Source organism: Ochotona curzoniae, unplaced genomic scaffold, assembly GCF_017591425.1.
Source record: "Ochotona curzoniae isolate NIBS_2020 unplaced genomic scaffold, NIBS_Ocur_1.0 contig_1014, whole genome shotgun sequence".
NCBI classification, from domain to species: Eukaryota; Metazoa; Chordata; class Mammalia; order Lagomorpha; family Ochotonidae; genus Ochotona; species Ochotona curzoniae.
In genome coordinates, this window is record NW_024464920.1 from 15,635,919 (window position 1) to 15,924,276 (window position 288,358).

At 37.5% G+C, this 288,358-nt stretch overlaps 4 protein-coding genes across 9 annotated transcripts; 2 read left to right on the top strand and 2 right to left on the bottom strand.

Moving 5' to 3' along the window:
• Positions 1-62,288: 62,288 nt before the first annotated feature.
• Positions 62,289-103,731, bottom strand: TMTC3 (transmembrane O-mannosyltransferase targeting cadherins 3). 3 transcript variants are annotated; one of them, XM_040981068.1, is made up of 14 exons: positions 103,589-103,731; positions 96,077-96,293; positions 92,794-93,012; positions 90,874-90,973; positions 88,298-88,413; positions 87,684-87,856; positions 85,931-86,183; positions 85,087-85,235; positions 83,110-83,230; positions 81,705-81,816; positions 74,556-74,659; positions 71,917-72,086; positions 69,374-69,600; positions 62,289-67,131 (listed from the first exon to the last, which is right to left on the bottom strand). In XM_040981068.1, exons 2-14 carry the CDS (start codon positions 96,263-96,265, stop codon positions 66,320-66,322), a joined length of 2,745 nt encoding a protein of 914 aa, XP_040837002.1. In that variant the 5' UTR covers positions 96,266-96,293; positions 103,589-103,731; the 3' UTR covers positions 62,289-66,319. The 3 variants fall into 3 exon arrangements, with proteins under 3 accessions (XP_040837002.1, XP_040837011.1, XP_040837020.1); XM_040981077.1 differs by lacking the exon at positions 103,589-103,731 and having other exon boundaries at positions 96,077-96,910; XM_040981086.1 differs by lacking the exon at positions 103,589-103,731 and having other exon boundaries at positions 92,794-92,890; positions 96,077-96,199.
• Positions 103,732-103,964: 233 nt separating this feature from the next.
• On the top strand, positions 103,965-173,468 carry CEP290 (centrosomal protein 290). The gene is made up of 54 exons (XM_040981100.1): positions 103,965-104,097; positions 104,573-104,705; positions 104,853-104,930; positions 105,482-105,551; positions 105,816-105,862; positions 108,633-108,776; positions 112,316-112,369; positions 112,924-112,944; positions 113,072-113,224; positions 113,576-113,758; positions 114,406-114,495; positions 117,249-117,371; positions 118,013-118,136; positions 122,296-122,468; positions 123,084-123,246; positions 124,884-124,984; positions 125,057-125,144; positions 126,072-126,184; positions 127,721-127,805; positions 128,299-128,441; positions 128,989-129,153; positions 129,514-129,663; positions 131,230-131,345; positions 132,006-132,108; positions 132,194-132,424; positions 133,832-134,005; positions 135,479-135,590; positions 137,610-137,815; positions 138,467-138,618; positions 140,298-140,409; positions 141,307-141,762; positions 142,538-142,702; positions 143,592-143,699; positions 143,910-144,044; positions 145,182-145,448; positions 146,670-146,777; positions 147,413-147,612; positions 148,774-148,987; positions 149,650-149,787; positions 151,237-151,458; positions 151,794-151,916; positions 153,644-153,789; positions 154,175-154,330; positions 157,057-157,180; positions 158,382-158,513; positions 161,677-161,763; positions 163,600-163,764; positions 164,273-164,395; positions 165,362-165,534; positions 168,008-168,149; positions 169,546-169,619; positions 170,200-170,294; positions 172,211-172,290; positions 173,178-173,468. The coding sequence occupies exons 2-54, from the start codon at positions 104,604-104,606 to the stop codon at positions 173,400-173,402; spliced, it is 7,434 nt and encodes a 2,477-aa protein (XP_040837034.1). The 5' UTR covers positions 103,965-104,097; positions 104,573-104,603; the 3' UTR covers positions 173,403-173,468.
• Positions 172,503-190,519, bottom strand: CUNH12orf29 (chromosome unknown C12orf29 homolog). 2 transcript variants are annotated; one of them, XM_040981110.1, is made up of 7 exons: positions 190,314-190,519; positions 184,822-184,939; positions 181,544-181,639; positions 180,763-180,879; positions 178,174-178,371; positions 175,393-175,562; positions 172,503-174,196 (listed from the first exon to the last, which is right to left on the bottom strand). In XM_040981110.1, exons 1-7 carry the CDS (start codon positions 190,401-190,403, stop codon positions 174,008-174,010), a joined length of 978 nt encoding a protein of 325 aa, XP_040837044.1. In that variant the 5' UTR covers positions 190,404-190,519; the 3' UTR covers positions 172,503-174,007. The 2 variants fall into 2 exon arrangements, with proteins under 2 accessions (XP_040837044.1, XP_040837052.1); XM_040981118.1 differs by lacking the exon at positions 190,314-190,519 and adding an exon at positions 185,954-186,107.
• Positions 190,520-193,753: 3,234 nt separating this feature from the next.
• Positions 193,754-221,450, top strand: CUNH12orf50 (chromosome unknown C12orf50 homolog). 3 transcript variants are annotated; one of them, XM_040989664.1, is made up of 13 exons: positions 193,754-193,814; positions 195,889-196,008; positions 196,676-196,796; positions 205,174-205,332; positions 206,278-206,355; positions 206,438-206,551; positions 208,585-208,695; positions 213,695-213,802; positions 215,026-215,142; positions 215,929-216,033; positions 216,292-216,495; positions 219,265-219,357; positions 221,144-221,450. In XM_040989664.1, the coding sequence occupies exons 2-13, from the start codon at positions 195,997-195,999 to the stop codon at positions 221,167-221,169; spliced, it is 1,248 nt and encodes a 415-aa protein (XP_040845598.1). In that variant the 5' UTR covers positions 193,754-193,814; positions 195,889-195,996; the 3' UTR covers positions 221,170-221,450. The 3 variants fall into 3 exon arrangements, with proteins under 3 accessions (XP_040845598.1, XP_040845615.1, XP_040845607.1); XM_040989673.1 differs by having other exon boundaries at positions 193,767-193,814; positions 216,295-216,495; XM_040989681.1 differs by lacking the exon at positions 215,026-215,142.
• The last annotated feature ends 66,908 nt before the right edge of the window (positions 221,451-288,358 follow it).

Here is a 288,358-nt window from a genome sequence, read left to right on the forward strand (position 1 = left end):
AAGACTCTGAGCATCCAGTGTTTATATAAAGTAGGGAATAAAACGTGGCAAAAAGCAAAGCAAATTACAAGTTTACCTATATCAAGATAGATGTACGGACTAACTTTTTCACTGAACACGCCCAGAAATAATTACCAAAACACCAGCCAGTGATGTTTAAATGCTACCCATCATGAAAAAAAAGAGGATTAGAAAATGGGTGGTTGGCGTTTCTAGGCTTGTGTCATGAAAGTATATAAGATAATTTGACATACCAAATAGCAAAGAACTTCTTGAGGACTATTAACCAAGTCATAAGAAGACCAAACTTAGTCAAAGATGAGTACATTGAACTTCAAGCAGGTAATACACACTGCACATTGTATCATGTCAAAGGTACTTAACCCAAGGGTCCCTAATGATAGGTATACGCATCTGTGAATAGGCACAGGAACCCACCCATTTCCTCAAAAAACGGTAAATAAAGGAAGAGAAGGAGACTTCTGTTCTTTCCTGCCTACACCAATTACATCTTGTCACAAACAGCTGACAGGAAGAGCAAACAAGCTTCTCACAGGTATTTGTCATTGGTAACCACCAGTGATTCCTCAGATGCCTGAAAAACATCTACAGCTGATAACACTACAAAGAGAAAGCTTTCCAGCCATCATATACCTCCTGGAGACTTACTCTGCACCATCTGGAAGTGGAGTTTCCAAACATGCAAAATATTCATAGTAAGCCTATTACTCGTACTTCTAATTACTAAGCTGCAAAGCACAGAGAAATAGGCTAAGTGAATCTTTCTTTTAAATATATTTTTATTTTGAATTTTGAATTATGTGGTAGAATTTCGCATTCCCGACAGATTTTCCCCATTTCACTACAATAGTGTAGTCCTTCAAAAGGAATCATAATTCTATTAGTCTCTTAAGTGTACCCTGACATTGTTGGTACAGATAATATCAGACAGTCTAGCATCCCATTGCATCCCATGTGCATCCCACACATGTCCAACAGTCTTTGGGAATCAATCTTTCATCTAAAAGCAGGGATGCATGTTCCATTTTTCCCCCATATCTGCAGATGATAGACCCCAGTACTCCATCAGTATACATTTCCATAATTGAGAAGCCATGAAACAAGGTCAACAACTGGTATGAGTTAGTCCAGCCACAACAACAACAACATCCACAACAAATTACAGCACCATGAAAAAACGCACCACTGAGTAACCAACACATGAGTGACAAAAAGGAGACACAAAAGTCTCTTGGGAAAAATGATGCCACCGATAATCCATGAGCCAATGATGAATTCGACAAAAGAAAGGGAATTATTTGGAATAAACAACACTGAAATTAAAAACATCAAAACACATGGGATGCAGCCATAAAAGCAAACTTTGGACCGCAAGAGAATACAACAGATACTGTTTCTTACTTTAAAAAACGTTTAAGAAAAACGGACCTTTTAATTTCCTGCCCAGAATTTAAGAAGTCGGAAGCCACTGCCCTGCCCCACCATGAACAAAACTTTAAGCAAGCCAAAAAATTTTAAAACTTTTCTCAGAACCATGTAAGAAGTACCGCCAACGTTTCCAATACCGACCGAGAACGCGAATATAAAGAATCACAACTTACCAGGGCAGACATTTCCTCAGAAACCAGGGCCAGACGGGAACTGATGAGTGGCTAGAGGGTTTGCTTGGTTAGGGCCATAAATACTATAAAGTAAAATAAAAACCCCAGGAGGGCCCAGTCGTGAGCCGGACCCTGCCTTTCAGGAATCTTATGTGGAGGAACTTGACAAGATTCTCTCAGTATCAGGAAGGGGGAGAGGAAAGGAACCAGTTTGAAATTTGTACCAGAGAGGTTCCTCTCAACAAGGTCTGCTCTCAGGAAAAACTAATTAGCACTTTAATTGGAGACCAAGGCTCTTCAGTTCAATCAGAGCCAAACCTGCTGGAGAAATCAGTCTAAACAAACTTTCACAAAGTGAAGGTAATACAAACGAAACAGTCTGTTTAAGAAATGGCACTTCAACAAATGAATATGCACATGTAAAATATTAATCTAGACTAAAACCTTACACTGGTCACAAAAATGTACAAAACAGATTACAGATCTAAACGTGAAATGGGAAGCCATAGAAGATTATATAAGAGACTATCAAGATCATCGAGCTTGAAGATGACTTTTGAAATACAACATCAAAGGCACCATCCACGAAAAAAATAACTGATTCACTAGATTTCAAAATTAAAAATGTATCCTCTATTGGCCATAAAAGACACAGTCAATGGCATGGAAAACAACAATTAAAGATAAGATATTTAAAAAAAAAATCTAATAGAGAACTATTCTGAAAATATACAATAACTCTTAAACCCTACAGGAAGGAAACAAACAACCTCATTTAAAAACAGACTGAAGACTTACCTGGTAACTGAAGAAGAATCATTCAGAGGAGAAACACACAGCTAGCTTTATAGAACCAAGCCAGTTAGAGGCATTTCTATCAAAGTTGGATCTGTTTGCCAGGTGGTGTTCAACAAGCTAATTATTGATTCCAGGATGGCGAAGGTTAAAGTAATTTATTTGCACTGCAAAATACAAAGAGTCGGGCAGCTTTCACTCAATTTCCAGAGCCTCCTCACCCTAATCAGAGGCTCACATGGGCACATGCATCCCCCTCAACAAGGTAAAGAACATTAAAAAACAAAATTAGAAAAAAGAAAACAAAGTATATTTTACTGCTCTGTATCATTTTGTATTTGGTGAAAGTTATCTGCAATTAAAAGTAAAATTATTCAGTAAAATTACACACACTCCATATTGAAGCTGAGCTATAATAATTGTCATACCGACCACACCACCCATTTTAAAAGAGAACAGTACTGTTATTCCCAGCAGATGGTTCTATTTGCTCTCTTCCCCTGTTGTCCGCTTTCTAAGTGATGGCCCTTGACCTAACATTTTTATTATTCCCCAAAGCCTTCATCTCCACATTCAACTCTTTCTCCTTCCCACCCTCCTCCTCTCTCCCTTCTCCCCTTCTTTTCCTCTTCCTCTCTCCTCCCTCCCCCACTCTTTTTTCTGCTTCTTAATCAAAATGCTTTATCAAGCATTTTGTTGTATTTATGTAGGTTTTCCTTCCCATTTGATTTTGCTTATTTTTGAGCTTCCATGGGTGGGCTTTTGGTACAGCAATTAACACACCGTTTGGAGTCCATGCATGCCACATCTGAGAGTCAAGGTCTCAGTCCTGGCTTCACTTCTCAGCTTGTTTCTGTTCATGTGCACTTTGAAAAGGATGGGCCATAGATGACTCAAGCACCTGGGTCCACACCACCCACAGGGGAGACCCTGATAGAGTTCCAGGCTACCGGCTTCAGCCCAGCCTACACCCCAAATGTTGCAGATGTCTGGGAAGTGTAGATATCTGAGAAGGAGGACAATCTCTGCCTTTCCTTCAAGTAAATAAAATTAAACTAAATTTACAAATGAAAAGGATTATATATGTCACTTGAAAAGAATGTTGTCATAGTTTCAGTAATCTTCAGGGACTTGTTTTCTAAATCAACATTATAGTTCTAAAGTTGATTATGTAGTTCATAAATTTTACCTTGATCAGAGTACTCCCTACATAATCAACAATTTAAATATTCAAGCCTCACCTAAACCAGCAATTAACAGAAAGGAAAGATCATGTATTCTTGTCAGTTGTCCACCTCCCAATAAAAGGAAAGCAAACTATATTTAACAAGCGCATTTCTATGAAATAACTATACAAATGTGTCAGTAAAAGCCAATTATCAAAGGTGTTCCATTAAAACTCAGAAGTGCTTCTTGTGAAAAAAATATTATTTCTAGCTCTTTAAGACAATTTTGGAATAGCTCATGGAAAGCATAGCCTGAAGATTCCTGCAGTAAAAGAAGTTGAGCTCAGGCAAACATTTCTAAACTATAAAATATATGCATTGGGCCTGGCGCGGTGGCACAGTGGTTAAGGTCCTCGCCTTGCCCGCCCAGGATCCCATATGGGTGCCGGTTCTATCCCAGCAGCCCCTCCTCCCTTCCAGCTCCCTGCCTGTGGCCCGGGAAAGCAGTTGAGGACAGCCCAAGGCTTTGGGACCCTGCACCCGCGTGGGAGACCCGGAAGAGGCTCCTGGCTTCAGATCGGCATAGCATCGGCTGTTGCGCTCACTTGGGGAGTGAATCATCGGATGGAAGATCTTCCTCTCTGTCTCTCCTCTCTGTATATCCGCCTTTCCAATAAAAAAAATAATAAAAATAAATCTTTAAAATATATATATATATGCATTACAATAAAATTACTCAGAGTCATTTTCTCATTTTTAGAATGCAATTACACACATTAAGTGCTAATTTTTGCATTAAGCATAAAATAATTAAGGAAACCAAATATCAGTTAATAAATCAAATTTTTAGTTAGCTGAAAACAGGCAGATGGCTGGAACTAAAACTGATGCCTGAAGTCAAAACTGATGCGGGAAGGCTTAGTCTTCAAAAAAAGACCACAGGAGCTCAAAAGCTTGTCTTTTCATTTAGAGAGGATTAAACTTGGAGTAGAGGCCGCCAGTGAATCACTGGCTTAAGTTTTCTCTCAACAGCACTTTCATTACCATCAATACTCAAACAGAACAGCTGCATTGTAGAAACTCAAGCATCAGGCTTTATTTCTATTGCTTTTAAGAGACTATCATAGCATTGAATTTAGAATAAGACTAAAAGCTCATAGACACTAATGTTGATAAAAGAATTTCTTTTCAAGGAGTCTAAGTCTTTGTCAACAGTAGCTTTTGCGTCTTTAGACAAAGCTCTATAAAAATCTAAAAAGGGGGAAAGATAAGCTAGAAATTTAATTCAGTAGCTGGAATCATTGCTCCGCACAGAAAACCCTGAATGGCCACGAGTTTTATATACTTGGAATAATCAACATTTGATCAGAAATAATTGAAAAACAATTGCATCATTACAAGGAGATGTAATATACAGGTGTTTGTTCTTGTTATTCTCCAAAGAATGCAGCATGACGATTATTTATATGCCATACACCTTTTATTAGTTATCATAAGCAAAAGGAGATGGCATAAGTAAGGCAGAATGGGCTACATAAGTTATGTGCAATATACTGCCCTATTTTACGCACAGGATTTGAGTATTGATAGACTGGTATCTAAGACAAGTCCTGGAAGTCACCCTCCAGAAATACTAAGGGATGACCAATTACTGACCTTCCTAACATTTTAATGTGATCAAACTGAATTTAAAGGAAAGTCTATCCATGATTGCTTTTCTATTGCTTTTCCCAGACCATAAATAGGATACTGGATGGGAAGTAGAGCAGCAAGGACATAGAACACTGTCCATATGGGATCCCAGTGGATGCAAGGAAAGGATATAGCTACTAGGCTATCACACTGTGTCCTTTTTTTTCCTTTCATTTAAAAAATTATGTTATGCTATAATTCCATAGGCTCTGGGATTTTCCTTACTCCCTTCCCAAAATCCGCTTCACCTAAGCAATCTCCCATATATTATTACAATAGTATAGTTCTTCACAGTCATAAGTCCATCATTCTAATGACAGAAATTTTGATGGATCTAAAGGGAGACACAGAATCCAATACAACAATAACAGAGAACTTCAATATCTCACTCTAATCAATGGATTGGTCAATTAGACAGAATATCAAAAAAAGAAACAATAGAACTATACTATAGACCATATGGAGTTCATTGATATCTACTGGACATTTCCTTCCATAACTGCAGAACACATATTCTTTCCATTAATGCATGGAATTTTTTTTCTAGCATAGATAAGTGCTAGGCCTTAAATCAAGACTCAGCAAATTAAAAAAAAAAATTGAAATTGTACCATGTATCTCTTCTGGGCATAGTGAAATGAATCTGGAATCATAAAATATGCAAAATATGAAGACTGAACACATGATTCTGAATGAACAGTGGTTTATAGAAAAAACTCAAAAGATAAATATAAATATTCCAGCAAATTTTTGAAGATGACAACATGACATATAAATGGGATACCACAAAAGCAGTATTAGAAGGGAAGTTTATAGAAATACTACCTACATCAAAAAATTGAAAAGGCACCAAATTAATGATCTAACAATGAACTTCAAAGACCTAGATAAACAAGAAGAAATCAACCCTAAATTAGAAGGAGAAAGCATAAAATTTGAGAATAAATAAAATTAAAACTCAAGTAGGATACAAAAGATTAATGAAATAACAAGCTTTTTTCTCAAGCAACTAAAACAAAATGACAAACCGTTGGTCCAACTAACTGAAAAAAAAGTGAGAAGACCCAAATTAATAAACTCAGAGATGCAAAAGCAAGTATAGCAATGAATTCCACAAAAATATAATCATCAGCAATTAATATGAATTGATATATGTCAGAAAATTGGAAATTCTATAAGAAATAGATTTGTGGACACATTCAGTCTACCAACTACAGATCAGGAATATACAGAAAACCTAAATAGAGCAACAAGCAAAATGCAGATCAAGCTGGTAATTAAGACCCTCCCATTTGAATATTTTTAAAGTATCTATTCATTTCCTTCACCCATTTTTAATGCAGTTGTTTGTTTTGCTGTTGCTGAGTTTCTGAAGCTCTCTGTAAATCCTGCATTGTAGTCTTCAATCTATTGTGTAGTGTGCAGACTTTCTCCCATTCTAGTGGTTGCTTCTTTGCTTTGTTAATTGCTTCCTTTACTATACAGAAACTTCTTCATTTAATGTGGTCCCATTCGTTTGACTTTGACTGCCTGTGTTTTTGGTGGCTTTTCTAGGCAGTCCTTACCAATACATATATCTTACAGGGTACTTCCTAAGTTTTCTTCTAACAGTTTGATGGATTCTGGGTGCAGGTTGGGGTCTTTGATCCATTTAGAGTTAACTTTTGTATAAGATGGGAACCTTGCTTTTTATTTTGTAGGCTCCTTTCCAATTGTCCACAACAGCATTTATCAAAGAGACTGAAATTTTTCCTAGGCTATTTTCAGTTCCTTGTCAAACAGTAGTTGACTGTACATGCGCAGGCTTCCTTCTGGAGTTTCTATTCTCTTCTACTAACCTTCTCTGTTGCTGTACCTGTACCAAACTCTTTTGATAACCAATGGCCAGTGGTACATTTTGAACTTTGGAATTATGGCTCCTCTAGCTTTACTTTTTTTTATTCATCAGGATTGCTTTGGCAATTCATGGTATCTTGAGTTTCCAGATTAATTTTTATACTACTTTTTCTATTTCTAAGAATAATGTTGAGATTTTGATTGGGATAGCAATGACTCTGCATGTTACTTTCAGTAATATGGATATTTTGATTATGTTCATTCTGCCAATCCAGGAACACGGTAAATTTCTCCATCTTTTAATGTCATCTATTTCTTTGATAGATGTATGAAAAAAATGTTCAGGCTTCCTAGCTATTAGGGAAACACAAATTAAAAACTACATTGAGGAACGGCCTAACTCCAGTAAGATTGGCCCACATTGAAAATCTACTAGGAAAACCTGCTGGTGTAGATGTAGGGTTAACGTAGCCACTCCATTGTAGCTGCGCATGTAGGCTAGTACAGCCACTAAGGAAGTCAGTATGAAGAGTGCTAAGATAACTGAAAACTGGCCCACCACATGATCCAGCTATTCCATTCCCTGAAATATATCCAAAAGAATTGAAATTGAATATGAGAAAGTGACCTGCAACCCTAGATTTATAGCAGCACAATCTACACTAGCAAAGACATGGACACAATCTCCATGCTCACTGAAAGATGAATGGATAAAGAAATGATGATACATCTACTCTATGGTATACTACTTAGCCTTTAAAAAGAATGAAATGTGGGGCCCAACGAGAAAGCCTAGCAGCTAAAGTTCTCGCCTTGCACATGCCAAAATTCCATATGGGCATAGATTCTAATTCTGGCAGCCCCACTTCCAATCCAGCTTCCTGATTGTGGCCTGGGAAAGCAATTGAGAATGGTCCAAACCCCTGGAACGCTGCACACGTTGGGAGACCCAGAAAACACTCCTGGGACTCGATCGACTTTGGATCAGCTCAGTTCCGGCTATTGCAGCCACTTGGGGAGTGAATCAACGGACAGAAGATCTTCCTCTCTGTGTATCTCAATTTCCCATAAAAAAAAATAAACCTTAAAAACAAAAGCATGAAACTACAATTTGCAACCAAATGGTTCCAACTAAAAACCATTATGCTCAGTGAAATAAGCCAATCCCAAAAGCACAAATATCATGTGTTCTCTGTATCGATATAAGGCAGCATTTATGCAAAATACAAGATCAATAGATGTACAGGTAAACATGCATAGACATATATTCATATAGACGAACTGTATACTGGAGACGAGCATATCCTGAAATGAAGATGCCTTGCAGTATGTATCTCTACTCCTGAATAAAAGGAAGACTCTCAATAAAACTGTCAGATATACCTTGACATAGGACACTTAACTTCCTATCTTTGTCTTTACCTACAATGCCACAATAAACCTAAATGGCAAATTGTTGGACTTGTGACTGTTGCCGAAGGACAATATCATTCTAATAACATGAGGGAGAACTCTATGGGGGTGAGAATGGAGAGACGGAAGGGAAGGTGGAGGGGGAAGCCATGTCATTTCAAAATTTTTAAAAATATATCAGAGGAAGAAGGAATGAAGATGAGAACTGAAGGGTGGAGGTTAGGGTTGAACATTATCACTGTGCTCTGAAATATATATTTTCTCTGTTTCTTAAAAACCACAGGGTCCTGGCACGATGGCCTAGTGGTTAAAGTCCTCACCTCAAACGTGCCAGGATCCTGTATGGACGCCAATTCTAATCCCAGCATCCCCACTTCCAATCCGCTTCCTGCTTGTGGCTGGGAAAGCAGTCAAGGATGGCCCAAAGCCTTGGGACCCTGCACCCGTGTGGGAGACCTGGAAGAAGCTCCTGCTCCTGGCTTCAGCTCGGCTCAGCTCTGGCTGTTGCCGTCACTTGGGAAGTAAATTAATGGACAGAAGCTCTTCTTCTCTGTATATCTGAATTTGCAATAAAAATAAATAAATCTAAAAAAAAGGTTCAACACACATCTACCTCATTATCTAGTCATTGTATTTCAACATTTACTCCATGATTAATATAAGCATATGTACACAAAGACGCTTAGAAATGAATGCTCACCGTTTCATGTGTGTTAACCTCTGGTGGCAGGGGGTGGTTCTGACCAGCAGGCTCCGAGATCACTGAGAGATGAGGCGAGGATGTTCTTTTGCGGCAGAACACTGGAAACAAACTCGTGAGGAATATTGCATGTATTGCAGAAAACTTACGATTTTATATAGGAAAAAAAGGGGGGACGGCAAAAGGGCAGTGCCAACAACACTCCACTCAGCAATCATTGTGACTGGCTCACAGACATGCCTAGGTCTCTGAACCCTCCAGTCACGGATCATGTTCTACACGGAGGGTGCAAGCTGAGCCTCAGAACACAGGCAAGTAAGCTGTGTGTTCGCAAATGCTAACACCTGGTCTGAAAGCTATGCCTCAGGGCACATTCATTTGCCGTGGCTAATAAACAGAATGAGGATCACATTTAACTTCTGGGAGCTGCTCATCAGCGAAGATCTAGCACACTCGTCTGAAGACAGAGAGACTAGGGTGCAGGCCACCACTCCCACTGGATGCCCAGGGAACAAGCCATGTTGACGTCTCAGCCAAAACCATTGCCAGGGGATTCCGCTGGGACAGGATGTGCTGTGTGTGCCTAAGGCATCCCACATGAGCTAAGCAGACAGAGATCCAGGCGCAATCTCCTAAGCTGGAAACATGAAAGTGAAATCAACCATTGAATGAATAAATGCGCTGTGGTATATACAGACAATGATTTACTACTCAGTGCTTTTTTTAAAGTGAGTAAAAATATGGACGAATTCATGTTCTAAAGACTTTGAAAGGTCTTTGAAAGAGATGGAAGAGAAAGAGACAGAAATAGAAATCTCTCATCCACTGGTTCATTTCTGATATGAGCTGAACTATGCTGAAGCCATGAGTCAGGAACTCCATTTGGGTATGTCACATAGGTGGCAGGAATCCAGGCCTTGGGAGAGCGTGTACTGGGAAGCCAAGTTCTTGGAACAACATCTTCAACCCCAAGATTCATTAGCAGGAAGCTGGATTGGAAGCGGAGACAGGAATCAATCCTAGGCATTGTGATATGGATATAGGAATTCCAAGCAGTGGCTTAGCCCACTATGCCACAATGCCAGCTTGTGAGAATTCTTAGACATTTTTAGTTGCATAAACATATTTTTGATTGCCTCAAAAGTTAACAAACAAAATTAATAAACTTCCACTGGTACATTTGGGAAAGAGAGACTCATGGGATTATGATGGGAGAATTAATGGTTAACCTTAATTATTTATGAACATGGAAAAGGAACATTCCACTATTATTCTGCAATAAAAATAAAACTGTTGTCATCCAAGAACTCCAAGGGGTCTAGGGATGCACATGAGGACAAATGTGGAGCTTTCATAGTCACATGTTTTTATTGCCTTTGAGACAGGGTCCATCTCTGTGATCAAAGTCTCAAAGTATGTGACCAAATGGACTCATGACTCACAATACAAAATATTAATAACTACTCAGTAATCTCAATGAAGAAAATTATACAACAAAATTTACACAGATAGTCAAGGGTGTCTGATCTTCTGGTGTTTGGGCTCTGTCTTGTTTTGATGATCTTTGCAACATAAACTAGAACTGTGTGCTTTTCTCCCAAAAATAAAATAAATCCAAATGAAATATGTTTTTCAAGATTTTCCACACTAAATTATAGCATTGCTAGACAGAAGATTAATTTTTAACCTTTTCTAACCAACTCCCTTTTCATCATGTGTATAAAGTTGCCATATTTATTGGAAATAAATCAGTAACTCTAAAAGTCAACATTTTGTTGCAAATATCCTGTTGTGACAACACTCAATGAATTAATACATTTTATTAAAGTAAATCAGATAATTCACCTAATTGAACTACCTTCAACATTTAAGACCTAATATCCTCAGCTATAAGAAACTGCCTGGGTTGACTGGCACCTAGAGAAGTGTTACACCGCTGGGAGAAAAGCAGCCAATAGCTGGCAGGCATCCTGGGCCTGGCTAAGGCCAAATTTGTGGTAACTATACCAGTATACCAGTATGCCATTGTGCCACCATAGTTGTTCTTGTTTCTGCTTCTCCCTTCCTCTTCCTCCTTCTCCTCCTCCTCCTTCTTCTCTTTTTCTTTCTCTTTTATCTGCAGGGGAAGAAAAGAGGGGCCACTCATCACTGACAAACACATTAGCACTTGATTGCTAAAGGAAAAGAAAAAAATTGAAACATTTGTCCCACCCAACTTCCTCCACACTTCTACTCTCTCCAGCCTAATGGGAGACCCCACATGGGCGTACATCTCTCTCAACTACCTAAACAATAGCTAAAATAAAATTAAATCAACTAAAAAAAAAAAAGACCTTATGACAATTTAATCCATGTTTTGTTAGGAACTGTATAGCAATATGAGTAAACCTTAAGCAATCTCTTCCCTCAACTTTCCTTCTCAGCTGTCACAATAATACAGCGGTAAAACAAGTTGGTAGAATAATGGCACTAAATGATGAGTCTATTTTGGTATAAAAACTGAAATTGTAACACAATAAATAATTTTCCAATGATATAAATTATTTAAAATCAACACAAATTTGGAGCCTGTCTGTTTCAGTTATTATCCTCCAATCAAATATAACAGTGGTGTACTCATACTGAGAACACATTCCCCTGGGCAAGGCTATTATTGGATGTTTATTTCCATCACTCCTGTCTGTCACAAGGAGCACAACAACTGGTTAGAACTAGGCTGGCAAGTCTCTTTCTTCAATTATTTGCAGTCCAAGTATTTGTCTCCATTAGTACTATCCTTTTCAACTTACCAGTTTTCTAATCCTTGTTCTTATCCCTTGTTCTTAACCTCATTTTGATTGTTTATTTTTCTTTTCAAGTAATTGACACCATGATCCTTTTCTATGTTGATAGACTAAATATGCTGCTTCTTGAAGGCATGAAGAAAGCGCATTGGCTTCATTTGTCTTGCTCGACCTCAGTCTTCCTACTCTGTTCCATCTTGAGAGCCAAGGAATGAGCTTCTGCCCAGCTGAAGAGTCTCATTCGTTCCGACATTAGCATGTGTTTCTCTTCTGGTCCTTGTCTGGTTCAAAAATATAACACCATGGAAATAATTTGTCAATTAAACTGTCCCAGAGGAGGGAAATGTTCCATTTGTAGTGATTTCATTAAAATGAATCTGTGAAAGCAACCCCAAATCCAAGCAAAGAGTCCTTTAATCTCAAAATCATTTTTGTTTAAGTATTAAATTTCAGAATAGTCTGAATCTTTTTTTCAGTGTTGAACAACACAGATATGCTCATTTCACAGCATTTCATTGTATATGATATATCCTATTGGTCTATCACTTTTCCTTTTTCTTAGATTTCTGAAAGTACATATTGTGAGATCCGAAAATATATATTATTGTAGTTCACAAAGTTATCACAAATGGCTTTTGCATTTATTTTTCACAAAGCTTTATAATAAGTTCAAGGCAAAATGTAATAATTCTATTTTGTAAGAGAAATAAAGCAAAGGAGGGGAGTTAGTTACTCTACCCAATTTGCAGAATGGCTGAAGCAGAAAAGAGCACGAGGCAAACAGGGTGCCTTCTGAATCTATTCCTTCCTTGTTGCAAAATGACCAGAATCTCCAAGGCAATTTTCCATATCTAAAAAGCAATCCTGTGTTTAGCAATAAAAATTTAATGGTCAGGTTTTAAAAAGATCTATCTAGATTAGGTTTCCTCCCAAAATTTTAAATAGAATCTTCCTTTGTGAAAAATAAAAGTGTGATAACCAAAAGCTTGGGAGGATTTAGAGATCTTTTGTTAAAAACATATTAATGTAAAAGAAAACATATTTCATATATTTCAACAGATATAATTACAAAAAGATAATCATGCTTCCTTCCATCAATTTTCTCTCCTTTCTTTTCCTTTAATTTCTGAAATAATATAATGCCAATGTACTTTATAATCAAAGTTTACTGCATCTTTAACCAGAATGTTCAACAATCAGAAACCACCGTTCCAAAGGAATACGGACAAGAGGTATAAGCAACAATGGGATCATAAACAGCACACTCTTCTACCTTTTTCTGTACTCTTAGCTACCACAAATCAGACAAAATGTATATTTGTCTTTCAGCACTGGCTTATTTTTAGAAGTCCAATGTTCTCCAGTTACATCCATTTTGTTGCAAAAGACATGATTTCATTCTTTTCACTAAGTAGTTATTTACAGTGTGTGTATATTTATATTTGTGTGTGGTTTTCTCTTTTTTAAGATTTTGTTTATTGAAAAGGCAGATATACAGAGGAGGAGCGAGAGAGAGAAGATCTTCCATCCATTGATTCACTTCCCATGCAGCCACAACAGCTGGAGTTGCAAAGATCTGAAGCCAGGAACCTGGAGCCTCTTCCAGGTCTCCCACACAGATGCACGATCCCAAGGCTTCAGGCCATCCCTGATTGCTTTCCCAGGCCACAAACAGGGAGCTGGATGGGAAGCACGGCCAGCAGGATTAGAACTGGCACCCATATGGGATCCTGGGCATATAAGGCAAGGACTTTAGTCACTAGGCTATAGCGCCAGGCTCAATACATTTTTCATCCAGTTATCAGTTAATAGACATCTAGAATGATTTTATATCTTAGATGTTGCGAATTTAGCTGCAACAAACATGGGGGTACAAATAACTTTCATATGCTAGTTTCATTTCCTTTGAGTAAATTCTCAGGAGTGGTGTGGGTGAATCATATGGTAAATCTCTTCAAATTTCTGAGGACTCTCCATACTGTCTTTCATAATGGTTGTACTGATTTACATTCCCATCAGCAGTGTTTTGGGGTATGTTTTAAAATCAAAACAGCTTGATAGTAGCACAAATATACACCACTAGAACAGATAGGCCAGAGACTAATCCACAAATACACAACCAACTATTCTTTGACAAATGAGCTAAAATTACTGTCTGGAGAAAGGACAATTTCTTCAACAACTGGTGTTGGGAAATTGATTTCACTGTACAGAAACACCAAACAAGATCACTACATTACACCTTCTACTATAAAAATTAACTCACCAGTACATCAAGAATCTAAATTTATGACCTGACACCATCAAATTACTGAAAGGAAACATCAGGGAAACTCTGCAAGGCATTGGCATAGGCAAAGACTTACTGGGTAAGACCTGAGATGTCTAGGCAATAAAAGCAAAACAGGCATATGGGATTGCATCAACTGAGAAGTGCCTATGCAGCAAAGTACTCAAAAAAGTAAAAGAGCCATCAACAGAATGGGAAAAAAAATTTCCAACTATGTACCTGAAAGGATTAATATCTAGGATCTACAAAAGCCCAGGAAAGTCAATAACAATGAAATAATCCAGTTTAAAAATGGGCAAAGGACAACAGGCAATTTTTTAAGACATTAGATATTTCAGCTGCTACGGCCAGCACTATTCATTTATCACATCTTTAACCTTCATTCATTATTTAGTCCAATCCATGGGATGAACGGGTTTATAACTATTTTCATCTGTACAATTAAGAATCTCTCTCTGCTTTCAGTTTTTATCTTGGTAATGGCCTTCCAAAATGGGCATACAGAAGCAAAATCTGTGGCAAGGTCACAACTGCATTGCTGCAGATCCTCATGCAACTTTGGCTCCGTAGCAAAATTTGAAACTGTAATAGCATAGCTGGAGACAATGGTGGACTATTTTTATTCAGGAAGTATATGAGTAGTATATTTTCTGAGTCTTTCTATGGTGATGCGTTTGTTTTGCTTTTGTTGCTAAAAACAACATAGCTAGGAGCTAAATTCTAGATCAAAGAGGTTGCATAAAAAGAGAACATCTTTTAGAATTAAATAAACATAGGTTAGATTTTAACTCCACGTAGCAGACATTTGGCACAGCAGTGAAGAGTCTATTTGGGTTGCCCACATCCTATATTGGGCTTTAGCTTCAGCTGCTCTCCTGATACCAGCTCCTGGCTAACGTGCTTCCTGGGGGCTCAATCAGTTGGGTTTCTGCAACTCATGTGGGACTCAGACTGAATTCCAGGAGCCTGGCATTGGGCTAGCTAAAATTGTATCTATTTAGATAGATAGATAGATAGATAGATAGATAGATAGATAGATAGATAGATAGATAGAATCACAACTTCTACTGTAACCTAGCTCAGAGTACTAATGTCTTAAAGACATAAAATGTGTTACTCATGTTACAACAGGTACCCAACTAAATGGTAAATATTGTTGTTATTAGGTACTATTTTTTATTCTGATAATTTGGATTCTATAGGTTGTCTAAATGTCTTTTAATTGGTTCAAGATTTGGTTGCTTGTTTTGAAATTTATTTTTGGCATTCTAAATAAAAAGAACAATTTTATTTTATGAAAACAACTTAACAATTACTATTTCTATAGATTTATGTCTTTTGTTGAATTTTCATAGAATGTAGTGAAGTTTTGAACATGTTTTTCAGCTCAGAAAGATATTTTTTATTTACGCTTTTCATTATGCATTGAGTTTTTTAAGGTTTTTTTCTGTTTATATATTGGTAGCTTTATAGCAACTAAATTTTATATCTATACATTGACCTCGCTAATCATATTCCATGGCTATGGTTTTCTCTATCACAATTTCATTATGCCTGTTCTTACCCTTACAATATGGAAAAAATTAGAAATTTTATATTGCATATTTAATTTTCAGCAATGTTTTTCTGATTCTTGGACTCTGCAGTTGATTTTAAGCAAATTATTTTTGGCTTAATTTCCTGGAAATTTTTACATATTCATCTTTCTTCTTAGCTCTTGGCACTTATACTTTTAATGCAACATCATTTCTCCTTTTGATTTTCTGCTCCTGTTACAAAGAGGTCAAGGCTTCCTACACTCTAGTGAGATTACCCATTCATTTTCTAACCTGTGGAATGGATTGTGCTTTGGGTTATTTTCAGATATATCATCTCCTTCCTGTTTTCATGTGCTGTTTCTTTACTCTCATTCTGCAATGTTTTCCTATTGCTCTCTTGCTGCTTTTTCTTTATCCATCATTGAAAGAAGCAAATCTTTTGTGATTTATATTTATCGGCAGACAGATTATGTGCCTCTGATCCATGCACATTTCTGGATAATGGTCAAATTTGCCTTTCAAATACAGCTAGAGAGAAGGTCGTGGACACACAGCTCCTAGACTGGTTCTCATTTTTTTATCTACTTGGGCTAAAAACCCCTGAGACTACTATTTATTCTGCAGAAATTTTCTGTTCGATTTTGAATCACAAACAATATGAATTAAAGCAATTCCCAAGACATATTCTTATTAGGGAGTTTTTGGCAGCCTCCAATTTTTTCTTTTGTGCTTTACTTGTGGAAATTACACCTCGTAATCAATAACATTTCAATCCTAAATCTCTACTGTAATTACTCAGCTGACCTTACTGTTGACTACTTTTGTGTAGTTTTCTTTTTTGATGAACGTTTGCTTTTGAAAAAAAAATGGAAAACAATTAATGTATTTTAAACACCTGCACTATGTTAAATGTGTTCATGTATCCTTCACTCCTTAAGTTTTTGAGATGATATCTATTCCCCTAATTATGGATCACACAATATCAGTCTCGGAGAATGCAAGAAGGCAGTTCAATTAGATAGCTCAATTTTCACTTGCATCTGAACTGGGAACCTATTGAGTCCCTGGTCTTCCCAGTATACTGTGATCAACATTTCCTACATAAAAACAATTCACACGTTTATATCTTATGCTATTGCCTTTAAGCAAATTACTAGGCAGGTACAAATTATATGACGCTGATGGCAACATTTTTAAATCTTTGCCATTTTGTTTTTTACTGAAAGACAATGTTTGCTAAAGCAAAAGGCTGCCATAATTTTGAAAAATCTTCTGTCTCCAAATACACCATAAGCTATTTTTTAAATTAAAATACTTAAGTTATACTTTTTATTTGTGTATTATAATGTATTATTTTAAAATAAATATTTTGGAATGAAAGATTAATCATCTGGGGAAAACAAGCTGTCTTCTAACAGGTTTGTAACCCAGGTATTGTACCCTGCTAACCATAAAGTCTGGAAATAATAAAGATCAATTTTTTTCAGGGAATCTTGGGTAGAATTAATACAATTTTCTGTCAAAACATGGCTTAAACCTATAGCCATAATGGTGAAGATGCAACAGGGAAACAGTTTCCAAGGAAATCCAATGGTATTCATGGGACTGATAGAAAGAACTCATGGGAATAAAGTGGGCCGTGGGACTAAATCATTGCAAGAATTCTGCCTGAAATTGGGATAGAGAGGAATATGGATAGGGTTTAGTTTTGAGGAAATAAACAAAACCAAGTGTAAATATATTCAGACTCAAGCCAGCTGGCTGAACTAGACAGTCAAGGATTCCCACAAGTACTCAAGGTTGGAAAAATAAAGCAACTCTGGGAAGCAAGATTGCTTAAAACAAGGGCACTTTTACTACCTACACTCATCCCACTGTTATCAGCATACATGCAGCTATACAGCTAAATGAAGATTGCAGGAATGTGCCTGTCCATACACAATTTGAAAAGACTGGCGATTTAAGACAGGTAGCCTAATGGTCTCGCTGGTCCACAGCTTGCTTAGATGCCACTACATAGAGTTGTATTTCTCACAGCAGCCTGAATGCTCACTGTACTCATTGGATCTTGTTTGCTTACTTCCCCAAAAATAAAGGCAAGAGGAGGTGTTTACCCATAGACTTAACAAAGATGTGGAAAGCTGTGAAAAAAGTATAACTTAAAATTACCACACTTGTTATTAGAAAAAGTGACAATGATTACATTGAATGTCTATTACGTATAATCTATTATACAATCTCTCTAGCCCCCTCCCAGATATTTTTCTCACAATGTATTTATATTAAAAAATGGAAGCTTACCTTTCACTGGGATTACTATCTCCTAAGGCCCATTTGGAAGAAGAAAGATTTGATTGCTTTTGGCTTCACTATTTTATTTATTTTAGGACGGTAGTGTTCAATAAGACTTAGGATTAAAATATTTAAGGGTAAAAATTCACAAAATACAATTATTTCTTGATGTAGTTAAATATACTCATTATATGCCAGTAGATACACGGCCAGAGCTCTTCTATCTCTATTAACAAGAAATAGCTACAACATCATACTTAAAAAATTTAACAGATACATGCTAATATTGACTTTAGTTTGCATGTACCTCACCAAAAATGGAAGATCCCAAAGAATCATTTAAAATCGTGCACACACTCACATAAGTAAACCTCAAACAGTTTGTCATCTGTGTGAGTTTCAAGAGTTTTGGAAAAATCACTGTAATTGTTCTATGAAAACCCTGGTGCTGAAGCATTTGGAAGAACACACCAGCTGAACACCCTCAGCTGCAAGTTTTAAACACATAGCGCTGAACTTACAAGAAAAAATTAATTAAAGGCTGAGGGTGGAATAGATGTCAAAACTTACAAGAAAATGTAAAGCCCAGTGATAATAAGCTTTTAAAAGGCAGACAGAAATAACAGAACCTATAGAGCAGGGGTAGCGAGTGACTGGCCTGTAGACCCTACAAGTTTGGTGAAACCATTTGTTCTAGTATTACCAAGAGAACCACAACATTATAAACCTATAGCAAACTAGTTTTTAGTTGATAATTTTGTATAGCCTGGGAAAGATGCTATAAATATCCAGTACCCCTTATACAAAAAAGTTCCCTACCCCTACTTTAGAACCTTGAATAGCTAGTGGCTAGCCCCATGCCTAATGTGCAGAGAATGAACCACTAAATAACATTTATCTCTCTGACACTCAATAAACAAATGTGAAAAATTATGTCATATATTTTACTGTAATCACTATATTCATAAAACAGCTCCATTTTTTCTATAAATGTGTTTACTGTATACATTTCCAGCATTTTGTAGCCAACAGTAAACACATGCCAGTGTAAATTTGCTCTTCCTTTTATTAAAAAAAATGGACGCCTACCTGATAACTTCTTTTTCTTCAGTTGAGTTACGTCTTGGAGATATTGCCACATATGTTAACAAAGTGAGACTCCCTTATTCTCTTTAAAAAACAGATAATATTCCTTTGGTTATTATTTTGGCCTGGTGTGACAGCCTACTAGATAAACCCTACCTTGCAGGCACTTTCAGGATCCCATAAGGGTGCCAGTTTGTGCCCCACTGCACTTCCCATCAAGCTCCTTGCCTGTGGACAGGTAAAGCAGTAGAGTATGGACCTGGGATCCTGCACTTGATTTGAAGACCTGGAGGAAGTTCCTGGCTCCTGGCTTTGGATCAGCTTAGCTCCAGCCATTATGGCCACTTGGGGAGTGAATCAGCTGATGGAAGATCTTTCTCTCTGTATCTCCTCTTTAAATCTGACTTTCTGATAAAAAATAAATAAATCTTTTTACTTAAAAAAATCTTTTTACTTAGTAATGGACATTGTTGCAGTTTGTAAACTTGTTATTACATCATCACATGCATTTGCACTTGTGTATATAGGATCATTTCTAAGAAGTGTGGTCATTAGATTGAAGAGTAAATTCATCTTTTAAGATCTACTGCCAGACTGCCTTCCCTAGAAGACAGATCATTTCAGTTTGATCAGCATTTTAGCCAGTGTCCCTTTCTCTGCACACTCCCATGCAAAGTGCTCCTCAATTTTTGAATTTTTTCCAAACTTGTAGGAAAGAAAAGCATCTCGGTTGTCACATTTCAAATTTAAGTTACTTTATCATGTGCAGTAATCTGCATCTTGGTGTGTACTTACTGACATTTCACATCTATCTTTCTCCTCTCACCAGTTTGCTGGTGCACTTCGCCAATGGGAAAAACTCACCCACTAGTTCAGAGAAGAGACAAGAATTTCTGGCTGTTTCTGCCAGGCCTATTTCTGGCTGGACTCAAGGGAAAAAGAAGTCCTCTGAGCCATGTCTGCAAGTATAGGTTTACAGTCTCTACTTGGCACAAGGATTGGAGAAGTAAAGAGAATGATATAAACATCTGATTGAGATTCAGTGCAATGCGAGATAAACTGAGTACATGCCCTTGAGCTCATGGTTTGCTAACTTAAAGGCTTCCTCGTGGCTGGAGACTTTCTATCAGAATCCCTGGTACCAAAGATGAGTAACAGTAATGGATGGTGTGATTATTACAATATGAAGTGTGGTTTCAGAGCCTCAACTCTGTTCACTTCCCAAGTGCTTTATTGCAAGAACTAGAGCAAGACAGCAACATGTCTCCTAAACATGATCTAGGGCAAAGATCTTGTGAACATAAAGCACACAAAAACTACTGCTTGGTAACCATTTATATTAAAGCACCTACAATTGCTTATTTCAAGTAATGAAACATGTTTTTCAAATGATTTCAACCATGAGAATTTCAAGTTAAATATTTGGAGATCAGTTTTTCAGTATTGAACCCAGGAACCAGATGTTCAGAACAAGCCTATAATTTCATTTGCCATAAAGATAGAGCAAATATGTGAATTATGATAAAAACTATTAGCTTAAGAGGATTTCCAATGGAATTTAATTTTTAAATATGGTTAAATAGTTAAAAGTATGTGGAAAACAAAATCATATAATGAAAACTCATGTAGCATCATAAGTTAGTGTTACCATTTATTACACTGTTTTAAGAATCACAATAGATTAAGTGCAAGTGCATAGTGAAAAAAATAGCATCAAGTTAGCAGGAGCTACAGGTAGACAACTTTTATTTCTAGCTTACAAATTTTAATTTGAAAAAGTTAAATGCACAAGATCTTATAAAATTGTAATATTGATCAAAATATGGACTACTGAAACTTTTTAAGTTATATGGTAAAGATAAAAAGCAGAATAGAAAAGGTATAGTATGGAAACCTTTAAGAAATGCAATTATAAGAAACCCTGCTTTTGCAACAAAATGGATGGACCTGGAAGCCAAAACGCTTAGTGAAATAAGTTAGTTCCCAAAAGACAAATATCACGTTTTCCCTAATCTGTGATAAGTAATACACAGAGCAGAAAAGAATATAAACTATCCCAACAAGATGAGCAATTTGAGATGAGATCTGATTATTGTTGATAGCCTGTCTATACTCTAGAGAAACAGTTGGTGTGGGTTTTATCTACCTAAAAAAAGTAATTGTGATAAAATCCCATATGATTTGCTAACCTGTTGTTTTCAATTTTGAAATAAAATCCAACTCAACCCTTTTAACTATATTTGCAAAGAAAACCCTCAAAATATTACAAATAAAATGTAATAATGCTTAATAAAGTAAAAAGTAAGCAAAGATGGTGATGTCAACATCCAAGTTTCAATATGCACATAGTTAAGTGAAACCAAGCTAACCAGTTGATAAAAAGAACTGTCGTTTGTCTCCAATACAAAATTATTACATTCATATGGCATTCCTTTCTTACTCAAGTATGGCAACTATTTCTAATGTGATTTCTGTATTTCTACATTCTTATTCTCCTGTTAAACCTAGTAAAGCAGATATGATAAAATTTCTTGGAAAAATTTCAAACAAAATCACTCAATAACTAATGTTTAAACACCTATGTGGCTGAACAGAATAGGTGTATAGATAAACCATGTAACCCTTATAAGCCCTGCCCAACCACTTCAGTCTCAACCTCATCTAGGGAACAACAAACATCATATCTTGTTCTTTTTCTGAACCTTCATTTTTTTTTTTTATCATTTTTTTAAAATTTCACTTTTCTCTTTTGGTAAGAGCTGGCTAAAATATTGGCCTATACTACTGTTTTTATGAACTCATAAAATAAGTGAATGATGTACTCAGAAACACACATTTACAAAGCAGAGGAGTATTAAACTTATTCCTGTCAATTTAGCTATTTTCTGTTTAACAAAGCTAATTATCAAAGTTAACCTATGTTTCAGAGTTAAGCACATGCTAACAGAAATTTTAAGATGTTTTAACCTGAGCAGAAATACTTTATTCAAATTTCTATCACGGAAAAAAAAAAACCCAAAATATGTGCTATGTATAGATAACTCCTTCCTAAATCTAGAATGCTTTAGTGGTGATGTAGTTTTTGGCCTAGAGCTAGTCAATGTACAAATCCTACTGAGAGAAAGCTGTGAGGCAGAACCATGTTTAGTATTGGAATTCTGATTTTTAGAAATGCTCCAAGTTCACTGTAATGTGTTTTATTTAATTTCATACATTATGTTTTGTCATAAATGTCGGTCTTTTCTGGAGGTAGATTTTAGCTATTACTCTACTAAACGTCTTTTAAAAACTAAATCTGCTTTTAATAAATGTATTTGTTAGATTGAAATGAAGTGCTTAGCTCATTGCACTCAGAAAGCTTACAAATAGTAAAAAATGCAAATATTTCAGCTCATCACTAGCAGATGCTATCAAAGCTGTAAGAAATGGAGATGTCTGAACTCTTTACAATAGTTCAGGTGATAAAAAAAGAAAGATAAAAAAAATCCTAAAGTCTGCATAACAAAGAATACAAAAAAAGAAAAACCACAGTTCAAACAGAGTATCATCTTAAAACTTCTCAACAATACATTAGCAAATAGAATTCAACTAGCTATTACATAATAATACTGTATAATAACAGGTAATTAGTTTCAGGAACAAAATAAAGATGCAATTTCTAGAAGCCCAGCAGTATTATTTCCTTAGTAATAGGTGAAAAGAGAAAAAAAAAGCTGTCATCACCTTCATGCAGGTCAGAAAGACATTTGGGGGGCAGCCATCCATCCGAGCGGGTAATATGCCTGAGTTCCCTGTCTGGGTGCCTGGTTTGATGGCTGATTCCAGCTCCTGACTCCATCTTCCTTTATTGTAGACCCTGAGTGGCAGTGGTTATGCTTAAGTATTGGATTCCTACCACCAATGTGCAAGGCCCAGAGTGCATGCCTAGCTCTTAGCTTTAATCCTATCCTAGATCCCACTGTTAGAGGGAACCTAGGAAATGAACCTCTAAATCAGTGCTCTCGTGGTCTTTAACCCTTTTGTCTCTCAAATAAATATATATTTTTAGGAAGCTATTGGATATATCAATATAATTTTTTTCCTAAATTTATAATAAGATTTTTTTTTATTGGAAAGGCAGATATGCAGAGATAGAGATACAGATAGAGATTTATCCACTGGTTCACTTCCCAGCTGAAGCTGAGTCAATCTGAATCCAGGAGCCAGGAGCTTCTTCTTCTAGGTCTCCCACATGGGTGCAGGGTCCCAAGGCCTTGCGCCATCCTCCACTGCTTTCCCAGACCACAAGCAAGGAAGTGGAGGGGAAGTGGATTACCAGGACACAAACTGGTGGCCATACGGGATCCTGGAAGAGAGGCAGGATTTAGTTACTAGACTATTGTGCCATGCCCTTTTTTCCTAAATCTTACTATAATAAGTTTGATAGAAATATTCTTTATTTATATTTGGTTTCATATCAAGATAAAAGGCATTTTAATACTCAAATTCTAAATACTTTGCCATAAAATCCAGAAAACTTAAAAGCCCAGAATATTTCATCTTGTACTCGGTTTCGGGGAAATCCGCAGGAGTAACCCAAGGGAGACACATCATGGTGATAAATGTGACACGAATCTTTTGGCCATATGTTTGCTCAGGCCCTAGCCCAAACAGATCTTTTCCATGTTTTAATGGATCATTGCTGCTCCTGACCATTCTCTTAACTGAATGGGATAGATCATAAGGCCCAAGTTTCTTGTGAGAGTGTCTGGGTTTGATTCCTGGCTTAGGATTTGATAGCCCACAGACCAGCAGTCTCCCCTGGAGGCCTGTAGCACACCAAAAGGTTCATTTTGAATGTTGAACAGACTCTGCTTTGTATGTCATGGAAGGTCAGGTGCAGTTCTAAAATAACAACAAATTGTTCTGCAACCTTCCTCCTAGTCTATAGAGAGACTCTGTACCTACTAGAGTTCTCCCTCACCTGTCACATAGTACTTCTACACTAAAACCTAGAGAGAAATGATGGGGAGAAGTTAAATGATACAAACCGATCTAAGTAAGAGCAGTTAACATTGATAGATTAGTAATGACTTAAAAACTAATACAACAGTCAGTCTTCTTCAAAGCAAATGGCAAGGCTGGTTTTAATTAAAATTACTAAATGGATTAGATTTATTTTCCTTCATTGGGTGCTCCACTCATTACTTTGTTCTTTTTCTAGGCACCCATCCCAATAGTCTCTCTTTGCTCTCAATTCCTAAGTGTAGCTCATTCAGGCATGATCATATGCTCCAAAATTACTTTCATGCTTGTTTTCAAACTTTTAGTTTTTCTTATGAGTTGGCAACATTTTTAGCCATGACACATGTTACAATTGAAGCTCACATCTGCCTCCGACTCTTAAGGGCATTTGGAGAATAAGAACTACTTGTCTTGGTTTCTCTCAATTTCAGTATGCTGTGGATGGAAAGGGATATGGGCCTAAGGAAACAAAAGAATCCTCTTTATTTTTTAAAGTATGCCATTAGCAGTACTTGTAGCAATGCAGCTAGTAATAAACATACTTTTCAATTCTTCACTGAATCCCTGTTTAAACGTAACACAGGTAAGAGTGATGAATTAGTGTAATGAATTAGTATAATAAATTAGGCATCCAAATGCAAAAATTACTACCTCTCTTAGGAGACAAACTTTTTTTCTTTCAGTATTGAGACTATCTTATTAGAAGAAGTCACTTTTTTTTATTACTATAAAAACAACAGATTTCATGTATTTCATAGGAACAATTCTAAGATAGCCATAGTTCTTTCCCTGCCCCTTCTCCTCAATTCTCTTCTTCCCCCACTTAAATTTTTGCAAGGTCATAATTTCAATCCCCTCTCTAATCACAGGATTAATTTACCACTAATAATATAAAGTATAAAATAGAATGGCCAAAGTTCCACAGGACCATAGCAAGAGCTTAAAACCACAATCATATCACAAGATGTCCATTACTTTCTTTTGCGAAGAAATTTCATGCAAACTGAGCATACATTGTTATCTCAGCACATTTACTTGCTTCTCTCTATCTCTTACAAAGTGCTGGTCAATATTACTGAGAGTCATTATTCTGATTTGCCTCTAGGACCGTGGGAAGGAAATTGATTTCCCCAGGTGATGATTCATTTCCTTCTGTGGAAATCATAAAAAGAAGATGGTTATATAATGATTGGAGAGTTAAGTAAATATTATGCTAAACTCTCCTAAAGATAAATATTCCTAACACACAAATAGAATTCTCTAATTAGAAAGGAATTACGAGAAGGAGGAGGGAAAGGGGAAGATAGGAGAAGTGAGAGAAAAAAGGAAGAAAAGAAGTAAAGGGGAGAAAGAAGATAAGGAATGAGAAAGGAGGGAAAATGGAAAAGAGGGAGACAGGAGAGAACAGAAGAAGGGAAAGGAAGGAGAAAAGGCATGAGAGGAAAGGACTGAGGAGAGATTAAGGGGATGGAAGAGGAAAGTAAAAGAATCAGAGGAAGGAAGGAAAAAAGGAAGGAAACAGAAAAGGAGATGGGGATAGAAATTTTATTATTATTATTATTGCCAAGACATTGTGTCTTCAACAGAATTTAGATCCAGGAAGAGATGAGAGTTTTATAGAGAAGAGTTTTTGTGTCTTCTACAGCAATGGGTGTGTGGTAATGTCATGCAGGTTAATTAGTAGAAATAATTAGCATTGAGGCAGGCATTTGACCTAGCTGGTAATATGCCTGTGTTCCATATTAAAGTATCTAGATTAAATATCTAGGACTCCAGTGTCTCCAGTGTAGACAGTGGAAGGTAGTAGGTAATAGTTCAAGTAGTTGGATTTCTATCCCCCGCCTACCATGTGGGTGACTTTGAGCTGCCAGCCCTCAGTTAAAGCCACAGTTTGAGGCCTTTGCAACCATTAGGTAGTGAAACAATGTATGGAAGTTTGCTCTGTCACTGCGTCTATTTTTCAACTAAGTAAATAAAAAAAGTTTTTTTTTAATTATCCAGAAAATGTAACAGATATATGGGATAGTTATTGTTTTCTTTTAGAGGAATCAAGCCAAAGAAGTGCCCCCGCCACCTGTTCCTCCTCTTCCTCTCCTTTCTTGCTATCAAGTGAGCTTACGTACAAAGTGACCTGCAGTAAAAGAAGTATAAATGGAGAAATCCAAATAGGAAAGGTTTTAAGTTCAAATGAGAACCATAACAACCTGGAAAGAGAGAAGTGATGGTACACATGAAAAGGAAAGGACAAAATAATTGAAATGTACATCTTGGGTAGAATTAATGGGATGTAGTTACTAAATGGCTCATATTAATCAAGGGAAAGATAACAAGAGCAAAGAATGGAATACGGGAATCATGAAGGGCTAAACACCATCAGTGGTGTAGATGGGCAATTTAGGATTAACAAAAAGAGCACTGTACTGAAAATGTAAATTCCAAAAACCTTTAGTAACACTGAAGGAATCTAATAGGACATTGCATATGCTTGATTTTCCAGTGCATGATGTGTACACAGAGAGAAGCTTCCTTGGTCCTAAAAATCTAAGTGGTAGCCTATAAAAGGAGAGTGAGGAAGTTACAGTTCTTTATCACTGATGAGTTCTCCTTTCTCTGAGAAGAGCTAGCCAGCACTGTTACCTGCTGGAATCAGGTGAGGTCAGAGTGAGGCTAAAAAAGTGAAAAGGGATTGGGGAGAGACCAGTTGAAGTTGGAAATGAGAAGGAAAATTTACTGAATACTGGGGAAATGACTTCATTGGAACTAAAGCAAAGATGGGATCAGAAACCCTAAATTTATGATTTTCTTATACTCGGCAGTCAAAAAGCAAGACAGGAGAAAGCAAACAGCTAGGCTATTCTCAGTGCCTTCATGAAAAGCCAAAGTTGGAAAATTTGTTCAATTTTGGCATAAGTTAGTAACATGTGTATGGGCATGACAGGGTCTTGAAATGTGTTTGGTTTCCTCAAGCATCAGAGGGGTAACTGTGTATTCTTGGCTAAAAGGGAACAGACAGATGAAAAAATCTTGATTGCTCGTTAAAATTTTATTTATTGGTAGCAAACTGTTACAGTTGATCATTTGGTACTATTTTAGGCGGTATAGAAAGGCAAAGGTCACTTTCATATATTGCTAAAAGAAAAAAAATTGTCTAACATTTTTTATCACTGCTTTTCAACTGCACTGATTTATTTAAAGAAGATTTTGTGACTTTTAAAGTAAATTCAGTTATTTTTAAAATAAAAACAATCCTATTAGGGCTTCTTAACATTTGGTTTTTGTTTTTTTATTCCTATGAAGGGCAGAGAGGGACAGAGAGACACAGACAGAGCTCTCCCATTAAATGATTCACTTGTCAAATGCCCCAACACTTGGAGCTGGACAAGGCACAATCCAGAAACCTGGAACTCAAATCAGGTCTCCCAGGTGGGCGGCAGGAAGCAGGCACTGCAGCCACCCACTGTCGCCTGCTAGATGCACATCGCAGCATGCTAGAATTGGGTGAGAAACTGGAGCTCAATTCCAGGTGCTCTGTTCTGAGCTTTGGTGTCCCAAGTGGCTATTGGGCCAAACCCACATTCTAACTTCTGATTGAATTTATTCTAAACTTTGGCTTATTGCTCTTGTCCTTGAATAGAACTCTTTGATATCATGCATACTGATAGATCTTTAGTGTCTTTGCTGACCTGGTTCCAATGAATATTAAATATACATGAATAATCTGTAATGAATTATGGAAATCAAAGGCAGCTAGTTTTTCCATTGTTCCTTGACTTGTTAAGCGGAGAGAAGGACCAACAGCAATGCCGCAGAGCAGAAATATTCACTGTTTGATATACACGGGCTTATCTTTCTGGCTAAGTGTGAACTTTTGCTGAACTGGACAGAAAGACATTGCTTAAGACACAAAGGGAAAATACTCAAGCTCAAATTTATTTTAGCACACTGACCTCCTGCTGTCATGAAAAAATGTATTTCTTTTTCTTTTGAAACAGATTAGCTCCTTTGTCAAGTGAAAGGATGTTTTATCAATAAGGATATTCTATAATTATGCTCAGATCTAGAGATCTGAACTGGAATTGTATAATGCAGATACCATATTGAGTTCAATTGAACTAAATCTCTGCTTAAAACCACTAAGTTTCCAGAGCTTGTCTCTTTCTTGATTATAAACTCAGTCTTATCTCAGTCTATTCATACTCATGTGTGTATGTATACTGGATCTGAAGTCTTTCAAAGGTGCAATGATTTTAACTTTAATGTCATATATGAATTCTTTTGTTTATTCTTTTCTGGGTTATTCTAGAGATTATAACATGGATCTTAGACTTATCTAACAAGAAAAAATTACAGTTCTCTGATAATTCTAGAAATTTAGAAGATTTTTATTCTTTAAGAAGCAAAGCTGGGGCCCTGGCGGCGTGACCTAGCAGCTAACGTCCTCGCCTTGATCGCCCCGGGATCCCATATGAGCGCTGATTCTAATCCCAGCAGCTCCACTTCCCATCCAGCTCCCTGCTTGTGGCCTGGGAAAGCAGTCGAGGATAGCCCAAAACCTTGGGATTCTGCACCCATGTGGGATACCTGGAAGAAGTTCCTGGATCCTGGCTTCGGACTGGCATAGCATCGGCCATTGCACTCACTTGGGGAGTGAACCATCAGATGGAAGATCTTCATCACTGTCTCTTCTTCTCTCTGTATATCTGACTTCCCAATAAAAATAAATAAATCTTAAAAAAAAAAAAAGAAGTGAAGCTGGGGCCCGGCACGATAGCACAGTAGTTAACATCCTCACCTTGTACAACCAGGATCCCATATGGGTGCCAGTTCTAATCCCGGCAGCCCCACTTCCCATCCAGCTCCCTGCTTGTGGCCTGGGAAAGCAGTCGAGGACAGCCCAAAGCTTTGGGACCCTGCACCCATGTGGGAGACCCAGAAGAGTTCCTGGCTCCTGGCTTCGGACTGACTCACCTCCAGCAATTGTGGCCACTTGGGGAGTGAACCATCGGATGGAAGATCTTCTTCTCTGTCTCTCCTCCTCTCTGTATATCTGACTTTCCAGTAAAAATAAATAAATCTAAAAAAGAAAAGAATTAAAAAAAGAAGCAAAGTTGGCATTTCTACTAAATCTTAACTCCTCTTCTGAGATGCAATATATGCATGTATAACTCTGTCATAGGATATAGGAGAAATCCCACTAGGACAAGCAGAACTTGTTTTTATCAGTGACATAGTAAACAGAAGTTTTAAATGAATTTGCATAGTTTGTATTTCAATAGGTCATAATTCTCCAAGTAAGTATAACAGGATATGTAGAAATATGTCAGAGGAGATATATTAGATATGTTGGAATTGGTTCACACAATTAAGAAGGTCCAGGAGGCCTAGGTCATCAACATGCCAGAGAGCCAAGGAGAGGTAATGGTTTAGTCAAATCTGAAGCCAAAAGTCTGGGAAATAAGAGATAGTAGTGACAGAAGAAATGCTGAAATTCCTGGAAGCCAAACTCCAGAAAACAAGAAGCTTTTATGCCAAACGCAGGGTAGCTATACCAATTCAAGAAGAAAGTGAGCCAATTTGCCCTTCATTAACCCTCCTCTTCTATTATGCTGTTCAACGGATTACATGACACCTACTGCTAAAGCAACTTCTTTACCAAGGCTATTGATTCAAATGCTAATCTCTTCCAGAACCATCGTCACAGACACACCCAGAAATCATGCCTTACTACCTAGCTGGATACGCCTTAGCCCAGTCAAGTTGACACTGAAGATTAACTACAGACTGAAACTATATGAAAATTAAAGTCAAATTATTATTATTATGTGCTTTATCAAAGCGAGGTTTTGAGCACTCATTTGTTATTCTTCCCTGTCTCCCTAAAGTAGACAGACCATAACCAAAGTACCAAAAGGATGAAAACATGGGCCAGATGTGTCTCTGTGCTCAATTAACAATACTTCTGCCTTTGTATGTGCCTGCAAGAGTGAGTGGCGGGGTTGAGGAGGATACTTGTGTCTTTCCCTCTCCTGGATACAGCCTGGGAGACAAGCAGACAAGAATGCCCAATCTCACCCTGTGTGAGAAAGAAGACAGATGATAGAATTGTCTTGGTAATTTCCTGGCTCCAGGACGGGTGGTATGTTTGCCTTTCCCTCTATTCTGACTTTGGGGGTTGCCTACTTTCATGCAACAGTTCGAATTTAATACATTCATTCTGAAATAAACATTACTAAATTTGGAAGGGCAGCAGTTTGAAACAAGGGGAAAGCTACCAGACAAAAACGCAGTATCTAAATTGCCAATATTTGCTACACATAGAAAAGAAAAAGTATAAAAATTAATGTTACACCAGGACAGAATAAGGATGTATAATTTTGCCTAATCTAATGGATACTTCATGAAATAATTAAGGAGCATGAATAACTGAAAAAAATTATAGCAGAGATCAAGCCCTGGAAGGACAGAGAGGCATTGCTGGAGACACGAGGGTAAAATACACAGGCTTAAATTTGTCTTAGCACATACACCTCCTTGTATTATAAAAATTATATTTCTTTTTCTTTTGAAACAGCATTAGTGCCTTTATCAACTAAAAGGATGTCTTGTCAACAAGGAGATTATATCATTACCTTCAAATCTAGCACCCTGAATTAAGGAGTACCCAAATAATAGTTTCTAAGGATAAAAAGTTGGAGGAAAATTAAATGTCAAAAGATTGAATAGGTAAATTATGGCACAAAAGGGACTATGATGCAGCTCATATAAATATTAGATTAAATATAAATATATTGGTATGTATTAAATGAATTTAACTATTTAAAGAAATGGCAAGAATGTGTTGATCATGCATGTATGTCTACTAAAATATTTTTAGAAGTTTCAAAAAAAACTAGTTCTATTCATAAAATCAACACTGATCATTTAGAAAATTAGCCAATTATTCTTATCTAATGTCTCATAAATCTGTTTTTCTGGGGCATGAGAGAGAACCCATGGAAAATTTTCATTTAAAAATTTTGATTTATGGGTCCAGTAGCTTAACACCTAGAAGTCCTCACCTTTCATGCACCAGGAACCCATGTGGGCACTGGTTTGTGTCCCAACTGTTCACTTCCCATTCAGCTCCCTGCTTGTGACCTGGGAAGTCAGTCAAGGACAGCCTAAACCCTTAGGACCTTGCACTCACATGGAAAACCCAGAAGAAGCTCCTGGCTTAGGATCAGTTCAGCTCTGGTCATTGTGGCCTCCAGCAGATGAAGGTCTTTCTGTTTTTCCTCCTCTGTAAATCTGACTTTCCAATAAAAATAAATAAAGAGATGATATTTTATCTTTATTGTGAAGTCAGATATACAGAGAAGAGGATAGACAGAAAAGAAGATCCATCCGATGATTCACTCCCTAAATGGCCACAATGGCCAGAGCTACGCCAGGAGCCCGGGCCCTTTTCCAGATCTCCCACACAGGTGCAGGGTCCCAAGGATTTGGACTGTTCTCTATTGCTTTCCCAGGCCACAAGCAGGGACCTGGAAGAGGAGCAAGGCAGCCAGGATTAGAACTGGCATCCATATGGCATCTCGGCACGTGCAAGGTGAGGACTTTAGATGCTAGACTACTGTGCTGGGCCCAAAAATAAATACATCTTTTATTTTATTTAAAGGTATCAAAATTATACAAGATACACAAACTGTTTCTGAATTCATATGAAATATTCTTGAAATGGAAGGAGTGACTAAGGATAGGTGTCAAATTTAGGGAAGTGTTTCTACTTTTTAAATGTGCAAAGGATTCCAGGAAAGATGAAGATATGACCAACTGTTTGCAAAGCAAACTAAGTGAACAACAGGCATGACACACAAGATAATGGAAGCTCCGTTTCAGAGAAATTGGCAAACCACTAAAGTCTCTTACTATAGAATCTGAAATATATTTGTCAATTATAAGAATAATTCAACAAAATAAAAGAAAGATTCTCAGCTTGGATGCTTCTATTCCATCATAAAGCCTGGGATGCTTTGGAGAAGGAAGAAACAGTACTCATATGTAGAGATAAGTCTCCCTGCAATCAGGACAGGTTTTAGGAAAAATGTAGGTTACCATTTTGGATTCCCCAGACCACGAACTCCTTGAGGTCAAGAACCATAATGTTTTTGTTAACAGCTTTATCCCCAGTTTTTGGCATATGGTAACGGCTGAATAAATATTTGTTGAATAAATGCCTGAAGTTGTTTTCCCTGTCACATAATGGAAGGAATGGAAGGAGAAACAAAACGGCCATGTCATTTTAATTTAACCCAAGCTAGTTTCATAACCAGGAGGGAACAGCTGCTCAGCCACAGAGCAAAGTTAACCAAACAGACATAAATAAATATTCATCCATCAAGGAAAAATTCTGTGAGCCCTAGAATGGAACACTGATATGGAAACCTGCCAGGATGAACCAAAGCAATCTCTAACATACAGGAGCCAAGAGAAGCCAAGAGACTTATGATTTAAAATAACTGAGAAGCCCATTTTTTAATCATTGCATTGGATGGAATATTTCTCTAAGGAGGATGTAAGTAATCTTCCCAATGACTACATTATAAAGCATTCTCAGTGCAAGGCAACATTAGACGAAAGTATTATTTTGCTTTTATAGATAGTTGCAAATTCATTGGAATGGAAATACAACATCTCTGATGCAAAAGTCACGGATTCAATCAAAGATGTGATAACATGGGTCACCTCCTAAAAGGCAGCACAAAAGTTACTTCATATAATCAATTATAAAGTGTACAGTTTTCCCCAGATGTTGTCCCAGCTGTGTCCTATGCTTGCAGAGCTCACGGGATTCCACTGGGTTTTAGAATGACTTGCAGGTCTATGGCCCTGCCTTTTATTGTTCACATCTTCAGTTCTATATTTGTTGTCAAGATATAAACTCACCAAAATCATAGTTCATTTAGCAACAAAAACAATATACTTTTTAGTTTGAGAGGCAGAGAAAAAGAGACACAGAAAAAGACAGAAAAAGCTCACATCCCCTGGTTCACTCCCCAACTGCCCACAATATCTGAGGTTTAACAGGGGCCACAGCCAAGAAAAAGGAACGCAGTGCAGGCCTCCCACCAGAGCATCATATCAGGAACCATCATTGCTGCTTCCTGGCACTTGCATTGGCAGAAAGCTGGAGTCAGGAGCCATATCTGAAAACCAAGTCCAGGCAGTATGATCTGGGATGTAGGTGTCTCAATCACTAAACAAAATCCCTGCTCCTCTTCTATCTTCTTTTTAAACTTACTTGTGTAGGAAAAAGAAAATACAGATTTTTTTTTCCAGCCAGGACTATAATGAAAAGCTATGGTACTTTGACTAACTTAACAATAGTTAGATACATTCAATTAGTAAGATAGCACTGGAAGTAAAAAAATCTTTAACTACCTCCCGGCTTTGACAAAGGCAATGGGGAAAAGGCTGTTCCAGGTCTGCAGCATCAGAAGTCTCTGATCTTCTTTCAAATAATAATGTTAGAAATCCCAGCCCCAATAATCTTCATTCACCCTGTGGCTCTCAGTTATTGCCCTAATCATAAGAGGATGATTTTGCTCAACTAATATCAGCTGCTTTCACTCCTTGATTAATCAGCCTGTTAGGTGTTTAAGGCCAGAACAGAAGCTAAGAGCTGAACCATTGTCCTAAATTCATGTGGCCGCAATGAGTTACACATACAGATTATGTTCCCTGAGGTAGAAGCAGATAGTGGAGGATTGCTCTCAGATTGTGGCCTCAGCACTGTTGGATTTGCTCTATGACATACCTAAGAGATAGGGTCATATTTGACTTGAAGAAATGAAACGGAAATTTTCCAAATCCTGCAGTCTTGGCCAATGGCATGAATTGAGTATTAGGGTCATGTCCTATGTCTTCTTCTTTCAATTTTCATGGATGCTTATTTATTTGAAAATCAGAGTCATAGAGAATCTTTCATTCATTGGCTCACTCCCCAAATGGCTACAATGCTCAGGGCTGGACTAAATAGAAGCCAAGAATTAGATCTGGATCTCCCATGTGGGTGGCAGGGGCCAAGTACTTGGTCATCTGCTGCTGCTTTCCCAGGCACATCAGCCAAAGGCTGGATTAGAAGTAGAAGTAGAATAGCCAGAACTTGAACAGTCACCCACGTGGGATGCCAGTATTACAAATGGTGGTTTAACCATTTTATCACATCACCAACCCCAGGAAGCATATTTCATGTTTCGTCTTTCTTTACAATGCTTCGTAAGAACTGAAAACTGATTTCTTTTTGTTGACAAGTCAAATGGAGACCTGCCTTTTGTGGGCCTGTAGCTTCCATTAGGAACTAGAAAAAAAAAACTAATAATTGTTTGCTGAAAAATTTAAAACCATATAATGTACCCAGCAAAATTTTCTTTTGTCTTTGAAAATAAAATAAAATTCTTCCAAAGTAAAGAAAAGTTAAAAGAACATGCTTCTTCCAAGCCTGCCCTACAAATGATGCTTAAAGATGTTCTCTTGACAGAGAAGAGGAATAGCACCCACAAAAACCAAAGGCAAATGCAAAGAATACCCCAGTAAAATAACAACAGAAGACTAAATCAATGAACAATCCAATGCTAAAATGACAAAACCAAATTACCACATATCTGTATTAACCCTGAAGGTAAATGGCTTAAACTGATCAATCAAATGTCAGATTTGTAGGCTGTATTTAAAAAAAAAACAAAATCCATCTATTTGTTGCCTACAGAAGGCATATTTTACCAACAAAGATCAGCGGAAACTATATCTCACGAATTTTGATTATTTTTGTTAGTTTCATTTCTTCAAAACACTTTCTTCTGATGTTGGAATACAATGCAGCAGGCATCTCTACTTCCAGACAAAGATGGACTCCCAATGAAACTGTTTACTATATCTTGACAATAGGATGCTGGACTCTATGCAATTGTCCATGCCTGCAATGATGGACATATGACTGTTTATGAAGAATTATACTATAATAAGTATATAGGGGAACTCAGTGAGGGAGGAGGGAATTGGGGAAAGAAAAGGGGAAATTCCATGATCTATGGAACTGTGTCATAAAATGACAATAAAAAAGAAGTGAAATTTTTAAAAAAATTACTTCTTTTACTCAAAACAGTATATTATAAACCTACGCATATTCCAACATCTTTACTTGGTTAGAAAATCATAAAAATAGACTAGCAAAACTTTCTTATAAAGAAGTATTAGGAAAAATATAACAAGAGGTTTTTTTTTACCTAATTCATAATTTATTAATTCAATATCTTCATACTGTGTTAGTACAAACTGTGGTTCAAGAAACAATCTCTCGGGCCCAGTGGCGTGACCTAGCAGCTAAAGTCCTAGCCTTGAATGCCCAGGGATCCCATATGGGTGCCGGTTCTAATCCCAGCAGCTCCACTTCCCATCCAGCTCCCTGCTTGTGGCCTGGGAAAGCAGTCGAGGACAGCCCAAAGCCTTGGGACCCTGCACCCGTGTGTGATACCCGGAAGAAGTTCCTGGATCCTGGCTTCGGACTGGCATAGCATCGGCCATTGCGCTCACTTGGGGAGTGAACCATTGGATGGAAGATCTTTCTCACTGTCTCTTCTTCTCTCTGTATATTTGACTTTCCAATAAATAAATATATCTTTAAAAAAAAGATACAATCTCACTCTTGGGTCAGGAATTTAGGTGCACATGGGTGGGTGGCTGTGGCTGCAGATCACTCATAAAACTGGTAACTAGGATGTCAGCTGAGATGGTGTTTGCATTTGGAGTCTCAACTGGGGGAGCAGGTGCTTCTGAGTGCCCTCATGTGGTTTTGGCAGACTTTCATTTCCTTGTGGTTGTTGAACTGATAGGAGTTGCTATCCATTCCTGGAGACCTCCCTGTGCTGTGCCACTGTCCCAGGAGTGACTGTATAAGGCCTGCCTTAGAGTCAGGAAGTGAAAACCTGAGACAGCAATAAATCAGAAGCCATCATCTCTTTGTAACCACTTATACATTTTTATCAAAAAAATTACTACACCATTAACATTTGTATAAGTTTTAGGAGTGTGCCCATAGGCCTGTATAGGAGGTAGCTGTCCAGGGCATATTGTGATTATCAATACAAAGATAAATAAAGATACTGGCAAGGTAGAAAACCCCTGAAAACTTAATTTAAGTAAGAATTAAGTAAGAACGATGCATAGTGAGAAAAATACAACAGTTTAAATAACTTATATGAATTCTAAAATGTTTTGAGCTAAAGCAGTTCAATCACTTTTGGACTCTTAGCTCTTCGGAAACTGATGGATTGGGATTCCTGTAAGAGGAAGACAACCCAATTCCAAAAAGAGGAAACTGGGCCCATCATGTTTAGATATATTAATCTTCATTATCTACTATTCTGGTTCAGATATCCATAATGAGATCTGTATGTGATGGGTGGAGTAGCTAAGAAATTCAACACCGAAAAAGGAAATAGCAGATGTTAGGAAATCAGCTTAAAACTTCCAATCTGAGTATGTAAAAATTAATAAGGCATGTTTGACTTAAGAATTAGCAGATGGTCAACTACACCAGTCACATGAAGATTTGTCTCCCAGATGATCAGAAGCTATGTTGTGTTTTTTATTTAAAAAAAAAAAAAAGCACAGATATGAGAGGTCATACTCCCTGGTACCCTATTTTGGAAAAATGTTTAAATTAATCATATGGTTTCAGATCAACTCACCAGTAAGTTTGTAAGAGTAGAATGACCAGAAGATTTTAAAAGTTGCCACCAAACCTGTAGCCCAATATTCACAACAATTGATGAATATTTTTTGAACACTTATGATGTGAGAAGCACTATACAACAAAGGGAGGAAGCCAATGTCTTACATAATCATTCAGCTCTGTAATGTGTATTGTTTTTCTAATTTTATTCTTTGGAAAAAATGAAAAATATAAAGAAATTATGCAAGCCCATAATAAACATCATTAACATTCTATATGTTTTCTATTTAAAATATGTTTGAACCCTTTAAATGAAGTCAAAGGTACAAAATTATGAGTAACTTCTAGAAATAAAACATCCAGTATAGTGATGATAATAATAATAATGCATTATGCACTTGCAATTTGAAAGAGTAGAGATCGAAAAAGTAGAGATTGAACACTGTCAGCTGAAAAATCAGCAATTATATAAGATTACATATGCATTGATTTGTTCTGATAATCATCTCATAACATAAACATATATTAAAATATCACATTATATACTTTAAATGCATATCATTTTATTTCTCAATTAAATCTCAGTAATAGTGGGGAATATGCAAGAAGGCTTACAAAAGTTCTGGAAATTTACAGTAACTTTCAAGATGCCCCTTATACAGACATATCTGTTTTGCATATCTAAATGCAAATTTAAAATGCTGCTACAAAATATGCAAACTATTTGGAAAATTATTTTCCCAACCATGTTATGAGTTGCTTTTTTCTTTTAGTTTTGATTCATAGAGACCAGATTTCATGCATTCCATAGGTACTGCTCCAAGAAGACAACTACTCTTCCCTCCCATTCCAATCTCCTGTCCTCCCTTCCTCTCCATCAGTTTTTGCAGACATCATTTTTTTAAGATTTATTTACCTTTTCTTGCAAAGTCAGATATACAAAGAGGAGGACAGACAAAGAGGAAGATCTTCCACCCATTGATTCACTCCCCAAGTGACCGCAACAGCTGGAGCTGAACAAATCCAAAGCCAGGAGCCCGTAGCTTCCTATGGACATAATTTTAATCTACTCTATATTCACATAATTAATTCAAAAAGTAACCATAAAAGTCAACAAGTAACAAGTAGGAAGACTTACAATTACACGGGTATAAACAAGAAATAAAAATATCACTAAATGCTATTACATTATTCAAAATTGTATTCTGTATTAATTGAATTGAATTACATCTCCATCAAGTGTATCATGTTACTAATTTTGCTTTTTGTGGGGAAAGGATGTGACAAGAGAAGACTTGGTAGTTGATGGTATGTAAGAAAGTAGAGGGGAAACACAGCTTCTATAACAAGAGTTTACGGAAGCAGCAGTATGGGCAAAACCAATTCAATTTATTTGAATGCAGAATGAAAGAGTTAAAAAATAGTTATCACTTTTGTTATTTTAGAGATGCTAAAAGCATTCATTTCATTAATTACAAATTAATTACAAAAGACCATTACATCTCAGTAAGAAAAAAAAAGAATCAGAAAGCTTGAAATAATTGATTCATTGAAAAACATGAAACATGTAGTGTGAACAAAGCGGCAATGCCAGAAACTTGCTACCTCTGCTTCTTTAAAACAAAATTCTAGGGGCCAGACGTGGTGGTGCAGCAAGCGCATCTTTCACCTGTGATTCTGGTACTGGCATCTCATATGGGCACTTGCTGGAACGGCAGGCTATTCCACTTCTTATCCAACTTCCTGTTACTGACCTGGGAAAGCAATGAATGATGGTTCTAGTACACGGGGCCCTGCACCCAAATGGGGGACCTGGAAAAAGATCGAGGTTCCTGGCAACAGAGCAACCCAGTTCCAGCTGTTGCGGCCATTTGGTGACTAGACCAGAGAAAGGAAGACCTCTCTGTCTTTCCTTCTGTTTTTGTAATTCTGCCTTTCAAATTTAAAAATGAAAATAAAAATATATTAAAAAGTGAAACTATGGTTTTCTGACTCATCCCTCTCTCTTCTGCAACAATCTTAAAGGAATTACTGTTATATGATTAGCTGGATAATGTCAATGGCGTAGAGTCTGGATAAATCTACCAAGCAAGGTAAAGGAAACATTCTAGATTATAATTTCAGGTGTAAACTCTGACAATGGGAAGTATGCCCACTTTTAAAGAATAATTTACAGTTGAGAAGAAAGCAGGAAAGTACTTAGCAGGTATGTGAAAATATTAGCTACCCAGATAAAGGATAGCTTCCAAAAGGAGTATATTTGCAGTAGGTGGCAACTTTTCTTATCATTTTTTCCTGAATAAATATGTGCTTGTCGGCATTACTTTGTTTTTTTTGTCAGTTCCCTAAAAGTTACACATGGTGCATTACATAAAGCAGCATAATATATGTCAAGCCAAGTTTCTGCAAGTTTTCAAATGTAAAAGGCTAGTTTGATATTTCAGTGTGCTGACAAATTTCTAATCTTTGCAAACAGTATAAATAAAATCTGCAGGGCTTTGAAGAATAGAATGTGAAACTGTATCCAGTTGTGGGGTTGAAACGTTTCAGAGGGGAAATGAAACTGAAGCTAAACCATCAGGAATCCTGACAGATGAGGATATGATAGCAATAATATGATCAGAGAGGTGGGTGTTTTTCAAAAAATGCCAGACTTTGTAAGATACACCTGGATATTTTGAAAACAGATTCTCTAATCTATTGCTGTCTTAAGATTATAATTAAGGTATCCTTATCTCCCCAAAACTGATAACCAGATAAAAGTGAACCTCACGACCTGCTTAACAACCCACCAATTTCTTTCTGTTTTCCTTGCTTTATTACAACTTGCTTTGGATTCTTGGTCCTGTCTCTTAAGTTTCTTTGAAAATAATCATGTGTGTGTGTGTGTATTTATGACTTAGGTGTCCAAATTCAGCATCTATAATTTTGTTTCTTAAGCTATCCTAACTTGTCTTGGTCCATACTGAGTCTTTCACACGTACCCTCCAGATCGTCTCACCCTGTATACTACCTCGTACAAGATGGCCTTCCTTGATTCTGGAGCGTTGAGATTCGCTTTCGCAGTAGGCTTGTCTGGTCTGTGAGGTATCTCAACACAGAAATTTAGGGGGAAAAAACTGGAGAACTACAACCATTGAAATGATTTTGTTTTATGTTTTTTAAAAAGTAGCATATATGCTAATTTATTTTATGTAATAAAAGTGCAAGCTCAGGACCAATGTGGTAGCCTAGTGGCTAAAGTTCTCACAGCGAACATGCTGGGATCCCAAATGGGTGTTGTTTCTAATACCGGCAGTCCCGCTTCTCACTGAACTCCCTGCTTGTGGCCTGGGAAAGCAGTCAAGGACAGCCCAAAGCCTTGAGAACCTGCACTCATGTGGGAGATGCGAAGGAGGCTCCGGGCTCCTGGCTTTGGATTGGGGCAGCTCCAGCCAATGCGGCCAACTGAGGAGTGAATTATCAGATGGAAGATCTTCCTCTCTGTCTTGCCTCCGTTCTGTATATTTGACTTTCCAATAAAAAGCAATAGATCTTTAAAAAGTTGCAAGCACATTGGAGGGAATTTTGACCAAAGCAATGATAAAATAGAAGAGGAATTCCCAATAAAAATAAATAAGTCCTTAAAGAATAATTTGATGAAGCTATATGGTTAGGCATTTGTCATTCTTCATTTTTCACCACTGTATGGAAAACTATCCAGTGGTTTATACAGTACAAGTCCCATTCAATAAAATATATGTATAAAACTAAGTGTAGGACCTGGTGCAATGACCTAGTGGTTAAATCCTCACCTTGCATCCTAGGGATCCCATTTGGGCACCAGTTTGTGTCCTGGCTGCTCTACTTCCCATTCAGCTCTCTGCTTGTGGTCTGGGAAGGCAACTGAAGATCACCAAAAGCCTTGGGACCCTGCATGCACTTAGGAGACCCAGAAGAAGCTCCTGGCTCCTGGCTTAAGATTGACTCAGCTCTGGCCATTGTGGCCACTTGGAGAGTGAACTAGCAGACAGATCTTCCTCTCTGTCTCCTTCTTTCTGTAAATCTCCTTCCCAATAAAAATAAATAAATTTTAGGGAAAAAAAATGAAAACTAAATGCAATCAGATTAAAAAACATTCACAAATGCTTATACTTGCATCTTGAAGAAAACTCAAAGGCAACATATTCTTAAGCCACTGAAAATTTAGAAGATTTATAACAAACACATTAGAGTAATGAGAGAATTCTGTCATAGCAGTACAGAATTTTTCCATTTTTTCCACATAGAATTTTATGATGGTGAAACTCCACAAGGGACCAGCAATCTCTTCAAGCAATTCAAGTCAGGACTCCATTGATGACACTGGAAGTCTGTCTATTTCAGTGCTGGGATATCCTGTGATCAATACCCTGCCTACTAATATCCCTGGGAAACCCATTTTGATTACTCTTCTGGCCACATCTGTTATGGTAAAAGCCACACCTACTCTGTGTCTGCTGGTTAAGTGATACACTGGCTGACCTCATTCTCACTAAAGTTAGTGAACACTGGCATTTCCCAGCAGTATCCTGAAACTATAGAAAATAATATGAGGCCCAGGCATGTTCATATTGTATAAATATAATCCTCAAAATTTTGTTGAACACTGTTCTCCATACCTTCATAGGTTACATAAGTGGAAGGGAATGGAAATTTAAATATAATAAATCCAGTTTAGGGCTTGGTATAATGACGTAATGGCCAGATCCTCACCTTGTAAGTGCCGGGAACATACATAGGCACCAAATCATGTCCCAACTGCTCCATTTCCCATCCTACTCACTACTTGTAGCCTGGGAAAACAGTGGAGGGTGATCCAAGGTCTTGCGACCCTGTACCATGCTCGCGAGACCCAGAAGAATCTCCTGGATCCTGACTTTGGATTGGCTCAGCTCCGGCTATTGCAGCCATTTGAGGAATGAAACAGTGGAGAAGATCTTTCTGTGTCTCCTTCTGTCCGTAAATCTGATCTGCCTTTCCAATAAAAATAAATCTTTAAAAAATAATAAATTAAGTCTAGTAATTCCACATTGATATGTTTAATTTATTGTTATAGTATGTCAAGGAATTTCTAACACATCAACTCCATGTACCATCAACCACACTGAATATATGTATCAACCAATTTTCATGCCATTGGAACTGCTCAAGGTTACTACAATTAGCTAATTGAATCTGCTATATTTGTGAATTTAACCTGATCTAAAATTGTGTGTTCATCCCCTTAATGCCCTTAGAATTTAGTTCCAGACATTTTTAAAAGATATGAATCCATATAAGCTAGGAAAAAAGTGTAATTCCTCTGACATTAAAAAAAATTCTCTTTCTAGTTTAGATTTTAAACATGCCCTCTATATTGTATTGAATCTCATAAGAGTCACAATTTTAAACCAAGGAGAAATTTAAATGTTGGATAGATAAGGTAGGATATTGTAAAACAAAATAGGTAAATGGAATCACATCTAACTAAAAATAGTAAAAGAAATAATTAAGAATAAGAAAACATCCCATGAAGTAGAATATTCGCCAACCAGACATCAGATAAAAAATTGATATCCACAATATAAAAGAAACTCAATTCAATAGTAACAAAAAATTACTGATTTAAAAATGAACAAAAGATGGCCTGACGGGTAGCCTAGTGGCTAAAGTCCTTGCCTTGATGTGCCAGGATCCCATATGGTCACTGGTTTATGTCCCAGATGTTCAACTTCCCTCCCAGCTCCCTGCTTGTGGCCTGGAAAAGCAGTACAGGATGGCCCAAAGTCTTGGGACCCTATACCCATATGGGAGAACTGGAAGAAGCTCCTGGTTCCTGACTTCAGATCAGCTCAGCTCTGGTCACTGCAGTCACTTGGGGTGTGAACCACTGGATGGAAGATCTTTCTCTCTGTCTCTGCCTCTCTCTATAAATCTGACTTTCCAATAAAAATAAAATAAAACTTTAAAGAAGTGAGCATTTACCCTTAACTACAACTCTTCAAAAAATGAACAAAAGATCTAAACATTTCTCAAATAACATATACAAATAAAAACCAAGTATATTTTTAAATGCTCAATACATTAACCAGCAAATGCAAATGAGATATTTTTATGCTTAACAGCTGTTATCAAAAGATGAGGAAATACACAAGAAAGACAGAGGTGTCCAGTGTTTATCAACTCTTGTTTCATGGAGAAGTGAAACAAGTAAAAAGCTACCTTTTGAGGTAACTGTGAGAGAGGACTCAGCAAAAAGATAATGGGAACCAAGTAGGATGCATGGATCAGGGATGGTAGCACAGAGAAAGGAAAAAAGTCATCCAGCAGCTGCAGTCTCAGCAATATATTCTGATAATCCATGTCACAGGGGAAATGACAATCAGAAACTCAAAGCAGAGCTTCACTGCACCAACAATTTACACAAGTTATCCCAGCTAAGGGAGGAATCCAAATCCATCACAGATAAGGAATCCAGTTAGAAGCATTACCTGGAATACACACAGTAGCTTTGCTTCAGAGGAAAACTCATTGTCTGCACCATCATCACCACCCTGGCACTCCGTGAGTAGGCTGAGGCCATCTGTCCCTGTCTTCAGAAAGCTGTCACTGTTGGAATCCACACTGCCCTCAGGATATAAAATCTCTATGTCCCCATCCTTGGAATCCTGTGGACATTGCACCATACACAGTAACAAGTGAGACTACAAATCCATTATCCAACTGGGCCCACTAAAGCAGCAGTGACGCTAGATTCCTAGAATACATCTTAGGTCTCTACACAACCACGGACAGAGATAAGGGGACGAGAGCAGAAGGGAAATTCTTCCCCTAGGACTCTTGCAGTTGGGATATCTGCTACCTCAATCTTGGGTGTGTATTCTCCCTCTCCTTCTCGGGCTGTCTCCCTGCCACCCAGGGCATTACTTGCTAGAACTAGGACCCACACAAACTGGGGCTCTCAGGTTTCCCGTGACCACATACAATCTGCCAGTTCCACTCAGAATTGTGCATGTGCCTACAATTGTGCCTGTAGCTGGCACTCACCTAGCCCCAGCATCGTTCCCATAGCTTTGGTCCCTCCCACGGGCAGTAGTCTGAAAGTTTCAAGAGCCACGCATCCCCTCATGATACTAGGGATCCTTTTCTTGCTTCAGGTGGCTGCTGAAGGTACATTTTTCCAGGCCCATGCTGGCACCAGTGGTGCGCTAGGTTCTCTAGAGTGGGGGTCAAATATGCAGGCCCATAACAGGGATAACAGGGGCCACTCAGAACCCTCCTAAATAGCTCTCAGCTGCGTCAAGAGGGAGGAATTAATCATGAGAGTTACACTGGTGCTGGAAGCAGACCCTTGTGGCACTGCAAGCAGGTTAGGCACGCAAACTATGCTAGCCACCAGCCAAGCAAGGAAACAGAGCTATGTGAACAGCATTAGCACTTGAGGAAGGCCTGACTGGCATTGGGACAAAATTAAGCTGAAGGACCCAGCAGACACTTACAGAAAATTCCATGTATTATTTTTATGAGCAACTGAACATTCTGAAGGACATACCATATATACAAGTCCACAAACTCCAAAAACAATGGAGACTGTAAGACGCGAGGAGGAAAGATGAAGTCACGGCAGCAGCCAGGCACGCGTCGCAGCCAGCTCGTGGCTATAAGCCATCGTCTTACCATGTCAAGGTAGGAAGCAATTGCTGTGCACTTCACCACTAGAGGTTTTAGCTGAAAAGGAATTTGACAGTCATCCATGAACTTTCACTGCAGCCCAGGGAGCTGACTGGTATCTTAACAACTGCTTGGAAAACAGAAACCACACTTTCTGCTTCCCTCATTTCCCGCACTCTTGCTGAGTACCAGATTCAGCAGCAAAACATTACACAGCAGGCTCCTGCCGCATTCAATTAGTCAAGGTCAGGAAAACCTGTGGGGCAAAGCAGTTTCTCTACATCCTGAACTGCAAGAGTTTTAGGGCATTGGCCCCAGAGCAGTACACATACGCTCTAGAGGAGCCAAGAATATTTCTTTTACTTTTCTTGGGGGCTTGCACCAGAAGCAGCCTGAAAAAAAATCGGTTTCCACCTTGGGAGATCTGGGTAATGATCACAATATACTCTGTGATACAAAGACTATCATAGTCAGTTCTGAATTTCTTGATCACAATGGAGTCTACAAGGTGAATGTAGGCAAGAACCTACCTGCATTCCACCTCTCTGAATTCATAATCGTCAGAGCTCAGTCTCCTATACACCTTGGACTCCACCCTGCAGGACTGGATCAAAGTTATATCCAGACTTCTAGCCTTAGGACTACAGCTGTTAATATCATAAGCCACAGCAGCAGTTGGACTCTTCTAGCAGGACCTGAGGAAAGGCCCATATGCATTACACAACCTTAGAGCCAGGGCAACTGGTGTCACAAGCCTTAGCATCACTATGGATAAGGAGAGAACCACCCTTATTTACCTCATCAGGAAGAAGAAAACTCTGGCTCACACAATCTGGAGAGACTGACACTGAAATCTCTGTGGACCAAAGATACCCTCGAAAATCTACATTCATTTCAAAGGCACCTTTCTACCCTTAAAAAATGCAGAATATACCATTGTGTTACTTATAGACACAACTGACACTGAGCGGATCAAAAGAACTCAGAAAACTTTGAAGAAATAGATAATTTCCTGGATACATATAACTTATTAAGATTAAATCAAGAAGTTGTAATTTAACAAACCCATAACAATGAGATGCATCAATGATCGAATCTCCCATCAACAAGTCCAGAACATGATGGCTTTACTACTGAATTCTACAGAACATTTAAAGAACTCCAAAATTTTTCAGACTTTTCCAAAACACTAAACAGGATGTAACACTTCCAATCTCTTTACTAGGCCAGCATAACAAAGTAATGAGGCCGAAATTGAACAAAGACAAAACATAAAAACTACAGACCAATTTCCCTAGTGAATATAGACGCAAAGATCCCAACAAAATACTAGCAAACTAAAGTTCAAACCAGAGATAGCTGAACAGAAATACAAATAAGTGTCCATAAACTAGTAACATCAAAAATAAATGGTACATAAACATGTGAAAATGGGTACAAATGTCATGACCAGAGTCTGGAGAGGGAAACAGAAGGAAGGGACTAAAACAGATAGGCAATTGGGTTATATTTAGATAGGAATTGGAAGTTTGCAGGTTCTATTGCATGCTATGATGAAGATGGTTAATACTAATTTATTGTATATTATTCTATAAAAATTAGATAGGATTCTCAAATGCTTTTACTATAAAGTAATGCTATCTTCTCTTCATTGTATATTACATACAATGAAAAATAGATCCCAATAAATGTGTGTATATTTCTGTTAAATTTTTGACTTTTTTTAAAAGAAAGATTGGATATGGCCTATCATCTCTAAGAGAGAAAAAGTGTAACCCTAGGAATTTCTGAGGTTGGAAATTAGCATTAAAGGCCACTTAAAAATATTTAGACCTTGCTTTATATTCAGATCCTATGAAAACAAATTGTTATTACTTATTTCTTGAAACAATCTTGTTTTATGTTCCTAAACACCTCTCAGTGAAATCTGTATTCAATGTAGAGCTGAATGAAATTATACTAAAAAATAAGTCTAGATTTTTTTTTTTCTGCATTGTGATCATGTGAGAGAAAAAGATTTTCAAGAAGTTAAAGATTAGAACTGGATAGAACTTCAGGATACCAAGTATAATAGTCAATATTTTTAAAACTGCTAAATCAAAATTTTTTCATGAGATAACTTTAATCTCAAGATTAACATTGAAAAAAAAAAAACTAAAGACCCTAATAAAATACTGAGACCAGAAGCTTCCTGCATCAAAAAGAAAACAAAATAAGATGAACAAGGGCTAAAAAGGGATGATTGACACAATAAGTCCAATTATTTGTGACTTTAGAGTAGTGTCTGTAATTCAAAAACAACTAACTTAAAAGTAAGATAAAGTAGAGAAAAACCACTGGCTACAAATTATTCCAACTGCGATAACACCAAGCACACCTATGTGATTAGGTATCAGTTGGCTCTGTCTCTTAGGAGCTAGGGTTTGCAATCTGACATTTCCGCTCTAAGACTGGAATATTATAGCAATCTATCTGTAGAATTCTTCTGAAGACTAAATGATAAAATGATACTGTGAGACAAAGATCTGACACAAAGTAGGTCAGATCAACCTGTTGCTGATTTCTAATAAGGCCTTGTAACTTGTGAGATCTAGATGTGACCTCATCTAATGATGATCTAATCAAATAAACTGCCTCTTTTTATCACTTCTCCTCCAACTTTAGCCCACCAAGAACCACAGGACTGTGTCTTGGAATTCACATTGCACTTGTAAAATCTAACAATGGGCCAAGTTTACTGGTTCTAGTCCATTGGCCAATATCTGAGAAGAGTCTTCAGAGTTATCCCAGCATCAGTTGGATACCCATGCCCTGACAAGATGGGCTTGTTTTAGCATGTGTACCACCAAACTCACACAGGCCTTGCTTTCATAGCCAAGATTATGAAGGGTTTGACTGGTGATTGAGAATCAGGTGTCACCTGCTTACACAGCTGAGGAACTGCCACTATTATCCTTTCTCATATAACCTTGTGTGGACATGAAGGAGCCATGGCACTGTTTGAGGGTCAGTGCAAGAATTGTAAAACTCAAAGTTGTGCAAATTCTAATGGTTCCTGTCTCTAGAGCAAAAAAAAAGGAGCATTTAGAGCCAAGTCTCAAATAGACAAATATCTTATATTTTCCATGGACTGTGTTGCCTGAAATAGGGCATCAAAAAACTGGAATCCATCGGAGCAAAATTGATACTTTGGGATTTGACTATTGTTTACAGCCTTTGAATACAGTCTTAAGGAAGAGTGGAAAGGTTTTTTTTTGTTTTGTTTTGTTTTGCTATTTTTTGTACTTGCTATTTGTTGAATTTCTTACCAATGAAGTGATAAACCTGATTATGAAGCCAACTGAAATGTAATTAAAATACTTTTTAAAAGTCAGGAGGGAGGAGTATGGGTAGGGGGTCAGTTGGAGGGATGGATGGTGTAGATTATCACTCTGCTTCTGGATCTGCGTTGTGTAACACACAAAAACAACCGACCTTCTATAAGTGAAATAATTTAAACGTTAAAAATCTAGTGTCTTACCAATACATGCTTTTGGACTTTGAAAATCTCTTTTAGCATTGCTATCTATAGTTTCAGTAAGTATTTCTAAAGCACATAGTTTATGTAAATGATATCAAGTTGTAAAACAAATAGAACCTTTGGTGTTAAGTAGAGTTCCATAGCCTCAGGTGATCTTTCTTACACCCTAGCCAACAACACCAACATCTTGTAGGAGTGGCAACAAGCAGTGAGTCCACATTAGCAGCTGATAGATGATAGCAGAATGTGCATTGGTTTTACCTGCAGGATGAGTTAGTCTCAATGGATTGTTCTCTCTGAGTATAATCTAGCTCTGGCAGTGGTAACCCCGGGAATAGACATCAAGCTACCTCAGTGCCAGGAACAGAACTGTAGGGACAGAAACTGCCACTTTAAGCAGCTCCCTAATTCATTTTGATCAATACACCAACTATGACCTTGGGGATTTCTTAGCGTGAGGAGTACCGTAGGAACAAAACAATAAAAATGTACCAACAGCAGACATGTAGCAAACCTTGACTTAGAGTGCCATCTAGTAATGAATTTGGAGAAGTGTCCACAGTGTCAGAGAAAATTAAAAAGCTGCTTGATTTTCTGTAAAGATAACCACAGAATAAATCATATTACTAATTCTTCAACTCACAGACTATTTTAAACACCAGGAAGCATCTTCAATAAGAAATTTCAAGGAGCTGTGATACACCAGATTATAAGCCACTTAGGATGCCCTCACTCTATATCAAATTGTTGGGCCAAGTGCCAGCTTCTCAGTTTCTGATATAACGTCCAGTTAATGAGTCTGGGAACGTGGTAGATAATGGCCCAACTACTTGGATGCCTGAACAGAATTTGGAGTTCTTGGCTCCAACCCTGATAGTTACAGCCATTTGGCTAGTGAACCAATGAATGGAAGCTCTCTCTCACTCTCTCTGTCTCTGCCTCTTTTATTGCACTGTTTTTCAAATAGATAATAAATCCTTTAATGAAGAACTTCCAGATAACCATGACCTCACTTATAAAACAAAATAGATTCAAGAAGCCAACCATCTTGGAACTGAAATTTTTAAGTACATGAATTTAAGACTTCAGAATAACCTTTTGAAGGAAATTCAAGGACTTTGGCAGAACAGAGAAATAATTTAATACTCTTACAGAATGATTGATAAATACAGATAATTAAAGCAAGCAGAACTCCTTCAACTGAAAAGTGCTCTAAGGAAAAATTCAAGTGTAATAGAAGGCATTAATAGCCAAACGGGTCAAATGGAAGAATTCATGCTCTCAGTAACAAGCTGCTTAAACACACACAACTGGAGGAGCATGAACTAAAAAGTATCACGAGGGAAAAGGGGTGAGCATTGGTGCACATGCTAAGATGCCATTGTTAATAATATGCAATATTTACATGTCTGCATGAAAAATATAAACACACACCAGCTAGTAATCTATGCTAATATATTAACATAATATGTTAATATGTAGCATATGTGCATAAATATATTTGTGTAATATTAATATATAATGTATAAATATATTTACAAATAATATATATGGATGATGCCATTTCGGAAATCACCTATTACTGATATGCTCTTCTTATCTTCTACATTTTAAAGATATTTCTAATAGTGCTTACACTCGGAGATAGCTAGTGGAGTTTCCTATGGATGTCCAAAGAATTTGACATATGCTTACAGAAACAAATGTAAAAACCTATAGCCAAAGTAGACTTTTGAATATCATATGGCCGTGAGGTGGTAAAATGTCACTTTACTTGGATTAGCTGTTGATTTTATTCTCTCCTTTTATTTGTTGTGTTTTTTTTTTTTTCTTTCTGGAATCTTGTGAAAGTCTTATAGGCCAACTCCCACCAAAAAGCCCTTGACCAGGGATAAATGTATAATATGTTTGTATGTGTGTTTAAAATCCCAGAGACTCTGAAACCTTGTACAGAATCTCTGGAACCATAAAGGCACTGGTCTTGCATTCACATCGGACAAGCCCAAGTGCTAAATCTGAAACTTGAAGAGCAAAAGCAAAATAATAAATATATAAATATTTCATGGTGGGCATTCAGAACAGCAGTCAAGTGTTCACCTGGAATGTCCCATCCTGTATCAGAGTGCCTGGGTTACTTCCCGGTAACACACACCCACAGAAACAATAGATGATGACTGACGTATTAGGGTCCCTGCCACTCAGGTGGAAGATCTGGAGGGAGTTCTGAGGTCTTCAACTCAGCCCAGCTCTGGCTGTAGCAGATGTTCAGGGAATCAATCAACAGAAATCAATCAATCAATCATCCTATCATTCAAGGAAAATTAAAACAAATACATCTTTTCATCATTATCAAGCTGCTAGTCAAACCTCCTTAAACCATCATGTATGCATGCTCGCGCTCTCTCTTTTTCTTTCTCTCTCTCTCTCTCTCTCTCTCTCTCTCTCTCTCTCTCACACACACACACACACACACAGACTGAATGACCATGGTTAACAGGATCAAAATTTTAGAATAACACCTTTTTTTAAAATTAATTACATTGCATTATGTGACACAGTTTTATAGGTACTGGGATTCCTCCCACCCCTCCCTAGAATAACTTCTTAAAAATTCATTCTAAAAATTCCAATGGGAAACAGAGTTCTGTGCATGCATGAAATTACCTAGATAAATAATGGTACAGGTAGATACAAACACATTTTATGCAATTATTTTAGCAATTTCTAACAGGTATATATACTAAACGTTTTGACACTTCCAATTAATATCCAAATTTGTGGCCTGAAAATGTTCTTTGAGCATAGAGAAATATTCTTTCTACTATTCAAAGAGCAGAAATTATATTTTCACATATGCTTTTTCTTCTCCATTCTTTCCACAGGAAAAAAATTATCCAAATGTAGTTTCTAATATGGAATTCATTAAATTTTCAATGGAATGGATCAGTTTAAGTTTAGACTGAATGCCTTCTCAGTCCCTAAATTGGATTGGTCCTAGAGGCTTTGTGGGACAATATGTCATAATTTGTTATATGTGGAAATTAAACTCTCACAGATCAAAGAGTAGACTAGTGGCAGATTCGGGGATCCAATATTATCACACGATGCTACATGGATAATCTTTCTTGGCTGTAGCCAGAGAGACGGAATGAATATAAAAGGGCCCAATAACATAGAATATGATTAAGATTTGACCCACCATTGCTGGTTTGGAGCAGGGGGAAGTTACAATATAAGAGGATACACAATCCAAAGAATGTGTTCATCCTCAAAGAGCAGGATAAGGTGAAGAAACATATGGTCCAGAATCTCCAGGAAGGTACACAGCCTGCTAGCACTTTGGTTTCTAGTTCAGTGGCACATATATTGAACTTTGAACATAAAGACCACAAGATAATCTATCTGTGTAGTTTTATGACATTCAATGGTAATTTGTTATATCAGCAATAAAAAAGCTAATGCTAAATTTTTAAAAAATTTATAATTCTTGTATTTAACATTATACCTTTGTCAAAATACGCATTGTATTTTCACATTAGAAAGCCAACCAAAAATTTAAATATTTCATGAGTTTATAATATTGTACATAAGAAATCTTCACACTCAAAAAGACAATTAGCTTTGTATTCATCAATTTAAACACCAAGATACAAAAGAAAGTTCTTTCTAATATTAAATAATAATCTTGTAGAGATTTTAAGCATTAAACAATAACTTGTGCCACAATGAAACCACAAAATCAATTTTTTTCTCAGTTTTATAGATAATACTATTCAAAGTGCAATGATGAACTCTTCTAATCAAAATTTTTAAGAACCAGTTGCACTAAATTTGCTTGTGGTATGTATATACTCAATCCATTGCAATTCTCAGACTTCGCTGTGTGCACAAAACCAAACGTCAAGATTTACAAATATTAGAAAACACATTAAAAACTGAAAGTTTACATCATGGGAAGAAGTAGCATAAAGGAAATAAAGAGGAAAGATTGATCTTCTGGTCATGTTGGCTTCCTGGAAACAAAACCCAAAGCAATTTTCTATAAAGTAAAAAAATATGAATAAAATAAAAAATAATAAAACAAAATATTCCAATGTACTTCAAATGAAATCCATATAAAAAACATATGAACTGAATATTCTCCTTAACAGCATAAGATTCGTCTGCCTGTATAATTAGAATTCAGAAATAAGATGTCAAACATGCTTTGCATAGAGTTCTGCTCGATAATAAGAGACAATTCTGAAACTCATACCTCTGACATAAAGAAGGTGGATGACTCCTGGAAGCAGAAGGCACACTGTTGCAAGAGGGTTAAACTGCTCTCTGCCACATCAGCATCTAACAGAATGCTTCTAGCTCTGGTTACTTTGTTTCTGATTTAGCTCTGTGATAATTTAGCTGGAAAGCAGCAGATGATGGTGCAAGTACTTGGGTTTCTGCCATCCACATGCATGATTCCAATGGAAGTCCTATCTTTTATTACTGAATGTATTTATTATTATTATTATTATTGGAAAGTCAGATATACAGAGAGGAGGACAGACAGAGAGGAAGATCTCCCATCCGATGATTCACTCCCCAAGTGAGCGCAATGGCCAATGCTATGCCCATCTGAAGCCAGGATCCAGGAACTTCTTCCGGGTATCCCACATGGGTGCAGGGTCCTAAAGCTTTGGGCTGTCCTCGACTGCTTTCCCAGGCCACAAGCAGGGAGCTGGATGGGAAGTGGAGCTGCTGGGATTAGAACCAGCGCCCATATGGGATTCCAGGGCGTTCAAGGCGAGGACTTTAGCTGCTAGGCCACGCCGCCGGGCCCCATACTGAATATATTTTCAGAGCACATCATTCTCTGGAAGAAAAGGTGACAGTTCAGTATTCGATATGTGCATGACTGAACTACAGGCAATTATAGAGCTGGAACTTTAAATGGACGGTTAGTAATCAGGCCATAGAGAATTGGCACATTCAGAATGCAGGAAATTCTGATAAACATTAAAAGAAAGAAACAAAGAGTAAGCAACAAATTCTTGCAAAGAGATATAGAAATACATTAAGATAAAGAGCATAATAGAGGGAAATGAAAGAAGAAGTTTTGTAAAGGTTTAATAGGGGCTTCTAAAGGAATCTATTTTATTTGCACTTGCATATGGGGTGTTGTTAGTAAAATAATTTGTTTTATGAAATTCCTCCTCATTCTCCTTTGGGTCAGGTAGCTTTTGACATTATGCAAGCTAAATGGTTCCAATATGTCGTTTCTGAGGATTAAATAAACAAGAGTTAATTTTTTGACCAAATGAGCTGCCAAGACGTAGTTACTAATACTGTATATGTTTGAATGTAATCAGAGTTACTTTTAACAAACCCTAGAATGACATCAGTTTTTGCACACCCCAAGTCAAATAAATCCCCAGATTTCTTATTTTTCAAAATGGTTGGTAAGTGTAAGATGGCAGCCAAACAATAATAATGAACAAGAAAACATTTCTAATCAAGTCAATGGAACAAACTGGGTTACTTTAAGTGATTTTGTGTACTAATTAAAATGAACCACAATAATCCAACCTCTTATTTACATTATAGTAGCTGGAGTTTAGAGGTGTTTTAATTTATCAATGCAAGCTTATATGGAACTTGACTAAGAAAATTTCATTTTGGGATGCTGTCCAAGATATAAACCCTTGCTGAAGAGACAAAAATCAAAGAATGCAAAAGCAAAGCAAGGAAGCTTAGATAGTTTTATTACCACTAAATTCCCATGATCTCAGTAGTGTTTTACAGGTCAGTATACACTGGCTTGACATGTACTGCCACTCCCTTATGCTTTGCTGTTTGCCAACTGATTATAGTTGGTTCACCATCTATAGGACTGCAACTAGTCATTATTTATTGCATCAAATTTGCATAATGTTGAAAACAACTGCCATCCCCAATACACTTGAACTTTTCAAGAACAAGTTTGAGACTGTTTTAAAGTATCTGAGAACAGTACATGACTATAGTTCCATGAGTCCATAATGAAGGAGAGATATTTTGATCTAATACCCTATAATTGCTTATCTGTCTATCTATCTATCTATCTATCCATCTACCTACCTACCTACCTATATCTCCATCTGTCCATCTTCTTATCCATTTATCCAGACATACATTTTTGGTTTTAGTTATGTTTCTGCCTATAACAGGTTCCTGTAAACTACTGCATTAGGAAGAGCCTTAAATTGTAATTTTTAATTTTTTTCAAATTCTAACCACAGGCTAAGGAAACCTAATTATACTTGTGATGATTCTATATTGGCTTTATTTGATATGACATGTAATATATCCTGGGAGAACTCCTTCAGTTCCCTAGCAACAGAGAAAACACTGCTGTATTCTGTTATTCATACTTACTTGGAATAAGTGGACGAATATAATTCCAGTAGGAGGTATGAAGATAATGGTTACATCACATAAAATTACAAAGCACCTTCAGAAAATTAATGCAAAAATGCTGATTGCCTGTTAATCCTCCTTTCCATGAATTTTCGAAGCACCTTCATATGCTCTGAGAGCAAAGCTGGAAGGACACCAACATTTTGAGAACTCGAAAACTTCATGAATGGAAAAGAAGTTTAGAAGTACTTAAGCAGAGAAAAATATATATATATATGAAAAAGAAGAAAACAAAAAGAAGTACTTAAGTAGAAGAAAAAGGACTTGGAATTTTCCAAAAGTATTTAGAAAGTCCAGGGGATACACAGATGGATAATGAAGTCAGTATCTCACAGAAAACCAGACATGGCTCCCTGCTCTTCCCAGGAACATCTGACTCTAGTTTCTTGGGAAGGAGGAAAGGAAGATTGGAGGCCCCATTGCCCTGAGTCACCAAACACAGCAGTCTCTGTTCCGCTGCTTTTCCAGGCAGGAGTGGTGAGGTGGGTGAGCAGAAGACCTTGGTTCAAGCCAAGAGAGAAGTGAGAACTCCAGGGTCGTCCTCGTCCTCGTTGCCAGTCCCTCTCCACTGCTCTGGCTCTCACATGGGGGCAGGCTCAGATGTCAGTGGGATCCTGGCCTCGGTTCTGCCACTTCACTACAAACATACTCTGTCCCCACATAGTTACCAGCAGCGTGCGCTCTCCAAAGGACGCAGACAGCTACTTGCAGAAGTTCAAGCCATGGTGCAGCTCAAAACCACAAGCTGTGCCGACCAGTTTGGCGATAACACTGGCCACCTGCTTATCTTCCTGGGGTCCCCAGAAAAGACAACACTGTACCCTCCCTCAACAGAGTTAGCCCCGCTGGTCCGGGATTCCCTCCAGCTGCTGCATCAGTGCAGAAGTCATTACAGTCCTAGATCCTGGGGGAATGTGCCTGATGCGAGGTGGTTCAGCTGCATCTGGTTCTAGGACCTGGTCACTTGTTCACACCAGGCAGATTGCACCCTATTTCTGCCCTACCCAGTAAGTGGAGTCACAAGCTGGGTCCTCTGACCACATCAGCTGCTGCACAGAGCAGCATTGTAGCGAGGGGAACGGGTGGATTAGTGTGTAACTCACTTTCTGCTGTGTCTCTCAACAGAGGGGGTAGTCAAGAAACGGATAAAGAAACGGTGGTACATTTACTCCCAAGCAATAATACTCAGCTGTTAAAAAAAAATTCTATCAATTCTATCACTTGTAACAAATGGCCAAGGTAGAGACCATTTTGCTCAGTGAAATAAACCAATTCCAAAAGCACATATATCGTATATTCTCTAATATAACGCAACCTTCATAAAAAACACAAGATCAATAGACATATAGGTAAACATGTATACACATATATTCACCTGGATGAATTGTATAATGGAGACCAGCATACCAGAAACTGAGGATATGCTGCAGTCTGCATCCCTGCTTACAAATTAGACGACTCCCAGTGAAACTGTTAAATATATCGTGAAATAGGATGCTGGGTTTCCTACTACTGTCAATACCTGCAGTGTCAGGATACACTTAAATAGTGGATTGATGGACTTGACTGCTGCTGAAGGGCTACACTACTGTAATAATATGGGGAAAAACAGTGGAAGAGGGGAAAGGTGAGTAGAAGAGGAAATTCATGAAATAGATCATGAAAAATTTAAAAGAAAATTAAAACACTTTGAAAGAGATGTGCAACGACTTTGGGAATGTCAGTAGAGGTTTTTTAAGCTGGGCAGTGAATGAGTGATTAGATCTGGAATGGAGTGGGTGTAACTTTTTTTTTTAGCTTTCCTTATATTTCTTGATGATGAGAAACAATGTATGTTTATGTTTGAAATGATAAAATAAATGTGATACACTGGAAAACAAAAATTGTCTGCAATTCCCTCTACTGAGATAAATCACTGTTGACATTTTAGTGACTAATTTAAAGTACCTGTTCTTACGAATTATAAAAATAAAACCATGATGTATGTGTACCGTGTAATAACCGTGCTGTTTAATGACTATTATATATAATTTTTGAAATCCGATTTTGTCATCTTTTGAATGTCTTTTCAAACCTCATTTGCTAGTTCTCAGTATAATAAACAATGATGAGATATTTTTGTATTTATCTTTTTAAAAAGGAGGCTATATATTTGCTTGAAAGAGTGGCACAGAGAGAGAAAGAGCTCTTCCATCCACTGATTCATTCCTCAGATGGCTGCAATGCCAGGGCTGAGCCAGGATGGATTTGGAAGTCAAGTTTTATCCAGGTTTCCCACGTGGGGGGAAGGTCCATCTTGCACTGTTTGTCCTAGGCTGTTAGTTGGGAGTTGGATTAGAAATGGAGTAGCCTGCAGATGAACTGATGCCCATATGGGATGCAAGCATTTTTGGTGGCAGCTTTGCTTACTACACCACAATGTGGGTCCCTGTATTACACTTTCATGCGTTCCTATTGGATAGATTCACATATATGGATGGATCAAATTGTCCATATTTTATGACTCCATTTTCTAATCAATCCTTCTAAAAAGATTGTATTGCCACCTCTTTTAGCATCTATGAAAGTGTATGTTCCTCCTATGTCTGTAGTATTTGGTACTATTTGATGTGTGCACAATTTTACTATAATTTTATTTTATACTTGTTGATTATTCCTGAGGTTAAACAGTTATATATTTATTGGCCTTTTGTTTTTTCATCTTTAGAACTTTATTTAATGCTTTGTTTTTATTGGAATAATTATTCTTTTTATTTTTTTAAGATCTAGTTATTTCTATTGAAAAGTTAGATCTTATAGAGAGAAGGAGAGACAGAAATATCACCGGTCCATTGATTCACTCCCAGCACAATGGCTGGAGCTGGATTATTATGAAGACAGGAGCCAGATTCTTCCAAGCCTCCCATGCTTTGGGCTGTCATCTACTGCTTTTCTAGGCCACAGGCAGGGTGCTGCTAGTCAAGTGGAGCGCTGGGATACGAATCGGTGCTTTGTAGGATCCTGGCACATGCAAGGCAAGGTCTTTAACCACTAGGCTACCGCGCTGGGCTTGGACTAACTTTCTTTCCTTCTCCATTTGCAAGAGTTATTTATTGGGAGAGGAAATACAAATTTTAATTTTTTTAAATTTTATTTTTATTATGATGTTCTACGGTGCAAAATTTTAATTTTTAGGCATTAAAATCCATCAGTGTTAAGTTAGTGCTTCTACTATGATCAAAACTGTAATGCATGGTGTGACAAAGGACTTCAAGCAATCGTCCTAACTACTTAAATTTTTTTAAAATGAAATGGTAAGTCACTTTAAATGTGACGCATCGCAGTTAAAATTACTGAAGTCACTATGGTAGACAAATGCATTGGATGTACCACCACCAAAAGCTTACTTTTAGCACTTTAATCTCTTTTTAAACTCAGATCAAAATCATATTTCATTAGTATATATATGGATTACATGAGATAGTGCAGTTACAGCACTTCACACAGTGTTTGCCTCACAGTGGATATGTGTAGGTGACAAACTTATTCGTTGGGATATGGTTCTGGGGTTTTTATTGTCCGCAGTAAATAGGGTCTTTATTTTTGTTTAGTTTTTTGTGGCATAGTTTTCTATACTTCAGCTGTTGATTATCAACATGCGAGCAGACTCAACAACAGGTGGTTGCAGAAACACAAGATGGGAGTGAGAGATTCAGGGGGACTGGGGAAAATATAAGAACTGGAAATAACCTACTTAAACACCGTAGCTACGACCTCATGCCTTAAGGCTTCTAGTCTTGCTAGCCATCTGTTGATCATAGTCCAGAAATCAGAATTCCATAGGCATTCACTTTCTACAGTCCAGTGAAGTATGCAAAGCAGAGGAAGCTGCTCTCATGCTGCAAGTTCTAATGGTTCTAGACTTACTTAATCCCTTCTACTTCCCTTGCTTGGATGGAGCCGCATGATGAGTGGCTTAGCTCTAGGCTATCACATGGTGTGGAGACTAAAACACCCATGTTTCAGAGCATGGTATGCCAGCCCACCACTGTCACACTAAATTCCGGAATAAGTAAAAAGGGTTACTGGCCCAATGGAGTCCTCACGGGAAAGGGATGACACAGGAGCTAAAGAAGGGAGTTTTGGGTCTATCCTGGCAAAATAAAATGAGTGGAAATGAAAGCTGAAAGCTGTGGGAGATAAGAAGGGCCATGAAAAATCTTCAGATCAACTAACTCAGTTAATTAAAAATATTTTCAAAATAGGATATATAATCTAGAAGATGTGGGTGGGAGAGTCTATCATCTTTCATGTTGTGCAACCCTATGAACTTCAATCTGTCTTTGCTTAATGTCAGGCAATCGCCAGGAAAGCATGCTGCTTTAAAAGACATTTTTCTTGGATTACAAATTATTGAAAACACATTTGAATTCCTAAAAATTAAATTAGTTGTTTTTATTCAATTTCATGTGACATGAACCTCATTCAAAAGAGCTTAATTTTAAAAGATAAATAATTGCTTCTTCTACCTAGGAAGTCTGGGTTTAAAGGTTGGGTTTGTGGTATAAGACATTAGGGCACAAATGCAATAACATCTCATATTGGAGTGCTGGTTGAATCCTAGCTACTCCGTTTTCAAACTAGCCATCTAGTACTGTGCCTGGGAAAGCAGCAGGCAATGACCCAACTACTTGAGCCCCTACTACCCAGGCTTCAGCGCAGGATGGAGTTCCTGTTTTGGGACTGACTCAGTTCTGGCTATTGGGATCATGTTGGGAATGAACCATTGCACTGAAGATTTCTCTCTCCTGTTTGTATGCATTGCTGTGTGTCTTCCCCTATCACCTATGCCTATACAGTAAATAAATCTTTAAAACAGTAAGTTAAAAGGGTCATACTGTGTCTTTTACTGTAGCTTCAGGGGAGCAACTGATGACACCTGAAGCAATATCTTGCTGTTTATCCATTGTGCTTCTTTCATCCACATGTGCCTTTCCTTTCTGAGATGGCTATTCTAACTACAAACTCATAAATCTCTCAATCTAATCCAAAGAGGAAAAGCAAGAGGTACCAATTACGATTGAATCCCATAAGAATTACACCGTTAAGAATTATGTGCTTTCATTCAGTGTAACATCAACAATTTACTCCCAATGGTATTACTAGGAATGGCATTCTGTGATCTCTTTGCTTTTAGATGAATTAAATCCATGTTAAAACTCTCATTTTTGTTTGACCTTACCAAAGGCTCTATTATGCTGGATTTTTCTAAACAAATTCCCTCATTATGTTGCTTTGTTTAGTAAAAGATGTACAGTGTAATATATAGCTAGTTGCTTTACTGACACTTAATAAAAACCTACAGACTCCAACACTAGAATTATACAGCCCAATTGTAACTTTCATGTAACCTCATGAGCTGGGCTAGAGCCTAATCTTCCAAGTTCTAATAATTACTTAACTGCAACTGAAGCTGATTTAATTATTCCTTATTTTATTATCTTTATGTGGCTTGACCAGGTCTTAAACAATACAGCTGTTTCCTACCTCTGATTTTGTTCTTACAAAGGATCTCTGTGGTGGCAATATAGTGTCATAATTTTAAACTTACATCCTGTCTATTTTAAGGCAAAGAGGTATAGCAAAGCCATGAGAATTTCACTGGCATTGATTTAGTTAAATTTTCATTTCTAATCAATCACTGTGAAAAGAGCCATAACACGTGCTGGCTGATGTATGTCAGAGTTAAATGCTCTGGCCTCCACACTTGCAGTAACACAGGCTGATCATGAGGAAAAGCAAATATTAATATGGGTATGTTTTAGAGTAGAATAAATTGTAGGTATTTACTAGAAAATTTGCATTTTAGATAATAGAAGCGACTGATCAAGATTATGGACTCCAGCAATCATCTTCCTATAGAAACTTGAGTTTAGACAGCTATTCATATATGAAAGTACTTCCACTAGAAATAAGTAAATCATGTGAGAACTCAGAGTATCTGACTAGAACATAGTAACAAAAACCATGAATAGGGTATATTAGAGTTTTATTATATGCAACATCTCTTCCTCATCTCAAGATAATAGTGCAGGAGAGATACTTTCCAATCATGAGAAAAAGAGATAAAGAGGTTAGACTCCAACACTTGGTCTGAGTACTCAGAAAATCCCAAAACCCAATAATCCAAATATATACCTCTGTTCTGAGTCAGTAGACAGTGCAAGGCTCTGGTTTGTTAACACTGAAGCAGTAGGTCGCATACTCTTTGATCACCTCTGAGGTCATTCTCATCTTGGAGAATATCACATTTTTAAGCCAAACAGCTCTACTGTCTAGTTCAAAATGGCAATGAAGTCCAACATCTCTGATCCTTTCAGTTCAAGCTATCAGTATTCCTGATCGTATAGCCTTACAATTTCTCCGTGACATAATCCAGCCACATCATTGGTGTTCCTGCCCATGCTTTTTCTCTTTTACAATATGGACAGTTTGAGGATGTCTTAAGTCTTTTAGTTCCGGCTTCTTTATGCTTAAGAATTCTTCTTTCTTGTCTGTTCTCACGAGTCAGGAAGAATTAAACCAACATCTCCTTTAGCACTTGGCTTAGAAATGTCAACTATTCAATTTTATCATTCAGAAATTCTATCTTGATTCTGCCTTGAAAATACTTTTGTTGCACATGTATGTATTTCCTTCTGTACATACACAAGCGAGGAACTACTGGATCATGGGTACTATCATTATTTCAAAAAGCTCACTCACGTGCCTCTGCTACTGCCTGCCTACTGAAATTCTAGATTTCCACTTAAGAATAATTTGCTTAGGACTTTATATAAAATAATTCATATATAAAAGTACTATCACGTATGGCTTTGGCTTTGCCTGTGCAGGAGAATATCCACTTAAAATTCTAATAGTTATGTGTTTTACTGCTTGAAAATATCATAACTTATTTATCCATTTACCTCTTGAGGGCCCGTGGGTTCTTTCCAGTTCTGTGCTACTATGAGTAAGGATGCTTAGTATTTATACACAAGCTCTCATACAGTTAATGGCAACTATCACCTAAAACTACACAAGCATTTCAAAATCTTTTTGTAAGAGCCTCATAACATTCTTCTGTGGATATAACACACAAATATGAATCACATCCTCAAATTTTGGTTAATCTACAAAATTTCCATATGAATGTTTGATTTCCATAAACAAGACTTATACATATATATATTTTTTCTAAGAAGAAACTTAAAAAAATTTGTTGATCAAGGTGGTTGCCTTACTTTGTATCAGTAATGTATTGGAGTCAGTTACTTCATATCTACATAAGAGATTTTGAAATTTCAGTCATTATAACGTGTAGAAATAGGATTACTTCATTGTGGACTTTAGAAGTCAACCAATCATGATCACCCTTTTAATAAAGCAACACATATGTGTCATAACAATTCATTGCCTTTAATACTTTGCTTTCGGTGCGATCATTTTTATACCTTAATTTCCTTTATCAATTTGTCAGTGTAAGAAGCATAAACATATATATAGATTACTTTAGTTTCTAATGTCTGAGTTTAGACATATATGTTAGCTTAATTCTCCAATTTTATTATTACATATAGTCATGGTAATGCTTTGCATGAGGAAGTTATTGGGGAATGAAATATCAGCTTGAGAAACAACCAATGAAGGCGAAGAAGTCAAGAAAATGAAACTTTTTGCTCACCTCCATCCCTCCCCCCCCCTTTTTTTTAAGGTACCTTACCCTTCTGTCTGTCCTCATGTAAATCCAGGCCACTGACTCTCCAAATGATCTTCATGTGATCCTCATGAAATGAAAATGAACTCTGGGGTTCCGGGCTTTGCTGTTATTAAAGCAGTACTGCCTAATGTGCTCTTTCACGTACAGCCTCCTGTCAAGCATCTCAAGGAAGACCATATTAGTGCAAGGAATCACATCGGAAACTTGCAAGGTCTACTATTACATTTTGGCCAAAAAATTTTTGAAATTCATGAAGATTCCTTTAAAAATATGTATTTTATATGAACATTTTGAGAACCTCTCATATTTTATTCTATGAACATGCCTGTTGGCATAGACAGCTAAGAAGCAAGCACTGACAATAAATTTTGAATCATCTGCTCTTTCATCATTACTGACATTATGTCAGCACATGAATAAGTCAAATCATACGCATCCTGTGTAAGAACTTAACCTTATGCTATCAGTAAATAACTTATTTACAATAAGGATTGCTCTAAACAATTTCTAGCAATTTAAGTAATAAACAATATACGGATTCTCTTAGGAACTTTACCAGAAAAGTGTTTTCTACAACTTGTAGATGATGATTCAGGCCGTGTAGCTTTAAAAAAACTTCCTTAGGTCACACCATAGTTGATATTGGGATTTGAATTCAGGGAGATGAGAACATTTTCTTAGTTTGTCATTCATAACTGAAAACACATCACAAGGAACTAATAGAAATGTACACCTTTCACAGATAATTGCTAACACTATATGCCAGGCATTTGTATTTTTTTTAAACTAAAAAGCAAGTCAGAGCTTGAAAAGTACCGGTTTAATACTGAATATTTAAAAACAGACATTATATAATGTAAAATGCATACAATTTTAAACCATTCTCTTATGAACCCTTAACACAAATGGCTGACAGCTTCCAACAGGTAAGCTTTTGGACAAAAGTACCACAGATTTTGGGGCATTTATTTTAAAATCTTTTAGTTATGCAATTATGAGGTTTTAAAAAATAAATATGACAAATATATGCATTTGTAAAGTATAAATTGACATAAAAATCTATAGTCTTAGTATTTTTCATTAGAGCATCTTTAGATTCTATAACATGGAGTTCAAATCAGATGGAATGGAAGGGATGAGGTTTATTAGAGTTGTGCAATTCACATACAAAATATTTACATAAAAGTAAACAGAAAATAACAAAATACATATTTTTAATTCTCCCAGTCAACAACTCCAGAAAATGACTCACTGGAATAATTACCACAGTTTATACTTTTGAATGTCAATAATAATAAACATAAGAGCAATTTCAGAAACTTAAATTGCACCTTCTGAGAAGCATTGAGGGAGTAACATACCAGTGCCCCTTGGAGATTGTCAAAGCTTTTCTTGTACTCTTGACATTTTACAAGTAAACAGTACCCATTCAGTCTCCAGCATACATGAATTAAGTCTGTTCCAAACTTATATTTGCTCACAACTCCTCGCCACAGATTAGTGACCTATAGGTCTTCTACCTCATGTCTTCAAAAAGGCAGCCCCACAGAGGGGAAAAGAATGTTGTTTTTACTTAACAGTTTGAATAAAATTTTTATTTTGAATTTACAGTTATAGCAATAATAGCTACTGGATTGATGGAACCTAAGATCTCAAATTCCAAAGAACATTAATTGTGAGATTATTTCTTAGTAAAATATTAAACCAACAAAACTCACCTGGATTCTATTTTAAATTTAAAACGATAACAGAAAAGATAAAAGGATTTTTGTTTTTTAGAATTAGTGTATCCCATTCCCCTCAACTATGACTTCAAATTAGAACTTCTCATAAACCTTTTAGAAAAAACAAAGCATGGCTCCATATACCAGAAATTCAGATTTTTTTTTAAATGCGACAGTGTGCATACTAAAGGGATCCCTCATCAGAATTCTGGTAATGGAATGAATTAAGAATCACTGACTCACTATCAATATTAAGCTATTGATTATTCAGAACAGCTTTAATTTAAATAAATCATTTAATAAGATGTAAGAGCATTTCAAAAGTGACAGGCACTATTTCAACTGCTAAGATAATTTTTCTTCTTAGAAAAATCACTGGATAACACTAATACATAACTCTTATCATGGAATACTCATATCACTCCATTAAAATATGACTTGAACTTTCATTTTGGTCTGTTGTCTTTACAGATCACTTTGTACTTTTCTACCTGGTCCTCTGGAGTACAGCAAAGAAGATCACTCTCAACACATATATAAAACTCATAAGGAACAGTTTCATTTTTCAAGTTATACTGTATGAGGTATTCTCAACTTTATATAGAGTCATAAAAACCATAATTAATAATTGAAATTAGGTATTGCTTTGATGTTTAACAGAATCTCCTGGGCTAAGGATGAACTCCCACTGGTATCAGTGCTTGTTTTAAATTGCCTAAAAATCTATGACAGATCCTCAGGGAACCTAGTAACAATGGGTCTTTAATACAGACCATGTTTCTTTTGACCTATTTATAAAACACTTCTTAAAAAAACTGCAGGAACAGGATTTTTGAAACATACATAATTAGAAGTTAGTTATCTCAAAGGAATAAGAGAAATACAGTTTCTGAATTATTATGTAGCTAGAAATTAGGTATAATCCCAGAGTGATACTGGAATTTTATAGCTTGAATTAAAACCAAGTTTAGTATTACAAAATTCATTTAAAATGTATTCCAACTCAAGAAAAAAACCAAATTTAAGCTACAAATTCAAGCTGTATCTACTTTTCAACTTATTATATCATTCAACTTTAGATTCACCAGAACCAACTGAAAAATTTACTAATCCTATAGGAGGCTAATTATCTTTAAATTGGACTTAAAGTGAAAAATGATACACACATAGGAAAATGTAATAGCAATTTGCCTTCCACACTGATGGAATTAAAATAGCTTAAACTTTTTATGAAAGCTCAGTAGTCAAAATAAATATTTCATAAAATACATTCCATAGCAATACTCCATGAATTAAATTTTTTAAAAATAAATTTTTCACATTATTTTACCTTTTGTTAAACAGAAATGAATTTAGTGGCTTAAAGTATATAAGAGGAATTAAAGTGTGATTCTGCAAAGATAAAATTAAACTCAAATACAATGCGAGAACTAATAGTCAGATGAAACAGAAATTTACTATGTTATAAATTAAAAGAGTTAAAAGGACTTCTCAATAGGATGGCTCTAAGAAACATGCATAGTTTGGACAGCAAAAGCCAAAAAAATAAAGTCATGATTATGTGGTTCATGTGACACTTCCAACGTGTTAAAAAATAATAATAATAAATGAGCACCATTAGAAATGTGTAACTACGTGTGTGTGTGTATATGTGTAAATGTTACCTGGTCAAAAATTGCATTTCAGAGCAAAGATGCAGCATGAAGTTATGAAAACATATTTTTAAGCTAACGTATCACATGATTTCTTTCAAAATGTTTCATCCAGCATTCCTTGTAGAAGTCAATGAAAGAACACAATATAAAGAAAGCTAGAATTTTTCCATAGTGCTAAATCTCTGGTTTAAAAGGAAATACTGAAGAAAAAAAACATGTTTAGTGTTTTGAATCCAAAGTCAGAGAAATCTCAGGAGGTAAGGGAAAAATGATGTAGATTAGCAGGGAATTCATAGAATAAGACAGTACACGTTAGATTTGCCATCAAGGATTATCATTCAGACATGAAATTATTTTTTACAGTAGTAAGGAATATTTGGTAAGGAAAAACATTCTTCTATAATAAAATATACAGATTTTCCACCTGTAACAGTATTTCTGCTACATTCACCAAAACTTTGAAAATTTCTGCCTTATCTTAATATATTTCCTGGGGTAGGAAGGCCTTTAACAAAAATTTTATCTTGAGGCTACAAAGAGGCAGCTCATGACAGACTGTTATGTATCCTTGATGTTTTTCAGAACTCCCAGAAACGCAATCCCGACGTTTACAGTTCTCCGACATCACTGCCACATGGGAACAACGTTTATTCTCCATTCAAAATCCGTTCAATTTCTTCTAGTCTTTTTAGAGCAGCCACTCTTTTCTTCTCAATTTCTTTGATATCTTTTGTTGGCTTTTGGGGCATCTCTTTCTCCACAATTTTTCCTAATTGTTTATTTGATTTAGACTGACTTTTGCTATCACTTTTTTTTCCTATCTGTGTTGGTTTGGAATCGGAATTGATTTTCTTCACATTTTCAGGTGGAATTTTATCTCCTTCTACTGTATCTGACACCTTACCAGTTACTGGTTGTTCTGTAAAACCAGATGAGGATATTTTCTCCCTGACTATACTCAGATGGCGCTGAATATATTCTTCATGTGGTGCTAAGGCCAACGTTTCCACCAGGCATCTTTCAGCCTTCAGTAGGTCCTTCTCTTCAAAATATACAACGCAAAGATTGTGCTTTCCTTGTACATTAGTTGGATCCATCTCCAAAATCTTCTCAAAACATTTTTTTGCCCCAAGTATATCTTTCTTTTGATTCATCAGAATGTCTCCTTTCAAAATGAGACCCTTGATATGATCAGGATAGTATCGCAGTAAATCTTCCAGAACTGGCAAAGCTTGTAATTCCTTTGCAGTCTGAGAGTACAGGAGAGCCAGATTGAATAAAGCACTTCTGAAGTCGGCTTGTAACTTTATGGCTTTCTTCATCCAAGTCTCTGCTTCAGTGTCCTTTTTGTCATCCATGGCAAGCATTCCCAAATTGAAATACCCATTAGCATCTTGTGGCTCTTCAGTTATGTAGCTCAGAAGTCGTTTCCTAGCTTCAGGTCTGAGTTTAACTTCACCTGAGGAAAGTTTTTAAGGAAAAAGTTTTTAAGGAAAAAAAAAATTATCAGCCAGTGAATAAAGTCTGAGGAACAAAACTATTTTCAATAATTTAGTGTGATTACAAAAAGATGGCATTACTAATTCTACAGATAAAAAAAAAAAACCAGTAAAAATCTCAGACCTCATGGGAAAGATAAGCTGACTGAAACACTGAAATAATAGCCCATTTCTTTTCCTTTAAAGCAGTAAAAGTGATTCAGACACTGAAAGTGGAGAAATATCTCCTAACAGTTTAAAAGCTAATTAGAAATAGCTAAAACAAGACAAAAAGTAAGGAGAACCTAAAGACTTGGACTGAATTTCCGATTTCTGGCTCCAGCTCTGACTCCTGGTCTTGGTTATGGTAGAAATGTGACAAGTAACCCAGCAGATGTGAGGGAGCCCTTCCTCAAATAAAATAAATAAATACAATTTTAAAGTAAGAAGAGGAGACTTGGGATTTACCAATAAAGGCATAGTTTTAACCTTGACTCTGTTAACATTACAGCTATTCAGTGAACAAGTTACATTACTTTCTCTGGGTTCACAGCTGATTTTTCCTAAAGATTACATGGTATATGTCTAGAAGCACAGCAAGTACTGACTACTATAAGATAAGCAAATACTCAAAATTACAAAGTTTTTTTTGAGCGGTAATGAGACAAAGAGGAAGGTATGGGAAAAGAACAGATGTGTTATCTTTGTTTGGCTCACCAACAGTTGGGTCAAAACATGAGTGTTCAGAACTCAACCATGTAAGTCCTCATTATACCTCGCTGTGTTATCAGGAAATAAGTCAGGAGCACAGAGGCACACAGACATCTTACCTGCTAGGCTAAATGTTTGCTTCTAAGTCAGGTATGTTATGTCAGGTATGTTATGTCAAAGTTTCTGGATGTTTGAATGACAAAAATACACCATGCAAAATAGAACTATTAGCATTTAAGAAACAAAATGTTCATGTTCTCCAACTACGCATCGTAGACTGATTTTTTTTTTTTTCACAATGAGCATCTTTGATGGTTACAACTGTATAAAAGTACACTAACTTCTCCATACAGTAATCCTGGTTTTGAAAAGATAGGTTTTTTTCTTTTCTTGACAGAATGATTAATACAAGAAATTTGAGAATCAGTTAGCTTCAGTTTTTAATCTTGGAATACCTACTCAAGTAACCACTTTCTGAAGTTGAGTTGTCGTTTGGTCTGATTCTCATTCTCTAATCTATGAAGCAGAAAAACAAAAAGTTCCCCAAAACTAAAAGGTTCTCTGCAGCTCAAAGAAGCTTTATTTTATTATTTGTTCATTTTCTAAGGTTTGAGAAACATAACTTGTCACGCCCACGTTTCTTATCGTCCGGCGATGATAAGAGGCAGACGCGAGTGAAGTCTTCTGCGGTAATCTTTATTGCGCGCACCAAGATGAGGAGGGAAAGGGCTCCGACCCTGGCAGGCTGTCTGCTCTTATGTGCTGACTGGCCCCGCCTCCGCCGATGATAGGTCGGCGTCATGATTACGCAGGGTCCTGGGCGACTGGATTCGTCAGTCCCAGTGTTCATGCGCCGGCCACGCCTCAGCTCACTGCGCGCAGTACCGCGAAAGCTATGTAACTCTCCACCAGGAACCAAGGTGTGGCTTTTCCGGCCGGCGCCATTTTGGGTACGGCATGTGGCCAGTACATACAGATGCGGCTGGCAACAATAACTAATGAATAATTTAAAATAGTAAATATAGAGAATCATAATCACCTTAAAAAATTTTATAAACAATATAAAATCACATTGGGGAGTGTTCAATGTAAATCAAAGGAAAATAACTTAAAAAGCACTATTTTTTTTAAAGACATTCTCTTGGCTTGTTAGAGATGATTATGGAAAAATTTCATAAGCTCATATTATTTGGACAGTAAATTTATATGTAAGAAGTTATTTTATGCTTATGTGCATATGACAGAGTAATTAAACAGGTGCTGTTAACTCTCTGAAAAAGTGGTCTTAATGCATACCAGAAGAAAGAAGAACTAGTAATGTCAGACTAGTTCACGTTACTTGAAAAGAGTTTAAGTATTTAAATGCCTTGACTATAAATAATTTATGTACATTCATGCTATAAATTATCTTTCCATAAAATATTTGCTATGGGTAAAAGAGTTCAAGTTGAAAATTTATCATATTCTTAACTACAATTTGTTTAGATAAGAAAATATTTTGAGAACACCTACCTGATTCTTGCATTAAAATAGCAGAGTTGAATAATGCTAGCTTATGTTTTGGATTGAGTTCTAAGGCATGATTAAAGTTTTTTAGAGCTTCATTCGGTTCTTTAAGCTCAATATATACAATTGCCAGGTTGTACCAGAGATCTGCATTGTTTCTGTCCAGTTCCAGTGCTTTAAGGTATGCTTCCTTTGCTTTCAGCGGTTTATTCATTTTTAAAAGCAGCTCTCCTCTGTGGAATAATAAAACACAAGCTTTACTTACAACACTACCATGCCAATTTGTGGACACCATTTTTGACAAATGTCATACATTTATTCATGGCTTATTTTTTCTTTTTAACTTGCACTCTTTTTTTCTTTCAGAAATAACTTTCCAACTATTCTTAACTAGGAACTTCCTAGTCCAGCAAATTTGACTTGACATATTTTCCGTTATTGCTAAAAAGAGAAAAAAGCATGCAAAATTCTAGAGATTAAGATGTGGGGAGTTATTTTTTTAAAAAAGAGGAGAATACATTCTTTGAGTGTATCTTAAAGTTACCACTACCCAGGGAGGAAAAAAAAATCAATGAATTTGTCATGTGATGAAGTAACAACATTTGAAAAAGGAAAAATATATATAACATAATAGGAAAATTCAACTTAAAATCTATATAAAAGTCTCTGGGCAAAAACGCAGATTATATGAAACTTGCAATCCTTTCCAATATTAGTCTTGAAATACATTCCTACAAAATGATCATTCCTTTAAATGTTAAAAGCTAAATCAAGAGGGAGAGCACTAGTGCCACCTACAGACAGGTTTGTGGAACATATGAGCAACTGGGAACTGGCTTGGAAACTTGCTTGCAAAGCTTTGTAATATGGTTCTGTTTTGTCTTACTGAACTTAAAATATTCTGTGTTAAAAAGATGTTATTTGTTAGCCTTCTTAAGAAACATTTACAAATTTTCTTATGAAGTGATATTTTCCTGTGTATATTCATACAAAATATACATGAATTTAAGAAATTTACACCAAAATAAATCTTTTAATACATTAAAAACATACGAGGCTGGCATGGTAGCTTACTGGCTAAAGTCCTAGCCTTGCATGCGCCAGGATCCCTTGTGGGCACCAGTTCTAAACCCTGCACACACGTGGGAGACCAGAAAGAAGTTCCAGGTTCCTGGCTTCGGACTGGTGCAGTTCTGGCCATTGTGGCCACCTGGGGAGTGAATCAACCAATGCAAGATCTTTCTGTCTTTTCTCCTTGCTGTACATCTAACTTTCTAATAAAAATAAATCTTAAAAAACAACAACAACCATGACATATGCGTACATTACATTTAAGTAGAGATACTATCAAAGTTACTATATGATGTTACTACTTTTCCTGCAGGATTCAGCGCAGGAGTAAAATCAAAGGAACATTAATTTTCTATTACTGAAACTTTTAGTATGAATTTTTGTCCATATGTACTTTTGCATGTGCAGATTTAAACAATCTTTATGTACTAACATCTCAAACATTTTGTTTATGGATGTAATTCTGCTAAACTTAATGGACTGCAATTAAGACTTAACAAAGCGGGCCCGGCGACGTGGCCTAGCAGCTAAAGTCCTCGCCTTGAACGCGCTGGAATCCCGTATGGGTGCCAGTTCTAATCTCGGCAGCTCCACTTCCCATCCAGCTCCCTGCCTGTGGCCTGGGAAAGCAGTCGAGGACGCCCAAAGCTCTGGGACCCTGCACCCGTGTGGGATATCCGGAAGAAATTCCTAGATCCTGGCTTCAGATTGTCATAACATCAGCCGTTGCGCTCACTTGGGGAGTGAATCATCAGACAGAAGATCTTCCTCTCTGTCTCTCCTCCTCTCTGTATATCTGACTTTCCAATAAAAAATAAATAAATCTTAAAAAAAAAAGACTTAACAAAGGAAACATCCAATTTAAAATAAATGTAATCTAAAAGATTTGAATGTTGTTTCACATATGGACATAATAAATTGTGAGTAAATTTCTGTATCAGGCTACAAAACAGTTTCATACATTTTTGCCTCAGATACAATACAAATGATAACATTAAAAATAGAAATGATATACTAAAAAAGTACAAATAGAAATGAAAATACATGTCAAAAAACTTTTGCTAACAAGTAAGCTTTCTCTGAAGAGATAACATCAGCAACCAGTCAATTCTGAAAATCTACTTAAGAGAGCTCGGGAGTTAGACATTATATATAACTAATACAAAGTGTAAGTCTCAGATACTTTAAGTAGGAAAAATGATCTTAGTGATAAGAAAATGAAATAGAAAAACGGAAGCCTTATCTATCTATTCATCCATATAAAATAAGCCCTACTACCTATAACAAACGAGGGAATCTTTTGTGAATTTCAAGTGATTAACTATTAGTCTAAAACAAGCTATGGCCTTCCATGCCCTTGGCTGGCAAGGAAGATCACTAAAAGAAAAATAAGTCAATTCAAAATGGGCAAAATGTACATGCAGACGCAAATTCAGCCTCCTATAATTAACTAAAACCAACTAAAATGTAACCGATACCTGCTCACGTAGGCCTGCTTGAAGTCGGGTCTCATGCTGATGGCCTGTCGGTAGAGCTGATCTGCTTCCTCCAGTCGGGACTCATTTGCTCTGATCAGGTTGGCCAGATTGATGTACACATTCAGGTGATTAGGGGCAATTCTGGCTGCATATTTTTTACCAGGAATTATCTGTTTGGATGAAAACATATTTTCCTAACATTGTATTTTGGTATAAAAAAATAAAAATTACGTATTCTTAGTGTTTACTTAAAATGACACAGAACATAAGATTATACTATTCGTTTTATTACTGCAATAAATCATAAAAATGTAAAAGAAAGATCTTTAGTTTTCAGATAAAGTATACAGCGACACTGCAGGCTATATTTTTCATTCACAGTGGTCAACTGATTGCTAGTAGCTTCCTGGTGTCCGTGCAGTAGGTGTTAATGACACGAAGGTGTGAAGAGAACAGCTCCCCTGCTTGGCAGGGCCTGGGAGCTTACAGCTGTTTGGCAGGGCCCGGCGGATTTCTCTCTGACCACCTTGATGCAGTCTCACCCCCTGTTTGCATGGACACTCAACCACCCCACTAAGATTTCTGCAATCTATTAGGCGTAGTTTGCCCCTGTGAGATGGCTTTTACAACCAACATGAGCTTAAAAGTTAATGTTACTGATAATGTCTTGGTGAGTGGGCCTTTAACTGCGCACAGGAATACAATTAAACCCATGCTGTTTCCAGACACCTTATTGTGTGCCTAACCACTGCTCTGAGATCTGGCCCAAATATTTAGCATGCTTTCTGGGAAATGGCCTGATAAGAGTTTCACAAACTAATGGAAGTGATCGGAGTATGGGTTGAAATTGCTATGACAAAAAATATAGCTATCCTGTTACTGGGATCCTAAAAGCTATCCTGTTACTGGGACCCTAAAGGTTATCCTGTTCTAATTACTGTGACCCCAAAAGGCCATCCTGCTATGGCAAAAATATAGTTACTGTGATCCTAAAGGCTATCCTGCTATGGCAAAATATAGCTACTGTGACCTTAAAGGTTAGCCTGTCCTTGCAACTCTCAACTCTTTAGAACATAGTAAATGTAGTTGCTTTGGCTGCCTTCATAATTTTTTAACTAGAGGAAATAGGGTGACTTTACTAACATCATGTATACTTTTGATTATTGTTTGATCATTTATGAGGTTGTAGAGCCTGCAGTTGTAGAGGGATTTAATGTTTGAAACTTTAGTCTTAGATTTTTATATTTCTTCTCTTTTAATGTATTTCTCTCATTAAGTGATGGATAAGTTGTAGAATAAGAATTGTAGTAGGAATGTATTACTGAATAAGATGTGTCGTCCACTGAGAAAATGTTGGATGCAACATCAGAATGGATAATGCCCTGTCTTAAGGTGAAACTATCTGTAGAGTTATCTTTGGGAACATTTACTTGCCCATTGTAGAGCAGAAACCTAAATGGAGTAAACATGGCTCATTGCTAATTGCAGTTCTTTCCGTCATTGTAACTCTTGCTTAGTTAACAAACTGCGTGGGCCTGCAAACCTAATGACCTTTAGTGCCAATACCCTAATCCCCATAAACCAAGGTCTCAGCCCTTTTCCCATGTGTAATTCAAGGTAGGGGTCTGGTTGTCACAGGCAGCACCAAGGATGGGACCCAGACTTGAGGGAAATAAGTAGGGGCTGGCAAGCCGAGATAAGCAAAGAATGTAGGGTCCACCCTCACTCGCCTCTCAAGCGGTTGTAAATTGTGCCCCCCTTGAAGCTATGTCAAAATGCCCTAAAAAAAGACTGTGTACTGCTTCTGTACAAATAAAGCGGACAGCTTTCTCGCGTGGTCCACAATGATGCTGGAATTGTAGTGGTCCGTCTCTTCTTTCTACACCTACTTCACACACCCTTCTTGAGCTCCGAACTCAGCTGGAGCTGGACTCCGGCAGTAGCTTTTTTTTTTTAACACCCATATTTTTATGAAGCCAGATAAATCAAGCTTTCAGAGGTCATTGTGTCTCAGTAAGTACATCAGAACAAAAATTAAATTCAGATTTCCTGTCCTCAGTCTAGTATTTCTTCTGTAACTTTGTCAACTTATATAAGGCTTTGACAATGATAGTCAATTTTATTGCAGATTTACACTACAAACTTGTCTGGTTAAGCAGGGAAATTAAAATTCTCTAACTAAATGACTCAGTCAAGTGAATATTAATATACATGACATATATAGATCCAAAGTTGTAACAAACATTGGAAGTTATAACTAAAAAATGCTTGTAATGAATGTAATTTAATTGCAATATTTTAGGATTGAGTTAATTCTTCAAGACAGCATATGGTCCAATCTTGCTTTTAGAAAATGTACTAAACTAAGAGTTATTATTTACATTACCACGATTCAGTATTATTAAAAGTGAAAAAAATACAACCAGATTAAACTGTCTTAACTGATGACACATATCTAGCTGGTAAAGGCTTGTTCAGAACTTCAATTGAATTTGTGCGTGTGTCATAATGTAACAACTGATGGACACAATATGGAAGGATATATTAACTAAATTCATCCCACATATTTTTCCTATTTTTTGGACAGAGACAATGTAGTCCAACAGACACCACACAGAACATGAATTAAGACAACTCACTTGAGGCATCAGTGACTTAGCTGTCATGTATGATTCCTCAGCTTCTTTGGTTCTATTTAAATTTTTGTAAGTTCTTCCTACATTCATGTGGGCACCAATATCATCTGAAATTAAAAAAAAGGAGATCATTGGCAAATACTCTAGGTAATACTCAATGTGAACTACTGAGAGGGTACGTTCTTAGAAACACAGTAGGCAAAAAAAGCAAAAACAGCAAACAGAATCTACTTTCTTAAGTTCTACTAATATAACTTGTATAATTACAACCAATGGTTTATAATAAAATTATTTAAAGCACTATGTGGACGGCAAATAACACAGAACAACCACTTGAATGGATCTTTGAACAGCTAAGACATAAAAACAGAAAGAGATAATGAAGAAAATTGTATCATTTCTCTTCAGTATATTTTGCTATCCTAAGGACTGCTTGCATTTCTTTACTCTCATAGCTTTGGAATCCACTCAAAAGCATGGCTCATCTCTGTAAGTGAAAAGGAATATTTCTCGGATTAGTTAAAATGATAAGGCAAACAGAAAGGCACCATCATAGGGGCACGGGTTGTAAAACAAAACAAAACAAAACAAAACAAAACAGAAAAAGTGCTTTGAAAATGTTTGTGAATGTGAACCTCACAGAACATAACAGACTCTCAGTAATCTTATTTATGATGAATTACTGCTTAACTTATTTAAGGTTTTAAAAATCTATAATAACGGCAGAAATTAAGTATCATTTTCTGATGTGGAAAATCAAATCTGGTGATGGAAAAGAATATATTTAAGTAAAAAAAAATAGAAAAAAAATAAGGACTCATTATACACTATTACATATTTCAAAGGTATAGAATACATATAGAATGAAGGGAGATCTTAAATCAGACAATTTTTACTCAACATGAATATCTAACAGACATGACAAGGTTTCAAATTATGGTTACTACTTGCCTGTGATATCGATGATTTTGCAACTGTGGAATAGTTCTCTGCCTGTAATTCTCAGGACACAAAAGGGCCAAGTATATATGTCTTGGGCATTCTCCTAGGAGGAGAGTAACACTCCTAAGATCTTGCTACATTATGTTTCAGGCTGGCAACTGTGTGCACTGCACAAAAATTGAAAGATGCAGTACAGATTTCGTCAGAGAATTAGGAAGGGACAAGACTGAGGATAAGGTGGTCTATTAGTATTTTTAGAAGCATTGCTGTGCCTCATGGAGACAGGATGGGTCCAAGGAAACAAAAACAAAATGGTTAGGCTAGGCCACTCCTATTCCTGGCTAACAATCAGAACACACTTATAGTTTACCAATGATCAAGACACCTTAGATCCATCCAACTCGATCAAATGATCTTTAAAAATCGGATCTGCAAAAACATGTTTTTAGATATGAAATCAGAGGGAAAAACCAATGCATTACTAGATGTCTAAAATTACAAAAGGTAAATCCTTGCATTTACAACAGATTTTATGAAAGATAAATTCATATCATTTGTTACAGAATTTAGAAAATTATTTAGGAGAAACTAAGGTAGCTAGACCCTGAAAAAAATATATACAATAAAAGTTCAGGAAGAAAAATGAAATTTAAATAAATAAGATTGTAATTATGTCAGCTGATTATTTTAAATAACACTCAAATCAGGTTATAAAAACTTATGAAAGAAGGATATTATCTACTTAGATAAAAGGTAATAATACAATTACTATTCCTTGGAATCAAGTTCTTAGAATATGACCAGGAGATATTGTCATTAATGAATACTTCAGACATTAGAATAAACCAACCCTTCATTTTCAAAGAACAAAGACAGAAAGTAAATATCTGCATGGTACAAACTCTCAAGATTCTAGAGGGTGAAGTAATATTACTTCTAAGGTAAATCTGATTTTGAATAAGGGTTAAAAATAGAAGGCAAAATGCCCAAATCCATATTTCACTGACCAAAGAGTTAGAGAGTATTATGAAGAATAAGCTTGCTTTCCTGGGCAGGCTATTTAAAAATCAAGCAGCAAGAATAAAAAAATCTTCCTGTAATTCAATGTAAATGAGAACCTCACATCTCAAATGTACTCTAGTATGTCAGTACTATGTTACTTCAGTCAACTAGGTTACCTCAATCAACACATTTTTCTTGACTTCTAATTTCTGTGTTCCATTCCTTTTATTTCCTCAAAACTCAAATATTTCCTTATTTTCACCAGGGTAACAAGAGATCAGTAGGGAACTAACTTCTACTGTTAAATTGTTAAATACTGTTAAATTATGAACTTACCTGTAAAATGTGTGCATGTGTTTCATATGAAGATATACTTGTGTGCACACACACCCTCTTACACCTCGTGTCCAAAAGTAACCGACTGCAATTAATCTCATTCCCTTTTCTCACTTAAGGACTTATGGTTCAAGCTATTATCCTGCAATAACTCATCTCCCTATTGTTAAAATCTGTACTTTTCCTTAGCCTCCCTGTAAAACAGTTGTTTAGTTTTTTCTTCCTCATTTCCAACTAATTCAGAGACAGACTTCAGAAGATGGCAGGGAAAACAACTGCATTTTAATTTCACGAACCTCTATCAGAAATAATTTTCTTTAACTACACACAAAGCACCAAACTGATTTCAAAGGAATGATAAGGTTTACCTACAATAGTTATGATATGGAAAAATCTGATTTTATGATAACTTACACTTATCATTCCTTTGAAATCAGTTTTCCTTTCTCCTCTCACCCTCTTCCTGTTGTCTACCCAATCTCCTTCCCTTCCCTCCTGCCCTCTCTCACTTTCAAGATTTATTTATTTGAAAGACACAGCTATGGAGAGAGAGAGATCTTCCTCCACTGGTTGACTCCCCAACTCACCACAATGGTGGGGTTGGACCAGACTAACTGCATCCAGGTTTGCCATATGGTGACAGGGCCCCAAGTACTTGGACACCTCTATCTCTAACATACGCACAGTAGCAGGAAGCTTAATTAGAACTGGAACAACCAGGACTGGAATTGGGGTTCTTAAGGGATGAGGATGTTGCAAGCAGTGGCTTAATGTGCTGGACACAGTGATGACCTTGACAGTTCATTCGTTGAAACAATTTTAGCTATTAGACACATTATTATGTCATATGATCTCACCCATCCTATCTACAAATGCATATGTGAAGGAACTGGCAAATATCAGGTAACAGTTTTTGTCTAATCTTTCAGCCACCAAAATATGAAGTATGTGTACATTGATGAAAGTCAGCCATTTGTGTTGTTTTCCAATACATTCTAGTCCCACACTGCCTATATAAAAACACATTTTTATAAAGACTCATTTACTTTTATTTGGAAATTACATTACAGAGAGAGACAGACAGACAGAGACAGACAGAAATATCTTCATTCACTGGTTCACTCCCAAAATAGCTGTTATACTAGTGCTGGGCCAATCCAAAGCAGGGAACCAGGAGCTTCTGGGTCTCTCATGTGGGTTTAGTGTCCCATCCTCCACTGCTTTCCCGGGCCATTAGCAGAAACCTGACTCAAACTGGGGCATCTGGGATACCACCTTGTGCTTATATAGGATGCCACTGAGCTGGCCCTCAACAAGAATAGTTCAGGAACATCTATAAGCATTACTTTCAGACATTTAAAATATAGATAAAAATGAAATAAAGCAAGAAAAATATTCCTGGATCTTTTTGGTGTTTGATGAGAAAAGTCTACCTTTGAATTCATAAGTGTTTACAAACAGTTGCAACCTTCAAAACAAATAACCAAAATCAATGGGTCATCTATACGACATGCATATTGCCTATTCAATGAAAATTATATATTTTATATGGTTAGCATAAGTAACCAACAAAAGCTTTCCAAGTTTTCAAAAAAATTTAAAATGTTACAGATATAATTCTATACTTCTGCAGAGTTAAAATACCACCTATTTGCTACTCCAAATGCTTCTATGTAGTCCTGACATCTCCTGTCTCCAGACACAAAGGAAAGGAACCTACCTTCAGCTATACTTCTAGTAAGAAAATGCAGGATTCTTGACTTCCCTCCTCAGCACCCGTCATCAACAACATAAAACACAACAGCATTGTTAATCATAGTTTTTCAGGATATAAAACTAAAGTCATCTTTTAAGACCCAGAAACATGAAACACATGGAGTGCTCCTATACAACATGGACTGTTGGTAAAAACGTAAAATAAGATACATTCTGCAGAAAGAAACTTGGCAATCTTTTTTTTTTTTTTAAGATTTATTTTTATTATTTTTTTTATTGGAAAGGCGGATATACAGAGAGGAGAGACAGAGAGGAAGATCTTCCATCCGATGATTCACTCCCCAAGTGAGCGCAACGGGTCGATACTATGCCAATCCGAAGCCAGGAGCCTCTTCCGGGTCTCCCACATGGGTGCAGGATCCCAAAGCCTTGGGCCGTCCTCGACTTCCTTCCCGGGTCACAGGCAGGAAGCTGGAAGGGAAGCGGGGCTGCTGGGATAGAACCGGCGCCCATATGGGATCCTGGGCGTGCAAGGCGAGGACCTTAACCACTTGTGCCACCGCGCCAGGCCCGAAACTTGGCAATCTTAAAACAATTATGTATACATAAATTATATGACCATGCTATTCACTACTCTAGAGAAACGAAAACCAATATTCATACATACAGGTATATAAATGCTCACAATAGGACTCGGCATGGCAGCCTCGTGGCTAACGTCCTCGCCCTGCACACACTGGGACCCCATACGGGTGCTGGTTCTAATCCCAGCAGCCCCACTTCCCATCCAGCTCCCTGCTAGTGGCCTGGGAAATCAGTCCAGGATGGCCTAAAGCCTTGGGACCCTGTACCTGCATGGGAGACCTGGAAGAACTCCTCACTTCTGGCTTCAGATTGGCTCAGCACTGGCCGTTGCACTAATTTGGGGAGTGAATCATGGGATGCAAGATCTTCTCTCTCTCTCCTCCTTTCGGTATATATGACTTTGTAATGAAAACAAAATTAAATCTTAAAAAAAAAATAAAGTAATGAGTTAAAATTATCATATTAGTGACATAAAATTCTATTAGATGCCATAGCAGATAAAGGACAGATACTCATTTTTCCATGAGAGCTTCATAATTTAAATGAATAATAAATTAACATTTGAGCTAGTTTAGCAATAATTAAGAAACTGCATACATTATGAAAAAGATATAGAGGAAACTGCAAAGGATTTTAAAGATGAATAACACACACTCCTAGTCAGAAATACAGAAAATGACTTTTGGGAAGAGAAGCCATGTGAGATGGGTTGTAAAAGATGATTAGGATATGGTGATTAGGAGGAAGCGATTAGGAGGAAAACAGAAATTCTAAATTCAAGGAAGAATAGAGGCAGAGGGATAAGGACATAACTTGTACTCCAAGAAAACTGATCTTTATGAAGGACTAAGCGAGTAAAGTAGGAAAAGCCAATTGTTATTTTTAAATTCTTCTCTTTAGCCTTTCCTAACTAAAATTTGGGTTTGCTTTAAAGACAAGGTTACCCTGTGCCTTTTCCATATGCTGATACTGTTCTTTTTCTATTCCTGTGTAATATGGGCCTGGAAAAAGAGAAGATGTTTTTCTTGACCTTTACTGTCACTTTCAGATAATTCTCAATCCTTTTAATTTTTCTCTGAACCTCAGGCCACTAAACTCCATTATCCAATATTCCTTATTATTTCAGCTTCTGATAATCCCACTAATTGCTAATACTGATCTTTCTTCTAACGAATCTCATCTTCCCTGTCTTAACTACTTAATTAAGTGGACACAGTTCTGTCTATGAGAAAAAAAGTGGGGCAGTGCCTACCAATTCTACCTCCCTCCAAGGACAGCAAGTGATGTGTGGGAGCCGGTTTTTGATTTTGCTACTCTGAATGGAAAGCAAAGATGGCATCTGGAGGGTAAGGGCCATGTTTGGCACATATCCTGCCACACGGTTCTATGCACCTGCAATGCCAATTATACTTCTCAAGAAAATTACTGCTGCTGTAGCTATAACTTACTCCAACCATTTCTTCCATCCTGACATTGCTGTTTACCCAGCTTGGAGTCTACATCTCATCATTATCATCCCCACAGTCATGTCCTGCTGGATAATACACATCTGATAAAATCTTCATCTTATTTACCAAGCTCCCCATACATCACATTCATGGATGAGCAATAGCAGGAAAAAACCACATAACCTTATCACCTGGATTAGTTTTACATTAAGTATGATTGCCTCATGTAAGGGCAAAGGAGCTACTTGAAATAATATCTTTCCAATCTATACATTCTCTTAATTTACCAGATCTTTGCTTTCCCAATCATTACCTCTGCACTGAGCATCATCTATGAGCTTATAATAGATTCATAATTTCAGAAGCTGCTCTAAATCTACACCAGAATACTCATTAATACACACAATAAAGTTTATGAAGTAATGTTTTCCCACCTCTTACCCTCTACTGATTCTGCTTTGCATTTCACTGAGAAAACAAGCACAGAAAGCAACTCCAGAAGCTTCTATTTCATTTATTCACTTGCCTTTGTTCATGCTCATATAATATGCTTTCCTTGTTATCAGACGTCGAATGGCAGTTCTAAGTCCTTGACTTGTACAACAGATACCATCTATCTGCTCTGACTTGGTTAATTTGTCCAGCCATCCTCCATGATTACTTTTCTCACTTTTACTAGACTTACGTATTCTTTGCCTTTTCAACCTTAAAAATACTTGACACTGTTATCCTATTTTCTCTCTTGACCACTTGCTTTGCACCAAAACACTTCTTATTAATATCTTAAAGAGTTCTGTGTATTAACTGTCTCCAATTACTCGTCCCCCACTCTTTTAAAGTTACTTCCATCAGGCTTCGGTTCTTATTACTTTACCAAAAATGATTATTTATGCCAACATGTATGCTTTAAAAAACAACAACAACAACAACAAAAACCTCCTATGTCTGAAAAAAGTGGCTTTTTAAAGAGTCCAGACCTAAATGAGTCAAGTTATCAAACACTAGTATTTAAGTTTTTTGGAATAAATCCTGCAAACTAATTCTACCTAATTGCCCCTAACAATAATACTTTTTTTCTTAAAAAAAATAAGCTCTTCATTAATTTGTTATTAGTAATGCTTACCTGGTTGAACATGGGTGGCCTGCAAGAAGAATTTCAAAGCTCTCTCAAAGTTCTTTTCATTTTCCAGAGCATGACCTACATTATTCCATAATTTGGCATTATTTTTATTTACCTTAAATACAAGTACAGATAGAAATGAATTAGAATAAATAAATGGGCTTCAGTTCACAGACATTTATTGAGTAACCTGTTAGGAACAGTATATTCCTCTCAGATGTTCCAAAAGGTTAGGAAGGAGCCATATTTATTTTTCCTCCTACCCTATGAAATTAACAGTCTAATCACAACAGTCTAATTGCACATAATTTTTCTTTTTATACTAAAGGGTAAGGTTTAAAAAGATCATTTGAAACATTTACTTATTTTTGTTTTATCTAAAAAACAGGCAGATGAAAGTACACAGAAAAGCAGGAAGAGATCTTCCCTGCCTTTAATCATCAAATGCCCACAACAGCCAGAGTTAGGTTACAATGAAGGCAAGACCCGGAAACTCAATCCCTTTGTCTCACATGGGTAGAAAGGACCCATGTACTTGAGCCATCACCTGTATTCCTGCATGTACACCAGCAGGATGCTGGAATTGAGATCAGAAGCTGTGGACATCCCAAGTGGTTTAATCACTGAGACAAACACTCTGCTATTTAAACTGGATACCTTAATATTTTAATGCTTAGTACTTTGTGCTTTTTGAAACTCTTTTTCAGGGATAAGTGAAAGTAATAATGTGCATCTTAAGAATCCGTGTAGGGGGCAGCATTGTGGTGTAATGAGTAAAGCCATTGCCTGCAATGTTGGAATCTCATATGGACACCAGTTCAATTAACAGCTAACTCTTCTCCTGATCCAGCTCCCTATGACAGCACCTAGAAAAGCAGAAGATTGCTCAAGTCATCAGGCACCTGCACCCGAGTCCTGGCTGCAGGCTGAAGGTAGGCCCAGCCTTAGCCACTGAAGCCTGCAAGACCTCTCTGGCTGTCTCCCCAAAACCCTCTCTGTAGCTATGCCTTTCAAATAAGTAAAATAAATCTTAAAAGAAAAACCAAACTAAGAAAAAAATTTCTGGTATTCTGATTAAAACATTTTTTATCAATTTACACATTCAAACAAACATATAAGGCAGTGTTTAAAAATATCATAAAATATTGTGTATTATGAAAAATTGCACCAAATTAAGCATCCATTTTTCCATTTCTGAAGTCATTTTATAAAGTATTTAGGAAATTATTCATATACTTTGAACGCAGATAGAGCTTATGTTTGAATAAAATAGCAATTACTTTCATTAATGTTTGACTTTCATTAATGTTGACATTTAAGTGTCTAATTACAAATGCAGTGAGACAGCTTAAAACATCTATCAGAAATTACTGTGACACACTTTACTTCATTCTGAGTAATACTTCACCTTCAAGGCTGACATAAACAATGTATATTCAGATTCCCAGTCCCAATTTCTGTGAAGGGTTTTTAAGGCATGAGTGAGTATCACCACGGACAGAAAAACCCAGGAAAGCTTTTTAAATACACTGTAAGAGAAAAAAAAGCAAAACAAAACAAAAATCTACATTAAAAAAGTTACTTTTGTTCTCAAAAGTAAGAAATATATTAAATGTTCTTAAACATTAAGTCTGACTTATTTATTTTTGGAGTTTACTTTCTGCATAAATTTATTAGTATGCATTTACATAAGGAGATGTTCTGTACATATTCTAATTCATTTTAACAAGCATTCCAGTTTAATTGCAAATGAAAAGAATTCAGTAAGACCTTCAAATTTAGACTTGTGTTATATTATCAGGCAGAACCTTGGTATCTGTTGGAGACTGGTTACAGGACACCATGGAAATGCCAAAAACTGTTGATGCACAGGATGCTTATATAAAATGGTACAGTATTTCCAAATAATCTATTTGTATTCTGCTGTACCTTCCAAGTATGTCAGCAGATCATAACACCGCCTACAGGGTGAATGCTATGTAAAAAGCTGATTACTACTTACAGAACAAGAAAGCCTGTTAAGCTCAGTACATATTTTCTTTCTTTCTTTTTTTTTTTTTTTGTTCAATTTCTTAGAGAGACAGAAGGCTATCACGTGTTGGTTCATTGTTTAGATGCTCCTAATGGTCACAGCTCAGAAACTTAACCCAGGTCTCCTACATGAGTGACAATATCTTAATTACTAAGTCATCACCGATAGATCCAATTAACTACAACAAGAGTATGGATCAGAAAGTACTTGGCAATTAGATGCAGCCAGGCAAAAAATCTAAAACTGCTGATTACCGGCTGTGTGATCTTGGTAAACTGAGGTGACCTGTATAAGTTTCAACTTTCTTGTCAGCAATAGGCAGATAAGAAGCATAAAGGTTAATAGCCATTATGGCCCTTGATATTTGATAAGTGCTAAAAATGAACAGTGATTAAAATTGGATACATGGATAGTAAGAGAAAAGGTCTGGTAGACTGTGATAAAAATAGTAGGAAAGATATGATCTATGAAGCATATGCAATATGACAAATCAGGCTTTGAGTAAAACTGAAAAATACAAATATTCAATGGGAAGGTACAGGAAGAAAAATCAGCCAAAATAGACAGAAATAGAAACTGAATTAGAAGAGATACTTTATATGACATCAGGGAAATAAATTTCAAACAACAGTAACTGGATTTAGCTACTAGGAGGCAATTGTTACATGTGTTAGCACAGCAATGTAGAGAGAAATCAAAGCTCTGTGGATTGAAAGGGGACTACAAAATGAAAAAAAGTGAGATGTGATTATTTCCTTTAAAAATTGCAAACTAAATTTACTACATTTACATTAGTATTAATTGACCAATAAAATCTGGTCATTTTAGTACCACAGCAAAATCTGTACAATGAGAAAATACCTATTGCAATTTTAGTTTCTAAGAATACTGTTACATAATTATTAACTTATGGTAACTAAGATACAAACATTATGGGGAAGAATATTTTTGCCAGCAAGAAATTATAAATTGCTTAGAATACGCAGTTTTCATGCATTTATTCCCCATGACTCACTTATGTAGGATGACTATCATTTCACTGCATATAGAACTGGTAATGGTCGTTTGTGAATTCACTCTTAAAAATAAAGTTATTTTTATATGGGTCTGACTCAAAGTTTGTTCTGCTTCAGGCTGTAAAGTAAAATTACATAAACAGGAGAAAGAACATAGGATGAATAGGTGCTGTGGAAGTTTCTTAATCTAAATTAGAGACAAATCAGAATCAGGATGAAAACCCAACAGATACAGAAGTATGACTTATGAAACTGAAATAAGAATGGATGTAAAATCCCTAGTGTCAGATTTAGTTTTTTGTTAGTAAGCATCACAGAACGTAATATCTTGATTCACCTTTTGTTTGAAATTTTCTGCCATCCATGTGCTACCAAAATACAGAATCCCATGCTTGGAACATATAATACTCGCTCAGCAACAACAAATCCTACTGGAAAAAAAAGGTTCGATGCAGGAATAAATGGTAATGCCATGAAAGAAAGTGCCTAGAAAGAAAACAGACAGTTGAACGAATTAAAAAATACAAGGACATTCAACACTGAAATCCAAACATTTTATAATTTCATTTGGATAATCTGGATGAAATCACATTCAACACCTTGAGGAATAGTAATTAACACAAATAAGGTTATTTATGGATGTTAATATACATAAAGACCATCACTAAGAGGCAAACACATAGTAAAAAAACAAAAAGAAAAAAAAAAACTAACCAAAAAACCCCAGAATACAATTTTTAAAAAGCCTTTTTAGTAATTAAACTGAGGTCTCAGATCACAGGGCTTAGGAAGCAGCGGCATCTTCAATAATGAGAAGTATGACACTACTCTGTGGCCGAGAAGCAAGTGAGGGTACAACATGGTTCACTGCTTCAGAAGGTTTAAAATCCAGAGACAGGCTCAATCTTGGATCAAGATAAAAAAAAAATAAAGAAAACGAAGACAAAAGAAATGCTTCATGATTTCAGAGTTTCTACCAAATAAGGGAAACACTAATCACACTGATTTTACATGCAGAATGTATTCATCAAATTATACCTAAAAATTAAGTTCTGACACATTTCATGATTACCTAAATAAACTTATCAATTTGAATGGTATGAACAAAACACATTTCTTTTACAAAGATTCTTTTGATGAATTAACTCTTGTTTAATCAGCCTAGATCTGAAGTTTCATACCATTAAAACAGTCTTAGAAGAATCACCAGGGTATCGGAGACTGAACACTCCCAAAGTCCCCAGAAGACAAAAGAATGCAAATGTGGCAAGATTTCGAATATCCAGGAATGACTCTATCAGTGGTATTGTCCCCATTGTCCAATCACAGCAAAGCTCTGAAGGATTTAACAGAAGCCAAGCATTCACAGGAAGGAGGTAGTTAAAAGTTAGCTGCCTTGTAGGAGTTGGGCTTACAGCAGCTGGGTTGTCAAACCTGCACAGGATATGAAAAAGAAACTAGTTAAAATACTTTTAAACACAAAATTGATAGTCACAAATAAATAGAACACTAAAGAATAGTAAAAGAGTAAGTATATGTATTTCATTAAAAAGGCCAAACATAAAGTATCCCTATCTCAGAATCTAGCTATACTTCAAAAATAACAGCTTTTATAATGAGGAACTCTTTGAAGGGCAAACACGTATTTGTGGTTTATCATCAGACTAATTCAGATGTATATACTATAAGGATTCAGCAGAATGACTCCACTAAATCATGAACTTTTGATAGGAAAAAAAATAAGCAACTAAAAGTAAATAACAGACTTAAAATAAAATGGTGTATAAGGCAGTGAGCAATATGGAACAGTGGGTTAATCGCCCCCTTGGGAAGTCTGCATTCCAACACAGTGCCTAAGATGAGGTGTCGCCTTTGGTTCTGATTCATCTTCTGCTAATGTGCGCCTTGGGTGCAAGCAGAAGACAGCCCAAGTATTTCTGTTCCTGCTACCATGTGGCAGCCCTGGATGGAGTTAACACTGCCTGGTTTAGCCTAGCCCAGCACCACTGGCTACAGGCATTCGGGGAAAAGCAGTGGATCTCTTTGTTTCTGCCTTTCAAATATTTATATACTTATATACATATATATATAATTTAAAAGATAGCAATAATTGGACCCAGAGGGCCCATCCCAACCTAGTCTTAATTGATCAGATGGGCAAAAGCCATTTTTGATAATTCTACATGTTTATATACTAATAAGAGAGCATCAAAGCACATGAAACAAAATTGATTTAGCTGCAAGGAAAAACAGACAAAACTGCAATTAAGATTAGCTCTCACATACTTAATAGAACAAGTAGACAAAAATCATTAAGATTCAAGTATATAAAAGTTAAAATATATGCTTATTTTTTTTCAGATAATATGTACTTCCCATGAACTTTTTTTTTAAAGATTTAGTTTATTTTTATTGGAAGGATAAACTTAAAAGAGAAGACAGACCAAGACAAAGACCTTCTGCTCACTGATTCACTCCCCAAGTAAAAGTAGCCTCAAAGGCTGGAGCTGAGCTGGTCCAAAGCCAGGAGCCCACAGCTTCCTATAGTTTTCCCACATGGGAGCAGGGTTCTAAGGCTTTGGGCCATCTCCTGTTGCTTTCCCAGGTCACAAGCAGGGAGCTGGACGAGAAGTAGGGCAGCAGGGACTGAACCAGCACCCATAGGTGAGCCTGGCACTTGCAAGGCGAGAATTAACCCTTGAGCCATTGCACAGGGCCCATCTAACCAACTTTAAAACTCCCAACATCAAAATCAACTTTTTAAAAAATTGCATGTTACACGAACTTTTTCAAGTACTCTTATACATGCATGCCAAAACCTACTAATTTGTATATTTTAAATATATGTCCTTTAAAAATATCTATTGATTGCACTTAAAATCCAAAGTTAAAAACACAAAATAAAAAAATAAAAAAAGAGCCAGAATTTCATACCTTGTGAATACTGGAAGTTGGGACTGAATAACCTGGACTCGAACCACAACAAGTAACAATGTACTGAACATCAGGACAATGAGTTTGATTAGTGTCTGCAGCATAGACAGCGGAATGCTACTCTTTCCTCGGAGAAACTGGCCAGCAGTAGTACACAATAATGGCAAAGTATACTGAAAAGAAAGAATAAAAGTCTTAAACAAGTAACAGTACAGTATTCAAAATTTTGAATAATGTGGTATATGCCAAATACAAGAGTATAAAATGACTATAATTACAAAATAATATGAAATCACTCACAGAACTGATAACCAACAAAACAGCTTAATAACCTAATCCAATGATTTATAACCTCATATTATTACATACTTTTCCAAAATTGGACAACTCTATTATTGAAACTGGAAAAGAATTATTAAATATTAAAGATGTCTTAAAATGACAAGTTAGCAATTCTCAGTGGGTACTAGAAAAATATACCTATGTCTAGAAGCTCTTTGGCATCTTGAATGGTAAGAAAACTGATTTCTGTAATGTTACATTTAGAACATAAATTTATGAAAATCGGATTCAAGTGTGACAAAAGACAGGAACAAGAAAATGCTTTCCCTTACCCCCTGGGCGATAAACACTTCATACACACAGCAAATCCCCACCACTGTTATTCCTTGTTCTTTACACAGTGTTGCAACAGCCACTAAAAACACTGTCAATGCAATAGGAGTCCACACTGCAATTGAAGGAGAGAAATAAAGCTAGAAATAAATACAGCATGAAAAACAATCTTATAATATGATAAAAGGTATGTTACACCTTACTTGTAATTCCATATCTACACTGTTGTTTTCCTTTCTGTTAACACTTTCAACTTTAAGATGCATTTAAATTTTCCAAGCAAATATTGCCTTCTCTAGGTGAAACATTAAGATATACAATATGCACTCAACCTCTCGTGCAGCTAAAGTGTAACTAACCAAGCATTAACTTTTACTACACTTGATCTTAGCCAGAAGTCCGAGAGGCAATACCAAACACATAACTTTTAAAACAAAGGCAGGGTGTTGAATGTGGTGATAAAAAGAAGTATATGAATGAGACAACTATGTGATGGTTTAAAGAAAGAAAATTCAAGAGAAAAAAGTAAATGCAGCTGGCTGAGAACAGTAAGAAGGTTTGGATTATTCGGTTATAATGAAACAAAGTATGGAAAAAATGACAGGGGACATGGCTAGATAAGTACATGGGCCTGATCATGGTACTGACAGGCACATTAGCTTTCAAGTTACCACTTATGCTTTGCTTAGGATGGTACCTACAGAAGCTATTGTCTCTTTCAATTCCTTACCAGTTACTGGCTTGCCTGTAACATCTTTAGGGACTCTTACTACATTTTTTATAAATAAACTAAAGCATGGAGAGATAATTAATTTGTCTAAGGCAATATGTGGAGCTAGTAAGTGAACAATAGGGCTGGAATTTGAAACTAGAATCTAGAGTTCAGGTTGTTAATCACTATTCTATGCTCAAACTCTTAAAGTATAAAGCATATAGCAACAAATGGCAAGATTATTCATATAACAACTCTAAGAAATACTAAATTATTTGGTTGAGCTACTTATTTTTTTAAAACTTCAGAATGCAGGCATATAAAAATAGATATATTACAAGTTCTTTCACACAACAGTGAAAAGCTACCAACAATTTAGGAAGAAAAAACTGGGAGTAAAGTTTAGAAATAACCTAATGTTCAGGTTATTATGTGAAGTTCCTTCAGCGATCACTAGGCCCACAAAAAAATCTTTTTTTTTTTTTTTTTTGCCTGGAATTATTTAATAAGATTTTTATGACCTGCCACAGTAGCCTAAGGGCTAAGTCCTTGCCTTACATGTGCTGGGATCCCATATGAGTGCCGGTTCTAATCCCGGCAGCCCCAACTCCCATCCAGCTCCCTGCTTGTGGTGTGGAAAAACAGTCAAGGATGGCCCAAAGCCTTGGGGCCCTGCACTCACGTGGGAGACTGGGAGAGGCTCTGGGCTCCTGGCTTTGGATCAGCGCAGCTATGGCCACTGTAGCCACTTGGGGAGTGAATCATCAGACAAAAGCTCTTCCTCTCTGTCTCTCCTCCTTTCTGTTTATCTAACTTTCGAATAAAAATAAATCTTTTTTAAAAAATAAGATTTTTAAATTTATTTACTTTTTAAAAAAAGTATGAAGAGGTACACATTTATGTGTTCCCCTGTCTCAGTTCCAAGAAGACAATCCCGATTCCCCTGCTTCTCTTCTATTTCTTCCTTCTCTCCTTTCTTAACAGCTTTTGCTAAGACATGATTTTATCTACTCAACATTCACAGGCTTAAGTTTTCAAAAATCTTAACTTTGAACAAGTAAAAAGTAGTAAGACTCCAGTTCCAAAGGAGTATTAAGAAGCCCTAAAAATGAGTATAAACAAGGGCTACTGATGACAATCACCCCCCAAGAAACCACTCGGCTAACATACATTTTTTTTGGCAGTCTACCTTAACTGACATATATCAGAGAAAATATGTGATATTTGTGTCTTTCAGTCTGGCTTATTTCACTTTACATGATGGTTTCCCATTGTTTCCATTTTGTTTTCTGGCCATGTCAGGCTTCATTAGGATGAATGAAATCATGCATACAAAGCACTTTCCAGGGTAGGCACACAGTAGGAGTTCAGTAAATAGCTGAACTACTATCAACATATGAGAAAAGTTACACTCCAGCAGGATTTTAACTTTGCCTAAGCAATACCACAGCCTACCTGCGTTATTGTTGAAACAAAGACAACTGAAGTGCTAAATCTAGTATCACTACAGATTAACAGTAGATGGAGCCGGGACTGACTCCAAAACACTTGCACCCAAGGGCTATCTGGTCCTTCAAATCAAATTATGAGGAGCCTCAAAAACACCATGGAAAATGAAATTAAAAATTACATTTATTCTGGTGCAAAAAATGTCTGAAATGCATGCAGATTTTTCATAATATGCAGTTAAAATAGAAATTACACAAAGCTTTAAAGATACTGATGGCAGATTACTTTGTATTTCCATACATGGCAAAAAAAATATAAAATCTAGGTATAGTAGATAGTATTCTATAAGAAGAATATGAAATAAATAAAAATTTACAAGATTTACAGCTATCAAATCAAATGTTGGACATTTACCTATGGAGTTGTCTGGTCCTTTTGATTTGGTGTATGACAAAAATGCAGCTAGAAAAAAGATAGATGACAAAAGTTCTGCTCTTCCCACAACGCCTGTTACCTAGAAACCAAAACGGGGCGGAAGGGGAAGCTGACATTATTGAAAGCATCGTGTAAACTTAAACATAATTTCAGAGCAATTCATTTTAGCAACCAAATAATGTAACTCTTTAAGGAATATTTTTTGCATTTTAAGTATTCTTTGGGTACCCTCAGGTCATGATTTTGTGTATTTCCACACAGAAACTTAGTAAGTTCTTATGTTATTTCGAAATAGTGTAGACTCAAAGGAAATTACAAACATGTACAAAGAATTCTTGTAAATTACCATTTTGTTCAATGATGTACATTATATAATTAATATAAGTCTCCAGAATACTTCATAACTTAAAAAGTGCTTCAAGTTCATTTTCTAAAAAAAGGCAAGCACTCTTAAAAATAGACTTTGTACGATATATCTTACAATAAATCTATAAATCCAAGTATAAGAAGACAATAAAATTTAAAAGATCATTGTAAATCACAAAAGCTTACATACAAAACTCCAAACCATGGCAAAGTGGCTCAACAGGTTAATACTCTGCCTGGCAGCACCAGCATTCCATTTGGGTGCTAGTTTTAGTGCCAGTTGCTCCACTTCCTCTCCAGCTCCCTGCTTATGCACTGGGGATCACCAGGGAATGACTCAAGCCCTTGGCCTCTCCACCCACATGGGAGACCCAGAGGGAGGTGTGGACTGGCTTTGGACCAGTTCAACTATGGTCATTGCAGCCATTTGGGCAGCGAACTAGCAGATGTAGAGAAGATCTCTCATTTTCTCTTTTTCTCTGTCTCTCCTCTCTGTACATCTGCATTTCAAATAAAAGTAAATGTTGTTAAAAAAATAAACATGAAACTCCCAAACTTCTCCTTTTAAAGTGTTTTAAATAGTGGCATGGTAGCCTACTGGCTAAAGTCCTTGCCTTGCTAGGATCCCAAATGGACACTGGTTTGTATCCCAGCTGTTCCACTTCCCTTCCAGCTCCCTGCTTGTGGCCTAGGAAAGCAATTGAGGATGGTCCAAGGCCTTGGGACCCTACACTCGCCAGGGAGACCTGGAAGAAGCTTCTGGCTCCTGGCTTCAGATTTATTCAGCTCTGGTTGTTGTGGCCACTTGGGGAGTGAACCAGCAGATGGAAGATCTTGCTCTTCGAATATCCTACTTTCTGTAAATGTCCCTTCCCAATAAAAATAAATAAATCTTAAAAAAAAAAAACTGCTTTAAAAAGTAAAAAAAAAAGTGTTTTAAATTTATGGCAAAAGTTCTAAAATCCTACTATTGTTGTAATATATGGAAAATGCCTCCTGAGCTACACAACAAAAGACTCAGTCAGTTAGTGAGAAAGAGACAAAATTTCCTCAAAATACACACATTCACATTTTACTTAAAACTGACAGCCAGCAACCAAGCAACTGAAAGCTCTTCCTGGGAGTTTTGGAGTTTTGAGATTATCAAGAGAAAATAATGTTAAGATATCTTGTTACACTTGCACATACTTTGATATATTTTCATTTTTAAATGTTCCTGGTTATTTTTTATCCTTTAAAAGACAAACACTGGCAGATCTGCAGATAATATTTGAAATCTAAATCAATAAAAAATTTGAAAACATTCTTATATAGTTAAGTCTAATAGATTACTTGTATCTTACATTCTTGAATGATTAAATATTTAGTTTTCAAAAACTTAAATTTAAAAACTATGTGATACAAGATGAAGCTCTATAAAGTTTAGATTTATTGTACCAATGTAAGAGTGTAAATAATTGCATTATCACAGTTAAGGTTTCTTTCATATATGTTATAGTCGTTACAACAATACCACTCTAGAGTTTTACTTACTGCTTCTGTGTGTATTGGGTGCACTGTAAAAAGCAGAGCAGCAATCACACTACTCCGGTTGTCCAGAAAAAGCTTGCAGACTTTCAGGAATATCACACTAACAATAGCATGAAAAATCATATTTAGGAGATGATATGACATTGGTTTGAGCTCACTAAACAGGTAATTTAAGCGAAATGTCAACACTGTTAAGGGACGGTAAGACTTGTGACTTCTTTCCTAAAAGGAAATACAATCAATCATTAGTAAACTACCTTGATCCTTCAGAAGATAAAAAGTAATCACAGCATTTGTTATCCCTGCTGGACATTTGACTAATAACAACAAAGTAAAGAATCAGCCCAGGAATTAGAAATGTAAGACCCTTTCATTATATTGTTCTCTCCTTCCTGAGTCCTAAAGCAGAGTGATTTCTTGACTGATAGATACAAATAGGGTGGAGAGAGAAGAGCAGAGGAAGAAGGTTAGACTATTAATTCATCTTCCACACAGACTGTTTTGAAGAATGGTTAGGATAATGGCGGTACTGGTCAAGTTAGGGCAGTGTAGCTTGTGTCTCCACAGCTTGCCTTCCTACCTCTTGCACCTTACACTAAGGCAAAAGTACTATACATAGTTTCTGGATAGATCTTCAACAGGAAACATCAAAACAGAACGTTTATCAGTTTCCTTCAAACTGAGATAACCTAAAAAGTTACTCACTAGTTGGTGTATAAAAACTTCATATTATGTATTACCTCTTTGGCACAAAGGTAGACTTTAAAGTCACACCAATTTACTGGGGAACATTAGGAAATAAAAGACGCAAGCATCACTAAGATTCTAAGAGCACCTAAATATTTCTATTGATACTGATTACATACACTAAGCACTTAGATTGTCCTCATCTGACAAATTTCTGTACAACCTTAAAATTCTGGGCTCAACACAGTAGCCTAGTGGTTAAAGTCGTCACCTTGGATGCACTAGCATTCCATACAGGAACCAGTTCCAATCCTGGCAGCCCCGCTTCCCATCCAGCTCCCTGCTTGTGACCTGGAAAAGCAGTGGAGGACAGCCCAAAGCCTTGGGACCCTGCACCTGTGAGGGAAACCTGGAAAGAAGCTGCTGGCTCCTGGCTTTGGATCGGCACAGCTGTGGCCATTGCAGCAGCTTGGGGAGTGAACCAACAGATGAAAGATCTGTCTCTGTCTCCTCTCTGTATATCTGACTTTCCAATAAAAATAAAATAAAATCTTTTTATAAAAAAGATGACCTACCAAAGTATTTAGTTCTCATAAATAAATGGCATATATGAGGCATTCAGTAAATATTCTAAATACATTACTAAACTCATATAAAATCTACTGTTGGCATTCTACAACTGCTTATTAAATAAAGTATTACTCAATATTCAGTTTTCTATAAAAGAACACATTCTTTTCATTGCAGCCTGGGCCTCCACCTGTGGTGCTCATTTGTATCCTGGTTGATCCACCTCTCATCAGCTCCCTGTTTGTGGCCTGGGAAAGCAGTGGAGGATGGCCTGAAGTCCTGGGACCCTGCACCTGCAAGGGAGACCAAGAAGGGGCTCCTGACTTTGGATTGGCTCAGTTCTAGCAATCGTGGCCACTTGGGGAGTGAACCAGCAGATAGAAAATCTTTCTCTCAGTCTGTCTCTTTCAGAGCTCTTTCCTGTAAAAAAAATTAAAAAATCAAAAGTTTATCTGGTATTTGTGAATCAGCTATATCCCTACCAAATTTGGAGAAAAAATGGAAAAAAGGAAAAAAGATGATAGGAAAAAAGATGATAAATTGAGAAGTTAACTATTACAGAGTTTTAATAACAATTTACTAAACATCTAAGTGGCAGATGTTGTAAACAAATAATTGACATTTATCCTAAAGGTATTATTCTCTTATATGCATCAGGCAAATCACCCGATATCTAACATTTTTCTCTGCATCACATGGATATGTGATACCATACTTTATATGATAGAATTAAACTTATAACCTAACCTGTGTGCCCCAGGTTCACGTTGGCTTCCTCCAAAACATTTTTTCTTTTAAGGATTTCTTTTTATTGGAAAGCCATATTTACAGACAAATAGAGACAAAGATCTCCAGTCTGCTGCTTCTTTCCCTAATTGTAACAACAGCCAGAAGACCTGAGCAGATGCGAAGCCAGGAGCCAGGAGATTAATGCGGGTCTCCCACACAAGTGCAGGAACCCAAGAGTTTGGCCTATCTTCTGCTGCTTTCCCAGGCCCCAAGCAGGGAGCGGGATGGGAAGTAGGGCAGTTAGTGCACAAAGTGGTATCTATTTGGGATCCTTGTGCTCACAAGGCAAGGATTTAGTCACTTACACATAAGACTGGGGTACTATGAAACATCTTGTTTTAAAGATGTATTTTATTTTTTATTGCAAATTCAGATATACAGAGGAGGAGACATAGAAAGGAAGAGCTTCCATCACTCTCCAACTGACTGTAATGGCCAGAGCTGTGCCAATCTAAAGCCAGGAGTCCAGAGCTTTTCCAGGTCTCCCACGCTGGCACAGGAACCCAAGGCTTTGGTCCATCCTTGACTATTTTCCCAGGCCACAGGCAGGGAACCAGATGGGAAGCAGAGCCACCAGGACTAGAACCAGCACCCATATGGGATCCCAGCACATTCAAGGTGAGGACTTTAGCCACTAGGCCACCATGCCGGGCTAACCATTTTAACACCAACCTTCAAAACAGTTACTGCAAGAGTAAAAGCATCCTTCTGAAGAAGAACTAAACTTTTGGATTCTAAATATCAAATCAAAACAACTGTTAGGTAAATTTAAAAAATTAACTTGATAGTCATTTTTTCCTACAGAGAAATGGCAATAGGACTTACTTTTCACTTTTACCGCGAAGGCCTATTTATACTAATGCTACTACAATAAAAACAGTCAAAAATATCACAGTCAGCTCTTTTGTCTGACTCACAAATTAGAAAGAATAAAAATAGCCAATGAGCAAAGATACTTTTTTTTATTCTATTGCTCTCCCTACAAATTTGGTCTTTACATAATATACTTCTTTTAATGAAAGAAAGCCAAAGTACATAGCCAAGGGAATACTCAAGTCCTGCTTTAAAGAAGATAATCAAATTTTCAACTTTTCTTCCAAACAAGTTATTTATCACTTTTATTTTTGGCAAGGGGAATCGCTTAACTGTTATAACAATGTTGATAAATAAAGAATTTAGAGTAACAAACTACCTGAATATATTAAAATCGAATACTTAGAAGTAATACATAAAGACATACCTCAGACATAGGAGTTCCCCAGAAATCATTCTGAAATAATGTTTTTAGGGGCGTAGATGGATGTAAGTCTTTATTATCCAGGATCGCTGAAACATCATCAAAAACGAATCCACAGAAGAGGCTGTTCCAATAACAGGCAGTAACCACACCTACTATTAAGGTTATTTCTTTGAGGTTAATGTAAGCCATCTTTTTCAGAAGTTCTTGTGGATAAACACTGGAAATAAAAATCACATAAGACAGATGAATTAAGCAACACTTTTTTTCCCATTTACCATTTTAGTATTGATAGAAAAAAAGAAGAAGACTGTACTGTAATTCTGTCGGAGAAAACTGCAGCTCGCATACTATCCACCTTTGAGGAGTATCACCTGATTACCTCTCACAGTCTAACCTAAGGCAGAACTGTTCTTCAAGTACAGTTTCTGACCTCTAATACAGTCCTTTAGTTCAACAATGCCCTTTTGGACCAGTCTTCTGCACATTTATCTATACTTTACACCTTCACAATTGAGTACAAGTGCACACACATACTGTAATGGGGGAAAAAAACAGCAACTCAAGGTATCCATCATTAGTAATATGCAAACATACAGTCCTGAGTGGGTTAGAAACCTCTTTTCCATAAATAACCTCATGTCCCTTACCTGGTAAACCAATTCAGTTGTGGTGACAAACTACAGTTTGGTTAACTGTTCCACCCACAGAATAGTTTAAAAACAACAGAAAAGAATCTGATGTATTGGAGACACTGATATATTTGCTTCATAACTGTAATTTAAAATACAGTATTATATATTGATATTTTATAACTACACACAATCATTATTGACAATGCAATTTTTGGATTCGGCCTTTTTAGTTGAAAAGTATAAGAATTTAGTTTTGTTTATAAATAGTAACAGAATTTTTTTTCCCAAGAATTTGAGAGTTGATGCAACTTTGACTTACTAGCTTTGTAAGAGTTGTTAAGTATCGAGAAGGGCCTGCCTATTAGGTCAAGTATCTGGATAAAATTAAAAATTTCTTATTCTACTTTTTAAGGTTTATTTAAAAGGTGAGTTTATCACACGTACACATGGAGCACGTTCAGGGTTGGTGAAGATCTGAAGGAGAAAAGTTTCTGCCCTCCTTTCTGTGTCCACAGGAAGAAAGAAGGCCCTTCTGCAGCGCCAGTCTTCATTCTTGGGGAGTGGTTTCACGATAGGCCCTCAGATCTCAGATGACAAGTACAGAATAGGAGAGGGTCACTGACTGACAGGCAGGTGGGATTTACAAAACACTGGGCGAGTGTGGCTTCTAACTAGTGACCCTAAGCTAACTACCCACCACTCAGTCTCATTCTTCCCTCAAGAGATTTTTGACCTGAGGCTGCTGAAGTCACATCTTCTCTAGTTAGCTCCTGCTGATTAGGGATGTAGGGTCTGCCTGTCCTGGTTTGAAACCCTGTCTCATTTAATGGCTCCCTCTCACAAGCTGGGGAATGTTCACTCAGTATCAATGGCTATGGTCCCCACATCTTCATGGTTACTGTGAGATGCTGTTGGTTTCTCTGCATGGAGGTCAGCAATGTAGGTGGTCTAATGGTGCAACCTGCACGCAGAGTCTAGACCACATATCCAGAGGCTCTGATCCTTGAGACAAGAAACCCTGACATGTTTGAGTCCATCATGAGATGACAAAATGTGCTACTTCCAAAGCTTTAGTACCCTGCACTCACGTAGGAGACCCAGAGGCAGCTCTTGGCTTCTGGCTTTGGATCAGCTCAGCTCCGGCCATTGCAGTCACTTGGGGAGTGAATCAACACCTGGAAGATTTTTCTCTCTGTTTCTCCTCTCTGTAAAGCTGCCCTTCCAATATAAATACTTTAAAACTACATTTATACATTGAGATCTGGGGTTGGGTGTACTCCCCAGGCCATGTCACTATACTCAGTGGCTTGCTGGCAAGTGCTGAGGCAACAGGTGGGCTGGCACCAGGGGCCTCCTAAGAGGTGTCAGAGCCAGGGTTCCAGGCACGGTGGGGGTTGCAGCATAGCTGTACCAATGCCAGAAGCTGGTACATTACAGAGCTGAAGTCATGCTCTGGGACAAGAAGATATGGAAAGCTGGGCCTCCCAAGGCCAGGGACCTAAGGTTTTGGGCCATTCTGTGTTGTGTTTCCGGCCACAAGCAGCGAGTTGGATGGGAAGTAGAGCAGCCAAGACATGAACCTGTACTCATAAGGGATGAAAGTGCTTGCAAAGGGAAGATTAACCAATTGAGCCATCACACTGGGTCCAACAGATGCGGTTTTAAATCAGGGCAATCTGGGGTTAGCACTACAGCAGAGCAGGTTAAACTGTTCTTTGGAATGGCAGCATCTCCTATCAAAGTGCAGCTGGAGTCCCAGCTGCCTGGCACCAACCCAGCTCCCTGTTAATGGGTCAGGAAGGCAGCAGACAATGGCTCAGGTACATGGGCCCTTGCAATCGAAATGGGTGACCTGGATGGAGTTCTGCACTCATAGCTGCTACAAGATCACACCCAGCCATTTGCACGTAGATGGTCTCCTGCTGTCAAATATATAATTTCTTTTTTAAAAAAAAAAAGGCAATTTAAACAGATTTTAAATGTGGCTAATTTCAAAGCGAATTGTTATACAGAAAAAATGGTACGTCACTTTGTAAACAGATTATTCAAATGTTAAAGGTTGAAGGAATATAAGACCATAAAATACTAGTTCAGTAAGACATAATTTCCAATTGTTGGTGGTGCTATTGTTTGAATATGGTTTCAGTATGTCCCCAAAAAACATCACATGCTAGAAGCTTGGTTCTCTGTGTAGAGGTATAAAGGTGATAAAAGTCTAAGAGTGGAGGCTTGTGGAAGATAGGCAGGTCACTGGAAATGGAACACAGCTTCTGAGAAAGGATCTAGCCTGAGATTGTTTTGCTACAGAAAATGGACTAAAGCAGTCAAGACACACACACACACACACACACACACACACACACACATTTACGTAAACATATGAATAGTCACTTTAGGTTGCAAATAGCTTCATTTTGGTAACTGATATGCTAGGTTCTAAGGTAATTATCAAAGATCTGAACTTGATTTAATGTGGAATGTCCTCTATGCCTGGTTTGAACTCATTGTAAATGAAATACTTCTTATTATGGAATGGGAATATGAACCATTCTTTCTTCAAACGGGAGCAGTACTTTAAGTTCCTGTCACATAGTTTTGGACTCTATTACATTAGAACAGAACGAAGAGAAAGAAGGGAGCAAAAAAGTGCTGGCTTGACCACTGTGTTGGGGGGGAGGGGTTTTCAAAGTTCTCTGGGGAAAAACAAAATAAAACCAATCAAAAAGCCATCCCACTGGAGGCTGTCGCCAAGTACCCTTTATCTAGCTTTTACCCTTACTCCTCTGGAATGGGCCAGTCAATGGTTTTCATTACTGCCTTGTGTTTCTCACCATCATCTCTCTCTGAGTTGGATCCCTGGGGGGGCTACCCTGCGAGAACTGCAGAGTCCTGTGCTTTGAGCTCCTGCACGCACCCCAGAAGCTGCACTCTTTTCCTTCCTCTCATATTAGAATCCTTTAAAATTCTACCCTATTTCCTCTTTATAGGCTCTGAATTACTAATGAGTTTAAGAAACATCAAGTCAGTTTATCAATGAGGTGCTGACCTTCTTTGGTTATCCCTGCACAATGTTATTTACTTTGGAGAAGCTTTATATGTGAACTCGGGTAGGTTACAATATTCAATTAAACATTAACATAGGCATTGATATAAAAGCAACTACCACACGCTAACTTTAACAGTAGCTTCCTTAATGTGGACAGACATTCCTTAATGTGGAATCAATCACCTGAATCCCTTTAAGAGCAAATCTGAGGTTTCAGTGAGAACCTTAAAATTGCAGCATCAGATCCTGTTGGACAGTTTCTAGCCTGCCATCCCTCTCTGCAGATCTGGAATCGTCTGTCCTATAACCCTTGATATTAATTACTGATCACAATGCTGCTCCCCCCAAAAATTTTTTAAAACATTCCCAGGGAGTGAGGAAAAAAAGGAAGAGCAAGGTTGTTCTGTTGCATGCCAGTAGTTCTGTTATGGAGCCATGTTAAACCCTTAGCCAAAAGACTCATCTTTAGGGTAGAGGTTGGAAAGATATAGAAGGATTAGACCAGGATAAAGAGAGAAGCAGACATGATTCATTAAGGGGCATTACTGTAACAATCTAACACTGCTGCTAGTTGTAGGAACTTACAACTTCTTTCCTAGGCACAAAAGCATACTCAAAGTTTGAGAGAATGAAGAACTCATTTATGAGGCTTGGCGTGGATAACAGAGGAGCTAAAGTCCTCACCTTAAAGGTGCCAAGATTCCATATGGGCGTCGGTTCTGGTTCTAATCCTTGCAGCCCTGCTTCCCATCCGGCTCCCTGCTTGTAGCCTGGGAAAGCAGTGGAAGACTGCCCAAGCCTTGGGAACCTGCACCCACGTGGGAGACCAAGAGGAAGCTCCTGGCTCCTGGCTTCAGACTGGCTCAGCTCCAGCCACTGTGGCTGCTTGGGGAGTGAACCATTGGATGGAAGATCTGCCTTTCCAATAAAAATAAATAAATCTTAAAAAAAAATTCTACTACAATTAAAATCACTCATGCGCTACAACAAAGAGACACAAAATTTAATTCCTTAAACAAAACTCTACTGAGAATTTACTTTTTGTAATGACTGAATAGTGCACTTGTGAAAAAGTTAAACCTATAAGAAAAATGTATACAATCTTTTTGAAATTTAATCCAGAAAGTTCTCTCAAGGGAAAACTAGCAAATATCTTCTAATTTCATTTCTATATTATCTTACACATTAAGAGCGGCTTATTATCACTATTGTAAACTATGTAAAAGTTGGTCTGCCCCGCAATTTGCAACCCTGTATTAAGGCTGACTCAGTCTCCTGGCAGTGAACCAAGGCAAGTCCCTGCTTGTTTCACACTGCTGGTAGCCAGGAGAGCAAGGACAAACAAAACTCAATTATGCACTGTGGATACTAAGTGTCTCACCGCCTGGCGAAGAGTAAGGTATCATTCATTTGCCCAACAAGGAGTGGAAATAACTCTTCAGGAACATATATCTATTGACTATTAGAAAAAAAAACAAAAACAGAGGTAGCACCTGCAACAGGTAAGGTTTCTACCTGATTTTGGTTAGACATAGCCACTCCTAAAAGTCAAGCAGAAAGGCTGCAAGTCCAGACAAGTGTTTCAGTACAAATAAGGCCAATTATAAAATTCTTAGAGAATCCCGTTCATTGGTGAGAACTGAGACAGAAAATTTAATGAAAATAATGGTGGGTAATAATATCTTAAGCAAGATTTTGCTTTTAATCAAGACTGAGACCTAGCTTCCATGAACTTTTTTTTTTTTTTTTTTTTTTTAAAGATTTATTTTTATTATTTTTTTTATTGGAAAGGTGGATATACAGAGAGGAGATACAGAGAGGAAGATCTTCCATCCGATGATTCACTCCCCAAGTGAGCCGCAACGGGTCGATACTATGCCGATCCGAAGCCAGGAGCCTCTTCCGGGTCTCCCACGCGGGTGCAGGTTCCCAAAGCTTTGGGCCGTCCTCTGCTGCTTTCCCAGGCCACAGGCAGGGAGCTGGAAGGGAAGCGGGGCTGCCGGGATTAGAACCGGCGCCCATATGGGATCCCGGGCGTGCAAGGCGAGGACTTAACCACTTGCGCCACCGCGCCGGGCCCGAGACCTAGCTTCAATCATTTGGAAATTATTTTCTCTGAAACCAGACTTGAGGCTGGAGCTGTGGCATAGTAAGTTAAGCCCCAGTCTACAGTGCTGACATTGTGTACAGGTTCAGATTTTAGTCCGGGCTGTTCTACTCCCAATCCAGACCCCTGCTAAAGCTCCTGGAAAAGCAGTGGGAGCTGCAGCAAGTCCAGGGGCCTTGCACCCATGTGGGAGACCCAGAAGCTCCAGGTTCCTGGTATCAGACTGGTTCAGCTCTAGGAACTGGGGCCACTTGGAGAGTGAATTAGCAGACAGAAGATCTAGTTCTCTCTCCTCCTCGGTAAATACTTCAAATAAGAATAAATCAATAAATCTCCAAAAGGAGGACAAGTAAATGATTAAAAATAATAGTTGCAATGAATGGAAAAATGAAAACCAGGGTACATCAGTGAAAATCACAGGTTCTTATTATGAAAATCAGTACGTAGTATTAAGAGTACTGTATAACGTGAAGGTATTTCAAAAAACTCAGGGCAAGTAGAATCAGCTTATTTTGATGCTTAATACGAAAAGTGACTCTTTCTAATATACATATTCCATGTATTTTTGAAGATCCTGCCAATGTATTCAATAAATACCACATTTCACCTCTGCCATTCTCTATTAAATTGTAAATTAGGAACACTACACATGAACAGTTCCGATTCGGAAGTAAGCCAAGGTCCAGGATTAGAATGATAACGAATAAAAATAGCTAGCGCAAACAACCAGGCCCCCACACAAGCTGGCCCTCAGCGGCCTGAGAACATGTCCTCCATCTGTGCCTCCTCACACCACAGCATTTAAGTTCGGGCACAGAACTTCGCCTCTCCCAGCCGCAGTTTAAGTGGAGAATGCTGACACCTGAACCTGTTTGGCCTGCTGCGAAGACGGAGATAACAAATGGTATTTGGCATAAAATTCTTCTTAAAAGAACCCCAAAACTGTTACTTCCACAAATCTAACAAACGCTTCTAAATGTATCCCAAACAACTGGTTTGTAAGAAATCTAATTCTAGGAGAAGACGCCCCCCAGTCCCCAAGGTAAAGATAAAGATACATCTTATTTATTTTCAAATGTGGAAAACTTAGCAATCAGTATAGCAAGCAACACAAAACAAGAGCCTAAACAACAACAACAACAACGGGTGGCGAAGGGAGGCCACCAGGCCCTAGGAGCTGGAAATGTCAAACAGATTCCAAGTCTACAGGTGAAGTTATCCGAGGCTGACCCACTCTGCAGGAGGGCTGAGAGCGGCAGCAGCAGCACCGTTTGCACGGTTAGCAGCGGCAAAGCACCTGCCAAGTCACTTTCACGGAACGGCACCCTCCGTGACCAAGCAAGGGGCAGCGCAGGACCTTCGCCTGCTCCCCGCGGTGGCCGTGCTCGCCGGAGCCGTCCTCCTCGACACCACACCGCCTCGAAACCCCGCCAATGCGCGGGAGGAATGCGAGGATGCCACCGCAGGCCAGCGGGACCGAGGGCTGGGGAGGCCAGTGCTGTCCTCGCCGCGACCCTCGCCTTGGCCCCCAGACCGTCCTCCCGACCGCCCTCCGCCCCACCAGGGTCCCAGGCAAGCGAACGCCGGTGTTTTCCGGAGAGAAACGCCCTGCAACACCGCCCGAGTCGGAGGTGAGGGTTATCCCAGCCCTGCAGACTCCGGCCCAGCCCTTCCGCCCGTTCCCATCCCGCCCGGGTCCGCGCCCCTCAACTCGTCCCCAGCCTCACCTGGGAGCGGCTCCACCACAGCGGCGGCTCAGGGAAGGCTCAGGAAGCGCGGCCCAAGCAGGGAGGCCGCCGAGCCTCAGCCATGGCTCACCTCGCTCCGGGAGGGTGCCGCGGGTTCAGCTCGGCCACCACGGCTCCCGCCTCCCGCTCCGGCCTCCGCCTCCCCGCCGCACGGCACGCCGGGAGGCGTCCAGGCAGCACTGCATTCTGGGAATTGAAGTCCTTCCCTTGGACCTTCACCCTTGAGTTCAGGGGAATCTGGCGGGGGAAGTCTAAACGTAAAGCATGCCCCCTCACCGTCGTGAAATGTAGGCTTGTTTGCATCCGGGGTCTTGCGTGGGTCTTGGCCTGGGGGATCCTGTCGCCTAGGAGCCGACGCCGCTGTGACTTGGCGGGAACCGGACTCTGGGCTGTAAGGCGGTGGGCAGCGATCCCGAGCCCGTGTGGGGCCCACCGCTGGTCTGGGTGGAAGGATCAGTGTATTCGGAGCAGCATCTCTGCGCTAGCAGGTTCTTTACCCTCAGGGCCCGTAAGCAACGCCCTGGTTCCCCCGTTCCTTCCGAGCTGCGGTCCCCCAGTCCTCTTGCTGCCCTCTCCCTGCTCCAGTCCCCGTTTCCGTGACACAGCTTTTACTCTTTCCAGCCGTTTATTTCTGCACTCGTTAACCCCCAGAATCTGGGAGTCGGTTTCAGCTTTGCAAAAAGCTGGGTGCTGCCATGGTGGTGAAGGGCTTGGAGGAGGGGACCCAGATCAGTGTCTGAGCTAGATTAGGCTTAGCAATGTGGCTGTCATGTTTTGTTTTGCCGGTACAGTGTCTGATGCAAAGCGCTGACTGCAGTCCTTTAAATCAAGGCTATTTTGTCGACTTGTTTTGAGTTTAAGGAGCCACAGTTACAATGATGCAATCTGTAAACACTGTAAGTTACTGTATAAACACTAATGCTGTTAACCATGAAAATGCTAACACCTCCTGTTTTGTTACAGAAGGTGGAACAACACAGGGAAAGATTTCAGGATGCCACCTAACATAAACTGGAAAGAAATAATGAAAGTCGATCCAGATGACCTTCCTCGGCAAGAAGAACTTGCAGATCATTTATTGGTCTCCTTGTCCAAGGTGCTTACCTAATAAATATCACATAGCTAGTCCACAATGCACCCAACTACGATGAATTTAAGTTGTCCCTAAAATGGTTGAATTTTACAGCTGGAAGAGTTCTTGTGGCTGAAAGCTGATAAAATGGTTGCTTTTCTGTTTGTTTAGGTGGAAGTAAATGAGCTAAAAAGTGAAAGTCAGGAAAATGTGGTACACCTTTTCCGGATTACTCAGTCATTAATGAAGGTTTGTATGGAGTAGTTTTTAACAGCAGCTGGGCCTGTTAGAGGAGATTGCAGAACCTTAGATAATCTCCGTGAAAGTCTGTGGCAGTGTCTGGATAGCCACTCCAGGATGACAGCCTCAAATGAGAATGGAATGTAAGCAGAGTAGAAGATTTGGGAGTTTTACTCCACAATGCCTAGAAGGAAGAGTAGGCAAAACAGAAACAGTATGGTTAAATGAATGTAACATCACAAAGGAGTTTACCTGGAAAATTATGAGTTAGAATAATAATAATTGGAACAGCAAAAAGGAAACAATGGAAAAGATTGCAAAAATTGAAGTTATAATACTAGCTATAAAGCTTGAGGGAAGAGAAAAAAATAAAAGCATTTCAAATTTTAAAATTATAGGCTTAAGTAAGAGATTCATTGGTTTGTTCATTCAACAAGAATATACTGAATGTGTTCAAGTCTGACTCACAGTAGTTGTTAGGGATTAAGACAGTGAATTAGATAAAGCCTTTATTCTCAAGGTTTGAATCCTGGCATATTCAAATGGTGTTGTTTCTTTAGATGAAAGCTCAAGAAGCAGAACTAGCTTTGGAAGAGGTTGAAAAAGCCGGAGAAGAACAAGCAAAATTTGGTCAGTGCCTTACAATGTTTAGTATAGTGTGAAAGTATTCTACGTATTCATTAAATAGTGTAAAATTAAATTTAATGTGTAAAGTGTTATTTATTTCGAGAGACATTTCTAAAAGCCCTGTATGGGTCTATTAAATGATATTCACTTTTTCCTCCATTAGCTTAAAATCATGGTGGGGCTGTTAAAAGAATTTATTTTATTGGGATCCATTTATTTGTTTGAGATCAGTCTGATTAATTGAAACACTTCTATTTTTTTTCATAGAAAATCAATTAAAAACTAAAGTAATGAAACTGGAAAATGAATTGGAGGTATGTTTTTTTTTTTTTTTTGGATTCCCTGGGGGTTAATTGTCGTGTTACTTGATTATATTTGGGTGATTTTTGGCTGGAAAAATTATAAAGATCACCTTGTTCTCATTTCTGTTTAATATGGATTCTGTGTGCCTTTTATGTACCTTAAGCTCTTATAAGGATTAAGGAACTAATTGTGACCCAATAGTATTAGTTGGATGGAGCTTAGAATCTGAAGAAATATGCAGAAGGTATATTTGAGGGACAGAAATGGTGGAGATTTGACAAATGATTATATAGGGATATTATAGAAAACATAGTTTTTGCCAAAGCCAGGCTCCAAAAATGAGTATTGTTGGAAGTAGTAAATATATTGAGATCCTGGAGCATATAGGAAGGAATGTTGTATGAATCTGTTCCTTTGAATGGAGAAAGGTCGTCTTCGTGTTGGGACGGGAGGACGAGTGGTTGTATAGAGAATTTTTACATGGGTAGGTTTGGTAGCTGGAAGAAGTTGGAAACAAGGTTCTATGCTAAAAGTAAGAATGGGAAATGGGGTGGTTAGAGTTTAAAGGTCTCAGGAAAAGGTAGAAATACTTCAATACTGAAAAAAGAGCGAGAAAGTAGAACTCGAGTCAGATTTTGATTCTAGTCCTATTTCCTTATCATGTTGACTTTGTCAGCTTGGATGAGTTTTGTCTTATCTTCTGCTGTATATGTAGCTTCAAGAAAATGCCTTTGTAATAAATAGTTAGTAAGTGAATAAACTATGGATTAATATTGAATTAGCATTTAGCTGGGCAGCTATTATGAAATAGAAGTCCAGGGCAGTTGAAATTACTAGTAGGAAAGTGTTTGTAAAATCTTACATGAATAGGAAAGAAAGCCAACATTGGAAGGATTTAAACTTGGGGACAAGAGATGTTAAGGGAGTATAGAAATGTGTGAGGTTAAAGGATATAATGGAAAGTCAGAGAGACAGAGAGCATGGTGTTGCATCTGCTGGTTAACTTCCCAAATGGCTGCAGTGGCAGAGCTGAGTCAGGCTAGGCTGGGATCTTCTTCTGTTTCCCCCATGTATGATAGGAGCCCAAGGACTTTGGCCATCTTCCATTGCTTTTCCCAATCTACAGTAGCTATCTGGATTAGAAGTGAGGCAGTGGGGCGCCAACGACCACCGAGCTGGGATGCTGGCATTGCAGGCAGTGGCTCTACCTCTGAGCCACAACACAGAGCCCCTGGGTGAGCTCTGGATGGAAGACCATGAACCACACACCTGCATTTTAAGACAAAAATCTTGGGAAGTTGTTTTATTGCTACCATAATTAGAGATGGAAAACCCAAATATTATGTGAGAGTGTCAACACTTTTAATGGATGCAGAAGAAAAAAAAATGGTTAAAGTAGATTGTAACTGACCTGTATGGTGAAGACTTAAATGAGTAGAGCCAGGTGAATAGATGATTTGACTTAAAAATTATATAGGGCCAGTACTGTGGCTCAATTGGCTAGTCATCTACCTTCAGGTGCCAGCATCCTATACTGGTGCCAGTTCATGTCCTAGCAGCTCCACTTCCAGTCCAGCTTCCTGCTTATGGCCTGGGGAAGCAGTAGAGGATGGACCCTGCATCTATGTGGGAGACCTAGAAGGGACTCCTGGCTCCTGGCTTTGGACTGGCTCAGCTTCAGCTGTTATGTCATTTGGAGAGTGAATCAGTGGTAAGAAGATCTTTCTTTCTGTAAATCTACATTTCCAATAAAATAAAGTTTTTAAAAAGTCTTAAAAAATTTAAAATCTTTTAAAAAGTGTATTTATTTGAAAGAGTTACAAAGACAGTGGAAGCTAGAGAGAAATTTCTACCTTCTGCTGATTCACTACCCAGAGGACCACACAGGCTGGAGCTGCACTAGGAGCTTGTTCCGGTGGCCAGTGTGAGTGCATTTGGGCCATGTACTGCTGCATTTTCCCAGACCATTAGTGGGAAGATGGATCGGAAGCGGAGCAGTCAGGACCTGAACCAGCACACATATGGGATGCCTACATTAAAGTGGCAGTTTTGCCCAGTGTGCCATAATGCCAGCCCTAGTTTGATGTTTCAAGCTGTAACCTGTGTTAACATAAATGTCAACCTAAATGAATTTAGTGGACTATCAGATGTTGCAGGTCATCTACATCTGTTTTGTCCAATGTGGTAGCATTAAGTGTTATGGTTATTTACATTGATAGTTTAAAAGTCTAAAATAAAAAAAAATTTAGTTCTTTAGTTCTCCTAGCCACATTTCAGGTGCTCAGTAGCTGCAGGTGGAGAGTAATGAGTGCTGCTGTGGACAGTGTGGAGAACATCTCCTGCCTCTGGAAGTTGTTGGATAATGATGATTTAAACAGTCCATGTGTGGCAGGCAGGGCAGGAAGAGCCTCAGGGTCAGCATCGAGGGCAGAACCTCTGACAGTTTGGAGCGTCAGGATTTGAGATTCAAGAACAACCTTGGTAATTCCTCCAAAACATTCTGTGTCCGTGCAGTCCAGCCCATAAAGCTGAAGCTGTGGCTCAGCAAGCAGAACAGACCCTGAGTGGGTCACAGTCAGTGGTGTGTAGCCCGAGTGGCTTAAGAAAAGCTTAGCGGTTGTCAGGCTGTGAATTAAAGCTCAAATAAATTCAATCCTTTGAAAAATGGTCCTTCAGCTAATAGGCTTTGAAATATCTAGTGCTGAAGCATCGCGGAAATGTAAGGCCAGAGAGTTGTTATTTTTGTGGCTGTTAGTTGATTTGTACTTTGGTTGATTTGAGATGGCTCAGCAGTCTGCTGGTGGACGGGACACCCGGCTTCTACGTGATGAAATTCGCCAACTTGAAAAGCAACTGGAACAAAAAGACAGAGAACTAGAGGACATGGAGAAAGAACTGGAGAAGGAGAAGAAAGTCAATGAACAAGTAAGGCATATTTTTTTTTTTCAATGTGTATGAACTCATGCTATCCCAAGAATGACTGATTTTGCTTTTTATGGTTATTGGTAATATTATCAATTTCTATATTATGTTTCATGTTTAAGGAAAGACATATGCTCTTTAAGAATTTACATCACTGTTGTAACTACATGTCTAAAACTTAGTGAACCAGGTACTTACAGTATGATTCGGATATTAGTTCTTTATATTTGGAAGAATGTTTTTCTTGGGACATTAAAATTACATACATAAAATCGATGGTTTGTCTTGAATATTGGTATGACGTTTAGTAATTACTTATAAATGAATGATTTTCTTACTACCATCGTTTGAATAAAAAGCTATGTCTGTATTAATGTTCTTACGTTAGCAGTTGGTTTGGAAAGCACTCTTTGATTGATGCTTTCAATATGGTTAATTTCCCCTTTTATGTAAGATACATGCTCTTGAAAGTTTGTGTTAATGCCAGCATTTTCTAAATCAACTCATATTTATAATCATTTTGGAGTATTTGTTATTACCCCTTTTTTAAATTAAAAATCATGCAATTTTTAATATTCCAAAAAAAACCCCAGTGGTTTGCAGAAAAATTTTATTTTGTCAGAAAATGGGAAGTTTCTTGCTTTGTCTCAGCTCTGCAGTCTTTCCCTAGGTCCTGCAGACTTGGTGTTTTGGGGTGGGAGCTGTCCCATCTCTCCTGCCCAGAAACATTCCCTCCTTCTGTGTCCTTGAGAGAGTTATTGTTGTGTTATGTTGTCATATCCTGCTTTGTGACTCTGAGAAGCAGAGTTATAATTTTTAAGTAAATGGTAACGACAGTGAAGTAATACTGATATTTAAGACATATTTCACAAATTAGTTTGTAACAGAAACTCTATTCCTAATATAACTAGTGTGATTTAGAAGAGTCGTTTAAGGGTTAGTAAGGGTTAGATATCAGTACAATTTTTTTTTTTTTTAATGGAAGAGAAAGTATGGTTTGCTGCATCTCAAAATAAACTCTTTGAGAATTATATGTTTTGTGACTCAGCAAAACATAACAGACTTATGGACTTCTTAGTAATCATAAAGAATCCGATCTGTGATATTGACTAGTACAGTTGCTTAGGGGATCTCTTACTGTATGGTTTTCTAAACTTGTGTTGTGTCTAGCACGTTTATCATTGGATTTATTCATACCATAAATTCTTAGCTAAACCATTGCTTTGTCATTATTATCTTAGATTATTCATTTTATTCATATCTTAGATTTATATCATTCTGTGGAACATATGGCATACTCTATTCTCTAGTTTCCTTGGGATAGAATTTATTGTTCTTTTTTTTTTTTAAGATTTATTTATTGGAAAGTCAGATATACAGAGAGGAGGAGAGACAGAGAGGAAGATCTTCCATCCGATGATTCACTCCCCAAGTGAGCGCAACGGCTGATGCTATGCCGATCTGAAGCCAGGATCCAGGAACTTCTTCCAGGTCTCCCACACAGGTGCAGGTTCCCAAGACTCTGGGCCGTCCTCGACTGCTTTCCCAGGCCACAAGCAGGGAGCTGGATGGGAAGTGGAGCCACCGGGGCTAGAGCAAGCGCCCATATGGGATTCTGGGGCGTTCAAGGCAAGGACTTTAGCCGCTAGGCCACTCCGCCGGGCCCAGAATTTCGATATCCATTACTTTGGCAGTTCCTTCTCTTGCCTGAACTACTTGTTCAGTCCTATCAAGTATTTAGATCATGCCCAAGACGGTGATGGTCGCTAGGAATGTAGTAAGGAGCTAATTATTCTCGTTCCAAAGGATATGTAGTTGGCATAACCTAGTCATTACTTGATGCTTTGGGGAGGAATAAACATACATGAATATGTGTGGTTACTCTGGGCATTCCTGTTATTGATCTTTATACACACTGACATAATTACCATAGTTGCTCCTTTACTTTTGCTGAGTCATCTGAGAATTATTTGCAGATATTAAGACATGCAGCAATGAAATATTTCAGTATATCCTTCCTGAAAGTCATTGTCTTACATAATCCCAATACAATTAACATGACCAAATTTTTTTAATGGATTCAAAAATGTCATCTAATCTTGTGCATTATCAGATCTCTTTTATCCCAGTAGTTTTCTAGTGGTAATTAGCAAGGTTTCATTAAAAATCACATTTTTTCTCAAGATTTATTTTTTATTGGAAAGCCAGATATACAGAGAGGAGGAGAGACAGAAAGATCTTCCGTCTGATGATTCACTCCCCAAGTGAGCTGCATTAGCCAGTGCTGTGCCAATCCAAAGCCCGAAGCCAGGGACCTTATTTTGGATCTCCCAGGTGAATTCAGTGCCCCAAGGCTTTGGGCCATCCTTGATTGCTTCTCCAGGCCACAAGCAGGGAGCTGGATGGGAAGTGGAGCTGCTGGGATTAGAACCAGCACCCATATGGGATCCTGGTGCATTCAAGGCGAGGACTTTAGGCACCAGGCCACGCCGCCAGAACAAAGATCACATACTGACTTTGATTCTTTGTTACGGACTTTTAGTTGCATAGCACTGTGTTTTCTCTTATTTTTGAGTAAAGGGTGAAAAATCAGAAAAATGAAAGTTTGTGAATGAGATGGGTTTTAGGGAATAGATTAAAAAATCAAAAATAGTCCCATATTGCAATAACAAGAGAATTACAAAGTCAATTATGCATATAGAACAGAGCAGACTATTTTTTCTGTTATATTCATTGGTCCTTGTGCTAAGAAATTTATGTACTTCTTATTTATTTCTGTTTCGACATATGTGTGGAATAGCTGGATCTAATAGATGAATTGAACTTTTGAATATTTTACTAGAAATGCGTCTGTAGTCTGGTTTCGTATGACTTCTACTAATTATTATGTTGAAGCACTTCATATTTCTAATTTAATATTCACTAAGGGCAAAGAAGATTCTAGCCATGAGACAGAAGAATAGTGAAATATAAAAATCTTGAACAGAAAGCCACACATGTTAGTATTTTTGGAGAGGATTTGGAGAAAATAATCTTTCTGTATCTTTTAATTAATTTTTTCTCAAAGATGTACTTATTTATCTATTTGAAAGGTAGAGACCAGAGACACAGGGAGGAGGAAGGGAAGGAGATAGTCTTCCTTCATTGGCTCTTCCCCACCCATGGTTACACTGGACAGGCGTGGGCCAGGCTGAAGCCAGGGGCCAGGACCGTTGTCCAGGTCCTCCATGTGGGGAACAGGCTGAGTTCCTGGCTGCCCCTGCACTGCTCTGCTTTCCCATTCATCACAGGGAGACTTCTGAACTGGAGCAGCCCACTGGCTCTCACCTTTCTTTCTATGGATTTTTCTTTTCATCTGTTTATCCTTCCTGGTCTTTCATTTCCAAAAATGTTGACTTGCTATTTATATCTTACATTGCTAGGGTTCCCTAGCAGCTAAATGTTCTGTACTTTTGCGGAAAGGATTTGGGATATACACTGGCTTTATACTGATTTGCTGCCACTCTTTTCTTATTTACTTATTTATGTTTTTACTATTTTAGTTGGCTCTTCGCAATGAGGAAGCAGAAAATGAAAACAGCAAACTGAGAAGAGAGGTTGGTGAAAACCTGGTGGCTCCACCTGTACTTGTTTTTAAAAAATGTAATGTACATTTACACTGTAACCAGAACTAGAATCTTCTAAGTGATGCTTTCAAACTCAGTGATTTTTGATAATGAGTTTGTCTCAAGGAATTAGGGACTAAAATGTGAGACTATTCAGTGTTATATTTGGCTTATAAATCTGTATGAATTAATCTTTTCTAATTATAAGCATTTTTTGCCTGTTTTCTAATTGAATATAGACTGAATTTCTGTTCTTACTTCTGCTATAAGATCTTTAGAAATTTAATTATGTTATGGTTCTTCAGAGCTTAATATTGTTTAGACATTTTTTGTCCTGATTCTTATAATATTAAAGTATTTACTTTTAAAATAATATACATGTGTTTTGTTCTGGATGATAATAAGATTACTTTTTTGGCCATCTAAAATAATACATTTCATTTCCACAAATTTATGTGTTTGTTTTTCTGTAATTTCTCTTGTTCTTTTTAGTTTTGTATTGCTTTTCTCATTTCTCATCACTTTTTTTCTGTTCTTGTCTGGAGAACAAACGTCTAAAGAAAAAGGTGAGACATTGTGGGTAGTAAGCCATTGGGACTGTGAAAGTACATCCTCAGAGCACTAGGCTAGTTAGAGGATAACGTTTGCGTCCAGTGGTTTCCTGATACAGTGTTATGCTTGATTTGCCTTCAGAATGAACAGCTCCGGCAGGATATTATCGACTACCAAAAACAGATAGACTCACAGAAAGAAACACTTTTGTCAAGAAGAGGAGAAGACAGTGATTATCGGTCACAGTTGTCAAAAAAAAACTATGAACTTGTCCAGTATCTGGATGAAATTCAGGTAAAATGGGTAGAAGTCACTTCAAGAAATGACTGTGAAAACTTCCATCTTACTGTTCTGTGATTCCACTCTTTAGGCCTATATTTAAATTCTATAGTTTAAACCTGCAACTATGTACTTGTTAAAACTTATTCATCTCTCTTGGAAATTACAGTTCTTAATTTATTTGTATGTGTCATGATATTAGCATTGAAATGAATATATATATATATATATTTGTTTATGTAATTTCCTTGTTATTAGTTTGACTTCATTGGTCAATGTCAATTTTCACTTAAGATCTGTAGTATTTTTTCCCCACTGGACACATAGGGCTCTGTTTAATGAAGTTTTTACATTTAACTTTTTTAGACTTTAACTGAAGCTAATGAGAAAATTGAAGTTCAGAATCAAGAAATGCGAAAAAATCTAGAAGAATCAGTGCAGGAAATGGAGAAAATGACTGATGAATATAATAGGATGAAAGCTATTGTACATCAGACAGATAATATAATAGACCAGTTAAAAAAAGAAAATGAACATTATCGACTTCAAGTAAGAATTATTGTCAGATTGACTTACTGCACAAGCTTCTATTGTCTTATTGTCACATTACTATGTATTTGAAATTAGAAAGTGGTTTAATTTTCTAGGATGTCTCCTGTGTTAATATTATATATACTATATTATTATTAATACTGTAAAATGTTATACAATACTGATGTATAGGTCTGTATGTGTTTCTGTGGTCACCTCATAGATACCTTGTAATTTTTGATATTTAGGGTTTATGCAAACGATGTTTGCATGAGGATGTACACAGCAGTTCTGCATAACGTTCCTGGGTATTTCCTGTTAAAGACTCATGAAAGTGCTGTGGATTCCAAAGTTGAATTTATATCTTCAAGTAAAATGTTATAAGTGTGAGAAACCAATATGTTACTCACTATTTAAATGGCAAGAATAATATTTTTAAAGTAGTATACAGGTTAAAATATATAGGTCTTTGGTTCACATAGGTAAATTGTATATGAAGATGAGGAAGCCTGTGTCACGTTTAGCTGTAGAACTGTCATCAATGTGCGTCATCTATGTTTGTAAAAAGTGTAGGTTTCTATGTGTATATGTAAATATGTTCATGCAATAACTACATTTATGTTATACCCGTATGCAGTAATTGTTGAAATAATCATTGCTTTTAGGTGCAAGAGCTTACAGATCATCTGAAAGCAAAAAATGAGGAAGATGATCCTGTCATGGTAGCTGTCAGTGCAAAAGTAGAAGAATGGAAGGTGCTTTTCTTAATTAGTGTAATAACTTTTTCATTTGTATTTTAGATTTAAACATTAGGATTGTTTAAAGTTCTTATACCTTTTGGCAACTAGTATGAGTTTGGTTTTTTTTTTTAAGAGTTTTTTTTTAATTGTTACATGTCTTACTGAGAAAAGGTCTAAAGCTGTGCCATAGGTAATCCTCTTCCCTATTTGTTCTTGAATCTTCCAAATCTACGTATTTGTAATTTAAAAACTTAATTTTTTCCCCGTCACTTACAATTGCTGTGTCTTCCTATCTATGTGTAAGTTCTGGGTTTACTTAGTTTTGCTGTCTCTGATTTTTCATGTCAGATTAACCTTTGAGAATTTCAGTAGAGAAAGGTTGACCAGAGGAAGCAGAGTCTGTGAAATTACATTCATTATCCAAGCTCCATTTATTGATGATTTTTCTCCTTTTTCTTCAGAAATAGAGTTTGTTTTTTTTACATGTAGACATTCTGTTGAATTTGAGTTGATTTTTCAATTGTTTTATTAAATTTAATTACCTATTTCTTAACTATGTATACTTTAATTGTTGTGTTTCATGATTTGAAAAAGCTGTTTTTTTGTTTTGTTTTTCAGATTTTTTTTGAACATGTATTTTTCAAAATTTTTTTAAAAATTTTTAAATTTTTTGGGCCGGCGGTGGGCAAGTGATCTCGCCTTGCACCCGGATCCGGCGCGTCTAATCCGCAGCCCGCTCCTTCAGCCCTGCTGTGGCCTGGAAAGCACGGGACGCCAAAGCTTGGGCTGCACCCGTGGGAGACCGAGAGGCTCTGCTGGATCGCATAGTATCGCCGTTGCGTCACTTGGGAGTGAATCATCGGGAAGATCTTCCTCTCTGTCTCTCCCTGTATATCCGCCTTCAAGAAAAAAATAAAAATAATCTTTAAAAAAAAAATTTTTTTTAATTTTTTTAGATTTATTTTTATTGGAAAGTCAGATATACACAGAGAGGAGAGACAGAGAGGAAGATCTTCAGTCCGATGATTCACTCCCCAAGTGAGCACAACAGCTGATGCTATGTCGATCTGAAGCCAGGATCCAGGAACTTCTTCCAGGTCTCCCACACGGGTATAGGTTCCCAAGGCTCTGGGCCATCCTCAACTGCTTTCCCAGGCTACAAGCAGGGAGCTGGATGGGAAGTAGAGCCCCCAGGGCTAGAGCCAGCACCCATATGGGATTCCGGGGCGTTCAAGGTTAGGACTTTAGCCGCTAGGCCACTCCGCCGGGCCCGGAATTTTATTTTTTTCTTGGAGGGACAGAGAAATAGACAGACACATATGTACACATGGAGAGAGCACGCATCATCCGGCTCACTTCCCTGATGTCCTTTTGGTGGCCCAAGCTGGGCTAGGACAGTACTGGGAACAAGAACTCAATTCAGTCTCGTTTGGGTGACAGGCGCCTAATGACAGGAGCTGTCACTTGCTCCTTCTCTGAATGCGCATTAGCAGGAAGCCAGGAGTAGGAACAGAGCTGCTATTTGAAACTAATCACTCTGACAGTGCCAGCAGGCTGGGAAGCACCCAGCCAGTGGCTAAAATTCAAAGGCAAATGTCTATCCTTCTTATGAACCTTTTTACACAAATTTTAGGAATAATTTGTCTAATTCTTTAAAAAAAAAGTGTGTGTGTAATAAAGTTGCAACTTGATTTATAGGTGGATAACATATTTGTGCTTTATGATCTCCCATCTTTGTGGTCGGTGGCTTCAGCTGCCTCCTTTGACACCAGCGTCCTAGATGATGCTGGTTTAAATTCCAGTTACTTCAGTTATCATCCAGGCCCTTGCCTGAGAAAGCAGTGGAAAATGGCCCACGTGTTTGCGCATTTCTCCCCAGGTGGAAGACCCTGAGGGATTCCAAGCTCCTGAATCAGCCTAGCGGTTATGACTGGGAAGTGAACCACTGGTTGGTTCTCACCTCTTCCCTTCTCTATCCACGGATCTGCTTTTCAATTAAATTACAAAGAGAAAAAAAATAGGCTTTTCAAAAAGAAAAGGTTAATCTATGCTTCTCACTAGTATTTTGATGTTTAATAAAAATCAGTCACACAAAGGTGGTTTATTTATTTATTTATTTTGAAGATTTTTTTTTTTTTTATTGGAAAGTCAGATACACATAGAGGAGTAGGGAAAAAGAAAGTTCTTTCGTTCACTGATTCACGCCCCAAGTGGCCACAAGAGCTGGAGCTGAGTTGATCCGAAGCCAGAAGCCAGGAACTTCCTCCTTGTCTTGCACGAGGTTGCAGAGTCCCAAGGTTTTGGGCCATCCTAGACTGCCTTCCCAAGCAGGGAGCTGGATGGGAAGTGGAACAGCCAGAACACAAGCTGGCCCCCATATGCGATCATGGCATGTGTAAGGAAAAGACTTTAGTGCTAGGCTACTGCCCCGGGCCTCAAAGATTTTGCAATTGTATGAGAATACATGAAACATTCTGTATTAGAAATACCTTTTTGAAATCTTAAGTTTTTTTTAAAGATAGAATTTGAAGAAAGATAAAATTTAATGTATATTTTGAATGCTTTTTTAGGTGAACTTCAGATTATGTTTGCTAAAACAAAAAACAAACACAAACCCCACATTATACCAACAATTGCTGATACTTCATTTCAAAAACTATTTTACATATTTTGTTAAATCTCCCCATGGCATATGCTGTGTAGTATACATGAGGAGGAGTTTGTTGACTTTCCTTTTATGTAACCAATTGTGGATTCTCTGTTTCTAGTCAATTTTGTCTTCTAAAGATGATGAGATTATTGGATATCAGCATATGTTATATAACCTCAACGAGAAACTTAAAAATGCCCAGCTGGATGCTGATAAAAGTAATGTCATGGCTCTACAGCAGGTAAAACATTTTCAGAATTTGGCTTATTGACCAGTTTTGTTAAAGTTGCAACTCTGCTGTGTCTTATTGCTTCACCTCCCCTAATTTCATGGTATGTACTCTGATAAGGCCTTCTGAACTTCCTCAGACCATCCAGTCCCAGTAAAACAAACGCAAGTTTAAAGTTAGGGTTAGAGTCAGGAAGATAATTAGCTCATCTGGGTAATACATTATTTTGGTTAGTAATGAATAAGAGAATCCTACAAACAGAATTTGAAATATCACAATATGCTATCATTAAAGCATGTCAGTAAACAAGCTCTCGGAACTTGCCATTGGTCAATGCCCACCTCGCAGCAGCCTGGCTTTATCAGGGGGCATGGCCGCAGGCTCGTCTTTGCTAACCACAGACTTGGCCATGCAGTGTCACTCTGGGAAGCTTCCATCCAAGATTGCCAGTTTGCTTCCTTCTCACTCCACCTCAAGCTGCATGATTGTTTTTCTGATGACCTTGGGCAGATATGTGCAAATAGTGAAATAATTTTACCCAAATGAAATGTGTTCTACAATTTTTTTTGAAATAAACCAGATTTACTCTTTTTTCTAACCATTCTATATTAATATTCAACAAGAAATATGTAATATTTAAAAATATTTTTTAGGGGATTCAGGAACGAGATAGTCAAATTAAGATGCTAACAGAACAAGTGGAACAGTATACGAAAGAAATGGAGAAGAATACTTTTGTTATTGAAGATTTGAAAAGTGAACTCCAAAGAAACAAAGGTAATTTAATCTTTTATAGATATATAAATTATATTAAATTTTTTTATTAAGATGAAATACAAGTACGTTATCGAGTTTCAAATTTCTGTTTTATTGTGCTTAAAAATTGTACATGATGTTTTTGGTTGCCATATATTTAGATGTATTTTGTAGCATTTTTGTCCTTTGAAGAACATTGCATGGCATGAGTAGTTGTATGAAATAAACAATACGTGGTGATATAATACAGCGCCTTCATTTAGCATTCTTTTTACAGTTTTCAAAGCATGAGGAACTTTGACTATGGCAGCAGCAGTAGCAGCCAGTTTGCAGACACACTGACTCCCACGTGTTAGGTTTCCATAGCACTGCCTGGTGTGATTTCACCAGAGCACACTAAATTATTCTTGATAATTTCTTGGACATTTTCTTCTGAAAATTCCTGAAGATTAAAAAGCAGGCATGAATAGGATGGAGAGCATCTTTGTGTGTATTTTTAAGTGTTATGATGGTAGCAGTGTTGGAGAAAGAGATTTAGATTATGAGGCAAAGGCTTAACTGAGGAGATAATTGAGCAAGAACTTAAAGGGAATGAGGGAGTGAAATGTGTCAATAGCTCTAGGCAGTGGGAATGAATTCAAAGAAAGTGAAGCAGGAATGTGAACCAGCTGGAATCTGTGAGCAAATGGGACAGTAAAAGGAAATCACTTGTAGGACAGTCGTAAGGAAAAGGTGGGGAGGTGTAAAGAACTATTTTAATAATCACAGAGAGATGTTGATGACTTAGAGCATGATGGTAACAATGAAATTATTAGTTACGAGTTCTGGGTACATTAAGAAGATAACCAAGAGTTGATTCTGTTTGTTGGATGTGGGACGAAGTTTCCAGTACCTTTGGTTGTGATAAATACTGGATAGTGTTGTAGTATAATCAGATTTAGAGGTAACCAGGTACTTTAGTTTTAGACATATTAATTTTCAGATGCTTGTTAGATACCCAAATCTGGATGCTGAGTTGACACTTACATACAAAATCCTGGAGTTCAGAAGCATGAACTAACCTCAAGATAAAATTTGGGAACCATCTTCATGAGGGTGGTATTTGATGTCATGAGGCTGGATAAGATCATCAAAGAAATGAATGTAGGCTAAAAAAAATGTAGAGTCAGTCTTAGACTGCATCTTGGGGGGCTAGGGAGATGAAGAAGAACCAGAGCAGACCACAAAGGAGTGGCACAGACACGGGAGGGAAGCAGGAGCAAAGAGAGTGCTGAACATCACAAAAGCAGTGTCATCCAGGAAGAATCAACAGCCATGGGAGCTGTGTCCATCGCTGCTTGTTTCTCTGGAGGAGTTGAGAGGGAGTGGAGAGAGGAAATACGGAGATCTTCTTAGGACTCTGCACAAAGGGAAAGGGAAATTTTTTCCCCTCTCTATAAGATGTAAGAAACAACTCATGCATCTGGGTCAATGGGAAGGCTCCATTAAGTGAAAAACCAATGGATTAATTAATGAAGCAGTTTCCAAAGGAAAGAGTTTGGGAACGATGCGCTAGAGAAGGCAGTGTGCTGGAACCTTGTGTACCAGTGGACAAGTTTGTCTCAACAACACAGTTTATCCATAGTTACAGGAAGGAAGACGGAGGTGTAGAGTTCTGGGTGTACATTATGTCGGTGCTGGCTTGTAGAGGTTCTCTTCTGGTTGCTGTTGGGTTTTAGTAAAGAAAGAAACAGAGTTCTAGGCTGAATGTGAGGATGTGGCTTAGAGAAAGATATAGAATGGTCGGGGTGAAGACGTAGGTAATATGTATGTTATAATCAGTGTCAAGAACCAGCTTGATCTCCATATTTTTCTATTTGTGCTTATTGTATTTGTTAGAATACATTGGCAGTAGTTTAAACTGCTTTAAAAGACTGATTAACGTTTCTCACATTCCAGTCATCAGGAGAAGTACCAGTTAATTTCTGCTGTCAAATAAGGAAGAGGTCCTATGTAATGATACTTCAGTCTGTCTGTCCATAATGATCACTTAATCCCTAAAGCTCGCAGGTGTGTGTGCTAGACTGTGTTCGATAATTCCAGAGCATGGATTTAACTTTTAAACCCAGGTTAGATTTAGATGGCACATACAGAGATCTGGAGAATAGTGGAGAAATCAAGATGCAAATTTATTTCTCACTTGTGTTATGCTCTAGAATTAGGCAGTCTAACTTCATCTACCCCATCCCAAGTGGAATTTTAGAGGAAGAGTGGGCAAGAAGCAAAGAGCATATGGCAGGCGAGTGTAGTGTTGCTTGTGGAGTTCTACGTAAGAAGGGGAGAATAGACCTTGGGGAGTATCTCAGCCTTTGCACAGCTGTGGTGTTAGTTCCAGAGAGCAGGGTTAATTTCTTAGAAAATGTATATGATCTCACATTTTTACTTGAGTGCATCTAGTGTAAATGCATGCTGTCTACATGTTTGTTATGTATGTGAGAGAGGATATTAAGAGATTTTGAACTAACAGAAATGCTGTATTTTAAACTGGCAACACTTTAGGGATAAAAAACAACTAGAGATTTAGGGATTTTGTTGTTGTTAGGGTTATATTCACTTGTAAATGATAGGGAAAAAAAAGCAAAATTGAAACAACTAGTTGAACAGTGTAACGGCTGTATAAATAGCAAGTTTTAGTGGCACCCTACGTTATGATTTTACCTACCTCAACAGTGTGGTTTCCATCTGATGTCCTAAAAGGAATGATTGATAGCTTTCATACCCATATTCAAACTAGCAGGAAGAAAGAAAGAGAAACATTCCCTCTCCTTTAAAAAAAAATATTTTCTGGGCAATGTTATTGTGGTATAGTGGCTTAAGCTGCCCCCGTGCTGCTGCTCATCCATATGGGTGCCAGTTCAAATCCCTGCTGCTCCACTTGAGACCCAGGTCCCTGCTAATGCGACTGAGAAAGCAGTGGAAGGTGACCCGTATATTTGGGCCTCTGCCATCCCCATGGAAGGCCCAGATGAAGCTCTTAGGGCTTTACTTAAGACTGACTAAACCCTGGCCACTGTGGTCACTTGGGAAGTGAACCAGCAGAAGAAAGATCTCCGTCTCTTCTCCCTGTCCCTCTTCCTCTTTTTCTTTCCTTCCTATCTTTGTGTGTAACTCTGCCCTTTAAATAAGATAAAGAAATCCTTTTTTTAAAAAAAAACATTTGTTTTTATTGCAAAATCAGACATACAGAGAGGAAGATCTTCAGTTTGATGATTCACTCCCCAAGCGACCGCAATGGCTGGTGCTACTCTGATCCGAAGCCAGGAGCCAGGAACTTCCTCCAGGTCTCTCATGTGGATGCAGAGTTCCAAGGCTTTGGGCCGTCCTCCACTGTTTTCCCAGGTCACAAGCAGGGAGCTGGAGGGGAAGTGAGGCTGCCGGGGTTAGAAGCGGTGCCCATATGGAAATCTTTAAGAGATCTTTTTTTTCCTTCTGGCATTTTGGTGTGGTATATTAAGCCACCTCTTAGGGAAATGACATCCTGGAAGTGCTGATTGAGTCCCAGCTGCTCTGCTTCTGACACAGCTCCCTGCTTATGAGCCTGGGAAAGTGACAGATGTTTATCAACCACATAGGAGCCCAGGATGGGGTTCCTGCCTCCTGACTTCAGCATGGCTCAGATGCAGCTGCAGCAACTATTTGGGATGTGCACAATGGATTGAAGATCTCTGAGTCTGTTTCACCTTCTCTGTCTCTGCAGCTCTGCTTTTAGATCAATAAGATCTTCCTGAAATTTGCACATGACCTTTGTATCTATAGTTTGCAGCTGCTGGAGCGTACTTGGAAATTTTGTGTCTATTTCAAGAGGCCATATGTCTTGCTAAGATTCCATAGCTCTATTACAGTGGAGAACAGGGAATCTCAGCATCAGGAGTAGCAGTCAGTGCCCTCAATTATCAGTCATCACACGGCCGTGTTTCACAGCCTTCTGGAATCCTTGCCGCTTCAGCTAAGATAACTTTACCAAGCTTCGCTTTTTAATTTTCTTAATAAAACCAAAAGAAACATTTGTTTTAAAAATATAAAATGGTAACGTTAAGGATGCTCTGTTAGTACCTTGCTATGCCTCTCCTTATATCGGATTTACTTCCTTCAGCGAATGCAGTCAGTAGAGTTAATCCGTTAATTTTGTTTTACCCTGTAGGTGCTTCTACTCTTTATCATCAGACTCATTATATGAAAATTCAATCAAAGCTACAGATTTTAGAAGAGAAAATGAAGGAGGCTGAGAGAACAGCTGAGCTGGCTGAGGCTGATGCTAGGGAAAAGGATAAAGAATTAGTTGAGGCTTTGAAGCGATTAAAAGATTATGAATCGGTATGTATTTTTATCCTGTCAATCAAGGATCTTAGAGGATGATTCTGGCTGCTCACAGGCTGTTCGGTGCTCTTAACTGAGTACCATTTTAGGAACGTTACTTAACTTAAAATAAGGGTTATCCTAATTAATTTGTTCAAGGCATTTCCCCCAGATCATCAGCTTTGGTGAGGCAGCAGGATTTGAGCCTTTGTTTTGTGTCCATTGTACCACCACTTAGATGTGACTCCACTTGATATTTTGACAAAATTGATGACAGACAATTGTGTTGCCTACTGTTATTGCAAACTGCTTCTTGCTTATTATATTTATGATTACAACCAAATAATCCACTAATTTACATGTTCTGTTGGTGTTGTTGGTATGTTCTTTTGCAGCATTTTGTTACGAGTTTTGTATGGAACTTTCTGAATCAGTTTGCTGTTAGTATGTTACATTGAGAAGTTTCAACTGTTCCGTCTACCTGTATTATTATTATTACTGGATATACTTTATAAAAGTGCTAGAAAAAATAGTGATAGATATCCCAGATGTTGTATTTTTCTTATTAGACTTATGAACCTAAATTACTTCAAATTACCATGCTATGTTTAAAATAGTTTGAATATTTTTTAGGGAATATATGGTTTAGAAGAAGCTGTTGCTGAAATAAAGAATTGTAAAAATCAAATTAAAATAAGAGATCGAGAGATTGAAGAATTGACAAAGGAAATAAATAAACTTGAATTGAAGATCAATGACATCTTGGATGAAAATGAGGCCCTTAGAGAGCGACTGGGTAAGCTGGCTTCTCTGATTGTTTTCTCAGCCTTAATTGTCAAGGTTTTTTTTTTTTTAATTTCTTTAGTATTATTTTCAACTTCTTTAATTTTTTTGAAATATATATTTCTAGAAAAATATTTAAAGTGAAAGAAAATGTATCTTCTGATTGAAATGGAATAGAGATTTCATTGGTTTGGATGGTAGGCGGGTAGGCCTTAACACTTGCTTTATTAATTCTAATGTCTTCTCAATAATTACAGATTGTTTAATAAGTGAAAGCCTATGTGTTACTACGTGTAAGAACTTAGAGACTGTTTTTGAACGAAAGTAGCAATTGTATAGCCCAGCTGAATTTGCAAATGCTATTGTTCCAGATGAATTCATGAGACCATTCAGCAGTAGAAGTACAAGAGAAATCTTTTAAGACTTGCAGCTTCTGACAGTTGTTGAGGCTGCTTTAAGTTTCACTTTGGTTGAGTACAGGCTCTACATTCATCCTAAAAAATAATTCATAAATATAACTCAGAAGTATGATTTTATAGTAATTCATTAGTGAATATTACTAATTTGAGTGGTAACTTTTATTGTTCAATCTAAATTCCTTCTTTGAAAAAATAAAAATTGGGCCTGGTAGAGTGACCTAGTGTCTAAAGTCCTCACCTTGCAGTCGCCAGGATCCCATATGGACGCCGCTTTGTATCCCGGCTGCTCCACTTTGAGCTCCCTGCCTGTGGCATGGGAAAGCAGTGGAGGACAGCCCAAAGCCTTGCAACCTTGCACTCATGTGGGAAACCCAGAAGAGGCTTGTGGCTCCTGGTTTTGGATCAGCTCACCTCTGGTCATTATGGTCACTTGAGGAGTGAACCCCGAGATGGAAGATTTTTCTCTCTGTAAATCTACCTTTCTGATAAGAATAAATAAAATCTTTTTAAAAATTAAAAAAAAAAAATAAAACCCTACATATTAAATTCATTATAATTACTAAATATCAAGTCATGCTTTCTTAGAGTTAAAATGACTGTTTGGAAAACTTTTCTATAAAGCAAGGAAAAGAAAATATTTTATACATATGATTTGTGAAAAGTATCTGATAATTGGTTTATTGTATTGGGAGTGTACATTAAATGTCACTTGAAATTGACCTTTCAGGGGACATCTAGGAATCTGCAGTTGACTTCTCAATAGCAGTATTCAAAAATACCAGAAATATTTTTTCAAAAGATCCTAAGATTTGGTTTGTAATCACATATATTAGACCTTTTTAATAGGTGGTTTTTACAGTATAGCTGTTTAATGATAGCAGGTTAGGCAACAGCCACACTATAAAACTCATAATCAATAAAATTGATTTTTAAATTAATATTTATATCTATATTATATATTTTTTCAATAATAGATTCTGTTACAGAATATTTAAAATAGCATCACATGGTGAAAAATATCCTGGGAATGTTTTTCTCGGGATTTTCATTAATAATTTTAATAGCTTTTTAACTTCATTTACATGGCAAGAAGAATCTTGCACAGCGAGTTTTCTGTTATTCTATAATACTGGCTTAATGACTGGTATCTAGTTGCTTGGTGGTGTGCAACGTTTTTGCATTGCATTTGAATATTTTATTAAACCTTTAATTCTGTCGCTTTGTATTTTAGGTCTTGAACCAAAGACAATGATTGATTTAACAGAATTTAGAAACAGTAAGAGGTTAAAACAGCAGCAGTATAGAGCTGAAAACCAGATTCTTTTGAAAGAGGCAAGTGTTGTATTTAATTGAGTGTATTATTGGTTAAATTAAGGAGGAATACTAATAATTTGCACTTTTCAGATTGAAAGTCTAGAGGAAGAACGACTTGATCTGAAAAAAAAAATCCGTCAAATGGCTCAAGAAAGAGGAAAAAGAAGTGTAACTTCAGGTACCCTCAGTTATTCCAGACCATTAGAAACTTATTCAGGAATGAGTTCCCTGAAGCTGAAATTTCTATATATTAGAAATATTTCTGCTATATTATCAGGATTAATAAATTGAAGTAGTAGCAGTTTGAAAATAGGAATAATGTGTGTTTGTTCAAGCTTGAGTCTGAAATAATATCTTAAAAAAAGAGAAAGTGAAAAAAGTAAGTGAACAAAGCCATCCTCCTTGGAATCACAGACGTTGAGTTTGTAATGCTGTAGTTGATATAGTTTCTAGATACGTCACCGTGTTCTTATAATTAGACCTCACAAGCTGATGTCTTGGTGTTTTCCCTTTTCCTTAAAAGCTAGGTATCAAAAACACTTTTGGCAAATTATCCTAAACTAAATGAAAGTAATTTATAGGATATCACCTGTTGCTTTAAATTTTTTTTCTTCCTTAATTTAAACAGAGCAGATAAGCTATATAATAGCCCTTGTAGTGTTTGTTTTGTAAAAGGACTAGGAGAAGGAATTTATTTTTTTCACATGGCCCGCGTCCACTGATACATATATATGAACAGTAGGAGATGATATTTTTAGCATTGTGGTTTCCACTATATATCAAAAATGTTCTAGAAAAGTGAAATTTACAGTCTGTTATGGCAATAACCAATTTGCTTATTATTAGCGGTTAGCATTTACTTGGCTTATGTACCATTGACAATTTTGATGTAGAATGTACAAAGAAAATAAAATTCAGATGAACTTTTCATATTACTACTGCATTCTTAAAAGTGAGATGAACCAGAAGAGTGTATTTGCTACACGAAGATCAAAGACTTGGGAAACCGTTATTCTACCTTTTGTTTTGATCCCAACCTTGATCCCAATTTTAAGAATTTAAAACTGATTTAAAATTTTTTTTTTCTTAAATTTTTTTAATGTAGGGTTAACCACTGAAGACTTGAACCTATCTGAAAGCTTTCCCCAAGAATATAGAATAGGGGAAAGAAAATTGGATTTCACAAGCCTTAGAAGTATGGGTGAAATGCAGTCAAAGGTAAACAATAAAATATCACTATTACAAAGACACAAATTTTTTGATGCTTTCATTTCTTTCTCCGTTATGTTATTTTGAACATGTTTGCAGTTAAGTAAGCAGGAAAAAATGTCTTTTTTACTTTCAATGACCTGTTGATGCCAAGGTTGATTAATGAGACATTATTTACTCTAAATACAAATTAGGAGTTCAGATCCAATAGAGATGCTGCGTAGGAGACTGTCATTCAGCATTCCACAGTCAAATCAGAGTGAGCCAGAGGAAAATAAGTCTCTAGGATCTGAGTCAAGGTCGTCTGAAACTCATCATAATATAGGAAGTGGAGTGGATCATTTCATGTCTTTAACTAGACATCCTTCATGCATGCGAGCAAAAGATAATAATGTAACTGCAGAAACTATTACAGTAAGAGAGATTTTCAAAGCACTGCATCTGCAACCTTTGAAAACTCTAGAATCATGAGTGCCATTCGTAGGGAGAGCCAAGGAGAAATAGACGACTATTCATATTCTCTTTCTGATGAGCGTGTGAAGAAAGGTTCACGAAATCATCAAGCCCGAGAGAAGACTAAGTGGAAACAGAAAACGATCCATCTTTTCAAGCCCCATCAACAGCTTCAGATTTAACAAGAAAGTTATCACTTAGGAAAAGATCTGCAATATTTTGTCAGCCAATTAGTGATGATGTAGCAGACACTGAGGAGTCAGAAAGTAGTGGCATCAGAAGATGAACAGGTTCACACCCAAGCAAAGTAAGTTGATGTCAGCTTGAAAGAGGGTGTAAGAAAAAGTAAAATACCCACACAAACAGGAATTGTAAAAAAGTGAACGTGAAGTTAACCTTCCAGATCCTGGGCCGATTACTATAACTGCACAAAGTTAACTCAGGTAGATCGACCTGACAAGCTTACAGAACAGCCGCAGGAGAGCTAGTGTTTCTTAGACCTCAGGTGACCTTTCCTCCTAGTGACTTTTCCTTTTTTGTTTTTCTTCTCCTTCTAATTATTATTATCATTTCTAGAATTCCATTATTGCAACTTTGCTAACAATGTTTTACTAAAAAATGAGATTTTTTTTGTACTCTATTTTACACACATTCTGTTTTTTTTTCATCCAAAAATGCAATATATTTGATGTAGGTTTTATGAATTTGCCTAATTTATTGAATGTTTCTTCAGAAAGAAGTCATAGCACAGGATTTATTCATCAAAGAAGCAGAGAGTAGAAATGTAGAAATAGAGCTTGAACGGTGCAGAAGCCAGGCAGAGCAGGTAGTGTCAAGGCAGACGACTGAACGATTCCTGTCACACTGAAGGCCCGTCCAGTGCCTCCCTTTGGCTGCGGAGGTTGGGGAGGGAGCAGGAGGGAGGATCACCACCATGTGCTGTGCCTTTATGCTTGTGTTCTTCTATGTCTCTGTAGCTTTTTAAATTGTATTATTTCTTACTGGATCAAATTTTTTTTTAAACCGGAAAAGTATACACTGTGGTCATATTTATTTTCAAAAAATCATTTCTATTCTCTGTGTGTTGTTCAGAATGAATTGCTGTCAAGAGAACTCATCGAAAAGGAAAGAGATTTGGAAAGATGTAGGACAGTCATAGGCAAGTTTCAGAATAAATGTAAGTGTCTTTTGTTTCTTATTTCTGATCTATACCTCTATACCTTTTTGAATTCCTGTATTTAAACTTATGGATCAGAAAAGTTTGAAAGTTTTTAAATCTGTTCTAATTCCTTCTGTTATCTGTATACTTAATTGTCTCATCCAGTTGATTTGCTTTGCTAGTTCATTGTCACAAACTGGTAGTCAATTTTTTTTTTTTTGAAGATCTATATCTGGGTTTTATTTGTTGGCCTCTAAAGTGGTTAGGTATTCACATTTAAAAGATTGCTAACATTCAGTAAGTTTTAAGTTATGGAACAGATATGCTTACAGTGTATTTCAGCTGTGAGACACTAACTAGATCTGTTCATGTTAGCTTTATAGATGAATTTTTTTTCTTCATTTAAATTTTTCTGGTGGTAATTTTTTCTCTGTGTAAATTGTTCATCATCTTTGTGTCATGGTGTGAATTGTGAAAAAGATCATCCAATCAGAAAAATCTTTAATTGCAGTAAAACAGTTAGTTGAAGAAAATAAGCAACTTGAAGAAGGCATGAAAGAAATACTGCAAGCCATTAAGGAAATGCAGAAAGATCCTGATGTTACTGGAGGAGAGGCATCTCTGATCATCCCAAGTCTGGAGAGACTAGTTAATGTAAGTCATTTTTTTCATGCTAATCACCTCCCGTCCCTTCAGCACTTTAAGGATGTGTACTGGTCTCCATGGTTTCTGATGAGGTACCTGCAGTTGGTTGAAATGTTGTCATGTCTGCAATGTGTAATTTTTCTCTGGCTGTTTTCAATACTTTCTCTTCATGTTTGATCTTCACCTGATTTTGTCTGTTCGTGTGTATCTCTTTCTTTTTCTTTCTTTTATTTTGGAGATTTGCTGAATGTCTAAAATCTTCACTTTTACTATTTGCTGGGAAGTTAAACACAGTTCTGAGTAGATTAGTTTTGCTTTTGCTTCAATTGCCTTATTTGTATCCTATATTCCTTTTTCTGTGTTTATTTTATACTTAACAGTTGTCTTCGATGCATTTCTTGGGGAGTATGACTATGTCTAAGTATGTGTATGTGTGTGTGTGAGATATAGGTACATATTTATGCTGTTATTGGAGAATTAGAGATCATGAAGCAAATGTGGTATACAATTTGATTTTCTCTGCTTTTATCATATTTCCGATACATAAAAACACTAGGCTATAGAATCAAAGAGTGCAGAAGGAATCTTTGATGCCAGTCTGCATTTGAAAGCCCAAGTTGATCAACTTACTGGAAGGAATGAAGAATTAAGACAGGAGCTCAGACAGTCTCGGAAAGAGGCTATAAATTATTCTCAACAGTTGGCAAAAGCAAATTTAAAGGTAAGGATTTGGGGAAATAAAAAAATGCTAACCCTAAGAATGGTGATGGGAAACTTTTAATATGGGTTTAGAGACTGTTGTGAGAAAATGTCTTTGGAGTTAATTATGTTAGCTCTAAGGAAACGGGATTTTGCTTATGACATTAATTAGAAACTTAATTGCTTTTAATGTTAAACAGATACAGGAGTTTGAAGGCATTTCTAAATAGAAAAGTATAAGTAATTTTTGGCAGGGCAGCCACATTTGTATCTTGTGAAAAGTATGCACTAGGAAAATCATGAAATGTAAATTGCTGCATTTTAGTTTGTCTTTCTTTGGATTTCACAGTTGTGAGCCGGATTCTGAATTTTTTGTTTACAGATAGATCATCTTGAAAAAGAAACCAGTCTACTACAACAGTCCAAAAGTTCCAATGTGGTTTTTAAAGGAGTAGACTTACCTGAGGGGATAGCGCCATCTAGTGCCAATATCATCAATTCTCAGAATGAATATTTAATACATCTTTTACAGGTACTGTTTTACATGTGAATATCAAAACTCCTGGGTAGTATGTTTTTTAATTTACTCTTTATGTATTCCTTTTGCTCCTCAGACTATTAATGCTGGATATATTTTAAAATTTTGATATAAGGGAAGATATATATAAACAGTTTTTACCATTGGTTCGTATGAGAGTCAGTTTCATATGCCCTGCATGCACGCGTGTCATTTGTTTGAAATGTGACTGACGTGTGAAGCAACAAGCAGGTACTCTGAAAAACTGAAACGCAAATCAGATGGACAATTTTATTTATTGCTTTTTTGAAAAGAGTTCTGAGAGACTAAAGCAGTCAGAATTTTTAACATTGTGAGTAGAGTTGTTCCATTTATGTGTGTTAACTGCAGGAAAAAACTTTTACATAAACGTGCCTAATTTTCTTTCCTTAATGCTGTAAAATGTCCTTTAATGTATCTGCGTGTTACAAAGTATGCCCTTCATCTTGCCCTGTGTTGGTGTCTCTGCTTTGTTCTCTGAATCATGGCCATTTTTGAACAGCCCCCATTAAGGATGTTTTTCATTTTGTTATTTCATGTTTGAATACCTATGATTTCACCATTTCCTACTCCTAGTTGATTCATTGGTGAATTGATTGGTTCATGAGCGGATTATCAAAAATTGTCTTATATTTGGTAATTAGATTATCTTTTAATGATTATTGGAATTTCTGTGCTATCCAGGTAAGGTAGGGACAACTTGAGTCAGTTATCAGAACATTGTAATGTGTGTTGTAATAACACTGCTTTTAAATGTCTAATTTTAGCACTCTGAAATTCTCTAGGTCTCTTACAGGATAGGGCTGCTTTTAGCAAGTAATGGCCTTTTCACATTGCCATTTTATATTTATCCATCCTGTAATAAAAAATAAGAGAAGCATTATGGTTGATTAGTGTGTACTCCTGGGAAATGTGAAGACTTGTCTAAAGTGACCAATAGGCACTCGGATTCTGTGCTAAAGCAGCAGAAAGGGGTGGAGGGAGCAAGGCTTTTGGAGTCCGACAACATGTGCTGGTTCTGCGTAAATGAAAGGCGCTCGGCGTATGTGCTTGGTGTAACATTGCCTTGGATCAATTAGTGAGTTCTAATGGATGCTGTGTAAGTTATTTAATTATTTTAAGTTTCAATTTCTTCATCTTCAAACACTTTAAAAGGATCATTTGAACGGAGGTGTATGAAATTATATTTTCACAAATGGGAGTGTATCTGAGTGATTGGAGGTAAGTTTGTAACTCTGGTTTATTTCATACAGGTTTGTTTTTATGTGATAAATGCTTGCTGATGGTTTGTGTGTTTGCACTGCTAATATGGAAACAATGAGTTTCTCTGTGGGATAGTACTTCCTGTTCATGCGCATTACCTTATTCCATATGCCTAAAACTAAAATGCTCAGAAGTCATGGAAATGTCAGTGCTACTTAAAAATTGTATGATTTTTCTCTTTTATTTCTATTTTTATAATTTTATAATATGAATTTATATGTCCAAATTAAAAGTATGTGCTGATGATTTTTAAGTTTTTACATCTAAAACAATTTTTAGGAACTTGAAAATAAAGAATGCAAGTTGAAGAATTTAGAAGATTCTCTGGAAGACTATAATAGAAAATTTGCAGTAATTCGTCACCAGCAAAGCTTATTGTATAAAGAATACTTAAGGTACTGAGGTATAGATGTTTGCAAAACTGTACAAATGTATTTGACCATATTGAAAATAACTTGAGAATTCAGATATTTTGGCTTGTTCCTTCCTCTTTCCCTGTTTTTTTAACCCATAAAAATGTATTCACTTATTTTGAAAGTCAGCAATTTTCAAGTATGCAATATATTATTATTAGCTCTAGTCACTATGATTTACAACATATCTCTCACTCGTTCTTTCTAATTGAAATTCTATGTCCTTTAAAAACCTGTTTTATTTATCTGTATTATAAAGGTTATATATGTGACAGGTGGAGTTGCAGAGAGAGAAAAAGAAGTACCTAGAGAGAAAGAGACAGAGATTTTACATTCACTGTTTCACTCCCCAGCATGGATGCAACAGCTGGGACTAGGCCAGTCCATAGCCAGGAGCCAGGAGATTCTTCTAGATCTCTCACTGCTTTTCCTAGGCCGTTAACAGGGAGCTGAATTGTGGGGGCTTCAGCACCTGGATGGGATGCTAGGGTTGCAGATGGCAGCTTTACTTGTTATGCCACAATGCCAGTGCTAAAATCTTAAAAAAAAAAACCTGTAGATTTGTATCATCTGAAATTGTCAGTTGGTTAGGCATTTTGTGCTTATTTTTATTGTCTTTATCTTCTGTTGGTTTTGTTTTAGTGAAAAGGAGACCTGGAAAACAGAATCTGAAGCAATTAAAGAAGAAAAGAAAAAACTCGAGGATCAAATTCAACAAGATGCTATAAAAGTAAAAGAATATAATGTGAGTATAACACTTTCAGTAGTTACATATAATGCATAAACCAGGATGGCTAGAGTCAATAAAGAATATTTTTTTGTATGTACAGAATTTACTGAATGCTCTTCAGATGGATTCAGATGAAATGAAGAAAACACTTTCAGAAAATAGTAGAAAGCTCACAGTCTTACAAGTAAATGAAAAGTCACTCATAAGGCAGTACACAACATTAGTAGAAATGGAACGGCAACTTAGAAAAGAAAACAGCAAACAAAAGAATGAATTGATGTCAATGGAAGCTGAAGTTTGCGAAAAAATTGGATGTTTGCAAAGATTTAAGGTACATCTGGCTTTTGTTTTTGACTCTAAAAGTTTTCAAGTGTGTAAGAAGTTGAATATCAACCTCGTCACATAGATTAGTCATTCAGTGTGTATGTGTGCATGTATATTATTTTTCTCTATGAGATTTTTTTCTCAGATTTACGTGCACAGCATTAAAAGGGGACACTGGCCTTTGCAGACAGCAGCCCAGAGGTCACACCAGTCCTCCCGTCCTCCAGATAAAGCCCGCATCGCAGAGCCTTCCTGAGGGACTGGGTGGCTGTCAGGGGAGCCTGAGCAGGAGCTGAGACTGTAGTTGCAGGTGCAGACAGCCTAGGCCTCGGTGTGGACAGGAGCCTTGGGCTGCTTTGGGCCTAGGGCCTTGCCTTACTTTCAGTCAGAATTGTACCCTTGATTTGAGCACTGAGTCAGTCTTGGTCTTTGCCTTAATCTTTGGCTAGGACAGCCTAAGACCCTTGACAATGTAGGCACAGGCATACTTCCTAAGTTTGTGGTGGACAATGTAGGCAACTTGGCCAAGCTTGACTGTGACAGTCTGAGTTTGTAGGCTTAACTTTCTTAGATTGGACCATGGCCTTGGGAGCTTCGGCATGTGCACTCACTGTCCTGGCACTGTTGGCCTACATGTTGTTTGGCTCAGAAACTGGAGTCTGTCACCCCAAATGATTGGTATTTGGATGATTGGGCTTTCTTAATGTTTCTGTGCCATTTTTGGAACTAGCTGTGTGTGATGTGGCTTTTAAGATTTATTTATTTTCATTAGAAATGCAGATTTACAGAGAGAAGAAGAGACAGAATAATCTTCCATCCACTGGTTCACTCCCCAGTGACTTCAATGATGGAGCTGAGCAGATCAGAATGCAGGAGTCTCCTTCGAGTCTCCCATGTGGATGCAGGATCCCAAGGACTTGGGCCATCCTCCACTGCTTTGCCAGGCCACATGCAAGGATCTAGATAGGAAATATAGCAGCCCAGGACATGAGCCTGCGCCCATATATGATGCCATGCTTGAAGGGGGAGGATTAGCCAGTTGAGCCATTACACCAGCCCCAAGACTAAAGTTATTGTTAGTCACCACCGTGAAATGTTCAGAGATAGGCAGTAGTGAAAGAGTTTGAACAGAAATAAAAAATTCAAAATATGGGAAGGATATTGATACTGTTCATTACACTCTCTCAAATTGAATTTTTTTTTACAATGACATAAATTATAAAAATATTCACCTTTAATAATTCCAGTACTATTTTTTCTGTTTTTTTCTTAGGTGGTACCTCTTATATATTTTAATTGTTCTAAAATCTGCTTTGCTTTCAGTTGCGTTTTCATGTGCAATCTCCTCAAAAGTGGCTCTTGCTTCACCTGAAATAAATTCACCATTGTAATCCAATATATCCTATTCATGCAGGAAATGGCCATTTTCAAGATTGCAGCTCTCCAAAAAGTTCTAGACAACAGTGTTTCTTTATCTGAACTAGAACTGGCCAATAAGCAATACAATGAGCTGACTGCCAAGTACAGGGACATCTTACAGAAGGACAATATGCTTGTTCAAAGAGCAAGTAACTTGGAACAGCTAGAGGTAAGTTTGTCTAATTCTTGATCTTTGAACATCAGTAATTTTTCTTTGATGATCATGTGGGAGAATTTTTGCTGATTTTAATTTATTTCAGTTTGCCTCTGTTTATGTACATTGTAGTTATAACTTAAAATTTAAACATTTAGGATTTGAATATCAGTATGATTGCTCTGATCATTGGTGTAGAATAGAATGATTTCACCTAGGCCATTTTCTAATGTTCTTGCATGTTATAAGTGAGATGAATCTCTTTTATTTTGAGGTAGATATAAATGACTTGATTTTCGTAGATGAGGCCATAATTTTTCCTTTCCTTAAAGACTGAAGAATTGATTGATTGATTTGAAAGGCAGAGATACAGAGATAGAGGGAAAGATCTTCAGTTTGCTGGTTTACTCCCAATAACTCTCATGGCCTGCGTCGAGCGTAGGCTGTCTTCTGCTCCTTTCCCAGGTACGTCAGCAGGAAGCGAGATCAGAAGCAGACCAGCTGGGAGTTGAACCTGCGCCCGTATTGGTTGCTAGTGTTGCAGGTTTCTTAACTTGCTTTACCATAAGGCTTGCTTCCAATTCATTTTAATCAGTCTCTTTAAAAGGAGCATGGGGCAACTATAAGTCCTCATTGTTTAAAGTGTAGTAATTTACGTTTTATTGTGTTAGTATGTCCGTATCTTTCAAATATAGTTCTGTTGTAGCCACTGGACTCTGTGCAGTCTGCTGATCCTCCCAATGTGCTCTTGTTTTATGGCATCTGGGTTCATCAAAGAATCAGCTCTTCCCCATGTCTGATTTCCTGCTGAGATTAGCTCCCCCTCAGTCCCTAAGTGTCAATTAAGCACCCCCTTTTTGGTGGTAAAGACCTTCTTCAGCGACTTTTTCTAGATTTATCTCCTTTTATTATTCTCGTCCTTTGGGACAGTTTGCCCTGTTTTTGTTTTTGCTTTGTTTTGTTTTGTTTTGTTTTGTTTCTTTCTGTATCTTGACATTTTCAACTTTTTTATAATTGTTCCACAAGAGCTGCCTTCCTTATCCTCTGCAGCTCCTTTCACATACATGTAAACACAAAGACACTAAATAATGAGGTTTAGGGAGGCCAGGATGCTGTGTTTGTCCTTCCACCACGGACACCCTGTACCTGTCACCAATGAGATGCTGAGAATGGTCAGTCATGATGTAAGCACTCGTACGTGAAGGTTGTTAACCTTACAGTTTGACCAAAATGAACTTATTACTTACTGTTTCATTTGGCAGTAGCTGAACTCAAAAGCTTAGGGCCACATATTACATACTTTTGATTGTTTAAAAATAATTATATACATCATATACCATGTATGTATGTTACAAATTAGGTCCTAATTGTGTAGACAGCTAGATTACGAGTTTTAGGAGACATTTCTTACAGTTAAGATAATGTGACTCTTGCATTATTAGTCTGAATTGCAGTGTAGTTTCACAATGATGTTTTTCTTTTATTCAGTGTGAAAACGCGTCTTTAAAAGAACAAATGGAGTTTCTAAATAAAGAACTGGAAATTACCAAGGAAAAATTTCATACCATTGAACAAGCCTGGGAACAAGAAACTAAATTAGGTAAATCTTTGGACTTTCTCTGTTAAAATGACTAGTACATAATAATGAGTATTCTTCATTGAAGTTCTGTTTCTAAATCAAATGAAAGTGAAATATTAAAAAAGAAAGTGAAATATTGATTTAAAAAGGAACTCCTAATAGTTTAAGTTGATAAGAAGTTGTTTGAAAATATCCCATGTACTGATTCCTGCAAAAATGTAGTTTTGGATCCGGCACAGTGGCCTAGCAGCTAAAGCCCTTGCCTCGAACACACTGATATCCCATATGGGCGCCGGTTCTAATCCCATCTGTCCCGCTTCCCATCCAGCTCTCTGCTTGTGACCTGGGAAAGCATATGGGGATGGCCTACAGCCCCGTGGCCCTGCACCCGCTTGGGAGACCCAGAAGAGGCTTCGGGCTCCTGGCTTCAGACAGGCACAGCTCCAGCTGTTGCGGTCACTTGGGGAGTGAATCATCTGATGAAAGATCTTCCTCTCTGTCTCTGCTCTTCTCTGAATATCTGACTTTGCGATAAAAATAAATTTTTTTGATGTAGTTTTTAGTTCTTAGATTTGTTTCTAAAGAAATCACATTTGTTATTGTAAGTAACCTTTAACTATAGAACCACTTAATAGTCAAAATTGATAAGTTTTGAAAGTTCTGTATTTTAAAAAATGTATATATGTATGTGTAGGTGTTTATATGTATTTAAATAACTCCTTGAAAGGCGGAGAAATAAGGGGAGAGACAGAGCTGTAGATCCTCCATTTCTTGTTTTACTCCCCACTGCATGCAATAATTAGGGTTGGGCAAGGTGGAAGCCAGGAGCTGGGAACTTGGCCCTAATCTCCTACCTGGCCACAGGCACCCAGCTCCTTGAGCTGCTCCCAGTGTGCACAAAAACAGGAAAAATACAAGATAGAGACAGAGAAACAAAAATCTTGCATCTGAGGTTCACTCCACAAATGGTTGCAACAGTCAGGGCTGGGTCAGTCCACATCCAGGGCCAGGAGCTCCGTCCTGGTTTCTCTGGTTTCTCACGTGGGTCATCTTCTGCTGTCCTCGCTGCACATCAGCAGGAAGCCGGCTCTGACATGGGGTGCCCACACCACAGATCTTCAGCCACCACAGCCTGATGCCGGCCCCTCAATGAATGTATAGTACTCTGAGAAGACTTATTTATAAAACTTCAACCTACAAAGCTGAAGAAATAGGAGGGATAATTATTGATGTTATAAAGTAATTACAAACAGCCATACCTTAGATTCTTTAAACAATTGGCTACCCCAAATGTATGAGTTTTAATTGTGTCTCTAAAAGACAGCTGCCATTCTTTTATTCTGAATTATGCCTTTATAAAAAAACAAATGTATAAGATTTCTCAAAAAATGAGCAAGTGATACTGTATACCATCTCATAACTTTTTCTAACAAATCAGAGCTTTTTGATTTAACAGTAGTTTTTTTTTATATTTTTTTCCAAGGACAGATAACTAATATGTGTACAATTAAGATATAACAGCTAAAAAGTATATAAAACATTTGATCTTAGATGTGCACAGATGCCAGACAATGCCCATGGTGTGAAATAATTTTTGATAAAATGTCAGAATCAGACAGTATTGGATTATTTTTACCTTGGCTTTGTGAGATTTAACAAAGTCACTGCACTGAAATTCACAAGGTCACATTGCTTCATTGAATTGCACCTCATGCAGTCAGTCCCACTCTGTAAATATACTTATTTACCATTCTAACATTCTTTTTTTACTTTGTGACACTCTGCACTGAGTTCTTTACATTGTTATTTCATCAGTCTTATGGGAAATACTTTTTCATTATTATTTGATTGATGAGGAACATAAGCGCCAGGGAGAGTAAATGGGGTAGACATCAGATAGGTGGAAATTACGGAGCTGAGATACAATCCAGGTGTGTCATTCAACACTATGAACAACATTCCTTATGAAAAGCATCTGCAGTACGTGAGATGTGACTGTTACAAACAGCAAGAGGTTAACTTCAATATTGTTGAATTTAGGAAACGAAGCTAACATGGACAAAGCAAAGAAGTCAATAACCAACAGTGAAATTGTTTCTATTTCCAAAAAAATCACCATGTTGGAAATGAAGGAATTAAACGAGAGGCAGCGAGCTGAACATTGTCAAAAAATGTATGAACACCTCAGGACTTCATTGAAACAGATGGAAGAACGTAATTTTGAATTGGAATCCAAATTTGCTGAGGTTTGGTATTTTTAGTCATATAACTGGAGAGTAAACAAGTGTCTTGGTAGGCATTATATTCTTGCTAAAAAGGGTGGTTTGTTCAAAGTTGAATATTAATATGTTGCTGATATTTCATGTCATGAATAAATAAAAGACTTATTTTTAGATCTGAGTTGTTAAAACTAAAGCAAGCTATGTTTGAGTTTTTATTCCTATCAGGGTTACATTATTAGATTTTTAAGAAATTTTATTTGAAAGGCAGAGTTCCATAGCAAGGAATCGAAAGAGAAAGAGCACCCCTGTGTGTTCAGTCAGTATTCACATGGCTGGGACTTGAGGTGTGGGCCAGAAGGAAGCCAGGTGCCAAGAGCATATTAGATTTTATTGGTAGATGATATAGTTGAAATTCAGTTGTATTCCAGACAAATGAAGAATGTCAGTAGTTTAGGTATTATGAGGTATTAGCTTGCCCAGAACCAGTGGCTGCTGGTAAATGGTTTAACCGAATGAACCTGTGTTCCTCTCTCCCTTCTTGCCCTCTTTAATCTGCTCTTAACACTACATAACTCTATTTAGATTAGGACAAAACAAAAGAGGCTCGCAAAACTCTAAGATTAAATGTAAAGGGAAAACCTAATCAAACTGATGTATCTGAACATTTTTTCTTAGCTTACCAAAATCAACTTAGATGCGCAGAAGGTGGAACAGACGTTAAGAGATGAATTAGCTGATAGTGTGAGCAAGGCAGTGAGTGATGCTGATAGACAACGGATTCTAGAGTTAGAGAAGAATGAAATGGAACTAAAAGTTGAAGTGTCAAAGTAAGTGCATACAAGCATTTTAGTCTCTTGATTAGATGTGGTTGCTCTAATTTGTTTTGTGAGAAAATGATAGGTATATGGGATGCATTCTTACTGAAAATTGATACTGATGTCTTTTTGTAAGAACAAGGTCAGTAACAATACGAATACTAATTTGCAACAAAACTAAACAAAAATTTTGAAGAGAAAATGAGCTCTCATACATTTTCGATATTGTTGCAGAAAGTACTGCTTTGGAATCAAGACCTCGAGGTCTACTTGTACTTGCTGGTTTTGGGGGAGAGGGGAGACAGGGGGAAGGGTCATTTAATGCCTTTCAGCTTAGGTTTCTTCACCGTAATCAGTGAGTTACAGTATTGCTTCGATTTCATGAAGTTGCTTTAAAAAATAATGAAAAGTTCAGAATTTAATTTACATTTATTTGTCATCTGCTGTGTACTAGGCACGGTGCAAGGTGTTAAACATGTGTTAACTTGTATGATAATACTTAATAGCTCTGAGCTACCATTTTTATTTGACTTGAGGACACAGGCCCAGCTAATACAGGACACAAAAATCTGTGTCATAGTAAATATGTGGCGAGTAGAGGTTGTGTTCACACTCTCTTTTGTGATGAGATAGAACTTTAGTAGAAAAGATTGTCAAGCTCAAATAGCCAGTAAACATATATTTATAGTATAATCATAAAATTAAAGCCAGTTTTGGAGCTTGACAGTTCTGCTGGGGTATCATTTATAGCCAGCATTTTTGTTCTGAAGAACTTCCTCGTGCATCTTCGCTTTTGAAATAAATTATATATATTCATCTTATCTAATTCTAATAGTAAAAACCAATAGCACTGGCACTGCTGCTCAGTGTGAAGAAGCTTGGTTAACTGTTACAATGAACTAAAATCATTCTAGCACAAAGGAAAGAAACTTTTACTTTGCTTCTATTGTTTATCACAGTTGTCATAAGAGACATTGGAGACTTTGAAGCCATCAAGCATTGCTGTTTTATTTTGATGTTAGTAAATGCATGCTTTCTGAAATATTGTAAATTAAAACAAAGTGAAACATACGGTAACCCATCTGCAAAACCTAGGAATATTGAGTTTCTGCATTCTTAACTATGTGATAAAACCGGGTTGAAAACTTACGTCAAAAACACCTATCCTTAGATCACCCAAATTAAGCAAATAAACATCTTATAAAAAAGATATGTCAACAGGGGTTATTTGTCCATATACATCTGGAAGGTACAACCTGAAAATTATTCAAAAATTCATGGAAAATGCAATTACGGTGTCAGCTTTTGATGCAAAGGCAGTTCTGAAGTCTGTACATAGTCTTTTGTAATATGAGTTTTCCATTTTTTTGTTGCCTCCAAATAATCTCATAACTATTGCTCATGACCTTTTTGAAATACCATTGTGTATTAAGTACAGTGAGATAATTATTTGCAGTAGACCCCCTAAGGCCATGTGACCCTGTGTCCTGCAGTTCCAAAAGGCAGGACTATGAGGAATGGAGTGTTGGATAGCCTGCCTGTTAACCTCTCATGGAACTTCCTGCATTTTACATGAAGAACAGATGTGGGACAACAGTGGCTTTTCTGGAAAAAGGTGTAAGAACTTTGATTTTTTTGTACTACTTAGATAATGAAGTTACTCATTTTTGAAATATCTTACCATCTTTTAGATTAAGAGAAATTTCTGATATTGCCAAAAGGCAAGTTGAAATTTTGAACACACAACAACAGTCCAGGGAAAGGGAAGTCGATTCTCTCAGAATGCAACTAGTGGACTACCAGGTACGTGCGCTGTGGGCTCCTCTACATAGAACCGGCTGGTTGTTTTTTTTTTACTGAATTCACTTTAGATATTGATGCAATATTATAGCTGTAATAAAAAGACATCTCAAGCAAAAGTTCTTGTTTTTGTTTTGGTTGCTTTTGAAGTGACATTCATAATCCAGAAAGACATTTAATTGCCTGCAAATGTGTTATGCTAACTGGCAATGAATTAGGGTACTGATAATATTTAATCTTGTGTTTCTATCTAGCTTTCCACATATTCACACGTTTTAAATTGTGGGACTGAAAAAAAAGCACATCCATTGCTTGCATTAGTATTATACCAATGCTATTGTTTAAATGCAGAAGTTTTGAATTTAAGCTTTTTGATTGTAAGGTTTTTCTCTTATCCTTTTTTTAAAAAAAAAATGTATATAATTTTGTTAGAAGTCAGACATACAGAGGGGAGGAGAGACATAGAGGAAAATGATCAGTCATTGATTCACTTCCCAACGGTCACAACGGCCTAAGCTGCATCTATCCAAAGCCGGGAGCCAGGAGCCCCCTCTGGGTCTCCCACAAGGGTGCAGGATCTCAGTCTTTGGGACATTCTTGACTGCTTTCCCAGGCCACAAGCAGGGAGCTGGACGGAAACCAGGGCTGCCGGAATTAGAACTGGCACGTATATGGGATCCCAGAATGTGCAAGGCCAGGACCTTATCCACTAGGCTACCGCAGTGGGCCCTTCTCTTACAAGTCTTTTGTAAACATTTGTAGTAAATAAAAAATAGGTTTTTAAGTGATCCATGCACTCTACTCTGATAGCTTTTTTTTTAGTAAAGTTTTGGTTTTAAATCTGTGAATTTCACTGAAGGAACTTGAAGCATACAACAGATGTGTATTCTTTTTTCTTAGGCACAGTCTGATGAAAAAGCACTAATTGCCAAGTTGCACCAACACATTGTTTCTCTTCAAATTAGTGAAGCTGCTGCTCTTCGGAAGTTGGAGTCAGTTACGTCCAAACTGCAGAAGATCCAGGCCTGCAATTTGCGGTTGGAGCAGAAACTTGATGAGAAAGAACAGGCTCTCTATCATGCTCGTCTGGAGGGGAGGAACAGAGCCAAACATCTGCGCCAGACCGTGCAGGCCCTGCGCCGCCAGTTCAGCGGGGCCTTACCGCTGGCGCAGCAGGAGAAGTTCTCCAGAACAATGATTCAGCTTCAGAACGACAAACTCAGGATAATGCAAGAGATGAAAACTTCTCAACAAGAACGTAGAAATATGGAGAACAAAACATTGGAGATGGAATTAAAGCTAAAGGGGCTAGAGGAGTTAATAAGCACTTTAAAGGATGCCAGGGGAGCCCAAAAGGTAAACAGTGATTTTTCAGATTTCCAAGAGATGCATAATAATTTCAAGTGTTTGACATGTTCCTATGTGAAACATGCCTGAGCTACGGCAAAAATCCCAAGTGCATTCGTGAATCTAGATTTTGTATAGCAGGAGTTTGGGCTGTTTGACTAGTTATGCCTTGTAAAAACAGAGACTTCGAGGCAGAAATTTTAGTAGAAATCCTTCGTGTGATAGCAAAGAAATTTAAACATTGTAGAAAAGACCATATACTGATTAAATATTAGTCATAATGAGCGTTTTAGTGCGACTGTTTAATTCGGTTCATCGTTATTGTTTGTTTAAAATTGTTTGCAATAATATGTTTTTGTTTACTTTTTAAAAAATGATGTAAATTTTACTGATATTTGGCAGGACTCAAACTAGCAATAATTGTCTTGCCAATGAATGATTTCTGTAAACTCTAAGTCTATTTTATTTCCATTTTTTTAACACAATACCAAATTTTCAGCCACATGCTTACAGTAAGGACTCAATTGAAATAGTGAATTAATAAATGAAAATGGTGTTGGTAAAATTCATTCCACTGTAATTTGGAGAATGTTTTGTTTTAATTCTCCATGTGTTCTTGGAAAGTCTGTGGAAATCGCAAGTGAATTCCCATGTAGCTCAACCCAGGAGATGACTTTATCCCTTGTCTTATTACAGGATGTCCAATAATTTCAACTAAAATTATGATGTGACAGAGACTATTTGTAAAACATTTGCTTTTACATGTACAATTTATATGTCTTAGGTAATCAATTGGCATGTAAAAATAGAAGAACTTCGCCTTCAAGAACTTAAGCTAAATAGAGAATTAGTCAAGGATAAAGAAGAGATAAAATATTTGAATAATATAATCTCTGAATATGAGCAAACAATCAGCAGTTTGGAGGAGGAAATCGTGCAGCAAAACAAGGTTTTATTTATTTTTGCTGTTTTTTGTTGTTGTTTTGTTTTTGCTGAGATTTTAAGCTAAGAACATTACTTGAGTGACTGTTATTCTCCTAGTTGAAATTAGCGCTGATTAATATTGGATTATAAAATGATCTGTGCTTATTTTTAAGTTATTCTAAAAATACACATATATTTCGTTTTGATGGTAATGTCCAACTAACAGGAACAATCTCCAGGTAGATTTCCTTGATATGTTAGCTTTCATTTTCATATTGGTTGTTTGATTTTTTTTTAAGGTAAGTTTTTCTTGGTTCTTACTGATGAGGAAGTCGGTATAGACTAAAGCACATTGTTAAACAGACAGACCGTTTTCATTAAACACAAGCTTGCCTCGTGGACTTTGTTATTTTCCCTGCCTCAGTTGCTCTTATTCGAGATGCCTGTGATGGTTGGACTTTCAGATCTTAACTTAAATACCTTGCCTGATCAGTACAGCCTTCTGGTGCATTCTCCCGGTGCACTTTGTCATTTGGTTATCACTGACACTCCTCCCCTCACCAGAGTCGACATTCTGTAGTGAAGAGGACTTTATTTTGTTCATTGCAGCGAGGATTCCCTAGAATAGTCTTTAGCAGACTCTATGCTTGTTTTTCACCAAGTAAGGAGGGGTAGATGATGGGTGAATAGATTAGAATCTTAACTTCATGTCTGCCTCTGTTTTCTGGGCAAGTTCTTTCACCTCTGTGTGTGTGTATCCTTTTCTACAAAATGGGAATGATATCAGTGACTACAAAAAATTGTTGTGAGATGAAATAAGATGCATGAAAAATACCTGTTAAAATGCCTGGGGTGTGTGTGTGTGTGTGTGTAATTGTGACTGTCAGTGTGTGACACAAATTATACTTTTTCAGTTTCATGAGGAAAGACAGATGGCCTGGGACCAAAGAGAGGTTGAGCTGGAACGTCAGTTGGATGCTTTTGATCGACAGCAAAATGAAATACTCAGCGCAGCACAAAAGGTATGCACGATTAGTCCTGCTTCCTCAGCAGCCTGGTCCAGAGTGTTAAATGACAGAAATAGTTCTAAATCAAAAGTAATTTTAGTTGGTAATACCTTTTTATGTTTAAAATATAAGTGGAGTTTAACCTCTTTTAAATTATAAAGTTGTATAATACTGGTATTCTCAGTGCTGTAACTATTTTTCCAAAACCTTTATATTTATTAATAGTTTGAAGCAGCTACAGGACCAGTGCCAGATCCCAGTTTACCCCTTTCTAATCAACTGGAGATTGCTCTAAGAAAAATTAAAGAAAATGTTCGGATAATCCTAGAAACACAGGCAACTTGCAAATCACTAGAAGAGGTAATTAGAAGAATTTGCATGTTGATTAGAGTATTATTGGTTATGCTTGTTGAATTCTAAGTGATGTTTGTTAATATTCATGATGATGTCACATAAAACATTGAATCTATTTCTTATTCTATTGTCTTTCCTTTTCTTTTATTAAATTTCTAATAGTTAACAGTGGATACCAGATGCAGCGAATTTGTTCCAATTTTAGTGTATGTGCTGCTGAAGAGAGCCCAGATGCGGATAATTTGAATTCACTTTTGATGTAACTAGCACTCATAACTAATTACATTCTGTTTTAGTAAGAGTGGGCGTGAAAGGAAACAAACTGAACATTTAACTTAGTTTTATGGACAGTATATTACTTTCTGTTGTATGACCATCTCATACTTGTTTTTATGTGTTATTTTGAAATATGTATTGCATACTCTGGATCAATTTTTGGCTCATTTTTATGAGTGATGTAACAGTTGAAACCTCAGTAGAAATTATATATTTAATCTAAGTTTTAAATGATTAGTAAATTCAAATGTCTTTATTAAACTATTCATATACTATGTATTGCAGGCTACAATTTATTACGATCTTTCAAGTATACTGTGATTTTTTAATCGTTTAAGAAAATTAGATTGTCTTCAGTATTTATGAGATTTGCTATTTATGTGAATATTTGACTTTCTTGATTTTAAATGTTTGCCTTAATCAGATTCTGCTTTAACTAGATTTCATAATAGTGATTCATGAGCATGCGCTTCTAAAGTTCTAGTATTGTATCAGTTGACTTTTGTTTTGAGGTTTATTTATTTATTGGAAAAGCAAAGTTATAGGGAGAGGAGGAGGGGGAGATCTTCCGTCTGATGGTTTACTTTAGAAATGGTTACAGTGACCGTGGCTGGGCCAGGCTGAAGTCAGGAGCCAGTAGCTTCTTCCAGGTTTCCCATGTAGGTGCAGGAGCCAGGGACTCGGACCATCTTCTTTCCAAGGCACATTAGTAGGGAGCTGAACTGGAAGTGGAGCACCCAGGACTTGAACTGTTCCCATGAATATAATCAATTTCATATTAATATCAGATGGCTATCAAATGGAAGTCAGAAAATCTATTCTAAAGGCAATAATGCAAGTTAATAATTTACTGTTTTTTGATTACAGAAACTAAAAGAAAAGGAATCTGCTTTACGGTTAGCAGAGCAAAATATTCTGTCAAGAGACAAAGTTATCAATGAACTAAGGCTTCGCTTGCCTGCTACGGCAGAACGAGAAAAACTTATAACCGAATTAAGCAGAAAAGAGGTGGAACCAAAGTCTCAGCACACTTTGAAAATTGCACACCAAACCATTGCAAATATGCAAGCAAGGCTAAATCAGAAGGAGGAAGTACTAAAGAAATACCAGCATCTTCTAGAAAAAGCCAGAGAGGTGCCTTATCTAATTATACTATGCTATTGTATTTATTAATGTGATTTTTTTAAGCCAAATGCCAAATGTTATTCTGTCCTAAAGCAGTAGTTCATTTCTTACTTTCAGATGATTCTCCTTAGGACTTGTTAACTTTCATGCATGGTAGTTTGTGTGTGAATATCTTTCTCTTAAGAATTAACTAAATCAGGAATATATATTGTGGTGAAATCATGTGATTTTGAAAAAATATGTTTATAGGTGAGGACTGAGGAAAGAAGCTGGAATCAAACCTGTCTACACAACTCATACTATAACTGTCAAACTTTAAAACGAATCAGATTTGACTTTTAAAGACAAATTTACAGAGAGAAGCGGTGAGAGAGAGATCTTTTGTCAGCTGGTTCTTCCCCCAGACTGCCTCAATGGCCAGAGCTGGGCTGGTCTGAAGCCAGGAGCCAGGAGCTTCTTCCAGGTCTCCCATGTGAGTGCAGCAGCCCAAGGCCTTGAACCAACATCCACTGCTTTCCATAGAACATTAGCAGAGAGCTGAACAACCAGGACTCAAACCAGTGCGTGTGTGGGATGCTAGTACTGCAGGCAGAGGCTTAACCTCCTGTACCTCCCCAAATGTTTTAAACCAGTGAAAATTATATTACAATTTTGACACAAAAAATAACATTTAAAATTTTTTCTAAAAAACAGGTTGAAAGATGACAGATATGTGTTATCCTTTTTAAAAATTATGTATTTGTTTATTCCAAAGGCAGAGGCCCAGATAGAGAGGGAGAGATGATCTGCTTGTTCATGCCCCAGTTGTTGGCAACAACCAAAACTAGTTTTGTTGAAACCAAGAGCGAGAATTTGCATGTTGCTCTCACATGTGCGTGTCAGAAACAGTGATTGGCGCTTCCTTCTGCCGTCTTCCTATGTACATAAATAAGGAAGCTGATAGGAATTCTGGTACTCAACCTGGCCCTGCAATACCGGGTGAGGCATTGTTAGTGGCACTTTAAAGTACTGCACTGTAACGCTAGGGCAAGTTTTTCCAGTGTAATATGATCTAAGGCTGTTTGTCAACTTGTCAATATACATACTGGTCAACATGTGTACGTGCAAAACTTGTGTCTTTCATACTTCAGAGAGATTTTAAAACACTGAAAATAAATCAAATGTGTAAGATCTTTGAAATGCAAATCTGAATCACTGTAGAAGTGTTCCTTTTGAATGTTTGCCAAACAGGAACAAAGAGAGCTTGTGAAGAAACACGAAGAAGATCTGCATATTCTTCATCATAAATTAGAGCTACAGGCTGATAGTTCCCTCAATAAATTCAAACAAACAGCTTGGGTAAGATTCTAAGAACTTTGTCGCCCTATTTACTGGTTTTTGTGATGATGTAATTTGAAATTTAGCTTTTTTTTTTTTTAAAGAATAAATATTTCCTCTTCATCTTATTGCCAGGCTAATCTGGAAACATACCTCCAATTATTTCTGTTTCCTCATCCAAGTCTCCCTGTATACTCACTGCTGCTCACAAAATCATGATTGTACTCCACATCCATGGGCCTAAAGTCTTCCATGATCTGACCAAAGTCCGTCTTTGCAAGTTGTGTTAATTAGAAATTTGCCTACCTAAGTGCTTTCCATATTCTAAATGCATGTCATAATTGATGCTTTGGATCATTTTGTGTATATGAAATGAATTGACTCTTAACATGCAGCCCTATCATCCTTGAGCTTTACCTCATTAAACCAAGTCAACGTTTATTCATGCTTTATAACATACAGCCACTTGGCAGGATACTAGCGATACAACAAATAAGACAAGTGTTTCCTGTCTTTAAAAGCCTTCATCCTATTTAACTGTTCAATTTTGTATTAGGTAATATTTTTTCTTAGCATTTGAGAAGCTGAATAAAACTATAGAATGTTTCTGACATTGAATTATATTTGTCTACTGCTAATATGTTCATATTTCATAGGATTTAATACACCAGTCTCCTACTCCAGTTCCTACCAACAAGCATTTCACTCGTCTGGCTGAGATGGAACAGATGGTAGCAGAACAGGACAACTCACTTTCTTCACTTTTGGCCAAACTGAAGAAAGTGTCACAGGAGTTAGAGAGACAAAAGGAAATCACTGAGTTAAAAATCAAAGAATTTGAAAGTGTCAAATCACAGTAAGTCTGAGAAATATTATTTTCAAAATAAGTGTGATAATGATATAATGAAGCTATTATTACTTGTTTATGGTGTGACCTGTGCTAAGTTGTTTATGCATGGTGTCTCAGGCTTTTCCTTGGGACTGCTGACCCCATGTTATTGTTGTTATTGTTTTCCCCGTTGTCCAGACAGGAAGCTAAGCTCAGGCATACTCAGTAATATGCCCAGCAAGTAGGAAAGCTGTAATCATCAATCTGATTCAAGAGCCTATCAAGGGTCTCTTCCAGAATCTTTGTTTTCACCTGTTTGAGTGTTAGTGATACCATTTTTAAAACAACAATACTCACCCTAGCCCTTTCAAGGTGGTTGTATGAAGACCTAATGGCATTTCTTTATTTTTCATTGGAAAGTCAGATTTACCAAGAGAAGAGGAGATAGAGAAAAAGATCTTCACTGGCTGATGTTCACTCCCCAAGTGGCCACAATAGCTGGAGCTGAGCCAGTCCAAAGCCAGTAGCCAGGAGCCTCTTCCAGGTCTCCCATGCTTGTGCAGGGTCCCAAGGCTTTGGGCCATCCTCTACTGCTTTCCTAGGCCACAGGCAGGGAGCTGGAAGGAAAGTGGAATAGCTGCGATGTGAACTGGTATCCATATGACATCCCGGCACATGCCATGTGAGGAGGTTAGCCACCAGGCTATTGTGTCGAGCCAGCCCAATGGCAGTTCTATAAAGTAATTCTATATTCTCTTTTCTGAAGCAGACAAGAAGGTGGACCTGCTTGATTTGTAATTGCATTTCAGTACGGAAGCCCTTAATGTGCCTTTTGGTTATTTACGGCTTATCCAAGATGCCTCTGAGAAAATTAACATAAGAAATCACCATTCTTTCCCAAAAGAAAATTAAATTAGCAGTAGCACATGGTATATTTTTAGTTGAATGCTTTCCTACTCAAGACTCAGGCATTAGTTGTTTTTGGAATGCTAATTTTATATCCTGTTTTTGACTATAAATTTTTTTCTACATCTAATTCCTAAGTATAAATATAATCATCTTTTGGTACACTTCATGCATTTAAGTTCTTGTCACATGAAATATTTGAAGTAACATGACTGTGTAAAATGTATATCAATTGAAGCATTAATTTTAGTACTCTATTAAACAAAAGCTTATTTACATCAGGCTTCAAGAAACCCATGCTGATGAAGTGAAAAAGATGAAAGCCGAAGTGGAGGAGTTAAGGGGTCTCCTGACCAAGTCACAGAAAGAGTCACAGAGCTTAAAGTCTGAACTTCAGGCTCAGAAGGAAGCAAATTCAAGAGCTCCAACAACTACAATGAAAAACCTAGTAGAAAGACTAAAGAGCCAGCTAGCTCTGAAAGAGAAACAACAAAAAGCAAGTGGAACGGTTTTTTATTTTTTTGTATTTTGTTATGCAATAAGGGCAAATCTTAGTTATATTTTAGGTTTGGACAATTTATCATTTGAATGATTTAAAGGGCAAAGAGGGAGATCTGATAATAGAAAGAAGGAGAAATGTATGAGGCCCAGAGGTGATTTGGTGGAGAGAAGTTGGTCAATGGACTGTCTGTTAGGGTTCAATAAGCTCAGATTAGATATACTGACTACGTTTTAGAAGGTATGGTAATTATATTTTGCTAACTGGTAAAATTTACAGGCAAATTTAAGATTTTTCTACTCCTATAACTTTCCTTGTGTACCTAAATTCAATTAATTTCACATGGAAGGGAGTTCAAAGTGTATGGTTAAGATCAATAATGAAAACAAAACATGGCCTGGGTTTTGTGAGAAAAGTGGCTTCATTTAAATCTGGGTTCTCAAAATCATTGTGCAGACTTTGAACTCTGCAACTCAATTTGTGAACAATTAAGTCTATTACTGAGGGGAATATATTTGAAAAATTCTAGTGTGAATTGTGCTCGACTGAATACAGTGTATTTTATAAAAGCAATAAGGCTCATTTGTTTCTTGTGCTCTATATTGTTTTTTAAAAGAGCAGTTTCCCTTTAAAAACTTGTAGGTGATGTTAACTTTTAGGCACTGAGTCGAGCTCTTTTGGAACTCCGGGCAGAAATGACAGCAGCCGCTGAAGAACATATCATTTCTGTAACTTCTCAGAAAGAGGCAAACCTCAACGTTCAACAAGTTGTGGATCGTCATACCAGAGAGCTAAAGGTGAATGTCAGGGTTAGCTAATGTAACAAATATAACTACATTGTTGACACTTCCCTTTCGAAGACCATTCACACTGATATATGGCATTTTGATTATTGGAAATTTACAATAAAGATAACGGTCCCATATACGTAGCACTCACATCCACGTTGGGCAATAAATGTTTTTTTCTCCGACCCCACCTCCCCCAGAATAAGTGTTTTTATGATACTCTTGTACTGATTGCCATCTTGAGAAATAGAAAAGACGAGGGCATTATGAAGTCTTCTTCCTAATGATAGAATTAAATTTAAGAAATATTTACTTAATAACTTTTTTTCTTTTAGTCTGCTTTTTTTTTTTTCCTTTTTAGAGCAGTTTAGGTTCACAGGAAAATGGAGATGAAGGTACAGAGATTACCCGGATATATCCCTTGCCATAATACATGAATAGCTGTTTTTCTGTTATGGCAGTGTCCGACCAGGGTAGCATGTTTGTTTCAAGTAACGAGTCAACATCGTGATCAACCCGTACGTGGATTTATGTTAGACTTTTCTCTTGGTATTGAATACTCTATTGGTTTAGACAAATCTCTAATGACATGTATCTGTCAATTTAGATTAATCATGCCATAGAGATCCTCTCTTTGTTTATTTCTCTCTACTCACTGCCAAATGTGAGAACCACTCATCTTTTTCTGTCTCCACAGCTTTACTATTTCTGTAACTTCTTACTCTTAGAATCATTGACTTTGTCACTTTGTGATGTGTTTCTTTTTAGCACTGACTGTCCTGCCCTCTGGATGTATCATTGTGCTGTGAGATGCAGGTGTTGCTAAGTGGTGGTCTAACCTGCTTTGCTACAGTGTTGGCCCCTCAAGCGCTTTGAATCTCTGTACATATCAGAGATTATGGTCATTGTTGACAGTGAAAATCCATTGAGCAAATAAGTATATGGATAAAAAATATCTTTGTGTTGGTATCTGTTTCAGTACCTTTCTTTCCCTTGGCCTTAAATGTCATCTCCTTTGAATTCTTTTTCTCAAAACCTTTTCTGACTTCTCTAGGAATGCTGAACCTTTCTTCTAACAACATTATAATGGTACTAATTTCTTATTAGTATTACCCGAAATTCTGTTTGTCCTATAATGGTTTATTCAACAAAATTCATATGTATGCATGAGTGTGTACTGCTGAGCTGGATTCATCTATTGAATTAATTAAGCAATCATGAAATATTGATCACCAAGGTTTTTTTTTTTTGCCTCAAAATGAACATGATTCATTTGCTGCGAACATGGAAAAATATTTATAGTTTTAATTTTTTTTCCTTGTGTACTATAATTAGAGCTTATATTCTTTTTAATAAGGATTAGGGTATGCTTTCTGTTTGGTGTTGGTTTTGGCATTGATACTTGAAGAAGATTCAGGACCTTTTTTAACTCAAGACCTTTTTTTAATTTCTCATTAGTCAAAAATTGAAGATTTAAATGAAAATCTTTCAAAATTGAAAGAATCTCTTAAAACAAGTAAAAACAGAGAAAACTCACTAAACGATAATTTGAATGAGCTAAACAACGAACTACAAAAAAAGCAAAAAGCTTATCTTAAGATACTTAGAGAGAAGGATGAAATTGATCAAGAGAATGAGGAACTCAAAAGGCAAATTAAACGATTAGCCAGTGGACTACAGGTAATTTTATATTGAATTATGATCATTTCTTTGGTTATAATTTATAGCTAGCAATATAGTCACACATTTTAATTTTATTGATAATATTTGCCAAAACAGGCTTTTCAATCATTTTTGTTATGTTTGTTCACTCTAGTCCTTTCTAAAGTATTTACAGCTTTCGAGCATATATTATAAAGTACAGAAACAGCTGTCATGGTATAGTAACATATTAAGAGTGTCACTTAGACACATGATTAGTGATCGTCCCCTGAAGTTTCGATAGTGGGAATATTTATTGTATATCTTGTTAGATATTTACTTGTAGAATGTGATTTTTCATCTTATTTTCTCAGAGCAAATGTCTGGTAGATAATAAGCAAAATTTAATTGAAGAACTTCAAAAGAAAGTTAAAAAACTGGAAAGCCAATTGGAAAGAAAGGTGGATGAAGAAGAAATAAAACCTGTGAAAGAAAAGGTATGTAAAAATATACTAATTAATATACTTAAAGAAGTTCTGGGCTAAATCAAACATCAATTAAATGTGCTGTCATAATTTAAGGGTCTTATACCTACTGAAAGTGATACTGTTACTGGCTAATGTAGAGAAGAAGTATGCCAATTTTTTTTCTTTTTAAGGAATTTAGAGCTTACTTGAGAAAACACCTGCTGGTGTAACTTATGTAGAATTTACAACCTCGTGCAGGCAATATCAGTACCCCATCTGCTTGCAGATTGAGTATGCAATGTGAGATACATTGCTTACATTATTTTATAAATTAACACGTAAACTGTTTTGTCATAAATATAAATATAAATATTTATATAAATATAAATAACCTAAATAAAATCTAAAATTGACAAAAAGGCATTTAATTGAATTTTTTATGAACAGTGATCATCTGTAGTAGTTGCTGATATTAGTCAAATCTGTGCCCCAGAATTTTATCAATAGAGTATTTTCAGCCTGAGGAGCAGTTTGCCAATAAGTTGGCATGCTGTAATTTACATGCATTCTAAGTAAATTGCTATTAATAAATCTTTAAAATTTTTTTGATATAGTTTCATACGATCTGGGATTTCCCCTCCCCCTTCCCCAAGTCCCCTCTTTCCCCACTGATTCCCCCTATATTATTACAAAGTATAGTCCTGCATAAACAGCCATAAGTCCATCATTCCACTATTTAAGTGTATCCTGACACTGTAGGTATGGACAATGGCAGAGAGTCCAGCATCCTATTGTCAAGATAAATTTAACAGTTTCATTGGAAGTCCATCTTGGATTTGGAAGTAGAGATGCATGCTGCATTGTGTCTTCACATCTGGCTATTATAGTCTCTATTACATAGATACTATGCATCCCATTAAAAGAATGGCTATAAAACAAATCAATAACAGAAGAAAAATAGAAAATGTGTTGCAATATGAAGTTAAACAACATGCTGCAGAATGACCTATGTCATTGTGAAGACATGACAAAGAAAACCAAAAACCCTCCTGAAGAAAACAGTGCTACTCTGTGACTTACATGTCAATGAAGAAATTAATAAGAGGGAAAAAAAAGAAAAACAAATTTGAAGAAAAGATAATAAAAACAACATTATCGAAACCCATGCGATATAGCAAAGACAGTATTTCCAGGGACATTTATAATGTCAGGTACTTAGAAATAAAGTTTCTCAAATAAAAGATCTAATAATACATCTCAAGGACTTATTAAAAAATGAAATCAGCCATGCCCAAAAGGACAAATATCATGTTTGCTCTAATGTAAGATAGCCTCCATCAAAAATAGAAAACAAAACAAAACAAAACAAACTTAAATAAACACACACATGTAATCTCACAAAGGATGTAACAGAGACCAGAGTAGCAGGAATCAAAGAAAATTACCAAAATGCATCTCTACTACAGAATAAAAGACTGCCAATGACACTTCTATATATACCTAGACAGCAAAATATTAGACTTTCTGCCATTGCCTATGCAATAGTGTCATGACCTACGTAAAAAAACAAAGTTGGAGTCATTTCCTTTTCATCTCTAATTTTAGGTGTTTTTTTCTTGTGCTTTTCTTTGCTAGTATGGCTAAAAGTTTCTTTTGCTCATTTTATTAAAAAATTGGCTCTTTCTCATATTAATAAATCTTAAAGGAAATTAAAAACAATGTTGGTAATTTTCTAACTAATTTGTTGTCACTTACAGAGTACCAGAGAAGAATTAATTAGGTGGGAAGAAGGTAAAAAATGGCAAAATAAAATTGAAGGCATTCGAAATAAGTTAAAAGAGAAAGAGGGGGAAATCTACACTCTAACAAAGCAGTTAAACACTTTAAAGGACCTTTTTGCCAAGTGAGTTCAAATTTCAGTATAAAGTTATATATAAAATTTTGTATTGACCTGGAGGCTTAAATGGTTTTCTTACTTGGTAATATGAGAAATGTTCTAGTTTAAATTGTTTATTAGGATGATGTATATTTTATTTTCTTTTAAAATATGTTTTAAATATATTTTAACAACTTAAAAGTTTTAAATGTAATTTAAAAATATTTTTTAATTTAAAAAAAATTTTAAAGCAATTTAAAAATGCAGTCCCCTGTCTCTTTTGAAAATTGAGTCTACCAATTCAAGAATAGTATACTTATCCCGCATTTAATAATATGTGAGCAGAGGTTTTATAATTATCAAGCCAACCAATGAATGGCATATTTTTATGATTGTTCTTTAAATTCCACAGAGCTGATAAAGAGAAACTTACTTTGCAGAAGAAACTAAAATCAGCTGGCATAACTGTTGATCAGGTTTTAGGAGTGCGAGCTTTGGAGACAGAAAAAGAGTTGGAAGAATTGAAGAAGAGAAATCTTGACTTAAAAAATGACATACTGCATATGAGGTAATAAATTACACAGAAATGTGATACAATTGTAATTTTAAAAACTGGTTGATTCACAGAAATGAAAGAATATATGTTGTTTGAAGCGTGTATTGCATTATTTGTCCATCTTCAGCCATGTTGTTCTGATTGTATGCTCTGCAATTTTGGATTATATTCCTGTACTTTTTCATACATTATTATAAAACTTTGAGTCTTATATAAGTTATATGGAAAATGTGAATGTTTTTGTTTCGCATGCAGTTTTCAGTGTCTTCACATTTCCATTTCCATTTGTCCTGACTGCACACCTCCCATTGGACAGTCAGGTTCGGCGGGCTGTGTTAAAGGCTTATTCGTACTCTTTTCTCAGAGTCACTAGTATTCTGAGTAAGGTGTGAGAGTGAGCCGAGAAGCTCTTAAACAACTCTATCGTGTCCTTTTTGTGAGCTCTTCTCTGTGATGTGTCTGATACACTGTGCTTCCCTACAACTTATCATTTTGATGCTTTGGGCAGATATCTGGAGTTGTAGTTATCCAGTTTAAAAGGGAGGAGAAAAGAATGTGTTCACCTGTCTCTTAGTAACGCCTCTCTGCCAGTGTGGGAAGCTGAATCCGCTCCCTACAAAGTTTTACCCTCTGTGAATTCTCTCGGCCATTCTAGCATCACCAAATTGGAACTGCTTGAAGATATCCCGCAGGGGAGAATAAGGAGGTGCTGAGTGTGTTAGAAGTTAAGTTTTTACCTTATGTGTGCTATTCTAAAAGGCTTTCCTGAAGATCTCTTGCTCAGTACTGACACCTACTTTCAGATATCTAATAACAGTAACAGAAAGAAAGCTGAAAGCTGCATATGTACTGGTGTTCTTTTCTAGGCTGTTCTCCACTATTTAGTTTTCAAACTCCTTAAATAATTACTCCTTGCATTTGGCAAAGATGGAGTGTATTTATTGTACCTGGAGCTACCTCCCCCTACCCCACGCCATTTCTTAGTGTGGCCCTGAGATTTTTTTTTTAATGTTTTATTTTATGTTGTTTTTAAGATTTATTTATCAATTGCAAAGGTGGAGTTACAGAAAGTGGCTGGACATCTCCAGATCAAAGCCAAAAGTTCCATCCGTGTGTCTCCCATGTAAGATTAGGGCCTAAGCTATGTCACAGACTCACCTGTGGGAAGCTGGATCAGAAGAGGGGCAGCCAGCCACAGCAGCATCTGTATGGGATGCTGGCAGTACGTGTGGCACCCCTAGCCACAATGCCACAACTCTGGCCCCTTTGTTGTCTCCTTGTAAACTAATCTGACACAGAATTGTAAAATAAAATAGTGTCCTAACAATAATGAAAACCATTTCTTCCAAGATTAACATAGTTTTTTTTTGTTCATTTGTTTTATATAATTATTTTGTAAGTGTTTACAAATGATCTATATCATTGTTGAGATCTGGCATCTACCTGTAGTATTTAGATTTCCACATGAATGATTATTTGTTGCTGTGTAGGCTCTGTATTGTCAGGCAGCTAGCATTGAGAACCAGAGCCAGGAATCAAACCTGGGCGCCCTATCATGAAATATGGCTGCCTACCCAGAGTTTTAAACGGTAGGCCAAATATCCAGTCCTGTTCCTATCTTGTACTTACTCCTTCAAAACTTCTCTTGATAGCAAAGAAAATCGCAGTTGAGGACTTTTTTTGACATCTCTGTGAAGTTGCTGTGTGGTGGTCACAGCAGTGGATGCTCCCCATTCTTGTGTTTGGGAGTCTCGATGTACGCTTAAAAACAAAATTTCTAGTTTCTTGCTGCTTCGACAGGGATCAGATCATCTTCGTTTTGAAGCCTGATGTGGACGCTTTTTTTTTTTTTCTGATAGTGTGAAACTGGTGGGCTTTATAATTGGAGAAGATTTCATAGAAGACATTAAAATTGTCTTTTGTCAAAATTCAACACGTTTTGAACATCTAGATATCAAATCCAGAATTAAAAGGAGAACCTTAGCAGACACAGAGGAGGCTGAGTGTTTCATGTGTAAGAGGAGCTTTATTCTGAGTAAGCTGTACTCGCGGACAGCGGGCTGGGATAGATGTGGTTGTGCCCGATTGTCTTCCAGGCCAGGTTAGACGTGTTTAGTGTTTAAGTGCCAGATGACGAGCCTTAGCACGTTCTTGAACTTCGTAAGATAGCCATAGATAATATGTAATTTATATTATGTAACATTTTAAAATTAGAGGGCCTTTTACATGATTCCATATAAATAAATGGATATTTTTAAAAATGTTAATGCTGTTTCTATAGATCTAAATGTATCTTTTAACTTAGTTTAAATGAGCCCTTCATTGAATTCTCTATAGATGATTATTCTAAAACATAAGTTGTGTTCTCCTGCTTTATATAATATGAGGAAGTTTTGAGGGATTTAATACAGTGTTAGTGTTTTCCTTCCTTCTTTTTCTTTGTTTATTTTTTCCTTCTTTGTCTTCCTTTTCTTTCCTTCCTTCCTTCCTTTCTTCCTCTTCTGCTTCTATTTGTGCTGTCTTTCTCCTTTCCCTCCCTTTCCTTCTCTCCCCTGCTTGCCCTGCCCTGCGCTGCCCTCCTCTCCCCTCGCTGCCCTCTCCCTTCTCTGCTCCCCTTCCTTGCTCTCTCCAGTCCTCCTCCCTCCGTTCTTCATGCCATCCTACCTGTATTTTAATATAGTAAGACAGGAGAAGGTTGAGGTTTCAGTAGTAAAAGAGTGTGTGATGGTTGCTCATAGGACCCAGCAAGCTCTTCCCCGGGATTCTGTTATAGAAGATTTACGTTTACAAAACAAGTATCTCCAAGAAAAAATTCATGCTTTAGAAAAACAGCTTTCAAAAGATGCATATTCTGGGCCTTCAGTAAGTATACATCTTTTCCTCTTTCTGTTTTTAAATGAGTAAAAATGGAGCTAACTTCTTTATCTGGCCAAAGCCATTAGATTCTTCTCATTATTATGAATAGAGTGAATTCATCTTTTATTTTTGCTATAGAACGTTGTGTAATAGCTCTTTTTGTCCTTTCCCACATAACAGTAGTAAACTTAAGTTTCTGAAACTTTGCGTAAAGCCTGAACACAGTTATTTCAATAAGTTTAAGATATAATAAACATCATGAATTTTGTAATGCCTGCAGCACACAGTTAGGAAAATATGTTACTGTGCTATATTCAAATGTGTATGTTTCTAGTTTATAAAGACTTACTGATATTTAACATAAAATTGCTAGATTTTATGTTAAATAGCATGTGTATGCTATATTCAAATGTGTATGTTTCTAGTTTATAAAGACTTACTGATATTTAACATAAAATTGCTAGATTTTATGTTAAATAGCATATGATGCATATTTTCCCATCCTTTTAATGTAAGCAAAATGTACCTTTTAATGTAGCCTAGCTAATTGATAAAAAAAAAAACATAGTAACACTTATTTCTCTTTCAACTCTGACAACTCTCTCATGCGGCTTCTGGATATCTGTCTCCCCTGCTTGCCACATTGCCTTTGCTCCGTTTATTCTTAGTCCATCAGTACCCCAGTTCCCTTTTTTTTCCCCTGCAGGGACACTAGACACATTAGGATCGGTGTCCACCATGTCATCTCATTTTCAATTTATTAGTTCTATACTCCAAATAAAGTGAATAAATTCACATTCATTGTGAGGAATTAAGGCTTTCATATCTGAATTTGGGAGGAGGTGGGGAATCATTCATAATGAATAACAATCACAGCTTATTATGGACTAACAAAATCTAACTAATCTCTAAGTTAGTTTTAACCACTATGAGAGTATATACTAACACATTATTTACTTAAATGTTAAGAAATATTTGGTTTTGATTTGCTTTCTATTTTAATTAGAACAAATGGCATTACCTTTTCTCCTGTAAGTTTTGTATTCTAGCTTAATTGTTACTTAATATTTTTCAAACTCTCCAATTTTCTTACACTGTAAGGACAGAAGTTCCCTTTTGTCACAGTGTTTTCCTATCCAGTATGTCTTTTACAGCTGTTATTTATTTATCAACAACTTAGCATATTTCTAACTTCATTTTCTTGAAGACTTCAGTAGAGTCTGATGAACACTGCCAAAGAGAACAGGAGCTTCAGAAAGAAAACTTAAAGTTGTCAGCTGAAAATATTGAACTGAGATTTCAGCTGGAACAAGCAAATAAAGATTTGCCAAGACTAAAGGTAAAAATAATATTATTTATTACAACTAAGAAAGCTAATGTCTAAAGTCACCTTTTGGCAATTATAGCTTTTTAAATTTTTTTGTTGAAGATTTATTTATTTGTATTGTAAAGTCAGATATACATAGAGGAGGAGAAACAGAGAGAGGAAGATCTTCCATCCGATGATTCACTCTCCAAGTGAGCGCAACGGCTGGTGCTGCTCTGATCTGCAGCTGGGAACCAAGAATTTCTTCAGGGTCTCCCACACAGGTCGTTGGGCCGTCCTCAACTGCTTTCCCAGGCCGCAAGCAGGGAGCTGGATGGGAAGTGGAGCTGCCGGGATTAGAACCGGCGCCCATATGGGATCCCAGTGCGTTCAAGGCGAGGACTTTAGCTGCTAGGCCACACCACTGGGCCCTGGCAATTATATTTATGAAGTAAAGTAAAAATGCATATTCATGAAGTGTGATTGTGGTATTTTACACATTGGCTCGTGTAACTGTTATTTGTTGGTGGTCTACTTTTTAAATTAAAAAAAATTTTTTTTAAGATTTATTTATTTGTATTGGAAAGGCAGATTTACAGAGAGAGTAAGAGACAGATCTTCCATCTGCTGGTTCACTCCCCAAGTGGCTACAATGGCTGGAGCTGAGCTGATCTGAAGCCAGGAACCTGGAGATTCTTCTAGTGCAGGGTGCAGAGTCCTGAGGCTTTGGGAAATTCTCCACTGATTTCTCAGTCCATAAGCTGGATGGGAAGTGGAGCAGCCAGGAAACAAACCAGCCATGTGGGATGCTGGCACTTGCAAGGGGAGGATTAGCCAATGGAACTATTGCTCCAGGCCTCCGATTGCCTACTTTTTAAAAAAAGATTAATTTACTGGAAGAATTTATATAGGACAAACATACGAACACACACACACCCCAAGTTCTTCTATCCGCTTGTTTGTTACCCAGATGGACACAATGTCCAGGGCTGTACCGGGCCATGGACAGAAGCCAAGAGCTCCTTCCAGATCAGCCATGTGGGTGCTGGGGCCCAAACACTTGAATCATCCTTCACTGCCTTTCCCGGGTCATTAGCAGGGAGCTGGATTGGATTTGGAGCAGCTGGGGCAGAAACTGGCACATTTGAGATGCTGCTATTGCTTGCAGCATCTTTAACTGCTCTGCTACAATGCCAGTCCACGTTCTTGTCTTATTTTTTACCAAATACCCCAGTAGATACTTGGAAATAACAGGGGAAAAAAGTTAAAATAGAAGCAGGCCTGTGACCAGAAGGTTAATCTGCTGCTTGGAATGTGTACATCCCAGTCCAGGTGCTGGTTCTAGGCCTGGCTGCTCTGCTTCCCGTCCAGGTTCCTGCTAATGTATTCTGGGAGGCAGTAGATGGTGGCCCAGGTGCCTGGACCCCATCACCAACATGGGAGAACCAGATGGAATCCTAGCTTCCTGGCTTTGGCGTGGCCCAGCCACAGCTGTTACAGGCACTTGGGGAATGAAGTAGAGATGAGAGATCTCAGTCTTTGTCTTTCTCTGTGTCCTCCTTCTCTGCTGTTCCTCCCTCTAGTTTCCTTCTCTTACCACCACCATTCAATTTCCCTCACCACCTTTAGCTCTTATTTTCTGTCCTCTTTCTGTCACTAATTTCAAATAGATAATAATAAATAAATTTTGAAAAACAAAATAAAATGAGAAAAGCCTCCATACAGGGACAGAATGTATTTTCCAGTCTGGAAGATCAACAATAAACAATTTGATATGTCGACAGATATTAAGTACTAAGAAATAGTAAAACCTTATGTCACAGCCTGGTGACTTAAGCAGTTGGTTCCAGTCCCAACTGCTCCAATTCTTCCAAGCTGATGCATCTGATAAAACTGCAGAGGGTGGTCCAACTGACTGTCACCCAGTGGCTGGCCTGGAAGAAGCTCCTGGTTCAAGTTCTTGGCTTCAGGCCTGGTCCAGCCCTAGCTGTTGCAGCCAGCCAATTGGAGAATGAACCAGCAAATGAAAGACTCCCTTTGTCTATCTCTCTGTAACTCTGCCTTTCAAATAAATTAAATCTTCAATAAAGAAGAAAAGAATAAAAGAAGACTGGTATGATAGGTGGCTAGAAGGAAATAGGGTAGTAAGGAAAGGCTTGCTTATAAAATAATTCCAATCACAAAAACTAGGAACAGCATCCCAGAGGACACAAATAGTAAGTACAGATAGATGCTCTAGGGAAAGAGGATTCTTGTTGTGTTTTAAATTTTCAGTTCTTTTGCATCTTATATCTTAGGGCAGAGAGAGAGAAAGGCAGAGTCTTCCATCTGCTGGTTCACTCTCCAAAGGCATGCAACAGCCAGGTCTGAGACAGGCAAAAGACAGGAGCCCAGAACTTTCTGCAAGTTTTGTCAGTGGCTAGCAGGGCCCTAGGTTATCACCTGCTGCCTCTCACAGTGTGTTGGTAAGCGGCTGGCTTCAGAAGTGGAGCCAGAGTTTGATCCACACGTTCTGGTGCGGGACACAGGTATCCTAGGAGTCATAACCATTGCATCAAATACCCACCCTGCTGGATGTGTTTTGTGACATTCTCACACATTAAAATATAAGAGGTATTATTTCTTTTGGACATTTCACATTATTTTTTTTTCTAATGATATTAAGATTTTAGTATTTGATTTTTGTTTTCCAGATACTACTTTATTTATAAGCATCTGTAAGGTCTGTTTTCTAATCGAGAGTATTAGCAGTTAATTCCAACCGGTGATTGTGTTAATGAAGTTGTGTCCTACTTCTCATTCTAGTTCTACAATGTTGGAGCTCATATTAAACGTTCAGTGTTCAGTTTTCTCTTTCTGCTTCTTTTTTTGTTTGTTTAATTTTGTAACGCAAGGGTAAGGCTCTAACTGTTACCTTTATGGGTCAGTTGAAATCAGATTTCTAAACTCAAGTTTTCATTATACACTAAGATGGTAATACGGAAAATAACTGTTGACATTCATATACCAAAACACGGGTACCAGTTCAACATAGATTTTGTTTCAAATTTTTCCTTTTGGGGTAGAGACCCAGGTTTGTTTTGTTTTGTTTTGTTTTGCTACTTGAAACAATTAATTGTTCAGAAAAAATTGTTTGCCTTTACTTTTTCATAATTATAAATATGTTAAACTATTAAATTTTGCTTTTCACTTTCAGAATCAAGTAAGAGATTTGAAAGAAATGTGTGAATTTCTTAAAAAAGAAAAAACTGAAGCTGAACGGAAACTTGGCCATGTTAGAGGAGTGAGTATATGAGAACATGTCATCTATTTGTTTTGACTTTGAAAGTGATTATGAAAAATGAATAGTTTAGGGCCCAGTGCGGTAGCCTAGTGTCTAAAATGCTCGCCTTACGTGCCCCGGAATCCCATACAGGTGTCAGTTCTAATCCCAGCAGCTCCACTTCCCATCTAGCTCCCTGCTTGTGGCCTGGGAAAGCATTCGAGGACGGCCCAACGACCTTGGGACCCTGCACCCACATGGGAGACCAAGGGGAGGCTCCTGACTCCTGGCTTTGGATCGGATGGGCTTTGGCCATTGCGGCCGCTTGAGGAGTGAATCATTGGATAGAAGATCTTCCTCTCTCTCTCTCTCCTCCTCTCTGTACATCTGACTTTACAATACAAATAAATAAATCTTCAACATAAAAATGGGAAGTTTAGGTGATAAATACTAGTGACAAGGCTTTTCCTTCCGGTGTTGTAAAGTGTGAGCACCGCGAGCTTTCCCGTGTCTGTCATGTGCCCTGTCTTACATACTTGTTATTTTAAACTTCTGTCTGCATAGCCTTCTGAACTCTGATAATTACAATTTTCACAAATTTTGTGCTTATTGACCAATTGTTCTAATTCTAACATTTTGAACCCAATTTCTTTTTGTTTTATCTATACCCACTTTTATTTATAATTTTCTCTAGATATGTTTCCCATTTTTTGTTTTCTGTTTTGCTTCTGATATAATTTTGTATTCACTTTGTATAACAAATAAATGTTACTTCTGGGGCCAGAGCAAAGATTTAAAGCACAGTGGATTGTGGTATGATAAATAGAAGTAACCATGCCGACCCACTCAGGTGCTAATATTAATAGGTGATGGATTCTGTGAAAATGCTGAATATTGTTTGGAAACTTGAGAACAGATGTCTTACTAACATCATTTGTTTCATAAATGAACATCTATGTATACATGATAAATACAAGAGGGCTTCAAAAAGCTCCTGAAAAGTATCCATGAAAAAAACTGCATCGATTTCAAACTTACGTGAAAATCAACATCTTTTAGTTTCATTTTTCCATGAAGTTTTTTAAAAATATCCCATAATACAATTTTATCTGTCAATCAAAAATAATTTTTTAAAAGAGGATATGTGCTAATTTAACTTTTTCTAACTAATATAATTGTGACGGTGTGTATTCGGTTTATATATAAATTTATGTTTCAGGAAAATCCATTGCATAGCATGATTGCAACTAAACTGCTAACAAATAGGTACACTATTGTGCTGTTAATATTGTTATTTTATATTATAAGCAGTTAAATGTACTGCCTGATGATCCATTTTTATTGATATCTTTTATACAGTTTTTTTTTTAACTTAAGATGTCTCTTCTATAACATTGGTTACAGACTACATTTCCAGGCAATGACTATTCTTAGAAAAAATTGCCTATACCATGCCGTAATTAAAATTTGATTACTCATTACCTTCTTTAAAGGTACAGTTTCTCTTTTGTGGTTTTACTACATATAAAGAAAATTCAGATACACTAGAAAGAACACTAGGTAAAAGCGATTATTTCAGTTTACTGTCTTGCATCAGACATCAAGGCTAGTGTGTTTTAGTTACTTATTAGCCATGATTTTCAAAATATCAGATTATCTGTGACTTGGTTTTCTGATATGTAAAATGAAAATTATCACTTCTGTGTCATTCGTACACTTGTGTTAAAGATGGACTGAATTGTCAGAATCCATTGGTATCAGATGTCACAATTATAATAATTTAATAATAAGTATTTTTATGTTGTATCATCATCTCTAACATATTTGCTTAAGTAGTTAATATATTTGCTTTTATAGTCTGGAAGAAGTGGAAAGACAATCCCAGAGCTAGAAAAAACCATTGGGCTAATGAAAAGAGTCGTTGAGAAAGTCCAAAGAGAAAATGAACAGCTGAAAAAGGCATCAGGAATACTGACCAGTGAGAAAATGGCAAATATTGAGACGGAAAATGAACAGTTGAAGGTAATTTATTAATGTGGTCATAGTTTATGTTTATTCTACTTTTCAAGGAAAATTACAAATACTATGTGAAATGGTTTCAGTGAATGTAGCATTGGTTTATGTAGACAAAAAAACTTGCTGGGTTACTAGCTAGGGGTGGTATTAGCTTAGCTCGCGCTCATCTTCCTAAATATTTCAAGAGCAGTGGTTCTGATTCCTTGTGTTTGGTTTTCAAAATACCGACACCTTAGTCCCCAGCCCTAGAGCTGACTTGATTGTTTCAGGGTCAATCTCAACACAAATGACATGTTGAGTTGTTTTGTTCATGAACTTAGCAACATTTTTCCTACAGTCAAAGTGGGAAAATTCTGTAAAAGATTATCGGCATCCAAGAAGACACTTTGATTCTATCGCATTTGACCTCTAACATGACACTGAATTGTTTTATCAATTTAAAATATTAACTTTTACTTTCTTCTTTGATAGTGTTTATATTGTTTTATAAAATATGTTATTTTTTTATTGCTAGACTGAACTAGAAAAACTTAAAGCTCATCTTGGACGTCAGTTGAGCATGCACTATGAATCCCAGACAAAAGGCACAGAGAAGATTGTTGCTGAAAATGAGAGGCTTCGTAAAGAACTTAAAAAAGTATGACCTGACATGATGAACTTAATTTTAATTTAACCAAGTAACATTTCCTAGAACCACAAAGTAGATTGTTGATGAGAGTAGCTCTTTGATGTGCACATTAATAAAATTAGCAGCTGGTGATTTTTATACCTATCATGCCTATTACATTTGTTCTTTTGTTGGATGTTAATAATAATGAAAAAATACATATGTAGAAGCAGTGTAATATAGAAGTAGCTTGAGCTGGATTCAGTTCCTAGCACCTTTACTTATTGGCCGGAGGAATTGGAACAAGCAACTAGCGGGTTGTATTTCTTCATTTTCCAATCCGTAAGGTGAATAAACGAACATGCCGTCTCCTAGACCTGCCATGGATGTTAAAGGAGTTAATGTTTGTGTACATGACTTAAAGCAATGTCTGATATGAAACAGGAAGATTCTGGGCTATTTAAAAGGCAAAATACATTCCTTGCTGCAAATAGGTATTATTGTGAATATACTGAAACTAATATTTAAATTAATTAAAAGAGTATCTGAAAAGATACTCTTAATTAAAAAGAGTATCTGAAGCCAGAATGATACTATGCTTTGAAAGTGAAAGTCGGATGGTACAAATTATTCTGTGTTACTTATGCATGATTTATAGCTAAGTTTTTAGAAATTGGGAAAATGTTTAATGTATAAAGGCACAAGCAATGCCAGTACTCTAAAATATTATAGAGAAGCAAAGCGACTAAAGGAACACTAGAGTAAAATACTTAGGAGCATATTTTTCCAACCACATTTACATGATCAGATCATTTTCTTGTTTCCTGTTTTAGAGGAAAAGAAATACTAGATTTTCAGTGAAATTTGAATCCATATTAATTTAGAACTCCATGTTACCTTTTCCTTATGGTTTGTAGTGATATATTTTTAATACGTTGCCTCCATAAGGATAATGTTACACTTTGTCATAAATCACTAATTAACTTATAATGACAGGAGACTGAAGCTGCAGAGAAATTACGGATAGCCAAGAATAATTTAGAGATTTTAAATGAGAAAATGACGGTTGAACTAGACGAGACTCTGAAGAAATTACAGCTTGCAGAAAGTCGAGGACCGCAGCTTGAAGGTGCTGACAGGAAGAGTTGGAAGTCAATCGTCTTAACAAGGTAGGAAGAAAGAGTTTACCACTTATAGAAAATTTAATCAATCCTGATTTTGATAGCACTGCTTTAAAAGAAGGTGGCATTATTCTAAATAATCTAGTTTTACTTTCCTTCTTCCATGAAGTTTGGTTGTTTAACATGACACTCAATTTTTTTCCTGTCCTAGAATTGCTAAATATCCATGCTTCCTTCCTTCCTCCCTCCCTTCCTTCCTTCCTTCCTTCCTTCCTTCCTTCCTTCCTTCCTTCCTTCCTTCCTTCCTATGCTTGACTATAGAGGGAACAGAACTGAGGCTGGGCTAATATCTTGCAGGTGGGTTTGCATAATGAAGTCAGTCGGGGACCTAACATGACACTGCCCATTGCCACTATAATCAGAAGTGGTCCCTCATGACCAATGCATCATTAGAACGGCTCTGATGTCATTTCAGTCTCTGGTCTTAAATGCCTATGTTAAGGAAGCTGATGGTGGTCAGCGAGATCCTTCCCAGGTTCTCATTATAAAGCCTTCCTGGATGAGACTGTACTCTCTACTATCCATCCAGCATGTCTGCTGCTTCCCTCCCTTCTCCAGAGGTGTCTTTGAGAACTGCATGGTCCATACCTGTTCTGTGGAATGGTTCTGATGAGGAGTGGGATGGCAGCCTCTGCCCCTGTGACTGGAATGAATGTCTCAGATAGCAGCCACGTCCCAGAGTGGGGCTGCTGCACTCCACATGCCCTTGCCAGCCAAGTGTAAGGAGAAAAAAACAGGTTAAGCAGCACATTAGGGGGCCCTGATACCAAAACGTACTCGGCCAACTTCTAGCCCTGACTTTTGCTACCTATAAACAAGTAGAGTTGTTCTGTTAGAATTAGCATTGGGATAAATAAAGTGAGTGTGCTAGGAGTGAGGGAGAAAGGAGTCCCTTGCCTTCCTGGTCCCTGGTACTGGCTCTCAGCCAGCCACCCAACAGCCAGCTTTTGGCTATTCATTTGTTTGGGGATCCAGAAAACATTTCAAGTCACTTTGAGTTTTATTTGTTCAGCAGATGCTTTTAAAGTACCTGCTGTTACATGTTGGATGTATCTCTAAAAAGCTCATTTTGCCTAGCTTCCTGCAGAGAACCAGGTAGCCTCCATGGCTTTGCAAGACTTAATTCTATGACCTCAAGTACATTTTCTCTCTCTGGAGCCTGAAGAGTTTTTTTTTTAAAGATTTATTTTGTTTTTGTTGGAAAGTCAGATATACAGAGAGGAGGAAAGACAGAGAGGAAGATCATTTGCCTACTGATTCACTCCCCAAGTGGCTACAACGACCAGAGCTAAGCCAATCCAAAGCCAGGAGCTCAGAGCTTCTTCTGTTTCGCCCACACGGGTGCAGGGTCCCAAGCTTTTGGGCCGTCCTCGACTGTTTTCCCAGGCCGCAAGCAGGGAGCTGGATAGGAAGTGGACTGCTGGGATTAGAACTGGCGCACATATGGGATCCTAGTGTGTGTAAGACAAGAACTTTAGCCACTAGGCTACCATGCCGAGCCCCACCTGAGGTTTTTATTCATGGGAATGATAACCCCTGCCCTTTCTGTTCTAAAAAGGCTTTGTGTAGCTGTAAAATAAATTTTAAATATAAAAAGCATTTATAAGGTTTATAAACAGTTGGGTAAACTGTTGACAGTGTCCGTTGAGGAAGATGACTGCATTTTATATTATTTATGTCCTTTTAATCTGAGAACTGAACAGGCTTACTGAGCATAGGATGTCAGTAAACCACTTACTAGGACGTCAGTGAACCGTTTTGAAGAAGACATCGGTCTGTATAGAACCCACTTGACAGAGGTAGGCTTGTTCTGACACTGGCTTCTTTTGAGGTCTGGAGCTGAGGTTTTATACAAGTCATAAATCAGCTCAAGTCATCTCTGTTGGGATCCATGAAATAGGCCTTGTCATGCAAAATGCCTTATAGTTACTCTGTTAGTTATTAAAGTAACTTACACATGTTTTCTGTCAGTTCTAACCCACTGCTAAGATATAGGGCAAAAATGATAGGAGGCTGATTTAGGTATGAATGATCAGAGAAAATGCTCTGCTTGATTCACTTTAAACAGGTAATTAATCAGAGATGGAGTGAACTTCTGATATTTTACCATTAAGCTTTGGTAGATAACTTTTGTGAGTTTAAAAACATTATATTCTAATATAATTTTCTAAGATCTAGTAAAAGCTGTTTGAGTGTTTTAAACAATCGAATTGTTCTTTCTGATAATGTCCATCGCAGCTTAACCACCATGCCACCATGCCAGCCCCAACTGGCCTAAAAGTGTACTTACCCCTTACTGTCCCTATAATGCTAACTATATATACAGCTCAAGATTTGACTACAAGAAGCATTATCTTCAGGAGCCTTAATTTAGGACAATAATTTCAACTGACCTACAAGTCAGTGAAAGAAATTATTTCCCATATCTATGCTATTTTTATTTTTCTGTACTTTCTTTCAGGATGTATGAAACGAAATTGAAAAAATTAGAAACTGATATTGCCCAAAAAAATCAAACTATTACTGAACTTAAGCAACATGTGAAAGAGGCAACAGAGAGAGAACAAAAAGCCAAGAAATACGCTGAAGACCTTGAAAGACAGGCAAGTGATATCCTCGCTCCTTACTTGAGAAAATAGTGTATCTCAAGCATCTTCATGGATTGTCTTGTGTAGATAAAATGAATCCTTGATTAATTCTTCCCATAAAAGCCCATATAATTGAATGGCCCAATCCAACTGAATGATAGGACCATTTGCCCACTTGTCTAAGGCATCAACTTTGATGGTCACTGACTTCATGCTTTCTCTCATTTGCCACATTTTCAATCATTAAATTATGGCATTTAAAAAATATATCCCAACTCTGACCACTTCTCAGCCTGCCCATCACTAACAATCTTTTTTTCTTCTTTTGAAAGACTTACTTATTTATTTGAAAGTCAGATTTATAGTTGAGAGGGGCAGCTAGAAAAGGATAGCTTCCATCCACTGGTTCATTTCCCAGATGGCTGCCATGGCTAGAGCTGGGACAGGCTGAGGCCAGGAGCCAGGAGCTCCTTCCTCATCTTCCATGTGACCGACACTGCCCAGACGCTTCAGCTGTCTTCTGCTGCTTTTGCAGGTCATCAGCAGGAGGCTGGTCAGAAGCAAACAGCTGGTGCTTGAAGTGGTGCTCTTATGGGATGCCTGTGTCTCAGGAAGCACCTTTGTCCACTACTGTCCACTACGCCATGATGCCGGCTGCCATAGCTATCAGATCTATGCAGGCTGCTCTCTCATGCCTGAACAATTCTGATCATTTCCTGTTTTCTTCACTTTCATGACAAACCATGTCAGTCCTATCCTCCTCCATATTTTCCAGTGATTTGCCATGTCCCTAGTATAAAACTTCAAGTTCTTTTCATAACCCGTAAGGAAACACATAAATGGCACCTAATTTTCTCTCCAGTCTCATTCACATCCATTTAACCACATTAACATTCCTCTACTCCTTTGAACAAAACAGCCTTGTTCAAACTTCAAGTGCTTGCTTATTTTCTTTGTTTAAACACTATTAACTCCCCAAATCTGATAGCTCTCTCCCACCCTTCACATCTCTTCCTCAGTGATGGCTCCTTGGGTGTATTTTCCCTAACTAATCCTCTGGCACCTTGCATCGTCTTCCCCTTCCCCTGGGTGACTGCTGCTACCTGTCCTTCCCTTCTGGCAATATTAGCACATCAAATGTGCATTGCTCATCATTCCCTTCTATAAATGTTAAGGACCGTGTGAGAAGAGATTTTACCTGTTGGCTATACCCTCTGTACTCAGGGCTATCCTGAGGAATCATTTCCTCAGGAACTGTTTGTTGCGCTAATGAGTAATGAACTGAACATAGAAATACATATATGTATGTTTTTGAAAGCCCAACTTAATACTATGCTTTATTAAAATGAGTATCTTTGTAAAACCTCTTATTTCCCTATCAAGCTTTATCTTTTTTCCATCATGTCCACAGATAGAGGTTCTCAAATGTGTTCCTGATGATATCAAGACAGAGGAAGACCTTAAACGAGAGCTTCAAGTTCTTAGGTATGTTAAAAGCTCACATGTCTACTTTGATTTCCTATTTTCTTCCTTTTTATAAAACCAAATTTGGCTAACCAGATTTGCTGTATTGAGACATGAATTCTCTTTTGCTACCTATAATGTTCTCCGGGTCTTTATTTCATCCCTCTATTGTCATTCAGCTTATCTTGTACATAACGGGTACTAAAAAAAAAAGTAAATCTGAGTTTCCAGTTTCTAATATTGTTTAAGCTTTTCTAACTGCATAGCATGAACTGAGCCTTAGGTTCCCAGAGGTAAACACTAATGACAGAGAGAACAAGTATTTCTTCACTGTCAGGAGTCTCTCTGGCCACTTTCATTGGGCTTCTTTTATCAGAAAAGCTACTCTTCCAGATAAAGTCACATCAGTTATCAAGGGAAACATGAAGACTTTTGATTTTGATCGAGAATGCAGTATTTCGGCATTATGAGTAAATAAATGAACACATAATGGCCTATTCTGTGTACTGCACTGTATTAATTCATAGGAAATGAGTGGATTTTGTGCAGCAATGTCTGTTGGTTTGTGTTTTTCAACATGTCATTTATCATTGTATTGCAGATTAGCTAATAGCCAGTTGGGTAAAGACAAAGCAGATTTGATTCTTCAGATAGAAGCTAACAAGGACCAACATGGAGCAGAACGTGCTGTGCCTGGTAATATGTCTTCCAAAATGTTAGCTATCCTAACAATTTGAATTAGGGCTGTCCTTTTTTTTTTTCTATTTATTTATTCAGATTTCACTTAAATTAGATCCCTGATAGGAAGTTTAGAAAACCGTCATCACCTTGCTTTAAAAAGACTCCCATTGGGCAGGTGCAATGGTGTGGTGGGCTAACCTTCTGCCTATTGCACGAGAATCCCGTTTTGGTACTGGCTCATTTCCTGGCTGCTCCTCTTCTAATCCATCTTCCATCTGATGGCCTGGAAAGGAGCAGAGGATGGTTCATGTGCATGAGCCCTGCACCCATTTGGGAAATCCAGAAGAGGCTGTTGGATTCAGATTGGCTCAGCTCCTACCACTGTGGCCATTTGGGGAGTGAATCCAGAAGTTGGAAGATCTCTGTCTCCTTTCCCCTCTCTGTAACTCTTGCATTTCAAATAAAAATAAATCTTTTAAAAAGTATTTCCATTAAGCCCTTTAAATTATTATTACTGTAACAAGAGTGAATACCCAAGTGTTTTTCTCCTTCTGTTACTGGTTTCATCACAATATAAAAGTAAGGAAGGAATATAAGAATATTAGGTCAATTTCTTCCAGTTGCACTATAGTTCTTTTTTTTCACCTTCTGATACACTTCCATAGGAAGTGGGATTTTCCTTCACACTTCCACAGATCCCCTCCACCTCACTGAATCTTCTCATAGTATGATCCTTCATAAAAAGTAATAAGTCGATCATTCTGCTCTTTATCCTGACAATGATAGAATCCATCATCCTAATGTCAAGATATATTTAACAGTCTCATTGAGAGTCCATTTTTGATTTGAGAGTAGAGATATATATTGCATTGTATCTTCACATTTGGGTATGATGGTCCCTATTACACAGTTACTACACATCCCCTTAAACAAAAAGCCATAAAACAGAGGAAGAATCCTCATCTTGTTTACTTAGCGACCTCTAACATACAACCCAAGGAATGGTAGTCTCCTGACCATTAGAGTACATATTATCTCTCCCTTCCTTGAGGATTGCTGAGGAGGGACTGTCCTTTCCTTAGCGGCACGAGGAAGACTTGCAAAGAGCAAGCGTTAACACTTGAGTGAGCAAACTGAACCCTGCACGTTAGTGGGTTGAACAGCCATGCCCATTGAGATTCTAGGAGTAGATGTCAGGAAAGAATTTCAGGTTACTCTCAGGTACCTTTATTTCAACATCCATGTTTCGTAATTTATCTGAAAGGCAGTTAGTCAGGGGGAAAGGTCTTCCCTTTGCTTGTACATTCCCCAAATGGTCCCAACAGGTCACCTACTTGGGTTCAACTACTTGAGCCATCTTCCGCTGCTTTCCCGGATGCTGTAACAGGGAGTTGGATCAGAAATGGAGCAGCTGAAACTCCAAGCTGGCACTGCTAGAGATGCCAGTGTCACTGACAGTACCTTCATCCACTAGGACCCAACATTGGTCCTTGAACATCTATATTTCCTGATTGGTTTACTGTCATTTCAGTTGTCTATCAGATTTTGTTTTTATCAATATACACAATGTATTCAAGTACTAGGACTATTAATTTTTTGATTATTGCTTTCTAGGGCAATGTCTCGTGCTTTATAGCTTCCTTTATGAATGTTTTATTTACTTTTCTAACATGAAAAGCAGGCAGAGCGAGGTCCAGAGATTCTCACTCGCTGGTACATTCTCCCAGTGCTTGCCACCTCGAGAACGGCCCATGTCCGGGGCAGGAAACTTGCTGTGGAATTCTACACATCACAGCCTGAAGAGGGGGTCAACTGCCACATTCATATTTTTTCAGGCTCTAGTTTTCAGCCTATTCTCCAAAACAAATTCTTTGTCTTGAACTTACTCCACATGGAAAAAAGCTGAGTCTAATCTTTATCATTTTTGACAGATACTGATCAACTAAAGGAAACGGTAAAAGACCTAAAGGCACAGCTTAAAACAGAAAATCTAGAAAAGCTGCAGTTAAAGGTAATTATATAATTATATCTAATTTTGTATATTGTTTTATGAAAACTACTTGATTTATTGTCTTTCGGTTTTAAGGATACATCCTGTCAAGTCCTGGAAGTACTTAAAAGTTTAACACTTTTAAGTATAATAAAGTGTTAAACTTTGCTACTGCCAATTTCATTATGTTCATCTACGTTAAAATATTAAACAAAAAAAATCACATGCAACAATACATTTATTTTTTAATTGTAACAAATATAGCTCATTACTTGAATACTTTCTTCAACTTTTAGGGGGAGTGTCTTCAAGTTGTTTCTTAGGTTTCTTAAGGTTTACTTTTCCCTGGAAACATTTCATTATGATCCCTTTTAAGGCAATGTAATTGAACAAAATAGCATGGACACAGAAATGGAATAGGCTCTTCTAAATATTCATTAATGCTCAAAATCTCTAAATCTCTGTCCCCACCAGATGCCTTACTTAGACTGTCAGAAGTACCAGGATTTCCATGATCATAAATAAACTTAGGAAGGTTGACCACTACTCATTAACAATTAGCATCTTGTAAAGAGGAAATATAAATTAATTTAAATAAAATCTCAACCAAAATATCCATGTTGTGATGAACATTTTTCATTTCTCAATGAATATATTACATTGAATGCTATTATACTCTAAAAACTGAACAACTGTTAGTCAAACTTACAGCATACATTGTTTGACAATTATAAGTTCTTTATTTATATTGTACTGTTACACCTTATTAACAATCTTAACAAAATACTGCATCTATAGCATTTACTATTTAGGTTACTTTGGCTTTCTTATTTATGATTAAATGTCTTTAGTTGAACTAAAAATTGTATTCATGTACATGACTTTTAAAGATAATATATTTTCATTAGGAAGAAGTTAAAAAGCTGAAGAAAGAACTGGAAAATTTTGATCCTTCATTTTTTGAAGAAATTGAAGATCTGAAGTATAATTATAAGGAAGAAGTTAAAAAAAATATTCTTTTAGAAGAAAAGTTAAAAAAATTTTCTGAGCAATTTGGTGTTGAATTAACTAGCCCTGTTACTTCTGAACAGTATGAAAATGAAGAAAGTCTTGATAACTTCCCTGTATATTAAGGTCCATCAATAATCATAGTTTTATTTATTTATAAGTTTAAAATTTTATAGGATATTAAGCAAATCTGGACTGAAGAATTTCTTCAACTCTATACCATACCATTACAGAAGTGAACTGAAATTTTTATTAAGTAAAATTTTTGGGGATTTTATCTTATTGGAAATGTATATTTTGAAGACAGATTTTTCATTAAGCTAGGATAAAATAGTTTTTCTGTGTTCATAATGTTTGCATTAAGGTTTTTTTGTTAATAGTATGAAGGTAAACTTCAACAACTGTAACATTCACAACTATGATTTTGTATATACTTATATATATGTAAAGACTCTCAGATGCTTTCATTTGTTGTCCTTAAATTATCATCCAGCTAAAGTGAACAGAATTTACCCTTAAACAGTCTTTGGGACTTACTGTTACTTATATTTGTATGTCCAGGGGTTAACATTTGTCAATATCAAATAAAAGACTGAATGAGTATTTGCATCTGGAAAATCATTTTTTCAAAAATTAGAAGACATAGTGATATTTCACAATATTTACACCTTTTGAGCAAAGAATTAGGATTCAAATATAGTAGCAAAGCTAATTTTAATTGCAATTCAGTTTATACATCAAGTGTTATGTCTTTGAGCCTACCAAATTTCTGATTATCTATTTTTGAAAAGTCACTAAACAAACATCTAGTATCAAAGGTAGTGTCATATTTGTTCAAGTTCATGTTGATAACAACTGGCTTTGAATTCATGTAAGTATCTGGAATTGGCCAGGTTAAACCAAGATGATGCCGATGGACCTGTAGAGAGAGAAAAAGGTTAAAGTTTTAATTATTGTTTGATTGTTTAATTATTTGTTCTGCTAAAATGTTACATATTTACTTGCTTAATCTCTATCTTCCCCATTGGAATGTGCGTTTTATGAAAGCAGAGAACTGGTTTTTTGACTCTATTTCTAGTATTTGGAAACATAACCAGGAAAATAATTGGAAGCTCCATAAAATTGTAGTACAGTTCAATAGTGATTATGGAAGCTAGCAGGAAGAGGCAGTCTAACCAAAGGGAACATTCTGTGATAGAGCAGTAAGTTCTGCTTTAGTTGCAAGTGGTTAAATATGGTTAGAACATAAAACTGAGAGTGTTTAGGACTTGGGATATATGTAGAATAGTTTTGGAAAATTACACAGGGATAAGATCATGAAAAATTTTACAGAAACAACAGTGTTATACAAGGAAGATACACATTATTTTGTGCATGATACACAGAGTAAGACAGATGCTATGTAGGAGAACAATATTCAAGCACAGGTCATGAACTAAATAGCGAAGTGGTTGAGAAGGTCACACACTGGACAGATTAGAATCTTTAAGAACTGATACCTATATCTATAAAGTAATAGAAGGACGGGTTCAAAATAATAAACAAAGGTTTTGTTTGTTTGTAGTATTTGTTTTTTCACTGAATTTTGGAGTCAGGGGGTTAGTTAGGTACAATTTTGAACATAATGAAATTCAGTTCCCTGTAAGACATCCAAAAACAAACCCAAGAGAGACTAGGTTGAGCATTCCCTAGTCCAAAAATCCAAAATTTGAAATTTGAAAGTCGGACATATGGTCTCAAAAAGTTTTAATTTTGAAATTTTTTGAATGTCAGATTTTTTAATTAGAAATACTTCTTGGCACTGTTGTTATTCAACAAATCCGTAAGTGTAGAAGATGCTGAATTAAGGCTAAATAGAGAGAATACTATTGTATAGATGAATTTCCAGAAGCGGACAGACAGTGTCACTTTAACTGTGAAGCACATCTATAACCAGTGAGCCCAAATTCATCAGGAATCACCGTCGTGGCATACAACAATGGTGGTATGTGGGGATAAGATACTGCATTTCTTTACTGCCAGTTAGCAATGCTGCGACTTGGAGAGAATCTGTCACTTTTACTTCCTCTGGGATGATACCAACACCTAAATACACAAATTAGTGTTTGTTCTTACCTTAATTAAACAGCCATCACTGCAATGCCATACTATTCCTTCGATTTTGCCCTCTCTGCAACCTTCAAACCAGGACAGTAGATCACTGTGCTTCAATGCAGGAAGATTTCCTATTTGAAATGCTCCATGTGGTATAAGAAGGTGTAATGGATGCTTCTTGCTTCCTAACCCTGAACGGTGCAATTTGCCATTAGCCATATTCATTCAAAGGATCGAACAAAGGATGAAAAAGTTACCCCTTAAAAGTCTTCTAAACATTTAGGAATAAAACATTTACTTATTTACTTGGTGTTTTTGAAGAGAATAGAATCCCAGTGGTTTGGGTCCTGTTCTCATTTGTTGTCCTTAAATTATCAAATTAGAACTGAAGTCCAAGACATCTACATTCCACCTCTGTGTGTGTACTCTGCACTGTGATAGCAAACTGTGGCTTGCACACCAAGATTAGAGAAACACGTTTTTGCAGATTGTTTCAAAGGAACTCAGCCACATCCATTCATTTAAGTACTGCCTGTGGCCCACATAGGTTAAGTAACTGCTCTTCGACATTCTGCAGAAATGTCTGCCAACCCCTGTTCTACCCCATTAGTCACAATCAGCTATCATTTTGCTCAATAGCCACCCCCTGTCTATGACACCTTGTATAATTACTACCTTAGCTTCGTTACATCTGCCAATCAAGCTCCTCTCTCTGTACTACAGCTTTCAGGACCTATGTCCATCTTCTCAATCCCCTATCAGTAGTCCATTGAGTCCCTGGAATATTCAATTCATCATCATATATATCCTGACACTTGATATGGTATTACCAATTTCTTTTTTCATTACTTTTCATTTAAAAGGTTTTACTAACAGGGGCCCAGCTCAATAGCGTAGCAGTTAAAGTCCTTGCCTTGAACACACCAGGATCCCATATGGGAGCCAATTCTAATCCCGACAGCTTCACTTCTCATCCAGCTCCCTGCTTGTGGCCTGGGAAAGCAGTTGAGGACGGCCCAAAGCCTTGGGACCCTGTACCTCTGGGAGACCTGGAGGAAGTTCCTGGATCCTGGCTTCGGATCGGCGCAGCACCGGCCATTGCTCTCACGTGGGGAGTGAATCATCGGACCGAACATCTTCCTCTCTGTCTCTCCTCCTCTCTGTATATCTGACTTTGTAATAAAAATAAATGAATCTTTAAAAAATAGATACAATGTTGAGAAACAATGCTTAACTGGACATTTTTTAGTGTGTGGTTTTTACAACTTATTTTAATGGTACAGATTTAAGTGATACAGTATAATAATTTCATCTAACCATTTAATAGGTGAAATATTTGTTAACACATCCATCTCAAACTTTCTTAAACTTCTGTTTAAAATTATTGTTTATGGAGTACAGTGTGACATTCCAATAAAGGTATAAATGTACTGATCAAGGGCTGGCACTGTGGTATAGTGGGTAAAGCTACTGCTTGCAGTACTGGCATCCCATATGGTGCTGGTTCAAATCCCAGTTGCTCCACTTCCAATCCAGCTCCCTGTTAATGCACCAGGAAGAGCAGCAGCGGATGGGCCTTGGGTCCCTGTACCCACATGGGAGAGACCCAGTAAAAGCACCTGGTTCCTGGCTTTGGATTACTCTAGTTCCAACCATTTCAGCCATTTGGGGACTGAATCAGTCAATAAAGATATCTCTCCATCTACTTCTCTATCTCTAACTTACCTTTTCAATACATGAATCCTTAAAAAAAAAAGTACTGATGAAATCAGAGTACTCTATCAAGTTTAGAACCTTCAGGTTATAGTGTTTTTGTTGTTGTTGTTGTTTCCTAGTTAAAGTCAGAATTACTGGGAAGGAAAAGGGTGGCGGCGAGTAGATAATTCCACACACAGGTTCACTCCCCAGATGGCCACCATGGCCAGAGCTGGGCCAGTCTGAAGTTAAGTGCAGGAGCTTCTTCTGTTCTCTGTTCTGTAGAAGGACGTGGGCCTCCTCCAATGCTTTTCCAGGCCATTAGCAGGGAATTGGGTCAGAAGTGGACTAGCCAGGGCACAAGCTAGCTCCTACGTGGGATACCAGTGCCACAGGCAGAGGACTAGTGTGCTATGTAACCAAAACAGCCCCAAGACCTCTTTATTTTGCTCTTGATGTATGTAATAGGCTATGTGAAAATAAGAGAAAAACCTTCAAGACATTTCACAGGCAGACTTTTTTTTCTGGTTATGACCCCCAAAAGCGCAGCTGACAAAATAATAGACAAATGAGATTATGTCAAGCAAAGAAGCTCCTGTGCAACCAAAGAAACAAGAGCAAAGACATAACCAATAGAATAGGAGAGAGATACTTACACAGGATTAAGAGGCAGAATAGATAAGGAACTCAATTTAAGAACAAAGAAAAGCACACAACACCCAAATAATCAAATTTAAACATGCGGAAAGGATATGAATGGGCATTTCTCAAAAGACAGACAAATGACCAACAATCATATGAAAAAGTGGGCATTGGTGATGCAAATAAATTGTCAATTAATGCAAATCAAAACCACAATGAGGTATTTCATCATAGCCCAAATGGAGTGGAGTGGAGAGTGGGAAGAACTAATATGCTTGTAAAACTTTGTATGAAATATATGAAATTTTGTTCGCTTTATATAAATAGAAAAGTTTAAAAAGACAAAAAATAATGTGGAAAGAAAAGAGAAACTTTTCTACAGTGTGTATACTTTTAAAGTTGTCCAGAAAAATCCTCTTTATACCTGGCTATAAAAGTTATTAAAACGGGACAGACTTCACTCACCATATGGATTTCCATTGATATGTGTTCCTATGAGCTCCAGTGTTTGTTCTAAGAGGTCTGCTAGTGGCACTGCACTTATTTCCAAGACCCCAGGATCTGCAGCGTGGGGCTTTAACACCAAGGCAATTCCAAATTCATAATGAACCACAGAAGAATGCCAGCAATACTGTTTGTTGTTTTTTTCCACTGGTACCCAGCCTATCATTTAAAGAGGAAAAAAAAAAAAAAACCAGAATTTTTAAGATGATTTTCTTAGGATTGAAACTGGTCAATTTAATTTTTGTTAAAATGTTTCCCTGGCTTGATGCAATGACTCAGTTGCCTTGCCTTGCACACCCTAGAATTCCATATGGCGCCAGTTCCTGTTGCGGCTGTTCCACATACCATCCAGCTTCCTGCTTCTGGTCTGGGAAAATGGCAGAGGATGGCCCAAAGCTTTGGGACTCTGCATCCACGTGGAAGACCCAGAGGAAGCTTCTGGCTCCTGACTTCGGATTGGCTCAGCTCTGGCCTTTGCAGCCACTTGGGGAATGAGCCAGCAAAAATATTATTTTTTTTAATCATATAGGCTATATTTTTTCAATTCAGTTGAAGTGTTAATCGTTCAATTATTCCACGACAGAGTACCCACCAGTCTCTTCCTTCCTAATTCACCCTACCTCTGTAAGGATTGAAAATTGTTTTAACACACAGCATTAACACATTTGAATGTTTTCTTTTCACCATCCCTCCAATTTCAGGGACAATGGGTATATGCAGTAAGTGTTTCTGAATACATGAAATTGCTCTACTCTAATTCTGAACAGTTTATTGATTCCATATCAATTGAACACTACTGCTATTCTCATTCTTACCAGGACCATCCTGATAGAGAATTCATTACCAAAACGAGAAAAAGAGAGAAACTATGGCATACAAGTATATGACACTGTGAAGAGTTACACTGTTAACCTCTGTTTCCACAGATTTCTGTAAGAACTTCCTTGTTGGCCTGCTGGCTCACAGTAAAACTCAGCCCACTTTGATCACTGTTCGGTTTCTAAAATACAAATTCAGTTTTGCTGTTGCCCTGCAAAATCCCCCTTCTCATCAGCATAAATTTCAACTCCTTTACCTGAAACACAGGCCTTTAAGGTCTGAGTCCATGCCATCCACATCTCAGCCTCAATCTTTATAAGCTCATCAATACATCATACACTCTAACCATTTTAGCTGCATAAAATGTCCAAAATAGTCCATGCTCTCTAATTTTCAGGGAACATTCCTGACCATCCCTTTAGCTATTTTCCTGGTTCTTGAGCTTCAGCACAGATAATCCCTCTAAAAAGCCTCTTCTAGCCCTAAGCTGATAAAGGCATCCCTCCCTCTTCACTTGTAGCTGTGCATTCATTCCTGCTGGCCTTGAAGTCATGGTATATTATTGGTTGATTTCTCCAAACATCTCATAGAACGTCAATGACAGACTTTCAGACCCTCATTTCCACACTGCTAGCATCCAGAGTACTGTGCACAGGATAGACACAATATCCCTGTCGGGCACATCATCTTGATCTTGCCTGTCTTCCCATACAACATTCCTCTGCAAAATTTTATCCTTCCCCAGAAAAACTACTTGTGAGATACAGGCTTTAAATTACCTTCACTGAAATATTGTTCTAGAATCTTCAAATGATCAAAACACACGCACAGACCCTAAGTTGTCCTCAGTCTCAAAGTAAGACTTCCTAAAGTATTATTTCAGGCAAAGTCAATTATGTCATCTCTCCTGATAAGAACTTCAAAGCTATTCGCATTCAAAGCTTCATGAATTTTCACAGAATACAGTTCGTAATATGTCTATCTTAAAAATTATTCTAAACCCTTGCCTTGAGGATATTCTTGATATAAAATATCAGATATAAATTAAATTAGGTAAATTAATTCAGAGTCTTTGCTCTACCTATGTAAATAAAGAGCCATATTTAAACTTTGAAATTTTAGGTTGAATGAACCTTATTGCTCCTTATACACTTCTCCACTTCTGGTCTACTTCTTGTCTACCTCCCTGCTAATGTGCCTTGGAATGCAGTAGAAGATGGCTCAATCCATGTAACCACGTGCAAGATGAAGATGGAGTACCAGGCTTAAGCCTGGTTCCAGCCTGGTGCCAGCTCCAGTCTTTGTGGCCATTTGGGGCGTAAACCAGCAGATGGAACATCTCTCTCATCCTCTCAATAACTCTGCCTTTAAAATAAAGCATACACAGGCTGGGTCGGCATGGTGATACAGCAGGCTAGTACTACACCTGCAATGCTGGTATCCCATATGGGTACTGATGCAACTCCTGGCTGCTCAATTTGATCTAGCTCCCTGCTGATGGCCTGAGAGAGCTCAACGTCTTGGTCCCTTGTACCCACATGAGAGATCCTGAAGAAGCACCTGGCCCCCACTTCAGCTCAGTCCAGCTCGGGCCGCTGCAGCCACTTGGAAGGCTTCCAGCAGATGGAAGATCTCTCTGTCTCTCCCTCTCTTTGTCTGTAACTCTGACATTCATGTAAAATAAATAAATCTTTTCAACACACAAATCGCATTTAGGAAGAAATCTCATACCAGGAATGTGTCCATTTTCATCAGGAATTGGATTCCCATTTAGTTGTTCTATTTCCTTTGCTGGTATCCAACACTCCGGGACAGGTTTGAAGTCCTCTTCAATATTCCAAAAAAACTCTAAACAGAGATCATCTCAAATGTAGTTATAGTTTTAAATATATACAGAATCTATGCAAAGTTGGAACAGCTGGTAAAACATCATAATATCATATATGATTATGACAAAAATATTGTTCATTTTACGAAAATGAATATTAACTCTTGGAGTGCTAACAGTTTAAATTTCCAATGTTGAACATATTATCTTTTGTATGCAGAGTTTAACAAGCTAATTAAACTAGCCAATATTCTATAATGTGTATGAATTTATTCTTCATTATTAATAAACATAAATTATATTCACAAACACAGATCCACAATCATGTGGATATCTATTACTTAAGAGTATTTTGAGGCACTTCACTGTTGCTAGAAATACTGAGATTTGCATCTGATTTATAAAATAACATATTTCTCTTATACCAAATCAAAATGTTACTCAGCATACTATAGTGTAATAATTTGTATGCTTTAACAAAATAGACTCACACTGCAATGAGAGTCAAGGAAATAGCAGCAAAATACCTTAAAATAATATTTTCAAATATCTTTTTATGTATAAAAATATTCAAATAAAATCTTTTTGCTCATTGCTAAAACCATACGGGACACAAAGGATGGAAAAAATCGCAGCAATAAAAAAGCCACAAACCTCAGCTATTTAAAAAGGTAAAACACCAACCTTTTGAACTGTCTTTTGAATGTAGAAAATTTTTAAATCTTTTGTCAGCTTGTTTGTTGGGTTTCCTATCGAGTCGAGCCCAGAGGTATGGTTGACCTGAAAAATTAATACAAAATTAAAAGTATAAGGGGCCAAACAAAATTTATCTTAAAAGGCATTTCAGACTGAAAGTTTTCCAATAAATGGTAGGTCATTTCTTTAATACAAAAAGCAAGCCTAGGAAACTAAGGGAAGCGCCTGGTCTAAGCCACATTCCAACTAGCAATTTACATTATGAGAACACTGATTTCTCTAGCTAAAAAATGATGAGTATGAAATGACATTAAAAATGATGAGATAAAAATAAAAATACTATTCTTTCATACAGATGTCTCAAAATATTTTATTAGTAACTAGCATAGTAAGAAACACAGGCTACCCTTATATATCAAGAAAAGGTAGCCAGATAATTGCATTCATACACCCCCCGAACATTACATGGTGCTGAAGTGTCTTGCATGATCAACCACAGGTCAAGGCTTGAAGCATACTGATCAATACTATTGCTTTCCCATCATGATCCAGGACACAGTACCAGCCTCCTCTTCTGGTACAAGGAATTGCACCTGACCACAACTAGACCCCCAGGAACTGTGGGTGGTTACCTAGCAAGATGCCCACACAATAAGCAGAAGCACAGAATACTGCACCAGAGACAGCCTTCGGATTCCCTGGTTCCAAGATGCTGCCTGCAACCGCCAGTGGGTCCTGAATCTGTGCACATCTGGCCTGCTAGGACCCTGAAGCAGGGAGCCAATTCAGGCAGCCAGACTCCCTTCCCTGAGACAGTCACTGGCTTGTGAGTCACATGCTTACTTTTTAATATACTTGCTACACTATGTCTATTTTACCAGGATACAATGTGGATTTACAGGCATGGTGATTTCAGGTGCTGTGAGTCTTTCTTTGAAGTTTAATCCTGACCTTGTTTAACTGCTATCATAATGCAAAATCACATATAGTGATGCATACTAACATTTCTTTGTAATATATAATGAACTGAAAAACCTTCTATAGTTCCTTCAAATATAAAGGTTTGTAAAAATTATATATATATTCTATTCTATATAGCTCTATATAATTCCAGATAAATAGTATGAAGAAACATTAAAATTATCAACGTAGGTTGAATGAATCCTTTGTTCTTTTTACTAGTAAATACCGAAATAATGCTTTGCACTCATATCCATGCCTACTATCATCAAAACAAGTAAAATACAAAAAAATAAAAGTGGTAATGATAATATGGAGGCACTAGAACCTCTGCACACTACTGGAGGAATGTAAAATGGTGCAACTACTATGAACAGTCACACCTCAAAAAATTACAACAGTTGGCCAGCACCGTGCCACAGTGCATTAAGCCACTGTTTGTGACCATGGCATGATGCATTGCATGCATCAGAGACGCATTCAAGTCCCAGTTGCTCTGCTTCTTAGCCCTGTACCTTGCAACTGAAAAGCACCAATGATGACCCAAGTGCTTGAGCCTACGACAGAATGGGTGGCTCAGCTAGTGCCCAGCTCCCAGGTCTCCTTGGCCTTGCCAAGGACAATGGAGCTAGCTGGGAGCAAATCATTGATTGGAAGATCTCTATCCCTCTTTCCATCACTCCTTCAAATAAGCAACAAGATTAAAATTACTTTCTTCATGACTCTTCTCTCTGTAACTCTACCTTGCATAAAAAATAAATCTTAGAAGGAAAGAAAGAAAAAAAAAAGCAAAGAAAATAAAAGTTAAGAAAGAGGAACAAGCACTATGATGTAGTATGGTGTAGTACAGTATGGTTCGATCCTGGCTGCTCCAGTGCTGATCTAGCTCCCTGCTTACGGGAAAGCAATGGTATGATGGCTCAGCTCCTCGGTCCCCAACACCCACGTAGGAGACATACAAGAAGCTCTTGACTGATGGCTTTGGATTGGCTGAGCTTTAGCCACTGACATCATTTGAAAAGTAAATCAGCAGATGAAAGATCTCTTTCTCTTTCTCTCTTAAGCCCACTTTGCAAATAAAAATAAAAATATACAAAGAATATTAAAATTAGAATTAACACTTGATGTAGTAGTTCTACTTCTGGAAATATACCCACAAGAATCAGAAGCAGGGCCTCAAAAAGCCATGCTGCCTAGCCACCCCTGTTCACACACCATCATTCTCAATAGAAAAAGTTGGGAGCAGCCCGAGTGTCCATTGATGGCTGAATGGGTAGACAAAAAGGTGCTATGCACATTCAATGGAGTATTATACAGCTTTAAAAATGAGTGAGTTTCTGATGCAAGCTAACATCATAGACAAACTATGAAACAAGTCAATCACAAAAAGACAAACACTGCATGATTCCACTTATATAATGTATCCAAAATAGTGAAATTGATGGAGACGAAAAGCAGAATGGGGAAGGAGCACAGGAAGTTATTTAGTCTTCTGGAAACGGATACTGGTGAGAGAGCACATTATGAACACACTTAACAGTTCATGTAAAATAGTTAACATGGTAGATTTGTGTATATTTGCCACAGTAAAAACATTGTTCTAGAGATTAAACAAGGGTCAGTTTGGATGCCCATTTGATCCAGTGATTCTTCCTCTGGGTACATATACCAAAGGCCTGCAGACAGGGCCTCTAAGAGACACGTGTTCTGTCCTACACATAGCAGCATTAGAACAATAGCCAAGAGGTGGGGCCAGCCCAACTGCTCTGCTTCTTTGCTGGCAACGAGAAACAATCTTATTACCCAGAAACAATCAGGATATTTTTCTTTACAATCCATTTCTTATTTACAGAGCTGATCATTTCTGTTTGTGTCAACCTCTTTAAAAGAACATTTACATGAACTTAACTGGAGTTGATATCAATACTAATAAAGCTGATGAAAATATTAGTGGGATCAGTGCAAGGAGAACAAGAGGGAGGGTCAGACAAACTCAGGTTCCAGCGCCAGTTAAACCATTCAGCAACTACATGGTCATAAACTAGTTGAGTTGACTGAGCCTCAGTTTCCTTATCTGAAAAACGGAAGGAGGTAACATGTGGGGAACATTTATCATACCACTTGTTCCGTCAGAGTACTAAGTATATATAACTTTCTTTCCCTCCACCTAGAGAAAAACTACAATACATAACAAATAAGTCTGCTACGACTCTTACATTCAAATGTTTATGAAGATAAAATGTCTCATTTTTAATCTGCAAAGTGATTAAGAAAAAGTACAATTTGTAATGAATATTGTATTTTACCTTTGTAGGTAGTAACATAACAACATGTTCCATCCACTTTTTCTGTTGGAATTGCATTGTATATATCTGCATCTAATGCCTTGTGACTTATAGTTTCAGTTGCCAAAACTTTAAATGGCTTAAAAGAGAAAGAGAAAATCGGTTTAAGATAAAAACCCTCTATGTCTTCAGACATTTTTACCTGAAATGCTCTTGATTCTATCAGTTCCAAGAGATGGTCTCCTGTTTATCCTTCGACTCAATTTATAAACATTCCCGTCAAGTTGTCCAATCATCCCTTCCCATCTATACTATCAGATCAATACCTGATTATCCCACAAAATTGTGTTCTTTACGTTTCTTCACCTTCCACAATGACCCAGGAGGCATGTCGGAGGCGGCACTACATCCTTAGCACTGCTGTATATGGAAAGATGTGTGAAACGCATGGTTCTCAAATACAAAAGTAATCAAAAAAATCATCTCCACCTTTCATGGAATGTGAGGAAGACTAAAGAAACAAAATGTGTTAAAAAAAAAAAAAAAAGTGTGTTAGGCCTGCTAAGTGCTTAAGAGAAAAAACAAAGGGAGAGAAGAGAGGGGTGAGGTGCTACCTCAGAAGTGATGGGCAGGAAAGAACTCTCTGAAGAGGCAACACAGGAGCAGACCAGAAGGGAAGGAATGCTAAATTATAAACACGCAGATACCGAGGGCACCCAGTCACGATCGGAAGTGTCTGAACAAAGTACAGGCCACTGCGCTTGCGGCTGACTGCAAGTAAAACCAAAACATGTGTTTGACTAACAAGTGATTCCTTTGGCGCTCCTGGTAACGCAATACAAGTATCTGCCACTCATAATTTTCAGTTTTTCAGGAATAAACCTACTTTTCAATACAGGAGACTTCCTTCCAGGAACACAAAATTGACTTCTCACTTCCGATTTGGTTCTTTGCAAGTCCTAGCAGGGATCTGGTGACGTTCTGCTTGAGCCACTCTCAGACAGCAGCAGGTACAGATGGGGGTGGGGTCAGCCATAGTTTGTTTCTAATTTTTCTTAATACTTTTTATTTTTTGTTAGCAAAGTAAGTGCACAAATGGTTCTTAGGCAAAATCTCTAAAAATACACAAAAGCGTAAACAAGAAATCACCCACCGTCTTTCCCATTCAGATGTAACCATCAATCAGTGTTCAGCATGATTCCAATTGTTTTTAGTGCAGTTTTCATCTTCATATACTTGACATTAATTTCCAGGACATTTCCATCTTTTTTTAAAAAGAGATGTATTTATTTACTTGAAAGGCACAGAGAAAGAGGGGAAGAAGGAGAGACAGAGAAGTTTTTGCATTGGCTGGCTTGCTCCCCAAGAGGCCCCAACAGCTGGAGCTGGGCCTGTCCAAAGCCAGGAGCATCTTTCATGCCTCCCACATGGATTCAGAAACCTAAGAACTTGGACCACCGTCCACTGCTTTCCCAACTACATTAGCAGGGAGCTGAATAGGAAGTGGAGCAGCCAGAATTCGAACTGTGTCCACATGTGATGTCACCCACTACACCAAAATGCTGGCCCCAGGATAGCTTCTTTAGAAGTTACAGTTGTACTTTCTGAATTTATTTGTCTCACATGCTTTTCCTTATTAACTGCATGATAACATTAAAAAAAAAAAAAACCTTTCCCTAATATTCCATCTGTGAAAAATGCTGCCATGCTGCCATCATGTTTGGTTGCCCAAACTGATTATCTGCATATTTTCATGAAGTGATATTAAGATCCAATGTGAAGGATCTTGGCATCTCTATTTAAAAATTTCAGATCAAAGACTAAGATCTTAATTTCCAGCACAGTATCCTAAAATCAGCTTTACATTCTAAGGTGTTAAACTATGCTGTAAAGTTCAACAAGTACTTTCTGGGGAAATACATGATTGGGGAAATACATGGTTTGAAAGGACAATCAACCCCTGGTGGGTTTTTGCACGAACTGAGACTGCTTATATTGGAAAGACCTTAAAATTTCTGAGCTGTATCAATTAAGTTTTTTTTTTACCATTATTTAATTGTAAAATATTCAAAAGCAATAGAAAAAAAATGCCTCTATAAAATAAATACTGTTCTTGATTCTGAGTTAGGCTTGTTTGTTAACAGTTTTCTTTCATCACCTGATTTCCCCATTTAGTTAATTTGAGTGCTGTATTTTCAAATCCCTTTATATCAAAATCAGAAGTTTCTGTGGGTACTCATGCAGCCAAGTTTGAACACCTAGACTACAAAAGCAATTGTTCTTTACTATGCAGGCAGTGTGTAAAGTTTTAGTGGCACAACTTTGTGGTAAGACCTCAAATGAGTACCCCAGGAAATATGGCCCTCTAATGGCCCAAGCCGATTTACTATGTCATCTTAGATATGTCATATCACACACCCAACTGCTATTTCAATTCAAATCTTTTCCTGGAGTACTCAACATCTGAGGCTGATTTTGCTTCACTCACTTTCCTTCTTCTGTTGAAAATACTATGAATCACTCCATGTGTCTTTTGATTTTATATTCAGAGTATTCACTTCTTGATCCTTTCTGGTTTTGGTAGTTAATTGGATATTTTTTTCTACTACTAAAACGGTACATCAAGAAAGCAGCCAAGATGAAGACAGTTTCTATTTTTTTCTTTTTTAAATTGATACAGTTTTGTAGCTATAGCAAGATGAAGCCACATTTTACGTTTCTTAATGACTTTTTAAACTGAATTTTCGTTTCTAAAAAGGAACATTTTTTATTAATAAACAACTTTAAGTGACTATACTCTTACAATGTGGAAAGCACTGCACAATATATACAAGTGTATACAAACTCAAGACCAATAATGTGGAAGCACTGTTTCAAACAGAATTAGGCAAACTATAAAACAGTTTCATTCATGTGCTGATTCAGTACATTCAAGATAACTCTGAACAGAAATAATCACTTACGGCATGGTATCACATGAACATAACATGTGGGGCTACAACCAGAAGGTCTGACCCAATAGTAGTGTTCAACTTTTGTGTGTAGGCAAGTGTGTGTGCATATTTATCGAAGATCCCATGGAGCAGATATCTATGACCATGTTGCTGTATATAAATGATTGTTCTGGGGCCAGCACCATGACATAATAGGCTAAGCTTCCACTTTGGGTGCTGGCATCCCACATGGACACTGGTTCCTGTCCTGGTCATTCCACTTCAATCTGGTGTCCTGCTTACCGCCTGCAAGAGCAGCAGAGGATGGCTCAAGCCCTTGGGTCCCTGCCCCCAAGAGAGAGACCCAGAAGAAGGTCCCGGCTTCAGACCGATCAAGCTCCAGTAGCTGGGAGATCTCTGTCTCTCTCTGTAACCCTGAGTTTCAAATACATAAATATATCTCTTTAACAAAAAAGAATGTTATCTACCACTCCTTGCTGACATGTGCAAAGCACTGCAGAAGACTTTAAGAGGTACACAAGGATCTTCTCTATCATCAAAGTATTCACTACTGGAAAAGCAAGACGTGTCAATCTCAAGAGTATCAATTGTGTGGTCCATCATAATTTCTGGGTAGAAGAGAAATCACTAGAATCATTAAATTGACTGAAGATTTTTTTTTTTATGAAGAAGGTCCTATTTGAAGACACGAGACAGCTGAATAATAACCTATAAGGTTTTTAAAGTGTATAGAACCCAGTTGTATATAAACTAAAATTGAAATGTCAATGAAGAAGTCACAGCATGTAGTTAAGAACTTGCATTTTTTTTTCTTTCTTCTTTTAACATACTGGCTACTCAATACTATGTCAATTAATTCCATAACATTATAAGCTGTGGCTGATGTTATGTTGGGCCTTTTAATTGACTGGGATGATACTCTGTCGGCTCTACCTTCAGACCAGAGATCGTCTACCCAACAAGCCGTTGAACTTATCTGGACAATAACATGCTGGACTCTATGCTTGGTATATGCTTGCAATGAAAGAGTCTCAACTGAACTTGAACTGTGGTAATGCAACAAGGTGGAGGAACCCACCATGGGGGGAGGGCTTTAGGAGGAGTGGGGAGAATCCCAGTGCCTATAAAACTGTGTCACATAATGCAATGTAATGTTAAAAAAAGAAGAAGAAGAAGGTCCTATTTGAAACACTAAAAACCCTGTGGAGGTGATGCAGGAGGAAAAAATAAACACATAGCCTGAGCAGCAGTGTGGAGACAGGATTGTGGCTGGTGTGTTTCAGAAGGAAACAGACCAGTGCCACAGCGACTTCACCCTCAGGAGGTTAGAGATTGGGCCTAACCCACAGAGGGCATGGATGCCTAGCAGCTAGGTGCTAGGCTACAAACATCCCCACGATGCAGTGTTCCCTGCAGAGACATGGCACTTTTGCAAACTACAGTCCTCTAATACAGGTAATCAACAATCGCGGGCCGAACCACTACCCCAGCACACTATTTCCTATGGATTCTGTCAGTGAAACATGTACAGCACAAGGCTGACTAATGCCAGAGCCACTAGGGCAGGAACAGCAGGGTTTCAACTAGGCAAGAAGAGCGTGATGATCATTCCGGAAGAGGAAAGAGGCAGTGCATAAATCAGGACATGAGATATTGGAAACCGCTCAAGTGATCGCAGAAGAAAAGAATATAGAGAGAACAGGCGTAAGAAGCAAGAGGCCTCAAGCATGAAGCGATGTCAGGGTTCACTTTTCAATCAACAAATGCAGTCATCTGCTGCTGACCAAGTGTCAAGCCCTGGATAGGCAGAGGAAAGATAACAGCAGGGACTCCGCCCTAAACGTCTCTGGGTGTATTAGCCCAAGAAGGCCTGTTGCCAATGATGAAGCGCAGGAAGGAGACCACCCCCAGGCGACACTTTGATGTCTTGCAAACTGACAGCACACACCCAGTAACTGGGGATTCTGCTGATAGTGAGTCTGCCAAATATCAAGGCATCCTCCTGATAACGCAGTGCTTAGTATTCATGCACTACCATACAGCAAAGCCCCACCATCGTGTAAAACACGTTGCTAGGCCGATGGAAAACCTTCAGCTAGTAAAACAATAGTCAGAATCAAGAAGTTAATTAACACCTAACCATAAATGAGCTCTGATCTTCAGTGAGCTAAATGCGGGAGGATAGCAACACTGCTCTGGGTTCCCAGGTTCCCACAGCTAAAGTGCATCTACCGTTTCCACTTTGGATCGTTCTGGAAAAGCAGCAACGCCTGGGCGGCGGTGATTACCTCGGCACTGGGGGGAAGGCCACTGAGAGGTGCAAAAGGGAGAAGAAAGCAGCATGTTTGGGAGGGTTCGATTTCCTGGCGAGGGTCAACTCTGAATCGCTCACCAGCAAACCTCGCTCGCAGGTGCCCGCCCTCAGAACGAAGAAGGGACAAGAATCTGGAGCTCAAGGCGTACGGGGCTCGCACCCGGCACCTCCCCACGGATCCGCACCACGTGCGGGCCTGCCTGGCAGCTCAGGCCAGCGCAAATGGCGCCAGCGCTCCTGGGTACCTGATGCTCTCTTTTGGTGGAGGGCTCCTCTTTCACCTCCGTCACAAACACACACGGCATTTTCCGCTGCACCGAGCCCAGGCGCCTCATGGTGGCCCCAACAAGGCAATTCAAAAGGGAGAGCGCGTGTCCCAACAGCTCCTGATCCTGGCGGGCGGACGCCCTGCAGCGCTCGGCCAGCCACCCGCTTCAGCCCGGCACCCGGGAGTCTTCCCCGCCGCGGCTAACCCCGGACCCCGCAGGGCGACGCACGCCCGGAAATGGCCTACTGACCCGCGCGCCGCCTTCTGGGAGTTGTAGTGCGGCCCCGAGGCTCCCGGACGTGCGCATCCACGTGCGTGTCCTCCCGAGTTTTGAAAACCGTGAAGAAACAAATGTCCGTTTTCCCGAGTGTGTCAGCTTTCCACAGATACCGGAGATGTTTTCGAAAGTTAACGGATACGAGGTGCGAGGAGTCATTTCAGATAGCTACTTGCCACTGTTGTGTGAACCCTGCTGGTTGATGGGCGTCCTTGAGCCTCGAACTTGCGAGGTTTATGTAGATAGCCGTTCCGGAGTGAGTACAGTAGGAGACACAGCCTTAGACCTGTCCACAGCCATATGCGTGGATGCCGAAAACCCGGAATCTGCTCCGAATGTTTTCATACGAGACTTATTTACTGTCATCATTAAAAGCGGACTCCAAATGAGGTCAAATGGTTTGAGTACTTGTAGTTAACGACCAGCAGGGCTTACAACAGCTTTGTTTAGCTTGCTGCTCAAACGAATGGCTGGTGAATGAGTCACCGCCTGACGATTTTACAATATTTTAAAATACTTTTCAGTGGTAGCTCTTATTTCAGCTAAATAGTTCCCTGCCAAGAGTCATTGGGGCATCTAGGTTTTATTTGGTCATCTTCCATGTGCACGGACAAGGCCTAGTTCTGGTTTGTGTAACTGCCTTCATGTATCAAGCTTTCCAGCATTTATGCCTTTAAGATGTCACACCACTGTATTCCACTTGCAGCTTATGAAGGGATAAAGGAGTTCCAAGTAATAAAATATCCCTCTAAAAAAGCTCATTGTTTGATTGCTAGATTCACAGAGGTTGGGAGGGAGGTAAAGATTTGCCATTTCAAAGTGTTTACTTTTTTCGTTGTCTTTTATTTTCTCACAGGTAAATACAAATTCCCCTCTTCCAATTTACAAGAAAAGGAACAAAGCAAAGAACCCTGACACTGGCCGTGGGATTTGGGGACTTGAAATGTGCTAGTAATTTACAGTCAAGCCCCTGGGACTTATTTATTCTTTGGAGGAATTAAAAGAAAAAAAGAAAATAGAAGAACGAAGGGACGAGAAAGCTTCTCTTTTTAAGTCTGAAAGACAGTTAACCTTAACACCACAAGGGTCACTTTGCAAACTGCCACAGAATTTAGAATTTTCTAAGCCCTGTACCCTGTGTCATTTCAGAGAAGGGTCCTCTTTCATCTGCTCTCTGAAGAGTTGCCTCCAGGCTCCTCGGCGCGCAGGAAGCAGTTTCCAAAGCTGGCTCCATAGGTCCCTGGAGGAACAGAACCTGCTGCATCACAGGGGAGAACCACAAGATCACTTCCTGACTGTGAACTACTGGGCTGCCACTCTGAGGGGGCCAGCAAAACTTGGCCTAGCTGTCATCATTCCGAAGATGCTCCAAGCCCATGTGTTTCAAGTGGTGTCAAAGGATACAAACTAGAAGGGAAACGGGACTCACGGGACTCACTTCTCCTGCCTCAATTCTGAAGTTGCTACCATCCAGTGTATTGAAAAGCTGTATCACAGGATAGAAACTGCCAAGGAAACCTTGAGTCTCGGATGGCTCCTTTGTAGCATGCATCAGAGAAAGATCCTCAGTGCAGTCTGCTTTGGATGACACAAAAAAATAGACAACATTTTCAGGCCTACCCCCAAGTTGTGGAGACACATTTGTCATCATTCTGCATTAAAGAGAATGAATCCTCTTGGGGAGGAGAGTGATGGCTTTCTGTGAAAAGGCTAGCATGTTGGGAAGAAATGAAAGGGAGACCAAGACTAGAACGCTCAACGCAAGAAAGCAGAGCTTTGGTAATTCTAGAGACTACCACAATATATAGATTTTTGAAACAGCAACAAAACCTCCCATGGATTTGATCTGTTTTTACTAATGGAATATAATTGTTCACATCTTGTCTCCAAAAGGTAAAAATTTTTTCAATGTTTCCTGTATATAGAATATAGATTCTCACCATGGGTTTGATCATGATCGTACATGTAAACGTGCAATAATGGTGTTTAGTTGTTGGTGTTGACCAAGTCCCAATGGAGCTGCAGGTTCCCAGGTGGAGAGGGGATTTGTCGGCACAGGAGAAAACAAAGATATTTCTCAGAGATATTTCTCAAAGATATTTCATTCAACTTTGCACCTAAGATGGTGCTTTGCTATTCTAGAGCGATAAGGTAGGAAAAACCCAAAGATATGTTTTCTCTAAGTCCTTGCTGGTATTTTAAAAAAAATTAGGCAAATCTGTATTCTCTGCTTCATTTGCTTTTACTACTACCATTGAGTTCTTTTCTCCTCTTATGCACAGCTCTAGGTAAGCATTTTCTGAATTTGTTTCTGTTTCATACCAGATTTTTATCCTGAAGCATTGCTTTCAAAGTATTTATGCCAACTTAGCCTGTCTTACTTAAGTGGAGATCCAGATTTATAGTGATTTTAAAAATTTCTAATTAAAAAGGACACTGCCATTTCAAAAATTATTTTCTGATGTGTCATCTACCATCCCCATGCTATCTTCTAAGTAACCAATCATGAACATTTTTATTAATATCTGATAGACCCCTATAATTGAAATGTTTCATTCTGGGAATCTGAATATTTCATGCTGTCTCCAACAAGTTCTCAAAACCCTCAAGAATTCAGAATACTTTGTTGTGGGAGTGGACTAACCTTGCTTTCACTACTGTTGGAAAGCAGTGGAATGTAGCTACAAGATAAATAACTAAGCCAGTTTGTGTCAAGACCTATTAACAGACCTCAACCTGAATATAATTTTGTTTCCAAACAATGACTAGAAACAATCTTCTATTGGATTAATTATATTCATGTTCTTAGATTATGTTTAGCATATTTACTAACTTTAATAATACTTAGTTTAAAAAAATACTTTGTTTCGTAACTGTATCTGGTATCAAAAAGGATTAGAAAGTAATGTGAAATATATATTATTTTTCTAATTGCAGAAGTAGTAGGAACTAGTGTCTCCCATATTCAACCAGAATACTGAGGGATAAAATGTATCATTTTATTTTTTACTAAGTCTTTTGTTAATGTATTAATTAGGCAGGAAAATGCAGTATTCACTAAAGTAAACTAACCTATGGTTACATGTGAGGTCATTTATGATGAGCAAACAATGGATTATGTAACAATGAGGAAAATTCTGGAAGTTTGAGTTTGCGTGCTTACTAGCAACCACTTTGAACATTTCTGCAAAGCTAGAGAAGGTATCTTCTAATTTCACTTATTTAAGATTGTCTGTTTTATAATATACTGTCAGCAAGAGGTCAGTGTTAATGGAAAACTACGGATAGCCTGAAAGACTGGATAAGAAATCTTTTTCCCTTTACTCACTGATAGTTCTTATATTTGCATTCCTGCATTTCTTATATTAAACAAACATTGGATTAGCAGGAGAGTTGAGAAATCATTTCAACAAGAGAGTTGAAAATGGCAGAAGTTGGGAATGACTGCTATTACTTTTTTAATTCCACATGCATAAAGGTAAATATTGTACAATTTACAGTTCACATGCTTAAGTTTTTAGTAGAATGACGGAAGATAAAATAGTAATTTGTTGAATCAACATTTATTATTTTCCCACAAGACGTTTTACCTTCTTAAACTCTGAGATAAAGGCTTATCATGTGTTTTTGATACACTGGACTTCTCTAAGAATGTGATTCCAGTCACACAAATCCATGTGATTAAATTTAACTCAATAGTAAACAGTGTCATCTACTTGTTTCTGTATTTTATAGTCATTTATGTGATTACTGATTTTTCCCATCAAAAATCTAAATAACAAAATATGTAAACATCAAGGAAAAAGAAAAAAAGCAAAACATAAAACCAAATAATCCAAAGATGAATTAAATTTGATAAAGTTAAATGGAAAAAAAAAGTTTAAGGACTAGGATTAGCGTATTTCAGTAAACCAATTAAATGCAGGAACTAGATGTTCAGAGCCCCATGGTCATGGCAGGATGAACCCAATCAAAGAGACTGTGTTTCTTCTCTGCTGGGAATCTTAATGGACTCAATTTCTTTGACCATAGGGATTAAATCTACCTCTTTCATTGTTATCTTTAGATTTAACTCAAGGATGAAAAATAATTTGTATTCTAGGGTAACAAAGTTTTGTCAGTTTTACTCTTGTATTGCCAAGCAGTTAGGGTAGTGACTTTTGGTAGTTAACTTCTCAGTAAATAATTACCTGGACCCATAAACATAAAAGTAATCGTGCTATTTTATCTCATGTAATTTTATAACATTATTTGAGAAGTTTGCTGTTTTATTCCCTTTTTGAGAAAATGAGTCACAGAGAAGATGAGCTAATTATTAACCTCATTTGTATGGACAGATAATAGATCCAATATTTAAATACTGAATTTCAGTACATATTTTATTCTTGTTATATAAATAAGGAAAATGTAGCAAAGAGGGTGCAAGCTGATTATTTACATTGTTACAATGGACAGGTAATGTAGTCATGATTCAAGTACTAATGACTTGACTCCAAGGACCCTTGCCAGGACCGCTTAGATCCATTTTTAAGAGACAGAGTGAAGATGGAAGGAGGTAGCAGGAGACGAAGGAACATGGAAAGTGTGTTGCAAGAGGGAAGAATCTAACAATGTTTTAGTGTCTGTTTGTTTCTCTGCCCATAAGAAGATAGCCTGCAGTTTTTTCATGTAGGTACTTATTTGTAAAAGAGCATGGAATTAACAAAAAGGTTTAGTAGCCTGTTGAAGTAATCCACATCTCTATTGTTGGTATTTAAAGGTGTCCATGTGTTTTTGTACAGGCATTATAGGCTAAGGGCATAAGACTTTTGTAGTATATGTAATGTAGTATACTAATTTCTTAATATTTCACATTTACTTTCCTTAATATAAGCATAATGAGTATTTCCTTAGACCAAAACCAAATGATCTTTAAAAAATGACTGATAACTAGAGATCATTTCTACAGTTATAATGTGGCTGGTAACTTTAAAAAATTTTTTGTATTCCTTCTTCAAAAACAGATTACATTGTACTGTCATTTTATCATGATAAAAGACATATCATTTTATCAGTGACTCGTGGTATGTAATATCATTTAATAATTAAATGACCTTATGCTATCTCACTAAGCCAGAACAATTGCTAAAATGTTGACCTAGAGTCTTATACCAGTAGGGTATATTTTCGTGATTGTAATTTTGTTTACTTATATTTTCTTTCACTGCCACTTTATTGTTGTAGAACACTAATGCAGTATGTTGGGTTTTCTACACTGTTTACTCCTTTCTTTTAGGGTTCCCAGTGCCGATTCCGACACTGTGAAAAGGCTCTTGGCAGCGATACTGTGTGCTCACTATGGAGAGAGAAAAAATGTTTAGATCCACTTTGCAGATTTAGACACATGGAAATGCAGGTAGAACAACTCAGCATCATTATCAAAAAGCATCCTCCTTCAATAGTATTGAATTATATTTCTACCACACTACAAGAAAGAAATTATTATTCAATTATTTAATTTCATATATTATTCATTTTTACTTTTGCTTAAATTATGTAAAAAAAAGTCAAGAACTGGAGTAGTGGTATAGTAGGTTGATCCTCCTCCTGTAGCACTGGCATTCCGTACGGGTGGCCCTTTGACTCCCGGCTACTCCATTTCTGATCCAGCTCCCTGCTCAAGGTCTGAAAAGGCAGGGGAGAAGGCCCTTGCCACCCACATGAGCCACCAGGAGAAAACTCCTGGCTCTTGGCTTCAGACACTCTGGCTGTCACAGCTATTTATGTGATGAACCAGTGGATGACAGATCTCTCTTTGTCTCTCCCTGTCTGTAACTCTGATTTTTCAGGTAAGATAAATAAATGTTTTAAAAACCCAATAAAAGTGAAAGTACATAATTTAGAAGTATCTGCTACATCTTTTAAATAATATAACAGAAAACTGAACACCATGAAACACACACGAGTGGAAGCTAATCACAATTATTTTTGTCACATTGTGTTTTATTGTACATGTTGCATACATTGTATTTATTGTGAGCATGCCATGTAATCATTATGTTCTCCTCACCTCCTTTGTCTAGCAAAACTGTAGCATTTCATGCTTCTGGGAAACTCAGCCTCTTGGTTGTGTGAAGATCAGCTGTATCTTTTATCACAGCAAACCTCGAAACATCAATGGATTGTTTTTACCACCAAGTAGCAGTGAGTATATGCATTATTAATTAATATGAGCACATCACATCAACATCTGGTTTTGGAATGCTATGTATAGAGTCACATTTTCAATAAGTATGACAAGGTGAATGTTGTGGTTCATCTCTACTTTCATTGGGTGATTCTATCAGGAATACAAATGAAGCTTAGAATGAATCATTAAGTAACTAACAAGATGAAGGGAACAGGAGCAAGATAAATTTTCTCCATGTTTCTAAAATGATTTTTATTCGATGGAAAAATGAGATGACGGCTGACTTCATTAAGTAGAAGGAAACTCAACAGCTAGAGCCGAGCTCTATGGTCATGCCTTCACTGTGCACTCAGTGAACAGTCAGACACCTGTCTCTGACGGGGCGGACAAGGGCAGACCACTGCTTCTGCCAGAGAAGGGCATATGTTGTGATATGATGGATGCTAACTGTGGTGAAATGCCATTGCTATGACAACGTAGACAATTGAGTCCAAGTAAATGACACTGAGACTAGTGTGTGAAAGACAACATATATTTTAATAAAAAATAATTACGTAACTTAAAGATTTTAATACTTAATACTAAAATAATTAAATAACTAAAATAATGTATTAATTTGAAAGGCAGACTTACAAAGAGAAGAGAGACACACACAGAGAAATCTTCCATCTGCTGGTGCATTTCCCAAATGGCCATCATGGTTGTAGCTGGATCGATCCAAAGCAGGCAGCCTGGAGCTTCCCACATAGGTGCAGGGTCTGAAGGATTTGGACCGTCTTCTACTGCTTCCCCAGGCACATTAGCAGGGATCTGGATTGGAAGTGGAGCTGGTGGGATACAAACCAGTACCCACATAGGATGCTGGCGCCACAAGTGGAGACTTAACCTACTACTAGATGGTGCTGGCCCCCACCGGACTTTGAAATAAATGAATGACAGGAACTGTGCTTTAGACGCAGATGCAGTCAGCGTTTCCTTGATTTTGTAACTACGCTGTCCTCTGCGTGGCTGCCAGATATCTCTGATAGCATGGCTTTTAGAAATGGGCTTGCATGACATTAGTCCTTTGTGATTTGAAAACTTCGCTTCAGATAGTTTTCAGAAAGATTATTATATAAAAATCAGATCACCCTGTTTAGGCACTTCTGGAAAACGCTGGTCTTTAGTATACATATCATAAATGTAATGCCTTGACCAGCATTTCTCATTACATTGTAAACCTCAAAAGAATGAGACCATAAGTAGTTTCCTTGTCTCATTGCACAGTGCATGGAATACAGATTCCCCGTAAAAATAAATGTATGGATAGATGAAAAAGGGAGGAATTAATGACTACTGAGAGGTAACTTACTGTGATAAAATTATTGCACATATTTAAGTGAGTAACTTGTTACCACGAATTTGGCTGTGGAATGATTTTATGAGAAGCGTTGTTCCAATATGTTCTATCCAGTTAGTAGACTTTGCTAGTGCCAAAGGTGCTTAGGCTGCTACGCCACGGCACCAGCCCCTGGGTGTTCCTGTTCCTGTGTCTTTTTTTTATTATTATTCTGAAAATCTTTACACAGTTGATTAGGGCTCTGAGGGTCAGGAGCTATAGCAAAGTGGGTAAGAGCATTGTTTCCACATTATCATTATTATTTTTTTTCTGTATCTGGGGTACGGGGAGAGAAAAAGGGAGAAGCCCCATTCAGCCTCCCACCCATCACAGGTCCCCGATGTGGGGCATGCTCTGAGGGTCCTGCTCAAGTGTTTTTGATAGTTCAACAGTTCTGAATTGCTGCAAATCTCACCATTCCAAGCGCAATGAAATTTCTCCAGAATCCACTGACTGACATAGTTCACCCTAGAGTCTCCATTTGCCCAGATTTTCACTGCCAACTCATGGCTTGAGCAAATGATTTGTTAAATGATTTGTTCTGTTCTCGCTCCTGTGTTGTTATGCTAGGTGTGCTCTGCTGGTTCCTATGGTCTGCCATATCCTCCATGTGCACCTGGATGTGCTGTCTATGGCTCCATCTGAGCCTCTGAGTAGGCTCAGCTTTGATACTTGGACTCCACAGTCAGACCATGGAACCTGCACTTCTCTTCATGGTTGGGGTTCTGAGGCCAACAGTTTGGTTGGAGAAATCTCCACAGAAACTTTGAGGTGATCCCACTCCTGATTCTTGTGTGTGCTTGCCACTACAGGGTCCAGCACAGTTTGTCACCCAAACAGCTGGTGGTTGCAATTGCTGGGTCAGTTCTTTCTCTAGCCCTGTCTTCCACGTGAATCAGTGGGTGTTGCAGTCCAGTGTGATTTTACCCAGCACACACTCGGTCCTCGCACAAACCAGTGGGAGCTGCAGCCTAGTCAGAGTGACCCGCAATAACCCGCACCAGGCCCGCCCTGTGCCCTGGTTTCCATGCTTGTCAGTTTGTACTGCAGACTTTTTCAGTCTGTCCCACATCCCATTCAGCTCTCACACGTGTCAATGGGCATTGAAGCCTAGTTCAACCCAATCTGCCCTATTATGCAGACCACTCATATGCTGGTCGGTGCCCTTCTGTCTAGCCATCCCTGCCCCAGTGCTGGTTTTCATGTTCTCCAGTGGGAGTGGAAACCCAAGAGGGAAGTGCCCACTTTTTCCTATACTAGACCACTCCCACTCCTGGATTATGTACTCTCCAGGTGATTCTGTGGTTTAACTTAACAGAATTGGCCTCCAGTGTCAACATCTGCCAGCAGATTCTGCTGCAAAGCTTAACCAACCCTCACCCACTCTGATTTATGCTTGTACCATTATAAACAGTCAACCCAGCCTGGCTTTTTCCTGATCTAGCTTGCATGAGGCCCATAGGTGCTATATCCTTGCCTGGTCTGACCTTCCCACAGCTGGATTCACTCTCAGGTGAGAGTGGCAGTCCATCAGGGGAGCCCACATTCCTTCTGCCAGCTTTGCCCCCTCCCTCCCTGGTTCTCATGTGTGCTGGTTGGGCGCTGTGGCCCAGTCTGGCATGGCCCCCCTCACCTCAGCATTTGGCAGTGGGTGCTGTAGCCTGGCCCGGTCCGGCCAACCTCCAATTCCAGCTGACACTGGTAAGGGTTACAACCTAGCCCAGTCCAGTACGCACCGAATCCCAGCTGTAATATGTACTGGTATGTGTTGCAGCCTAACCTGGCCCAACCCACACACTGTGTTCTGGTGCTCGGATTCGCCAGTGGGCGATGTGAATGGGTTCAGCCTGATCCGCCCCTGACCTATTCCAAATGTGTGGCAGTAGGTACCTTTTCCTGGTCTGGTCTGGGCTGTTCCCTATCGTGGTTCTTGCACTCACCTGCAGGGACTGTGTCCCAACAGAGGAGTTTCCCAAGCTCTTCCATCAGAACCTCTCCCAGTGCAAGATCTTGCGCATACTGTTGGGTCCCTGGACCAGCAATACTTAGTCTTCTTCCTGTCCTGCAGGAACAGTGGCCTGTCTGAACTGGCCTGCAACACATTCCAGTTCTTACTGTTGGATGTTTCAGCCCAGCCAAGCTTGGTCCACCCACAGACACAGCTCACACATGGCCAAGTAGGGGCAGAGACTTAGCCTTCACTGTCCTACACCTACGCTGGTCCTCATGAGCACCAGTTTTTGCTGGAATCTAGCACAGATCAGTGCTCCCAGCCCCAGTCCACACTTGTGCTGAGGGACACTGCATCCATATCCAGACCAGAACGCAGTCCCCACTCTGGCCTCTGCACTCACCAGTGGGAACACCAACCCAGCCAGGGTGTGCTCTTAGCTTCCCACCCAGGCCTGTTCCCAGCCATAGATCATGTGCTGGGTTTCTCTGGCCCAGCTTGGCATAGCCCTTCACCTGTCTTGGCTTTTGCCTTAGATGCTGTAGCCTAGCATCTCTGGCTCATGCAAACCAATCTTTATATATGTCATGTTCTAAGAATTGAGTTTTTAATTCTCTTTTTTCTATAATTTTTTGTGATCTTGTATACCCTACAGTTTTAAATTTGAGTGCAATTCATTGATACTCAAATTTATATTTATTTTTAGGCAAAGATTAAATTTAAAGCATACTGTACCTTAATGTAAAATCTGCCCTTTCTGTGTTTCTGTAAGTGCATATGATCCATTGATAGATTCATTGTAGAATTATTGAAGTTATTTGCTAAGTATCAGTTCATCCAGAACATTATACAATATGAATGTGATGTTGTCTCATGAAATATAAAAAAGATTTAGATATTTATGCACGCAACCTGTAAAAATAGAGTCCTGGTTGACTAATTGAGACCCATTATATAAACTGTATTAATTTGGTAAACTGGAGCCACAGCAATGCAATCTAAATCATCAGCTGTGTTCTTTCAGTATGATGTGCTTGCCAAATATATTTCTTACTTGTCAGTATGTATTATTTTATCCAATAAGCCCAGTTATCAGAATGCTTGATGTAACTGCCAGTTAGACTTTTGCAATTAAACTTTAACCTGCTAGTGATTTTTCAAAAAGGTTTGGACTCTTGAAAGAGATTTAAAAGTTAGTAAATCATAGATTTTTAAGGCAGTCAAATTCCTCTGGTTATCATTTACACACTTAAACATAGATAGCTGGTAAACAAATTGAGAATGCTAAAACAAAATTGATACTTACTGTAATTAAAGGACTACCTAGGTATTTCTGAGTGCATTTTGTACTTTATTGCTAAGCATGCCCAGAAAGTTTTTGTTCTTTTTCCTATGGTACTCATTAGAAATTAGTGTACTCTGGTAGACAAACTTTTAAAAAAAAATATATATATATATATTTTTTTTTTAAATTGGAAAGTCAGATCTACAGAGAAAAGGAGAGACACAGAGAGATCTTTGTTTGATCAGTTTAAGCCATTTACATTCAATGTTAATATGGATAGGGGGAAGTTTGCCTGTCATTTTTGCAATGGTTTGTTTTTTGATTTAGTCTTCTGTTATTCTTTTAGTGAGATGTTCTTCACATTTGCCTTTGGTTTTGGCAGTTGCTATTCCTTTTCTTTTTCTCATGAATATCTTTGAATATCATCTGTAGGGCAGGTTTAGAGGAGGCAAATTCATGGAATTTTTCTTTGCTGTGAAAGAATTTTTTATTTTCAAAGACAAAGGAGAGTTTTGAAGGATACATTATTCTGGGCTGAAAATTTTTCCCTTTTAGAATCTGGAGCATGTCAATTCATTTTCTTCTGGCCGGTAGCATTTCCTCTTGAGACTTCAGCTGTGAGTTTGATTAGGGTTCCTCTATAGGTCACTTGGTTTTTTCCATATGCACATTTAAGGATTTTTTTTTCCTTATGTTCAACTAAAGTGAGCTTGATTATCATATGTCATGTTTAGGTTCGCATTTCATCAACTCTGTTGGGAGTTCTGTGACCCTCCTGTATATTGTTTTCCAATTCTTTCTCTAGATTAGGGAAGTTCTCATTTATTATTACGTTGAATACACCTTTAATTCCAGCTTCTCTTTCTGCACCTTTCGGAACAGTCATAAATCTTATGTTGGGCCTTTTAATGGTATCTCTTAATTCTTAGATACTTTGTTTTTTAGTTTGGCCCAGCTCTGCTTCCAGCTATTTGTTTGTTTCACCCTGGTGACAGGAATTATCTTCCAATTCTGAGATTCTTTCTTCTGCTTCATTCATTCTATTTTTAGAGACTCTCCACTGTACTTTTAATTTCCTCCACAGTATTCTTAACTTGTGAAATGTCAGCTTTCATTTGATTCATTTCCAGTGTGACATATTCTTTAAATTCCTCCTGTATTATGTGTTTCTCATTATTGATAAACAGCTTTATAATGAGTTTTCTGAATTCTCTGTCCCCCATCTTTTCAATGTCTTCTTCAGTTAATTCTGAAGTTGGTAGAGGCTTTTGCTCCTTTGCGGAGACTCTTTAGTAACATTCATAGTGCCTCTGTCTCTTCTTTTACCTTTTATGATTGTAATTCTGATTGGCAGATTCTTCTCCTTAGTGCAGGTTTCTAGGATGTATTACCTACAGGTCTTCAAGTTGATTTTTATGACCAGTCAGTGTTCTGGATGAGGAAGATGCCAGCTCCCGAATAATTGGTTTGTCGATGGAGCTGAATTTGCTGACACCTGCTGGCCATTAAGTCTGAGGGCCACCTGGAGCTATTGAACCTGTAGAATGCCACAACAGAACTGTTTTTTTGTTTTGTTTTGTTTTTTCCTGAGGAGCTTGTACAGTGCTCTAAGCTGAAAGTGATTTTGTTCCCAGCTTATCTCTTGTGCAGCTCAGCTGTCCTCCCTTCAGTCTTAACAGTGCCTTGTCCCATGAAAATGGCATCTGAACACTACAGATTTAGTGAATGCAGTTTACTCCTGCTCCTCTGAGCCCTTGCTCCTCTGTGCAGGATGTCCCCTGTGGGACACTGACACAGATCTGGGGCTGTCAGCCGTCAGATCTGGGGACCACACAGACCCTGCAGGATGTGAGGCTGATGCTGCTTTCCCCCTGGGTCCAATTTAGTGCAAATAGGCAGAGATGAGCTCATTCCCGGCTGTCCCTTGATATCCACACACTCCGCCCCACCACACTGCTGGGGAATTGGGGACTGCTGGCTTTCAGTTCTGTGGACCACAGAGACCCTGCAGGACCCAAAGCTAACACTGCCCTCCTCATGGGATTAGTTCAGTACAATCAGCCAGAAATAGGCACACTGTGGGCCATTCCCTCAACTCTGCACTCTACCCCAGCACACAAGACTGTCCCCGATCCCTGCTGTGAGTTCCTTTCTGCCAGTGGTCTACCCGCTGGAGTCCAAGACTCTTTTTCCACTTGTTGTTGGGCCAAACTATTCAGCAGGATTGGCAGGTCTCAGTCTGCATTCACCTCCCAAGGTCCCTGCGCAAATCTAAGCTCCCACCTGGCTGCCACTGGACCCGGATGGCTGCTCACCAGCTGCTGGTAGGTTTTCTGTTCACTGCAGCACCTCTCTGCTATCTCTGCCACTTCCTTGTGTCCAGGGGGTCTCCAGGTACCCCCTGCCAGCTGCCTGACTTCTGTGTTTTTCTGTAGTCTGTTCCTTGTGTTTTGTTTGCCTTGTCTAATGATTTTCTGTCATCCCAAATGTCTCTGCTCCCTATACCGCCATCTTGGCCAGTCCTCTACAATTACTTTTTTTAAAGGTTGATTTATTCATGTGAAAATTATAATGACAAGAGCATGGATAGTGATGAGTTAACTGGCTCACTTCTCGAATGTCCACAACAGTGAAGTCTGTGCCAGTTTGAAGCCAGGAGACAAGAACTCCATCTTGGTGTTCCATATGGGTGCCAGGGACCTAAGTATTTGAGCTGTCTCCCACTGCCTTGCAAGGCACATTAGCAGGGACTGGGAAGGATGTGGAGCTTCAGACGGTCAAAGTGTTACTCAGTATGGGGCACTGGCATCTCAAGTTGTGGCTTAAACTGCTGCACCACAATATTGCCCCCAGGATCATCATCCTTAACTCACAGATCCAATGTAAGAATAGAGTTGTATAGGACTAATGATGTGGCATAGCACATTGAGCTTGTACCTATGGTGGCGGCATCCCATATGGGTACTAAGTCTAGTTCCAGATGCCCCACTTGCACATCAGGTCCATGTGATGTGCCTGTGAAAGCTGCAGTGGATGGTTTAAGTGCTTGGGCCCCTGAACCCTTGCGGGAGACCCAGAAAATGTCTTGGCTTCTTGCTTTGGCCTGGTCTTGCCACAGTCATTGTAGCTATTTGGGAAGTGAGTCAGGGGGTGAAAAGCTTCTTCCTCTTTTTCTCCCTCTCGCTGTAAATATGTTTCAAATAGATAAAAATAAATATTTGAAGAAAATACAATTGTGTTTAAATTTACAAATTCTCCTTGACTTATGATGGAGTTGCATTCCATTAGGCCTATTTTCAGTGGAAACTATTTCATTTGAAATGGTAAGTTGCAAATGTATTTACTGCCCTAGCCCTCTCGACATCACAGCTTAGCAACACAGAAGGCTGTTTCCACTGATGATGATGTGGCTGCCTCATTGCTGCAACCCAGCATTACAAGCAAAGAGGTCACCATCATGGGAAAAGATTAACATTCCAATTATGGTTTTCACTGAATGGATTTTGCTTATGTGTTATCATAAAGTCAAATGATCATTAAAGCAGGGACCTCTTGTATACCAAAAGTTGTGGTATCCAAAGTCAGGATTATTTTTCAGAGTCTGTGAATTAGCATCTTTTCCATGCTTTGAAGGCAAAATGTTGCTTTGTTTTTCCCAAATATGAGATCCCTTTAAATAAAACCTACAATTAGTTAGTATAATCAATAGTTGGTTATTGAACATATTCATTGTAATATGCATTTCTGAATAAATGAAATGTTACGTTTTCTCTGTAGATGTCACACTACAGAAAGAAAGTCAGGAAGGAATTCCAACCCCAACCCAGAGTCAAGAACCTCTGAAACCTCAGGAGAATATATCTCGACCAATTCACCATCCTTTAGTTTTAAAAACTAACTTTGAGGAAGAAGAGGATGAAGGAGAGGATCAAAATGGTTAGTGAAGCATTTCCCAGGTATACAGTGTACATTCAAACACCCGACAGTATTTTCTCATCATTGCAACTGTTAGGGACTTATGAAGAAATATATAAACCAGTTTGTGATAAGAAAATGAATGTAACCTTATTAAATAAGTTTAATTCATTATATTTTAACTTATTTTTTGCACATGTTTACCATTTGGAATGGAAAGTTTTCGTCATTTGATGGGAGACATCTTTTGTTAAACATGGATGAGTGCTTGTACAGATGGCAATGACCTACCTTACTTATACGTAACAACCATTTCAGTGTTTCTCACATCAGTATGAAAATATCAGTCTTATTTATCTCCATATCTAGTAATCATCTGTTGGCTTCACAGTCTTTGGTGTTAAGGAGATCTCTAGTGCAGTGGTGATTTGAACAGCACTGTAATACGTTTTACCTGGGGAGAGCCCATGAGAAGATGAACAGAGCAGGAAGCTGTCTTGTGTATTAGTCCACACTTAACCTCCCATGTATCACAGCACAGTGGTACCCGTCAGTCAGTATCTACAAAATAGATATGCAGAAAAAATATTCACTATGCACTTTCCCTGGAATGCATCTTTGTGTGGACTGTAGGCTGTCATGGTTCCTACAGTTAGGAATACACAGAACCATTTAGTTGTTTTTGTCTGCTGTAGCTCCAAGTTTCTCATGCCTACATCCTCCTCCAAACACCACCTAACATGGGAGTCTGTGCTTCCAACTTTGCATTTAAGATAACCTGATATATAATTTGACATTTATTTTCTCTTGACCAATTCCAATCTTAAAATGTAGCAGCAATGGGAACCATTTGCTAGTGTGCAAAATTCCCGATTTTAAAAATTGAGAAAGATTAATCTGTGAGATTTTTGTTTTCAGATTATTTCGATTTGGTAAAATTTAATTTAAACCAAATGTGTCCTATAGATGCTTCTTGTTTATGGACAAAGACTGCTGAAGAAATTGAAGAAAAAAGAGCAATAAAGGACATGTGTAATAAATCTGGTAAGACATCAAACATCTGATGGATTTTTGAGTACCCAGTGTGATAGATATACTAACCGCTACTTTCCTTCTGCGGGATTAGGTGAATACTATAGATGTCATGCTCTTCCAGATGTTTCATCATCAAAAAGCATTACTCCTCTACTGGAGAAGGAGTTAGAGAAGCCTTTGGAGAATGGCAGTGAACTGCAAGAAGGTAAGAAATGAAAAGGCAAGAATTCTTACTGATGTATAAGGTATTTGATGTGATGAACTGTGAATTCTTTACTATGATGTACACTAGAATAGAATTAAGTGATAAATAATACATCTGAATAGAGGGTGAGAAGGAAGTGTTTTACAGGATGACCCACTTTCTTGAGTGTGGAATATTACTGCTTCTAATGTAATTTCGCTGTCCTAGAAGAGCCAAAAAAAAAAAAAAATGAGTAGGCTTCGTAAGCACATGCTGAAATAGGAATCCTGAAAATAACTGACTTTCAGCATTTTTTTTTTTCTGTGTGATTAATCCCCCTGTGAAAGGATCTGGATTTTTCGCTTTGGTTAGAAATGATAGCCCATCAAGAGAGATAGAAGACGACCACAGAATCGAAATCACAGAAAAGGGATAGATTTGCTTTTAGAGGAGTGTCTCCCGTGGGAATTATGCTCTAGTGAATCTGTTTTGCCCATTGTTAGCTTGTCCTGGGAAACAAGATAAGAGTTTTTATTTGGGGTATTGAACCAGGAACTAAGGCACTCCAGGATCAGAATGTTACGTGTCTTCCAGGGGCACATAGAGAGGAAGGGAAGTGGGCAGCTGCTTGGGGAGCAGTGGGGAGGAGAAAGAAAAGTCTCAGGATCCAGAGCAGTACAGGCTATGATACAGAAGAGCATTAAATTTTTTTTTTTTTTTTTTTGGCAAATGTCTTTGTAGTAAACTGTTCCAACACATGGCTGTAGGTGGCAGCAACACACTTCAAATGATACAACAGTCAGGCAAGCCTTCCTGGGCCCTTTTAGGGAAAACAAACTGCAGTCTTGGGTTTCTCACACACACAAAAAAAACAAAACAAACAAAACAAAACAAAACAAAATTTCACACTCAAATAGAAGCCCAATAAGTAACATATATTAAAAACGGAATGCAATTGTGTGTGTCTTTACATACAATTAATTCCTAAATTCCTTTCACCCAGCTTTCCCTCAAATTATAGAATTTTACTGCATTTGAGTTTTCATTCATTCTGTCTGTAAAAATGCACATTATTATTTTCTGAACTGTTTGAGGATAAGTTACAAACATAGTTTCCTTTTGCTTTTCCGTGCTGCAGTAGAAGTGTTACAATTTGTGTATTGCCATTGATAGAACGGTACTGTTACAGCTCCTGCTCCATGTTCCACCAGTGACAACGTCACAGTCCTTTTCAGAAATATTTTCTTCCACTAATTTGAGATCCATTCCAGAATTACACATTGCTTTCATTGGTTTGGCATATCTCTTTAATTCTGCTTTTAACAGTTGATCTTAGAAGAGAATTACCCAGGGATCTACAAGGAAAGCTATGAAAGAAAAATTTAATTATCACCTTATAAGTGATACTTTCAATAGTGACTCTAATAGTTTTTACTTGATTATTCATGGTGAGTAGATAAAAGAAAAATAGAGATGTAATGTTCAAGATACATCAAATAAACATTGTTTTACAGACATTAGATTGATTTAATTGACTAAATTGTCCTTTGATGAAAAATATAAGACTTACTCCTTTATTTTTAATTTTAAAATTTGCTTAAAGTACACTTATTTGTATATGAGAGTGTGTGAGACTTGTAAGTAAAATACATTTTTTTTTTCTGAAGGATTTACTTGAAAGACAGAAAAAGAGAGACCAAGATAGAGTTCCTATCCGCTTATCCCTACCCCAGATGTCAGCACTGTCTCTGATTAGGATTGAAATAAGGAGTCAGGACCTCAGTCCGTGATTGCCCTGTGGTGGCAGGAGCCCAGTCCCAGGGACCTTCTCTGCTGCCTAGCAGTGTCCCCAAGGGCAGGAGGCAGGAAGTTGGTATCAGGAGTCGAGGCAGGCATCGCATCTAAGTCTTCACGTAGGAACTCAGGCACCCTAATCACCATGGTCATTGCTAAGCCAAAGGCCTGCCCTTTATATTCTTTAAAATGTCTGTTTTCATTTTGAATTATATCATAAACTTACCTCCTGGACTTACTTTTTTCTTCTTTATTTCAAGGGGATGGTCTCACAGTTCCAACAAAATTTAGTGTAATCGAGAGGCAAGGCGAGATAAAAATATCATTGGATAGGAAACCCAGGATTGACATTGCTGCTTTTGAAAATGGAGGTGAGTTGATATGTTATTGGTCAATAATGAATAAAAATGTGCTGGAATTTCTTCTCTCATGACTGATTACATTGTCTCATTTTTTATTTTCTGCATTATGCAAGGGGATGGTAGTGCATTACAAAATCAAATACTTTTAGGAACTAGTATCCCTACCAAACTTCTCGTGAGAATTTTACTTAATGCACAAGATGCTCTATTTTTCATGTTTCAATGAGGGATTTTTGTGTGAGTGTGTGTGTGTGTCTGTCAAGCATATCTGGAAATAATGAATTTATCTGTCAAGCATATCTGTAGTCTACTGTCAGCTATAAACAGAGAAAAGTATGTAATAGATCTACCTTACTGCTGGGCTGCTACATTCAAATACTTCATTTGTGTCAAGCATCACATTCTAATTGCATATTCTATCTTAAAATATCCAGAACTGACTTGAGCATAAACATTTCAGAAAACCTATCATCTGATAGAGTATTCTAAGCCTTATTTGAGAAGCAAAGACAGAACTATCATCTGCTACTTCACCCCCTAAAACAGCCAGCATGGATCAGGGCTGAGACCAAGAGATGAAAATGCCATTCACATCTCCCAAGCAGGTTGGCAGGAACTTGGTGCCCTTATCTTTGTCTCCTGTGGTCTCCATTAGCATGGAGCTGGGGTTAGGAGCCTGAGCCATCATAAACTCCAGGCATTCATGTGTAGGACACATGTGTGTCAGCCTCTGTCTGAAACACAAAACACCCACTCCTAAGCCTATTATGGGGACAGTTTTGAGGAAGAAAAATAGTGTGTTGATGTGAACAATGTGTGTGAAGGGAGAGAAGAAAGTGAAGGTGCCAGCATGTATCCATGGGAGTGTGGCTCGTTCGTGATTTTGCAGTGTCTAGTGCTGAAGTGATTAGATTGTCTTCTCTCCTTTATTGTGTCTGCAGCAGTTCCAGACTGTCTGTCATTGTTTTCCTTCTATTAAACAGTTAGCTTTAGCTGTAACAAATATTGACAGTATTTCCCAGTGGAGTTTACCCCGTTTACACAATATAATGGAGAACAAAACTGAGTTCTGTGTAGCCTGACTAGTTCAAATCATAAAATTTTGGTGAAATGTTGAATTACCTTATTAATGAATAAAAGATCATTTTCAATCAATGATAAATTTATGTTTTCACATAAAACACTGTCATTAATGTTGTGATAGTAGTACTAGATTCTCTAATTTTGGGGGACTTAGTGCAAAAAAAAATCACCATTCACCTTCATTAATATGTGTATGAATATTGTTAGAGGAGTAAGCTGGCTAAGCAACCCTACCAAGAGCATGTTAAAATTTTTCCATCATTTGGGACACTGGGCTTAGTTAGGTTTGTCAGTTCTCCGAGTGTTATAATGTGCTGTGTCTCAAAACCCCAGGCTCTCTTGTGTATGTGTGTATAGAAAAACAGACAACTAAACCTCTTTTTTTTTTTAAGATTTATTTTTATTATTTTTTTTATTGGAAAGGCGGATATACAGAGAGGAGAGACAGAGAGGAAGATCTTCCATCTGATGATTCACTCCCCAAGTGAGCACAAAAGTCAATGCTATGCCGATCTGAAGCCAGGAGCCTCCTACGGGTCTCCCACGCGGGTGCAGGGTCCCAAAGCTTTGGGCCGTCCTCGACTGCTTTCCCAGGCCACAGGCAGGGAGCTGGATGGGAAGCGGGGCTGCCGGGATAGAATTGGCGCCCATATGGGATCCCGAGCGTCCAAGGCGAGGACCTTAACCACTGCGGCACCACGCCGGGCCCTAAACTTCTTTTTATTTATTTATTTATTTATTTTTCAAATTTACTTCAAAGGCAGAGTTAGAGAGAAGGGGAAAGACAGAGGAACCTTAGGGGAGAGAGTACTCTTTCCTCTGTTGATTTGCTCCCCATGTAATTGTATTAACCAGAACTGGATCGGTCCAGAACCAGCATCCTGGAACTCTCTTCAGTTCTCCAGCATGAGTGGCAAGTGCCCAAGTTCTTTTGCTGCCTTAACCAGGCAGATTAACAGGGCGTTGGATCAGAACTGGAGCAGCTGACGCCTGGAACATTGTTCATATGAGATGTCTCAGGCAGCATCTTAACCCTCTGCACCACAGTCTTGGCCCTCAGCCCCCTGTATTGATAAGATGATGAATTATTAGAACTAATATGAAGGTGTTAGTATTCAATTTGAAAGTAAACATTTGATGTATTGTCTTTAAAATTTTAATATTGAGATTTGCTCTAATGAAGTATGCAGATAAATTGATACAATTTACGTGCATATGCCTCAGAATAGTCAAAGCTACTGTACTAGAGAAGACTGTACATTTTTACAAGTCAATATTTCTCTCCCAATGGTAACCATGCCCCTGATGCCTGCTACCATAGGTTTATATAGCACATATTGACTTTTATGAAAATTAAAAGGCACCGTTTGAACTCTTCTAATTTGAATCCTTTTCCTTAACACAGTGTGAGACTGATCTATGTTGTGGATTATAATAGTGTTCCTATCTATATGTGCAGTAATTCTGTCTATAGACATAAAAGATATGTACATCTGCATACTCACACACATGTCTGCATATATATATATATATACATATATATATATCTACTTACTTGCATGAACATACCAATTCATTTATTTTCCTTACTCCTAGTAGTTAATGTTTTATAAAGTTGACATGAACAATGAATTAGCAATTATTGAGCTTTGTTCCTAGGAGAATACAAGCATGAAAACATAGATACTCATGATACACATAAGTGTATCACAAAGATTACAACCTTAAACCCTACAAATTAGTTTTCCTGGTAGATTCAGTTTTTTTGGTTTCTTATTGTGTCTTTTTATTTTTTCGGATACAATTTAGTTGGCACTGGGCTCTCCCCTCCCCCACATTCCCTCACCTCCACTCTGTTCTCTGCTCCAGGTTTGTAATGTAGATTGTTTTATTTTCAAATAAAGAAGCAAGGCTCAGAAGCGTTAAGTGATTCTCATGAGTCTGCTTCATTATTAAGTTTCAGAGTTGGGATTCAAGTCCTTTCCAACCTGCTCCAGAGATAGAACCTCTTGCCCTTCATTGCCTCATCATCTAGTCATCTTGGTATATGCATCAAAACAAAAATGCAGGTGCATTCCGCTGTGGGAGCTCAGCTGGGACTGTCCTGAGCAGCTCAGGATTTGCACCACTGCTTATGCTTGTGAGACACTGCACAAGCACTGCGAGTGTTGCTGCTGACTTGGACAGACATGACTGCTGCTTGGGACTTGTCTAAGTTCCTTTGTTATCCTTGTTAGTCAACTAAATAACAACAGACTGGATAATTTATAAAGGGTAAAGCCAGACAACATCTTGAAGGACGTTTATGATACTGCAAAGGAACTATAGTACTGCAAGGAAAAAAAACAATTGGTATCTCTTTTCCTCTCAGATTTTCTCCTTAATCCAAGGTGCATGGGCATTTCCAGACATTGGGCTCTCTTGCTTGCTTACATGAGTGATTACAATGAGCCTGAGATGCAGTTTCTTTCCTAGTAAATAAGCAATGCCTTCATGGAAAAATGTGCAGTAAACTCAGAGTTTAATTCATCCAGAAGAAAATCTAGGAATGTACTTTGTGAACCTGTTGTTGTCAGGCATCTCTAGTCTTATGTGTTGGTTGCCTCACAGTCAGTTTTTTTGTTTGTTTGTTTTTGTTTTTTTGTTGTTTTTTTTTTTTTTTTGCCGGGCTGGTGGTACTTTGTAATAGTCATTTTGTGGGGGAAATTACTGTGATACAAGCTATTTCATGATGGCAAACTCCAAATTCCTTCTGGGGTTCATTTTCATCACTGGTTTTGTGTAAGTTTCTTGAGGTCAGCCTCTATGTGTATGGAGTTTGTATAAATAAATATGGTAGAACTCTGAGACATCATGTGTACTGAAGAAATACTTGTAGAATAAAGAATTGTATGTGTAACTGTGATGGATGATTGTGGGACTGGAGATGAGTTTATAAAATGTCCCAATGAGTGGAAGTTAATATTGCAGGGCCATCAGCCAAATATAACGAGCTAAGCACAAAACAGTGATAATGTCTTCTATCTAGATTCTGTTTAGGTTCAGAGCATGAAAGGTGGGTTTTCTTCAAGTCAGGAAAAATCTGACATCCTGATGTCTGTAAGATTAAAACTAGTGCTTGTTGTTGGACAAGTGTGTTTCATTGTGAAATAGCTAAGGACCTTGAAAAACTAGGAGTAGTACAGAGACATAACAAATCATTGTCATTTTCTCAGTGTGTGTCCAGCCCACAGAAAAATGTTTCACGAACATCAACTATTATTATGTTAGGTCTCCTAAGATCTTAATAGATTTTCAGTAGTGGAGTGTCAATTTTTGAAAACAAAATTATGTTAGAACTGGGTAACTAGTGTGGTGAAAAATCTGGGCATTTTGTACTTAGGTGATATTTAAAGTAGTTATGGAAATTTATCCTGGGAAATTCAAGACCTGAAAAGACCACAAAATCTATTTTCATATATCTGAATATATAATAGGAAGAAAATGTTCATTTACTTTGTCTATATAGTATGCCAGCTAAAGATTGTTTTAAGTTAAAGTAGAATCACTATTGTTGAGTATGTGAATTTTCTTTTAAATACCTATGTAAAAGTTAACATGTTTGGTATTCATATGCTATTCTGCCTGTGTTAATATAAGCATTTATGATTTATGTAAATAAGTAGGTGTAGTATCTGTGATGCATGTCTAAACAGAAGTGGTACACGGGGATTTATAGAAAATATTCCTATCCTAGAAGGTAGTTTTGTTTTTAATAACAGCAATATTTTATAGTGTTCATCTTCTCAATTATTCAGAGTTCTATAATTTACAGATGTAAAGGTCATTAGAAATTATCTTTTCCTGTAAAGTTTTGGGTGCCAGTTATGTAGAAGGTAGTCTTGTAGGCCCTTCTGCATTGGCACTGATGGTAAGCTTTCCACAGGAGGTGACTGTTACATTCCACAGAGGATCATATATATTGGAGTAGATGAAAGTGAAGCTTTATCTGAAGAAAAGGAAATCACCCTGTCAAAATGTTCAAATACTAAAGGTAATGAATCATTCTGTAAGTTTGATCCATTTGTATTTTCTATCAATATGTTGAACGCAAAGCTTTCTTATAAAATCCAATGTAAAAGCAAAGAAGTAAGTGAAAATGCACACTGAGTAGAAGTGAAGCATCCTGGGGTTCCAGGCGTGGCTCTCATCTCCAGTTGTTGGACCACAGGGCTTCATCTTTTTAAGCTTTGCTTTCTGTGTCGAAAGTTTCCGCCTACATACTTGCTAGGAACCTTGCTAGTTTTGAAGTTACTGTCTGTCTTATCTAGTCCTACCGAGACTTTTTGTGTTTCTATCAATAAGAGAATCATGTTAGAAAATTTTGTTTGGGTATGCTATGAAGAGCATTAGTCTGGTGTTGAATCCTCCACTTTATAATGATGAAGAAATATGGCCAAATGTGCTCTCAGTAGCTTCCTCCAGCCCTGCTCTGCGCAGGATTGCTCCCTCTGCTGGGGCACCTCTCATTCACACACTGAAAGGACAGCTATTGTGTCAGTAGCGGACTTCATGTTCTTTCTGTTAAAATGTAACCCGTTTCCTGAAATGTGTCCTGCATCATTCAGTAATCTCAAGCATAGAGAAGGGGCATGTCAGTAAGTTGAAACATTGTAACGGAAAATTCTCTGTGAATCTCTGTCCTCAGAAGTGGAAACATTGTGCTTTAAGCAATTCTTGGAGCTTCTCTAATGTGGTAGCCAGCAGCCACGCGACGCTGTTTAAATTCAATTCAAGGTCAATAAAAATTTTTAAAGTCTTTTAGTTCACGTACCATGTTCCAAGTGTTCCATGGCCACATATGTCTGGTAGCTCCTGTGAAGGACAGCACAGTTTTATTACATTTGCATGTTAGAAGTATTATAATATTTGCATGGGAGGACTATTGGATGTTTCTGCTGCAGAGCATGGAATAAGCTCCATTTAAAAATATTTTCAGAACCCTCATTTAAATGAGCCTCATCATGTTCAAATAGATCACTTTTTACTTCTTTTGTAGTGACAATTATCTTATTTACATTAATATTAGGCTGTACTTCTGGTTTTCTGGTTTTGTGAGTAAATGTGTAACTACGACATTGTAATGATTCCTTCTGAAAAACTCTGTATACATTTGTATTTTAAAGAGGTGTGCATATCATGTAATGCTTAAAAGGGAAATGCCAACTGAAATGTTTCTTTTGCTGACACAGATATTTTCTCATTTTGCTTTAACAGATATCAAGGACAATTTCCACCCAAAGCGTTCCCTAACTACGCGAATAGCACCTGCACCGCATGTGTTAAATGCTACCGAAAACATTGGTTTGAAGTGTAGAGACGACCGCTCTTTAAGTGAGTCATTTGATTTATCACTTTGTGGCATTAAATATATTTTTGGGATGCATTTGTTTTGTTCATATAAAATGGAATTTTAAAAATAATCTGAAAATTATTCAGTTGTAAGAATTAAAGACAAATTTTCCTCTGATCATTCATTGTGATTCAAGTTCTAGTAAGTACTGTTTTTCTCACTAGTTTAATAGTATATTGCCTTTTCAGACTTTTAATTTCACCTACAGTGCAATAAGTTGACAGCCTTTTAGTTTTCAGTATGTGCAGCTATTTCTCTTGACATATTAAAACTTCTGAATCTTCCTGATTCCTTCCTTCCATCCTTCTGTTTTTTACTTATTACTTATTTAATTTATTGAAACCCTTTGATAGTCTTGGATCCCAGCTGGGAGAGCCATGATGGCTTTTCCAAAGAAAGCTATTTGGTGAGATGTATATATGTTATACACACACATATGATTATTACACATGGGATGTTACATATGCCGGTCATGATTGGGCATTTAGTGTGAAGCTGAGGCATAATGTTAAAGTAAGCGAGCGTTCAGAGCTTCACTGAGGACTTAAGCTGAAAGTGAATGTGAAGCCTCAGACAAAGGCAGCTTGAGCTCGCTGCCCAAAGCGCGTCTCATCTACACCCGAGCACCTGATGCTCATTCTCTCTATGTACCAATCAATTGTGAATAACAGCTTGCTGAATGTTACTTTATATGTGAGTACCTCCCACAGTAATTTTCAGATGAAAGCATTTCTTAAAAAAACTGTAAATTTTATATCTTCCCTAAGTGAATGATGCCCCGCCAGTGAGGAAGTCTCATTTGAAGGGTGTGAAAAAGAGAAAATGGATTTATGATGAACCAAAGAACTTTTCTGGTCCCGGAATGCGACGAGGTAAAGTGTCCATATGTTTGATATTCCATATTCTAATCTGAAAGCTGATTAAATACTAAATATTTTCCACCTGAAACCAAATCACTGTCACGCAATATAAATGTCATTTTCGACGATCACTCCAACCTCTGTTTCTTTCAGTTTGTATTGTCTTTCATTGTCCCACCCAGTCCTCATGCTACACTAATGTTTGTGTTCATGATTATGAAACCAGCTTATTGTAACCTTAACCCACCTTCTCTTCCCTTTCTTCAACAGCAGTACAGGCACCAAATCCCAAAAACAAAATGAGTTACCACCGCAACAATAAGAACCGAAATGCCGAGAATGCATCTTATATCCACATGCAAAGAGATGCCGTCAGGGCTGTCTCACTGAACGCCCCGCCCCGCAGCAAGCCCACGAACGGGTCCTGTAACAAAGCTGATGTTAACAAGGAACCCAAACTCAACCTCTATCCAGGTGAGGGTCTTAACCACTGCGGCTTACTCTGGCCTCTAGTTTGCCTTCCTAAGGAACTGCTTGATGACTTGGCAAATGGTTGATGTTACCCAGTGCCCTCTCGTGTTCCTAGCCCATCATCACCGTGACACCTATTGAGAGGATTTCTTCCCCTGGGCAGGAGTGGATGTGATTCAGAAGATGTGGAGGAAAGCTGATGCTGGGTGCAGATGATTAGCTCGTGTTCCTCCCTGGCGTTTTGGGTCAGACCTCTGCACTTTGATCCCCCTGGCTAGCTTTCCTTGACTCCGGAGGATTGTTTTTAAATGGTTGACATTTTCTTGTTCCACTGACTGCTTTCTTCAATTATCACTGTCAGGCTGGCACCTTAGTTTTTCTTTAGGCTCTTCATGATTACTTTCTGAAAGGGTTAGTTTGGGGGTTGGCTGTAATATTTTTGCCAACCTCTCATCTCTCCCACCATGCACAGATTGCTTCTAAATCATTTCATCATATAATAGTCAGAGTCATACTGTATGTCTGGAAGTACAAGGCCACAGGGGAGGAAAGAGCCAACTCTTTCTTTTTTTTTTGCTTTGCACCTCAGATAAATTTTGTTCTTTTGAAGTTGAGTTTAAGCTCCCCTCAACGTAACAAAATGCTGCTTGTTTCTGTAAATTTCACGTTTCTAAGTTTCTATGTTTGCAGTCCTGAAGGCTATAAATCTTTGGAAACATAAGACCCTACGTCTTAGTTTCTTCAGTAAATAAAAATTAACTTCACTGAAGTTATATTTCTGTTTATCTTAATATAACAACATAGATACATATATCCAAAGAAGGGTATTCTTTGGTGAAACGGTTTTTTCAATTTTACTTGTTGCTACCACTGTTATATTTATTAATATTATTTTATTACAAATATATGGCTTTAAAAATACAGTAAGTAGTAGAATGACTTGTTTCCAGTATATTGAGTGGGTGAACATTTTGTCAGTTACACATGACACTCTTCTGCACTGTTAGTGCATGTGTCAGCACACAAAAAAACATCAAACTCTTGGAATTGTTATGTACCAATCTTTGAAATTCATAGCTGCTTAGTAATTCTTGAAAACACAGTGTTAAGTACTTATGTGTGCTTAATTTTAAAAATTATTTACATAAGTTAAACAAATTCCAAGTATTTCATATATATACAGATTTAACAGCATAAAACTTCCTACCCTATGTCTCCTCCCAATCAAGCTCCCACCCCTCCTCCCTTTGAGAAATGCCCGTTTGCACCCTTTGTCTATTTCTTAGCTCGATTTTTTTAGTTGAGTTGCTTGCGCTTCTTATGGATTCTGAATATTAATTCTTTATCAGTTGACTAGTTTATAACTAATTTCTCCTATTCTGTTGGTTTCCAGCTCACTTTGTGGAGTGTTTCCTTTGCAGAGCAGCATCTTTTTAGTTTGATGTAACCCCAGTTTGTCTTTCTTGGCTTTTATTGCCTGTGCTTCTGGGTTTTTTCCAGGCAGTCTTTGCCCATGATGATGCCTTGCGGAATTTTCCTGAGGTTTTCCTCTAGTAATTTGATGGTGCCAGGATGTTTATTTGAATCCTTTATTCATGTTGGGTTGATTTTTGATTAAGATATAAAGTAGGAGTCTTTCTTCATATGTCTTGATGTGCAGATCCAATTTTCCCTGCATCATTTGTTCAAGAGACTGTCCTTTACCCAGGGTTTTAATTTAAACTTACTTGTCAAGCATTGGTTTGTGGTTGATATGTAGATTAATTTCTGAGGTTTCTATTCAGTTCTGAGTTGTCTACATGTCTGTTTTAATGCCAGTACCAAGCTGTTTTGATTATAGCTGCCCTGTAGTATGTCTTGAAATCTGCTATTGTGGTGCTCACTACTTTGTTGTTAAAGGGTTCTTTAGCTGTTCAAGCACTCTTGTATTTCCATATGAATTTTTGCATTTTTCTTGTAAATCTGAGGAGGCTGTCACTGATATTCTCATTGGAATAACATGGAATTTGTAAGTTACTTTGTGAAGCACAGGGATGATTTTTTTTTTTTGAAAATAAGTCTTCTAGTCCACAAATATGGAGCATTTTCCCATTTTGTGTGTCTTCTTCTATTTCTTTAATATTTTGCAATATTTATTGCAGAGATCTTTCATGTCCTTGAGAAAACATACTTGTAACCTTATTGGATACCAACCAAAATGTAGAGATGTTCTGACTTCCAGGGCAATGCATGCATTGCTCCAGACTGATCAATGCGATGGAAGATCGAACTAGAACTTGAGCTATATCACATTTTATAGCACTACAAATATGAGTGAACTTGTATGCAAAATTATGGATAATTAATACTTTTAATTACATCTTGGTATCATATTCCCTAACTTAGCCTCACGGAAGAGAGGCTTATTTGAGGAATTTGATGAACAATCAAAAGATCTGCCACTGATAACATAAATGGTGTAAATTCACTTGTATCCCTGATACCCTGGCTTCTTTACAGATTCTGGGATTCCCCTCCCCAAACTCCAACCCCCGACTGATTTTCCGCATGCCATTACAATAACACAGTCCTTCACGAGGAATTATAATTCCATCAGTGTGTTATTTAAGTGTCCCCCGACATTGCTGGTACAGACGTCAGACACCCTAGCTTCTAAATAATAAAATGAAATATTTATGAAGTAACTTCACCTCTGAGTTGTTTTTAGGTTTGAAATACCCTTGGACAATTATTTTCAAGTTATAAAATATTTAGCTCTGGTCTTTTTTTCAGACAAATGTATGTCGACATCGTATAATAGTTCAGCTTGGAGAAAAAGAATTCCATTTTCAAAAACATATTCAAAAAATGAAAAGATTTATCCAGGTAAACATTTACTGGTGATTTGAATGTATCATGTACTTTTTTAAATGAATGACACATTTTAAAGTTCAAGAAACATATTTTAGAAACATTAAAAATAAAATTTCCATGAGATAGTTGCACGTTTAATTTCACGGAGATTCCTAGGATATCTACTGTCTAATAGAAACTTTCCTTGACAATAAGCATAGTAATTGAAGCAGTTGTGTAATATGTTATGACACAGTCTTTGCTGTGCTACAATGTAAATATATAAACTGTATTTTTACATAGGTAACATGTTACAGCCTTACTGTATTGCAATAGGAAAATATTGGCTGGTATGATTGGTCCAGGCTGACGTGGCATCCAAGATGAATTTTCTTGTCTAAGAAAATTCAATCAGTTTGTGCCCACTGATTGTTGAACCTAGGAGGTTGGAAAGATTGTGGGAATTTCTTGGGATAAAAGGTTTGCAATAGCCCTGACCTGGGCTATCCTGCTAGACATCATTGTGCCTCCTCCAGTCTAACGTGGTTTCACAAATTAGGTTTGGAAAACCACACAGGGTGAAATGGTTTCAGTGACTTCCTATATGGCTGAACTTTTCATAGAAATTGCAAAAAGGGAGCTCATATCTAAATACATAATCTAGAATGCTCCAAATCATAAATTCTTACACAAATTCCTTCCAAACAGGAAGCATGTTCCATCTATCTATAATGCTGACTTTGTGTATCCATGTGTGAACAGGAAATATGCACCACTCCTGTTGACCACCACATCTATACAACTATATGTGAACAGGAAGGATGTACTATCCATATGTAGTGCAGAATCTACTCATCCTCTGTGAACAGGGAAAATGTAGCTTATATGCATGACACTGAATCTGTGCATCGACATGCAAATAGGAAACGTGTACCATTCCTGTGTAGTACAGAGTCTGTGCATCCGTGCATGATCGGGAAGCATGTGCTGTTTAGGCATAACACAGAAACTAAACATGGATGTTTGAATAGAAAACGCGTAGCTTGCATGTGTGGCACAGGATCTGTGCATCTGTAAGTGGCTGTGTTGCAGCTTTCAGATGTGACAGAGAAAAGCTTTGGAGAGAACTTTCCAGGGTCATCTGAGTGGAGGGGAAAACTGATCCTGTCTAATGTGACAGGACTGAATACTGCTTTTTGAGATTTCCAGGTGGCAGGACAGCATGCATTCTGGGCGGCAAAGTGGGAGAAATGTTTCCCAGTGGACAGATGGGCTGCTGGAAGGAAGGGGGGCAGAAAACAAAGTTGCCTCTGGCTTGTTTCTCTTAAGTCTTTGACAGTCATGGGCACAGAAGTGTAAATGGGCAAGGGGAGCCTTTTGGGAAAATATTATTGGATGCTGTGATAAGAGGAAAAGGTCAGTGCTTGTGAGAGGCAAGGGAAGGAACTACAGAGGCCTGGAGATGTCATTCTCACTCCTGGCTCCCCCAGAGGCCCATGTCCTTTCTGATATAGGTATAACTGATACAGTAGAGGTGGCTGTCTCAATGTGACTGAATGTTCATTCTAAGTGCCCAGTTGTGCAGACTTACAAATAATATTAATTCTGTTCATTTCCACCACTTCATCCAAATGCAATACATGATAAGCAACAATGGTGTAAATTGAGCTTGAATAACATTTTGAAATTTTATGAAAGAAAATAGTAAGCTTAGTTTCTGTTTTGCCTTTGGATTTTGTGGCTGTTAGTAAAAGAAATGTGAAATATCAGCACCCTTGAGGATGAAAAAGAAATAATGTTTTGTGTATTTTATTATTAGAGCAACGAAGAAATGGAAGTAAGTAAACTTGGAGGTTGAGAGAAGAGAAAAATGGGAAAAGAGGAAAGTGCCAGACATCATTTGATTTACAATCGAAAATGAAACTTCAAAGAATGAGATATTCAAGTACCCCATAGTATAATCGGGATAGCCAAAGATGATAAAATGCAAATTCTGAAAATAAGATGCAGGAAGTACATTGTGCTCTTTCAACACTGATAAATATGCAAATTACAAACAGCTGCCTGTGAATTTATGTAGGTCTGGAATTGATTCAATGCATTACTACAAACATTTAATAAAATTTAAAAGTTTGGCAATAAAAATCATTCTTTAATTGTGACCCTAATTGAATTGCACATATTGAGTCATAAAACTGTGCCCTTGACCTCTGTTTTGCAATGTCTTAATGTAGGAAAACTCACTTTCTGGATGTAAATGAAGGGTTGGGGAAAAAAAGGGTTTTTTTTTCTGTCTTCATCTAGCTTTTAAGCTGGGCTGTCAGCAATGATAACACATAAAAAGTGTAAACAAATTCAATGCAATTCGAAGGTTACAGTTTGGTGATGAGAATGTTAGAGGAATCTTAATAGAAGAAGACTTTGATGTGTTACAGAAGGAGACAGAGATTGGTTTATTATGCAGGGCAATTTCTTTTAATTGGCAGATATAAGATCTGCTGAGATATGCTATATTCACAAAAATAAATATTTTTTGGCATGCAAATGAAAATTGTAGGATCATATTGAGGAAAGGACATGTTTAACAGAAAACTGAATTAATACTGTGTTTTCTCAAAAGATCTTAACGAAGCTATAAGGTTTAGAAAACAGTAAGCATCCTGTGTAAGTATACCAAAACAGTATAGTTACAAAGAGAGAGATCATTTGAAAATCTTATTTCTATTTATCTTATAACTGTTTATAATTGCAAATTTTGATTTACTAATTATAAAGCTTTCAGTCAAAATTAACTCTATGCAGAGTAACTAAAACAAAAATGAAATATTTTATTCAAACTTAAAAGCTAATATCAAATCAGTATTGAAATTGCATTCCAATAATTTTTGTCAATTTAGGTACCATTTATACTTTTCAGTTTATTAAGCCTTAGAATTTCATTGATTTTGAGATACCCTGTGTTTATATTTGCATGAATCTCATGGTTATTAGTAGCCTTTTATTCTTTACTTTTTGAGGGGAGAGAATAAAGATTATTAGAAATATTTACTTAAAATATCTTGTAGGATTTGATTTCAGGCTGTACAATAATGAGACTTCATGTTTGGTTTTCATAGTGCTCATTCAGGAATATGGAAATGAAGTCATTTTGTTTTATATACAACAAGTAGCAATAAAAATAATGTCACTGAAATGTGTTAGCAAACTTAGGTAGAAGTAAAAAAAAGTACAGAAATTGATGGAAGCTGATTAAGAGATATCATGCAATTCCATTTAATGACTAGATCTGTTTCATTCTAGAACTTCAACTAGAGATGAAGTGGGAAAGGTTAGAGAAAAGCAATGTAAGAAGTCTCTTTTGAAGTACAAATACTCCATGTGTTAGTCTTTATTGCAAGTTCAGTACTGAAGAATCAATGAAGCATGGCAAGTCGGAAGGAATGCCTAAATGAGACTGCACACGTGTTGTTCCTAAATAAATGGAACAATATTTGTGTATTTTTTCCGAAGAATCAATGGTATTAGCAACAAGTATTAACAAGTATTTTGACACTTATGGTTTATGGAAAAGACAGTTGACTTTAAATAGGGATAAATTAACTAAGGAGGAATATAGCAAATGCTTAGATAAGTAAACAAGGGATGACAAATAACCAATCAAATAATTAATTAGTCTGCACAAGCTTATGCTACTAACTCTTGAACATAGAAAACTTGCATTTAAATATAACTTTCATAATTGCAGTGGTTGAAAGTTTTTTCCCTGGCATATCCAAATGTTTTTGATAAATTTGATTGGCATTCTATGATCTTAGTTGTTTTAAAAGGTATTGGTGTTAGAAATGACAGTAAAAATAGCATTTATTTGATCTTTAACATATTAGTCAGGGCTGCTGAAATAAAGTACCAGAATTATCTTTAACAAGAGAAATTCATCCTCTGTCATTTTTTGGAGGCTAGAAGTCTGAAATTTGTGTGTCAGCAAGGTTGATTCCTTCTGGAAGCTGTCAAGGAAAAGATGTGCCAGGCTTCTCTCCCTGACTTGCTCACTGCCATCTTTCCTCGGTGTCTCCTCTTACCGCCTTTGCACTAGCTGTGTCTCCACATCCCAATTTCCCCTTTTATAAAGACACAATCCTTACTGGGTAGCACCCATTCTCCTTAACTTGACTACCTCTGTGAAGCCTTTCCTACATTGGGAGTGCTGCACATTATGATTTCAACATACACGTTTTGAAGGAGATATGGAAAATTGTGTAGTTATTGCAGAGTGTACTTCCTCCTGGGGCACGTTTTATGTCTCATGTCTAGGGGAATGAATCTATTTTTGATCTAGTGACAAAGAGATGTGATGGAGATGGGTCCTGAGGGTGATAATCAGTGTCTTTGAATGACACAGGAAGGGTTAATGAATGCAACAGGAAGGGTTAATCCAAGATGAGTGTGTAGAGGCTGCTGCGGGTGGAGTTGTTATATTCTGCTGTAAGGAAGGCATCAGAATTTGGAACTTAATGTTGCCAGCTTCATGGAGGTCTTCCCATATATCCCCTCCCAGCTTTCAAGATCAAATCCCTTCCAATTCAGTGTTTTTACTTGAATGGTAGTCACCCTGCAGCTGAAAATTCAATTTGTATGGTAATCCATCTGCTTACCAGATCAGATGCTCAGTCCCTGTGGCAACGCAAGATGAAGACCTCTTCATGGCAGGGACATTCATTTTTTGAGGCATTTATGAAGCACTGGGGCTGGAAATTAAAAGTTCTAGGCTCATATTTTTTTGTTCCACTTTCTTCAGGAACAGTAGGAGCAACGATGGCATCTCATTATCAACATTATTGTTGTTATATTTTTATTTGAGGGGCAGAGAGAGAGGCAGAGAGACATCCCATCTCGGTATTCTCTCCAGATGCCTGCAGTGACCTGCAGGAAGGGCTAAGCTGGTAGCAGACAGCCATTTCAGGTTTTCCACGTGGGCAGCAGGAATCCAGATAGTTGAGTTCACTCTGCCAGCTGGGGTCTGCGTTAGTGGGAAGTTGGAATCAGGAGATTGAGCCAAGGGTTGAACCCAGATTCTTCAGTTCGGGTTGTGGAAGTTTCAATGAGTATCATAAACACCAAGCCAAATGATCAGCCCATCTTTGCTGTGACAAAAGTGTGCATAGGTATCAGACACCTGATGATCCAGATCCTTGCTTGCCATAACTGATGGAGTAGGATTGTCTAGTGGTGATGTTGTTGTGTGTTTCCATTGTGATATCACACACATTATCAATCTCCTCTTGACTTCTGAAACTATTCAATTTTGTGTTTAATCAGATTATAGAACCCTATTCTAGAAAACCCACAAAAATTTCAACTCATCTTTAAGGTTGTGTTCCTTTGCATTGAGTTTTATTCAGAGACACAGAACCAAAAAGATGTGTGTATATTTGTGTGTGTGTATTTATCTGTACACAGGATACTAAAAAAATCATGGGAAATGTATATGATGAAAAACTATGGGATTCAATCTTTTTGCATTATTTTTTAAAAAGATTTATTTTTATTGGACAGATATACAAAGAGGAGAAGAGACAGAGAATAAGATCTTCTGTTTGTTGATTCACTCCCCAAATGGTCACAACAGCCGGAGTTGCGCCGATCCAAAGCCAGGAGCTAGGAGACTTTACAGGGTCTCCCACGTGGGTGCAGGATCCCAAAGCATTGAGAAATCCTCGACGGCTTTCCCAGGCCACAAGCAGGGAGCTGGATGGGAAGTGGGGCTGCTAGGATTAGAACCGGCGCCCATATGGGATCCTGGCACTTGCAAGGCAATGACTTTTGCCACTAGGCTACTATACCGGGCCCTTTGCATCACTTTTGATTCTACCTTTTCATCCTTAAATTATACCCTCATGTGTGTGTTTAAATAAGAAGTTTGCTTGAATGAGTAAGCTTGTATGATTGTGATGGCTAGATTATTCAGTCTGATGAGTCACCAGCAGGGAGAGTTAAAGTGTAAGTCTGTAGGCAGTTTCCTAGAACCCTAGGAAAAACCAGTATTGCAGATTGTACTTGAAAGGAGTCTATTGGGAAATCCCTTCTCTTAGGGAAGAAGTGTCTCAGTATTTGTTTTGTTTTGTTTTTCCTAGTAAAGCTTTCAACCAATTGGAGGAGGCCGTCAATGTTATGGCGAATAATCTACCAACACTCTACCCATTTAAATGTCTCATGTAAAAACTGCTGTATAGAGACATCCAGAATAATGTCTAATTCTGAGTACCATGGTCAAGCACTTGGAGCACGTGAAATTAGTATCATTTTGGGCTTACCTGAGAATCCAGGATTGTCTCACTGCCTTTGGACTTGTTCATTGGGGACCTTGATTTTCCTTTGCCATGTAGCCTGACATGTTCCCAGGTTACAGGGATCCAGATGTAGTCATTTTTAGGAAGCCATTTTTTTTGTCTACTACAACCACATCTCAATTGCAAAATGGTAACCATAGTTTTCATATAGCAGACACCATGCTACATAAAATAACTTTAAACATTAACCCCTGCCTCACAATGAGATTTCTGAACCTTTACTGTCCTCATTAATGAGAAACTTCTTTTCTGTTAATTATACCAACTGGTCACATGGCTTGTCAGTGGCATGTATCATACTTATGTCTCCAAGCCCATTTGCTTAGCTAGAAAAGGTAAAGATTTGATTATACTTGATTCCCTTAGTCTCTTTAATCCTGAAGCCACCCTGGACCACTCAAGCCCAGAGATGTCAACCTCAGAGTCATTACAATAAAATTGTTAATTTCTCTGTTTTAAAATCCATTTTCTTGAAGAATGCTATGGCTAGGCTGTTTACCTCAAATCTGTTCCTCAAATAAGGATAAAAGTATACGTATTATTAATACAACATTAATTTTGCATCTTTTGACAAGCAAGACAGAAAAGCAAGATAGAGAACATAATTGTATCACAAAAATTATAACCCCACCAAAGCCATGACTCTACTACCTTAAATGTGGAGCTCATCTTTTGTAAACCTAAATGAAATTTATTCTACAAGTGTTCAAAGCACATCCTTCAAAGTCAAGCCCTCTGCTAGGGGTTTAAAATACAAAGGTGGATTTTTCCCAATCGATGCTTCTTGCATAATGAGTGTTGCATACAAGTGATTGAAGTGTTTATATGGTGTGATCTGTACCACTATAGAGAAATAGAATTGGAGCTTTGGAGCTATGGGGTTAAGGCGTGTATCAAATAGACTTTAGCTGATAATTTGGGTTGGGATTGAATAGTTACAGGAATTTTAAATGTTGCTGTACTGCTCTCAGTCCTCCTCAAGCCTACTTACCGCACTGCCAGAAGGAGTGGCCTGCCCCCCAGACTGGCACCACGGTGGCTTGAAGGGTGAATTGCTACCTTTTGAGAATCAGTTCTTTTTGGTTTCAGCATGGAGAAGTTATGTTCACGTGATTCCCAAAAAGGTGTTGTTGAGAATACTTGTTTTAGAGAGAACTTTTGTACTTGGACACCTACCTGAATTCTTTTAAGCAATTAAATTATGCATATTAATTAGCTTGTTTCTTCTCCTATTTCTTGTTTGTATCTCTGGCACCTGGCATACAATATTTGCAAAGTGAGCTAGTACTTGTCTCATTCTTTTCCTTGACTCGTTGCTCTGAAGCCCAGAATGCAGCAGCACTGCCATGAAACTGATTTTTCAGGGACTTGTACAAGGATTCCTTGGAGCTAAGGAGACTTTTTGGAGCATTCCAGAGTACAAAGGATGCTTGATTTTGCTGCTGAGATCACTTGAGGCCATTTCCAGGGAAGTATGGGCCTCTTCCCATGGATAGCTCTGCTAAGTAGGAACCTTGTTTTAAAGAGTATTTTTTTAGGGAGGGAGCTGTTTGTAGGATATTAAAGAAGGCAGACAATGTTCTGTCCATTGCCTGGTATTCCTGGTACTCCAAAACCAGGAAATGGGAAGAGGTGCAAGCTGTACTTCGTTCCAGGAGGCTGAGTTTATGCTTCTAGTTTCTAGTATGAAACTTCCAGTTCCAGAATTTTAAATTCAAACCTGATCTTCTGGAGCATATAAGGATTTTGTTATCCTGATTTATAAGTTTTAGATCTTTAAATGTGTACTACTACATACCTAACCCTTCCCCAGGTTCCAAAGATGTTGAGGACGTTTCTAGTCTGCTTGGAACATACAAACTGAAGAGCAATAATTTCTATCCAGTTCTTATTTTTTCTGTCAGTTTTGTACCACCTAGAATTTTGCAACGGATTGTTTAGACTTTCCTTTTTTTTTAAAGATTTATTTTTATTATTTTTTATTGGAAAGGCGGATATACAGAGAGGAGAGACAGAGAGGAAGATCTTCCGTCCAATGATTCACTCCCCAAGTGAGCGCAACGACCCATGCTATGCCAATCCGAAGCCAGGAGCCTCTTCCGGGTCTCCCACGTGGGTGCAGGTTCCCAAAGCTTTGGGCCGACCTCGACTGCTTTCCCAGGCCACAGGCAGGGAGCTGGAAGGGAAGCGGGGCTGCCAGGATAGAACCGGCGCCCATATGGGATCCCGGGCATGCAAGGTAAGGACCTTAACCACTGTGCCACTGCGCCGGGCCCTAAAGTTTCCTTTTTTTGTGTAAACTCTAGACAAAATGACCTTTTGCTTGAGATTTTTTACAACAGTGGAGGCTACTCTGTGTAGGATGTATTAGAATACCTCCTAGAGGGCCCGGCGCGGTGGCACAGTGGTTAAGGTCCTCGCCTTGCACGCCCCGGGATCCCATGTGGGCGCCAGTTCTATCCCCATATGGGCGCCCCGCTTCCCTTCCAGCTCCCTGCCTGTGGCCCTGGAAAGCAGTTTAGGATGGCCCAAAGCTTTGGGACCCTGCACCCACGTGGGAGACCCGGAAGAGGCTCCTGGCTTCGGATTGGCATAGCATCGGCCATTGCGCTCAATTGGGGAGTGAATCATCAGACGGAAGATCTTCCTCTCTGTCTCTCCTCTCTGTATATCCACCTTTCCAATGAAAAAAAAAATAATAATAAAAATAAATCTTTAAAAAAAAGAATACATCCTAGAATATTTCACATGGATAATATACTAGACAAAAGTGTTGTTTCTAGATAATTTACCGTCCCTTTATTAGACACTCCCTAGATAATTCAGGGAATTATTATAACATGGAAATGTTGTAGTTATTAAGGAAGCCTTGGGGGAAAAATATCATTAGATCTGTGTGCTCTTCTGTGAAGAATAATATATGACATTGTCCTTGGCTGTTAACCAAAGAATGAACTGGGGAAGCTGTTCAAAATTTCTCAGTCTGTCTGCTGATTTCTAATAGAGAAAATCTGGAGCAAAATAAACTTGAGATCTAAAATAGATGTATAGCTCATGTCTAGTGACAGTAATATAACTCTTAAGTGATTTTTTTCCCTTAGGTATTTCAGTGTTATTTTCCTCTCACTTCAGATTATTGTCATTTGAGATTATAGGTATGTCGGTTGGTACCTAGAAAAGTAAGAGTTGGAAGGAAGGAATCCCCGGCAAACACTGCATATTGCACACACTAAACACTTGCAGCTTGTATGAAAATGACTTTCAAGAATGAAAATGTGAGGCTTCAGTTTCTAACTGTACGGTAGATGATACAGGAATCAGAGGAATTCTTCCTGGAGTAGCATATTCAAGAGTGCCATATTTAGGTATAAAATGTCTTTTCCAGCGAATGTCTGAGGAAGTGGGAAAGAAAAGGATTTCCTCAGAGGCCAGGGTACAAGGATACAGAGGAAGCAAGCACAAGAGCCTGAGTTTGCCCTAAGGTATCTGCAGATCTCTGCCATAGAATTTATGCTCCAGTGATTCACAAATGGGGTAATGTCAAAATCCAGGGCAGGAAGAGGGTGGGGGTGGAACTGAAAATCCAATAAAAGCCATCTTCCCCATGGAAGATACATAAAGGAAGAAACTAGAAAAAAATCATTTTGCAGATATAGTATTAAATCTCCTCTTAGAATTCAGAAAGATCTGAGATTTTTCAGGTGAATTTTGTACTTCATTAACATGATCAGGAGCCAACAAACTTTGAGCCAAAAAATTTATTATAGAAGAGTCTTACATTTTAAGACAATGCCCCAGGAAAGCTGAATGAAGCAGTGGTAATTATTCCCAGGCGCCTCAATGGATACCTTGGGGAAGTGGCCAAGATCATGTTCCAGGTAAATGGACTTTATAACCTAAAGGAGAAATAAGCATACGTGAAGGTAGGAACAGTCAATGAGTCAACGACAGAATCAGATGAAGCAAAGATGCTTAATGGTAAATGACAAATTGAAAATGCGGGAAAAATTGATAAAGCTATCAATGTTGAGCAGAATAATTTTAAAAGGAAACGCAGAACACTTAAGAAAAATAAGTGGCTAGTTTGATGGCGCATCAGGCCAATCATTTGTCTGCAGTGCTAGCATTCCAGTACAAGTGCCAGATGCTCCAGTTCTAATCTAGCTCTTTCCTTATAGTGTGGGAAAGCAGCAGGAGGGGGTGGATCAATTGCTTGGGTCCATGAACACTGCAGAAGAGCAGAAGCAGCTCTTGGCACCTGACTTGTGATTGGCTCAACTCTGGCCACTGCAACTGTGAACCAGGGGATGGAAGCCTCTCTCTGTGTCTCTCCTTCTCCCCTATAAAATCTGTCAACTAAGAATAAATGAAAAATGGAATCTCTGCCATTGTCCATACCTACAAAGTCAGTATGCACTTCAATAGCAGAATGATGGACTTATGACTGTTTATGAAGGACTACAATGTTATAATGATACAGGGGAAATCAGCGGGGCAAGAGGGAATTTTGGGAGGGAAAAAGGGAAATTCCAGAGCCTGCAGAACTGTATCAAAAACAAAAAATGGTGGAAAAGAGCAAAACGGAATTTGAATAAAGAAATTAAAATGAAGGGGAAAAATTAAAGCAGAGTAAAATAGAATTGAAATGAATATAAATGTTTTATGTCCATTGGCATGCTGTTTAACAGAGATCCACTTAAAGCATGAAGACGTGACAGTCAAGTAACATAATGCTGAATATTAATCAAAATAAAGCTGATGTTACATCATGTTACAACCTAGGATAGAAACACATTCTATAAGGCTACTGCAAGTGGGTAAACATTTTTTTCTTAAATCAAGTATGAACAGTATTGTCTGTAGGCATTGAGTGGTGTATGTAAATATATATAAAGCCAAATTGGAACTAAAAGGGGATACTAGTAAATCCCAGATATAGAAAAAGTCTTAAACACTGCACAGGGTAACCAACTCACCAAGAACAAAAACATGAACACATAAAAGATTCAAACCAAGCAGCACGTTGACACATAGACTATTGTTGCAGATAGAATTCTGTGCTGCTCGGTTCCTGCCCTCTGATGATTCATGTGCTCTGTGTTCTCTTGAGTGTGAATATGATGGAGCATGTGTCCTGTGATTACGTAGTGATACATGGCAGAATCGATTGAACTGGAATGGAGATTATCTTGAGTATGCTGGTCTAAGCAAGGAAGCCCTAATCAGATAAAACTAATCATGGAAAAGAAAAAGTACAAGAGAAATTCTTCTCTTGCTGGCTTTGGAGATAGGGGAACATTTGGTAAGCAGTGTGAGGGACGAGTAAGAGCTGAAAGTTGCCTCGAGCTGACAGCCTGCAAAGAAATGGAGCCACCAGACCTGCAACCACAGAACTTTATTCAAGCAGCAGCCCGAGTGATCTTGGAAGATTCTTGTTGAGGTCCTCCAGAAAGGACAGCAGTCTTACCACCTGAGGCTCTGATCTGAGAATACAGACACTTAGGGACCTCTGTACAGAGCACAAAGTATAAACCAAAAACAGAGGCAAAGGCAATTTGGAAAGGCAAATTTACAGAGAGAAGGAATGACAGATCTTAGGTCAGCTAATTCACTCCCCAAGTGGCCGCCACGATTGGAGCTGAGCTGATCCTAAGCAAGGAGCCAGGAGATTCCTCCAGGTCTCCCATGTGGGTACAGGATCCCAAGACTTTGGGCCATCCTCGACTTCTTTCCCAGACCCAAAGAAGGGAGCTGAATGAAAAGTGGACCAGCCAGGACATGAACTGGTGCACATATGGGATACTGGCCCATGCAAGGTGAGGATTTAGCCACTAGACTATTGCACAGAGCCAAAACATAGGTTTTATTTATTTATTTTAATTTGATTTTTGAAATTTAAAAATTTTTGAGATTTACATAATTGACCAAGGTAGGAATTGTCGAGGACTAAGCGAGGGTGTGTGAGACCATTGTTTCCAAATCTTCCCCTCTTCCTTTTGTATCAGGGGGAAGGAGAGAAATTAGGAGAGAAACTGCACCAGCCACCTCAGTACTCAGGGATGAGGAGCAGCCGCCCAATACCATCCCAAGGTCCCCGATGAGGGGCCTGCTCCGAGGGTTCCACTCTAGTGCTTCGATAGTTCTGAAATGCTGACAACCTTTAAGCGACTAAGTTTATCAATATTTGTTACACAGCCATGGAAAAACTACTATTCCATAACTGGAGAACTTTTTTTTTAAGCCTACAAATGGATCACTTAGAAAATAATCACAAGTTTGATCATATATCATTTCCCAACAAATTTCAAAATGTTAATAAAAGTTTGGTTAGAAGAAAAACAGTGAAGGTGTTTGCCCTAGTGTATCTCACCTTTAGTGTGCCTGGGTTCATTTCCTTCCATCTGCCTTCAGCTGTCCAGCTTGCTGCTAACAGAGGCCCAGGGAAGCCACAGTGAGCCTTAAGTCTTGAGTGTTCCACAGGGGCCACTCTACCTGCGTTCCTAACTCCCAGCATTGCCTGTCCCCACCCAGTCCTCACAGCTGCTGGTGTACAGTGGGGAAAGTTGAGCTGGTGAATAGGGGCTAGGGGCTCTCTTTGTTCTTTTTTTTCTCCTGTCAATTGCAGCAAAACAGAACAAACTGTAGTAGATCATGTGAAATAAAATAGGGGAGAACACTGAAAGACATATATGCTAATTGCAAAAAAGCTCAACTTGAACATTCAATGGTGATTACTGGAGGCTGGGACAAGTGGGATGGATACATGGAGTTTGGATAACAGGTACCAAAGCAGAGTCCTCTAGTAGTAAATTTTTAGCATGACATAGTGATACATTAAGTAAATGTTGTCCGGAAAATATATTGCAATGGTTTGAGCAGGATTTGTTTCACAAATTAGGCAGAAATTTAATACCCAAAGTTATAAATTGATAGTATTGAATGAACATAGACTTAATGTAATTGTGCAGGGTCTAGTGGAGGATCCTTAGACCCTGGGGAGTGTGCTCTTGGAAGGTGATTTTTATGGGAATGGAATAGGGTCCAGCTGCTCTATCACCTCCCTGGGTCACTCTTCCGTTATTTCTGTCTATATACACCAGCATTGCTACCCTATGGCCTCACCGATGTCACTCTTAGCAGGTGAAAAACAGTGATGCCAGTGGTAGCATTGGACTGAGAGCTTCAATACTATGAATCAGGTCTGACATTGTAGCATATTGGGTAAAGCCACTTCCTAGGATGTTGGTATCCCAAAGAGGGGCCAGCTCATATTCTGGCTGCTCCACTCCTAAGTCAGCTTCATGATAATGGCCTGGGCAAAGCAGCAGAAAACGGTCCAAATATTGGCTCCCTGCCCTCATTTGGGAGACCCAATTGAAACACCTGGCTCATGGATTTAGCTTAGCTCACTGGTTAGTGTAGGGAGTGGATGGAAGGTTTCTGTCTGTAGATGACTTTTTAAAAAACAATTTTTTAAAAACTGAGTTAAAATCAACCTCCTTTCTTGTCTTATTTATAGTGACCCAAAGCTGAACAACACAGTTAAATGTATGAGCTCTCATAACCAATGGATTTCAGATGCATCAAGTACTTAAATGTGACAGACAAAATATGAAAGCTTACAAAACTATTATTTTTGTATGCATAAGGCATAACAAGCTTGAAAATACTTCCACAGAATGAGAAGTTTGATAAGCTTTACTATGTTTGATTTTGCTTGCCAATATTTGCGTGAAGAAGGGAAAGCAAACAGAGAGGCATCCCAGCGTGTTCCTCTCTTAACACGCAGAATCCCTTCATTAAACTTTGCGAATAAAGAAATACACAGTTACAAGAAATGCTGATCACTTCTGCGGCTGTGTTTTCACTTATGTTTATCTTCTCACTCGATCTATTCTTACTGTTTGTGATGTTGCTCCATTCATCAGTCCTTTGTATACAAGTACATTTTAGAATGCAACTATCATACTTATTAAGCTAAATTCTCTTTTAGTTTTCTTTGAGGGATCCTGTTAGCTTGGTTTCAGTCGTGGTCTTAGAATACATCTGTATTGCCTGCAATAAAAGTGTACAATTTTCAGTCTTTGAAAATGGTTTTGGCTCATTTCATCAGAAGCTGCCATTTGATCCATAAGTGAAAATTTTAGCATAGTCTTTTCCTATTACAATTATTTTGTCAAAAATTGGAGTTATAAACTGCTTTGCAAAAATATGAGCCACAACTTCTTTGCTTTTGGCATGAACTCAAAAGGACAATTTGTACCATTTGTAAGCTAATCAAAACAGATCTTCTGCAATAAGGCAGGGAGAACTTTGGGTTCCAATTCAATCTGCTTTGAGTTGGCTTCGCTTGGTGTGTTTGTGCAGATAATTGCCCTTGTTGCCAGGATGATGTTTATGTTCTTTACCCCTAGGGAAAAATTGCCATAGAACAAATTAAGGGCAATTAACATGAAGGCTGTGTAATTACCAATAGATTCAGCACACTCACATAGGCTTCAGAAACAGAGGTTTTTTTTGTTTTTGTTTTTTTTTTTTTTTTAGACTCCTGGTGCTGCTGTTTGCCAGTTATTTGTTTGACCTTGGAGGAAATAGTGAAACTCACTGAATATTAATCTCCCTGTTTGAGATGATGACTTTCTGATGGGGTTGCTATGGGCATTGGAGACGCATTGTGAGGTTCCTTGCCTAAGTTGTGTCTGAGCTATGTGTGGTTTTTAAACAAATGATGTCTGCTTACTATGACTGAGAAATATCTGGGATGTTATCACCACTTACTACTTAATATAACTGGGTGACGTGACTGTACTTGTAGGGCTCAGTCTGACATTTTATTTGCATAATATTAAACTCAATGTAACATGTGGAAGTTACTGCTTAGCTTGGGTTAGAGATGGAGTTTGAAGAATGTCAGTTCTCAGACCTGCTTGCTTCTTGTTATGAGGTTCCGTGGTGACTAATGACTCGCCAATGTTTTCCTCCTTTTTTTTTTGTTGTTGTTGCAGAAACCAATGCAGATCTAATATCTTAACAAGAATATATCCTAAAACACACCCAGAACAAAGGAAACTTGTCATATTACACCACTAGAAGTTAAACATTAAGGTGTATGGCATGGTAGAATTTCAAATGTTTTCATTTTTCTTTTTAGAATCCTCATTGAATAATTTATAGTTCTCTCGTATTCAACCCTGGGAAATTTGCAGCCCAGGACATGGTAGCTCTGCATAGAGTCAACTAAAGGTTTTTCATGTGATTTTTCCATGGGGAATAATTTCCAATGTTCTTCCTCCTGACATTCAGAATTTTCTTTTTTTTTTCCTTGCTAGGGAGAAATTGTGTTTTACATAGCATTACTTATGAGTATGTTCTAATATAAGTAAGTTTGTTTTATTAAAATGATATATCCACACATTCATTCTCCAAATGCTCTCAATAGACGGCTGGACCAGACGGAACCCAGAAGTCAGGCTTGGTCTGGGCCTCTTACATGGTTAGCAGAAGCCCAACTACGTGGGCCATCAGCTGTGGACTCCTGGGGTGATGTATCAACAGGGATCAGATTCAACTCCAACCCTGTCACTCTTATGTGGGCTGTGGGTGTTGCAAGTGGTATCTTAACTGCTGTGCCAAACACCCACTCCAGCTTTTATGTGTTTGTGTACCAATGCATGCAGATGATACCTATTAAATATACTCTTATAAAAATGGCATATTTTAAATATAATAGAAAACAGTCATTTGTTGGCTGATGGACTGATGTATCCATCTGTTTTTCCCATGGGCCTCATTATTCAATAAACGGTCACTATGGGAAGAAAAAAATTTCTGTTTAAGTAAATGTAAACTCTTTGAATCATCTTAAGGCTAACATTTTATAATTTATAAATTTGGTTTTCTGAAATATATTAATGTAAATTTTAGAGGTCTTCAAAGAATTTACAAAAATTATATATCATGAAGAAGTATGCAAAGATTTCAAAATTTTAAAAAATTCTTCTTATTATTTTATGATATAGTTCCATAGGCTCTGAGATTTCCTGTCCACCTCTCCAAGTTCCCTCTCCCCAGCATTGATTTCCCCTGTAGTAATACAATGGATGTCCTTCATGAACAGTAATAAATCCATCATCCTGCTATTGAAGTTTTTCCCAACATTATCTTCATGGACAATGTTGGAGAGTCCAGCATTCTACTGTCAGGATATTTTCAACAGTTTTGCTGGGAGTCCTCCTTTGGTCTGAATGCAGAGAGACATACTGTCCTTTGTCCCCACATCTTAACATATCAGTCTGTGCTACACTTTCATTGTGTATCCTCCTAAATACAGAGCCAGCGAGCACAGTCCACAACAGGGAGAAAACGAGGGATTTCAGAATTTTATCACCAATAAAAACTTAAAAGTAATTTTGAATTCCACGTCATAGAAATTTTTAAAAGTCCTCATATTAATGCATTATTAGCATAATTTGTTAATCTGTTAGGGCATATTTGTTTTCAAAAATACATAAAATACAGAGTTTTGTCACTCAGTAGGTGTTGTGTGGGTAAGTATGTAAATGACTGTTACAGAAAAATAGTTTCTGTTTGTAACATAATTCTTTTTCAAAGTACACAAACTCTCACAATGGCGGATTTAAAGGTACTAAAAATATGTCAGTGATCTCAAAATTGGAATGAACTTTCCATAATCAACACCAAAACTTCTGAGATGAAAAGAGTTAATTTCCATGTATTTCTGCTTATCTCGTGGTATAATGACACACTTGTAGAAAAAATCTTTCATGATCCTGCATTTAATAAATTATTTTCATAACTTATTTGAAAAGCAGAGAGATGCAGATAAAACAATGAAAGTTTGGACACAAAGAGATGTGTCATTTGCTTATTAACTCTCCAAACAAATTTCAGCAGAGCCAAAACCTGGAGCCTGAAGCTCATTCCATGTCAGCCACATGAGTTATAGAGATCTTAGCTGTTGTCAACAGCTTATGTGCATTTCAGGAAGTTGAAATGGAGAACAGTCTGGTGAGGGATACAGGCATCCCAGTTGGAAAAAATGTCAAATGTCCTATTCCAAATAACATTGAGATGATTACATTAAACTTGATTTATATTGATTCTGTGACTATGTGAACCAGTTTCTATTCAGGATATCGGGAAAAACCCTCTACTAGGTTTTATACATATATGTTATATTTGCTTATTGTCAGTTTTTAAGCTCATAGAGGTATAAACTCTTGTTAATGCTTTATTGATTCATTTGTACCTAGAATTTTGACTGACGATATAAGCAAATGAATAGATGTGCTGACTCAAATAAAGGTGACTGAAACTTCCATGAACTCATAGTTCATTCAGAATTTCAGCAAAATGGTTTTTCAGTAGGTAAACTAGAAGGTATTATAATTTACAAGCCTTAGTGTTTTTCTAACATTGAAAATTAAACTGTAATAAATTTCATGATGCTGTTATTATTATTTATTTCTCTAGCAACGGTCATATTTCATTGAAATCTATGTTAATTGCAATTCTGTGAAGTGTAATAGTGACCATGCCAATGGTAATAACAAAGCTTTATGGAGAGTTTGTTTCATGGCATGAATATGTTAAGTGAAGTGCATTTATTATTTAATTTCAATTTTGTGACAGTCTTTCAAACATACAAGTTCTTTACCTCCTCATTTTTATAAATGAGAAAGCTTCAGCTCAAGTTGTTCATTAACTAGCTGAAGTCAACAGCTAGTAAGTGCCAAGCTCCATTTGAACTGTCTTTCCAATTCTAGAATTTATGTTCTTAACCTCTGATCAGGCTTCTAAACACTAATTCTCCTCTTTGTTGTTTCAAAATGGTAAGTCCAGGAAGGTTGACATTTTCATTTTGATGAAATGTTTTTTAATGTGCAACTGCAGGATCAGCAATTAGGGTAATTTTTCAAAGTAAAAGATGCTCCACTGTTGACAATAGAGTTTCTGCAAAGTGCGGCAAGTCTCATGCTACAGGAGTTAAATGAGCTCCCTCTGTTGTAAGAGGAGGCAATCATATATTGTCTTTATTCCTAAGGTCCTCAAATATTCACTGGAAAGCTGTGAGTAGATATTAATTGTGCAGTTCTATTTAGGCAGATATTTGGAGGACTTGTAGTGGAACTTAATGTGAAAAATGCATTTTGTTACATTGATCACTTCAGCTCTATTATCTGGTACTTAACGCATTTTTTATGTGATAATTTATCCAGTGATACCCGCTGATTCCTTTTTGTGTGTTTGCTGTTTGGTTTTAATTTTTATTTTATGTGCAGAAGTGAGGAAAGTTATAACCCATGTGTGCCTCTGATGATTCTGATTAGGATGGAGAGGCTTAAGTGGTGGATGGTGGGTGAGATACATGTTTCAGTTTTCCTTCCTGTGTCCATGTGGTGGGTGGGAGTTGGGGAAGGAAGAGGCATTTATGCTGTTCTTTGTCGTCCAGCTATATTAGCATCTGGAGAGAGGAGAGGGTTGGGTTGTTTGTGAGTTCCCTGCTCTCTCCACCACCCCCAAAATGGGGAAGAAAGTTCCAAGAGCATGCGTGGTTGATTGTTCTGAGCGGTTGTAGCTTTGTCACACCAGAGGTGTGAGGTCTCTTGGCTGTCCTTGTCCACCTCAGCGTGCCCGTAGACCTAGCAGCCTCTCGTAGACCCTGGCCTGCAGTGTTGTTCAAACTGTCCTCCTTTCCATCTTTTGATGGGAATACAAATATTCTGTTGGCTTAGATGCGTGGCCGGCCTGTCTTTCATGTTTATCTGGGTAAGTTTTCTAGCACAAGGGTAACTATTCTTCTACCTAGGCGCACTGTGACCACTGGTAAGCAAATGGAAATAGTAAAATTGATAGGAATCAATAAGATTATCTATATATATATATCACACTATATATATATCATTTTAAATAAATCTCATCATATATAGTAAAACTCTCTGTATTGCCTTTTATTATGTTTATTTTGAGCAATGCTCATATTAGAGAAAGTTAACGGAAGAAAACCTTTCCAGTGTTTCATGAGTACCAGGTTGTTAAGCTCTTCAAGAATATCACAGTAAGTGTTGGGACTGTAACAATGAGGCATCACAGTAGGGGAGAGAGGATGGGGTCAACTGAATACATTAAAATAAAATGGGGACTTATATAGTCAGGGAACAGGGTGACAGTTAGTGGATGGCCAGTGAGTAAGAGGAAATATCAAGAAGAGACAATTCTCCCTAACTGACCTAGCATGGTTCTTGTGGAAGGCAGGCCAGTATGATGAAATATCACTTTGGGGATAGTGGAAGATGAAGAAATCATTCATCCATTAAAGGTCATCAGATATCACGGATGATGGATTCTGGTTAAACTGGCTTGATGGATTCTTACTAAAACTAGGCATGCCAAGGGAGGCGTAGAAGTTCAAAACTGAAATCTAGTTGCAAATAGGTTTGAGAGTAGACTGAGTAAGTTTTAGGGAGAAAATTTTTCTGACAGGGTAAGTATTTTCTCCTCAAAACTATATCCTGTCATAAACCTTCCAGTTAATTAGTAGTTCACAAGTTCATCTTGCTAAAATATACTCCTCAATAAATTAAAATATTTCCCTTTAGATCTCCAGCTATTCACTTCAATTTCTATTTTAGTAAACCCTCTAATTCATTTTGAAACTATTTTCTTTCTCATTAGAATACTATCACTCATAATAGAACCTGTATATTATTCATTGCTCTGACCTCTTAAGTGTCAGTTTAGTAACATTTCAACAGAGTTGCTGGATCAGAAAATCACACAAAAACAAAGAACAGTGATAACCAAATGTTTGTTTCCTCACTGGTAAAGTCACGCTTTTGATGTATCTTACTTTACTTTGTATGCATTGGGATTCTAGATAAACTCCCATTTGGAATGCACTGACATATGTAATTGTACTTACAGAGTTGCTCAGCCTGTTTAAGTTAGCACCCTCTAAGCTTTGGATAACTGAATTATTAAAGTTCAATCTGAGGTTTTGTCTCTAAGTAAATAATAGACACTACATTGCCACTAATTTCAAATTTATTCTTTCATGAAACAAATACTTCCTTGAACATTTCCTGTCTACCAAAATGAAAGGAATAAAATACTTGACAAGAAATTTAGCCAAGGAGATGAAAGGTCTGAAAACTAGAAAATGCTGCAAGGGAAACTGAAAACAGCAACAATAAATGAAAATGTTTTTTCTATGTTCATGGATTGGAAAATTAATTCTTCAAAAATGATCATATATTCTGTAAGTGTTCTGCTGATTCAGTGCAATACCAATTAAAGCTCCACAGACTTTTTCACAAACATAGAAAAATAGTCAAATTCATATAAAATCCCACAAGTCTCAAATAGCCAAATAAATGTTGAACAAAAAAAACAAAATTGGAGGCATCCAACTGCCTGACCTCAATATCTAGTACAAGCTTCGTGTAATCAAAACAACTTGGTGGTAGTTCAAAAATAATCGGATTAAAAGTGGAGCAGAACAGAGTCTAGGGATAAATCTAGACATCTTCGGTCATCTGATTTTTGACAAAGGAGTCCAGATCATGCCATGAGGGAAAGGACAGTCTTCTCTAAAAAGTATTGGCAATGTTGTGTATCATAGTGTAAGAACAAATTGGATCCTTTCGTTACCACTTTAGAATCCATTAAAGACTAAAATATAAGACCTAAACCATCAAACTCCCAGAAGACAGAAGAAAATTGCTTCTTGACACGGTCTTAGTAATTATCTTTTTTACATGTGACACCAAAGTAAAAATAGACAAAATTAGAGAACATTAAAAATTTTCCAAAAGTAAAGGAGATTGTCAACATAGTAGACTATGGGATGGAAGAAAATATTTATAAAACATACATCTGAAATGGAGATACTGTTTATAATATGCAACCAATTCCAAGAGCTAAATAGCAAGACAACACATAACGTAAATTGAAAATGGGCCAAATAATCTTCATAGACGTTTCTCTAAAGAATCATTGGAAATGCAGATCAGAATTATAATTTTTCACGCCATATGATAAGAAAGGCTTTAATCAGAAAGACTAAATGTAGCAAATATTGACAAATAGGTTACAACAAGGAACTCTTACACAGTCCTGGTGGCAACAAATAATAACACCATCATGAAAAATAGTATATAAATTTCTTAAAAATTACAATTATACCTCCAGAGTTTCCACTTCTAGGTATGCATACAAAAGAAGTGAAATCAGTGTGTCAAAAGTTATTTCCCACAGTCATTACAACAGTATTCATTCACAATAGCAGATACAGAGATAACCTAAACGCCTATCAATGAATAAATGAAAAAGAAAATATGGAATCCTAGTCAGCCTTAAAAACTAAGAAAATCTTGTCATTTGTAATAGTAGGATAAATCCAAAGGAAAATATTTCAGGAAAATAAACCATAGAATAACAAATAATGTATGTCACACAAGAAATTTTCCAAAAGTTCAGTTGACATGCATATGATGATAAAAACCTATGCAGAAGTTTTAAATTGTTTTGTACCAAAAGACACTTATCTCTTAATCCTGTTTTATATAAATACTATTTTCATCTCTTCTTATGTGAAATATGAAAAAAAAATTCATAGAAACCAGGCTGAAAATGTGTGATGCTGAGACTGGGGTGATACTACTGAAAGGATCAGAAGTTTCAGACAGAAAGGATAAACTCTGAAGAGTTCTTGTATAACATAAGAAGTATAGTTAATAATAATATATACTTGAAAATGGCTAAAAATGATAAGAATGTGTGGTGATGGATATGTTAACTGGCTTTATATTTTATTTCCTTATGTATATATGTTTGAAAATATCTCATTGTATAGCATGAATACAGATACATTTTCATTTTCAAATATAGTACATTTTAAAATATTGGTCATGTTATCACTGAACAAAATAAAAGAAAAAGGGCAAAAAATCTTGCCATCAAGTGTTTACATTATATGGGAGGAAAGGAGAGACAGTGCATAAATAAATAGCTGAACTTAGATATTGATTAGCTCATTAGGTAATTATGAAAAAGATTAAGGACTTGGAGGAAGAAAGGATCAGGTTTGCTATTTTATGTGGGGCAGTGAAGAGCACTGATAGTACAGCATTTTAAATAAAGACCAATGTTTTTACCAAAAGCCTATGAAAGAAGTAAAGACCATCAAGCAGGTTTACCTAGGAGAATACTTGCACGTAGTTAGGGGCCAACACAATTAGAAAGGAAAGGGTACATACCTAAGCTTGAAGGAATTGATGTACATCAATGTGGCATTTGCAAAGACAATTTTCACCCAAGACAAATGGACAAGAGCGACTGAATTCAAGTCCACAAAGGGTTGTAAGATTTGGGGTTGAGTGGGATGGAGGGAACCCCAAGTTCACCTGTGTCTGTTAACTGATCCATCCCAAAGGAAAGGGTAAAAACTCTTGTATCTTTAGGTTAGGAGCTAGAATTAAGATTGGGTAAGTTAGACACCTACAGCCTTGCAGGAGGTGGGCCACGAGGTCTGTGTTTTTCCTTGATGATTGTATTTCAAAGGGTTAGCCCCTAGTTCCTCAAAAAATATTTCCCTGGTTTGAGAAAGTCCTGAGGAGCTTTTAAAAAAGATTTACATTTGAAAGGGGCAGAGATAGAATTTACAATGGTAAGTAATTCTAAAGTCAGAGCACCAAGAAAGGTGAGGTCAGGGCCCCAGGGGTTAGGAGAAATCTGTTTAAAGTTAGTCAAGCTGAGGGGAGCTTTTAAACCTTGTAGGGAGGGTTCTTAATGCTTCAAGAAGTAACCCAGCAATCAGCATGCCTGGTCTGAAACAGAAAAAGGAAAGTGTTGTAAATGAGGAGGTTAGGGAGGTAGGGTGAGGAGGCATGTCAGGTAGGGATTTAAAATCTGGTTCTGGACTTTAGCTTTGTCTTTCCGAAAATGGTGGGAAGCCTATAAGAAACTTTTAAGCAGAGGAATGCTGTTACAATATTCATTCTGTCTGTTGAGTCACTGTGGCTGTTGAGGTTGAACCTCTTTTAAAAAAAATTATTAATATAAAACGAACAGATTTCATGTATTTCATAGGCACAATTCTAAGGTCATCATACTCTCCTCCCTCCCTCTTCAGAGACTCCCACTGTAGGCTAGCTGCAAGCCCGTAAAGAACAGCTGGATGGGCACCGCCATGATCCCAGTGAGGGGATCAAGATGACAGTAGCAGGGGATAGCAAGCGGCTGGATTCTGATGTTTTATTAAACAGCAGAGCCCACAGGTCTTTACTTGGATTTGTAGGATGAGAGAAAGAAGACAAATTAACATCAGGGGTTTTTCATCTGAACAAATGGAAGGTCGGAGACAGGAGTTTGATTTCGGACTGTGACCAGAAACTTTAGAGGGGTTGCCTGTAATGACATAGAAAAAACACTTATTCTCTCTCTATTTCTTTCTCTGTATGTATAGATAGGTAGATAAATGCATGTGTGTGTGAGAGAGTGAGAGAGAGAGAGAGAGAGTGTTTTTGTGGAGAGGGAAGAAAGAGCCTACAGTCTCATCTGCTGGTTCACTGCCCCGATGGCTATAGTAGCCAAGGCTAAGCCAGGGCAAGTTCAAGACCAGAAACCCAGTGCAGATCTCTCATGAGAGCAGCAAGGAAGCAACTACGTGAATCACCACCTGCGGCCTCCCAGAGTACAAGAGCAGGAAGCTGACACTGGGAACAGGGCTGAGGCTTAAACCCAGGCACTCAGATACTGGAGGCAGGCATGCGAAGCAGCATCTCAACCACAACACCAAATGCCCACTCCCAAAATGTGTGTATGTGTATATGTGTATATTGATACACACACACATATATATAGATACATAGTATCTCTATATAGAGATATACATATATGTGTGTGTATTCTAAAATTGCCAACTTAAAAAGTCCTCAAACTTTGATTCTAATATCAGTTCTCAACTTAAAATTCAGTGTTCATTACTCAATATAGAATTTGTATAAAAAAGAAATATCCATTTAAAAAATTGAAAATAAGAATGAAATTTTAAAAAATATATGTATTCTGAACACTAGGGGTCAGCACCATTACAGGAATAGAAGACCAATCTAGAGAGTCTTGATAAGAAGTCATTTTGTTTGGATACATTTATTTCTAAGTCATTTATGATAATAGTGGGAATCTTCACAAATGAAAATAAACAAAACATAACCTTTTCATTGAAGATATTATATAGGAAGAAAAATTAATGTCTTTTGATTTATAAGGTTCCAAGAAGCTATAACATAGTTTGGGGACTCTATAGTGTTTGAAAATGAAAGCATACAGATAGAGTAGGGTTGTTGTTCCTCTTGGTCCCCTTGTTGAAGTCATGCTGGCAGGGATGAATTGTGCTAAGGTAGGGAAGAGCACAGCTCTGTTTGCCCCAGTTCAAATTTAATATTTTTTTCAAGGACTTTACTATGGCTTTGGTGTCTGTGCCTTCTCAAAAAGGTGACATTACTGCCCGAGGCCCTACTTAAATCAGTTATAGCTGTTGGGCCAATAGGTCATGAGTACTTGAGTCAGAAATGATCATCTTCCATCAGGGAATACAGGAGGATGCAAGGAGTAAAACGAGGAAGGAAAGAGGACATAAAGAAAGTGCAGAGTTGAAACAAAACTAGTAAAACTCGAGAGTCTGCGGAAATAAAGTGATAGGAAAAAAAAAAGAAATGTCTACATATTTCACTACGAGTGAAAAGGAGACAGAATTTTGTAAAGCTGGCTATATATATATATACAAATAAGGTAGGCTGCCACATGAATAAATTAACTGTCAGAAATCAATTAACTATATTTAAATTAGGGTTGAGAGTGTTATTTACCTGAGAAATGTATTTCGAAAAAAAACATTGAAAAGGTATATAGTGAGAAAGGAAGGGAGAGAAAGCCTCAGCTTCAGTATTTGTGAAATATTTATGGTTACAAATATATTCAATCACAATTCATTTCTTGATGATAGTATTTTTTAAAATGTGCTTATTGAATGGCATCACTATGTATAAACAATACTATCTTATTCTGTATGTGGAATAAAGGTGTACACACATACACACACACATCCTTTATAGGGACAAGGAATTAAAATCTATTGACATAAACTCCTGAGAAATAACTAGTTAAACGAGTTGAGAACCTGCTCATGGCTCACAGAGCCACGAAGTGCCGTCACTGAAGCCCCGTGACTGTATATGCTTGAAGGTTCCTTGCTCTGCACCTCAGTCATCTATGTAATCCACTATGCAGCTTTGCTCCTGTTAACCAGAATTGCTTCTATGACTTGCATTCTGTGTGTTTTCCCACTATTTGATATCATATAGCATGCGTTCAATGCCATAAGGTATTTTATTAGTTAACTTTGTATCTCTCTGAAAATTGGAAGGCTCTTAACTTTTGAAGGATTGCAGAGATGGCTTTTGTCATTTCTTATAAGTAAATTTTTGTATTTTAGAAATGTAGGTATACAGAAAAGACTGAGCAGAAAGTATTTTCACATAGACAGCTTGTACGTCTGATAACATCTCATATCAGCAGCATATATACTTTTTACGTTGACATTTCATTCTTATTCCAAATCAGTAGTGTAAATTAGGGCTTGTTTAATATAAGCATAGCAACACCTATCTGCCATTTAGTCTCGTTGCCCCCAAAATCTCTCTACCTATTAATCCTACTGTACTACTAGAAACCACTTATGTTTTGTTTTCTCTGTAGTTTCGCCTTTCCACAAATGTCATATTGTTTAATTATATAACACATAGTCTTTTATGTATGCAAATTTTTGTGTGTGTATCTTCAGTTCCTTTGGTTTAAATACCAATGATGTAACTAATGGATTGAATAGTAACTGTATGTTTCTTTTTACAAGAAACAACTAAACTGCATTTTACAGCACTTGCATCATGGAGCTTTTCTGCCATCAATGAGGATCCTTGCTGCCTCGTTTTCTTTCCTGTTAACTTGGTGTCAACAGGGTTCTGGGTTTTGGCCATTAGCTAGATATGAAGAGAGTACTTTTTCTGCTTGCAGTGTTTCTGAGAATTCTTATGAATTTTTTTGTTTCCTTATAGCAAAGATGTATTTCAACTTTGTTTCTTCTAAGATTTTCTTTTGTATTTTACTTTCTGAAGTTTGAGTATGATATACTAAGATGCAGATTCTTTGGAAGCTATCTGCAAGTGGGTTAAACCTTTCTTCCCTCAAATAGGTAAGCCTCTGATTGAACCCGAGCGTATGTCTCAGGTAAAATAGTTTCTCCCCAGCCCAGGCTTTGCTGAGAAGTAACAGACACCTTGGAGTGCTTCACAGTGGTTATTTTCTTCCTGCCTGTGAAGAAACGCAAGGTGATTGCTCTGGTCTTCCGGTAAGAGATAAAACTGTACACTCTACCCATGACTGGGTCACCCTGCATTTCCTAATTTTCAGAATTATATTCACCGGGTTCCCAGAAATCTGTCAACTTCAGTTCAGGATTTTCCATCATGGCACAGTCCATGTACAAATCTCTTACCCTGATCAGTTGTGGTTTTGTGTATCTGCTCATTTGTCTCCCCAGCGTTGGATGCAGCAGTTACAGAGTGACCTCACTCTGAAGGATTTAAGGTTCCCCCCCCCCCCGATTTTTCCCTCTTATAAGCATTTATCGCTCCACCTAAGAGAAAAGCTGTTGTCACATTTGCCTCACTAAAGGAGTTAGGCAAGAAGTATATGGTGCTGATAATTCGAGCAATTGTTGGATGTTCTTCAGAGATAACTCACATTAGATGAGGAGTAATTTCTGTCATAGACTTAAACTATGGTTGTGTCTTTTCTGACTGTGTGAAAAATAATGCTAACTATAAAAATTGGTATCCATTTTCCTCAAAACACTAGCTGTTATTGCTCTTCTGGGAGATAGTTGAGAATGTCGGCAGGATTTTAAGTCTCAGAGTTAGGAGGGTGCCACTGACATCTGATGGACAGAGCGTAATCCAAACCATCTTACGATGCAAACATAGGGCAGCCCTTCATCACACCCTAGTTGCCTGGTTTCCAGTGTCAATAGTATTGAAGTTGAGAAACACTGTTATAAGGTAGTGTTTAAACAATAAAAATGAACAGTAATAAGATTTTTGTTAGGATTGGGATTCACGGTATTTCTATAAAAACTGAGCTTTGTAAGCAAGCCATAGGAGAGACGAGTTCCAAACATTCTACTTTCATATTGCAAGTTTTGCTCATTTTGAAATGGTCCATTTTCCTTCCAGAGTTTTAAATTGTTCAGCACAGTGTCTGTCCCTTACCTGCTTACCAAATATTATAGGATTCCTATATGCCAGATCTTGTACAAACCACTGCAGTTTAAAAGGTGAGCTAAGAGAAATTTAAACCCACACACAAAAATATTAGGAACATGCTATTACAAACGTTGGTATTGAATGTGTGTGTAAGATATAAATTCAATAAGCACACAAAAATGTCTGTTTTTGTGCTAAAAAATGTAACTGGGGGACTTGAGTCTTTTTGGATCCAAGGTGGTGAGCTTGTCCATGGGCTGAGAAGCCTTTTCGAACTTTTTAATTTGTTGCAGTTCTTTGCTTTCCACACTGACCCATGGTCACAGCTATCCGTAAGGTTCAGCCTGTGGGTTCCAACTGTTCCATCTAAGGAAATAATTAATAGACATTACCACAAGGGGAGAAAATGGGAGTGAAGTATGTTTTTTAAAATTTCTACATCTCTCTCTGTTCAGAATTTGTGCCAGCCACTTGCTAGTGTTTTGATTTTTCTATTAGAGAATAGATTCACCGTCATTTCCTCTCAGTTCCTGGAGTTTGAAAAAGAGCTTTTTTTGGATCTTAGCACCACTTATCAACAAGCTTATTAAAAACAGGGTTGTGCTTGGCTGGGAGTTAGGATGTATGTACCCTGTGCTATCTGTGGAATGTGATTTTTTTTTTTTTATCTTTTTGCCTAAGATGGACAGGGACTTGGGAAGGCTTATACTGTAGTTATTTAAACAGATATAGGGAACTTCTCAGCAGAGAATTAGGAAATCAGTGAAGAAAATGTATGATAACTACATACTACAATCTTGGTTAGAAAACAAAAAAGACTTGTCAAAAACTAAATGAAAAAACAGACAAAACACCTCTGCCTGACTTCCCTTAATGGTCAGATACCTGTAGTTTTACTTTGAGAAAAGGATCAATGCATCTTTTGGGCCTGTGGCAGAGACTCTTAGCTCTCCTAGTAGATTCATTCTCCCTTCTTCTGCAGCATAAAATTTGATGAAACTGAGTAGCCTCCCTTGTAGCTAAGTGGCACTATGACTGAGCCCCAGGCAAAGGAAGAGACCAAAGTAATGGATATACTTCCAGGCATGGCATATAAAATACTTCAAGTTGATTTTTCATCCATCCTCTTCCTTCTGGCTGAGCATCCTAAGCCCCTGTCCATCCAGAAGCCACAGATTTTGAAGATGGCAGTCTCCGTATGTCTGGTTCCATATGTATGGTTATATGAAGCGACCCTATTTCCAATGTGAGTAGGAAATGTTTCCTTGGAACTCTTACAATCAAGAGAAATGCTTTTTTCTTCCTCAAGCTACTTATTTTTGGGGGGCTTACCTTTACTATAGCACAATTGCACCAATTGATATAGAGTCAAATGAAAAGGAAGGGTTCATCCATGGTTATGAACCTTCGTAGTTGGCATAATTAGGTGGTTTACAGAAATTGAAGATTGAGCTGTTGTCCTCATGGCTATTTTTGCTATTGATAAAATGCTTCTACCTCTGGATGAATGGCCAAATAAGAATCACATGAAGTAGAGATCTGATCAGGTATCAGTTTTCATTTTGTGGGTATGAAGACGAAGGCTGCAAAAGACCAAGGCAGAGAGCAGTAATGAGCACCAGGCTCCCTTGTCCAGCCGTCTTCTTTCCTTGTCAGTTACGCCCCACTGGTCTAGCACAGAAGAAATCTGTGTGTTTCGTTGATTTTCCACAATGAGCATTGTGGTTGATACCAAACAATTCCATATTGTAACCCCGTGAATTGCATAGCTTATATGTGAGAACAAGGATCCTGGGTCCTATTCACCATAAGCAATCCTTCCACAGCGATATCAGGGATATCTAAAGAATGTAAGGACATTTCAGAAATAACATCGCTATATAAACCCTCTCCACACTGAGGACTGATTCACAGGGTTGAAACGACTGGCATTCCTGCTGCTTCTCCTTTTCCAGATGGTGTTCGCCAGGAAGGAGGTAAATCAGCTCCTTTAATCACTTCTTCACCTTTTTATGACTTCTTTGTAAGATAAGTGCATGGAGAAATAATATTTTGCATTCATTGGCAATGATTAATTTGGACAAATAAAAATGGTTATCTTTGTATTTATTTAACTTTCCACTTTATGCCAATGAAATTGAAGCCTAGAGAAAAGGTGGTAACAACTGGGTTCACACAGTTAGTGAGCAAAGTGGGACGATGCGCTGCACCAGGACATATGTTGAGGTGCTCAATGTCCAGTTATTTTCTCACCTAAATTTGCCACATGACATGGTCAGTTGTGGCCCTCTGACTTTGAGAAAGTTTGGTATGGTGATTGGTAAAAGTCAAATCAAAAAGTTATTTTAAATTAACAGTCTTAAGTTTCAATGTGGTCACCAATATAATTGCTTTTAAGCGAAATAAAGAGAGAAGATCGAAGAAAGAATTATTTAAAGTCCTGCTTTGGTTATTTTCATTTTTATTAATATGTGTTTGAAAAGGAAATTGTCTCATTATAATTTTTATCAATACAAAGAGAACAGAGCTTATGGATTTCATAAGTCTAGTTCCAAGAAGACAGTCCCACACTTGACTTGCTCTGCTGTTCTTAAGAAGAGCTGTAGCTAGAGTAGAAGAAAGGGAGGAGCTCACTGCATTTGACTTATAAATTATTTTCCAGGTTCACCATTTATTGTTGAACAAATTTATGTCCATAAATTTTGAAACTGAGTAATGAATTAATGGAAAAACTTCAAACTCACAGATTGGTTTGCCAGTTTGGAAAGTCAAAGCCAGGAAGTTTGTATGTGTGTCTGTGTGTATAGGGATACATATGTGTGTGTAAAACATCAAAATCAATATTTAAAAGCATGTCATGAAAATAATATCTATAAATTATAAATTAAGATACTAAAAAATAAATCCAGATTTCTCTGTATTTGAAATGTTGGAGGGCAGTAGTTGGTCTGTTTCATTCATTTTTATATCACAAATTGCTCCTTTGTATTTTGTTTCTATTATTATACCATCTAGATTAGTATATGTCAGGAATTATTCCATATGTTCTTCTTGGTCTCAATCCTAAAAGAAAGATGCTATTATAATCACAGTATTGTATATGCAAAAATAGATATGAAAAGGTTGGAAATTGAATCTAAGTTATATGAATCTAGATTTCATGTTAACTATCTCACTCACTGTCTCTCAGAGTCTTAGAATTAGGTTCTTCAAAAACAAATAATTGTGTAGCTGCCTTAAGAACAGTGCTACACTATTAGAGACCTCATATATGGGGTACCTATTAAGACCAAAAATGAAGCCAGTAGGGTTGCCACCATCAAAGGTCCTGTCTTGATCAGAGGACTCAGAAAGACACACTTGGACTTTGGGGGAGATTTCACCTTGGCACGGATTATGAGGGCTGTGGCTAAATCTTGCACATAGCACACTTGTCTGATAGGATAAATTTCAAGAAAAGGAACTGTGGACTGGTAGACATTATCTTTCTGGAGCCTGGGAAAGGAAGTCTGGTTTACCCCTCAGTTACACTTAATAAAACCCTTAAGTGTCTTGGGTGTGACGGAATGGACATAGGATAATTGAAAGAACAGGAACTCGTAAGAGTATAATGACAAAATTTTTGCCAATGTGTTAGGTGGGAGAATCAAGTAATTTCTTATATAATTTGAGCTATAATAAACACAGGATCCTATAAGTAGACATTTACTTTATTTGGCACATATAATGATATTATGGTCCGGCGTGGTAGCCTAGTAGCTAAAGTCCTTGCCTTGAAAATGCCAGGATCCAATGTGCATGCCGGATCTAATTCCATGACCCCGCTTCCCATCCAGCTCCCTGCTTGAGGCTAAATATTAGTTCAGTATGTATGCATTTGTGTGCACATACATAAATTAAAATACATATTTATTTATTTATCCGTCAATCCATTGAGGGACTCTTATGTTCAGTGTTTTCCTTGGTTTGTGAAAATTGCTGCAGAGAACATGGCAGTACAGCCATGTATTCAGCCTACTGATGTCATGTCATATATATCCAGAGTTGGGTTTGTTATTGATAGTACTCTTTTAAATATTCTGCAGAGTCACCACATTTTTTTTTCCATAATGGTAGAAGTCTTTTGTTTCCCAACTTAAGGGAGTTTTCGTTTTTCTGTTTTTCTGTTTTCTATCTCATGGCTGCATAGACTAGATAAAAGGTCACTGAACTGTAACTTATGAGCCCAATCTGGCTGCTTGTATTTGTGAACACAGGGTTACTGAAACACAGTATTTCTGGTATTTACAAACTACAATGACAGAGCTGAATATGTGATAGAAACTGTCACACAGTGCCTAAAATGTTTTCGTCTAAATGAGCTTCTTAGCTCTTCTGAGATTTATGATTGTACCATTCGAGAGTGCAAGAGCTTTCCTCTGAAAATATCCCCTGAACTACAACTTCTTTTGATTCAGCATTTCCACAGAGAAAGACAAAGAACCACAGCTCTTTATGTCTTCATCTTGAGTCTCTAACTCATATTCATTAGCAAAGCAAGCGAATAGAAGTGTTTTATGTGTAATAATTTCTAAAACTTATATGGGTTTCTACTGAAACTTTGGCCATGACTTGTGAAAACTACCTTTGTTTGTACAGGAAGGATGACTATAATTATATGCCTCTCAGTTTTTAGGATTGGAAGGTAAAGGGAGGAAAAAAAAAAGGAAGGTAATGTGACTGAGGAATCTTCCAGTTCTGCCTCTGCAATGTTTCAAGCCTGCAAGCTGGCTAATGCTTAATATTTCTTCCTTTGAGGCTGAGGATACCTGCTGTTTGATATAAGGCATTAGAGAAGCAATCAGCTTGCTCTGTGATGAAATTGCGACAGAATAAACAGCCTCACAAGCCTTGCACTTCTGCGCTTCATTGTATTATTCAGCCTTTGAGTTTTCCCTCCCGGTTTGGTGGCTTCATAGGGTTTCACAGCTCTCTGTTCCTGGCTGATGATATTAATGATGCCAATAAGCCAGCTCCAGAGAGAGAGTATTGTTTCAAGAAGGTGTTACTCTTGTATAATTCTAGTATGTAACTCTCCTGAGTTTCCCAAGTTTTGAAAATTTTGCTTGGTTCTCCCAATCGCCCCTCTTTGTTGTATAGAGCTGCAATTTGCCATTTCTTGCTGCTACTTGTATTTTTCTTCCCTGCTGTCATTGTGAATTAAGGTTTCTACCATTATGTTCCTTTGGGACAACCCTATCTCTATACACCATAGGTAGAAATCTTCCAGCATTGTGCTGTTCACAAATGAGGAAAGTGAAAGCCAAGAAACACCTTTTTTTGTCATTCCAGGCATGTTGAACACATATCCATATACTAAGCATAGAAAAGTCTCCTACCCTCTCTTCAAGCTTACAATATTGATCTCTGAAGACATACAAGATTTCATGGAGAGTAAAATAGTAAGCCTAATGAGTATGGCAGCAATATGACAGTCCTCCTAAAATAGTTTCAAAATTCCCAGTTAAGAATAGCTGAGGGGCCTGGTACAGTGGCTCCGTGACTACATACTCATCTTGCAAGCCCTGGGATCTCATATAGGTACCAGTTTGTTTTTCAGTTGCTCCACTTCTGTTATAGCTCTCTCTTTGTGACCTGGGAAAGCAGTTGAGGATGCCCCAAACCTTGGAACATTGCACCTGCATGTGAGACCCAGAAGGCTCCTATCTTTGGATGGGCTCAGCTCTGGCTGTTGCAGCCACTTGGGGAGTGAACCAGTGGGTGGAAGATCTTTTTCTCTATCTCTCCTTTTCTCATAATATCTGATCCCTGTTTCCAATAAAAATAAACAAATCTTTAGAGTTTATGAAGTATGACTCTTGGCAACACATGATCTTAATACTGTATCTATCTGAAGAAGGTGTTCTGCTCAGCTGGTGGGACATTACTCGGCTCAGAGGAAGGGGTCCATGGTTCTCTAACTGCTGGAAAAAGAAAAAACTGGATTCAGGTGCTGTTGTGAGAAGGAATGCCTATGCCAGGACTGAGATGCTTTGCTGGGCTGATGTGTTCAAAGAAGCTGAGGTGAACAGGAATCCTGAAAGAAGCACACATAGGATCTGCGGAAAGGTGCCTATCTCCTTTTGTATCTTCAGCTTCTCAGTCTTCTATCTTATGAGTGGGAGCTGACTTCCACGTGAAGGAGCTTTTTGATATCATGCTGCCAAAGACCACAGCAGCCAGGAAGCCACCAGAAGTCAGGAGAGAACAAGAAGAGAGTAAGTCCCTTCCTCCTCCTCCAACCTTGCAGCCTCGTTTTCATACCCCTTATTGTCAAAGCTGAACATGGTAGTGGTTTATGTCCAAAAGAGTGATTTGAAGAGTTCCTTCATGAAGCAGAGTTGAGTAATATGGGCTTAAGCTAAGCGTTTTCTCTACAAATAGGTGCTTGTCTTCATTGATCGTGTGGAAATGGTAATGGGTCCTGTGAGATGCACAAGGTTTCTCAACTAAGCTGTGAACCATAGACTATCCAATGATGATGAAGAAAAAGGGTTAGAATAAACAGGAAAGGTTTTATGAGGGAGCTGTGAATATGTGAAAACTATTGACTTTGTTTTGTGTCTGAGACAATGGCCAAATCTGGGCCAGGCCAAAGCCACGAGCTTGACACTCTTCCACTCTTCCCCATGGGTTTATAGGAATCCAAGTAATTAGGCCACTTTCTGCTGATTTCCAAAGATCTTTAACAGCAAGCTTGATTGGAAGTATAGCAGCTGGGACTGGAACTGTCACCAAATGGGTGCCAGTGGTGGTTTGACCTACTGTGTCACAATGCCAACCAATTATTCAAATTATAACAATAGGGGATGAGAGAGAGAGAGAGAGAAGAGAGAAGAGAGAGAGAGAGAAGCACTCATGTCACAGTGAAAGCTGCTTACATTTTCCAAATATCCTACAGTTTTCTGTATTCAGTCATGTTCACTGCAATGCTCTGGATAGAACATAACAGATAAAATACCTAGAATAAGCTGAGCACCTTTGATTAAAAAGGAATGGTGAACATATGCCTGCAATCCTCCCACATTTATGAGAGTCTCAATGTGGTTTCTGTTTGTTTTATTAGTCTAAATGTTAGGCAGTTGGCTGTCATCTGGCATTGTCAGTTGGTGTAGCACACAAACGGCTCTGCTTTCTCATTTCCCAAGGCAGTATTTATAGTGTACGATTATGTGTCCAGAATTTGAGCTACAAAAAAAAAAATGCTGTGAGTTGAGTGCTGTAGTCCTATTGAGATTATGTGATATTTGTTTCATTGAGAAGTATTTTCTGTTACAGATAATAATAAAGAGAAAATGTATACAGTGTGCTAAGGGAGCAATTAAAGAGGTGCAAGGCATAGTCAACCAGTTGACCTGTCTTGTCTTTGATCTCAGGGGGGAAAAAATGCAGCACCACAAGCATTTAAAAGAAATAACACATCACAGCTGAATGGACAACCAGCTTATATACAGCGTACCAAAACCCTTTGTCAGTGTTACAGAATGGACAATTGCATTCTTATTTTAATTGCAATTTCTAGTAAAATAATGCCATGTTTTTGAATTAGCATAAGATGAGGCACATTTAGAAATGATTCTTAAGTATATTTTTATTCAAATTTTCCTTTATTTTGACAAGTCTATTTATATTTATTTGTTTAGCCTTTTCCCCCATTGTTAGAATGAATTTGGCCAGCTGTAGTTCTTTAACATCTTCTAGGAATTTTGAAGAAGGTACTCATCTTTGCATGTGTATTCAGCCTCTGTCACATCAGAGTGACATACTACAGAACAAGCATTTCAACAAGTCTAAACTTCAGTTTCTTTTCTCGGTGGGCATAACCGTCATTGTTACCATCTCTGGCTGCTCGATTCTTCCATACCCTGAACTGCCCATACCTTCTACCCAGACATGAGCCATTGTTATCATTATCTGTCATTGTTCCACAATAACAATTATAGTATATTTATTGTTACTGTTACAATTGTCCTTTTATAAAGCCTTTGTTTAAAAAAAGAAACCTGCAGGTTTGTTAGCTTTATTTATTACTTCTTATAGTCTGCTTTACACTGGTGGACTAAAAGCATCACTTGCTTCCTTCACCCATGTGTCTTGCCTGAAGGAGAAGCAAGCTGGAGAAAATAAAAGTCTAATAAGGAAAGCAAGCATGCAGTATGCAGCAGCTGCTCTGTATAGTGCCAGCATGCCAGTGGGCAGCATTCTGTCTCTGCTTTGAACCTACCTGCTGTGGTGGTGCTTGTGTGGGCCAATTCAGTTTTCATGTCTGACACAACATCGCTGATCAAGAATGCATTTAAAATTCAAATGTATATCATTCAGCAGTGCCAATACATGAAATAACCATTTGTGTTCTCATATAATAGCAATTATATGGGAAATCAATTTAAAGCAATAGTTGATCTTTTTGTTGAGGAATACTTTGCATTCTCTTATTGTATCAACACTTGAGAATTTGAACTTTTAGTGCTGAAGATGAATGAAAGATTCTTAATTCACTCATATTAACTGCTCTGGAAGCTGCCAAAGCTTTGGGGAATTCTGCAAATGATTTGAACAAGCTCTTGATCTCTCTGAATAATAACACACTTAGGAAATATATAGGAAAGTAGAAACTGGAGACATGCAGCAGTGCTAGAAGGTGGAAATAATTTGGAAATATTTCCTACGGTTTTGGCTAACGTGCTTAAACTAATTGGTAATCTTTTCCCTGAAATGTCAGATAACTGTGACATAGTGAAATGATGAGCCTGGTTTTAGCCACTTGGAAGTGATGCCCCAGAGCTCCAGCATCTGCGCTAGTGCCAGGGCTATGACTAATGCCTGCTGTTAGTGCTGCTGGAGAGCACGGCATTCATTGGTACATTCTCTTGGTACTTAAAGCGAGTCTTCAAACTCACTGTCCATAGGGTGAAATTTTCTTTCCACATCAGTTTTGCTACTTAGAGTAAACACCTAATGCATGACCACTGTGTGGCACAGAAGACAATTTTTAAAGTCCCAGGACTTAACACAAGAAATGAATCTCACCAGAGAGTAAAATTTTGATGTTTTGTTTATCAGGTAAGTAAATCTGACACAAGTTCACAAGTGATGCAAACAGTGCAAGATTATCCAAGATAAATTAAGGTAGCTCATGCTTTTCCATTTCTTTCCGTATCTACTGACTGTTCTGAACTCAGGACCAGTGGCCACATCTTCAAATGCTCTGTCATCCTTACCACATTGGAGAAAATCAGATTCAGGTACTGCTGGTGACTTTTGGAATCTGAAAGTGTCCTGTGGCCAACAGCCAGGAGTAACTGAAGCTCTTTTTCCTACATCAGTATTTAGTATATTCTGTTTCTCAGTGATAAAGTGAACAGGATGGATTGATTAAATGATTGATAGCACTCTTTCCAGTTATAATAATCTGTGATTATTTTTCTATCAGAGAGTTTTTTCAACCACGGACTTTATAGTAATTTTTATGTTTTTACTTATTAGAGAGAAGGTGAAGGAGAGAAGCAGGCAGAATTAAACAGAGACAGAAAGAGAATTCCATTTACTGATTCATCCTCAAACGTGCAGTGCTTTGGGCCAGGAACTAATAATGGATTGTAATCCCTCTATCTGTCATTCATTTATTCATTTGGAATATCGTTACTGCCTCTCAGAAACTGAATTAGCAGGAAACTAGAATTAAGAGACAGAGGAGAGTATTAAATCCAGTTCTCTGTCTTCATTGCTATTTGAATATGCTTCTTGTTAAAATTTGGGGAGAAAGATAGAGACAAAGAGATAGTAAGAAAGAGAGTGACTTTAGCTTTGAAATAGTGATGAAAGACAGCTGAAGTTCAAGTTCTCTATTGAGATTTCAGACATTGCTAGTAGCGCTGTGGATTTTTGCCTAAGCTCATAATTTCAGAAAAGTGTGAATTTCAGTTAGAGGTTAACAAAATGGAGTTATGTCATTACTTTCCCCATCTCAGTCCATGAATCTCCTGACTTTCATCTGTAGATTATCAGTTGGGGCATCTCGGACTCCAGATTATAAACTATTGTCACAGGGTATTATGATAATGCTCAAGAATAATCTGTGACCTGAAGGATCTGAAGCTCAGAGATTCAGTTGTAATTCTTCAAAGTACTTTCTGTAATTTCCCCATAATCTGCCTATGAAACTATGCAGTCCACTATAAAAGCTTGTAAGTTCCTTAAAGGAGACACAATATCATCCTACATCTTTAACTGGCACACAGCAGAATTCCTAAAAGTGACTCTGCAGAAATCACTGTGAGATTAGAAATAAAACGACAGATGCTTCCCACTTACTCTAGACCTTCTGAATCTAAATGAGTGCATGGAGACCTGGAATCTAAGCATCTAAAGCTTCCACGGTTATTGCAATTTAGTTATTTGTTCTCACCATGTTGATGACTCACATTAGGGAGCCACTCTCATTTAGCACCTGGCATAATGCTTTGTGCAATTTACACGCTGAATGAATGGTTAGAAGTTTAAATGAGAGCATTGAGTACATGTAAAATGAGTATACATTCAGAAACAGAACCAAAAAGTTTCTCAGTCCAATATAACATAAATCTCTATAAGGAAACAGCAGGGCTGGAGTTATCGGAGGGAGGAGGGGGAGTCTCTGAGACTATGGAACCGTAACATGAAACATAATACTTTTTTTAAAAAAGAACTTACAAATGCTTAAAAAGATAAAAAAACATATATCTCAAAGTCTAAGTTCCCCTTTGGATAAAATCAAGTCTAAGTCTCTTTGGATAGCACCAAGGCTGTAGTATTTTGAAAGTCCCTCAAGTTATTCCAATGAGTAGCCAAGTTGAAAGACAATTTTGGTTCTTAAACTAGACCTTATTTCCGTAATAATAATAATTTTAAAAGTTTGTTGAACGGTAGTGGGGGAGAGAGTCTAGTATAATGGATCAATGACTGAATCCTCATCTTGCGGGTACTGGGATATCATAGAGTCCCTGGCTCATGTCCTGGCTGCTCTACTTCCCTTCCAGCTCTATGCTTGTAGTCCTGGAAAGGAGTAGAGGAAGGCTCAAAGCCTTAGTGTCTTGAACCTAATTGGGAGACCCAGAGAAAGCTCCTGGCTCCTGATTTTGGATTGGCTCAGCTCCTGCTGTTGCAGCCATCTGGGCAGTGAACCAGTAAAGGGAATATCTTTTTCTCTGTCTCTCTTTCTCCTCTAAATCTGATCTTCCTTTCCAGTAAAAGGAAGTAAATAGATTTTTGTTTTAAGAAAAGATTGTTGCTGGATTTCGATATCAGGAGTATTTTAATTCCTCTGGTGGACAATTATGAATCTTAATAAAACTATGCCTAGATTTGGAAAATATTTTTTTGCCACAATACTCTTTTAGGTTTACTTTCATTAATGTTTTGAAGGGCTTTTATATGAATCTACGAACTGAACTAACCATGTGTAGATTTATTTAAAAATTAACTTATGTGCATGTATTACAAACTTACTGCTATTATGATATATCCTGGTGCTAATTCTCACAAGAACACTTTGGACTCACCACAAATTCTTCTTCACAGATGGATTGAAATGTTCTTAGTATGAGCAGCTTAAGTCAGTTACTCAGATTCTACCTTTCTTCTATTCGGCACTATTTACTCTTACCAGTCACTTCTGGAATGTGTTGTTTCTCATTGACTGAATGTAGGAGCTAAGTTCTTTTGCATTTTCCCAGTTTGGTGTAGCACAAGACCATACCTAGAGTTCCACTATCTTGTCTTATTCCTTTTTTATTTTTCTTTATTTTGTATATGTTTCCCTGTTTTTAGAATCTGAGATTTATAATTTAATTTTGTTCCTGGTACCTTAAAACTAATCATAGGCATATCAGTTTTGTAATAAATTTTCTTTGGCTATAGTAACTTAAAGATATAAAACTGGTCACCACTTTCACTAGGAGTATTCCTTAACATTCAGCTATAGGTGAAATTTCCTTGGTCTCACATAAAACCAGCTAATGGGACTAAGATAGGGTGACAAGCAGTCTTCTTAGGATTGACTACTGGGGAAAAAGTTTTGGAGGCTATGAGAGCAAGAAGTTCAGTGTATCTTATAACAGAATCTGTTGACTTCAGCTGCTTCATGAAGATAAATAATGGAATTCTAATCTTTCCTTCTATAATTTTCATATTCATTCAAGATAAATGCTTTGGTAAAGAGTGCCTGTTTAGCTGAGCCAAGCTAATATACCTATGGCCTGAATTAGACTTTGAAAAGGAAAAACTGGCATCTTTTCATTTCTACAGTGTGAATCAGGCAGCTGAAATTACAGTTTGACTAAGGCTAATTTCTAAAAGAGAAACCAGGAATTTTAGGAAGGGAGGATCATGAAAGTGTCATTGAAAATAGAGATGTACATTATATTATCTTCTCATGGTCCCTGATCAGGTTATGTTTCTCTCATCCAAACAGTTAACATGTTTAGTCACCTGTTCCATAAATGCATCATTGATTTCTAAGTCATTGGAAGACAAACACCATGTTCACCTTGCTTCTCATACCATACATATTCTGAACATAATAAATAAATAAATTTTGCGAGATTTGATTAAAATTATTGTGACTCCAGTCTCTACGTATTTAGCAATAGCAAAAAAAAAATTACTTCAAATACACTCATTAATGACGAAAATTTAATGATTCTTATAACTGAAAAGTGTAGCTGTAGACAGATTTCAGATATCACTAACAACAATAGCTGGATTTTTGCCCAATCTGCCACATGATCCAGACTTCCCTAGTATTGGTGTTTCCATACTCTTGCAATGGCTACCAGCTATCTGGATGCATTTTGTCTGTGACCAAGAATGAAAAGAAACAGGTTTGAATTTAGACTTCCTAGAATAAAGTTGAAGACAATCATTCCTTTATGAACTGGATTTGGCTATCTGTCTGTTTTTCAACTAAAGTTTTGAGAGTAACAGCAGTTAGCTGATTTCTTATCCTGGAATCAAGATTGGAGTTCATTTACCAAGATCTACTTAATCTACGGAAGTAATTTGGAAACTATCAAGAAATAACAATGCAATTTTAAATATGATTTTTTTTACAGGAAAGTGGGTAAGATTATTATTTCCATATTGTTTCCTTCATGTATCTGAGGTAAAGGAGGATACTGAGGGAGAAGCCCCACCCGGTTTCCCACCCACCCCAAGTTAAATATGATTTTGAATATGTCTCCAATGAGTTAATTCGTTGAAAGCTTCGTCTCCAGTGTGGTGATATTAGGAAATGATGGGACCTTTAACAGAGTATAATGGAAATTGTTACTTCCTGGAGGCACTGCTGTCACAACGAATTAAGAAAATTCTCCAATTTTCCTGAGTCCCATGATTTGTTCCGGAGACAAGGTTATCTTTAAACAGACATAACTTGTGTCTCTGCACCCCTTGCTCTGTCTTTCTGCATCACAATGTTGTCTCTTGTTTTTTTGCAAGGTCTCCTGTAATGATGCCATCAACCATGGTGTGATGTAGTTGGCATTATACTCTTTGTACTTTTGGCATCTAAAACTCTGAGACAGCCCAACTTTTCTTTATAAAGTACTAACATCAGATACTTCATTATAGTAATGGGAAACTGAGTAATACTGGTTTCTGAAGAGACTACCATCAAATGTCTCTATACCTATTAACTTTTACGGCCAAAAATAGCAACACGTTGACTTCTTTTGAGTTTGATCCTATCCCATAGCCAGTATTACCTGTTGTTTTATTTAGTTTGCCATTATTTCATTTTAGAATCCTAGAAAACCTTACAAGAGCAATTCAAAAGATTTATGGAAAAAGAGATTAGAAGACATGTTTATTGTGCAGTTTTCCACAATTAACATTTTTCATGAATTTTTAAAAATCCTATGAATTTTTGGAAGACCTGTTATGTGTACAAATGTATATTCTTTGCATGAAAAATTTAGCTTCTAATTCCATTTCTGTGAGGTTCTTAGAGTACTCTCATGTTAATCTTGCTTTATTGAATCAGTAAAAAAGGAAAACCAAGCCAGAAATAGTTCTGAATAGTAAAGAAGGCTTTCATCCTTAAACAATAGATTTTTCATTTTATGTTTCCCCTTTCATTCTTCTTTGCCATGTCTAGCCAATGAAGAAGGCAGAGAAATGACTCCTCTTATTAAAAGCTGTCCAGAGACAATGGTAAAGTTTCTGTCTTATTCCTTATAAAAGCCTTTTGTCCTTGTAATTCCCATTACGATTTGGTTTCATTGACATGATTATACAGAGAGTGATGTACTAAAGCAGGGAAAAGAGACAGCTAAAATAGCTCTTTGCCTAAACCACAGAAGATTTTATATATTCTTCTTCAATAAGAAAATAACATCCACAGAAAAGCTTTCTACAGGATGTTCTAACAGCCATATTTCTTGAAATACCATATAATGTATTGAATTTTCAATTATTGTTAATGGTGTTCAGCATTTAGCCATTTTACTATCCTATCCTTCACTTGTTAGCATCCTAACTCTTATTATTAAGGACTTGTTTATTTTCAAAACACTAAGCAAAGCACTTTCCTCTCTGACAAAGACCTTACTCTTTACTATTATTTGAGGACATCTAGAAAGTACTTTCTTAAGCATTAAAGTTACTGTGTGTTTCACATACAGGAACACCACGTGGTACTGTGGCAGGGGGCATGCCTCTTCCTTTCTAATATCAAAGCAACTGACAATCTTGCAGAGGCCGCTAGCTCCAGGAAGGGTAGCTGTCTCAAGGGAATGGATCTATTGTACCCCAAGACTGTGGGAGCCCTGTGCTGTTCAACAGATTTGGAAACTCCAAATAGCATGAGCAGTAGCTGTGTCTTTTAGCAATCCCTGGGTCTGAATCCAGAAGTTCATAAGTCTCTGGGTGCTGGGGAGAGTCACCCAGGAGGGCTGTGCACTCACACTACGGAACACATAGATAATTTCTGTGGTTCATGCACCTGAATGGGTAGGATACACAGACATTGTGAACTTTTCCTTGCCAATTACACCCCCTTGACACAGAGGACTGAGACTGGGTTCTGTCCTCGGTGAAGAAGAGATGGGCCACACCCACCTTGTCTGTCACACTGGATTCTTCCCCCACCCAGGTACACTGGACAGAGTACCCTGTTCCAGCCCTAGTATATACATCTGGATATCCACTACAGGTACATGCATCACAGTAAGCCAAAAAGGCACAGGTTAGATGAACAAAGCCTTCAAAGGAGATACTAACAACTACATGCATAGAAATGCAAGAAACATAAACAAGCAAGACAGTGTAACTCCCCGAAAGGCACACAATAGGAATTGAAAAGATTGATTGTAAGATTACTGAAAAACACAGAGAAGCAATTATGTGAGTTAAAGAAATCTTTACATGACATGGATGAGAAATTCTGCCGGGAGATATAGATATTAAGAGAAAATCAAACTGAAATATTAAGAGTGGAGAATTCAACATGTCAAATATAAAATGCAATGGAAGCACTATTAACAGACTCAGTGAGGCAGAAGAAAGAATATGCGAGCCACAAGACACATTTTTGGAAATATCTCATTCAGATAAAAATATAAAAACAAAAAAAGTTTTTGAGATCAATAGGATATCATCAAAAGACCAAACGACCAAATCACATGTCATAGGAATTCTTAAAGGAATGGAAAAATAAAATGACTTGGAAAGCTTATAGGAATAATATTACAGAATGTCCCTAATTTGGTAAAAGATATAGACATTTGATTATGGGAAGTTTATAGAACCCAAAATAGACACGAATAGAAACGATCTTTACTACAGTATATTATAGTCAACTCTCCAATGTGAAAGAAAAAAATGTGCAAAAGAGAAATGCTATAATAATACATTTAAAAAGAACTGCAATTATATTTACAGATTTCTCATCAGACACTCTAGAATTTAGGAGAGAATCGAGAAATATCCTAACAAATTCTAAAAGGAAAAATACTGTCAACCCAAATACTTTGTTTTTTAAATATTCGTTTGTCTATTTGAAAGATAAAGTGGGTAGGGAGAGAGAAGAGAGAGACGTTAAGGGAGAGATTTTCTGTCTGCTGGTTAACTGCCCAAATCGTCACCATAGCCAGCACCATGCCAATCTGCAACTGGAAGCTTGGACTTGGTCCAGATCTCCCAGATGTGTGCAGGCACTTGAGCCAGCTTCTGCTGCTTTCCCAGACACATGTACAGGGAGATGGATTCAAAGTGGAGCACCTGGGACTGAGGATGACTCATGTATACAAAGAAAGAATTCATAAGATCAGTCTCATTCAGAATACAAACAATAAATACCTTAGGATAAATTTAAGTGTATTCAAGATTTCTACAATGGAAAGTGCAATACATTCAGAAAAAAAAATAGAAGAAACCAAAGAAATGGAAAAGTCTTCCATGCTTCTGGGTTGGGAGGATTAATTTAACCATACAGCCACATTACTCAAAACAATTTACAAATTCAATGTGATCCCGATAAAAATACCAATTAAAAGAATATGAAGTCAGCGTAAAAATTATTATCTGTGCCTCCATGTTTATAAGAGGTCAATTCAGATCAGGTATGAAATCAACCCAAAACAAAATACAGAAAATGTGATACACACATCTATATCTATACCTCTCTCTCTCTCTCTCTCTCTCTCTCTTCTATATATATATATAGTCTCCCAAATAGTTCAAGATAGGCTTTGAGCCTTCCTCTACTCCTTTCCAGGGCTACAAGCATAGAGGTGGAAGGGAAGTAGAACAGCCAGAACATGAACCAGGGACTATATGGTATCCCAGCACCCACAAGATGAGGATCCAGCCATTGATCCATTGTATTAGACTCTCTCCCCCACTACCTTTTAACAAACTTTTAAAATTATTATTATTACTGACCTAAGGTGCCCCTCCCCCAGGCTTGTCCTACTCCAAATAGCGGCAGCAAGTAACCAACTGTAATCTGGCAAGTGTACATGGTGAGTGTGTGAATATTTTCAGCAATCAGAGTATTCCTATTGGATAGCATCTGACAAACAACATACTGTATATGAAAGGGAATTGCTTGTTTGGGTGATGAAATGTCATTGGAATATAGTCATTTTATTATACCTCATCTTTTTTTAAGAGCTTTGATGGCAACTGAGTGAAAATACCTTGTGAATTACTGCTTGTGTCTTTAGAAGGGTCACTGGAAAGATCTTCCAAGAATTTTTTTTATTTATAACTAATTTAATACTAATAAATGAAATGCAACTATAGTTTCCCTTCAGAAATGTTGAGATGTGAGCTGACAACTATATTCCAAATGTTCTTTCATTTTCTCTCAGTTCCTTTGTCTTTGTTCAAGGCAGATATAATTTACATGATTTTTTGTGCTCTCTATCATACTCCTGCTGTCGCGGGGCTGCCTCCGAAGGCCATGCGTGAATCTTCTCCATGCCTAGTTTTGATGGGGAGATTGAGGGCACAGCACATTTCTTAGAAAATGCACAAAGATTTATATTCAAATGAGAAATATTTCTGGGGATAATAGGGTAGATGTTCAAGTCAGTCCGGGATGGTGTGAGTGTAAGGACTGATTACAATTGGTTTTTATTATGACTAGGGGTGGGTCCTTCTTGAAGTTTCCTGTGAAAGATCCAGAATTTGCATGGTTTGAATTTTTCCATTAACACACACAAAAAAGGGAGCAGTTCTGGGTCTTAGTTAACAAAAATGTATGGCCAAAAGATAGGGCAGATACAGTTCCTAAAAGATTTGTAAGGTTCAAACATTAAAACATTAAAACATCAAACATTAAAAATGAGGATGAATTAGTTTTTTTTTAAACTGATTTTGTATTTTTGGCTAAAATCACATATTTATGGGGCATTTTGTGATATGTTGGTACATGAGCTAGTTATGTCATGTTTAAACATCCATTTCCTCATGCATTTATCATTTCTTCAAAGCTAAAGGGAATTCTTTATTAAAAGCTTTCTTAAGTGAAGTCATCTGTCATAAATCTCAAGATGAACAATATTTTAGGTGGTAAAAATCAAGCATATCATGGGTCTCTTGCTTGAACTTCTTTTCTTCTGCCATTAATCTCATCCTACAGCGAAGCTGATTAACTGGAAGCCTAGGCTTTGTGTCACCTCTCTCTGGAGTTCCCCTCCCCAGGAATCCTTTACTGCAGCAGTGAAAGTGAATATGGTTCAAGATACAGGTGAAGCGGTTAGAGATGCATGAATCATTCATCCACTGTAACTGCAGGATAGGCATAAGAAATAGGAAAATAGGGGGATAGATGGCAATTTTGTGATAAGCACTAGAGGAATGCTTTTCTCACTACTTTCATTTTCATGGTGGAATAAAAAGCAAGTTATGAGCGTATATTTATGCTTATGTGGAAAGTATAGTTTATGCTATCAAATTAGTTACAGTCTTTCCAATTTTCCTTTTTAAAGGTCAGAATTGTTATTAAAAACCACTTCTCATAGTAAGTGGAAGCTGTATTTGAATAAAGCAGCTGCAAATCAGAGATTGCGCATTACTGATTCAACACTTGGGGTATTTTAATAGTTTAGACATTTAGACATTTTGATTTCATTATTAAACATCAGGATATTGTATACTTTTGAAAGATGCATTTATGTGAAAAACAGAGTTTCACAGAGAGGGTGAGGGTGAGGCAGAGCTCTTTCCTCTGATAGTTCATTCCCCCAAAGGACTGCAAAAGTCAGAACTAGTGCTGTCTGAACCCAGGGTCTTCTGGGTTTTCCATGTGTATGCAGGAGTCCAAGGACTTGAGTCATCCTCCTCTGCCTTCTCAGACATTAAAAGGGAGGTGAATTGAAAGTGGAGCAGCTGGAACTCAAACCAGTGCCCAGATGGGATGCAGCCCATGGGCTGCATGCAGTGTCTTTTACCTAGTATGCCACAACACTGGCCCCTGTTTTATATAATTCTAGAAGTTATTGTATGTTTTCTTTTTCTGTTAAGTAGTACTTGTAAATAAGGATTGATTTATTTATTTGAAAAAGTTACAGAGAGGGAGAGCAAGAGAAGCAGAGAGAGGAGATGGAGGGAGGAGGAGAGAGAATAGATAGGAAGAGAGAGAAACCATTTTCCAGCAGGGGTCCAAGGACTTGAGTCATCCTCCTCTGACTTCTCAGACATCAAAATGGAGGTGAACTGAAAGTGGAGCAGCTGGGACTCAAACCAGTGCCTAACTACAGGTGCTGACTTTTCCCACTATGCTGTGGCATTGTGCCCAGGATATTGTATGTTAAAATCAAACATCATACTTGCAAATATCTCTCTTTGGAAAGGGCTTTCCATTTTTTTCAAAGTCCAACACTCCCATCATTATTTGATTATTGGCTTATTTTTCTTATTTAGGTTATTTTTCCTGTTCTGTAAAGAATTACAAACTGAAGCATAGGTTTTGTGTAGCCTTCCCCTCACCAGACTATCATGAGGCATTATTCATGTTGCAGTCTCTGTGTGCTTGCATTTGTGCTCATTGAAGACATGCATCCCATAAACGTTTCCTTGGTGCACACAATGAGCTGAAATAGCAGCACACACTCCTAATAGAATGGCTCCCTTTGCTATATTTATTACCCTTTGGTATGCTGAGTTTTTCATAAGAAAAAAATTGTTTCATTTAGAAAAAAATTATTGTATTTTTGTTTGATCGTTAAAGTGAGAGAGATATCTTCCATCTGCTGGTTCTCTCCCCCACTGCTGGAACTGCCAGGGTTAATCCAAGGGCCAGAAACTCCACCTAGGTCTCCCTCATTCATGGCAAGGGCCCAGGTTTTTAGGACATCTTCTGTTATCTTCCCAGGCACATTAGCAGGGCAATAGTTCCAATCCAGAGCAGTTGGTACTCACATTGGTACTCTCATACAGGATGTTGGCATCGCAGGTGATGACTTTACCCACTATAGCACAATGTTGGTCTCTCAAAATTCTGAGATGTTACTGCCTTAACAGTCTTTGGTGTGTTGTATTGTACCTTTGCCAAAATCATTTAAAAAAAAAAACAGAACAACAATAACAACAACACTTTAGAGGATTGGCATTTGTGGTTCAACACCCTAATTCTTATACGCTAGTGCCAGCATCACATATGCGCACACTGGTTTGAATCCCCACTGCTCCACTGCTGACCCAGCTCACTACTTGTGGCCCAAAGCCTTGGAAACCCAGCATCCATATGGGAGACTAGAAGAAACTCCTGGCTCCAGCGGTTTGGATCAACTCAGCTCACCTTGTGGCCATTTGAGGAGTGAAGGAGTTTGCCAGTGGAAGAAAAAAATTTTTTTTCACTCTGACAATAAGCCTTTTAAACAAAAACAAATAAATCTTTTTAAAAGCCCTTACAATGTTGTTGAGGAGCATTTCACTAGTTGTAGAATTTATCTTAGGAAAATATAATGTTTTACTTAGAGAAAAGAGCTATAAAATATTCACCAAAACATTTTTTGGCTTCAGAATTGGAATCATTTAGCAGTAGAAACGCTTTCTCTCAACTAGTTGGAAATATCGTTTAAAATGATGGCAATGTGATGTGACAAAGAGCAGGTAAGTGCTGTTAACAGTGACATGCACTATGTCAAGAAAATGGGAAACTTAGAGGGATATCACTTTTCAGTGAGCACTTCATTCTTTTCATTTTTCATGGATAACAATATGTTCTTGGCCTAATCAGAAAATAGGCCATGAAGAAACAAACATACTAGACATTGAGCTTTGTGCATTTCAGTTATATGATTAATTATGCAAGTAACTTATGAACAATTTATTAAATTAGCATTTTTGTAACTGGAAAATTAATTGTAAGATGAAAGTCTCTCTTACAAATGAATGATTCCATTAAATCACTTAATAATCTCCACCTCATTACAATATATTCTGTTAAAAATCCTCTTAATAATTTAACTGTTGGAAGATTTGCAAAACTAAATATTTTCTATTATTTTTATAAATGAGCATACTAAATTAAAAGCTATATTTTTCAGAAGGTCTAACGTTAGTGGAGAAATGAATTTTCTATCATGCAAAATGAGCTTTCTTAAAAAAGTCATCAAAATCTGGACATTACTTTTGGGAGTAACAAGTATAGTTATTTTTCAAATACATGTTAATATGGAACATGAAGTTATACATTGTTAATACAGAAGAAGAGTACATCATGACATATGAAACAACAATTAATGTTTCTTTACTATCATAGGATTTTTTTTAAAGGAAAATAGAGATTTTTTCCTAGCGATAATCTACAGTAGCTGAACAACTGTAGAGGAAGAGAGTCCTGCTGGCCAGCTTGTTGCTGTCCTTAAATGTTCTGTTGACATTGCTCTATCCAAATGTGGATTCTTGAAAAATCCTAACACTTATAAGCTCAGTCGGACTCCAGGGTCTAAATGCATTTATCAGAAACAACTAATTTCATTAAGTCAATTAACTGAGTAATTGTGATGCATTTGCCATTTAGCAAGCCATGAATACAAAGGCACTACTCAATGGCTAATTATTTAATTGATTCTTTATTCAGAAAAATAGTAAATGAATATGTACCAGAGGATATAGCAGTAAGCATGAACTGAAACTTCATAATGCTATCATCCCTGAGAAAAGAAATATACATTTTCACATAATAAGTTTTGTTTTTTTCCAAATTTTATTCCGTGCATCAATGGAGAAGACATATGCAAACAAATTAAGACTTTTTTTTTTTTTTTAACTTTAGGAGGTTTATTCTAGCCTGGCAGGAATGGAATGGGGTTGGTGGGAGAGTGAAGAGGAAGAGAGTGAGGTACCAGGGGGCCTTTTATGTCATTCAGGTGAGCCCACAAGGTGTGTGTGTTTTGGGGGGAAAATTGGGAGGGAGTGAGGGCAGGCAGCAGGAGATGTGTACACACAGGAGATGTGTACACACACAAACACACACACACACAAATATATCATTATTATTATTTTTTACAAAGTGTAGTACTTGGTTTCTGCCTCACTTTCCCAACCTGACAAAGTACTACAGCTTTGGTGTATCCTTTACTCATTTTAGCATAGAGTTAACATCTCATGTAAACATAATTCAATTTCTACCTTGCTGAGAAGTTGACATTGATACTTCATTATTAAATAAATTCTGACTTTGGTAGGATTTCAGCAATTGCTTCACTCGTGTCCTTTTCCTGTACCAGGATGCAATCTAGCATACCACATTCCAATCAGTGTGGTGCATCCCCTTTTTAAAAATTTCTCAATCATAAATTATGTTTTTTGACAGCTAATGACTACATAATTTTACTAATTTTCATTCTTTCTCTTTGTTTCCTAGTTCTCATTCATTTCAATAGAACTACTGTTATAACTACTGTTATAAAAAATTTTTTTTATAGCTTTTGAACTGTTCAATAAATTTGCAGCCATGCTGAGTTTAGAAGATAGGTTGTTTCTTTTTAAGTGAAAAATCAGAAAGGTAACTTTGGAAGCAAGAATACATCATTAGTCTTCTAAGGTTCATAAGACAATTGGACATCTTAAGACCCAGTAGAATAAATTAATTTGCCTTAACATTTCAGAAAAACATTTTATATTTCAAAGTTGGAAATAAATTGATCGGATTGCTGCCTGACCTACAAATTCATAATCTTCATGGAGATTGAATTTTTGTTTGCAGTAAAACAGAACAAAATAACATCAGAACTACAGAATCATTGTTGGAGAGGTCATAGTAAAAGTGGTCAACCAGAACACTGGAAACTTTTACATGAAATTCCTTGCACTGCTACAGTCTTATGACTTATAAGCACAACAAAGATTAACAAGATATTGAAGGGTACTGTCTGATTTGTTTTCCCAGACCCTTTGTGCATTAAGTAATTTTATCCAATAGATGATTTTCTCTTTGATTTTAATTTTGATTCATGAACTACAAAGAATGTCTCAAGAAGTGAGTGGTTTAATAACTTTCCACTTTCCCCAGGTTGAACACGCTTTTTTAATCTTTTACATAAAGACATTTTTTCTTCAATAATATCATTAGTACTTTTTATAAAGACATGATCTGTTCACTTTGACAGAGTTTTACACACACACACACACACACACACACACACACACACACACACACACACAGGGAGAGAGAGAGAGAAAAAAAAAAAGAGAGAGGTTTCTTCAGATAGCCCAATGACCAGTGTTGGGACCAGGCTGAAACCAGGAGCCAGAAGCTTCACCTAGATCTTCCACGTGGGTGGAAAGGTTCAAGTACTTAGGCCTTTTCTTCCCCTGCTTTTTCTAGGCTGTTATCTCAGAGCTGGATCATGTACACATTTAAGAATCTTTTCCTTATGTTCGATTGAAGAGAGCTTGAGGATCATGTGTCTTGGTGAAGATTGCTTTTGGTCAACTCTGTTGGGAGTTCTGTGCCCCTCCTGGATGTTGTTTCCAATTCTTTCTCCAGATTAGGAAAAATTTCCCTTATTATGTCATTAAATACATTTTTAAACCCAGCTTCTCATTACGCACCTTCTGCAACTCCCGTAACTCTTATATTAGGCCTTCTAATAATGTCTTTCCATTCTTTAATACTTTTTGGCCTGGTCTAGCTCTGCTTCCAGATTTTTCTTTGTTTTCCCCTGGCAACAGGAAATATCTTCTAATTTTGCGATTCTTTCTTCTGCCTCCTTCATTCTATTTTGGAGACGCTCCACTGTATTTTTAGTTTGCTCCACTGTATTCTTCATTTCTGATATATCAGCCTTCATTTGATTCATTTCTCGTGTGACATATTCCTTGAATTCCTTGAATGCCTGCTTTACGTGTTTCTCATTGTTGATAATACGTTTTATAACAAATATTTTGAATTCTGTGTCCCCCATTTTCTTGATGTCTTCCTCAGTAAACTCTGAGTTTGGCAAAGGGTTGTATTCCTTTGCATAGGAGTCTTCAGTAATATTCATTATGCCTCTATCTCTTCTTTTGCTCTTGGTCACTGTACTTCTGGTTATCAGATTCTTCTCCTTGGGATAGGTTTCTGACATTTGCCCTTCAATTGCTTCTATTTTGTGAACTTCTCTTCCTGTATTAATTCCCTGAAACACCCAGAAATGTCTTTATTTTCTTGATATATTTAGTATTATGTTTTAAAATATTACTTTATTATGACTTTAATAGAGACAGAAAGAAAGGAAGACAAAGGTGTGTACTCAATCTGTTGTCTTGAACTGGAAGTCATGTGTTTCCTTATTTATTTACAGGAAAAACCTATATTGAAAGGTTTGGAAAGAGAATTCCTTAATTTTTAAAAATGAATGTGATATGATTCCTTATGGATACTCTCATAGCACCTTTTGTAGGAGAATATTGCTTCCACCCGTTCCCCATGGTAAGCAATTATTTGTCTACTTGCTTGTCTGGGTTATTTTTTCAGTTATTTAGTCAAAATCCAATCTAGGTGTTGCTGAAAACAGTTTGTACTCATGATGAAAGACTAACCAGTTGATGTTTCGTAAAACAGCTAATCCTCATTATCCTGAATGGGTTCAATACTATCAGTACTGAGACAATCAGAGCAGAACTTGGTGGGCATTTGCTGACACAGTTAAGACATTGCTTTGTATGCCTGCATCCTGCATCATAGAACTGGATTTATGTCTAACTCTGTTCCTGTTTCCTGCTGATGGGTCTCCTGTAAGACAATGGCGTATGAGTCATGTAGTTAAGGCCCCGACCACATCTCCCACCCTGCAGGCCAGGCTGTATTACAGCTTCTTACTTGGGTATGAACCAATCCTGGATGTTATTTTAAATGAATGAATGAATGAATGAATGAATAAATAAATAAATAAATAAATAAATAAATAAATAGTATTCCAAAAGAGCAAAACCTGTTAAGAATTTTATATATATCTAATCACATTGCAATGAACTTTTATAATGATAAAGTAAATCAGTAAACTATTAAGGAATTAAAATGAGAAAAAGTATGGCATGTTCTTGGTGTGGGATCTTGCACATCTCGTGGATGTAAAGTAGATATCAATCATCTCGAAAATTTGGATTTTATAATTTGAAGTATGAATCCATAAAGGAATTGAAATTTCATGTGGCTTAAAAAAAAAGCTTGATATATTTGAAAGGCAGAGTGGCAGAGGGGGACTTGACGGAAGGCTTCTATCCATTGGTTTATTGCCCCAAAGCCTCAATTTCTTATCCTAGGCCAGACTCAAGGCCAGAGCCAGGAATTCTATTCAAGTCTGCTCTGTTGTCGGCAGGAAGGAACCCAATGATTGGGCCACCATCCGCTGTTCCCTGACATAGTTACAGGAAGCTGCTGTGAGAGTCTGGCAGGCTGGGATGGGATGTACACATCCCAAGTGGGGTCTTAACTGGTGAACCATAATGCCTACCCAAATGTGACTCGTTTTAATATCTTTACATAATTGAAAAATAGAGTGAGTATATACCGTTGAAGTGATAGGCTGTGAATTTCATTTGTGTAAGTTATTTCATCTGTCTGGTTTGTTTGTAGGATGCCTATCTAATATCTTCCAAAGAGGAAGTGACCTTATCGTTTATGCATATGCCCTATCTATGCCTAGTGGTTATACTTTTACCTTCCTGATATCACTGTGTTATAAGAGCAAACATTTAAAAATGTGAACATTTGGGATTTAATTTATTTATTCTAAAGCACCCATCTTTTTAACTTGTATTCATTTCCCTTGATGCAAGGAGTCTGTAGACTATGCTATACAGGATTTGTGAAGCAATTATTAAAAGTCTTTGATATTTAAAAAGGATCTGAAATTTTCAGACTGATTAATTATTGATTACCCAAATGAATCAGCCTTTTATGCCATAATGAATTTTTAATATATTTTGAAATGAAGTGATACATTTCTTAGAGTTTTTATCATATTGTTATTTTGTGAGCTTAAAATTTCTAGCAGAGTATGGCAATTAGATAAAATCTAGTTATAATTAAATAAACATTTTTGGTCTTTGTATCATATTGACTTTGTTATTATAAGTAAGTCAGGCATATGATATATTCAATAACCACACATTTCTCATTCAAATATGATTTTAAATTCACATTTGAGATATATAGTGTGTAATATGCTGTATTAGTAAATAAAACATTTCTGCTGTACACAAAAATGGATTTGAATGATTTCACTCTTCCTACTATGTATGTCAATCCCTGAAAAGTTATTTTCAGCACTGATTTATACTACATCAATATTTTTAAAATATTTGTTAAATCCAGAGAACTCAGTTACTTATTTCCATGGAATCTGTGGTCTCTATAAATCAATTACTAGTAAAGACTGAAAAATACTGACCTACTCAGCAGCGAACTTGATTGAACTTCATTCAAACAAAGAAGTACTTAAAGTAAAAGTTTTCTTTAGATATGTTCAGATGCCTTTGGAGAATAAAGGCATATTGGCAGAATACATTATCCATTCATTTATTCATTCAGCAATTAAATGTTTATGAATATTCTGGGTACTACAGTAGATGTGTAAGAGCAAATTGACACCTCTCAAAGCTTTTCATGAGAGAAGTAAAGCAAGGTCAGTTATGTAACAGTGTTACAAAGAAAAACTCTCAGAACTAAGGCGAAATACAGTGACTACTCTGAAACCTGTGAGTATGTGTCTAGTGGTCATGCATTTGTGGATGTGCTTGTGTGTGTGTGTGTGTGTGTGTGTGTGTAAGACATGTTAAAGTGACTAAGCAGGTGGGAGAAAAGTTAAAATGTGAGGAAGGTCCATGCAAATGCTCAGGTTTTCCAATAACAAAGAGAGAAATGAAAATGAGTTAAAAACATATTTAGGAAAAATATATAATAAACGTATTGTCTTAAACAAACATTATAGATGGCGTAATTTAATGAATTAGTTTAAAAAGATGTCAGTAAGGGGAGGAATAACAAACACAAGAAAGATGCAATAAATATATAAATAAATGAGAGGAAAATTTAGAAAATTAAATGATAAAATTAGAATATTTGTGAATTATTAAGACATGGAAAGGAAAGAATTAGATAATGTTTTTCTGTAGATGCTGTTAAAGATTATTTTTAAAGATTTCTATTGCCATACACTCTTAGCAAAAAACTCAACATGGTTTTTCATAGCCTTTAATATAATTTTTTGGAAGGCAGATTTACAATGGGAAGAAAGACAGAAAGAGATAATTTTTTTAGCCACTTGTTCTCTTCCAAATGGCCTAACAGCCGGAGTTGAGCTTTTCTGAGGACAGGAGACAGGAGCCTCTTCCATATCTCCCACATGGGTGCATAGGCTGAAGGACCTCAGCCACCCTTGACTATTCTCCAAGGCCATATGTGGAGAGGTGAGTCAGAAGTGGAGCATCCACAGGGGATGCAGTACTGCCTGGCAGAGGGTCAGCCTGTTGAGCTACCACTTTGTCCCTAACCATTAATATTCTGATGCACATAAGGAAGATATATATATCGTTTCCTACCAAATGTGTTGATCATTAGAGTTCCAATTATGGCAATAGAGATATATCAAGAATGAACAGGAAGTGGTGACATAAAAATTCAGTTTCACCCATTTTACTTGAAATCTGCATTGATTTTCCCTCTCGTAAATCATTTTCTGCTCAAGCTACATTTTGCCCTAACCTGCATTTACTCTGCCATAGATTTTATTTTTATAAATAAATCCCAGATCTTCTGTCCATATGCATGCATGTGCATTTATAAAGTATATACATGCATGTGTGTCTGTATATACACATACATACACCGATATGTACGCGCACAAGCACACACACATAAATACATATATTCTTTGCTTCTTACTAAAAAAACAAGTTAATTTAGGGCAGATTGTATGTGTCAACCTGAGATATTAAAGAAAGTTCCATAGTAGTTAAGTGTAACATATAACATAAAAAGTAGTTATGGAAATTGCCTAGGTTTCAAAGTTTAACAAAAATGAAAAACATCAGAGTAATAGGAAAAATGTAATAACATGGGAAATGTTACAAAAATATCTCCAAGTCTTCAAACATATTACAGTGCAAAAACTCTTAGGGGATCAATCACCACGGTGTTTATGCATGCCATATGGAAATATTTTTCTGCACAATGCCTGCTTTGCTTTTTAAATGAAAAATAAATGTTATGTTAGTAATATTTTTATATAGCCTAGAGTTTTTAACTTAATTTTTACATTGAATCTCAATGGTAAGTGAATGATAAAATTCAACTAGAAAATTATATAAGATGATTAGAAATTAAACTTTTATTGTTCTGTCTTGATAGAATTGGTAGGCATTTCTGTCCCTGTCCCTCCATTACCCCCACTCCTTCCCACCTTAAGTTTGTTTATTTTACTTAAAAATCAGAGAGAGGAAGAGACAATAAGAGAAGGAGAGAGAGAAAGAGAGAGAGATATATCTTCCAACAGCTAGCTCATTCCTTGTGTAGTTCATGAATTATTTATTTTGTTTCTTATTATTAAGTAACTGAATGAAAAGATAAGTGTTTAATTAGAAAAATCAAGTATCATATATAATAATCAATCAAATCAACAGGCCAGATAATTGCCATGTAAACTCTAAGATTGCTTGTGTCTGATTTCCCATCTTGAGATAAGCTTGGCATCCGTTATAATCCTAAACCTTAGGGAATGCTTTTGTCTGTCATATGTAACAGTGAAGACGTCTGATAAAATTCTACTTCAGGGGTACATGATAAAAAAAAATACAGAGTCCACATTCATGCTATTAACTGTATGGAGTGAATTGGCAATAAATTTGATTTGATTATTGTTCTGGATCAAAGTGAATAATGTGTCTTTATTCTCCATCACATTTCCGTTACTTTCTGTGTATTAAGTTCACATAATAATATCTATCCATGTGCTGGTAACCCAATAAATATTATGCCCTGTTATTGTGGCTACATTATCAGTTATAGAACCTGGTTTCCATTTTCTAAAATCATTTGATTTTTCTGCTTCTAACTGCATAGTAGTAAGGAGAGGATTCTCCCTGTCTTTAAAAACAAATCGAAGCATTCACATGAGGCATTCAAAACTTAAGAACTTGAGGTGAAAGATTGGCATCAGCTACAATAAGGCAATGTCCTCTGACAATGAAGATCCAGCCCCTCACTGAATGATCATGACAAGCTGTGATCAATAATGCCAAAAGTCCCTGGGATCATTCCTTATCCTCTGTTACGTTTCTGAGTAAAGATTTATAGTAAGGATTCGCTGACTTCAAAAGCAGTTTTGAGGGTTCCGATGATGAAATGAGATACACTCGTTAATGTCCCCAGAGCATTAATAACTACATGTAATTTGTATACCACTGAGAATGAGAGTGGACATAAAAATGTATTTGATTAGTAGACACTGATGGATGATCAATATGGATATAAGATTATAATTCAGTTAATGTGTAAAGGACATTTAAAGTGAGAAAAATCAAAGAAAGACTCATCTTAGGATCTAAATCACCCTGACTCTGTGAAGTATATATTCATGCTGTTACTAAAATATACTGTCAGCATAAGAGACACTTACATAACCAACTGTAAAAAATATTAAACTATGATAATATTATCTTTTTGTAATACCCTTATAAAGGGAGAGAAGGCAGGAAGAACACGATCACTCTGCATACTACCATAATAAAATATATGAAGGCACATCAAGATTTCAGTCACCAAGGTGTTGGCCTCACATGGAGTCATTAATTCATATCCTGTTCCTGTGTTCAGAGAAGAGTACCAAAACAAAAGGGGTCTTCATTCCCAACTCCTCTTCTGCCAAATTCCAAATGAAATGAAACCAAAGCAAGCACACTACACAATCTGATTCAAAGGCAAGCACAGACACAGAAGCCATTAAGCACATATTTCCTAAATAAAAAATGAGTTGGCTGCACACTGCCTTGACACGGTCTGCGGAGTCTCCCGGCACAGAGCGGCAGCTAAGCAGATTGTCGGAGAACTCCTGAGATAAACAAAAAACAAATCAAACTTCTCCCGTGTTGTCTCTCCATTTCAGCTTCATCTTGACAGAAGAAAAATGCTTCTGCACTCTGTGAGAAAGAGCCTAAACACCCCCATGCAGCAGCTGGGCATTGCTTTTTGATCTCAGAATATCGTTTACAGGTTTTGGACTGTCTGTGAAAGACACATGATTCATCTAGGAGTTTAAAAGTTAATTATCTGAATTTATATTTAGACTGAATCTTTAGAAAATATTTAAGATTGATTATAGGTAAGAGAAAATCCAAAATATGTTTTAATTCTGTTTGGGCAAACACTATCTCTAAATTCAGAGAGTATGCTTAACCTATCTGTAGTATGTTTCTTCATCTGTAATGAAAACAGTAAATATGCATAATTCCTAGAACTTTCTTAATAGTTAAATCAACTAACATACACTCTGGTATAGTAATTCCTGCCAAACAGTAAATGCTGCTCTTGATAGGCTCGTTATTATAATTGTTATTTTAGTATTATATTTTTGCTTGTTTTAATTGTCTAGTGACTCCTGCCACTATATGCCACATTATATTATTTTCTGAATTAAATAATCACTTTGCTTTCTGGACTTTTGCACCAACAAAAAGCAATTGTGCATATCCAGACATACGATGGAGAGTGAGCAAAAGTGAGTGCTATTAGCTTTTGAAATACATCAAAAATAATAAAAGGCTTTTGTGGTTAGCTGCCTCCTAAGACAATGACACCGTATATGAGTGCCTGTTTGAGTCCCATCTGCTCTACTTCTGGCCTAGCTTCCTGCTGAGGCACCTGGGAAAGCAGTGGAGGCTGGCCTCAGTTTCTAGTGCTTGGTCCCTGGCACCCATGGGGAGTTGGTGGCTCCTGGCTAGGACCTGGCTCTGCCTTCTGCATTGCAGCCTTTTCGGCAGTGAATCAGCAGATGCAATCACCATCAATCTGTCTTTCTCTCTCTCTCAGGAGCTCAAACACACACGTGGAGGACACAAGACTCCAATTTGTATTCATATGAGTTCCCCTATCACAGGTGAGAGCTTAACAAATTTTTTTTCACAATGTAGGACCCATACATACGTCTTTTAGGGTTTTACTATTTGCTTTTGGTTATGAAAATCACTCATACACAAAGTTGTGAAGTTGGCAGATTGTGTTGGATTTTCTTCCCTTGGTTTTGTTTCCTTGCTATATTCTGTAACCAAAGTTTGAGAAATGCTTTTGCTTCCAGGGCCCCTTGTTATTAAAACTTCATTATCTGGAGCCAATGGTCTATGTTACATTTTCTCATGTTTTTAAACTCATTTGTTACTCCTCAATTTCCATTGAAAAGGTACCCAAGTTTCTTATGTTTCCTATTTTTTATCTCTGGAAATGCTATCACAATGTGTCATTAAATACAAGTTCCAGCTTGGCCACTAACAAATTGATGTGAAAGTGTTTACAAATGCTGTCTCTCTCTCCTTTTGAAGTGATTGTCTATAGCCTTAAGAAGCACATCTTAGGTAAGCCATTCCTTTCATTCATTGTGTATTACTCTGAGGACTAGGTGTGTATCATGTGTAAGTAACATTTTATCATATGCCTTTCCACTAAAAATCTAAGTTCAATTTATTATTGTTTAAATCACTACTTCATTTCTGAAATTTGGAGTTTATTGTCTGTGGCGGTAACTAATGATATTTTCTCATTCTTATATAATCTAAAATATTTTTTTTAAATTATTTTTATTTTCCAGATCATGTTTGGGGTCCTTAAGATAAATATTGATTTTTTTAAAAGGAAACTATTGCCAAATGACATAGAAAAGCATTACTTTTTCCACATAACTTTTAGAAACTCATAATGCATGTTATCATGTCAAAGGTTATGGGAGGTATTCTAAAAAGAGAAACATATTTAGCTATAACCCAACAAGTCCACTGCACTCTGCCTGTAACATTCACTAGTGTGTTATCAAAAATCATGATGAAAATGATTGGAATATACTCAGATCCCTAACATAACTGTTTTATTTCAAAATGATTTATTTGAAAGATATAGTTACAGATAGGGGTGGGAGAGAGAGATCTTTTATCTGCTGTTTCACTCTAATGACTGCAACGGTGGGGGCTGCATCAGGCCCAAGCCAGGGGACACAAGATTCTTCCAGGTCTCCCATTATGAGTGGCCTAACCACTGGAAACATTTAGCAGACAGCTGTATTGGAAGTAGAGAATCCAGGACTAGAACTAGCATCCTTATGGGATGCTTGTACTGCAGGTTGTGGCTTTACCTGCTATTCTGCAATACCAGCTCCTAAAATAATTGTTATATCTAAAGATAAACTTAATATAAATTAAAAGTATATAAAACTGGACTTATGTTTACCGCATTAATTGTTGAGAAATATTTGAACTGGGCTCCATGTGATAGCCTAGTGGCTAAATTCTCACTTTGCATCCAAAAGGGGCACTGGCTCATTTCCCAGATGCTCCACTTCCCATCCAGCTCCCTGCTTCTGTCCTGGGAAAGTAGTAGAGGATGGCCCAAAATCCTGGGACCCTGCAGCTGTGTTGGAGACCTAAAAGGAGCTCCTGGCTTCTTGCTTTAGATTAGCTCAACCCTGGCCATTACAGCTACTTGGGGTGTGAACCAGAGGATGGATCTTTCTGTCTCTCCGTCTCTCTGGAAATCTCTCAAACAAACAAACAAATAAAGTAAAATAAATCTTTCTTAAAAATGCATTTGAACTGTTGGTCAAATTTTCTGTCTTTTGAAATAAAAAAACAAGTATGCTGTGTTTATTAAACTGAAGAATGAATATGAACTAAGACCTACATTGAGAGCATGACAAATGGTCCATGCTTCAGCTCCCACTAGCTCAGTGCATACAGGAAGAACTGAGATCGTCTGATTCGATGTTCTACACAGCAACTCACACACAGCTGGGAATTAGCCTAAAATGAATCTTGACCACAGGATGCTTTTTTATGCTTTTAGCAAAAATGCAGTTATCAATCCTTTCTCTGATAAGTCAGAATAATCAAAACTGAACTTAACTAATGTGCTGTCAACTCTTAACATAGCTGTTGAACATAGACACAGAAAATGTGCAATGACTTGTATAGCTCAGTAGCCCTGCTAAGTGCATGTTGTTTTGGAGGAAAAAGGCACATTCTATGAAATGCTTTAGTTTTGGAAGAAGCTGAAAGAATGTTAATTTACTTTTGAAATGTAAGACTGTGAGGTTTTCGGCCTGAGGAAAGTGGAAGCAAATTCTCCTTCCATCCCATTTTTTACTTGAAATGCCCTCGTACTTACTTTCATTACCTTCAAAAACATTTAAGGGCACCACGCAGGTGCATTGCAGAGTAATGCAATCACAGGAAATGAGCAACCTTGTGTGTTTTCCCTGTTATATTTCTGCTAGTGTTTACTTGTTTCCTGAAGACAGAGGTAATAGATGGGGTTGTGTCTCTGAATGTGTCTTGTATAATTCGCTGGCCTTAGAACTCTCATCTTTCTTCTAATTAGTCTAAATGTCTAATTTGCAGTATGCTAGTTAGGTATTCAGAGTCATACAAACCTCAGAAAGTTGAAATGTATTTTCCTTTCTTGCTCTTGAATATACTTTCAGGGCATAAGAGAAACCAGAAAGTAAAAATGTATTGCTCTAGAGATTTCTGTTTCTTTCAACCACCTTGTAAAAAATGTGAGCTTTGGAGTATAGACGGCTTTGGAAACGTTTATAGTGAAGCTGATGAGGGATACGCTGGAAGTGGAGAGAATGTAGGAGCAGAAATGACAAGGATGAGCAGATTTCCCAGCTATAAATGTGTTTCCAGGAGCTTCATTGTTATTTAAAATATAGTTGAGGTTAGCAGCTAAAACAAAAAAGCAGTGAGATGGGAAAACTAAGCATAAAATCTGTGGATATACAAACATTGTAGAAAATAAAATTCCAGAGTTGAAAAGAGACAATGGATGCAAGAATAAAATGAATAGAGGATAAGAGATTCGATGCAAGATGGTGAGTTTCAATGCAAGTTTGAATATACATCTAAACTCCTTTAGGTATAAAAATTCAGGGCCCAGAACAATGGCCTAGTGGCTAAATCCGTATTTGTAACACCTTGCATCCACTGGCATCCCAAATATGTGTCAGTTTGTGTCCTGGCTACTTTTATTCCCTTTCAGCTCCCTGTCTGTGGTCTGGAAAAGCAGTGAACATGGCCCAAAGTCTTGGGACCCTGCACTCATGTGAGAGACCCAGAGGAAGTTCCAGGCTCCAGTCTTCTGATTGACTCAGCTTTTGCCATTGCAGCCACTTAGGGACCAACAGACATAAGATCTTTGTTGCTCCTCTCTGGGAATATGTTTTTCCAATAAAAATCAACAATTCTTTAAACATTTCAAAAACTCCTTTGAGAACTAGTTACCTTGGTGTCAGAGGAGTGGTGCTTCCGTGATGGCTAGCACATCCTTGAGGGCAAGTAAGGAAAAAAAAAATTCATGTAAATTTGCCATGCACTTTTTTGATTATTTATTTTTATTAGAAAGTCAGTTTTACAAAGAGGAAGAGAGACAGAGAGGAAGATCTTCCGTCTGATGATTCACTCCCCAAGGGGCCACAATGGCTGGTGCTGAGCTGATCCGAAGCCAGCAGCCAGGGACCTATTTCTGGTCTTCCACGTGGGTGCAGGGTCCCAAGGCTTTGGGCCATCCTTGATTGCTTTCCCAGGCCACAAGCAGGGACTGGATGGGAAGCTGGGAAGCCAGACTTAGAATTAGCATGTGTATGGGATCCTGTAGTATGCAAGGCAAGGATTTTAGACACTAGGCTACTGTGCTAGGCCCACCATGTCACTTTTTTTTAAAAAGATTTATTTATTTTTTATTGGAAAGGCGGATATACAGAGAGGAAGATCTTCCGTTGGATGGTTCACTCCCCCAAGCATCCGCAATGGCTGGAGCTGAGCCAATCCGAAGCCAGGCACTTCCTCTGGGTCTCCCAAGCAGGTGCAGGGTCCCAATGCCTTGGGCCGTCCTGGACTGCATTCCCAGGCCACAAGCAGGAGGCTGGATGGGAAGCAGGGCTGCCAGGATAGAAGCGTAACTCATTTGGGATCCTGGCGTGTTCAAGGCGAGGACCTTAACTGCTACGCTATTGCGCCGGGCCCCACCATATCACTCTTAACAAACCAATTAGTATTTATTTATAAATAAAGTGAGGTTAATGAGAAAATAACAAATTTACAGTTTCAAACCACATTGGTTTTCAGGCTAGCAGCTGATGAATGAGGAATGTTTGGATTCCCCAAATAAACTGGATACTCAAATAAACTGAGTAAACTGGGTGAAAATAATGAATGAAATAAATGAAACAAATGGGAAAAAAATCACAGTTGAGAAAGCAAGATATTTTCAGGACAAAATGCAAAGGAGCACTGAGATGAAAGAGCTGAAGACGTGGGCCAATCAGTAGTGACTGAGAACTGAGCCAACTTACACCAGATGGGACCCGTACCCATAGGCAAACTGCAGTTTTAGACATTTTCTTGAGAAAAAGCTAGATTCTTAGACTTCAAAAATTAATCTCCCCAATTTCATTTTCCAAACCAAATCATCATGAGTAATGCAAAATGATAAACACCCTCCTTCCACCCCACTGGAACTCTGCATGCAAATCCATGAGGAAAGCAAATAAAACTATTCTCAATCCATGCCTGCCTACAGTGTAATTAGAACACCAAGGCTCCTGCGAACTCCCTGTAACCATTGAAAAAAAACTCATGGAATCCAACATGATTCATCCTTAGAATCACTGAATTGGGAGTCAATCACAGACTGAGAATAGAAGTAAATAAAAGTTTTAAAATGAAGAACAATGCTAAAACCTCACACGTTGCTAAAGAGTCAATATCCTAAGAACAGGACCTTGTGGGTCACACCTCTGGCTCCTGGGAAATAAGAAGGTAGGTTTTACTTGCAACAAGAATTGTCTGGGTTTCTTTCAAATGTCTACACAACTTTGTAATGACTCTACCTGCTGTTATAAGATACAATGGAAATATTTTTACACTCTTCACTTGAAGAAATCCTAGAAACAGAAGAGATGTAGTATTTTTCCCACTTCATAATATTTACTAATTTCCAGGTAAACCATAGGACTAAAAGTAATAATATATTGTTAAATAAACCATTACATTCTGTACCCAGAAAAAAAAAGAAAAAGAAAAGGTAGAAGATTTGATGGTGGATAGGACCAGCAGTGCAAGTTCAACAAAGGAACCTTTTAGGGTTTCAGCAAGAGATGTGGGATGAGAGAGGTTTCTGCTGATGAAAGACAAGAAAGCAAGGATTGAAAGTTACAAATGCGGCAGAAGTGTTAAAACATCAGAAGACATAGCTACAAGTCCTTCTACTCAATACCTGCCAGAAGACTTACTTAACTAGTTTAAGAAACTAACCTAGCAATGGAGGAGGATGCTCTTGAACAAAAGATCTTTGTGAGAGCCCACACTTCCAACATGGTTTTACCCAAGCATGTAGAACCACTTTCATTTGGGAGAATAGTATTGAAAAATAGTAATAAGTAGAGTAGAAAGCTGAAAACATCCAAACAAATACAGTAAAAGAAGAAAATAAAAAATAAATTAGAAACTTGTAAGTACTAGATATTTGTGTGTGTGTGTGTGTGTTTAAAACAACACCAAAACAGGAGTAGTCAACATTACCATTCTCCCTTCCCCTATTTTTAATAAATAGCTGTAAGCAAGCCTCTGCAGACATGAGCACAAAATCATGGAGTAGAAATGGGGGGAAAATGGAAAAAATAAATAAGAAAAGAGATGGATAAAAAAGGCAAATCATCAGGAGAGTAAAAAATCATCTCAAAATAATTTATGAAATTCTCAAGGAAATGTTGAATTGAATAAAACTTTGATAAGGTCCATTTAAGGAATAAATGAAAATAAGATGCAAATATATAGCATTTGAAAATTAGAGATAAATTAAAAACTTAGAGAAAAATATATTTATGGATAAAATGTCTGAAGAGAATGAAGCAATGAAATAACTGATATTTCACACTATAATCAAATACTATTTTTTACAAAAAGACTTGATTTAATATTAAAAGGGTTGTGCCAGGCCCGGCACGATAGCATAGTGGTTAAAATCCTCGCCTTGCATATGCTGGAATCATGTATGGGCACTGGTTTGAATCCTGGCAGCCCCACTTCCCATCCAGCTTCCTGTTTGTGGCCTGGGAAAGCAGTTGAGGATGGCCCAAAGCCTTGGGACCCTGCAACCGTGTGGGAGAACCGGGAGAGCTCCAGGCTCCTGGATTCAGATAGGCACAATACTGGCTGTTGTGGTCACTTGGGGAGTGAATCATCGGATGAAGATATCCTCCTCTCTTTCCTCCTCTCTGTATATCCGCCTTTCCAATAAAAAGAAAGAAATTTTTTTTTTTTAAAAAAGGGGGGCGTGCCTTAAACCTGGCAACACAAAAAATTATAGTATCTGAAAGATACTCTACTACATTTATTATAATTTTGATATACCACATTTTCTTAATCATCTGGAAAGCAAATACAAATCAGAGCTAAAAAGAAAAAAAAAACCTTGAATAAAAGTAAGTTAGCATCAAGCTTTTCCTAAAAGAATGTAAAACAAGACTGTAATGATAAAAACATATTAAGAAAACTCCAGAGAACTTTAGGTATTTAATATTTCAAAGTTGTCATTTAGCTATCAAGCCTAGAAAACCATCTTCAAACATACAATACCTCTGAGAATCTTATATTATTTAGCTATTCCTGAGGAATCCATTATAGAAGGATTTTATCTAACCAAGTGTTTGCTGTAACAACTGCAAAAAATATGATGTCGACCACTCAATAAATCGTACTGCAGTTAAGACTAAAGATGGAGGGCTACCATGCTGGTGCAGCAGGCAAACCTTCTACTCTGTGGCTCTGGCATCCCCTCTGGGCGCTGGTTTGTATCCTGACTGTGCTACTTTTGATTTTGTTCCCTGTTTATGGCCTGGGAAGGAGCCATAAGGATGGCTCCAGTCCTTGGGTCTCTGCAATCAGGTGGGAGATCCACAAGAAGCTCTTGGCTTCAGATTGATTCAGCTGTGGCTGTTGCGGCCATTTGGGGATTAAATGAGGAGATGAAAGATCTCCCTCTCTCTCTTTCTGACTCTCCTTCTCTCTGTAAAATCTACCTTTCAAAAAAAAAACGATAATAAACCTTAAAAGTATTACTGTTACATAACCACTAAAACAAAAATACAAACTTTCCTACACACAAAGGGAAATACAAAAACAGAGCAAAATTTGAGGAAGTACATGAGAAAAAAGTAAATGTTATGTAATGTGAAGTAAATAAAACAATGTAATATTATTAAGTCACATGATGTAGACAGTGTTAAGTCATGTCTTGAAAGGAAAGGATTTTTAGAACAATTCATTTTGTTTTGTTTTGCTTTATTTTTTGTTTCGTTATGTCTTTACTGGAAAGTCAGATTGCCAGAGAGAAGGAATGACAAAGATTTTCCATTAGTTCATTCACTCCCCAAGTGACTGCAACAGTCTGAGCTGAGCTGATCCAAAGCCAGGAGCCAGGAGCTTCTTCCAGGTCTCCCATGTGGCTGCAGGGTCCCAAGACATTGGGTTGTCCTTGACTGCCTTCTCAGGCAACAAGCAGGGAAATGAAACAGCTCATTTTAAAAATTCAACTCAGTCTTGAATAAATGACATATCACAAACAAGAAATTGAAAATAATTACAATAAAATGAATTGGTAAAGTTTTTCTCAGGAAAATACAAATAATACGAGAGGGGTTCTGATTTTGTTATAAGAAAGATTTCAGAGCAAAAGTCTCAGATGAAATGAAATAGTGACCAAGAAGAGCTCTCAGTAGTGTAGAAGTATATAATGAACATAATGCAAATAATGGAGTATTTGCTTTTAAAAATAAATAGGAATTGGCTTCTAGGACAATATGAAGTGAAGGAAACCAGGTATAGAATGTAACACACAGTGGTCCTTTCTTATAAAATAGGACAAAATATGACATATGTATGTATGTTTTCATTCCAAAATAAAATAAGTCAAAGTTCAGAAAAGATAAATGAATAACAAGTGCAAGATGAGTTTGTTCTAATTGGCTGGAAAATGGATAGGTAGAAATGAAATTTATCTTTTATATATTTACTAATATTTGTATATTTTATATTAAGTATGTTTATATATGTGGCATATTTTATACATAATAGCTGTATTAGCTGGCATTCCTATAAGAAAATACCATATATTTGGGTGACTTAAACAACAGTAATTAATCTTATCACAGTTTAGATGCTGTTAATCCGAGCTCAAGAGCCAGCTTGGCTACTTCTGCTGGAGCCTCCCTCCTGGATGGTTGCTTTTCTCCTCTGTCTTCACACAGTCTGTTCTGCATGCATGTGCACAAGGAAATACCAAATTCTCTGGGACTTATTATTATTATTATTTTACAACAGTTCCATTAGCTATGGGCTTTCTCCAACTCTCCCAATATCTCCTCCCCTCATGGGTTTCCCCCATATTACTGCAGTAGTATAGTCACATGTCCATCATTCTGCTGTTTAACTGTATCCTGGCAATGTAGGTATGGATAATGGCAGAAAGTCCAGCATCCTGTTGTCAAGACATATTTAACTTTCTTTGGGAGTTCCTGCATGTCTTCATTCCAGTTGCATATATTAATAAAAATTGTAAAGATCTAGAGAAAGTAAAAGAGCAGTTAGAGAATTCATAGGGAAAGATATGGGATGACAAAATGCAAGAAAGGATGATGCCATGTGAGGAGCAGTGATTGGATTTGACAATGGAAAATGGAGCCAGGAGGTGAGTCTCTGAGAGTTGTAAGATGCAGATTCTTCTGTGGAGCTTTCGATGGAGAGAGCTCTTTCGCACCTTGATTTTATCCCAGTGAGACCTGCAGCAGACTTCAATCTTCCAGAATTGTGATACTAAATTGGTGTCATCTTTGTCCACTAAAGTTTGTGTTAGTTTGTTAATAGTGGTAATAGAAAACAAAGATAAAGCTTGAAACAGGGGAGAAAAAGTAGACAAAGAGAGGGGAGTTCTTTTTTAATCAACTATCTATGAGTCTGAAACAGACAGACACACTAATGCCTTTGATAAGGAGAACACCAGAAAGTTAGAACATGTTTGAAATTGGAAGTTAGAATATCTGAGTGGGGAATGAAAAACCTATGTGTTCAAGGAAAGTTGAGCTTGGTCATAACTCTTTCAATAACTTTCTCATTTGTTCTCTCATTTTTTGGAGAGAAATCAAAAGCTTTTTAAAGAAATATTATTGTGTTGAGAAAAGAACATAGGACCAGAATTCTGTTTAAATTAAAATGAATTGAGAGGAATTTTTTTTTTTTAAATGTACCTAGAAGAGCAAGGGAGCCTCCTCTGATCTCACCTTTCTTCTCCAAGCTTCTGACCTCTTGTGCCCACTGGGTCACAGAAGGCTGTTTAGCATTCTCTTTTGTGAATCAGTTTGAAGTGAGAAAGTACAAATGCATGCTGAGTGCAAAATTTTCCTCCAACTTTTTATGGAAACTTCACAGGCATATGTGCAAGAGAAGTAGGGAAACTTTAAGATCACTCATTTGTATTGATTGTGAGAGAGAATTACATTAGACAGACCTGCATGTTTTCAATATAGCTGAAGAGGATTACCTGCAAATGGGGAGCTGATTGATTTCGGAGTGTCTCATTTCACTTTCATGTCACATCTTACAATGTAAGCTTTTCCTTTTTCTGCTCTAAAGCCTTTCTAGTAAGGGTCAGTAGGTCTAAAGAAACACTAACATTTTGAATATAATTATTTTTAATGTTGCTGTAGTGGCCATAAAATATTTCAAATATACTTGTGGAAATAAAACAAAAATCACTTTTTCTAAGGATAGAAAATTATGTTATAATCATGTTTGCAGTTAGACACTATATTCTTTGTGAAAGCTATTAGACTCAGAAATGCTAATGATTAAAATGAATAAATTAGTAATGTGGCAATTTCATCATAAATTGGTTCCAATTCAGGCGTTAAGGCCAAACATTTAGTCCATCATTATTATGGGAAATGAACAACTGTTCCATAAAGAATTCAATTTGCTAGAAAAACATTTGAACTGTCACACAGATAAACTTATAATAGAATGCTTTCAGTTTGACTTATTTCATTTCTATCTACATAGAACTGTACTGTTGATCTC

Bases quoted from the DNA above. Each gene is read 5' to 3' on its own strand.
- CUNH12orf29 (XM_040981110.1), bottom strand. From the start codon at position 190,403: ATGAGGCGCCTGGGCTCGGTGCAGCGGAAAATGCCGTGTGTGTTTGTG. The intron at 181,640-184,821 runs GTAAAATACAAT...TTAATTTTTCAG, and splicing joins TTATGTTACTACCTACAAAG to GTCAACCATACCTCTGGGCT. The intron at 175,563-178,173 runs GTGAGTGAAGTC...TGCACCGTTCAG, and splicing joins TATCAATGGAAATCCATATG to GGTTAGGAAGCAAGAAGCAT.
- CUNH12orf50 (XM_040989664.1), top strand. The intron at 215,143-215,928 runs GTGAGTCATTTG...ATCTTCCCTAAG, and splicing joins TAGAGACGACCGCTCTTTAA to TGAATGATGCCCCGCCAGTG. The intron at 216,034-216,291 runs GTAAAGTGTCCA...TTTCTTCAACAG, and splicing joins TGGTCCCGGAATGCGACGAG to CAGTACAGGCACCAAATCCC.
- TMTC3 (XM_040981068.1), bottom strand. From the start codon at position 96,265: ATGGCTTACATTAACCTCAAAGAAATAACCTTAATAGTAGGTGTGGTT. The intron at 81,817-83,109 runs GTGAAGTATTAC...CTTGTATTTAAG, and splicing joins TGTTTATGTCAGCCTTGAAG to GTAAATAAAAATAATGCCAA. The intron at 72,087-74,555 runs GTGAGTTGTCTT...TCATCCAAACAG, and splicing joins CTAAGTCACTGATGCCTCAA to ATAATTCCTGGTAAAAAATA.
- CEP290 (XM_040981100.1), top strand. From the start codon at position 104,604: ATGCCACCTAACATAAACTGGAAAGAAATAATGAAAGTCGATCCAGAT. The intron at 149,788-151,236 runs GTGAATGTCAGG...ATTTCTCATTAG, and splicing joins GTCATACCAGAGAGCTAAAG to TCAAAAATTGAAGATTTAAA. The intron at 157,181-158,381 runs GTAAGTATACAT...ATTTTCTTGAAG, and splicing joins ATGCATATTCTGGGCCTTCA to ACTTCAGTAGAGTCTGATGA.